Consider the following 283166-nt stretch of genomic DNA (forward strand, 5'->3'; position numbering starts at 1 on the left):
GTTCGACTCGCACTTGGCCGGTTTTTTTCATGAACAAGCTTCCTATTCTCGATCTTTTTTGTAGGCACCTATGCACAGGGAATATATTTCCCCACATGATTTAAAACGTTGTTTCAAAGTGATAGGGTTCAATTTTGCATAATTTCTGAAACCCTTAGGGCCACTTGCACCATTATTTCACTGACCCAGGGTTAATCGGTTAGACCTGGAGTTACCATGGTTACCAGTACAATTTGCCACTGGGTTAACGGTTTAACAGCTTAACCCTGGGTTAGTGGGAAGGTGCTAGTGGGCCTTATACCTTATAAAGAGTTAAAGCTAGATAATGTGGAAATAAGAAGCATATGATATTTAATAGTTTATTTATAACTGAGATCACAAGCGACTTACAATTTACCTCCCACGGTCCCCAAAGCCAAAACAGGGTGAGTACAGTTCACAGACAATTTATACAGTACGTTACGAAAACAATTACTTAAATTAATTGTACCTTAGATACTTATTACAGTATTTGTTCACTACTAGCGTTGTAACTGGAAACAATACGTCCAATATATTCGGTTAAATCGTAAGTTACAAATAATATTGGCATTATAATTACATTATTGTAGACACACATGTAGCACGTAGGCACCATCTACCTAATGGGATAACTCTTTACCTAATTAAGTTTAGAAATCACTTCATGCTATTGGCAATCTTGATTCTACTTAGGTTGATCTATTAGATCATTCAGGTAAACAAAAATAAGTGAAGTTGTGCAGACTACCTTAAGTACCTTTTGTAAAACAAAATGTTGTACAAAATCAATTTTAGGCACCCCATTATACGCATTAACCCTAATAATGTTAGTTGTGGGTCACGCATCTTGCAGCGACCGAGTGCTATAATCAGATCGTCATCAATTGCGGTGCAACGACGTGCCCTTCCAGAGGGCCTACCGCAAACACCGAAGATCGCAAATTGCGGGCTTTCTTTTACTCCAATTAAGGCCTAATTAGAGTGACAGAGAAAGATGCCCGCAATTTGCGAACTTCTATGTTCGCGGTTGGCTTTCAGGTGTTGAGTTTGCACTCGGCCAATCGACTCGATGCTAGTCGAAGTCCTCGTCGGAGTCGGTACGCAGCACGCTGTCGGAGCCGGAGCCTGGCTCGCTGTCCACGGCGATCGCACTGCAACAAAAACACCATCATTAACCATTTGACTACCAAAGACGTCAACTGACGCGCGCGGCTACAGCCCAATATCACCTTCGTGGATTCCGACAAGATTCACGAAGACGCACTTCGCGCGGTAAGCGTGGCGTTCAAAGGGTTAAGAACAGTCAGCGTAGGTATATACAATAGATACTGACGGCCAATGTGGCCAAATATGGTTATGGATTGAAATATAATAAATAGTTGACGGTCATAATATAAATTCGTATAGATTAGCTTTATTATTTGGAGCCTTGCGTGTCCCACTGCTGGGCAAAGGTCTCCCCTCAATTTCTCCACAGATCTCTTTCCGATCCTGTGTCTGGCCACTCCTTCAAAAAGGAGTCTAGTTCATCCCGCCATCGCCGGCGGGGTCTGCCAACCCGATTTGAGTTTTCGGGCTCCCACTCTGTAGCGATTTTGCCCCACAACTCATTCGGCATTCGGCAGACGTGATCAGCCCAGTCCCATTTTACCTTGGCCGCCTTCCGAGCTGCATCGATTATTTGGGTTTTGGAGCGCAGCGCGGTGTTTCGGACTCGATCCACCAATTTGACACCTAATATGCTACGCTCCATAGATCGTTGGCAAACCCCGAGTTTGGACTTCTGAGCTTTAGTCAACCAACCAACCACCAACCAAGTCTGTGCACCACAGGTTAGAACTGGGAGTATGCACATGTCCATGAGCCTCCGTTTTAGTGACATCGGAAGATTACCTTTCATCAGGTGTTTCATGGACCAATAGCTCCTCCAGGCGTAGCTTATTAGAATAATTTATAATGTAATTTCATATTATGTAGTAAATAAATCTAAATCTATATCGTATCATAACACACCTTTATTACCACAGAAATAAGGATGTGTCCCGATATATTTGGCCACTTTGCCCGTCTTTATCTATTTGATGATGACTGTTCAACATCGGTATTAAGTATTTTATTATTATATGCAGACACACGCGAACTTTCTAATAAATATGTCGCTTATGTACTCACATAAAGCAATCAAGGGCAATAATACAAATTAGGACATAAAACGGATTAATTGTGAAATCGATTTAAAGGCGATCGACTTGTTTTTGCTATCACGTCCTGCAAGACAGGAAATACATAGCTAACAAGGTACGTCTGACATTGTTTCTTAGAAAAGTAGTTATGATACATGTCTATATTGTCTATAGGTAGGTATTACCCCTCCATATTTAATTGTTAAGGAAATTGATACCCTTTAATAGTTATTTGTTTAACAAGGGGGCAAAGTAGCTGTTTAACCGCTCGTGCTGATATTGATACCCGAGGAAGCGAAAGATTCCAAAATTGAACTACGAGAGTAGTGAGTGGTTCGAAAAATGGAATCTTGAGCTTTGCGAGGGTTTCAAAGCACGAGGGTTAAACAAAATTTGCCGCCGAGTGAAACATAAAATTTTTCACCACACCAACCCGAAGAAAATATTAACTGAAAGATATCAAAGAAAATCAAATCCAAATGAATGATATTAAATATTTATCATTCAAAGTCATCATTTAAAAGTCAATTCTACCAGCAAACATAATAAACAACTCAAAATTTGCATTTGATTACTTTGCCTCACATGTGAATAAAATGCAACTTTGCTGTCAGTTTGTGAACAATTAAGAGAGCCTTTAACTGGTAAAGGCGTGTGGTGTGGTGAAAACTATTTTAAATTAAAATCTGAACAGGAGAACATGAACACCATGCGAACGAACACGAAGAAAAAACAGATCGGCCGAGTGTTATTACTTAACAACATTAATTAATTAATTAATGAATTAATTGTGTAATAACATTTTGTAGGTCTGTGATGGTATTTCATGATTACGTGAAATTCTAAGAAAAGGAATACCTAAGACAGAAAGTAAATCCAGTGGTGTGCCATTTACACAATTCTTGTACGGAACACTAAAAGAATGTAATTCTATCTAATTATAATAGCGAACACGCCACAATCATTACAAAAATAAACACAACTTGAGTTAACGTCGGAGAGAGGTGTAATTGGCAAGGAACTATTAGGTATTAGTATGTATGAGTTTGCAGAACGCCGTCGCGCTAGGGTCCGTATGCATTTATCAGGTTATTAGTCGGGAAAAAGGGCAAAAACAACAACACCGAGGGAGGGTTTTATGATTAACTTTTGTTATTTCATGCGATTCACTCTGTTGCTGAGGTCGGACTTGCCTATTCACTGCTTCGCCATTCAAACTAATTTCAATGATATTTCTGCAGAAAAAAATAAGGTTAAGTTCCCATGCGATTGTTTCTAAGTAGCGCAAAATGTTGCATTTTGCCTAGATACATCACATTGGCCCTTGATTTAACATAGCATAATAGGTATATGATGTAAGTATGTACAGTCACCTGCAATAATATGTTACTCTTCGAAGGCCGCAAAAGTAAGTATGTGACATGCTCTTATGGCTCTACAAATAAGATCCCGACAGATATTTTAGTGGCCTTCTTTGTGTAAAATATTATTGCAATTGACTGTACACACACTTTTTTTAGTTTGGCTAGAAATACCTAAGTATTTAAAGTATTTTTTACGTCAGATATCATTCTACTATGTAGTTCTACCTAGCAAGTGTACCTACTAATAATAACTCTGCGTAGGGCAGTAGGAGTTCTTTCCTTTGTAGGCGACACTATTTGGTTATATAGGTAGGGACTATATGGTATCTTGATTTGAGTTACAATCATAAATAAATTTAATCACCCATTGAGATCCTTCGTGAGCTGGATATCGTCGCTGGTGGCGGTGTCGTTCAGGCCATTGAGCGCCTCGCAGAAATCGCTGCCCACACTCTGCAGGTGCTGCGTGTTCAGGTGGAAGCCCTGTCGACAGCAAAAACCTACAGCAATCGTTTCCGCATACCTGCCGTCCGTAAACGAACTTAATTAAATAGTTCTCTCAGGACTCGCTTTTTACCGGCCTCAACACTGTCCACATACATGATGACGTACAGGTTAGCGGGAAAAACGACGGCGCTATGCTCAGTAAATGTAGTACGACCGCGAGCAGAGATGACACACGTTGCGGAGTTTGTTGCGGGCCTTATCGGGAGATCTAGCGGCTAACGAGGCACCGCTATGGACGTATTACCAGGCGTCCTGAGAAACGAGAACCCTTACAATCTACTATCCATAATTCCATATCTTTTACTTAACCCATTTCTATACTTGCCTCGTATTGAAACGTAAACCGTAAATTGCATCACGCAGGGTCGTTTTTAGAGTTAAGCAATCGAACATGTTCCGAGGTTGCGGAATTAAGTTATCAACTTATGCGTACACGTGAGCAAAAGAGACACCATCATAACGTACATACGCTAACGACCATGGTATCCAAATGTAATAAGTAGGTACGACGTATATAATTACGCCCTCGGGTATTTAACCAAGCATGTGATTAATCTTAGAGACATGCGTTAATTTCTAATGGCCTAATGGGGAAACAAGTGCACCAGGATATGTATCACATTTTAAATATCATTAAAATGGAAGCTACTGGAATTTCATCCTTATGGTCTTGATAACTATATATGTTATTTCCATAATAACAAACGGATTATTGATCAGAGGAGGTAGTTAATAAGGTAAAAGGAAACTGATGATCAGGTAATTTCCTACTACTTTGTGCGTGACAGACGCAACCGCGCAGATATGTTTTGCTAACTCTATATGAAAGATTGACATGAGTGACAAAAACGGGATATCGGTCTCTGCAATGTAGAAGTACAGTAAGCCGATACAGACAAGGATTATTTCCATCTACGTGAGTGAATGTTTGCGTAATTGGTGGTAATATATGCTTCGATTATGTCGCTGTGTGAGTGTGTGATTACGTAGATAGGTATTATAAATAGAGATGAACATTTCTTTTCTTTACCTGAAAGCGGGTTTTATTAAGAAGTTCTGAAGATTTGTGATCGTTTATAGAGATGGTCTATTGAATCAGTGAACGCCGCCGAACGTGTAACGCCGAGATAGCTCCACACGTTGACGCCATCAGTGGTGCTCTCTCGTTTTTGTTCCACTCGGAACGAACGTCAGCCTTTACCTTGAATTGAAAGGTTTGCGATCGAAGCCTCAGAACATCGCCGAGATGGCGCCACACAGTGACGGATGCCGTTCTATCGTTCTCGCTCCACTCGGAACGAACGTCATCCTTTACCTTGAAAGGTCCTCGATCGAAGCCGCAGAAGGTCGCCTCCATCGTATAAGAGCGTGTGACGCCGAGATGACGCCACACGGTAACGCGGGCCGTGCTTTCTCGTTCCCGTTCGACACGGAAAGAGCACGATCCCAATGCGAACGCCGGAGAGATGCGATGCATCAGGGCTGGAAGCATCTGTCGAGCAGTGAAAGAAATTCACATGATAAACCATATATACTTAGGAGCATCTATGTTCGTCTTTATACATATATCTTTTGTCGTGGAATTTTAATAATAATTGTGTAAAGCAGAGTTTTGTACAAACACTTAGTGTTAACATCTGGCAAAAGCCCGAAGAAGTGCATCTGTGAAACGTTCAGGAATACTCACAAGGTACTTGACGGGCTCGTCGGGCACGCTGTGGTCGGAGCCGCACCAGCTCTCGGCGCCCGCGCAGCCGTAGAAGAACACGTTCTTCTTGCGCGAGTGGCCATGGTAGTCACAGTAGACCAGTGGCGGCTTCTTCCATACGCGCACCAAATATTCGATCAGACCCTGGACAAGGAAGCGACATACTCAGTCGTTAATAATCGTTATACAGTTGAAAATATAATCCACATTTTTTTTATTACGATTGCAAAGTACCTACATAATATGGTGATTCACCGAGTTATTTTCCACTACCAAGCGCATCTTTACAACCTCAAGTCAGATGGAAAGATATCTTGGAAAATCTCACGATTATAAACGTATCAGTATTAATAAAATGCATTTTAATTACGGTACCTTGGTGTGATAAATAGAAGGATGCAAAACGGGACTCGGTTTACTCCATCGCCGATTTAAATCTTCATTAGTCAAGCCGCATCGATGGCTGCAACAAGGATTAACATGAGACGGGATCGAGATAGCCGGCGAATTTATCAAACGGACACCGAGTCGTCTGAACGTGGATGTGTCCACCGCTTGTCGTCCGGAACTAATTAAATGTGCAAAACTGACACGCGATATAGCAGTATCAACCTAGTACATATATTTGTACCTACTGCCAGATCGGGTCTATAATATGGGGCTTCTCAGAAAAAAAGAGTACGTACCATTTACCTACTTTTTTCAAAAAACTAATAACTTTTGGGTTATTTCGACTACACGAAAGACTTACGATACTACGACGAAACTAAGAAAAAAGTGTCCCCAGTTTTTCATACAAGGTTTTTAGTTTTGTGACGGTTCATACAAAATGCTTACAATATTTGCTAAATACCTACGTTCTTGAGTTTCAGTACCTAAGGTAAGAGATAGGTGGACGACTAACTATTTACACGTGGGTTAGATGTTCAGCATCGCGCAACTATCACAGTTATTTTATAAATCATCTCTTTCTCTATTGTAAGTACTGCACCTGACCTAATAGTGGCACAACGAAACGCAAAACGCGCAACGAATTCGTTATTTTATTACAAAACTTAGCACGCTCTTATTACGACAGTCACAGCGCATTAGATGCGCGACACGCTCGCGTCGACAGCAACATTGATATTAAATAAATGATAATCGATTCTTGGGCTTTATAAGGTCAGTCTCAGGAAGAGCTTTGAGGGACAGTTTAATATGACAAGCTATTAAATAAAATGAATGACTGACCACGTAGGAATTCGTCGCGGCGCGGCGGTGCTCTGCGGCGGAAGTATGCCGCCTGGAACCTATAACCCACGGCTTTACTGGCTGTGCACTTACAATCCGAGTCGCTTACGAATACTAAACGGATAGAACAAAGGTATAACTACCTACCAGCCAGAGCAATCAATCTATTTAGACGAATGTTAAGGCCAATTTGCGTTACCAAATCAGTAGTTTAAGAGCTTTTTCATCATTTCCAATTTCCTTTTTTCTCGACGCGCATTCTCCATTAATTTTGATTAAATAACAGGAGAGCCTGCAGCATTGTTGCGTTTTTATATGTAATGATATTTAATGAATTTTCATCAGCGCGTTTCGGCGTCTGCCTTAATGCGCGACAGACCAAAATAATAAATCGAAAGATAAATGATTTGTTGTGTCAGCATAAAGTCACGTACGCGATGGTAAATTTGGATCCAAATTTATGATTGGAGTTATCATTCTTCAAGAGAGCAGACATGACTGACAGTTAATTAAGTTTTTATGACTAAAGTAAAAACAAAATTCATGTTTTCACATATAACAAGTACCTACCTAAACTTTATAAGTTAATTGGGTAAGTAAATTTTATAAATTTGGTTGATATGGTTTTGTAAATATAACCCATGTTTAATAGGAAACTGGTTGGGATAGTACTCTCCATAGTGGGAACATAGTTCAGAGCCGGAAACCGTTACCAACTTTTAATATGTTTTTGGGGATGGTTTTGAGTCTCCAAAACTCATGGTAGACAGCGGCGCCGGCCATCTACTTCAGCAAAAAAATCACTTCACCTCGTTGTGAATAGCACAACGTGTGTGTGTGTACTGCTTATTGCATCCAAACAATCAGGCCAATTCTAATGTGCACCAGACATCAAAGTCATCAAACCGATATGAAAGATACTAAAATAATATGAGTTCTAGTTGTCATTCGCGCGGGCTGGCTGTGACACGTGTATGTGAAACACATAGTTTGGAAGCATTATGCCGTATTTCCAATGAGGTGATGGGAGTTATTTTAATGACGTTATTCCTCTGTAGTAGATAGCCGGCGCCAGTGTTTCCCGGAAGTTTTAGAGACCCACACCATGCACATCAACCTACTAAAAGATGGTACCGGTTTCCGGCTCTGAACCATCTCTTCGACCATAAGAGTAGGATTGCAGAAATTAAGTAGAGCTAACTGTATTCAGCTGGCAAATATTACTGACACGTAAACTTCGCTATTGCATTGTGTAGAGTACGGTACCGCATCTGTCGGGAAGGAAAGAACATCTTAAATTGTGTCATTATTTACAGCTAGGTAACTTCAGCTGAGTGCGTCTGCAATCTACAACGATTCACTACAGCTCTCCCGTTATTAAAGGGCAATTCTTATGGTGTACGTGCTTCTGGCTGGCATAATAGCATTCATGCTACTCAGTTCGTACACAATGTAACGGAGCAGAAAACATTCACACATATTTATTTACCGCCGTATATAAATTATTACACGCCAGTGCGTCCTGGAACTGGAAAAGTGCCGTATAATATTAAAACAAAAACTTAACTGCCCCTCAAAATGACTTCCCGAGAACGTCGTGGTCGCCGTGTTTTAAATTCACACCTCAAAGATCTTGATAAAATGAACGAGGCAGGGCGGATCGACAAATTATTCCTGAGATAATACATGTTTTGTATGCTCCGGATTTTATTAGGCGGCAGATTTTGAGATTCTTTAGTTTAGAAGATTTACCTAACTCTAAAACTTAGCAGTGTATATTTAGCTGCACACAATTTTTGGTGGCCTAATTTTTGTAGACAGATTTTTTACGTTTTCCATAACATCTAGTATATGCATATTACTTAATTTGCAAATTTTAGGGTTAAAGGAATTTAATGTAACAATAGCTACGTCTATCACTGGATAGCCGCGGGATGCGCTCATTTTTTCCTGATGGAGTGGTCGGGCGTTCGTCCAATTAGGAGTGGTTGTGGCGCATCATTAGTGGGAGCGGGTCCTCGGGCCGGCCCTGGCCGCGGCCTTCGTCCGCCGACCGGTTGCGCATCTTTTACTCTAATCAGGGAAAAAAATATGCCCCGGCCGCATGCGCGAACGAAAGCGAACAAGCGAGAAGTTGCAACCCGCCTGCCGTGTTTTATGGTAGATTGTTGCGGTACCATAGGTGCAATGAATAGGGCTGTCATTAAGTTTGAAAGGTATCCCTGCTAAATAAAAAAAAATCGGGGAATAAAAACAATAAACCGAGTTCAGGTCGAAGAGAGACCTCGCTGTTAGTACGTATTTACTTGCGGTAGATCGGGTATATACAAAGTAAGTAGAGTTTGATTTCGGTTAATCCCAGTGAAGTAAAAAAATCTACTCTCGATATTGTTTTTTTTTTAATTCTATGCATTGAGCATGACTGTGGTTACCATTTGTAGATGAAAGGCAACATAAATAAAAGCTTAGAGCACACGTCATTGATCCGGTGCCTCCGGTCTGTGTAACGTATTTAAATCGAAGAATTAGTAATTGTTATTCGGAGGCTCTAGACGCGTCAACCCTGCACGCAGGCAGGGCGCGGACGCGAGACGCGGAGCGGCTGGTTCAAGGGTCCGCCCGCCCATCTATTTATAGCGCGCGCCGGCGATGCTATCGGCCACGGGCAGCGCCTGCGCCGCCCGCACCGCCTCCGACGCACCCCTCGCATAACGCTCGCCCAATAAATAGACCAAAGATGCACTGCCATTTTATATTTATTCCGACTATTTATATCGTAATGACCATTGTTTCAGGCTCAGGTGGAATTAATAGCCGGCAAGCTATTTTAGTGCCACGCTCGAGATCGTCGTTACTTTGATAAATTGCACGTCGATAAAACAGGAATGCCATTCGCATTGCAATTGATACGTAGAGATAGTAATATTTCAATGGTGATAAATATCTACATCGACGGTTTAGATAAGTCGGCGTGGGGGAGCGGGGCACACGTCAGGCTCATCCGTATGCGTGTGCGCAGCTTCCTGCTGCGCGCCGCCCGCCGCAACCATCACTTCTCGATTGTTCACTTTTTTTACTGTAGTTTTTTATCTACGTTGTTTTAGATGTCCACAGGACGGGTGCTAACTCTAGCTGCGCGGACACTCGCTACACTCGGCGGGGCTGCCGATGCCGTGTAGCGCGCTCCAGGCTGGCACCGGACACAGTGCGAGTTATTTACGATAGTCGCGAGACAATCGCCGGCCTTATCCGGTGCTCCGCGATAACGACAATAACATGACGTGGCTGTCTTCATTAAATACCTCCTTAGGAATTATCACACGTGCCTAGTTTATTATTGGCGCGCTGAATCACCGTGTTCCGGGCGAATTATGATAACTTTGGATTGTGTATTCAACAAAGTGCTCATGCTTGTGGTTAATCATTTTAGTCATAGTGTTGTTGCTATTGGTATGGCCATGCCAATTATACTCGTATTGTAAAGGTAGGATGCCTAGATTTATTTGAAGGCGTTTGACACGTTGTCAGCAAGTTACTGTGGCCTAACGGTCCTCCTCCACTAATTGATTTCATTTGCGGGTGTGGCGGAAGAGCTATTCGCTGCAGAAGACAGTTCAACGACACGCCACCGCGCCCGCTTTGCTGAGCCTTCGCGCGTCCTTCAAGGGACGTTGTATCAATCGGTTAACGAGCGCAGGCGAGGCGAACGCTCTCAATTAATCTCTAGGTCTTGTTTGGTAGGTTTCTCTATGATATATGTATATTTAATCAGGAATGAGGTTATATGCAGCAGACACAAGATGACGGACATTGACCGTAGAATTGGTAAACTTAAGCGGGGTTGGGTAGGGCACATTGCTCGTAGATAAACCATAAAGTATGGCCACTATGAACAGAAAAGTGCAGTATGTGTCGTCTTCCTTTGGCTAGGTTACTAATGACTAAAAGTGTCATTCTATGGAACTTGTTAACTATGTAAACAAACCGCCATATTGAAACTGTCAAAAATGATGAATTTACTAGGGACTTTTGTTTACATAGTTAGCAAGTTCCATAGAATGACACTTTAGGTTTTGGTAGACTGGTTTGCCAGTGTTTTTATCGCCTCCGCTCGGCATGTGATGAAAATACACGTCCAGGAATGCGTCTATTACTTACTTTAACCACACACCTAGATTTATTTCCCTGATTACGCTCCTTCTTAGAGGCGGCTTAAAGAACCTTAGTGTATTGCAAAGTTATGAGCTTATTATTCCCTTATCGGTCAGGATCCTCCCTTCATGGTGTCAGCTATATGACAAACTTTAATAAATAAGCACCATTACCTAATGGAAATTTGACATCGATCAAGCGTGTACTGTAGCTGGTTATTCTTTGTTTCTCGTAATCTTCATCAGTTCTTACATTTTATCATGCTCAAAAGTTAATTTTACATTGCTTTGACGAATAAAGGTTTTACGTTATCAGTTCGTTTTAGATTATTAAAATTCACAGCTGTGTAATTTTTGAAGCTATCCATGGATTTTCCTTGATGTCATCACAGGCATAGAAACAATCAGACTAACCAGCATATAACTCCTAATTTCGATTCTGTATAATGACTCTGGTTCACCCACCCGTTTGTATTTTATACAGCATTGTATGAGTGAGAAACTGCACAAGTGAATGAAGCATGAACTGACCCATCATTAGACATAAACGAAGAAATTGTTCCATTACACAAGCCTGTCTATTTTTGACAGCATGAAATAGATTACCACGGACGTCATCTTAATCTACGAGCATTCCCGTGCGAGATCATCCTCAATTGTTATTCTCTTCGCATCCTGTGCACACGCTTCATGAGAATCAGTGTAATTAGGATTTAGGACCTCAAGAAAAGACCATAACAACAATCTGTCTTTTGAGAGTGGCCATTCTTACAAAAACCTAAACTCTACTTAAATATAATTAAATTACGAGCTGCATATCTCAGTTAACCCTTTAACCTTAGAATATTTGATACTTAGTTCAAATGTAGTCAATATCAAAATAGGTCTTAGATTTTGCCAAACAATTAACATTTTACAAGAGAAGGAATAACAGCTCTCCTTTTTTTTGTAGATGGTAGGAGGATATTCTCCAATGAGAACAATTTTTTTTATTAACTAACAACGCATTCATTGAGATAAAAAATAAAAAGTCTGAGTTGTATGGCGGCAAATATCTTGCCGTTACCCACTAAACTACCCTTTAGTTTAATAGAAGAAAGAAAAGACGGAAAAGTCCAAAAAATCGACCGGTTTCCGTGCATACTTTTAAAATCTCATAAAAGTGGTTAATGTTTTTTTTAAACGGCCCAGATCCACTTACTTCGGCCGAAGTCTAGGTGGGAATTAGAGCCCTTGATTTCACGGGCGTCGATCGTGCGCGCGCGACGACAATCGATGAATGGTGATAAACCAACGTGAACGCAAATGCTTCCGCGCCGATTTAGTACAGTCGGACGGCAAATTAATAGTTTAACTAGGAAATAAATGAAGCAATAACTTCTACCTCCATTTGTTTTGATGACTGTAATATCAGCTTACTTTTCTTCATGTCTCGAACTAACTAGTTGTACGTAACAACCGATGTTTCAATTGACTTTTAAGAGACAATACGCTAGGTAGGTATTTTCAGTACCAGTTCCAGTCCAGCACATAAATAAAACTATGTAGATCAAGCATAATTTACACACAGGGAAGGAAAGATGTCAACAATGTGTTCAAAAAGTGGATTATATCTTAAAAATAAAAATGATTTCCTCAGAATTACCCTTGATTCTTACTTTGGGACAAAATAAAAATAGATCAAGAAAACTTATTTCCATAAAATTCCAAAATCGCAAATCCTAATATAGGTATTCGTAGTTCTTAAAATGCAAATTGAGGCTACAACTGCAAGTAGAAATACTCTTTTGACTTAAGAAACTGATTAGCAATTATTATTAAGTAGATTGTATATTTTTGAAGTGTAGGATATGTCAACACATTATATAAAATGACATTATAAACTTTATAAGTCATAAACTTTTCTATTTCCATTATTTGACGGTAAACTGTACCCACTCCTATTGATTTAGAAATCTTGTGATTGGTTGACGTGCCGCACGACTTTCATGGGCCATTCATTAATCCACAAAGCGCAACATAATCCCTGGACCGGGATGGTGGCGTCAGTCTCGACTGTCGTTTATTTATCCCACAGGATCGCTACAAAGGAATGTACACGTTTAAAGAAGTACCTATCTCGCAGCCAGCTCTATAGCATTAAGTGAGGATACTTAATGGGTCTCACGGTAAAGTCATTCAGGTCGAATTCGAGTTCTGCTTTTAATTTTAATGCAAATTGTTTACGCCGTTTATATATTCAATGAGAGTGCGTTCTAGAATTGCGGAGAAAGGACAGTTGATCAAACTGAACTGAAAACATTTTGGAATAATAATGCAGTTCCAAGGAGCAGACTTCGTCAATGTATGTTGTTAGCCTATATTGTTATAAAACATTTAAGACCTTGCATTAAAACCAATTTTACTTACGATTGATCGATTGAAGGCTATTTTGATATACTGTTACCAACCTATCCTGGCGAAACTGCCTCTGGAGTAGGATCGATTTTAAATTACAAAATGTGTCCCAAACAAAGACTTACAAATTAAATGTCCCCTTAGCCTTAAATTAATACTTAGCAGAAAAGTAATTGAAGTAATCTCAGGGTAATGGTAGCAGAAAAGCGTTAACGTTGCTACCGCAGGGCTTTTTTATGATAATTTGAAACGGGTAAATAAACAGTGTTGAGTCACGCCGTGCTCAGGGGTCAATAAGATGAGCAAGCACTGGTCGCAGCCGAATGCCACCGAGTGCAAAGTCGTTCAAATCGCTATCCAAACACGTGGTAGGCGGGAGCTAAGGTAAACTGGTACAATTGCGCTCTTCGGGTTCGCATTGTTACAGTGGATCTCGATGTTACAGTGTGCTGGTTTGCTAGAGCACGTGAGATATCAGCACGTAAGCAAAGAGAAAAGACAGGCAGCGCGGCGCGTTATTTACATAATCGCAAAGGACCGGGCGGCCTTGGCTGCAGCGCCCCTCGACTCTGAGGGACTTCTGTGATCCTTTAAAGGAACTTCAGTAGGTACCTACTACGGTTAACCACGAAACTATTTACTCAAATTATTTGTGAAATAAGGTCCGGAGGAATAAGGTGCCTTACATGCACACATTTAGGTGTAAATGGACCACAAGGTTTTTCGGAAAAATACTCGAATTTCAATTGGTTTTTATTATGATTTTTAATTATGCACAAAATTATTATAGGGAAATAATGTAATTTTGGGTAGTTGTGACGACTAGATAATCACAATAAAATCTCTTAAGTACCTATATAAAAATACTGATTTGATTTGAGTAAAATAATGTAAAGGCATCAGATAACCATTCATACAAAACGCTCTACCATTGCGTGCAAGGTGCTACTGACATTTTCTCTTTAAATAAAATATATCTTCGATATACTAGTATTATGTGCAGCATTCAATATATTAAGAACGGGTCACTCACGTATTTTAAGTCGAAAAACGCTCGACATCAACCATCATCATCTGTGTTTCACGGAAGTTTTGTTACGAGTATAATCAATAAGTACAAGGATACGGACCCATTAAACGATTTACAAAATATGTAGCTATTTTATAATTCTGTAACAACATAGGTCAACTATACCGCTAAGTTGCACCTCCAAAATTGCATCGTAACGACTCATTACGCGCTCAAGCCCCTGCTTCAGCGGGCAGGTTCAAGTTCAAATGACAGCAATGACTTGCACGCCAGTGTCGTTGACTCCGCTGCAGTGATGCAAGACTCGGAGCGTGAACTATTCGCACGAGTCTACGAGCTTGGCCGAGACTCTGGCGTAAATAATGCTTAAAGGTTCAGATAGGCTAAACTTGATAATATAGGCTGTGATTGCCAAAAATCGTAGTTAAATTGAACTTGACATAAAAAAATTATACCACGTCAGTGGCAAACTAGCATACGGCCCGCCTGATGGTTAGTTACCGTAGCCTATGGACGCCTGCAACAAGGTGTTACATGCGCGTTACATTTTCCCCATATGCAACTTTGATTATGACAATAAATCAATCCGAAATCGTTCAACGGCAGAGAATAATAGTTATTTTATTTATCCTAAACTTCCCCACCCTAAACAAAAGCATATTCAAATCTTCAAATTTTGATACGTCATAGTTAGGATATTAATTATAATAGTAACCATAGGTATTCCTAAATAGACCGTATAAAAATTTCAAACACTCTTCACCCTCGTTAGAAAGAAATAAATTTATATATCAAACGCCTTGATGCTAAGTTACACACGTATGATCCTAAGTTACACGAGTAAAGTGTTAAAAACTCTGGAGATCGAAATCACCGAAGATCTTCGCCTGATTGTATGGGGTCTTAAGGCACAGCATACGCAGCTGGTCGGCGCGCTGGCGGTCGGTTGCTCGCAAAGCCCGCGGCTGCGCGTGCTCTGGCGCAGTATTAGCGCTGCGACCCGCTATTATGCTGCCAACCTCATGTAAAAAGGGAGTAACGATACATGTGTGCCATACAAAGATATGGCCTTGCTGCTTCAAGTAGCTGTATGCTTCCAGCTCTAGCTGCCATCGGAGGTAATTCATTAGCCGGCTCCGCGGCTCGTATTATTTATGGCCGCTTAGGTTTTATCCGAGAATTACTCGCTCATCCCTACTTCTGAAGCACTTAGGGTTACCAGATCAAAGACATCTGAAAAAAATCAGAATTAAGAGATTTTTGTTTAATTCGCGTTGAGAACAATAAAGACTACATCTCACTCCTCCATTACCTCCTGTTTTGCTGTGAGATTTTCATAATCCGTCGGGAGTCATAGGAAATGTTGGGAAATACAAACAAACATATCATCTGGCAACCCTAGATGCACTGCGCTTTTAATAGAATACGACTTGGAATAATGGGAACATCTGAATAGAATCTCGAGGTCAAGGATTCGCACTACAAAGTTCCTTTATGCATTTTCACAAGTTCATTACGGGCTTGCAGTTTTTGATTTATTCTATGCTGGGTTATTTATGCGAGACTCATTAAACATTTCAAGTAGATGTGGATGGAATGGCACTTGTTAGAATAACAAGCGAAGGGTTTAAGTGATTCCTCTTTTTAGAATACACATTACACAGGTACGAGTAAGAATAATGGCTAGTATTAACTGTATACATACCTACTCGTACTTATACAAAGCGCTTACTACGTATACTTAAGTAGTAAACGGACTATAAAGATACGGATGGCAAGTATGTATATTGTAAATCGGTATCAAAAAAATAGAGTGCCAATACAATCAACTAAGTACAAAATATACTACATATTTTCCCTTGCTACTGCGTTTAGGCTACGAAGCTTGCTGAAAGGATTAATCCTGGTAGGTACATACGTGATATAAAAAGATAATCAGATTAATCACGTCAAAAAGACTTACGTTTTCTAGGAATTAACCTAAATAATTAAACAAATCTAAAACGGTCGTTAATGTCTCTTGTTTTATTGTTTTGTTTTGATATATCCTCGCTTCGATGCGTGATCGTGATTGGTCTAATTAAAATATTAATTTTCAAAAGGATCACAATACAAGTAATATAAAAAGGGGCCCATCTGATTAACAGTCCGCCGGACGGTATCGGCCTGTCAGTTAGAACAAAATCTTGACAGTTCCGAACAACTGACAGGCTGATACCGTCCGGCGGTTAATCAGTGGGCCCCTTTAGTATTCTTAAGGTAATACACAGAACACCTCAACTACGAGTATCTATTAGACGGAGCATATATATAAAGGCAATCGAGTTAAAGAAAATTGCAGTTACGTGTGTGTGGTGAGTTGGTGACATCATGCTGCTTGTAAACACTCAAAATGCGGTGTCCGTGTAGCCTGTCGGTCACTGCCAGGGTCAATTTGGCAGTTTGATGTTTTTGCGAATATTAACTGTCAAGTGAGTGGGCTGGGGGGCCGTTTGGTTTCCGGGAAGGTCTCTGGACAGCTTCTAATTACAGGGCGCTGATGTTCGCATGTTGGAACACGGTCCAAGGTGACGGTGACCGCAGACATATGTCCAAATGCCATAGACCTCCCATGCCAGCGACTACCAAAGCCTATTGTGACTAGTCGTATGCCTATTGCCTAGTATTAACCACATTTTTCATTGAAACACAGAAAATAAAAGGAAATACCTTGTAATACTAAAGACCTCTTCAGTCGCATATTTCATTCATGATTCCATCGAATATTCGGACAGTTGAAACTTGAAGCAATTCCATGGTAATCCATAATAGGTATCACGTGTCTTTCTTTTTTTTTTCTTTATTTTAACTTAGAAATAAACAAAATAAACCCTCAGGAAATAATCAACAACAAATTAGTATTGACGTTGACAATAAAACTGATGATGACAGCTCGACGTTCCGTTACGCTGATGCTCTAGTACAATTTCGAAACATAAAATCTAAAAATTCATAAGATAAATAAAAATATTAAAATAATTAATTCTCTAAATTCCGGATGTCTTAAATAATATATTAGATACTAATAAACATAAAAAAAACTTCAATACAGGAACGTTTTTCAGAAGTAAACTAAAAATATCTCAAAGTAAAATAATGCTTACAAATTCGTACGTGATGAGTTTTCGAACGTTCCCTTTTATCATAATTTAGTATACTCCAACTGACTACTCGACTGTTGCCTATGAATGTGTGCGTAGATGTCATTAAAAATAGCTCCGTCTTTCTCTAAACTGCGTGAGTAAAAAGGACATGATTTATATTCTGAAGTAAGCAATAGTGAACCTTAATATTTAAGACATATGGTTTAGTAAACAACCTGGAACTTATGATCTTTCTTCTTGAATCAAACCTTGTTACACGCCACGAGGTTAATGACATCTTCCTCAGTTCTGGTATCCTGGCACTTTTGGTAAACGTTTGTCTCAATAAGACACCTGTTGTCGGTTACCCGCCCGAGGCAAACGACCTCTTCTGCAATTCTGCCATCCTGGTACTTTTGGAATAATGTTTATGCTATATGTCGCCATAAGGTCGCCGTTATGTCGCTATTATGTCGCCGTTATGTCGCCAATATGTCGCGGTTATGTCGCCAGTATGTCGCTGTTATGTCGCCAGTTGTCTTTGTTTTGATTCATGTCGCCATTAAGTCTTTCTAGCTAATGTCGCCAATATGTCGCCAATATGTCGCCAATATGTCGCCATTATGTCGCTATTATGTCGCCGTTATGTCGCTGTTATGTCGCTATTATGTCGCCGTTATGTCGCCATTATGTCGCCAATATGTCGCTGTTGTGTCGCCAATATGTCGCTGTTGTGTCGTCAATATGTCGCTGTTATGTCGCCAGTTGTCTTTGTTTTGATTCATATCGCCAATATGTCGCTGTTATGTCGCCATTAAGTCTCTAGCTAATGTCGCCAATATGTCGCCAGTATGTCGCCATTATGTCGCTATTATGTCGCCATTATGTCGCCATTATGTCGCTATTATGTCGCCATTATGTCGCCAATATGTCGCTGTTATATCGTCAATATGTCGCTGTTATGTCGCCAGTTGTCTTTGTTTTGATTCATGTCGCCAATATGTCGCCATTAAGTCTTTCTAGCTAATGTCGCCAATATGTCGCCGTTATGTCGCCATTATGTCGCTATTATGTCGCCATTATGTCGCTATTATGTCGCCGTTATGTCGCTGTTATGTCGCTATTATGTCGCCAATATGTCGCCGTTATGTCGCTATTATGTCGCCGTTATGTCGCCATTAGGTCGCCGTTATGTCGCCATTATGTCGCCGTTATGTCGCTATTATGTCGCCAATATGTCGCTATTATGTCGCCGTTATATCGCTATTATGTCGCCGTTATGTCGCCAATATGTCGCCAATATGTCGCCGTTATGTCGCCATTATGTCGCTATTATGTCGCCATTATGTCGCTATTATGTCGCCGTTATGTCGCCGTTATGTCGCTGTTATGTCGCTATTATGTCGCCAATATGTCGCCGTTATGTCGCTATTATGTCGCCGTTATGTCGCCATTAGGTCGCCATTATGTCGCTATTATGTCGCCGTTATGTCGCTATTATGTCGCCATTAAGTCGCCGTTATGTCGCCAATATGTCGCCGTTATGTCCCCGTTATGTCGCCATAGTAAAAGGGTATAAGGGGCCGGTGCGGAGCGTTGGGCATTCATTCATTCTTCGACCGGGCTAGCAGTGACTCTGGTTTTCGGGTGTAACGTAGTGCGGGGAGGTGAAGTTTCTCCGCGACTTTTTCTGTGTTTGTTTTTTACTTGGAATTATCCTAGTGAATTTAAACTTAGAATTTGTGTCTGTGCTTGGTTTTGCGGGGATTTTAATCGTCGTAACGCTAAGTTTAGACTGTTGTGGAGATTCTTTACTACCATGTGTGGGTTTTTAGTTATTGTGAAGTTTTCTCTACGCTGTGTGTTCTAAGTGCCGTCATGTTATGCAGGGACAATGTCAATGCATAGCCGGGGCTTGGAATAGTGTCTGTGTTTGGTTTTGCGGGAAGAAATTCTCGTAACGTTAAATATAGATGACAGTGTTTAAGGGAATTTCACTTTTCACTAACTCATAGTTTAATTTAGTGATAACTTAGTTATTTTAGTGTTTTTCTATGGGGTATTTTTGCTATTTTAAAAGCCAGATCATTGTTTGGACTGACAGTTTGTCCAGCTAAACATTCACTCCGCCTAACGGTGCCAAAGGATTGGATGGTTAGGAGTCTATTGCTCCAAGTTTGGGAGGACTTGGCGTCTCTTTTATATCAACATAAGAGACGAATTATCTCACTAGTCTCAAGGCCCAGCTGTTTAGACGGATGTGGGGACGTCACGTGCGCGTCATTGGGTGTAAATCCTGCCCACTGAAGTCGACAGTAATTGAGACTAGGTCTCCTATTAAATTTATTTATATATTTCGGTGCTCCGGTTCATGCTAGTGCTGGTTGCGGGGACAGACTTCTGTCGTGACTGATATTACACTTAGTCTTTGTTGCGGCAGAGTTTCCCTCGTGATTAGTGCGTGTATGTGCTAGGGTACTGGTCCACTTATATACACGGAATAGGGCGACTTATTCTTATCCACCATGCCCGCGGGCGATAAGGAGGGAGTCAAATACACTGGCCTGTAGGTTGCCTTCTCGGTTTCGCCTGCCGAACTTTACAGCTTCTCGTAGGGACCACACTTGCGTATATTACAAAGCATTAGGTCGATGGTAAGAACGAACTATGCTTTGAATGTACTAGATTAGGGACAAAGGGTAGGATTAGGGTAGAATCACACACTCTTTTGTTGTCTATTAATGTTCTTTTTAGTTAGGGTCTATAAAATTGATATGGTTGATATATATTTCTCTTTAAGGGTTTAAAAATATGGTTTCTTTATCCTAAAATATGCGTGTTTAAAAGGTAAAGGTTCAACTGCCTAAATCTTCCTAATTTCTAATTTATATGGGGAAAGAACTAATGTTTCTATAAAATTTTATTACTACTTTTCATTTCTGGTTGTCTGGTGTAGGAACGAGGTACTTAGTAATAAAATCAGGTATTACAATATAAACTCTTAATTATCAATCTGGATTTAGGAACGCAGACTATTCTGGGATTGAAGAACGGTTTGCTTTAGGGAACCTTTGTCAGGCAAGAGCAGTACAAAGGATTTATTGAGTGAATACTCAATTTCGACCTCTACTAAACATAATAGTTAACAAATAAACTCGGTGCTTCGTTTATACATCTGGAGAACTAGGAATTCTGTCTAGATTATCGGCTTTGGGGAATGAGACTATGGGATTAGCATCCCTAGCTTTTGAATATAAAAAAGATAAGTAATTATGATGATTGATGGATACTTTGACACTTCTTTTCATCATCATCTAGGTGCGCTTAAGTTACGAAGTGTTGGTCATAGCCCTTCTGGCTAAACTGGTAGGGTAGGTGTTCCGATTAATACTTGCAAATCGGACTAAGAGCTTCCAGACCTGCATCGGGCGTACGGAGCAGCACGTGTGATTAAATCACACATCGTTTAGAAGATGATAGTTAATTATAATTAACCTTGATATGCTAGGGTGTAAAAGAGCTTATCTCAGGAGTGCTGCTTCTATGTTATCCCGGAAGCTTAATAGGTGTGGCAGGATTTTACCAACAACATTTTTATATATTTATACACTCTAAAAAATGAAGACCAACTAAGAGCAGTTTCTTCTTAGTTGACGTTAAGTTAATTACAACAATTACGATCTTATATAAATCAAAGAAAGCTGATTACTTAAAACAATGAGTGTATCTGTGATTGAACTAATAAAGTAGGTATTGATTAATCCTAACAATTCTATACCTTGCATCTATTATTAACTTGTTGACATAATTATGTAACGTAGGTTGATTCAATAAATATCAAGCTTAGTTGATCTTACTAGGGTCAATTAGTTAGCATAATTCTTTTTCATGTATATATTGAACAAGATCTTAGTTGGCTCAGTTACATAGCAATAGTAAAATCAATCAGAATTACCTTATTTGAAATGTCGAAGTCCTTGTTAGGCTCGTATGGAATCAAGATGCTTGATTATGGCTATCAAAATATTGATAGGGCCAACCAAATTTTTTTTAGAGTGTATCATCATATATGCTGTAATACTTAAATACATTATAGTAAATTTTACGCCATCATTTACATTGCACTAATAAATTCTAATAATTTTCTATTTTTGTAATTCATTTTTCTTTAAATTATTTCTTACTTGCATAAATAATTATTTTATTACCATAAATATCTGTTCTCAAAATCTAGGTAATAATAAATAAAATCAGAGTCCAAAATTTAGCTGATACTCATTAAAGAATTTGAGGTTGCCGCGGTTCACTTCGAGGGGTCCTAACCACTAGCTAGACGATCACATGGCCATATTTTAAGGGTAAATCTAAAGGGGGTGTTTATACTATGGGTAAGTTAGTTAAATAAGGGGGGAGTTACACTATCGCCAATGTTTTATTTGCTATACTTACAAAAGGAACAGTTTAACGTTCTCCACGAAGCATTTGTTAAATATTGTACAATATTTTACATAAACTATATGACTTTATAATACAATTGTATTTTTATCACTGTGTAAAGAGGTAAATAAACAGATTAAAGAATGTTATGCACGTTTTATTACGTTTCATTATTTCTGTGTGCAAGCACTTAGAACATTATTTAGTATCAGTCGGTATACTTAGCGTCGGTATACTTATACTTTATACCTTCTACCAGGATCGGGGAATTTAAAGACAAAGAATAAAATATTTGGAAAACGCCTCTTTAACCCTCTTTCTATGAAACTAATCTGTCTGACATCATCGGGGAATTTTAGTGACGGGTAATTCGGGTAAAATACTAAGTCTGCTTAGTCATGTCTAATAATTCCCATCTTTCAATAGGTAGGTAGGTACACTAAAAGAAAATGAAAAGATACACCAAATAACCCAATTCAGTCCATGTTTAACTCTTTATCTGTCAGAAATTATTTCAATTGATCTAAAAATATTTGTGAATTGTTCATTGGCAGAGGTCACTACGTCTGGGTTTGGGTTCTATTTAGATATAGTGTCTGTGACGTAGACCGTTGTTCAGCACGCATATCAAACGCCGCAGGACCGTGGCGGCGCATAAGCGGCCGGTTGATTACCGCTAGCACAATGCGAGAGCTTATCAATCATATGCACTTATGTGCAAAGACATGACGATTCTTCGGGCAGTGTCGGAATTGCAAATCACCGGCTTGATACAACACATTCCGAGTCCGGAGGTGCTAACGTGCTTGAGATGTATAGTTGTGTACCCTTGTACAATACATGTATATTGTTAAAAACTTTTTCTGGGTTCAATGCCTGAATAGCTCGGTAAAATAAATTCAGTTGTAAGAACTTTTTCTTAGGTAGGTAGGTTAGTAAACATGTAAATCAGAAATTTGTCTGCATGTGTGTATTTTGTGTAAAGTGTCTTAAGTAATCTCAAATCCTGCCAAGATTCGTAATTTAGGAAGAACGGGACGCGTGACAACCGCAAAAGGTGTTCGAGCGTGAACTCTGCAAAATGTATTATGGAATATCGTAGGCGACGGAGCGGAAAGTGAAGCGGAGACGAAGAAAACCGACGCAATCCCCAGGGAATCCGGAAGCTCAGCCCAACGCTAATTGTGCAATTGAGCTTTAGCTACGCCGCGCCGGAGCACCCGATGTGAACAACTTCTGCTTTAAGAGGCAGAAGGTCCCAACCGACTATAAACCACGCAAGCACAGAAGACGCTATTCTTCCAGAACATAAAAGTGACGCTTACTGTTTCCCATGTTCAGGTTTATGTAGGAAGTTGATTTTACAGCGCAAATTGAAAATTATGACCGACAGCTAAATGAAATACTCAAGAATTGTTTAAGAGTTTAACGGTCAATGAAGTGTCGTTGGCTCGCTTTTGTAGTGTTGCTTTTCTCGCTCAAATAAAACCTATGACTATTACCCTCATGATACAAAACGACGTATGTTTTATGTCGGTGATAAACGCTAAAGTGCTGGCTTTTTCAGTTGACTACTATCGACTAATTAAAAAACACACAATCTTGTACAGGTAAACCTATCTTATTGGTACTTGGACTATAGTCCCTCCTGCCTTAAGTAATTAATGTCATTATTATTAATATTGTCATAAATTTGTTAGCTTTAAACCAGCTACTTAGTGTCCGTGGATGTCTTTCTAACGATACATTCTCTTCAATTTCACAATTTTATTATTTTGTAAAATAACGCCTGCCAATTAATCAACAGGGGCCTGGCTAATATTACAATCGTCGATAGGAAACGTCAAAAGAAACTACAATAATGCAGGGAAACAGTCACGTGTCACGTGTCTTTTCGTTGCATCTGTCATCACGATACATTTTTTCTTTTCGTGTTACGTTTGCCGATATACAATTGTCATCTTGGTGAAGCCCCCGTCGTCGCTAACGTCACTACACTACACTCAGTAACCTATTTACGCTTAGCGCTCAGCATTCGGATTTCAGTTTCGTGGCCTTCTTCTATCGTCACTACTCGCTCTACATTTTATACGCTCTGCATAACCCGAGGCACGGCATCCTCATATTTGATGGAATTGACCCTGCCACCCGTAAATGTTTACAAATAAGTTAAATAGTTAAAGAAATATACATGAGTTTATGCTGCACAACATTGATGCCTTATGACTTTTTTTATTACTGGTTACGTATGAATATTTCAGGTATTCATGGCTTGTGGCTTATTATTCGCATTAAAATGTACTCATATTATAAATTCGAAAATAAAGTAACTGTCGGTCTGTTGATCTGTCTGCTAGCGCTTCATGCTTAAGGGCCGATTTATATCTACCAAAATTGAGTGTGCTAGCCGTGCCGTGCCACGTGCCGTGGCAGATAAAATAAAATTCTCCTTCACAATGTCTATTAACGTATTCAAATATCTACGCTTGCGGTTCAATTTTGAAGTCTTTCACATGCTTGGGTACCTATCAACAGCACTCGCGGTTGAAGTACAACTTTGCCCCCTTGTAAAACAAATAAAATAATTATTGTAGTCTTCTAATTTTTTACAGCCAAAGAAGTTTTTTTAAAACGATTCGTAAGATAAGCATTTAGTCCTAATAAGTAATAAAAATATAAATGGTAAACCTTTAAAACCCGCTAATTACAGCCCCGCGGGCAGGGTCTATAGTTCTTTGTCCAATTCATTTCAGAATGAGCCGTAAATATCTGACAGCCTATTCAGAAAACATTATGGAATATAAAAGGGTATTCAAGAAACTTAAACGTATAGCATACTTATACATACGTATTTCATATTAGATTCTTTGAGATGATTGCCGTTTTTTTTGGTTTGAAGTGCGTCTGGCGCGATGCGGGTTTTTTAAATACCATTAAATTCGGCGACGCAAATGTTATCCAGCTTACCTACATTTTTCTCGATAAGTAACACAAGTTAATAAGGAGTAAAAAATTATAATTTTAAATATAAAAAATGGATCAAACACATTTTGGCTGTGTGCTAAGTCATTTTATAAAATTATATAATAAATTCAGAGTCAAATGTTTTTAAATATATACAAAGTGGGATGTAAGGAGAAGGAGTTTCCTCCGATACAGGACTAATAGGTAACGATGCATTCCAGCTTTCATTCACACAGCGCAGCACAAACAGCCCGCTGCGCCCGAGCAGTCAATATTGACCCAACCAACACAGATAACAAAGAGCCGTACAACTGGTTGCAAACAAGAAACCCAAACAAAACACTTATATAAAACACAAAAAAGGATTTGGGGCTCCGTTTCAAAACCAGCGTGAATATTACAGGGTCTAATGCGTTAAAAAGGGGTATATGTGTAATTAGGAAATATTAACGGAATATTTATAATAAAATAAACACCGATGAAAATTTCAAATACCTGCTAGATCGAATCAGAATCGCGTGTAATTAATTTATATTATGTAAGTATACCACATCCCGACGTTTCGAACCCTTTACAGCGTTCGTGGTCAATGGGTAGGTATAATCCGTTTCCATAGTTTTATTTCATGAGTAACTATCGAAGACAATATTAAGTATAGTAAATAATTATATGAACCCTCACTGTCAAGTCTCATTCACACTTGTCCAATTTTGAAATATCGTGTGTCGATACGAAAATTTAAATATAACACTTAACATGATGACAATAGGGGTTTTTTCTGGAGACCAGGCTATGTCGTGAGAAAGCAGTGATCAGAGTCCCAGATGAGGTATTGAGATTGAATTTACGATATTACAAAATCACGTTCATAACCTTGAACCTGTGGGAAGGAAATCACACCTCGACACTACAATTCATAATCACCAGTGCCGACTCTTATCCGCCCCTTTGAAAGCAAATCTTATAGTAGTTTGCTGTCTTGATTGAAATCTTGTGTACATATTTTGACATCGAAAGTGGATATTTGAAAAACATTTTTAAATGCTAGGATCTAAGATTTTAGATAAGTTAAAATAATATATTTCATTCAATTGAAGTGAAAAATGAATGAAAATGAAAAAATATTTATTTCCTTATTAAGCTTAATCTACAAATTGCCATCAGTGGTTGGGACTTCCTTTTAGGTGAGTGAACCTGTATCAGGGTGCCCCGCTCCTCCATAACTAAACAGTCTTGTTATTACTTATAGGAAATGTTACACATATGAAAGTAACTTAAATAATAATTGAAGATAGATATCAAAAGTAATTATATATCTAATTAGTGCAATATACCAATAGACTAACATAATAAAAAATAGATGCAAAATTACACTTATAAACATTTATGCGGTCCTGTAGTCCGGGTAGTCCCGTATATTGTCACTTTAAGCGATGGCAACGGCCTTATCCTAAACCGAATTAATTAAACATAATTAATTACTATGAGACGCCATTCAGGTAAGCCTAGCACTAAACAAGATGATGAGGTCATTATCCCAGATGACGAGCGCACGTAACGGGAAACACATTAAAATATAACTGCTTATCTATACCACAATATTCTTAGTGAATCTGAAGAAATGATAACAGCTATGTAAGCCCGGGGAGCTGATTACGATTAATTACTTAAGTGATGAAAATAATTATTTTATTTAACATCAAGTGAATGATGGGGTTGGCGGGAAATTATAGGGGAAGTATGAGGTAGTGACCACACCTCTGACACCTCAGCATCGAGCGCTGGGCGCAGGGCTTATTATAACGGGACCGAGCTAGCCTCGGTCCAGCTTCACTGGGGAGCCAATAATTGGTTAAACACTTAACCGTCGTTGTCTCGACGATGTCGGGGGAATCAATACATGGCTTTCCTTGCCATGTCACATTAATAGAGTATGGGATGGCCACCGGAGCAGAGACGAGTTAAATAAATGACGACGCGATTTGCGGATGTTACGGTGGGCGCATGCATTAAAGTGCAGTGGGTGAGCAGTATTTGAAAAAAACGTAGCGCTTTTTTAGATAATAATACGGTTGCAAAAAATATTAATTGCAATTTTGAGGCCTTTATGTAGTAACTTAATTGAAGAGAAACCTGATTAAACAATTTACGCTCGACAGAGAAAACGACGAATTATGTAATATTTTTTGCACGAAAGCTAAAAATTTCATCTAATAATGCGCAACTTTATTTTTAATCGAACTTATTGACTACATTTTTTTGTTAAAACCAACTAAAAATAAAAATAACAACTGAAAAACAAGGATATATTTCTCGCCCACGCTCACGCATAGGGGCCATTCTCATAGTAATGAATAATGAAACACAAGAAAAAAGTTAATTAATTGAAAAGTCTGAAAGTTGAAATAAAAGCAGTGAAACGTGAGTTTTTTTGTCGAGATAGGTTTTGCTATTCATAATAATAATTTAATAATTATGTACATCCATTCCAATGTGTCATTCATTGTGTTGTTCAATGTGTTGATTGGTGTTCCATAAAAGAGTTTATAACGTAATGCATTAATATTTTTTTATTAGGTTCATTAATATTGTAAATAACCAGGACAGAAACTGTGTAACAAATAGAGAGGTTTTTATGTGTCGGTATCAATTACAGCACACATTGTAAGTCTTGTAAACTTATCTTATTGCTGATAAAAAGAAATAACTGGATAGAAAAAAATCACAAACATTGTGCATGACACTAGCTGCATTTTGTAGTTCAAAGACATTTGAAACGAAATAGGTACGGTTATAGTATTCGGTATTGTTTTCATCAGTAACGGCGTGGAGATGCGATATCATCTCTAGGGAACCAGCGCGGACCGCGGACCACGGTTGGCTGCCCGTAAAGCACGACCTCCACAATTGGCCAGAATTCAAAAACTTCTGATGCCGTTAAGCAGTCACGACTTCCAGAGAAATACATCGAAAATCTAACAAAAACGAGCAATTAAGTAAAGGTCGTGGAAATGAATTCCTGATACAAAGAGTAGCAGTGAAATAGATCAATATGTATGTTTCTTTATCCAAATGCAGAAAAATAAGTGTACTAAAGGAATTGCTGTTTCAAATCAAGGTTAAAAATATGTAGTGACACTTGTTGAAATGTTCTAATACAAATATAAGTTGACTTTAATACCACAAGTACATTTAATAAAACCCCACACGAAAACGTCATGCAGCTGTTTAAACTTAGGTACATAGGTATAATAAATGTACTTACTATAAAAAAAGTCACTTGAAAATTTGTAGATATAGTTTTACAAGCGATACTAATCCCCATAAAATAAGCAATAGACACGTAACTACACGCAAATTAAAGGATATCATTTTAATGCCAAACCACTCAAACCAGCGCCATCCAATGCCATGATGTCTAGAAGTGCACTTGTTTTTTTAGGATATTCTTTGGGCGTTGCATCTTTAAAGAATTTTATATTTATTACTCGCTTAAAGCACTCGCACCAACAATATCGCTCAGTGATTCGTTCCGACAATTTTACGGAATGCCAAACTTGGGCGCTGCAATGGAATATCTATCTACAAATAAGAAAAAACGTACCTATCTTATTACACTTCATCGCAAATGTTGGGTAATTGAGCTTCAGGCCAATGATCCCGTCATCGGTGAAACGGAAAAACAACCAGCTTCTAATAAGCATTAAGACAAACAAGATTGGAGTTCTCGGCTTTTCCGTGGGATCACCTAAGCTGAACGTAGAGGGACAAACAAGCAGAGGGGCCATAAATATGTAATTTAAATGTGTTCTTATGTGTTCTCAGATCGAATTGTTGAAACACCGACCTGTATCATATAGGCCAAGTAAATAATCTTGGCATAGTAGTTCTTAAATATGAGATGTTATATACATATATTTATAAACAATTTCTGAAATATTTTGAATTTAAGTAAAAAAATCCTGCCACTCTTAGGTATACGGCTCGGTACTGTTCAAAGGTCCTAAGAGAATTTACCGACTTAGTTATGTATATTATATTAATGCAAAATTTGAATAAATTAACTGTGAGAGTATCCGGATGTTCCCTGCTACGTTACAGCAGTCCCCTGGAGGAAATCGTGAGACAGCAGGGTAATAATTTGTTAGGCCTACGGAAGACCGGCGACCGCGGCTAACTGCTCGATTTGCTCGAGTTAAGGATGCAATTGCTCCATTGAATGGGCACCGCAAATGCGCACTTGTCTCGAAGCGCCGACGCATGCTAAGCGAGCTCGGCTTCAGCGTGGCATCAGGCTCGCTTTGTTGTTTATTTACTTTCTATAAGCTGCGGTGAGATCGATGCACCAGTAAGTTTTATCAAAGTTTTTTGCCAAGCTTCAGAAAAGGTTGAACTAATTATAATTGGAATTGATGTACACGAATACATTATATAAGTTTATATGTAAACAACGATTACGCAACATTAGTTTCAATAATTTCAGCCTTGTGTTGCGGTTGCTAAGTTTCACCATTGCTTAGGAATTAGGAATATTAAAATTTGCAACAATTTAGAAATTCATTAAATGGTTTCCTTTTACGATTACGATAGTGTTTGGTATCATTTGAATTAAATAATATAATGTAAGATACAAACACAGCATGGAAACTATTAAAAAAAAACGCAATTGTTTTATTTTTCTTTGAATTCCTGTAACGTTGTTTAAAACAATCAAAATATGTACATATGTAATCTAAAATTAAATGTGTAAATTCAACTAAGCCGTTATTTTAACTCACAGACTATAACTTCTGCGTAAAGCAACATTAACATAATACTGTAAACAGCGCGCAGCCACTACGCGAATTACGCGGACCCGTCGTGCCGAAGTCACTCCACTCCGCATGCCATTTTATTTTTACTCCCGTGAATTTCCATTGCAATTGCGGTTAACTATTACGCTTTTTTTTTTAAAAGTGCCATTAAAACGATAGCGGTAAGAATTTTTATCGTAATAGTTGTAATCAGAGAACATGACAACGACCACCGAGAACGCGGCGGCACTCACAAACGTTAGATTGACCGTCTACATCGCAAAACTCCCGACAATGATCGAGAATCTGACAACAATCGTTCATTTGTTTCGTTTGTTCTTTCTGAGATTTAGAACTCCATAACTCTCTCAGGCTTAAAAGCATTCATCGCCGTGTCAGTGAACTTTTAAATTGCTTGCAGACATAGCTAGGTATGCATAATTGTCGCGTTCTTGAATTCTTTGAATAAGTTAACAGAAAATGTTTGCGAAAAAGTTGTGCAATTATGGGATTAACCGCAAAACAGATATGCTTAACTGAATAACAAGAGATAATGTTTAAAAATAAGCAATTCGCAAGCATAATATCAGCTTGCAGCATAAGGAGCACTTGCTGTAGGTAGTGTAGGTTCGGTAATTCTGATCAGTCACTGGACGCTTTAGAGCTTTGTTATTCTTGGATTAAATTAAAACATTTTACTTTTAGCGCCATTCAATGTGTCACTGCGACAAAATATATAAATGTACAGCAACTTCCGAACCTGATGGTACCGCGGTATAGTTTTGTTTGGGCGCCTGTGCGGTCCCATTATTGCCACCTATTATTCAAAACAACGAGTCATGCGCCCGCTCAATTAAATTGCTCCGCGTAGCGGCGTAACATCTTCAGATGTAAAACCCTTTGTATCGGCAATATATCAAACATTTTTACTCTTTTTGCAGTTATTAAAGTAATTCCTTGATTCTATATGAAAAAAAATGCTTTTATTTTATCGACTTGCATCAGCGCAAAATGAAATTCATCGCATCAATAACGAGACTGATAGGCATCAGTTGAGATTTTTTTTTAAATATACCTTTGGGGTTCTAGGATTCTGTTATTGCGCGTCTTTTAAGTGCTGTGTCTTGTAAATATTGTAGGTCCAATAGAGTAATAATTAGCTGAGTGTATGCCTTAAGTACGAGGTTTACGAGGGTAGCTACGAGAGGTTACTTAATGTAGGTAGTGAAGAATTACTCTAGTGGATATTAATTAATTAGTTCTTACTGGCATTTGTACCCGTTGAGCTGAAAATGTAGCTGTTATTGATCTGTTTTAGTAAAACACGTGGATGGATCGACTCTTTTTTATGACGCGGGTGACAGGCTACATTTTTTTACCGAAAAAAGGAAAATGTTTTATAGATTAACCATATTTATTATATGTAAAGTTTATCTATGTACTACAAGGGTTAAAATAGGGACACAAATGGCTTGGCTACAGTTTTGGTTTTAAATTGCAAGATATCTACATAAGGTAGAAGTAGTAGTATGAGGTCTACCTTTAAAATTCGAGGATTTATATAAAATAAGCAAGTTAGACTAAATGGTTATATATTTACATACCAAAATCGTTTAAAATTTCCGAGGAACGTTGAAAATTACATTAGAATTAAAAATAAAACTTCCATTAACGACTGAGGGCTGAGATTGGTCTAGATGCGCGTCAAAGACCGCCGAGCGGTGCAAACACCGTGCCACCAATTAACGTGCTCCCAAGCAACATGTCTGAGTGGCCCTGGCGGCGCTCTTTTAAGCCTACTTGCTTTTATTTCAACATCTAATATTGAACTCAGCTCCGCATTTGTTTGCGCGGCGCAATGTCAATGTCACAGCGCGCGCCCGGTGACCCCTTGTGCGAATATATTGCATTTTTCAGTTAGATCAGATTAAATACAGGCCATTTAAGCCATCGGAGCGAATATAACTGAATTGAAGTTAGATATTCGCCAATCGAATAGTTGAACAAGTTTAATCCTCGCTAGAACAAAATACAATTGATAGCTATAATGTTTAAAATTATGAACGGTGTGGGTAACGTACGGCGTTAAAATTAAATAAAAGGGTAGTTTATTTAGTATGATCGGTCCGTTATTGATCATTATAAAGATAATCAGTGTTGGTAGTTAAGAAAATGTACGGCTGTGATGTTTACACTCTACAGTATAGGCATGTATAGGTAACTTCAAATGCTACGAGTTGAGGCTGTCATTTCATTGAACGCGTTATGATAACATATAATTACGTATGGATATTCAACTTCTCCGAAAATAGACTGATGAAAAATTAGCTCCTCCTTCTGATCTGTATCGGAACTTTGCGAAATGTTTTCCTTGTGGCTTAACATCCAAAGCTTTGTAAGAATGCTAAGTAGGTTTTGGAAGAGTTGGCATGTAACACCTCTGGAGTTGCGAGCGTCCATAGGCTACGGAGACTGCTTACCATCAGGCGGGCCGTATGCTTGTTTGCCACCGACGTGGTATAAAAAAAGATATATATAATTAGCTATTTTGGAAAATTATGTTTAATTTATTGTGTATATTTTTTATGTACCTATTAAACATACCATTGTTTGCAGAATGTTCCCATTTTAATATATTATCAATCAAATAGGCACATAAATAAACACTAAACAGAAAAATCTCTAGTGGATGCTTGTTAGGCGGCATTTAAATATGTACGATCCCTTATTTTTTTATTCTTGTTTCTGGCGTGTGGAAATTGCAAAAACATAAATTAGTAACCCGAGGAATAATTGCAGTCAAGTTGCGTGTCCCGATCCTCAATTGTAGATATCTATAACAAAGGTCGGCACACCCTCGGACTTGGAACGCGCCGCGCTCGTGAAAAAACTACGACAACCCTTTGTATTGAGCAAAGAATTCGCGTCGACCGCAACAAGAACAAATTGAGCGCGAACTATTGTGCGGAGCGATTTGCAGAGATAACTCCCGTGTCGGGCGTCGCGGGCGCCGAGCGGCCCGCCGGACGTCCGCGCTCCGCGGGCCCCTCGCACCAGTCGCGTGCGCACATGCCGCTTCTAAATTTCAATTCTGTTTACATTTCTGGCCGAATCCTAATCGTCTTTTGAGTTAGGAGGCCGCGGAAGGCAGTGTAAATGACGCAACGGGCTGCGGCCGCAGCAGAGACGGTACGGATTGCTTCAGTGGTGGCTGGCGCAGGACGCGTCGCTGTTATAAGGGGGGATCCCGGGCTCGCGCGCTCAGTGTGCCCGAGAATCCCGTGTCGTGCGCCCCGCGAGTGTCCCGTCTGCCTCACACCGCCAATATGCAGCTCGTCCTTGCAACATGTTTCCTGCTCTTCGCAGCCACCCTCGGCCCTGCTGCAGGTATATCGATCAATGATCATCCTTTGCAATCCTATGATTAAGTGTCAACAGGAATATTTAATTTATTTGGTTTGATAAAACAAAACATTACACATGTAAACTTATGAAATCTTCTCAAATAGAAATGTGTGTTACAGTCAAAATACAGAAAAAATATTGGTACCTATACGTACATTTTCTTTCGTTACTAATTTGAGAGACCTTCTAACCGGGTACCACTTAAGATTTTTTTTTGTAGGTATATATACGATCGATAATACGAGTATACGTTAATCTAGTCAAACCGAATTAAACTTTCAAAAAGATACTTTATACTTATTTTCACTAAAATTTCTACTTAAAGTTGTTTGACTTTCATCAACTGTTTTTAAACAGACGTTGTGACCAAGCCATCAAGAGTTGTTTACTACAGAAAACCTTTACATTTTTACATGAAGAACGTAGGCACTGCATACTGCTAAAGGAATGATAGCAAAAAACAGGAGACGCATCAACGCAATGCGATGACTTCTAGGCATTTAGAAGCGAGTTGCAGTCGCAGGAAAGGCATTCACAACTCTTATTAGTACTGAGTAGTAAGATATAGTCTTTATGACGTTCGGATAAAAGCTTTGCGAACAGCAGAAGCTGATCTAGTAGGGGCAAGGTGCCCGCAGTGACCTACAGGTCTACGACCTTCATTGTTCAGCTTTCATTAGAGTACAATGTACAATGCCTGCTCCGCCACCCTTACCTACTGAAAAAAAAAACATCTATTAAGTGGTTTATAATTGCACTCTTGTTGGAATTTTTGAACATTGTTCTTCCCAAAACAATAATGTTGTAGGGTTTAAAGAGTCTTTTATCATACAAATCATATTTTCATTCGACTTTTTTAAATACCCTCGTTTGGAACCCACATTACACAGGATTTTGGTAGTCGCTTTACGTCTTTTCACCGATTATGTACGAACGGATTGAATTACACGTAAGAGTCAGCTGTTATACATTTATATGGATAATAAACGGCGTAATTTTACTCCAATATTGTATCAAAATAGATATACATATTTATATTGTTTATCTATCTATCAGATTATAATGGCACTGCACTAAGAGATAAGATAAGAGAAGAGAAGCTTCTGACCTTTACATTCTTAGACCTGCTTCAGAGTGTTTGTCTCTAAAAAAATATCAATAAACTTACATTATTTCCCAAGTAAAACTTAAAATTAATCTGACCACATCTGACATAAATCTAAACTCGTTATAATTTTGAGTTTAAATCGGTACAAGCTATACCTTAGGCAAAAATAATACTTTTAGTAGAGCGCACATGTAAAGACATACGTGATACCTAAACCGTACATATTTTTTACTCTAAGGTAACATACAGTCAAGAACAATAGAGGTAAACGTCTCGCTCTTTTTGTAGTTATCACAATTTTGTTTTGAAGTTGCATTCTTGAAATGAAATAAATTACGTACATGAAAAATGCTTTTAAAGCTACATGGTCATAATAATTGCGCGTGCAAGCTCGTATGATGTATTACAACATTGCGTACGTACGATGCCATAAAGCGGGCACGGGCCCGGCGCCGTCGTTTCGCGTGTGTTGACTCAAGTGTGCTGCACTATACCTGTGCACTGTGGCAGGCTACACTATTACAAAGCTGACTTAACACATAGCTTCACAGGCGAACCAGCATAAAAATGATCCCCAATTGCTACGGATCTCGACAACCGGTTAAAGATAGATGAGCCCACAGTCTATATACAATGTTTTGGGAATTAGATAGCTAGTCGCAAGCCACGACAGTGCTTCGTGCGCCAAGAACAATGCGACAGCCTGCGAGCACGAACACGGGTCCCTGCCGGTGTCACGACGCAGAATATGCAGCCTATAAGGACTCGATGTAACTTAAGTTGCAATGCTCCTAAAGGCATGTTAGGAATATCCGCGAAGACGCTGCAAAAAATCCTCTATTAGTAGAGCCAATCAATCCAATGCCGAAGGCATCCAATATCAGTGCGCAAAACCATCGAGAATATATATTCATTTATACCATCATGGTAAATTATATTTATAAGTTATAACGATTGTCGATTTGCATGATTGCTTTCTCGGAAATCAATTCACTAGAGTCATTGACACAGTAAATCGCAATAAAATTTGGCTTGCGGTTTTACCTCGTAGAGGAGATTGGAGAATCGCTAATCAACCTTAATGATTCACAGCAATCAACATCGCTGGAACGATTTCGCTAATGATCCGTATCTGCGATTATCGGACAGGTTGTAGCGAGGGAACGGAAGTCAAGTGTTGGGAAAAAAACTCGAGGGGGTGAGGAGATGGCCGCAGGTGCGGGGTTCATCGGCCCGGAGCTGAGCCGCGTGCGAGGGCAGGATGTCTGTCTCTTGGACATAGAATAAATTATAATGCTTTATCCGCAGCCCGTAGCAAAAGCCATGCGATGGTACCTCTTGGTATAATACTGTAGCTAAAATTAATGATTTTAACCTCAAATAACGTGGTCTAAGACTCTATGCGCAAGTATCCATCCGAGCACTCAAAGATCATAATATTACCATGTGCATTGGCCACGCTCAACATACATATCTCAACTCCGGCGAAATGAGATGATGCCATTTTACATATCCGTTTAAAGCTTACTTGAGTGGAAATCAAGCTTTAAACGGCTATCGTATCTTGTTAGCGTGTAGAAAATGTGCTTCATAACTCGCATTTCTATTCCCTGTAATCATCTGCAATACGCTAAACTAATGCACTCCACTTCTTCAGCAGTTCGTGAACATAAAAACTTTATGACTACAAAATTAAATTAAAAGACTTCCAGGAAATAATGATCCGACTTACTGTCATCTAGATTTTTAGCGATTAGATCATGCTTAATCTCAGGTGATGATGACGATAAACGCGTTCTTATAAAATAAACATCGAGTGAATATAACTGTTTTGCAAAATAGAACTGTTGTTAAAGATACTGTTATACAGAATTACAGACGGCGAGGTGCTTCGAAAGCATTGTTCCGGTCGTAATCACAACACTTAACAGGTGTCGCTTTGTACCAAGAACTAGGGAGATATTCAATGTTTATATACACTGACGTCTGTACATATTATTCTACATAAACATTATTGACTTGTATAACACTAAAACCTACTAGGTTAATTCAATCCTTTGTCTTCTCTTGCCTGAGGTTTTGGAAATAATAACCAACAAGATTAAACAAGCGCGCACGGCGAAACTAATTTAACGACTGAAAAAAATTGCCCTCTCCGTCCGAAGGGCTATAAGCCAAGGTTTTATAGGCTGTTAAAATACTTCTTGAAGGTCGTAATCAAAAATTTAATCAAATTTATTAATCCTTTATTGCGTCGGGTGCCGAAAGCGATCGAGCACTTTTTGTGGTCCTCATCTTTTTTGTCGCTATAATTCAAAGTAATGCAACAGGTGGCACGATTGTATCAAATTACGTGGTAAGTGTAGAGTTACCGGCAAACCCTCCTAAACAAAATTTGAGATGCATTTTTGGGTGGCTTTTAGTAAAAAACTTGATGTGAAAGTATTTTTAATATGAAACTACATGTGTATGTATATTAGGGGCTCGAAGGTCTAGAAGATATGCGATAGCATCTTAAAAATATTGTTGAGAATCATTAAATATGCTCATTTGCTACATTGATATCTCGGCATGACGGCTGAAAACAGCGGCAGCGGCCCAATAGGTCGGTGACAGACTGGACATGTGGGCTCGTTAGCTATAAATTTCAATGGAACTATTAGCATTCGCGAACATTTAATTCGTCCGGACGGGACTGGGTCGGCATCGGGTTTGATTACTAAAAATAGTCCGGGAGGTGCATTCCGGTGCAGGCGGGAGGAGGGCGGCCGTCCTTGGGCTCGTCTCTGCTCGATCTCTCGCCATTATCTCGATCCCTTTTTTGCGAGTCAATCGTTACCCGACCGCGAACAATCCGATCGATGTTCTCACGGATGAGAGTAATCAAAATGCTGGTACATTTTACGCTAAATTAACTCAAAGAGATTAGTTCGACGTCCTGGAGTGCTTTAAAGATTCTCTTTAGGCATTTAGTTCTCTGGATGCATTAAGTCAAGTAAGTGCATCCAAATAAATCGTTCGAACGGTTAAGCCCTGAGGCTTAAATCATTCGTCGATAGTTTATCGTGCATGCATCGTTGAGATTCATGGTAATGTTCGAGATTAAATCCTATAGCGGGTTGTAGCACCTAAGAACATAAAGTAGGTGGGTAGATAAAGGCGCGCGCTACGGGAACTTGCAATATGGATCTGATCGTGAAACTTTATTGAAGCAGTTACTTTTTAAGTTCCTTGGAAGGCAAATCTCGAAATTTGTTACGATACGACATTATAAAATATACTTTGCGACTGCGCGTTTAAAGTATTGGATAAATCTTAAATTTTAGTCTTTGGTCCTTGTTACGGCTAGGGGAAATATGTTTTAGTATTTTATTGCATAAAGCCTGAGCACTAAACTCTGCTCTGTACAGATTTATATATACTTTACGTTAACAATTATGACTCAGATTTATATTGAGAAACTATTTACTATAATTAAAAGAGTTTTGTTTCTTTTAATTGAGAGATTACAGATAGGCACATAAATTTTGGAGATCTATTTTATAGAATACTTACTGATAAATTTGAATAAAAATTATAGGTACGTAATATGAAATGACGATTTGTATAGTATTTTGTATTGTATGTTACTTTCTTATTGTGTAAAAACCGTGCAAATGGAATGTTAACAAGTTGTAACATGTGATAGCATTTTGCCTGCATATATTTAAGAACAATTTGCTCAAGTCTCGCCACTAGAGGCGTCAACGATTATTCGACAAGTTATTCGCGTTATGCAACGCGTTACGCGCGCTCGCTTTACAGCCAGAGTCAAGGGTACACTGAACCAGCGTGCCATTTAACACTATGAAATACACTTTGTGGAGTAAGCTAAACTTATCTCTGCCTAAAACGAGTTTTATCCTAGTTTCTCTTGGGTCATGTATACAGGTTGTCCCTAAAGGGGCCCACTGATTACCAGTCCGCCGGACGATATCGGCCTGTCAGTTAAAGGAAAAATTTGACAGCTCCGAACAACTGACAGGCCAATATCGTCCGGCGAACTGGTAATCAGTGGGCCCCTTAATAGCCATTGGACAAAGCCGAAATGTACATATGCATTAGGGTATTTAGAACCAGTATACAAAGTATCATAACTATCGGTGTAGCGGTTACGAAAAAAAAAACAAGTTACGATTTTTTACTTTGGAGCAACCTGTATGTGTTAGTCCTGAGGTAATATATAAATAGTATGAAACCTTCTTCGACCGTTTTGATTATCGTTTTTATTTATGACATTAATAAGATTCTGACTTTTGACAAATGTCATCATTGCCGCACATTTTCAAACAAATTGTCAAAAACACTGCCAATGATTAACTTCAGTATGTTTAACTTCTTTTTGTTGTCGATTATTGGAAATAAGTTTTGTATGATAATTTATTTTTTTATCTTTTGTTCTAATTTAAAAAGAATACCGTTAGAGCATTTCTGATAAGTAAGCCTACGTGGGATTACAGGGTTTGTCCGATGGCTAAGGTCACCCTGTATACTCGTAATGCTCATTTTAGACTTCAATAACGCTGACAGTTCTGACCTAACAATAATATGACCGTAGTTATACAGAAAACGACCAACTCAATTTTTTTATCAATGCAGAAAGCGACCAAAGCTACTGAGTTAGGGTGTAAGTCACTTTGACAAAAATAAAAAGTTGGTCGCTTTCTACAGAACTACGGTCATATAATCGTCCTCGGGTGGGACAGGATCCTCTTTCAGTTTATTAGGGCCCACGGCGCGTAAAAATATGAACATCAATGTCATCTCTATTTATGTATATAGAATATTTGAGTTGGGGAAAATTATTGGAATAGAATATATACGTGTTTTCGAAAAAGATAATATTTTAGCGGCCAACCAGCCAGCGGCACGTTTAGTAAAAAGTGATGCACAAGTTTTGTAGCACCTACTTAGGTACTCGTATAGTGCGACAAAATAGTAGAAAATAAATGAGGGTACCACTTTCTACGTAACTGTCACATTTTTGACGTAAAACGCTTACACATGGCAACAATTTAGTATGGTCATTTTTTGAGTTCCATTTCATTTAATTTTTACTATTTTATGTCGCACTATAGGCGGCAATGGATCAAAAATCGCCTGGTTTATTGCAAGGTCTGTGGAGCCCTTGACTGATAGATTTAAGCAAAGAGAAGTATGTATAATATATAGGACAAAGAGAGCCCTCTTGTGGAACTTTTTTGCGTCCATTTTGAAGTGCCATCTGTAATTCTTAACCAGAAATATCAACGTCAATATCAGGGGGGCAGGGGCATAAATAGCGTCTAAGTATGTTGCGAACTTAAAAAACTTTGACTGTGAAGAAAGGCTTCAGGATATTTACTAATACACGAAAACAGATTAGGTACTTTTAACTTGATTGTTGATGTAAATAAATTACCTACCATACACGGCTGGAATAACACAATTGACCACGAAACACAATTACACGCAGCAGGTTGTGAATCTACCCGCCATAATTTTTCTAAATTTTTTGGTAATAAAGTTCTCAGCAACTGTGATGGCGTATGAAAACTTTGTTTCTTTTAACATTGTAAAACTGACAGTATTTTTACTTATCTGAATTATGTCGTAGTACAGACAATAAATGGGGTGTTATAATATTTTGAGTTTTATGTATGTACCTATGTAAACACTGTGTAGTTTTATTTGACAAAGTTGTTTTTTCTGACAATCGCCTCCATGGCAACAATGGCTATAAATAATCTGTTCTATAACAGATGTTTTTTTGTTTGATCCATGCCCTGGATACAAGACTTTTAAGACGTTCTGACGAAATAAAGTGAAGCCATATAAAAAAAAAGTTTAGCGTTAAGTAATATAGATGTCGCTATTTTTTCGGATAAAGTGCTTTATATACGACTGTCCCTCCCCTGGATTTAAGTCATCATAGAAATCATAGAGATTAAAATAAACTGTATCTGTGCTAAGCCGAAATATTTCCTGTCAAATGTCAAATACCTATATTATGTTTGTATTATTTTATTTGTATCTTGCTAATTATTTCAAAATGGTAAATTTAAAAACGATATTATAAAAGTGCAAACCGAACACTTTCATTTGATACTAAATTCGACCATGTTTTTTGCAAATAAAATGACCAGAATAGCAAGACCTCTCACAAACAGCTTTTTGGCCTTCTAAGCTCTTCTATCTCAATAATCCCTTGATCGACCCTGCTCATAATTTAATGACTAAAATATAATGCCCTCAACTACACGTTTACCCAATTTCATTCACATTAGAACAAATTTACTTAAGTTCTTGAGTATCAAACTATCTTCTGACAGTCCAGCTTAAAAACATCGAAATGCCGGGACGTGCCGCTAGCCAGCCGCGTGATCCAAGTCGAATGTAAGAACTTCGCTTCGCTCGCTCGTTCGATCAGTTGCATAGGTGACTCTTCATAGTAGCGATAATTGTGGCAATGGTATCCCAAGTCATGTGTAGATAATATAATAATACCGAACCTCTTCTTTATACTCGAAGGAACTACACTGATTTAAACTTTCACGATTATTAAACATTATCAAACTGCACAACGGGACTTAATCGCGTATTTAAGTTTTAAGATTTACCTCCGACGTTTCGAGGACGGCGTTGTCCCCGTGGTCGAAGGAACTAGATTGGAACTACAATGTACGATGTTTATCCTATAAAGTTACGAGTAGGGTTGGTAGGAACTCGAGTTTTTTGAGTTTATCGGTTTTACCTAAACAGCAGTACCTAAAGGAAATAGGCGTTATTGTATGATTTGTGTTAGATACATCCATGAATTTTACGTAAAGACAATTCATTTCGAAGTTATTTGTAAAAATAATACAAGTTCTCCGAAAAGGAGTCGAGTCTCCACAAGAGATTCGGATCTCTAACACGTTGAAAAGAACTCGAGTTTCGTCTTAATTACAAGAATCTGAAAAACTGAGTCGAGTCTTAAAGCGGAGGACTCAAAGGACTTGAGTCTTAACCAACACTATGTATAGTAAATGTATCTTAGTCATGTCACGTAAAACACGTTTAGCTGAAATAGCTTTTTAAAGCATAGAAATGTGCTTTAAAGCATTAATACGATAACAATCTCAGAAGTTGAAATATGTCGTGTTAGGCTCGTATCACATAAAAGTGTGTTTAACATTCTGCTCTTGGGAATATATATTTAAATGAAGGACGATCTAGTGAAGGGCAAAACTTATTTCGTAATATTTTACTTTACATAATACCTACTATAATCATGTTTACAATGGAGCATTGAATAATTTTATGAGCTCGAGGTTTTGATTCAATGGAAGAAGTGATCTTCCCCGCTGCTTTGGCTCGTAAAAATATGAGTCTAGGTAGAAAAGCAGGCTATTCAGCCTATTCGGGTTCTACTAATACTATTTTTAGCCTCGTTAGTGTTCAAGTTGATAGTAGACCGGTTCCTTGAGCCCGCCGCTCCTGCCCCGGCCACTTAATGTCTTATTCTCCCAAGTATCTATAGGCTACATACTACAATATGAATAATTTATAAATGACCTTTAAACAAAGAGTATTCTAATGAATTCAGCCTGTACAATTAAATTGTTAAGGGTGGAATATAATCAGTGCTTGTAGTTAGATTTGAAATAAAAAGTAAGCATTCACTGGTGCATAGTTTCCCGCTTTTTCTTCTTGTAATGATTATTATAAGAAGTGAGTTCCGAGGAGCAGGAAGGCAATTAGATAACTATGTAAGTTTCCCTGGCAAGACGCTCACAATTACACCCTAGAGACCCTGGCGTGTTCTTTGAAATGCAAGAAGTTATTATGCGCATGTTTAACTATTTTTTTTGCTCTATATGTAGTTATTTAAGAGCTAGCCGTGATAATTAATCTTCACATTATGAAACAGCAACGTCAAGCGAAACTCTGTATTTAATAGTCGTGATATATATGTATACAATTTTGCTTGAATCTGACATCAAATGTAATTGAATGGAAAGGAACCGTCATTACGAGTACAACGTCCGAGGCGTGATTCATCAAGTTATTACAAAAGGGGAATCTAATTGTGATGCATCGATGGTCCTCTTCGAGGTTCGATTAATAATAGAACTCGCGCCCACAATATCTGTATGCGGCAACATCTGCTCACTTCCGACTGGTGACTACTGCGGCTGAATGAATTAGTAACGATATCCGAAACAGACTCTCTTTAAATGACTTGGTTTGAGAAAACAATCATAAAGGCTTTCTCAAACTCAGTATGACCATTGGTATATCCATAATTTCTGGGAAGTCCTATAGAGACAAATTAAGGATCGCAATTCCAAAATATCTTTGTTGGAATTTTCATCCACTTCCTCCTTTCCCGGCATACAGTCAATTCTGTATCTAGACTCTTCGGCCTTTGATTTGAGTTTATAACAAATTATAGTCCCGTTACCATCGAAAGCAATGACGATGCAGCCCGTGCGCTATTTGCTTTAAATTGCGATTGGTCGGCAAACATGGCGTCGCAATGTCAACGGCGTGACATTCGCAGCGATCGCTTTTTGGGCCGCGGCCCGTTATGCCTGACGCACGTCCGGTGGATCAGCGCCGGATATCCATGGTTTCTTTGAGTGCACTTACCTCGGCAGTCCAAGAAAAGAAGAAACAACCTCTTGGGTATCTTAGTCTCGATGGTCATTTCTGGCGGCTTAATAAGGTCATCGGCTCGACCTTTCTCAGTGCCTATCTTTATGAATATACTTGTTGGTTCATCAAGGATATTTCGAGCTCTGGTTGTATAGATTAGATGGTCTTTGGTTTCCCCACGAATTTCTCAACGTTTTCGAGCATCCCTTCTTTCCCACCCTTTTTGATTTTATAAAATCCTGCTTAATTAAAGTGTCTGGTAATATCACTTGTGATCACAGCGATAGGTGTAGTTCCGATGTGTACGGAGGGCGTTCGCGCGGCGCATTAGTATGCACCGTAGGCACGTGACTCACGAGACGTGACTCGCCTTCCCAACACTCACCTCACCTCAAACACTACAAGCCTCAAGTACTGTACACTGTACCAACACATACGTCTGATAGACTTTGAGCTACAGTATTGTTACTGAACGACATCCCACGGACAATCTGCACTTTCTAAAAGCCCTTTAACTTTAACGATCTTCATATCGATAAATTGCTTAGTTGGTTATAATAATGAAAGTCAGGGAAAACGAAGAGTTTAGGATGCAATCAACAATAATCAAGGAGGCAAATAAGTCAATCGCCTCTCGACATGCGTATTACTGCAGAAATAATTGTAATATTTAGCATCAGACGTGATAGATAGTACGCGTCTAGGTAATTAGGTACTTCACCAAACAAGGTAACACATTAATTTTTGCCCATTTATGGTAACAAACATAAATCTATACTATATTTAGCAAAAAGATAATTATGCAAACTCAAACATTTTAGAAAAAATCGTAAGGAGTTGCGAAGATGAATGCCTGAAGTTATTAAGCACGACATTCAGTTGAAAAGTTTGTAGTACAAAGGCAAAAGCGACGTCCGCTAGTAAAGCGCGGCATCACTTATGCATGAGCCTGCATTATGCATGGATTCCGATCGCGGGCGCAGGGCTATAATAACCGAAGAGCTGCAAGCGCCGACCGACCAGCCTTCAAAGAAAAAAAGCTTTAAAAGGACTAACAATCCTTGTTAATTTTAGCAAACTATTATCCATACTGGGACAGTCAACGGCGGATTGTGGCCTCAGGTCAATCTCCTCTCAATCGAATTAAAGTTGCCAGTTTACTATATAGTTCAGTCATTATAGATTTTGACCTGTGAATAATCAGTTCTAGGAATTTTTTTTCGTAGGTCTCCTGTGTATATTCGAAAAACGGTTTTTCTTGAATAACTCGGCCATTTTGATTTTACAGTAAAACCGTGAGGACTAAAATTGTAGGAAATTTGATTCTCTACAAGTTTGGTCCTCACAATTTTCCTTCTAGGATCGATATTATGGAAATTAAATTTGAAAAAAGCGACAAATTCAAAATATTTTCATCATCTCGTTTATTTTCAACTTTACGGCATAAATGAAGAGGACTAAACTTGTAGAGAATCAAATTCTGAACAATTTTGGTTCCCACCTTTTTCCCCCCAAAAATATCGGTCTACTTTTTGAATTTACACTCCCAGTGACCTCCCCGAGGGACCTACGAAAAAAAAATCCAAGAACTGATTATTCACGGGTAGGGTCGGTTTTTTGGATATAATGACTGGACTAATAATCTGAAAATGCAAGAGTAGTAGGCACGTGTGGCAACAGGCTGTTTAACTGCTAGTGTAATCTCGGAAGAAACTGAGTAGTCATTAATAAATGTTTACTTTATTTAGGACTAACTCATCTTTTAAAAAATTATGAAATGATCAGAAGGGAAGCAGAAAAATCGTCAACAGCGTTTCAAAACAACAAGCAGAGCTCATAAATTCAGGATCATGAATCATGAATCAGTTGTTTAGTGGTAGGCTCGGAGTAATTAACAATGGAGCCGCCATTAACAGGCGTTCCCCTCTGTCGAAAATAGGCGGCCAATGGTCAACCACATGTCAACCATATGTATGGACTGACGTTTATCTGACATGACGTACCTATACATTTGATGTGCCCCTCCCCCGCAAAAAACGGCAGACTATTTTGTACCGAAAATTTTAGACATGGCGCCTCCGTTGGTTATATCCTCTAAGGTGGTAGGTATGATTGAAAATGGGTCATAGTCACACGTAATTATTTATTGAATCTTTACTGCACCAAAAAAATATTTGTACAAAAGGCGGACTTACTGCCACACGGCATTCTCAAACACCTTAAGGCAAATCAAAGAGATAGTAATGTTGCCAATGTGCTAGTAATAATAGTTTTAATTAATAAAATAGTCAACTTGCCAATAAACACAACATACTTAACTAACACAAACCTGTAAGATTATTTTGGAAGCTATTATTATCTGTCATATATTAACATTTTACACCATACTTATTCCATTTTCACCCTTCATTACACTATAATGTCGTGACATTATAGTTTACAAATATTACGATATCCGCAATGTAAACCAGTATAATAATATGTCATAAAATGGCTTAGGTGCTTGTAACGAGTCAGTTAATGCGTGTAGTGCTCCGCGCAGCCGCCTAGGTAAATAGCATCATGCTATCCGCAATATCGCAAATGACTTCTAAACAGGACACTGATTCTATATAAGTACTTTATTTATCTTTTGGTTTATTAATAACATCGAGTCAACGATCGCAGTCACTATTTTTATATTTAATAGTTTACCACGCACTACTTAGAGAGAGCTGATTTAAACGCGCGCTGAGCCGCTTATACTTCATCCTTCGGTTGAGTTATTGGGCCCATTTCACCATTAGTTTTGTATTTAAAGAGCACACGAGACGAAGGGAGAGGATTAAGGCAAAGAGTTTAAAGCTCAGGATTTAACAATATGACTAAAAGGTATTTACTTACGTTACTATAGCAACGCCATACTCAGATCCTGTAGGTACTTATAGCTCTATGCAAGGTGGGGAATTCTAATAACCCTGTAATCGATAATTTATTGAGTAATCGAAAATTATACAAGTACCTAACGTGAATCGCTATAAGGCACCAACTTGGAACAAGACACCGATTTGGAAGATAGGTACCAATTAAACTGACTAATTATATTTATCATTTACATCATGCACTGCGTTTATACCCGCTTTTCATATTTTTTTTATACAGGCAGCGATCCGGCACGCTCCTGGCCCACTTGACCACTGGCCTAACCAATTTCACAAACATTTATGTGCAGTACTTCTAGTGAATTTTAATTCACGTTTTTTATGTATGCAATGAACCCGAAACGTTTTGTATACCGTTTAGAAATCAACACGATGGACCTGTTAATTTTTAATGTAATTCATATCAATTCTCGCATACTATTAAGGTAAAGGGCCTCTGTTTCGGCAGGTTAAGGCTCTTGAGAGTTTGTATATATTTTTTAAATATTACTAAGCATATCAATACCTTGAAAGCTTTTGAGTGAGTTATATTAGTTCTTTGTTAATAATTTAATGTATAAACTATAGGGTTTTAGTTGAAATTTATTTATATGAATTTTTTCGTGATCCTCTTATTTGGCTCCCATTTCGTGATACAAATTTAGCTCAGCTCCTAAGTTAGTGAATTCGTGTCCCCTGTTTCGGAATAAAGTTTTCTTAGAGTAATTGGTGATAATTTGCTGATAATCATTTTAAATATTTAACGGTCTTACCTACTTACGAGTAATTGTAAGGTCAAATTAAATATAATATTTAAAAAAAATGTTAAATTGAACGCTAGCTTAAAGTTTTTTGTACTCGTCGACTTTAATGATTGAATTAAGACTTCGTAAACCATATGGGTACCTTAATACGTGATTAAAAGCCAAAACTATATAAATAAATAAAAAAAAAGACAATTTTTTAACTATCTTATACGTTAAATATAAACATACACAAAAATAAATCAAATAAATTGAATTATAAATAAAATTGTGCTAGTAGTTAATATGAGAATATACGTGAAATATACCTTAAAATTTAAACTCGGGTCACATTCAAACTCGTTTTATGAGAATTCTAGTGAAAAATACATATACCGAATTTAGCTCATACGAAACTTCATGAATTACATTAATTGTGTAGAAAATCCTTGATTCGTTAGTGGCACGAAATAGGAGACACACGAAAAATAAAATGACCGCTATTTCGTGAGTCGATTTATTGCAATTTTAAGGTATTTCTATGCAAATATTTAATCTTTTTTCTTATCTAATCAATTATTAAGGAACCCACAGAAACACTCCCAAAAACTTTTATTCGAATGGGTTTAGCTTTTCCTTCCTATAAACTTAACAAGTGAGAGCGCGCACCTTACGCCTAACAAAAGTGCACGCATACAACACAGCTGTTCGCGGCCGTCTGACAGTTTCGACCGTCGTATTATTCTCAGTTTAATCACTAAAATATTGGTTATTATTTTATTGAAGAGATTAAATAATACAGATTTTTTCATATGTATAATTTGAATAAAAAATATATGAAAAGTAGGTGAAATTTTAGTGTGCCAGAGCGACTTCCGTAACCCTTAAAAGCAACGCATATCGAACGAAACCGCAATGAAATCGGGCCACTCGTCTCATTCAATGTTGTCACATAAAGGCGCAGACACAGTCTGGCGAGTGGCATATATATATATCGACGCTGGAAAGGAGAAATTGGATAAGCGACATTTTCAGAGATATTGAGTTATATACATCGTTGGAATCGCCAGATTTTTCTGCATCGAATGGACTAGGTTTCGTACCCATCTGACGACTTTAGTGTCGCTTATCCAGTAGGTGATTTGGAGAATCACTGGTACATTTAAGTTACTAAACGACTTAGTTTTCAACAATTTTTTGAAAAGTGGAGATTAGATGAAAAGTTATTCGATGTAATGAACCTTAGAGTTTTTTACTTATTTGCCAGTTGAGCTTAACCTTAGCTTGGATAATTTTGCCTTATGACAACTAACCTTTCACTGTCGGTTAACTATTTTTACCTGACCGAATAATAGCTTTCTATATCATATGGATAAATTTACTTAACTGTCAAATGTGAATTATTGACGTTTATCATTATTTACCTAATTTCAGATATAAAAATTTTGTCGTTTATTCCATTTTACCTGAAATTTGTTGGAAGCTACCTAGTAATTTTTTTAACTTAAGTACTTTCTTTTTGTTGTTATTTTTCATAATATCAGAAAATGCCAAGTAACGAAAAAAAAAAAATTAATCTCAGGTATGAAAACACGAGATAATATTTTATCCTATTTTGGTTTCAAATATAAATTTCCCATTCTTACTGGTACCTCATAATTAAGTTGACCCTTTTAAGCAATTTTGATCTCAAACAGAAATGGTACACTTGTTATCTTAAGACTCGTTACATAACTTCTTATTTGAAATAAAGCTATACAAATTCCTTAAAGGGTGTTTTTTTATATGCGTAGGTATGACAATCTTCCTTGTGGTTGATAACTATAAAACTCATAGAATGTAGATGTATCATAGGTTGAACGTGTTGCATAAGCAGCTTATCGAGTTTGAAATTGCTCCTTAAAAAGTGTTAGATAATTTATCTTGATTTGTTTTTTGGAAAATTTTACGTATATACTTTTTTGCTTGATTATAAAATAAGCATACTTTGCAATAAGATTTTAGATAAGTTTTTACTAGATCAATTCTGATAATAAATTTACCTTGGAGTTTTTTACCTGACTAATTTCTTGTGAAATATGTCGGTAAGATAAATTTATTAAATAACTCTTAATAATAAATCTAAATAACTCTAAATAACTAAATTCTTAAATAACTCATTTGAAGGTAAAATAATAATAGGATAATGTAGAATACATCACTATAACCATATAAAATATCTAATTTAGGAAATACGTCATCATTAGGAATTTTAATCATTTTTTTTAGAAAGCCTTGCAGTTTTTTGGCTCCCCCGTAAAGTTAGCTGCGTGTCGCTTATCCAATTTCTCCTTTCCAGCGTTGATATATATATATATATATATATATATATATATATATATATATATATATATATATATATACACAACATAGTTCGTATATATATATATATATACGAACTATGTTTCGTAGTTCCTTTATATGTTAGGGCAGACATTGTGTTAAAATTCTAAAAATATGTACCTGGCACAAACTTGTAAGGGTCAAATCTTGAGCTTGAATTTCCCATGTGAAATAAATGCAATCAGTAACTAATTATCTGTTAAATTTTAGGAGTTTATATCTTATACCTTTAAATGAGCAATTTTTGTATATTATTTATATATTTTGGGGATCTCGAAAACGGCTCTAACCTAACGATTTCGATGAAATTTGCTATATGGGGGTTTTAGGGGGCGAAAAACCTATCTAGCTAGGTCTTATTACTGGGAAAACGCTCATTTTTGAGTTTTTACACGACTCGGTCAGACCTCCGACGGTCTCCCAGATTTACCTATTAAGAATGTTGAATGAATGAATGTTGCATTGGAGCAAATACCATTGTATCCAGAGCGTGAAAAAATAGGACGTATACATTTACTAATAAAGGTGGCATACGTAGTGGATACGACTGATACGAGTACATTCAGTACAATGCGCTGAGCGGAGGCGTCAAGCGGGCGTGGTATGAAGACGAATGGTTACTTGCGACTCGAGACGCGCCTACCCGTTTCCTCGGGGTCATATTCATATTTGTGTCAAGTCTCATTGTGGAGTCCCCTACAAACACACTAATGTTGACTCTGTACCGAGAGATGAATAGGCCCTGTTACAACACTCACTGCAGGAATTTTGGTATGGTCGGGTGAGATAAAACAAACACCAATGTATTTAACTGCTACATTGTTCTTTTTACCCCAGATGATTTAATAAACATTTAAAAATAAAGTTAAAAGAGTAAAACAGCACGATAGGAAACATATCAATGTCACTCTCACAACGGAGACAAATCTAAAAACACATTACAGAAGCACTCGTAATGAAACTTTTCCTTGTAATACAGTAATTCGGACTTGACGTAAATCCTTATTTATTTTTTGATACAATGTTCTGTAAAAATTACCATGTGGGTATATTTATTCCATCAATAAATAAGAATTATAATAATAGGGTTCAAGTCGTTAAAGGAGTGCGCATGCGCCTGAGCACGACTGACCGCAAGCCACAATAAAAATGTGCCTGATAATGGGTATTCGTGCAGCCCAAATTGAATTATGCGCATCCGATATATGGACTTATAAAAATAAAAACTACGGGGAATATTGCCATAAGATAAAATAGCGTGGGTTGCTTCGCGTAAAATCCTATATCAATTAAAGAATACATGTATGATTTAACACCTATTATTTGAGTTTTCATATTACAGTTTATTTTATGACATCAATCGCAAAATAGGTAGTATAAGTGATAGGTAAAATTTGGTGTTCGGTTTTATAAAAGTGTAAGGTTTATTAGAGGTTTATTTATTAGAGTTAATACAGTAAATTTTGGTGACTAATAATGGTCGTGGCGTTTGCAGGGAGTAAAGTAAATAATAAATAATTAATTTTTGTTATTGTCTTGTTTCAGCACAAAGGATAACAACAATTCAGCTGGATGGCGTTCAATACTTCATTTCCAGAATGAACCCCTACAGTCCAGAGCTCAACTATTTCCTAGCATATCAATACTGCAGGTAAAGTTAAAGCGATTTTTAAAGCTGCTGCCTATAGCCACCAATTTCCAAATAGCCGATAAAGAGACATGGAATAGCCCATAAATCTAACTCAAGAAGCATTCCTGTTCTATTTTATAAGTAAAATAAACCTGATAATACAATTTGAGTAGGTAACAAACTAACTTAACAGTGAAGCAAAACTTTTTTAATCGAAGAAAATCGATTGATCGGTGACGAATCTAGACCAAGCAAGATCTAAAATCCGCGTAAACAAAACGTTCTCAGTTTCGGCATTAGCTTACATTTCTCACGGCCAACTTGATGTAATAATATCGTCGTGACTAGCAATCCTTATCTAGCCGTGTCTAGTGATCCTGTTTGGGTCCTGCTACACCTAAGCCGGTGTGGTATAACCACTAACTGAGCCAGGGCGTTAACAAGCTGACTCGCGGCTCACTCCGACCAGGAAGTGAGGACATTTACATAACCGTTGGGAGTTTCTGGAAACTACACAACAATATCGGAACGCTTCCGCGAGCTTGTAACCAGTGTTAACACTCGCACATAAACTGTATTGTATTGTAATCGATGACGCCGGCAAGAACTGGAACGCTGGGAACATGTTGAAGTTCACTTAATTTGTTTGAAAGTTTTGAAACAGAGCTGTACGATCAGCATAAATATGTTAATTTAACTCCCTGGGAACTTTAGTTGACATATACTTACTATAATAATTGGTAAAATAAATCATCCACTACCTGTTTCTCTCACTGAAAGTGAAATAAAACATACCTAAATGTATTTCTTTCGCATAATTCTTGCAAATATTTAAACAAACACGACTAAATAAATAAATCTGTAATATTTATTTTATTGAGACCCAAACTTCGAGACCGGAGATCTTATTTAAACATAAAAATATAAAACGGAAGTTTAATTACATACTTCAATTATAATTTTAAAATATTAGGTACCCTATACAAGTCTATACCTACTATGCTTATAGTTAGCTTCCTATAAGCGCAGTATTTTTATTAATTTGTGGTCTGTGGTCTGTGATGCACAATAAGGAATGCCATTATTATTAAAATATCCAGACAAAGAGCAAACAAAGACATTCTGAATAGTACCGCTGTGTGTAGTTTCCTTTATTTAAGCCTTGTTTTGTCACTAATGGCTCTTTCTTCGGAGTAACGATCCCGCAGCCTAGATCTACCACGTGCACGGTCAAACAGCTAAGAAAGGTCAGTCGCCTCGCCCGCGCACGATGTCCTTCCATTCCCACAGTCACGACCTATTTACTGTTCCAATATTGTTAACGAGCTCTGGGGAACAGAGTCGTGATATTTGAACATTGGCTATTTTGGAAACAATGTCGGCGGGTGTAAAATCGATTAAGGCCGCTTGAAGAACGAACGAAGAACTCTTCGAAATACTAGACATTCTTAAAAAACCGTTAATTACTTATTATTAACGACTAAACGTAGTCAAACTTTAGCCATATTCTATTTGTCCTCCGACGGTCACACAAGAGAAGAAATGGGAATATGATCTTTATAGATTTAAACATAACGATGGAATCGATTAAGGTGTAGAGTAAAGCAAGTGCCCTTGGATGTCTGTATCGATTGGTTTTGATTTGCGCGCCATCTCTGTATTTATTCAAGAGTTAAGATCCATAGCGCTATTGCGACTATCGTTGAACAGTCGCGCGGCTTAACGAACAGATGGCGCTTATACAGGTAAAATAATATAAATAAATGACAAGACAAGTGAAATAAAGTTTCTGTTCCACATCAACTGCTGATCTAACAACTTGAGTTAGACCAAGATAAGTTTGCATCGATTTCTATAGGACGCGCAGTGCAAGTGTTATTTTAAACGTCAAATGTTTATGAAATAAATTATGACGTATAAAATAACACTTGCTCTGCATGCTATCGAAATCGTTGCAGACTTCCCTAGGTCAACTCTATACATGATAGAAAAATTCTATGGGCCCTGGAACTACCTTTTAAATCTTTATAATACCAAATAATACTTAGCTTATTTTACGTAAAAAGGAAACATTCTTTTAATTTTGCTATATGTACCTATAGTAAAACTGCATTCAGTTTTTTTTCTACTTGTACCTATACCTCGTTTTCTTTAGCATTAGAAATAAGGTAAACAATCTTGATGTGTCTTTTAATTGAAAAACACATTTTAAAAATAAGTTACGGCAAATATGTAATAATTACGAATCTAATACGATCATTAATATTCTTCTGCTTTCATAAGTAATAGTTACTGGTTTTTAAAAAGCGTTTGTCAATTAAAAGACTTGTCAAGATCGCTTACCTTATTGCAAGTTCTTTCTAATGCTAAAAAAAACGAACTTTAAGTTGAGCAAGCTATCTCAACGTTTCAAGGTAGAGTCCCTTCAGAGCCCATATTTTTTTCGGTCCTATGTAGGTATAAGTGACCGATGAGAATAATATTATCTCCATTTATCCCCTATATCAGGCATGGACAGTGGCGGATTTGCCCTAAAGCCCGGGCCTAGGGTGGCCAGTTTATAATAATATGGTAGGTGCTGAGAAAGAGGTGGCTAGTACAGTCACGCTCCGTGATTGTTGATCCATTTAGGGCTCTAGCTAAATTGGACATTCCATAGCGTACGTATTGAATAAGCAATTTAGTGAGGAGTCTAAATGGTTCAACAATCACAAAGCGTGACTGTATTTACTTCAGAGCCTGAGGCCTAGGGCAGCCAAGACTGCAAATTCACCACTGGCCATGGAAAGGTAATTAATAAAATAAAAAAGTTCCTAGTGTTCAGAATTACACATAGACATAAAAGCAATTTTTGCATTACCTAGTAGAATTAAAATAAAAACCAAGATCTCGGTTTTCTTCGTGTAATTTTGAACACTATAATGTTATATTTGGAATAATACAAATAAAACAGTTTTTATCGTTTATTTATTGCGACTACGACGGCTGGGGGGCGGTGGTATGTTTTCACTGTTTTCAGTTAGTTTTCTTTTTCTTGGTGGCGCAGAGGTTTTCTTCCTCTCTTTCTCATTAATGGCTTCTGTTATGTAGGCGGGGTACCACACAAAACACTAAGTTCAATAACAAAAACAATAACAAGTAACAGGAATAAAACGATAAGGAATACACGCTAACTCATACAGAATCGTCGCGGAACGCTATAAACAACACAATGGCAAGCAAGATTGACAAGTTTTCTAAATGTCCAAACAACAAACAACGAACCAGTCTGGCAGCAGCGCAAAGCGCTCGTGGCGATTTCGAACAATGCACGAACTTGCAACGTCGCTTTCTTTCTTTGCTACAAACGGTACAAATCCTTTATCTAATAATTTTAAAAACAAAGTATGTTCAAATCCACGTAATTTACTAAATTAATTTAGATCGTTTTTTATTTTTTTTTAGAATAATTTACGCATTATATTAGATTTTTCTTTAAAAGGGTATACTCTATTCTATGTCATGGTATATATTCGTGTAATATTTTTATCTTTACGCTATAAAAGCGCCTGCGCAATATACAGAGCAATCGTAGTCCGACGATTTCGTAGGCACTAGGTGGTTTTGGGTCTACAACCTATAATACAACTATTTTGAAGAAAACTGCACTTTTAGAAAATAGACAAAGGTCTTACAAGTAAGTTAAAAAAAATTGCTGTCGTAAAACTCTGTCCGGATGGAATAAAATGCATATAAGTATTTATTAAAACTAGTTTTGAAATGTACTTTCTAGACTTCATTATAACAGACAGACACATAACGATTACATTATCCAATACTAGAGTGTATTTTCGACAGGAATAATCACTTTCCAGACCACCATATGCCATAATACGACCAAACTATTTCGACAAAGACACCTCTTTTTTCCGGTTTTGCCCACCCCTTCACCTTAAGGACGCTCCCGTTGTAAAGAGACGGGTGACAAAAAGATATTATGCGAATTCGTCATTCAAGATGACAGGTTCATTGAGGTGTCGCGGGAGCAGGTGCATGACGAACATGCGCCGGCGCCGACCATAACACACAAATTGCAAGAACCACAGGGAAAATAAGAAAATGTCATTATAAACCTTATATGAATACCATAAGGACGTTGACCATATTCTAGAGATTCTGCTTTGATTCAAAAAGGAAATAATATTTTTTACATCCGTTTGGGTTCCCGATAAAACCAATAGTTACGTTTTTGCCACCATTATAAAAACATTAAGGTTTACCGAACTGTTTTTATCCTTACTGCTCGGGTCATAATATAAACAACACATGTGAATATTTTTTTTAGATTACATCTTTGACATAAAAGGGTCTTAAATAGTAGAGCTTTTTTGGGGCACATCACAAACCGCAAAAATGTAGTAGGCATTGATAGTCAATGCTGTCGTAGTTATATAGATAATTCTATACTTATGATATGAGTTCTATACCCTATTAACCCTTAAACCATTTGACATTTCTTTCTAGTCATTCGATTTCGAACCGTAATTCTTATTGTAGAGATGCGTTTTTGTTTTAAGTTAGATGGCAAGTATGATGCCGCTATGGACTTAAGGGTTAAAATAGTATCAAATGTTGATCGAAACCATTCATCGTGGTTACTAAATTACTTTGATGAATAGACCACACCAACGAGACTGCTGTGGTTTTACCTTTCCATGTATTTAACGGTTTATAAGGAAAGCTACTCGTATCTAAGAACGATATTTGCAGAAGGTAACTGAATGTAATTATATTACGGCTTGTCGCCGCGCAGTTTTTAGCATCAAGAGTTTTCTGAACTTGGGTCTGGAATGTCGTCCCCGCGGTGCAAGCTTGAAGCCTGTCTTTAGCGAATAAATTGCCTCGAACAGGCTTCGGCGTATAGTTTCTATGCGAGCTAATAGCTGAATACTATTAGCTGGAATAGGCGGTTATTTAGATAAATCGCGTTTATGGATCCGGTGGGACGGGTTCATAACTGCTCACTGTCAAAGGATCCAGACATCCTCAATTACGTGATCCCTAGAGAAATTCAATTTCTCTGCAGAAAGTATCATAATTTAATAAGCTGTCTAATCAAAGTAATCAAGTACTGCACAGAATTTCGTAGCCATTGTGAATTTCCTATACGTAAATACGGAAGTAACGGAAGTACTTAACTCTGTCTGTTTGTTACCTCTTCACACTAACCGCTGAACTTATTTAGATAAAAATTACATCACGGAAATCATCCCTTACTTTGGGATACTAAAGTACTCATTCCAAACAGACGAAGTCGCGGGCAGGAGGTAGCATGTGTCGTGATAAAAGCTAACTGGAGAAATATTATGATTTTCATATATCTAACAAAATAATATACCACTAGGTCTTGGATAATGGCTGAATAATCGTTTACTAGTTAATGTAGGTACACGCAAATATTAACTTAATTTACGCTTGTTTCAGATCGCTAGGTTTGCAGCTAGCATCCTTTGAGACAAAAGAAAAGGCGGACTCTATAACAACGTATCTCACAAATGCAGGTAAGAAATCTAATAGCGTTTCAGTTAACATTGTATGCTCCACGCTCCATACGACGCTTTATATGGTCGGACGCTGTATGCTGACAAGTTTCGTTCACTGTAAAAAGTCCATTTCGATTTTACATGTGATATTTGTCCCAGCACCAGCCAACCTATCATCATATTTTAAGTACGTTCCATTAGAAATTTTCCTTACTTCAATTTATCATCGTCTCGGGTTTTTAACCTGTTATATACTAAGTAATATTCATCTGCTTTCGTCTTTCGCACAGTTTTCTCTAAATAAACCACGTTAAATTCCAGGCTACAACAAATACGACTTCTGGACATCGGGCAACAACCTGGGTACGGACATGTACTTGTGGATGAGCACCGGGCTGCCGTTCAACGCCACTTTCAACTACATGCGGCGCCTCACCGTGGACGTGCCCAGCACGCGCGACGACAGCATTGACCCGCTGGATGTTCCGCAGGGCAGCACCGCGCCGCAGCGCACCGCACGACATGGGTACGCACGGATTTTCATTATAAATTGCAAGACGTTTGGGGTCGTCCAGAAATCATATTAACATATTTGGCCTGTTTGTGACCCCCCCTGCCCCTTGGTGATATTTGGTGATTTTGACGCACCCCGCCCCCCCTGCCACAAGATCACGTGACAATTATGATGCGGGTACCCTTAGACGCTAAACAAGTCTAATGTCGTTTCTACCACGTTTCTACTGTATTGCGTATATGTTCACGATGCTGTCTCTCAATTGAGTAACTACGCATATAAAATAGAGCGGATTTTTAATCTGATAAAATTTTTGAGTACCTAATATTCTTGTTTTTGGCTTTCCCGCTTTGAAAAAAAATTACACGTGATGTCTTTCCTGTCCCCCCCTCCCCCATCGTGATATTTTCCTTACCCCCCTAAACGATCACATGATTTCTGGACGACCCCTTTACTGTTCGATTGATGTAGGAGGATGTAGGCCTTTGCAAATTGACTATGTCAAGCCGTGTACCGGGTGCAAGTAATACTATAAAGTGCGCATCTGAAGCTCATTCTTACACATACATATTTGATACTTTCTCTTTAGAGTCGCCCTAATTGGCTAACAATTATACGAGCAAACGTGCTCGTGCGATGGCATTCGAGCTTTAATTAAGACATAATAAGGACTTTAGTGTGATTAATCTCAAAGGTTGTCTGGAAGAGATCGCTCTTAAGCGATAAGACCGCCTGTTGTTACCTCTATTGTCTTTGTTTATGTTATTGTACATTTATTGTAAACTACGTGTATGTGAGGTGTGCAATAAAGAGTATTGTATTGTATTGTATTGTATTGTATTGTATTGTATTGTAATCTCGTCATGGGATGAAAGTGCTCATTAAGCAAATACGAGGGGGAATCAAAAAGAAATTAGTAGCGGTATGATATCATGGAATTACAGGTATCCTGTTATTTTTTACTTTTAGGCAACCTCTTTATTAGTTTATCTGCATATTCAGTATTAAAAAATCTGGCATCTTCGTCCATAAAAAAAAAAGAATCACAATTTTAGGTACTAATTTTCCTTTTTTTTTAGTTTATCGCTAGTACAGCCAATTTATAGGAGATTTTTAAGAATCAAAGAATGTGAAGTAATTGCAAAAGACATACTCTTGATTACGCAATACGCAACTCTTTAATTCAAGCACAAGATTCTGCGCAGCATTCTTGGGAAACTGCATGGTCTGAGGCCCAAAATCATCTTAAAATTAGGTATTTTATTTAATTGCGTTTTTTTTTTAAAGATTCTTCTGATTTTTATTGAACAATGTTTGATAGGCCTTATTTTGTATTTTCATATTTATTTTTGTGGTATGTTTCCATTATTTTTTTTGAATTGAACAAATAAATGTGTGAAGACCTAAAATTACTACCTTTAACATTGAAAGGACATCCTAGTTTGAAAATTAAAATTTACAAGCATATTATTAAATACTAATTCATTCTTAAAAACCCAAGTTTAAGTACCAATTTTTATGACTTCTTCACCAAAAATTTTGAGAAAATCGTTCCTGAATGATCACAAAAACTTGCCTGAATTTACTGATATTAAGACATCACCTACCCTACTGTCATTGTTTATCGATAACATAAAAAGTAATTAATTTATTTATGTCTTTACTTATGCAATTTATTACCAAAAAGTGATGTATCATATATACCAATAATCAAAACGTATCATTATGTGTTTAGCTGATATCAATTCTAAAGACTTTTTGATGTACCCTCGTACAAGTAGGATGACGCCGTCTCTTCCCGTCAGAATTAGGGCTGTCCTGCCGACTAGCCACCAAAAGATGGCGTGATTGTGCACAAATTGCGGATTATCACTATTTCTTTCAAAACCCAAACAATTTTCTAAGATGTGTTAATATTGGCGCAAACAATAAAAAATATTACGTCTAAATCGAAATATATTCCACTCAACAGTGTCTCATTTCATCAAAATCTGACAAAACTGCAAAATATTGCAATTTCATGCATTCACGCACACTACCATATCCCCCAGTGTCAGTCTTGTGACCATTAAGCCAAAACAGACTAGAGGTCGCTAGTACAGAAGATGGCTTTCCTGATTACTCTCATTAGCTAACTAGGGACAAAAGTGTAAACTAGATGGCGCGGTGTAAGAGATGATTTTTTTTGCAAGATTAATTTAAGGTAAAGGCGCATCCAGACGAACTGAATTTAGCACCAGAATGGGCAGATTGTCTATGGTCACGGACGGTATATTCTGTAAGGCCTCGACAGACCTTGCTACAAATACCGGAATGGAACGGAAATCACATGCAATTATCGGTGAGGTATATAGAGGTCCATACAATAAATTCGTGACCGTATGCAGACCTTTATTATTCTTTTTTGCTCGACGCTGCCTTCGACTGCCATACATTTGTTATACTACCTACATAAGCAATACCCACATTATATGCACGTAGCGTACGTTTCGTGGCTCCTGGCCGAGGCGTTAGCTTGGTCCGATTTTAAGCTACCTACATTCCAAATTGTAAATTTCAAAGGTCACGATTACATACTTTCTACAATGTTTGTTTTCACACCGCAATGAATGATGAGTGTTTCCAAATGGTCCAAAAGAGCTTTTTCCAAAAAAAAAATAGACCTGAGTCTCACAGACCCTATATATTATAATAATTTGTTTATCTAGTTCTTCCAGCTCAAAATCACTGGCATATTCAATCCTGATAGTAAAAAAATCCTCCAAATATTTGTGGCTTTCCATTACAAATGGGTCCTTATACTTCAAGTGCAATAAGGTCCTTTCCAACTGAAATTCTTATAAAAAGGTTCTTATTGCACATGAAACATAAGGACCATTGCATTGTCTGAATGGAAAGCCACATTTGTATGGAAATTGTAGATTCCACTAAGTAGGTACGTCAAACCATGAAGTTATATTGTTTAAACTGGAGCGAGTTGTCAGTTTTTTTGCCATACTAATTTGAACCTTATCACCGAGACAGAATGTTTTTCGTACCAGACTAGAGAAAACGGTCCACATGAGATAGAAAAACCTGAGCCCTGTGTCTCACTCGCACATGTTGCCAATGTTAAAAAGATACCATTGTGATAGAAATTATATCAATATACTACTGAAATTCATTACCTTCTTATACTATTTTAGTGCTATATTCTAATTACAGTTCTGATATCTTTTAAGTAATTTGTTAATTATTATGATGTTAATATTATTAACTGATTAAGCCAAGCATGTGCGCAACAAAAAAAACAGTAAATTGAATATGGTAGAAATTGTAGTAACTTTGAATATTAATTGGTATCCCCAACTTGATGACGATTAGGGTCACCATGATGTCGGTACGATTTGGATCGGTCTTACAAAATTGTTATTTCCTACTTAATGTAAAAATAACTTTACCTAAATAGTATACTAATAAATAAATAAAGATATACTTATTTTGGCATGTTTAATTATTCGGTTCACGTAATGAGAGCTACATAATTGCCAAAAATTCAATCCGAAGTCCTTACATTACAGATTGGACATTACAGACTCATATTTTTATACATAGTATTTAATTACTGGAACGTTAATTCTAACTATTTATATATATGTAATCGATTCTATATAGGTTGGGCCGACATTTCCGTCAGTATACAAAAGCGGCAAATTTGAAAATGTTGTTTCAATTACAGATCTACGATGACGCTAACGCTTAAAGAATAGCTAAAGTATGCAAAAGGGAAGTCATCACGTATATGAACACACCATGAGTATGATATTGATAGTGATAGGTATTTTGTTAAATTATGAATTATGAAGAGCATAAATAGTGTAGAATGCCGGTTTACACAGTTAAATGTAAGTTTTTATTTCGTCGTGTGCTAATATTTTATAATTTTAGTCAATAATCAAGATAATTTCGTGTAAAAACATAAATTGTTACGCTACGCTAGGGCTTCACAAAATGACTAGTATCGATAACCAGTGGGCATAGTAATAATATAAATTTATTTGCGTCGCGTGTTTTGAAAGTAGGAATTAAATTCGCAACGAGTGGTGATAAATTAAAACACGACCGAAGGCAGCGTTTTTAATCGATACGATTTGCGAATTACCAAGTACAACTACAACGTTTTACCCGACCCTAGATATTTGTCTCGCTCTCTCTTATAGCTGTCTTTGATAGAAATAGAAAATATTTATTTGGCGTACAAAAACATACCTACATTACGGTAAGTACACCATAAAGTTAACAATACAGTAAACATACACCAAATAGGATGCCGCTCAGCATAAGCAGTGTCTGTAAGACACTACGCTGGTTTTCACCCAATACGTACGATGGACGTACGGCGGACCACCTTCCTCACAATAAACCACGATCGCATTGATCGCGATCCAATACGCCCATCCCATCTGTAACAGCTTTTATAACGACTAAAAGCTTTATAACGACTAAATTAAGTAAGGTTGTGTGAAGCGTTTTACAGAAGAGAAAAAAACTATATCCATCTCTTTTCTGGGGCAATTATACTAGCATAGGGTAAATACAGTATGATTCTCTCTGATTATGCACGAATGAGAAAAGATCCTGGCCAAACTATACATTCCATCTTATGCTAATATCCCACATTCATATGACTTATGGTCACCCTAATTAGAAAGAGATGGAGGGCTCAGGTTTGACCTCTCATGTGGACACACTTTTTGGCCAGTGTACACTATCCAGTTTACTCTCTACGTCCGTGCGTCAAACACGTACAAGTGAAGTACTAAAACGTGACGTAATGGAACGGACATCTCGGGACATTTTTTTAAGTGGTAGTACGGAATGCTGACGGTGTAGAATGAGCCCAAAAATGTGCATGGACACAAAGTTAAATTTCAATGCAGAACTGAAATATTCATGTTTTAGTTTAGGGGAAAGTACCTACCTAACCTAATGCAAGCTTTAAACACACACACTTTTTTATACTAAGATTTAAGCGTATACTTGCACGAACAATGGATACCAGCAATCAGCTGTACGGCATACGGCCGCTTTTATGTATGACATATACAGGTTGTTTTTTCAGTCGCCATTGAAGGAAAATATGAATCTATAGAGGATAACGGGCGTCTGAATCCAAACGGCAACGACAGTTTCCTGTTATCGTCTATAGATTCGTATTTCCCTTCAATGGTCACTGAAAAAACATTCTGTATGTCATACATAAAAGTGGCCTTATACCGTACCGCTAATATAATTTCTGGTATCCATTGTTCGTGCAGGCGCACGGTGCACGTGCATGCTAAAAAAGTGACGTACTCAGAAAGTGACGAACTCCGAATGTGACGTCTTCAGAAAGTGGCGTTCTCAGAAAGTGACGTACTCAGAATGTGACGACCACAGAAAGTGACAAACCCAGAATGTGACGTCCTCAGACAGTGACGTCCTCAGAAAGTGACCTAGCTCGAAAGTGACCTCGTAAGAAAGTGACATACTCCGCCTAAACCCTTCCGACGGTAGTGCGATGGCCTTGTATACACGAGCAGTAATAGTTTTGAATACTATTTCTTCCAATAACAACACACAACACTAAGGGCCAGTTGCACCAACCACATTTGACAGACTGATCAACGTCAGCCGGCGCGCCCCGGCGCCTTACTATGAAACTTTCCATACATCAAAAATTAGCGAACTCTTTAACGGTACGAACAGTTTGGTGCAACTGACCCTAACACTATCTCGTACACATACTGTTGAATAACTTTTTTCTGCCGGTTGATACATAAAAAAAATTACATATTTAAAAAAGTGAGATTAAATTCTCTATTTTAAAACTAGTTTGGTCTCTGTACGGGAAAGTTCATAAAGCGGGTCAAAAACGCCCAATGACCTTTGACGTTTCCGCGATTCTGGAGGTCCTCTTGAACGATTTCGACAAGTTATGACTTAGATATCCAAGTCACATCTAGTCGATATCTAATGTAGATCTAGTTGATCTCTAAATCGTTGCAAGATCTTGTGATTATCTCGAAATCCGAATAGGCCTGTTACTTCCCGATTTCCGATTGAGCTGAAATTTTGCATTCATATGTAACTTGGAGGTTATTCCCACTAGTTACCACCATGTTGTTACCACCATCGAACTTTCCGTTTTGGTTTCTTGTGAACAATATGATAAATAATTATTAAAGCGGCAGCTGCACGACGACGTACGTCCATGGTTCCTGAGTACAAACTGGTCGATCGTCGGATTGCTTGCCGCGCGCGGCTGCCGCGCTATAATTCAAGATGGTGCCAAAAATGGCTCGCGAGCCAAAATACAGATTTGCCGCGGTCGAACAATGCTTGCGCGGCCGCCGCGCGATATCGAGACGCGGCTTAAGAAAAAGTGACCAAGGCCTCCAGTGCCCCGGGGTGGAATCGAACCAGCGTCCTCTGCTAGGTCACGGCGGCAAGGGCGAATTTTTCTATGTACAGTCGACGTCTTTGATATGTTTACATTTTTCGGTTTATTACAAGGGAGTAAGGTGCAAACATGTAAACATATCTTTGACGTCGACTGTATGTACATATTATTATATATTTTAATGTTTGTTATTACCTATTTTAATTTGTTTGACATGCCTAGAATTAATTTGTTATTTTAGAATAAGAATTGCTGTGCCCTTACAGGGTTCATGTCACTGTACTCGAAATTGTATTGTAACACCTTTATGTAGCAACATGGAAATGCAATACACAATAAACAATGATGATCGGCCTAGCCTAGTCAAAAAGAATCTGAAGTAGATATGCATGATGCAGTTTGCAGGACAGGACCAGGTGCAAAAAAATATAAAGAATTAAATACGAATGTCACACATCGTGACAAACCATAAACGTTTATCGATTATATTATATATTCCTATACATATTTATACTCGCGCACGAAGGGTTCCGTACCATTAGGCCGCCGCCCCACTGCTGCGCACGCTATGTACACGACCCACGTTCCTATTAGTAGGAGATCCCACATATATGGTCGACCTTCACCAACCTGTCTGACGGATGAAACTATGAAAATATGAAAGAAAATATGTTCCAGAACATAAATAAGGGGTCATCCATTAATTACATCACACGTTTAGGAGGAGGGAGGGGGTCAAGAAAATGTGACATGTTGTGACAAGGGGGAGGAGTCACAAACTTTGTGACGTCACTTTAACTTCATCAGTAACCGAAAATTTATTTAAATTATTTTATACGCCAATATACATTTAAATAACAAGTCTTAGAAACGATAATCGTTTTTATTCGTTTAATTTTATTTCTTAATCAGTTTTGGGTTATAAAATTACTAATATTTCTTTTGTCAAAAATATTTTGATAAAATATTAAATAAATATTTGCCGATTTCGTTGATGTGACGTCACACCAGGGGGGAGGGGTTTGCCAAATGTGACCAAGTGTGACAAGGAGGGGGGGAGGGGTAAAAAAACCTAGAAATTCGTGTGACGTAATTAATGGATGACCCGTAAATAGGGTTGCCTAAAGAAATATGGTCAAGGCTATTTTTAATAAACTTTTGAAAAAAAATTTTTTTTCGTCAAATTTCACCGATTTGTCTGACGAACGAAATAAGTTTCGATGGAAAGTATACAACTTGTACAACATAAATAAACTAGGTTGCCTATCTTTTTCCGGTCACTATTATGTGGTTGCCGTGTTTAAAGAGGTGATTTTATATCGATAATTGCACTCATCTATCTGACGCTTGAATTATACATCAAAATGATGGCAATTTTATTGCAAATACAATGGTATAGGGTTGCCTGCGAAAATCCGGTCACAAATAAGGGTTGCCAGGATTTTAAATAAAATAAGAAGGGAAGACTTTATCGATAACTCATAAACGGCTTAACTGATCAAGTTTGTTTTAATTTTATTTGAATGAGTTTTTTAGGCACTATTTTCATGATTTTTTTCATATTTTTTGTTTATATATATTATATTGTTTGCATATTTATCCAACGACATGTCACACTATGGGATTGAAGCGAAAAAAATGGATACATACATTTTTTTATTTTTCTTCGGTTGATACCTATGTTGTGATATGTCATTTGATATGAATTTTAAAATGAATAAGGTTCTTCAAAAATTTTTTTTTGCTAAAGTGAATATTTTAGGAAATAATCGCTTCGAAAGAAACAAAATGTATGTGAGGATTTTTTTTTTCGTTTCAACCCTATGGTGTGGGGTGTCGTTGGATAGGTCTTCCAAAATTAATAGGGGTTTTGGAAGAACATTTTTTGATTAAGTGAATATTTTCGGAAATAATCGCTTTGAAAGAAACAAAATGTGTGTGACAATTTTTTTATCGTTTCAAACATATAGTGTGGGGTGTCGTTGGATAGACCATTCAAAATAAATAGGGGTATATAAACAACATTTTTTGATAAAGTGAATCATTTCGGAAACAATCGTTTAGAAAGAAAAAAAATGGCTTTTCCTTCTAACTTTTGAACCATTGGTCCAAAAAATATGAAAAAAATCATGCCTAAAGAACTCATTCAAATAAAATTAAAACAAACTTGCTTAGTTAAGCCGTTTATGAGTTATCGCTAAAAGTCCTTCCTTCTTATTTTATTTAAAAGCCTGGCAACCCATATTTTTGACCGGATTTTTGCAGGCAACCCTATACCATTCTATTTGCAATAAAATTACCATCATTTTGATGTATAATTCAAGCTTCAGACAGATGAGTGCAATTATCGATATAAAATCACCTCTTTAAACACGGCAACCACATAATAGTGATCGGAAAAAGATAGGCAACCTAGTTGATTTATGTTGTACAAGTTGTATACTTTCCATTGAAACTTATCTCGATCGTCAGACAAATCGGTGAAATTTGACGAAAAAATGTTTTTTCAAAAATTTATTAAAAATAGCCATGACCATATTTCTTTAGGCAACCCTATTTATTTATGTTCTGGAACATATTTTCTTTCATAAAATATAAGTTTCATCCATCAGACGTATTGGCGAAGGTCGACCATATATGTGGGATCTTAGACCATATACAAAATTTCGTGGGCTTGCCCACGGTTTGTATTAAAACGTGGGCCGTGGATGTAGCGTGCGCAGAAGTGGGGCGCCGGCCTTAAGCAAAAAACGGAAAAAGAATCACGTTTGTTGTATGGGACCCACTTAAGTATTTATTATATTCTGTTTTTAGTATTTGTTGTTATAACGGCAACAGAAATACCCGGAATGGTGGTGTGGTCTGGCCTAGTGGGTAGTGACCCTGCCTATGAAGCCGATGGTCCCGGGTTCGAATCCTGGTAAGGGCATTTATTTGTATGATGATACAGATATTTGTTCCTGAGTCATGGTTGTTTTCTACGTATTTAAGTATTTATATATTATATATATCGTTGTCTGAGTAGGTACCCACAACACAAGCCTTCTTGAGCTTACCGTGGGGCTTAGTCAATTTGTGTAAAAATGTCCTATAAATGTCCTATAATATTAAATACATAATTTGTATGAAAATTTCAACTGTCGGACGACAACGGAAGACGGACGGACGATCAAACGGACAGCGGAGTCTTAGTCTTCGCCGTATTCCTTGAAAGGGGTTATTCTATGGGTCATTTGAAATGATTTAAGTCCAGTCAACCAGGGGTCAAAACTCATTGGTTTTCAAGTTATATGAGTTTTTAGTTTTTTGTTTACAAAACCCGCCTTTCGACTAAAAAGTGGTAATTGTGAAAAAACTACTCAAATTTGGACGTAAAAAAACATTCACCTAATAGCCAATAAACTACTGATTACGTGAAATAAAAAAAGATTGCCAAAACTTTCCAAAATTTTCAAAAAAAAAGGATTTGAAGTCACAATGTTTTTGTAATTTTCCCCAAACTTTGTAACATTTTAAGGCATTACTTTAAAAAAAAGTATGACACTTTGCGTACAAAATACAGAAATGAGTTCCTCAGCTTTCCAAAAAAGTACGAATGTCGACATGTTCTCTTAAACTTTTTAAAATAATAATAATAATAGCAGAGCAGGTAGGTACCGAAGACAAAAAATGCTTACGTAGAAACTAATTACCGTAATGACTTGACATGTATTAGGTACTTACCGAAAATGTAAAATAAGTTTATGGCAAAAATTTCATTTTTGGTACAAGCTTTTATCGCTGACTATACTTTTCTTACGACAGACAACTAATACTCATTATAAATTCTAAAAACCCCTAACACAATTAGGTTGCGTTGTTTCATCACAGAGTTCCTATGGCCACCTCCTGTCTCCATCATCAGATCAGTTCGACAGTACCATATTATTGTATTGTCATCAGGCGGCTTAGCACGGTCGTGTTTTTATCCCTTGTCACCATGCCTGTCACGTTCTAACAAGTATGTAAGTGCGAAAGGGACGCGCATAGTGATAGTCGATAAAAATGGAACCGTGCTGAGCCCGCAGAACTACATACAGCTGTAAATTTTCATGACGCTACGATCCTTGGAAGATGGTTAAATTAGTTACCTTAGATTCCATTACATAGTTAGTTACATACAGGTCGAGAGTTCCTATGGCCACCTCCTGTCTCCATCATCAGATCAGTTCGACAGTACCATATTATTGTATTGTCATCAGAACTACATACAGCTGCCAATTTTCATGACGCTACAATCCTTGGAAGATGGTTAAATTAGTTACCTTAGATTCCATTAAGTACATAGTTAGTTACATACAGGTCGACCTAATAAAAGCCTGTTAATGAGTTTTAGTTTAGGCGTCCGTATAAATAAATCCAGCGAGTAAACCACAACCACAATACTCTTGCGTACAATAGTCTAATTTACGGTGAACGGGAAAAAAATAGAGCGGTAGGTAGGTAGTTTAAAAAAACGTATGCAGAAAAACGCACAGCTTATCTATGGAATAAGTACCCTTCACACTCTCGCGGACTTAATAATAATTTATTATAAATGTTATGATCTTATAAATTTGTAAAATCAATGAAAATTCATTTATAATTTATGAATATATAATTTTTATTTAAAATCATTGAAAAATTATCACCTTACTACCAATCCCAGTTTTGAACTGATAATTGATTAACGAAAATTCCTAGAAACCCTTAGAAAGCAAATCTGGCCTGACCTCCGATTAGGTAGTTACATGTACTAATGTAGGGATCAAATTTTAACGGAAATGGTTTGTAAGCTAAACTATTACAACATATTTTGTGAATTATATACCCTTACGTTATTACCATCTATTGAGTAAATTAGACACTACTTAGTTAGGTCACCTGTGTTAAAGTGACATCTATGTTGGTTATTATTAAACTGAATCTCGCCATCTTGTTTTACATGGATAGTGTAAAGATCACTCACACAAACAAGCGCTTAACTAAAATCTTCGCATTTTTCAAATGGTTTTTAATTAAAAATATTGAATAATTGGTCATTATTTTTAACTTGGCGACGACAGACGATTATGCACTACCTAAACATCAAGGTTGTAAGTGCTGTAAATCTACGTATTAAGAGAAAATTGACCAATAAAATTGTATGAAATTCGCATAAGGAGAACCACCTTAAACATCCCAATTTTTTAAATATTTTCGTAGTATTGTACTTCCAGTATTATTCTAACTTTAAGAATCTGTATTTCGCGATTTGCACTAATATATAACTGACGCCCTCCTGACGTATGTAAACCTGAATTTCTTAGAATATCGGTTACATTCGACATGGTGCTTGAGCACCAGGTCAACAAGGACTTATACTAGTATTGAGTTGTTATGCACTATAACTATGTTTAAGTATATAGGCCGGTTTATGTTTAAGTATATAGTTCGTACCTATACGTCGAGCACTGTCAAAATATTTTACCAAGTCTTGTTCACATTGATTTTTAGTAATAGCTCAAATTTGTATTTCCAGCACCGAGCATGTGATGACGAACGGTTGCGTGGCCCTCAAAGCGCCCACCTTTCACTGGGAGCCCCAGCACTGTGGCGAGATCAAGGACTTCATCTGTGAACAGACGCGCTGCTACTACTACAACTACGGCTCCATCCCCGTCTCGTCCGCGCAGGGGTAATGCCAGGTGAGATGCCAGCCGTCTCCGGAGGCCCATTCCCCGACCAGCCGCGCGCATTTCTTAATCCTTGAGTATACATGCTTGACATCCACGAGTATCGCACTACGTTAACAAGACAACGTATTTACTCTTCTGGGTTAGATATAGACAGTAGATGTAGCTATGTGTGTGCTAACATGGGAGTCTTGTCCAACTGGTTCGACCATGGTCCGTCCAAGCGCGCGGGCCCGCGGGACACGGCCTCTGCGCCTACCCAACCACCAAACAAGAGCCCTACACCCAACATAATGCATTTGGATTTAAGTATTCTGTATTTCTTAACATTATGAAGATCTTTTCAAAATTATCAAAAACTATTTGGTGGGTGGGTGAAGGGGGCTTTGCTTGGTATCTCTTGCTCAAGTGATACGTTATTTTTAGTAAAAATATATAATTATGGCTTCTTCTAATATTAGTATAGTTACATGTCATAATAATTTCTTCGGTTTCATTAATTTCACTCATTTGCATACATTAATATCAAACTTTTTAAACTTCTTTGTGAACGAAACAGCCTTCTTTGTTTATTTTTCATATTTGACATATTTATATGTGCACAATTACATTTTGGAAATTGCAATACAGGCCGTATCCTTCGCAATTTACTAATTTCATTATCATACAATGTTCGTCTTTGTATAACCACCAAAGTCCTTCACAAACCACGCGAATGCCATTCGATTAATGTCTAATTTACGAAAAATTTACCTTCAATTACGCAGCAACACTATTTATATTAAAAATTTAACGGTATTGCTGAATAATTGTACTTGAACTTTCGTTAGACATTACTATTAACCGAACGAGTTTGTGTTGGTATGGTGTCGTGTCGGACCGCGGGTAACACGAGGGGCGTCGTCTGTTTGTCCGGCAGGAAGCCGCTGTCTCTCACGACCACGACGACTGCACACCCGCTCACGTCGTCGTCACCGCTGCCGCCGCGCTCCGAGCATCTGCCGACCCACTTCACTCTCAACGACCTCATCGGCAAGCTGCGCCCCTCCTCGCTTGACGGTCTTCAGTCACCGCATCTTAAGACCGGTGCTCTGTTGAAATCACCGCCACAAATCGATTCCCACTATTCGCGGGCTTCCGACGCTCACGCTCACGATATCGAACAGGAGCAGAAAGAGGAGCCTACGCAGGGCCCTTACGAGGAGGATGAGGGCATGGTCGGCGACGACCCGTCAGCATATTTGAGCCATATCGCCGACACTGCCGCCGATGAGCCCTCCACCGCCGAGCCGGACGCAACCGAGCACTCCGTCCACGCCAGCGGTATGCTGGCTCCGCCCGCCTTCTAATTAGTGTCCGGCAGGGCGCGTGGTCGTTTAAAGCTTTCAAATCAATCAGGTATTCTTTCTACCAAAAGTAGTGTTCGATTATTTAATGTATCGTGATTTAAAGTGATTTGCGATAGAGCTTACTGAGGGTGCTTTGACTGTTCGTTTTGTGTAGTTTTCTTTTAGAATCTTTGTAATCGTCGCCAAACGACGTTAGGGACTAAAGTTCTTCGGGACTGTGTGTTCTCGTGAAGGTGCTGGCGACTCGCGCTTGCGACTTGCCTCCGTCTTCGGGAATGTTGAATATCACAAAATGAGTAGGTATTCCACGAATGGACCTTGACATCTACGTTAATTAAGTAGTTATATCAGATCTCTGGTGATTTCATTAAACCGTAACATGTATTAATTTAATTAAATAAGTGCAAAATCGGATTATTTGTCAGGACATATCATTCGACATAGTGGTATAAGATAGTGTTTATATCGATACGTAGCTAGTTAAGTATTTTAAGTTGAAACTCAAGAATTTAAAGAATAGTGATGTAACGAAGTTAATAAAGTTTAAAATTTGTAATTGGATGAATGTTTAATTTCACGAATTTACCTCTACAGGCACGTCCATAATATGTAAGTTAATTATTTCATTCATTCTTGTGGTATAATTATTTAAACAATTCGACCAAGAGTCTAAGAAATGAATTTTGAGTGCAATACCATATACTTACAGTTGGTAAGAACTCGAGGCTTTTAAGTGTGAGGAACTCCAGTCATTATTACGCGACTCTGCGCTTAAAAAACTTTCGAGTCTTTTAAGTCCTGAGTCGAATCCTTTATTGAGTTTTTTAAGTGCAGCTTAAAAGGTTTCTAGTCTTTGAATAAAGACTTCGTCAAAAAATTTATAGGTTGTATCTACGAGGAAAATTGTCATTTTAGCTTAGCCGCGTAAGTTGAAGACGCGGATTCAATTCCCGCCTCAAATCAACTTGGTCACTTTTCCTTTAGTGTATGGTATCTATTTCAGTTTAACTTTGGTTGTTAGGTCATGTACGACCGAGTTATTGATTGTAGAAATGGCGTAGGTAAATGTCTAAGACAAATTCGTGCCTCGAACTTGACGGCTGAAAAAGATGCGGCAACTGCGGCTATCAAAAGTTTACAGACTTTTTCTATTTGGTTACCACAAAACATATAGACCCGTATTTTATTTAGCTTTTAAACTAGGGGGCACATTAGACAGCTCTGCTTTAATAAATCTTTGTTAAAATCAAATGTCGTTAAAAATATATTATAGGTACTGCGGTACTATAAATACTTATCACGTTTACTGAACATTACTAGCGTTAAGCGTCGTTACACCCACTCGTACCCCGCCTGTCGACGTACTGTCAGCGAACGTGTAAACACATTAAATACTTAGTCAAAAGCACTCACCAGCCGTTAATGACTCCCTCGACGTTGAGCATGGGCACGATCTTGAACACGTACTTGGCGCGCAGCGAGGCGGCCACGTCGGTGTCGCCGAGCAGGCAGCTCAACGTGCCGTCCATCACCCACGACGCGTTGCTCTCACCGGGGTGCACGCGGGCCGTTAGGAAGATTATTTCTCTGTCCTGCAACATTTATTATACCTTTAATGAATATGTATATGGTTATCTTATAAATTACCTACATCAAATTCGAATATCCTACAGGGGTCGGTAAGCAGATATCAAGGCGATGCTGCACTGGTTAAAAAAACGAGGCCACTAATTTGCTATTTTTTAAACAAAAATCGAACAGTCTAAATATTAATTGTTTCAATAACTATTTTATTTACTGAGGATTCCTTCTTCCTAAGAAAGAATATATATTTGCTTCTACTGTAACTGCTGTAAGAGCTTATTATAAAGTAAAATTTTCAGCTCTTATATTATTTATTTTATGAAAACTTTTTGGAAGAGTTTTTAGGAAAATGGAATCCACGACAAAATACTGCTACCTCAACCTTCAACCTCAAATCAAATCAACCATCTAAAAATAATAGGATTACACTGACCGCAATCGGGTTAGTTGGCGTATCGTCGGCGGATATTGTCAACAACGGCACCTCGTTGTTGTTGAGGGAGTAGCAGAGCGGCTCCGCTCGCAGGTACGCATTCGGCGGCAGCTGCAGACTCCGTTGCCAAAGTTTGGCCTGTCATAAACGTACATAATGGTAAATTGTTAATTTTATGAAGGAATATTATGGTTCCAACTGGCATTATAATATCAATCAAAATAAAAGAAATGCTGAACAGCAGGATATTTAAGACCTTACATTGGATTTTATGATGATCAGGTATTCAGCGTTTCTACAAACAGGGAGTGCCGCGATTCTATTAGTAAAAATTACTTTAAGACGAGTGGAGGACCCGCGCGAAATCACCTTTTAACACAAACGTAGTACTCATTTTCCTCTTTGTAAATTGAAAATATTTTGACACTATTTGTAAAATATGTATGCATTTGTAATATTTGTATGTATCCACCACGGCTATGCCCCTACGTTTGATTTCTTTTCGAAGTTTTCATTATTTGAGTTAGGAGCATTTAAAAATTTGTATGTAATCTGTTTTTCGCTCCTATTTCTTAAAATAATCAAAAAATCGAAGAAAGTCACATAAAAAACGTAGAGGCATAGCTATGGTTAATATACATCCAATAATGAAAAAATATTTTCCATAATGTCATATCCAGAGTGGAAATTAGGACTACGATTATATGGAGAAGCGGCCGTCCCCTTTCCACTTAATATCAACGAAACAAAGCCAGTCTGAAAGGTCTATAAATAATTTCTAAACAACACAACTTACCATCATCATCGAATACGTGAACGGGAAATGATAGGCGAGATAGACCACGTCGTTGGTATGTGGGAACTCGATGTTGAACGTCACAGTGAGATAGCATTTGTTGTGGCTTCTCGGGCTTGCGTAGTGGTAGCTGTTGCGGTAGTAACAAATGTCTGTGCCAGCTCGGACCCAGCCTGTAATTATACGCATAGAGTAAGCTGCTAGATGGTTTCATCTTTACATTAACCTCTTGTCTATGTACGAGTATGGTAAGGATCCAGGCTGAAATTTTAGTCATCTTTTTGCAATTTTTCGTGAACTTTTTTTTATGCTCTATACACATACCATCGCCCACACTGTTAAATGTACATCGGGGACCTTATGCCTTTTGTAATAAGGTCCACAGATGTACAGTTAGGAGTGTTGCTGTTTGTACCTACTGCACAACCGAGGATTTAACCCACGATGTTTGATCTCCACACACCACATGAAAGGGTGAGCCATGTCAATGTGCATTAGTTGAAAATAGCAAAGCAAATCAAAATAACTGGCGCTAACCCGAACCCGAAGCCATATTTTTTATGCCTAATATCTAATATCAGAAAGTAAGCAAGATGCAAGTAATTACCTGGTTTACCCAGAACTGCTTCCTTGACCGAGTACATAACTGGTTTCATGCCGAAATTAAACTGGCTGTCAGACTTCTCACAGTTGACGATAACTGGCGCTAACCCGAACCCGAAGCCATATTTTTTATGCCTAATATCTAATATCAGAAAGTAAGCAAGATGCAAGTAATTACCTGGTTTACCCAGAACTGCTTCCTTGACCGAGTACATAACTGGTTTCATGCCGAAATTAAACTGGCTGTCAGACTTCTCACAGTTGACGATGTTGAAGACGTACGGGCGCCCCTGTATCATGTTACGCACTTCAAAGTAGAACCACTGATGTCTTTTCGTGGAGTTCACGTCAGGCATTAGAATTAGCTCGTACTCTCTTGGACCTATCTGAAGATTTTAAACATTGAAATAACAATACCAAAGCCTAATTTAGTAATATACTAAATAGGTATCGAGATTAGTCGTAAGAAACATGTTGTGAGATGATTTTGTAGTATAGTCGTACTGTAATTACCTGAATAGCTTTTCTCAAATTGCCAGACTCAAACCTGGATTCAAAAGACAACCGTGTCGCAAAATTATTCAATTTTGTTATTTCTTCTTCATCTGTGTTGGATAGGAAAACGCTCTCCGTACTGAAATATGAGTAATTTATTTGTAAAATATTTTTTAATTATGAACTGTATTGCAAATAATTTTATGCTTTTTAATACTAATAATATATACCTTTTTGGCGCTGGGTTATCGGGTACCCCAGCCTGAGAGTTAAGCTGATCTAGATCATATACCACTTCATTCATATAAGCTTCAGGGCTAATTGCTCTATCAACACATGATAACAACTTGACTCTGTAAATTAATAAATTTAGACATAGTGGTAGTATATATTCTGAATGTAAGCCTTAAGGCTTTGTCAAAAATTCGCTACTGAATTAATAACCGTGAAACTTTAAATTTCAGTCTAAATTGTATGGTAAGAATACGGGACAAGGCATACGAAGGGTTGAGAGCCTCATGAACATAGCCGCTGCCACACAATCGAACTTATCACTTTATTTTTAACATGAATAATTTTTTTATTAGGCCTCAATTATGTTCAAGTATTTTCTGATATGTCAGGCTTACCTGCAGGTGGATCGCTCCATTTTATTTAAAGGCTCAGGACGTGCAAGGCCCTGTCCAGCTATCATGTCTGGAAAGGCTACTTTCACGAACGGAATCACACTTCTAACCCGAGACGCTATTGTGCAATATACCAGCGCAAATGTGCTGAACTTTGAAAGGTCTTTGTGTACCTTGAGGATTGAGCAGGAGGATGTAGCTGAAAAATAAATAATCAGAACCGAAGAGATATTTTCGCATTTTCACATACTAGAGGCTTTGTGAGCTGTAGACCACATGGCTTCGTCATTTAAAAAATGTCCAAATACTGAATCGACAAAAAAACATAATTAACTGACTGGCTCACAAAACACGGGAATCAATCGAGGAATGCCATCTGTATCTTAGGAGAACAACCGGAGAATTGACAGCGTTTTGCCCACAAGCTGAAATAGGGATGCTTCGCCCGCATTTCACCCTCGCTCGGACAAAAAATATTTTAACCAAGATTATTAATATCCCTCAATATACAATTGTTTGCATTCGCTAATATAAAGCATAATAGAGCATCACAGTCACAGTTTATGATGTTTGTTTATAAAATCTAATTAGACGGCGGAGATGTATTATTAAAACTAACTCTACACTCTCTCTATATTAAAATAAAGATTTAAAAACATATTTGTGACATTGTATACTCACATGTGCTTTCGTTAATTTTATTGCATGTTTGGTACAGTGGAGATGATTGCAATGGGGCGGGCATAATTGGGAATATACTGTCACAGTCTGGACTTAACGATAAATTAAGCGAAGACAATCCGTTCTTATTTGATTGGCACTGTAGAAATTCGTCGAGAATGGATCCTCTAGAGTTAGAACGGCTCTTGACTAATTTAACTTGTTTATTGTAAGAGCCAAATTCTTTAAAAAAACAAACATATCTGAAACAAATTAAATTCTCATTAATTTCTAGGTACTTTCTACTGCGTACGTGCTGCTTCGTATAAATAAAAAAGTAATTTACTTTTTTAAGTCTTCTATATCTCTCTCATTTGGATTGAAAAACATTGCACTTGGTATACTATCTGATTTCAAATGGTGCGATTTCTCTATTTCCCCTTCGGTTGATTCCAGCTTATCGCCATCATTCAAGTCAAGATCTGAGTATACATCAGTGGCCTCCAGATCTAATTCAGGATCAGGTGAATCGTCTTCGAGGTCCGAGTTAATGGTCTTTGTATCTGAATTTGCCCCATCTTCATCGTCTTCGTGGCACGGCCATGTTGTATTAGTGCCTGAGGGTAAATACATAAATAATAAATAAATACATATTATAGGACAATTTTACACAGATTGACCTAGTCCTACAGTAATCTCAATAAGGCTTGTTGTGGGTACTAGACGAGTAGACGACGATATATAATTATAAATATTTATATACATAATCCAAAACTCCATCATAATCACACACAGGAAAAATATTTGTGATAAATCTTATACCTTTAAATGAGCAATTCTTCATAGGTACATTTTAATTGTTTTCGTGAAAATTTAATAAACGCCTTTAGTTGATATTATAGCAACTCTTGTCAATATATAACTCTGCGATGTGCAAACCTTAGTGCATGGATTTAAACTTAAAATATATACAACATGCAAAGGTATTTAGTATACAACTCCGTGGAGAATACGATATAATTTCCACTGCTGCAAATAAGTTATTGATACAACTTCAAAAAAGAGTTGAGTTGAGGTTCAAGACCACGGCTAGGGTAAGTAGACCTCAGATTTGTTATATTGTGTATATGTCGAGGCCAGATCTTAAAATTGATCATTTCATGATGTGGCAATCATTTCATGAAATGATCGATCGGCCACATCATCATGAAAAAGTCAAACCGAACCTCACCATAACATGAAGTGATTAATTTCTAAAATGGCATTTCATGAAATGATCAAATTATTTGATCTATCCACGACATATATAATTTTACCTTTAAGTATAGGGTTGAGGTTGAAGGATGCAGGGCTGCATGCAGGTACGGGTAGCGCCTGGTGCTTCAGGCACAGCGTGATCACCGAGCACACTCTCGCCAGGAGCCCGTCGAACTCGGGCTCGTCCGGGCACTGCGAGCAGAAGCGGTGCAGCGTCTGCACGTGCTTCTTAGTGCAGAGGGAGCGACGACCTGCTTCTGAAATTTGTATACAAACGACATAGTAAGAGAACTGTAGTGATTAAAATGTTTAGCGCTCAAGCGTTATAATCATAAATACTAAGATAGTATATTTCTAGATTCTTTGGTGTTGTATCTCCTGCAATCCTTCATTTTACACTGACAGAAATATCCCAATAGTGCTAACTACCTATAACAATTGGATGCACATTTCAATGAACCAATTAGATTTTTTTCAAACCAAGCGTAAAAATAATATTTGATTTAATTTTGATCTGTTACAAATAATTTGAAATATTGTGTGAATACGTACTTATATTGCAAAGGTGCTGCAGCGTCCTTAAGATGTGGGCACATATTTTGAGCCTTATGCGGCCCTCGTAGCGATCCCAGCGGTCGAACACCCTGAGGAGCACGCTACAGAGGCCTGTCTTCACGATCTGCATGCAGCACACCTCTGTGTGAGTTACGCACAAGTGACTATTGCATACACATGACATGCAATAGTACCTACTACAACCAATGAGGATCAGTTTGGGGCATAGCTACTTTCTTTTATAAGTTATTTTTGCAGTCTTAAGAGATTTAGTAAATAAAGTAAGTACTACGTAGATCTACTGTAGTATCTACTGAATAATTTGACTTGTTCCAAATAAGCAGTAAAATCCAGAATAAACATTAATAAATATTGGTATCAACATTATTGGTTTGACGTAAATAAATGTATTTTATTTCTTTCTTTTAATATTGCTGGTTCGATCGAGTTGATTTGGCCTCGAGAAATATGTTATATCACAAATTATCATATTGCAAGGTAGGTATCACGAGCTTTCTTATGACCAGGACGGTTTCTAAAACCTCATTGATTGAAGTATCGATTATAATAATAAATGAACATTCCTAGAGCACTATTCTGTGTGTTGCCGATCGATTCGATAAATTATCATGCGAATTGATCCAGTGACATTCCTTATTGTAGTGTTTACTCGGGCATATTGTGTTTTGAAAAGAGCAATGATATTTTATTGTAGTGAAATTAACATTGGCATATTTAGTCACATTATGACAAAGTTCTGAACTAATTGTCGAATATATCGGTGATCGATGAGTGTAGATATCGAACAAGACCAACGGTAAGAAATTGGACGGTATTTTAATTAGCGTGACAATGCCGTCACTAGTGTAGCCCTGATGTGTGTTCCCGAGTCATGCCAGTGCAACTTAGAATAATAAAACCTAGAAGACAAGTACGGGCACCTGTATTGAAGTTAAGCTGCTGACTGCTCAGAATTGCTTTTTTGCTGGATTATTGTATGAGCGAGCGATATAGAAATAGAGGATTCTAGGTTTTTTTATTCTCAGTGGCAGGTGTAGTACTGCATTGTCTCAAATTTTGTGTGAGATGGATGACTCAACTGTTCTTGCTGAAATAGTCGATGGCGTCGAGGCAGAGGCGCAGGCGCGCCGTGGGCATGAACCCCAGGCTCACGAGCACACGCTCGTAAGTCGTCACCACTCCGTCGCGGATCAAGATGGCTGTGGTCACGGCTGGAAACGTGATGTTAAAAATAACATGCTTTAAGGAAAAGGAGGTTAAAAACAATACGATTTAATGTATACTGATAATACAATTGTTCCATACACATAGCACACGTAATAAGAAAAAATATAAATATAAAATGTCGGCTGAGACTTAGCTTGGTGTTGCAAATTACCATACTTAAGTTTACTTTGACATTGGTCTTGCGTTTAGCTATTCTTTTATGTCAGTGAAGATAACTATAGTTTAAAAAATAGCAAAATGAAAATGATTTTACCTAAGTAATATGAATAAAGGACTATTACTTACAATTCTTGGCCAGTTGTTTCAAAATCACTAGTAACGGGAAAATTAGCTTATTGTCTGTGTAATGCCCTTTAAATATGAGATGCATAGTTCTAACACAGCCCAGTGTCCTTACTTTGTTTGCAAATTTTGGATCTGAAAAAAGTAAAGTTCAGTAAGCTCAATGTCAAATATAATTAATATAAAATATAATTTACAATATAAATAATCGTATTTCTAACAGGTTTTCCAAAGTAAAGGTAATAATTTGGATGAATACTTGGTAAAATAGATTTCAGAAAGTAATATGTACTTTGTAAAACACCCAATCTCAACAAAAATCTAATTATGACACGTTGGATTGAAGATATGAGCAAGTAGGGAAGGTAATGCAAGTATCTATTCAATTAACAAAGGATTATGCGGGAATTTTACTTCTTCTGTTTTAAAATGTTGAAAGTTGTGATCGTCAAAACTTATATAGCCCACCAGCCCTTTGTAAAACAATAATTTGGGAGAGGTTTTAGGAGACAGGACAGGAATATAATAAGTTAGAAGTAAAAACTAGAAGTCGGAAAGGATGACAATTAGTGTAACCTCGGGAGGCAAGCGGAGCAAGGATCCAAAGGAGGTCTTGCAGGATCACTTCGGTTCCTGAGTGGTGGTCCCTTTTATCGTACATGATACCGATCAACTTCCGTATTATGATCTGGGTGCCTTTTAACGATATGAAATAGTAAGCGCACTGCATGCGGGCCATGTTGTTCACTGGAATCAACAGAACTAGTTAGCATACCTTTAGGCGCCAACGCGGCAAGAATCCACACTAAGTCCTGGACTATAGTCTCGGCACCGACGGAGCCATCCCGTTTGCTATGGGAAGCAACGAGGTATCGGATAATTATTTGGGTCCCGTTTAATGCTATGAATTGTTGAGCGCACTGAGTCCGCGCCATGTTGTTGGCTGAAAGATTCCCATATCATCGGCAATTCAAAAAAATCAGGAAACACCTACTCAATAGAAAATGACATAAAAAAGCCAAATACTGTGACAGGGTTCGCTCGCGGCATTCGTGCTACTAACAAATTATATATATAGGTACCAAGTATTAACTACGTGCGTATGTTAATCTTGTAGAACACACTGCAGTGAAAGACATTTGAATTAACAATCACCTCATTATTCTGTTATCTAATATTGCAATGCCAAGACATCAATTTGTATTCACAATGTCAAACTTAGCGATCACATAGTAAATGTCACTGGCTCGACCACTGTTGTTACTTACAAAACAAAAGTATTTACAATGTAGGTATAGAATACTTGCCACTATCTAAAGTTGCGGTTAGAATAAAGCATACGTTATTTTAGTTAAGTATTTTTTGTCGATTCCTATTTTTCTAGAGTATTGAATAGGTATCAATTGTAGATCACTGTCAAGCTAAGTGCCAAGTTCTGTAAAGCATCAGACTTATAGATCAAACTTTAAGGGTGGAATTCTTTTGGGGTCCTCGACTTTACCGTCTCAAATATAAAAAAATAGCCTTATTATATTTTTTTAATATTCTAAAAAAGCATTCTGATAAATCTAGTACAAGAGTTCCCCGTAAGGATTCTATAATATAAATATTATAGGACATTTTCTTACACAAATTGACTAAGCCCCACGGTGAGCTCAAGAAGGCTTGTGTTGTGGGTACTCAGACAACGATATATATAATATATAAATACTTAAATACATAGAAAACAACCATGACTCAGGAACAAATATCTGTATCATCATACAAATAAATGCCCTTACCAGGATTCGAACCCGGGACCATCGGCTTCATAGGCAGGGTCACTACCCACTGGGCCAGACCGGTCGTCAAAATTCTACTTCCAGTTCAGTCTGCGATTCGGATTGAGACAGGGAATTCACATCAGCATTACAAAACACAATCAGCATCCGTTCAAATAATCAAAATCCAGTTTCCTTTGCTATTTAGGTCAAAGAAAAGTTGTCATCACTCATCAGAATCTAATTGTAAGTTGGTTTCTTCATCGCCGTCAATGTTCAGATTGCACTGGGCTGCAGATGGGCTGCAGTGACTTGAACTTCGGCATAGCAACGCCGTTAAATCTCACGTTCGCCTCGTGCTCCACCGACGTTTTTAATTCGACTTCAGCGTTAACTTCAACTTCCTCTTCGATAACGAATTTCAATATTGGTTATGATCACAATCAATTGATTTTGTTTTTACAACGCAGACTGATGCTTATTTTAAATAGATTAGATTAGATAAATCATTTTCATCAAAATGCATGAATTGTCTAGGCTCCAATATATTGTTTCATTAGTTGCGTGACATATTACGTTATTTAAGCGAATAAGTATGATTATTTGCCTTATGACGAAAACATATGTACATGTTCTTACATAAATAGTAATATTATTGGCCTTATATTATGCTGTGGTCTTTTTGAATGTCACCCGGCGCCGATTTTATGCGGTTTGCGTCCGGAGACAGTTGAAGGGATTTTCATTAAATCTTAAAAACATTATTTTCAAGAAGTTGTTACGTTAATAAACTGATTGCTCTCACCGACGTCTAGTCTTTAAAGAAATGCTTGTGAGATATTTTATTTATATGGATATTATCTCTATGTTTACATATTAAAGAGCCACTGAACTACGAAGAATGAAAAGGAAGTGGCGCCAGGAAAGGGCAAGGCTAATTAAACTGAATACGAGTATATTTTGAATGCGCCGTATGTAACTTCTTTTACATTCGTTCCTCGTCACATTAAACTTATTAATTACTATAATGCGGAAAAATACTACAAGCCTTTAAAAATTACGTTGTAAGCGTCGGTATTATTATTGACAATTTACGATTATTGCTTAAATTGTGACAGCAGATGTAATTGCATGAGGCCTATGTGGTTTTAGAAACTTTAGTTACATGGTACTTGATGCCCACATTTAAATCTGACTGGACGCACTCACTTATAATAAAAAGTAAATACTTAGGTAAGTATGTAGTGGCATTTTAGAGACCCTAGCATCAATTCCCATGCTTGAAAATTTTAAGACTGCTTGCAATTTAATAGCAGGTGTTAAGATCCTCCACATTGGCAATTGTAAAATGTTGTACAGTCAACTGTAAAAATATGGGTGTAGACAACTTACTCAAAAATATGTCCCATAGTTCTTAATTCACTGACATAAGAGTTATGTTATGGGACATATTTTTGAGATGATTTGTACACCCATATTTTTACAGTTGACTGTACCATCACACTCCGCGATTGTTGCGCCATTTAGGGTCGAAGCTAAATTGGTTGTTCAATATTTACACCAGTGGTGGGCAAACTTTCTTCATGGGGGGCCAGAAAGTTTAGGAAATTTAAGTAGAGGGCCAGAATTGTAGCCAATTTTTTTTTAATTTGTGATAATTGTGAGCCAATGCCATATAGCCCATATACTAATTATTTCATAGGACCGGCGGCGGGCCGGATAAAATCCAGTCGCGGGCCGCAGATGGCCCGCGGGCCGTACTTTGCCCACCACTGATTTACACTATAGAATCTTCAATTTAACAAGAACTCTAAATGTCATAACAGTCCCGTGTGGTGACTGTACACAATGTTGTATTATTTTATAATTGCTGAGGGAGTACAATTAGGAAGCCAAAAACTCTTGGTACACAAATCACCCAACATACCCTTTTTGAGCAACGGATTTTTATTTTCTTTGCCTGTCATTTTGACATCTTTCTTCTTGTTAACTGTTACTTCATTTCCAGCTAATAGGTATACAAAATAGTTTAATTCATTGACCAATTTTATTAATGAAACAATCAAGATTCTCCTCAAGTCATTAAAAGCATTACAAATCAGTCACCTACCTGAACATTTCTTTCCTTTTCCTTGTTTTAAACACAATGCTTCTCGTAATATAGCTGTTATATAAGTCGATGTTGGCGTGTCTCTTGATGCCTGGAATACATTACAAATGATAAAGTAATATAATTATACGATAAGAGCTAATTTAATTTAACCCATCTAAAAGGAATGTATTGTTTTACCTCCAGGATCGTAAGAAGCATCTGGAGAGCATTGGTTCTCTTGTCCCATATCTTTTCCAGTGTACATTGTCGTATATGTTTATCTGTAACAGAAAACATTCTTTAGGTAAATGTAAGGTTAAATTTTGGATTCTTTCGCTTGCTCGAATATAAATATTAGCACGAGGGTTAAACAAAAACTTTGCCCCATTGTAAAACAAACAACTATAGTTAAGTAGTTAGAGTAGTGATAAAACATAGATTTTGTGGTTGATGCCCATTAAAATACTACGTAAGAAAGCTTTTCAACAGCTTCTGTCGAGATAAGGTCATGTAAAGACACTCGTTGTCTTGGGACAGTTGTGACTCTTATTATAATGAATGAATAATGATAGGGGGACCCCTATCCCTAAAAGTATAACTTTTATACATATCAGCATTTTTTCAACATATTGAGTTAAGTTAGCATAGTAATAGCTCGCTGCAATCGGAGTCATGTTAGGTTATTAACTAGATCTAATCGAGTATCTCGATTATTGTTTATTTTCTCAATAGTATAATAATAAAACATGTTTGTATATTGTAGGTATTAATCGGTCGTGTGCCGACGTCAACGTCACGTCAGAATCGTACGCTATTAAATGAAAGGGCATACGAGAACTTAACTATAATTTAAAGATCTTGGTGATATTTAGAGATTTGAGGTTTGCCAAGTAAACAAGTGCTGAAGGGCCAATGCGGGGAGAGGAGGCGGCCTCGCGGGCGCGATGACCGAGCGATGGAACGCTTCCGCGAGATCCGAGATGCTTTGTTCGGTCGCAACTGGAGCACAAAGAAGGCCGTCTAGTGGTCTTTCCAATACATCCACATCTAAAATTATCTTCGTAAATAACGATAGGTATGTACTTTATAATTGCTCTATAGGCCAAGTCAACATCACAGTCTACGACTGGTCCACGGACGAGTTTTAATAACGTATGCCAAACTCAATTATACGTTCGAAATACTTTGACGGTGTGCAGTTAGTGTTTTATTAAGGATTTCAGAAAGGAAATAGGTATAACAACTAATTGCATTTGAGATCTAGATCTAGATGTCTAGACAAACTTACTATGAACGACAATCTCTTTTTGCAATAACTTTCAAGGTAGAATCCATAAATTTGACCGGTAGAAGACATGCTCTACCTACCTAATGTGTGTTTACAAGTTGTAAAGCAGTCAAAACAATAAACCTATCAATCACTGTATTTAATGTTAAATACTTTATCAAGCTAAAGCACGCTTAGAATTGCGGAAGTGTCTACAAATTAGCTCAAGTGGATGGATGTTTATGTACGGTCCAATAATGCAGTAAATGGCCTAGTGGGGCTGCGACAATGACAGCCCGTCTCGGTCGCGCGGCTGGCGCACTGCCACCGGGATCCGCAGACGTCATCATCCTCTCAAAACATCATACGTTTGACAATACCAAAACACATTATGTCCAACATCAGATTCGTTCCAACCTGAGTTATATATCAAATCAATAAAGTCTAAATAAGAAATGGTTACGACATCACTTGATACTGTTTTGCAGTGTTACATTAAAAACCAAAACACAGTTTCTAGAAAATGGTGATGCTATAGCAAAAGACGGACGGCTGTTCAGAATATAAATGTTTATTATGCTATTAAATCCTGAATTACTAATGGTTCGTGCCAATAGAAAATATCTGTTAATAATTAGTATAAGTACCTAAACTGAATTTAACTGTGTATCTCGGTGAGAACTGCTGGGGAGGAAAATGCATGTTTTAGTATGTAAGTTCGTTTTTAATAGAATAAAATAAAAAAAGAAGATTTTCCCAGTTTCTGACCCCCTCCCATCCCTATGTAAGAAAAAATAAGGAAAGGCCGACCCCCCTCCTCCCCTAAATCGCCTTACGTAATAAATTAATGGCACCATATGAATATACAATTATACATATATCTACTTAGCACATTTGTAGTAAACTTTTGTAAAATGTTGATTGTGCATCATATCCTGTAAGCCACTAAGTCTGTATGTCCCCAATGGTTATGGATGTCCAAAGTTTTGATGTGAAATGATGCAAAGTATACGTCATTTGGCGTTATCATCAGTCATCACATATGTTGACGACCGGTCTGGCCTAGTGGGTAGTGAAGCCGATGGTCCTGGGTTAGAATCCCAGTTAGGGCATTTATTTGTGTGATGACACAGATATTTGTTCCTGAGTCATGATTGTTTTCTATGTATTTAAGTGTTTATATATCTGAGTACCCCACAACACAAGCCTTCTTGAGCTTACTGTAGGACTTCAGTTTGTGTAAGAATGTCCTATCTATAATATTTATTTATTTATTTTATTTATTTATGTTAGAAAAAAATTGGTGTTTTTTCAAGAAGCCCTAAGTTTCGGAAATACAAAAAACAACAATTTGAGTAGTTGATTGTTCCTAGATTTCGCCCCCGGCAGCAAATGCGATAGACTACCTATCAGCTACGAAAAACTGTAAGTCGATTAATTTTTAGGATCCAAGCCAAAAACAACGGTATTCAAGAGTAACACTAATATTGTGCAGCGAACGAGCAGGAGCAACTGATCGACCGCATCAGTAGTTATGATCAGCAATCATAATCATACGTAACACGCGACTCATTAACGATGCGGATGGTGCCAAACGTCGCGCTGTAAACATACCTAGTCTGTTTCGGACCACTCGATGTGCCAACTGAACTAGGCATCAGATTAAAGATAACGAGGACAAATTATAAACAGAGAGCACTTGTAAATTTATACGTAAGTGTGACAGGGAGGCAACACGTCAAACGTGGTTTGCGGTAGGCCCTCAGGGGTCGGAGTGGTAGCATTTTTTTTTTCAGTATATTTGATGTGATTAATGCGCTTAAGTGACATGATCAATTCCATGCATGATACCTATGCACATATGTACTTGATTGATATCTTGTTGACAACTTTACATCCCGAGATACAAATGCATTGCCAATTATTGGATATTCGATGGTAACAAAATAAGTAGACGTATCTCCTGTAAAGAGCAAACCTACTAAATAATAAGTTTTGCAAAAATTTCATTTTTGGTACAAGCATTTTATTTCTGACAAACTCAATAAGGTTGTGTTATCACAGAGTTCCTATGGCCACCTCCTGTCTCCATCATCAGATCAGCTCCATGTCATCATAATATTGCATTGTCATCCGATTTATATATGTATGCAAAATATCTAATAAGTATGTAATTTCAGCTCAATCGGAAATCGGGAAGTGGGTCAAATTTAGCTTCCAAGATTTGACCCACAGTAACAAAATAACATACCTACTCGTACATACTAGCAGGGCAAGTTAAATAAAAGCCTGTAAAAAGAATGGTTCTGAAAGCACCGAGTGCAACTTCTTTCACAATTCTTACCTGTCAGTCGTCATCGCCACGTTATTTTTTGTAACACGGAAGCCGGAACCTTTAAAAGTTATTTATTAACCTTTTAAAAATTCATTCGTGCGAGGATAAATTAAAAACATGTCTTTCATTTGGATTATTTCTATGGAATTACGTATCTATCTATATGTACCTATACGGATGCCGAAATTGTTGTATATCGGGTGGAACAGAACGAAGGACTTTTACGCAAACGGGGTATTGTTTAGGCTACGTCCTTTATTTTTCACTTATTAATCACGTTAATATTTCTAACCGTTTTTGAGATACAGTTTGTTAAACATTAGTGCAAAAATCTGTATGTTTCAACCCTAGCAAGTAGATCCTATAGTATGACATGACATGTGTCAATTTAAAATGTAAATAACTTTGTAGGGTTGTCACTGATATAAAAATATTTCATTTTATTGATTTTGTTTAACTTTTTAATCCAGCTTTACGATTATAATAATTCGATTGTAGCTCACTTAGATAACACTATCCTTTTAGCTCAGTCTCTAGAAATGTTCCACCCTGTATAGGTACATTGCAAGTTACGAGAATGCATATTAGAAATTGCAACTAAGTGCAATAGGAACGCCACTTTCAATTGATGCATGGCGTTTGGCAACCGTTTACCAATTAAAATAATGTATGTCAATTTTAAATAATCGTTCCGTATACAGGTATACCGATCCAATCATTTCTCGTGTCGTTTATTAGGATAAACGACACGAGGAATTATCGGATTGATAGAAACGGTTGTTTTTATTATCAACTAACGAGAAAAGAATCTATAGTTGAGTATAGGTTCATACCTAATTATTTGATTTGCAATTAATCGCTTAAACTGGTTTCGTTTGTTTAAACCACTTAACGAAGTAGGAAATTTACATACCTGTAGTGAATTAGATTCCTATAAAATACCAATAAAGGATTGTAAAAACTCGTTGCATGTTTGAGCAATTATAGTTGAATGCTCGTAGGTATATTCAATTAGGTATAATATTTTTTTGGTAATGTACTTTCGAACTTTTCACACTATCTACCTACTGACAGATATTACCACAGTAATCGAACGAGCGAGCGAAGCGAAGCGAAGCGAAGCGAAGTTCTTACATTCGACTTGGATCACGCGGCTGGCTAGCGGCACGTCCCGGCATTTCGATGTTTTTAAACTGAACTGTCAGAAGATAGTTTGATACTCAAGGACTAAAGTAAATTTGTTCTAATTTAAATGAAATTGGATAAAGGTGTAGTCGAACGCATTATATTTTAGTTATTAAATTATGAGCAGGCTCGATCAAGGGATTATTGAGGTAGAAGAGCTTAGAAGGCCAAAAAGCTGTTTGTGAGAGGTCTTGCTATTCTGGTCATTTTATTTGCTAAAAACATGGTCGAATTTAGTATCAAATGAAAGTGCTCGGTTTGCACTTTTATAATATCGTTTTTAAATTTACCATTTTGAAATAATTAGCAAGATAAAAATAAAATAATGTAAACATAATATAAGTATGTGACATTTGACAGGAAATATTTCAGCTTAGCACAGATACAGTTTATTTTAATCTCTATGATTTCTATACGCTATACTTAAATCCAGGGGAGAGACAGTCGTATATAAAACACTTTATTCGATAAAATAGCGACATGTATATTACTTAACGCTAAACTTTTTTTTTTAATATGGCTCCACTTGATTTCGTCAGAACGTCTTAAAACTCTTGTATCCAGGGCATGGAACAAACAAAAAAACATCTGTTAGAACAGATTATTTATGTCCATCGTTGCCATGGAGGCGATTGTCACAAGAAACAAATTTGTCAAATAAAACTCTAAATATTATAACACCCCATTTATTGTCTGTACTATGACATCAGATAAATATAAATACTTACGGTTTTAAATTGTTAAATGAAACAAAGTTTTCATACGCCATCATAGTTGCTGAGAACTTTATTACCAGAAAATTCAGAAAAAATTTTGGCGGGTAGATTCACAACCTGCTGCGTGTAAATTTGTTTCGTGGTCAATTGTGTATTATTCCAGCCGTGTATTATAAGTAATTTATTTACATCAACAGTCAAGTTAAAAGTACCTAATCTGTTTTCGTGTATTTAATAAATGCCCTGAAGCCTTTTTTCAAAGTGTTTTACGTTCGCAACATACCTACTTAGACGGTATTTATGCCCCTCCCCCCCTGATATTGACGTTGATATTTCTAGTTAAGAATTACAGATGGCGCTTCAAAATGGATGCAAAAAAGTTCCACGAGAGGGCTATCTTTGTCCTATATATTAATTATATTATACATACTACTCTTTGCTTAAATATATCAGTTAAGGGCTCCACAGACCTTGCAATAAATCCACGCGATTTTTGATCCATTGCCGTCTAATTAGTGCGACATAAAATAGTAGAAATTAAATAAAATGGACCTCAAAAATGTCCATACTAAATTGTTGCCATGTGTTATTTTCTATTATTTTTGTCGCACTATACGAGTACCTAAGTAGGTGCAACAAAGTCAATCGCTATATAATTTTTGGTTAACCGCGAGTTCTCAGTTCGGGGTGAACTACTAGTATAATGTACATTCATCTACCAGGGCTTACATTCTGAAAGAAACACTTTCAAATAAAACTTTGAAATATTTCAGCATAAGATAATATGTGACGTTCCACGGGAAAAGGTACCTTATGAGGGTTTCTAGTTTCGGAGATATTAAATGTTTTGTAAAGAGGTGAAAAAATGCTCAATTTTTTTTTATTGTGTGATCTGAAACCTTAATGCCTAACGTTTGTTTACCTGTTTTTATTTTTGTTATAAGTTAGTTATAAGCCTAGTAATGTCGTCTCAGAGTTTAGTAGAAAAGGTACCTTATGGAAAAAAGATTGAAAATTCCCAAAAAAACTAGTCAATACGGGAAAAGAAGTTTGGTAGGGAACTGTATTAGCATTCTGCAAAACTAATTTGATAATTTCAGTTCTGGTTGGGGCGCCTCGCAAATATTATAACCGTACATAGACCGACATCACAAATCCAAGTAGACTGCTATTATACCAAAGTTACTCTCGTCAAGTCTTTCTTAACTAGAATAATCTTCATTTGGTTTGGTCGCATGCAGTAAATCAGCCATTGGTTTGCTGAAAAATGCCAATACCCGACGCATTACCTTATGGAATATCTGAGGTCATTGAACCTCAATGCCGCTTATCTTCAATAGCAACCGAAATATATTATTGATAAGAAATAGACGATTTATACCATCTTAACCCCAAAATATTATTAGTTTATCCTAACTGTTCCATCATCATCATGCCTCATCATGTAACTTGACCACAAGGTACCTTTTCATTACATACAAATTATTGGTCTTTTTTAAGATTATTATGACGAAGAACTAATTAAATTGGGGGCAGTTTAATGTAAATTAATATTTTCTATTCATAAAAGATAAACTATAATATGATTGATATTTTGTAGTGATGTATTATTAGATTTATTTCCTTAAGGTACCTTTTCGTAAATGTATGGAGCAAATACTGTTATTATTATGTAAGTTTAAAGTGGCATAAGGGGTTAAATATAGTATTTAGTTGGGGTTTTAGGATTTATTTCATTTGAATGACAGAATTTCTTTCATATGTGCTCAGAAAAATTGATTGTGTGTCACATTAAAAGTAAAATATTCAATTTTGTGATTTTATATGAAAAAGTCAGAAAATACATTTTCACCTCTAAATCGGTATTGTTTTTTGCTTAAACTGTCTGTCAGTGTCGTTTTCTAATAGATAAAATTTAAATCTTGAGAGCTCATTGCAATCAATCGTGAAAATGAAATAAAACTTTATTTTCAAGAGATTGGTTAGTATACACATAAATCAGTCGATATCAAAAGTTTCTATTTGCATTACAGAACAAGTCGCAATATTTTTTTAATCTCAGATATATAAGGCATTATTATTTGTAGTCAACTATGTAACTTACTTCAGGAACATAGTTTTTTAGGCGGCTAAACTTAAAACTTCTCTATCGTAAAGTTGCTCATTTCACAACATTATTTTCAAAAAATCATATCTCTGTAACTACGCAACCTAGAAGGTTGATCTTTTGTGTTATCGATAGCTTATTTATTGTAGATTACTGGGGTATGCATAACTCCATACCCGCCATAAGGTACCTTTGACCGTGGGACGTCACATATAATATTATCTAACACATTTACAAACCTCCCTACAACTCTTCCGCTGCCAAAGCATCTGTAGTCAGCAACAGATTCGGGTCACAAAGACAGAAATAAGCACTTCCTTTTTCCTAACTGGCAACTTGTCAATCTCTAAGGAAGTACTTCACTACAAGGCGTCTACAGACTCGCAGAGTGACAGAACGTCGCTTTAGCAGAGCGTGCAGTGTCAAGGCCCGAGGAGATTTATAGCATGACAAAAATAGATGCCGCACGTGTATAAATATCTTTGATTGCTTAGATGATCATAATAATCATAATACTTCGTCCCTTTCGGACGGGGGGTGGTGAATGTTAACGATAATTGGTTACACGATTTGACATTTATTTATGAATACGCGACATACTCGTATTATATTTATAAATATTCACTTTGAATCGGACTGACTAATGATTTTACTTTCTTGGCTTGACCTTGAGTTATGATAGTTTTAAATATTTATTTTGCACTTAATCACAGTTAAAAACGTCTTCAGACGTCGTCGCGTCCATAAACGTCTCTTGACCGTAAGGGCCACCCCACACTAGCATCTTTTGAGCGTCGACGTCTAGTCAGCGCTATGGAAAATGGCGTCGCCGCGCAGTTGCGCCAACTTTGCGTCGAGCAGCAACCACAGAGTTGACTAACCGCCGACGCTCCGGAGACGCTCTTAAGAGGGGCGTTTTCAGAAATAAATATTGAAAACCTGATTCTTTCACATCTGGACGTTCTTGGGCTCATTCTACTCAGAATCGACAGCATTCTCCATCCCACCATTAAAAAAAGATGTCCCAAAATGTCCATTCCATTACGTCACGTTTTAGTATGAATTTTTTTCACTTGTATGTGCGTGACGTAGTGGAATGTACAATTTTCATACAAATTTTTGGGACATTTTATTTTATCATCAGAATTGAATATGCTAGTGATTCTGAGTTGAAAGAACCCAAAAACACCGGGATCTGTGAGAATCGGGTTTTCGATATTTATTTCTGAAAATGCCCAGAGCCGCCCCACGCTAGAGTTATGTTTGCGTTCACGCAGCAGGGACGCAACGTTGTTTCTGCATATTCGTGGATCAAATGTCCGGATCAAATGGCATGTCTATTTGGTAATTTTAAAAACCACAAGTTATCAGGAGGCTATAAACGACCAATAAAAAAAAGTCAATTGTCTGTTTCCTAATTGGTGATAGCGGCATGACTCATCAAAGCACCTTTATCGGGGTTGATGGGGGCGAGTGATAAAAAGTTGGGAAGTGCTGCGACTGGTACTGCCGGCGCTACGATAAATAAACACGCCAATAATGTGCTCGCTTCGATACAATAGTATAAATTAATGGTAACACTTGGTGGGACGGGCACGGCTCGACGCCTTGGCCGAGGGCCCACTGCACCATAACTCGAGTTATTGAGCACGACACGCGATACTGCTGCAATAGCGCCAGCGCCACCTCAATGCACGATTAGTATTTGGGGATATTAAAAGAAAAATTGTTGCCCGACTGTATTGTTTTTAATGGCGAGAAAATCACGCAAGGTTATATTTTTCATTGCGTAATTATATTGTGCCTTGCGTATTAAACAGCTACAACAGCCAATGATGATGATTGATGTAGGCAATACTACCAATAACAAAAATCATGATTAGAATTTCAATAAAATAAAGATTACTGGCGTTATTAATAATAAGCCTAATTATAGGTAGACATTAATCGTTCGTAGGTACCTACGAGTCTGTCATTTAAACGTATGTATTTGTAATAAAGGGATAGGCTTGTAAAGTTTTATGAATAAGGGCAAAGGTTATTTCGCATGTCCGGCTCTACAGGAGGCTTATTTTGTTTTTTTTTTACACCACGTCGGTGACAAACAGGCATACGGCCCGCCTGATTGTAAGCGACTGCTTACCGACCGAACCCTATTATAGACGCCTGCGTGTAGGATTGTATGAATATGATCTGAGAGCGGTCAAAAGTGAACTTTCTTTAACCAGTTATGTCACTGTTGATAGCTGACAGATCATATAAAAAAAACAACGGGTTGCACTCCGGGAGTGCTGACAGACGTGAAAACTCAATGACTAGTCCAAAATGTCTGCACCCATCCTCCTTTCTATTGAAAAACTTTAGTTCCGAAAATGCTGGCCAGTGAGCTTAAATTTGTAGCGTTGTTTAAAATTCGAATAGAAATTGTAAAGTTACCTTGCAGACCTCGCATTTAAATATATTTGGTCATGATATTTTGAGTTTTATTCACCAGTACTAGAGTTCACTTTTATTAGCGATTTCATCAAGATGTAGCTTTATTGAATTATATTGGAGTGATATAAAATTAGAATGTAACTGTGAGATCCTCGTATTTCAGCCCGTACAAGATTAAAACATTGAGCTTTATTGCTTAATATAAAAGTCCAGTTTTAAATAATTGACCTGATTATGATACGTTATGACTAAAGTTCTTTGGTGAATAACATTGTCCGTCACACATAACATAACGTCGCGCAAGCGCTCTGCGCCACCTACATGAAACAGCAGGCTCAGGCATACATTTTCGCCGTGCGGTAGAAAGAGAGGAGAGACGCCTTACGCGTTACGCCTTACGCTGTCTCGAGTTTATCATTTTTTCCCCAGCTCAAAAAGTACTCAGCGCCGCTAAAGAAGTTTTCAGTTCAAAAACTATCGATAATTAATCGCGCAGTTTTCCGAATATTTTCAAAATGGTGGAACCATGAGGGTTCGGGAGCTCTACAGCTCACAGAGGCGCTAGTATAAGATGTATCCGGTCTAAGACAAAGAGCTACGAATTTGACCGCTGATCGCTGATGTAGATGGCTCTGTGCGGTATGGCTCCGTGCTTTCATTTCATTTTCATTTCAACGTTCATCACAATCATCACGCAACTGAAAAGTGCCCTTAGAAGGCAACGAGTTTATTTTTAGCAGCCGTTCGTGTTGAAATTAGAGCATAACCTACCCTAAATTGGTTTTGCCTGTAAACGCTAATTTCTGATCGACCGATAATAGGCTGCGTGAAACGGAAACACCAACATTGTTGCGAAGCGTGTAGTGTGGCTCAAATCATAATAGAAGCGTATTGGATTGTTTATATTGTTTATTTATCACTTCATTTTCAGCTCTTTGTGTTATTCGTTTAAAAAAATGTTTATTTATAAATATCATTCGTATTCTTTTGAAATCGCAAGTGTTAGCATTTGAATTATGCGTAGGTAAAGCCTGACCAGGAATATATGAGGGTCAAACAGATCACTGTGTTATGTCTTTCCTGTAGACATACACAAGAGTTAAGGGCTATAAAGGTTAATTTTCTTATTTAACCCTTATCCACGTGAAAAGGTCCTCCTTTTATTTAGAGAACTATGATAAAATCATTGCTTACATGCCCACAAGCTGTTAACTATTGCCCACAGGAGAGAAAAATGTGCTGTTCGCGATAACACGCTAGTTTTCTCTCCTGTGGGCAATAGTTAACAGCTTGTGGGCAATGAGTAAGCAATGATTTTATCATAGTTCTCTAAATAAAAGGAGGACCTTTTCACGTGGATAAGGGTTAAATAAGAAAATTAACCTTTATAGCCCTTAACTCTTGTGTATGTCTACAGGAAAGACATAACACAGTGATCTGTTTGACCCATGATCATGCGCCTTTTTGCGTCAAACCAACGGTTAAACGTGCATACAATGAACAACGGATCGACTGTAATGTCACGAAAACCCTTCTTTACAAAATACTGCCATGTTACTTAAGGCGCTCTTATACTCGAGTTTTACGTTTTCAAGGGGGTGAAGCAGACGCGTGGTAGAACGGGCAGGCGGGCGCCCCGCGCGGCGCACCGCACCATTCCCGCGCAGCACGTCTACGTCCTTATTCTGACGACATCGGTATTCTGAATTGTCAGTTCCGGGATTTTTAGTTCGGCAATTAATATTGAATAAGATTTATTAGTAAATTCGAATTATGATGAGTACTTAATGGAATTAAAAACCGGACAAGTGCGAGTCGGACTCGCCCACCGAGCCCACCAAGGGTTCCGTACTTTTTAGTATTTGTTGTTATAGCGGCAACAGAAATACATCATCTGTGAAAATTTCAACTGTCTAGCTATCACGGTTCGTGAGATACAGCCTGGTGACAGACGGACGGACGAACGGACGGACAGCGGAGTCTTACTAATAGGGTTCCGTTTTACCCTTTGGGTGGGGAACCCTAAAAATGGTAGGTAAGACGGTGAGTGTACCTAAATAATTATTAATTATATACAATATGAGTGTATACTTGACAGATCATGTTTTTGTAAAAATCGATTTCGACTGGCAAAACATAATTATTATTTTTTTGCAACCGGGTTTTTTAACCTAATTAGACCCCGCTGAATCCGAAATTGCCGGTTGCTTGATCGAATTCTTGACTGGAAGTGAGATAGTTGATATTAAAGGTCCCTTTTTTTAGTTTTTCGTAAATAACTCTTAAACGGTGGCACATAGCAAAAAATTTTCTTAAACATAAGTAATCTGCATAAAATTGCCTACAAGAAAGATTTCGCACAATTTTTCGCTAGGATATTGATTCAAAGAGATATAAAGGCGGGAAAGTTAATTATAATCACTTTTTGAAGGTCTCTTTTTTTAGTTTTTCGTAAATAACTCGTAAACGGTGGCCAATATAAAAAAAAATGTTAAACGTTAATAATCGACACAACATTGTCAATAAAAAAAGATTTAGTACATTTTTAGCAGGGATCAATATTTAAAAAGATAATAAAGAGGGAAAGTTAATTATAATACATTCTAACTAAGGTTCCTTGTTTTTATTTTTTCGTTAATAATTTGAAAAGTATGACTCATAGCAAAAACAAATTTTACACAAATAATAAACATAACATTTCCTACAAGAAACATGTAGAACACTTTTCGCTAGGATCAATATTTAAAAAGACAAAGCATCCGGTAAGTCAATTATAATCAATTTTAAAGTCCCTTTTTAGTTTTTTGTAAATAACTCGTAAACGGTGTCCCATAGCAAAATAGGTTTTTATGAATAAATAATCTCCATAAAATTTTCTGCAAAAAACATCTGAAGACTTTTCTCTAGGATCAATATTTAAAACGATATTAAAGGAAGAAAGTTAATCACAATCAGTTCACAGGTCGCTTTTTTTTCGTAAATAACTCGTAAACGGTGCCCCCGTTGCAAAAAAATATTATACATAAATATTGAGCATAAAATTGTCCACAAAAAAGGTTTTGTACACTTTTTCGCTACGATCAATATTTAATGAGGTATTAAAGGGGGTAAGTTAATTATAATCAATTTACAGGTCCCTATTTTAAGTTTTTCGTAAATGACTCGTAAACGGTGATAGGTAAAAATAGGTTCTTAATGTTAATTAACCCCCCTTTGGCTAAAAAGTGGCCTCCATGTTTAAAATTCATTTGTTTACGTAAGATGTCCGTCTTTGGATCACGAATTTACATGTGTGTACTTTGGTACAACTTAATTGCTTAATTACTTTCAACTTAATTGGTCCAGTACTTTTGAAGAAAATGGGCTGTGACAGACGGACAGACATACAGACAGTCGCACGAGTGATCCTATAAGGGTTCCGTTTTTTCCTTTTGAGGTACGGGACCCAAAAAACTAAAAAAAGTGACATGTGAATTGATTGTAATGAACTTTCTTCCTTTAATATCGTTTTAAATATTGATCCTAGAGAAAAGTGTTCAGATGTTTTTTGCAGGAAATTTTATGTAGATTATTTATTCATAAAAACCTATTTTGCTATGGGACACCGATTACGAGTTATTTACAAAAATCTAAAAAGGGACTTTAAAATTGATTGTAATTAACTTACCGGCTGCTTTGTCTTTTTAAATATTGATCCTAGCGAAAAGTGTTCTACATGTTTCTTTTAGGAAATTTTATGTTTATTATTTATGTGTAAAATTTGTTTTTGCTATGAGTCATACTTTTCAAATTATTAACGAAAAAATAAAAACAAGGAACCTTAGAATTTATTATAATTAACTTTCTCTCTTTATTATCTTTTTAAATATTGATCCCTGCTAAAAATGTACTCAATCTTTTTTATTGAAAATTTTGTGTAGATTATTAATGCTTACAACATTTTTTTTATATTGGCCACCGTTTACGAGTTATTTACGAAAAACTAAAAAAAGGGACCTTAAATATCAAATATCTCACTTCCAGTCAAGAATTCGATCAAGCAACCGGCAAATTTGGATTCAGCGGGTTCTAATTAGGTTAAAAAACCCGGTTGCCAAAAAGTAATATGTTTTGCCAGTAGAAATCGATTTTTACAAAAATGTGACCAGTCTAAATTATTCAATTTGATTAATTTTATAGCCTTTTAAAATATGTTTACACAATTTATCAATCGTGACTGAATTCCGGATTGGTTAGATGGGTGTGTGCCTTTGCTGCCCAACTTGTTATAAAATGACAATATGACGGACGAATGTCTGAAATGTCACCGTATTTAAGAATTATTTTGCTTTTCTTCGTAAGTATGTTGAAAAACATTGTGTGTATAACATATTTGCATATTTATACTGTGGTTACCCATTTTATGAAACGTCCGCTAAACTAGCACAGGTCCGACGCTGACAGTGGTCACGGGCGTACTGGCGTGAGGAATAGGCGCAAGGTATTGCCGCGTAGGGTGTAATTTAGTACGCAAAATGTTGAATTTATCAAATGATGAATGAAAAAATTAACGTATCGATAAAAGGACAAGCAATAATGAAGATTTACTTAAAAGCTATCGACTGAAGTAAGTTTCATATACATTTTCGTCCTAGTACTTCTAACATAAGAAGATAAAGACAGTGTTAGGCATGTTTTCAACTTAAGATTCTATCGAGAAAATAATGAGCCGTCGTGTTTCTGACAAGCAATAACGTAGTTCAAGGACTGAAGTTATACATACTAAAAAATAATGCATGATATCCTTGTAAAAGTCTGTAAATATGGTGCCAAAAAAGTGCATTTTACTACACACCGCGCCTTAAAACGTGTTACAAAATATACAACTTTGACACTCGTCTATCATGTCTCGCACTAATTTAGTTCGCTTCGCTACGAACTCGAACTGGCTCAATTAGTAAAATCTTTGTATTCTTGTACGCCGGTTTTAGTGAGAGATGCCGTCAAAAATTGCGTTGGCAAGCGGCCAAAATGCAGTCGTTAAGAGAACATGCTATATACAACATGGGGGGTCATAGTGCTCTAGTCTAGACACATACATCTGTAACGACAAGTTTAAATTACCAATGGCCTGTTTTGTAAAAAAAAAGAAGATAAATAATATAACATGACAAAATATTGTCATTTGTTTGGCAAGTCATTGAGCCGCTCAAAATTATTATTTATGGCGACATTTATGATTTAGAAAACAAACGAATGCTTTTAGTCAGTGTGAAGCTTATGATTTATGTGTAAACGTTTAATATACGTCAAAATGACGCGATTTTCTTGCACACTTGAAATAATTAAGTACATATGTTGTTACATGTAAATAGTTTAGGTGTAAATAGTTTAGGCATTTGGGCCGATATAAGTACTTTGGTAGGTTTGAAGAGTCATTCTGGGAAGAATAAAACGAAACCCCAATTTTCTCCATTAAAACCGTATGAAATTTTCCGCTGTTTTATGAAAATACCTTACGTTCCGGTAACATACATATATTGCAAATCACATAATAGAGATCCCTATCTGCACTACTTTGAAAAAGAAACTCTTATCTTATTTTGTCAATCAAAAAAACAACGTGGTATCTATGTACGGGATGGGACGCATACAGAGTTACTGCCTTTCACTTTGAGTAGCAGTGTGAGATATGAGATTTTTGCAAAGCAGTGTCGCTATCCATCCCACCAAATTTTCTGACATAGGTTTTAAACATAGAAAATCTGACATAGGTAAATAAAAATCGATAACAAGTGAAAATTTGGATCATTTTGCCATATTTGGATTATTGGACATATATTATTTTATCTATAAATAGTTAAAATAATAACTATACTAATAGTTAGTAATAATAATCTCTTAAACGTATTTCAAAGCCATAGAGCTGTCTAGATGGAGTTTAAAGCCAAGTTTAAGCAGCCGTGTAAATTTAAGTAGGTAAGCTCATGAAATGCGGTTATTTCGTCGTACCAGACATGAATTTACAAATACCTAATGAGAACAGTTAACGGGAAACGGTATGCAAATTGCCAGCTGTCAGTAAATAACTTGCTGAAGGGGCTTTACATTAGCAATTTCAGGAAATCGCAACTATGGAAATACATGGTCAAATGTCGTGTTACATTTCAACGGTACTTAAACCGTTATTGTATTATGCTTTCCTTCTATGGATGGACAACTTTATGCAAATTAAATATAGGTACCTATGTAGGGTTGCCAGATGGTCGGGATTTGGCGAGATTCTCCCAATTTTTAGCACGTTGTTCCCGATTCCCGACAAAGTGAAAATTGTCCCGAAAAACGGGGTCACGTTATAAAACAATAATTTCAAGTTCCGAACTGTCGTCGAGCGAGCGAGCGACCCGCGTCGAGTTTTTTGTTTGTTCAAGATCTCAAAGAATTTATACTATTTTTATATAAAAACGTCTATGGGCAGAGCAGCTGACGTAGTGCCAATAATGTAAAATATCGTTGTTTTTAATACAATTACTTTAATTTGAATGTTTTTTTTTTCCCGATTTGACTTAAGTCCCAAAATCCTAAAAAAAATATATTTTTTCCCGATAATAGCGCCTTTCGATCTGGCAACCCTATACCTATGCGATGGTAAAAGATTACGGCGACCTTAAGGAAACAGTTGCTGTTAAATACGAGTATAGGTATAGCCGAGATTGGCATTGAAGATAGCCTATTCGGTAAATAAACGTGATGGCATTTTCACAATCTGGTCGCATTTAGGGGGTAGTTATTACATGAAACCTAATTTCAATTATTAAGTTTAGTTTGCGTACCTATAAAATATCCAAAACTAAAATTTTCTAACTTTTCTTTGGGTAAATACATTAATTATCTTTTTACTACTGACTTAAAGTTTCGTGAATTACGCACATCATTTTAACAAGATGACAAAAAAAGGCAATTTTGCTCTAGATTTTAAGTAAAAGTAATATATACCATGTCGCGGCCATATTTTAACTTGCGCAAAAACATCTGTAAGCTGAATTTTAATCACGATGCAATGCAGTAAGAATGTATACTACCATTGCACGAATCGTATTGGTTAACTGGTTATAGTTACGGCCTATAGTACATTTACGAGTAGAATACCTAATTTAAAGTACCTAAGATTTCAAATCAAGTAACTACTAGGTTAAATTTTGGGTAGAATGTTAACTACAATTGCTAAGTTTATTAAGTAACGAGGTCGCCGTCTCATATAAAGGAGATCGTCGATTTAGGGCCCAGAGTAAACCATCACGTATATGGTACAGACTATTACAGTAATTATATACGCATTTTATTACTGAATAAGATATAAGATTGGGTAAAAATGAAACGGGAATTAGAAATATATAATTAAAAGACATTATAATATTCATTTCCGTAAATCAATGTATTATATATTAACAAAAGCCTTGCCGTCGTCAACATCTTTATTGGCTTTTTCACTAAGGAGTTATAAAATCTCATTGCATTAAACTATAAGGTGGGTAGCCATAAGTCATAGTTGACATAAGTGCGTTTCGATACTATTCAAAATATTATTAGTGTCTTTCATTATTTATTTAATATATACCTACCTACTTTTAAATTCTAAATCGACTGTAAAAATGCCTAAAATAAGTAGTTAAGAAATATAGTAATTTGACTTTTTATTTAGTTACATAGTTTGGAGATTTAAACGAATTCAGAATACGACGATATCATGCTACTTTTATTTAACTAAACGCAACCATTTTTAACAATCTGTCAAATATTTTCAAGTAACGCCAACCTTAAATAAACCTTACTTCATTGAAAGAAGATTTAAAATGAATCTGTTCACTCTCCGTAGAAGTAACAATGAACTTCCGAATAAGATCAAAATATAACTTTTTATTGAACGCGGTTACGATTTCAGTTTCATTTACATGTCAGACTTTGTCTATTTTCTTTTAAAAAGTCAAAACACTTTTACAGAATAGTGTGAGTAGTATACGCTTTTGTATATAAAAGTTTTTCTTGTCATGTTCAAGTTTTTATTGCAGTATTTCTCAAAACTCCCGTTATATTTCGTGATTCTGTTTTTATCATCATGATCTAGCAATTATAACGATTAATTTCCTATATATATATTACATGTATACGTTCAATTTGCGAGTGGGCCCAAACGCCTAAGAAAATCGACGATCTCCTTTGAGTACATAAATTGACTAAAGCTTTTCGTGTCTAAAACCGACTTTGAGACTTGAGTCGTCATATCACTTAAACTGTCCTTCATTTTAATACATGTGAAATATCTGGTATTGATATACGCATAGGTGGCATCTGGTGCACATTGCTGATACTGGTGTGGCTATTTAACGTGTTACATTGAAAACATCTACAGTACGTTCACCATGGGATGTGAGCGTCGCGTGTTGATGCGCGTAGTGATAGTACGCGCCACCCCGTGGGATCTATTACGCGGTACTGGTGTAGCCTTATTTTAATATCTCTCGTGTGACGTCACATATTATGATGTATTACACAGGGCAGAGCTATATACAGTACACTCACCATTATCACCATGAAAGGTGACCCTGGCATCGCTGTACGCAGTGAGTGCTGGTGTAGCCATATCACGCGTTCCAGAGAGAAGACCGAAAGTGTACTCACGATGGGAGATGAGCCTCGCGTTGATGCGCAGTGATTGTTTGTGCTAATTATGTGGCTGCTGGCGCGTGCTGCTGGTGTTGGTGTATTCCATAGATAAACTTAGAGGAGCGCCGCTCGTTGATGCGATGCAGCGATGATTCGCGCCACCCCCGTGTGGTCTAGTGTGCGCTGCTGGTGCTAATGACCACAGGGCAGACTTAGAATGCACTCACCATAGGAGGAGAGCCGCGCGTTGATGTGTGCAGTGATGGTTCGCGTCACCCTCGTGTCGTCTAGTGTGCACCGTTGGCGCTGCAGACTACAGGGCAGCCCCAGAATGCACTCACCATGGGACGTGAGCCGCGCGTTGATGCGTGCAGTGATGGTTCGCGCCACCTCTGTGGCGTCTGGTGACCGCTGCTGGTGTTGCCGCAGGCGGTCGAACAGGCATTCTGCTGCCGCCTCGTCTGCCATGCGATGAGCTGGTCAATAATCAGACATTAGCCAATGTCAATTTCACAAATAATTGTAAATATATAATGGAATCAATGTGAGGTTCCGACAAAATGTTGTAAAAATAAATGGACTGGTACTTTATTAAATCTAAAAGACACTTTAGTACCTGATACACTAATCCTTGCTGGTATACCTATACAAATAATACCTACTCCATTTTATAGAACACAACTACAATACTTGTCATCAGCTATTCGAATTTGTCATTAATATTGTTTGTCATTTTAATGCATATTCTATTGTAATCGCCCTTGTTGTGTTATTCATTATTGATGGATTTGGCACCCCAGAGGGGACGTGGGACGGTTGCATTAATATGTTCGATAACTGGCCCAAACACCCACGCACGCTACTTTGGTTAAAGCAAACAATCCCGGCTTTATTATTAATTTTACAACTCAGATACCACATTATCAAAAAATTGCTACAACACAAGACAGTTCCAATAAAAGTGACTGATATATACCTAAGAACATACATCGACTCATAATCATAATCAATAAATCTGTAGCGATAGTACCTAAAAGATTAAATATCCTAGAATGGCAGTGTAAAATACCCATACCACGTAAAAATACAACAGTTGGTAACAGTTATTCAGACTCTACATTTCACGTAATTTTTACAATCCTGAATGTGTCTTTCAACTTGCAACTTCGTAAAGTCCATTTATCAATTTTATGTGTATTTATAATTTCAAATTACTTAAATACAAGGTACTACATATATATTTTTTATATTTTATATTACTAATCTCATCAGTGCCTTGTAGACCAGTGCCCTATCCCACAAAACTTTACAAGTGTACAATTCGACAAAATTGTTAAATTGTAAACAAAAAAATGTACCACAATAATTACAAATATGTATTCGTTACAAGTCTGCGGTATACAAATATATCATTTTTGTGAAAGCGTATCACAAAGAATAAAGGTATGTCACGACAGCTACATAATTGTAGAATTGTTGATTTGTAAATATACAAGTGAAAAATTGTAATGTTACAACTACAAATATGTAACAATTTATTTTGCTTCTTTAATGTTGAAGGTAGTTTCACTTTATACGCAATACGCAAGAATTACATTAATTATATTTATATAGTGATCTATCTAGGAGCATTTACATACCAACTGACATTACAGTGGATTTGCAAGCTAAACTGACCATTATAAACCTCATAAATGAAAACAAAAACATTCTCTTTGGTAAATTTAGTAATAAATTGACGCACACTGTGTAAATAAACAAATGGAAGGAGATAACGCAAAATTTAAATGATTTAGGAATAATGGAGAAATACTTAAGGGACACTATGTGGCAAAATTGGAAAAGGCGTACGATGGTATGCTCAATTTGAGTATATGCATTTTTTTATCGAGTACCTATGAGTATTTCATAAATTAAATTAAAGCTAAGTAAAATACCGTGTTTTTATTGAATTCCGTTAACTTCGGGGTATAGTTAAGTACGTTTATAAGAACTAAATGGCATAGTTAATTTAAAAAAAAAAAGATTTTTTTTGTTTTCTTTTTTGTTTTTTTTTGTTTAAAAAGTAATTAAATGTAGCATATAGCTTTGTTGTAACACGGGCATTACATTTAACTCAACCAAACAATTGAAATCTGTGGCATATCAATGTCATTTCGTACATCAATCGACCGAGATTGTACTTAAGTTTAGTAGCAAATGTATGAACTCATTCTAATCACTAATCAATATGTAAGCCGGCCCTAAGGCAAGTGTACACGCTTGTAGAGGCCTTATAGGAAAAAAATAAATTATGGATTATCTCCGAAATGGACTTAATTAGAACATCGGTGTCTTTGAGAAAGTTACTTGATTTAAGCTCAGGAATGCACCCTTGAAATTAACGGAAATCAAAAAAAACACGGTGTATATGTATATATGAAATTCATGACACCTAAGGATCACTATTACTGCTATTTGAACTAAATATTTCGTGGTAGGTATACATATATACAAAGGGTTGGAATCGCTAAATATGATAAAATATACTGCAATTACTAGTATTCGTACAGTAGCAACTGTAGCATGAGGGTGCGACACACGTTTAGAGAATTGTTAAATTGTAGGTACAATTCTACATATATGTATAATTATTACTACAATTTAATGTAGCACAAAACAATTGTCAGCTACAAATTTGTACATTTTCCGGAAAAGATATGTAGCGTATGTAAAGTTTTGTGATACAATAAATTGTAGACTTTTCGATACATTTTACATATTTGTAAGAATTTTCCACTACAAATTTGTTACTTGTATATTTTGTGGTACGCACATTTGAATTATTACAAACTTGTAACTTGACACTTGTAAAATTGTAATTGTAAGTTTTGTGGGATAAGCCACAGGAACTTAATGTAGACAATAATGTTTGTTATTGACTCTATCATCACTAAAGGGGCCCACTGATTAACAGTCCGCCGGACGGTATCGACCTGTCAGTTGTTCGGAACTGTCAAAATTTTGTTCTAACTAACAGGCCGATACCGTCCGGCAGACTGTTAATCAGTGGGCCCCTTAAGTCATGTGAACGAAGGAGCATTATAAATTTTGAGTAAAATATTAAATATTATTTAACGGATATTTTTAATATTCCATGTAATTGGAAACATACACTCTGTGAAAATAGTAAGTGTTGCCTATTACTATTAAGCTATTAAGTTAGCCACAGAAGTTACTAATGCTACTGAGGTGTTCAATATGGACTGACCATAACTTTATTGTGTCATTAGAGAATTAGAGCGTCACTTTGTACGCCTAATCCGCTTAACTACTTTTGCTGCTAATTGTGCAACCCGCTGACGGACAGACGAACAAACAAACGAACAACGAAGGCTTAGTAATAGAGTTCTTATTGTCACCCTTCGGGTAAGGGACCTTGAAATGATAAAAACCAGTAAACCAGTGAGTTAGCAGTCAAGTTACGTATAAATGGAATATCCAGAAATTGCTGCCATAGATTCATTCTTATTCATGTATTCAATATTATTTCGATGGCTTCATCATATGTAAATATTATGCGAATGTATGTTCCCAAGTTAACACAGTCGTTTACAGCTACAATTTGAATTGGATGTGTTGAATGGAGGATAATTTTTACATTTGTAATATTAACTAACGACACGTTGTTGCCAACATCCCAGTAAATCTAATGAAATGTGTAATAAATCTCTGCTGGCAGCTACAGAGGTTTGTATTGTTTTTAATGGGGCTTTCCACTGACCATGAAAGTGAAAAAAAAAGTAATTATATCTCAGGCAGATGGAGTAAATTGGAATAGAATTCTTTGGCGTGCTAGAGATTTGGCACTCTTTTACGTGATAAGTGTTTTTGAACATGACTGGTTATTTAATGTTTAACCTTGTGAATTTGAAAAGATTTGTATAATGATTTCATTAAATTAATGTTTTTAGTGGCGATAATTAATTATGAGTCATGACATGTAAATAAATAAAGAACTGCCTAAAACTGCAGGTTTTCTAGGCATTGTACATAGAAAACCATAAGTCTTTCATGAAACACAAAATTCAGCTGATACGGTGTGAATTCAGGTCAAACATACAACGTGCTTGCAGCTGCACTCGATTTCAGAGTATGGATTTAAAAACACGGAAGTGACACAATTTCAACAAAATTTCGTGGCACATACGTGGCGTGTGTTGTGTTGTCCTTTGCTTGACCAATGTCGTCTAATGGTAAACAAACAGTGTGTGTTGTGTAGCGACCGAGCGCGTGTGCACCCCGCGGCGGTCGCTGCGCTACTGAAGCGAACGCTGAAAGGAAAACCGAGCGGGGGCGGCCGCCGGGAAATATTTTCCTCTCGTTCATTAATTAAAGTCTCCATGTTTTGATATCAAAATTAGGATCAGTAGTGATAGATGACTTTTTAGTCTCATATGTGCCGCTTTAGTGTCACGGTATGAAATTAATATTGAAACAAAAATTGGGTCAAACTATGCCAATGCCATTATAATTTATAAAAGTGTTTATGATAAATAGTCTTGTGTTATCGAACTGTAGGAACGTATTGGTGAGGTTAAAATGATACAAAATAAAGATAGTAAATGGTGAGCATAGGAACATTAGGAACGCATAATGAATAAAACTAACAAATGCATAGGAACTCACGTTTTTTCTTGCTTTTTGTGCCGATGTCTTGCTGCGTGAAGTTTTGCGAGGATAAATCGACTGCTGTAAACAGAAAATCACCAATAAAATATGAAGATACAGGTGTTTTTCTTAGAGTGACTACTTATAGCTTGTAGAGGGTAGTCGTTTCTTTAATAATCGAAACCTGTCAAACGTCAAGTTTCCTTCCTTCCTTTCCTAGTCCTTTATTCATCTCTGCATTTATTTCGGTTGCATCCTCAGCTACAGTTTTGGACTGTTATGGCCTATGCTAATAATCTTATTCGTATAAAATATAGTTTTATTCTAAACATCCTTCAATTACCTAATACAATATGAAAAAGCTTAAAGTAGTAGGTACTTACAAGACATCTTTGATTCATTACAGCTATGCTTGTTGATTTCACGTACTGTTTTCCAATGGTACAACCATTTCAGATCTTGTAAAATAATTGCTTAATAAATGATTTCTTATTGAAAATTTTTGTCGTTTAAAAACATAACCTTTAATTTAAATGTCATACGCGCGGTTGACTTTTTAAAACTGTCATTTCGTATTCGACCAGTATTTATGAAGGTTTTATGACTTACTCTATATTATAGTTGGTCAAAACAATTTGTCAGTCAGTAAGAACCAGGAAAACTATACTCATCCTTTTCTTTTGGGTGCTAGTATGTACTAGTGTAAGACAAAGATAGTATGATTCTCTCTGTCTATGATTGAAATGAGACAGTCCTTTGACCAACATTATGCTCTCTGTTTATATTGCAAAGGAATCCTAGGATCAACAAATGTTGACGGTTTGGCTGGTCCAGGCCAAACTTTAAAATAGAAAACGATGTTGTATTGCTTTTACATTATTAATTGTTTGTCCTTTCCATATCTCGGGACCATGGGGTCCCGGATCTTTGGGAGGCATGCGTGGGGCCGAAGCCAACAGCGCAGAGGCCCTTTAAGACAGTTTACTCTAAAAGCAAGGGATACACATGGCGGATACCATCCCCGAGTGCACAATATGATACATCCGGAGATGGTCTCCGCCAGGTGCAAAGACTATTGCAGTGCAGCACTTTTGTGCTGCGATGTATGTATGTATAGATGCAGGTACCTATCCCAGCACGTTAAAAAATATCAAGGTACAACCGATATATAAAGGTAAGGGCGACCTTAACAGTTTAAAGAACTATCGACCCATTTCGCTAATACCACTATTTTCGAAGGTCTTCGAGCGAGTACTAAGTGAAAAATTAATGTCTCATTTTTACTCTAATAATTTATTAAACACTCAGCAGTATGCTTACCAACCCGGGAGATCAACCATCGACGCGGCACGCGACGTAGTGACCAGGGTGACCGGCCACCTCGATGCCGGGCTACAGGTGGCAGCCATATTCTGCGACTTGTCGCGCGCCTTTGAGCTGGTTAGTCACCCTCTCATTTTATCCAAACTAGATCACTATGGAATCACCGGCAGCTTCCTAAAAACGATAGCCTCCTTCCTAAAGGGCCGGAAACAACTAACTTCCGTACGCGGAGTACGATCTGATCTCCTGGAATTGGGGGACGCTGCTGTTCCGCAGGGATCCGTGATCGGTAATAACCTTTTTTCAATATTAATGAACGATTTTACAACCGCCACCGACGATGCGGAAATTGTGATGTTCGCCGATGACTGTTGTGTAATCGTAGCAGCTGAAAATCTAATTCTACTCAAAACTAAATTGGCCAAAGTAATGGATGAAGTAGCAAGGTGGTTCTCGGCCAACGGAATGATATTAAACGTTGAAAAAACTAACATACTCCGCTTCTGCTTGCGAGGTAACAGAGTGCACGATTTAAATATAAGTTGCAACGGCCAATACGTCCCTCAGGTTGACCAAGTGCGATACCTAGGCCTGATAATCGACTCCGGTCTAACGTGGAGTCCGCATATTGATCAGCTATGTGACCGCCTGTCATCCGCTTGCTTCGCCCTGGGCAGACTCCGCCCCAGTCTAAACATTAATAATATTAAGAAAGCTTATTACGGCTACTTTCATTCAATACTAGCATACGGAGTCGACCTATGGGGCGATGCTGCAGACCGACTAAGGCCATTCAAACTCCAAAAACGAGCAATTCGGTGCATATCTGGCGTCCCATGGGACCACCCAGCCCAGGAACTATTCAAACAAACAGGAATTCTTACCCTGCCGTGTCTATACATTTTCGAAGTGGCAAAATACGTAAGACGCAACATAACACTGTTTCCGACTCGTGGCAACGCCCGAGGTGCGAGTTCCAGGAGGCCTATTGAACTTAATCCACCTAAGACGCGTCTAGCCAAGTCTAGAAAGTGTATACATACGGTAGGACCTAAAGTATATAATAAAATCCAGCTGGAGTTGAAACAAACCACCAGCGACCTATGTTTCAATAAAAAACTTAAATCTAAACTGGCGTCTGACGCATACTACTCAATCGATGCCTTTTTCGAGACCTAACACTGTACCAAGTAGATAATACTATAATATAGGTACTTACACATTAATTTATCTAATAAACAACTACTAGTTCGCGGGCTCAGCCTTGCCTGTCCAACTATGTAAATAAATCTAATAATTAATTAATTATAAGACTTAGCATTAAGCATATATGTACCTGACATGTAAAATTATATTTTTATCAATAAAGAATTGAATTGAATTGAATGGGAACTAAGGTCATGGGCTATTGATATGCAAGTTGGATGGACTGGATAATGGGTTATGGGAGGAGACTAGCGGACACCTGCCGTGACAATCAGTCTCAAAATTGTGTAAGACAGGTGGTGACTCGCCTACTCATTTAGTGGGCCCTACAACGGCCGCACGCACAGTGCGACAATAGGGCAACACTTCGGAGCGGCTGTAAGGTTGTCGAGAGGTGAGTCTGCGGTAGCCAGATTCCGGTGATCCGTTCAGCAGGCCGCCGGCGTTATGACATTTTACACTTCCAACCTGGAGCATAGGTCCCGCTCTTGCGACTCCACTCTGGCCGGCCAATCAAGACAAGCACAGAGGCGAGGGCCAGATGACAGGGTCCTCTGGAGTAGGGGTCCGCGGTGTCGCCACTCACCGTCAGCTCGCCACAAGCTGCCCCCGCGGGACATTATTAATATTATTATAACAAAGTATTACCTTTTCTACTTAATTGCTTAACCAGCAACGTAATACAATAGGGAATATTACGCGAAACTCTGCGTAGGGGGCGCCACTACCACAATCAGTCACAACCTAAAGGTCTACCGCAAACGAGATAGTCGAAATTTCGTTATCTAACCTCTCTATTACTCTTGCATATTTGAGCGATAAAGAGACAGATAGCTTAGTTTTGATTTTTGCGTTTCCGGGTAGGCCCTTTGTAAACAAACCACCTTGATGTATCAATGTCTGTGAAAACTTGTCAAAAATATGGGTGCTAGCTTAAACTAATAACGCATAGACAGATAGTCCCCATACGGCTAACCTGCCAAAAGTGAAGCCGAAACACGATCGATGTGTGCGTGGGAGGCTCGTGTTTTACGCTCAGCAACACACACACATATACAAAAACGTGTTGCCAGTATATAGATATTTGCCTCAAAATGGGGGATTTAATAACATCCTTAACACTTGGTTATTAATAATTTGTGTGTAGATTTAAGGTTAAAATAAAAAAAAATTATACATTTTTACAATTTTTTATTTATAATGTGCATAAAATTACTACATAATTTGAAATAAAATAATGAAATATTGAGAAATATGTAATTTTTATATAATTATACAAGGAACTTCAATTAAGCGTATTCATTTTAGAATGTAAACGTCTTGTCCCATTTTGAGGAAAAAATATTCACTACACTGTCAACATTTTATAAGAAATGGCGGCTGGCGAAACATTGGATTTTTGTAGTTACGATTACGTAAAAATATCACATTAAACTCTATACTTACGCGTGAAATGTAATGTAAGTCGGTTTGTTTTTATAAATCTATGGGTGCTAGTGGTGCACTCTGATGGCAGAACATTGCAGTAATACCTCCTATTACAGATGTAGTGCATAATTATTATCGATCGTATTTTCACGGATACGTACGAACGTGTATTGCTATTTCAGTCAGTCTCGGTACAATTCTAGATCTGTGTGAAAAAACGCAAAGTCCTGATATGATTATCATTTTGTATAAGAAAGGTAAATATAAACAACTACCTTCAGCCCGCAAAATCGTCTGCTCTTGGAATGATGATGATATTGATAATGATTTATAAAAAACCATCCCTTTTCCTGGGTCTCAAAACTATCTCCATACCAAATTTCATCTAAATCGTTTCAGCGGCTTAAGCGTAAAGAGCAAGTGAAGAGGTAATAGACAGAGTTATTTTAGTTTTATATTATTAAGTAAGGATTCGCAATTCCTTTAAATTTAAGAAAAAAGGACCAATAAACCATACCCATTGAGTAATTTGTTTTTTATTTTATTTAATGGCTTTATTTCTTGGCTTTATTGCGTCGTCCAAGGGTTAATTAGCTCCACTTAGTCATAAAAATTGTGGCTTTTGGCCAGCGTTTCTTACTAGCGGGCAGAGACAAGAATAATTGGTCTATGTTGTAAGTTGGTTGTAAGTAAATATGACTGATCTCAATTAAGTGGCCACTTAAATACAGGGAGTTCAAAATGTGTCTACTAAAACTATCCGTTTACATAACTACTAACCCACGAAATTATAGTGGATAGCTATGGGTTTAATCTTTGAAGTAAAATATACATTTTTGTGACGACGGCTATTCCCTAAGTAAACCTCATTTAGTAACTATATAGCTAACGCCCAACCTGTAGTATTTATTCCAAGCATTCAGACGAGATCTGCATCGCTCAAATGTCATCTAGTGCGAATTGCGTGAGGCTAGTGCTATTTAGTTTAGAACGTTGTATGAGACTTAAAAATGTATGGGCGCTTAATACCATGCTGTTTGAAATGACTGCGGCTCAACCGCCCAGGAGTGTTGTCGAGCGCGGAAGAGGTGATTGCTCGACTCAACCAGTGTACGAACTCTCTTTGTTTACGCATTGCTTGTTACGAAACTCGATGTCACGTTAAACTTGGTTGCCTGAGAATCTGAATCGCCCGCGATTGAGAAGGTTGTGAGAATGCGGCCAGTATGTGCGCACACGCAAATGTCACCTGCGATCAGTATCGACACTGATCACGGGCACCATTAATACGGTTACGCAAATGGATCGATGATAATGACGATGCAAGTGAAGGTTAATATTTGGTAGCTTATGCTTCAATTCAACAAATGATCTTGTGAAGAATTAGGATTTTCTCACGACATTTTAGGTTGGTCTAGCTTCAATTTGTCTTTACGAGTAGGTATGTGGTTAAAGTGCACGCGGTCGAATGCTGATAGCGACCCTGCGGCACCCCATCTAAGGCGGAGTCGGCACTCATTGGTGGTTTTAGACGGTAGTCCTCCACTGGTTAGTCCATCATCCCCTCTGGTTCCCCCGGACCAGGTGGCATGCGTAAACGCATTTCCCCAACGTAAAAAAAATGGTATGTGGTTAAAGTATTATTTTTATTATAAAAGGATCTCAAATTGTAGTAAAAATGTTTTGACAACGGACTGAATCAGGGATATTGGGATGCAGATTTTTTGACATCCGCCGATGTGGATGCGGATGTCAAGATTAGGCACATAAAAACGTCAAATATTACGTTTTTTAAGTATGTTTTATTATAAAAAAACTAAAATTTTAGTATTTGAACAAGAATAAAGGTGCGTTATATTTAATAATCAGTAACTTGGCCGACTATTCTGGATCTAGACGATTTCGTTAAAGGTAAAATAACTATTTACCGAACTATATTAGGTAAAATGTAGGTATCGGGATGACAGATGCTACGAAACGTCACGTGACTATTTCCATAAGTTATTGTTTTCTATCAAAGTTTGTCATCTCAGGCACCTCAGCTCGGCCCCTCTTGCCTATTTCACCACAGTGTCAATTGACACCTGACACTGGCAATTTTCTGACCATTTCTGGGTCGATAAGTAACAACGGCACTTAGCGTCAATATTTACTTGTTGGGTCAGCAATGTACGGCGAATTGTCACTGTCGGGTGACAATTGCTACCGCGGTAAAATAGGAGCCGTCGTAGATAGATTTAGATAGACTTCGCTCATTGGTTCTGCAGCTTTTTTAACATAGTAAAATAAATATTAGGTACCTATGTCAAATTATAAGTCGATATAAAAAAGTAGCTAGAGTCAGTCCATGAAAAGTCTGCAGCGGATTTGATAGCCCACGCAGTGCACGTGTTATTTTAAACGTCAAACTTCTATGAAATTATGACGTATAAATGACACTTGCACTGCGTGGGCTATCAAATCCGCTGCAGACTTTTCTTGGTCTAACTCTAACTGTATTTAAAACTACCTACTCATTCATTTTTTACTCCCTGGCCTAACTAGTTGCTCTTCTTGCCTTGTTGCTTACTTTAAGTAATTAGTTTTAAGTTTAGGTAGCTACTTTTACCTTTTGACATGTACCTAATATTTATTTTGTACAAATCAACAATGATTTTATTATTGCCAGACTATCAATAACACGCAAAGATGTAGGTATATTTCAAGCGAAAACGCAATAAAAGCTGGACCTCATAAATTCAGTAAGGTTCCTGCAATTTTTCGTAGCTCTAAGCTAGTCCACTGGAGGCCCATCTAGTTACTTTCTTTGTAACGTAAAGGCGGGGTGTCAGGTACTCAGTATATAAGGACTCGTCACAAGATTTGCTCGCGTATTACTGTGTGACGCCTCTCTAGTGTCTCCGAAATGAAGGTACGGAAGCCTTGGTAGGACCGGTCGAATACAGTGTGACTAGTGATTCACGGTGGCTGTTTAATATGATCTGTTCAATCAGTGGTACTTGGTGTGATATGATGAAATATCATGAAATTGACAATGTGTTTTTATTAATCTTTTATTTACGTTTACATATTACGTATTATAAAGATTGTTGACTAGGGCTCAATTCGATTTATTTTAATGACAGTGTGTGACATGGAGCTTATATGCTCGTTTTTTAAAGTCTAATGTAAAAGAAACATGTCAGATCTTCTGATATTTCGTCCTTGAAGAAGATTGGCGATATCACGCTCTGATAATATTAAATATGTAGTAACTCATATGTGAAAAAAACTTTATTGAAAATATTTTATTTCAGTAAGACAATAAAAAGACAAATAAATGACTTGTGAACTAAATATACGTATGAATAAAACTAAATTAATAGTATTGAAAAAGGAAATAACAATTAACATACCTAATTAAATAACTAAACAATAAAACTTAAACTCATAAGTATTCATTCATTTGAAATATATATTTACTTCTTTTTTCATTTGAAATAACTTTGTTATGATATTAATTATATTATCATAAAATTGAACCACTCCCATTAACGTACATCTCCCTATAAAATAAAATAAAATCACAATGTGTTAAAGTCAGTTTTTGCATGTAAATAGGTCCTAGGTGTAACGGTGATATGCGCGTTGCTGGGAGCGGCAGCGGCGGGTGCGGCGCTGCCGGTCGCTTCAACCCTCTTCAAGACCATCATACCAGCTCAAACTAAATCCTTTGGATATTCTACTACGCAATACATCAATGCTGTAAGTTATCAATGAACTAAGGTTTTATTTTTCTAATGCCCCCCGGCATTAGAAAAATAAAACCTCACCAACGGGAAACGCCGGGAAACGCCGTTGATTATCGCGATAATCCCAGTGTGGCCGCATGAAAAGTGTCAATTATCGCGGCGTTTCCCGTTAGTGTGGCCCCGGCATAAGGAATTGGTAATTCTAATTTGACAATGAGGGGGATTAAAAGATAACTGTTAGATCTCGCAGTCGCAGTCTGTGCAGTCGCTTAATAGGTTGCCAAAAGTGGAAATCCGGCTTTTTAGAATACATACAGGAAAGCACTTCTTAAGACGAGGAGGAGCCATTCGATAGATTTAGTCTTTTCATGATCAATTAATTATGCAAATAAGGTGTTACAACATATGTGATAGGTACTTACAGATTTCTAGTAATCTAGGAAGTCGAGTGTGCTTGACCTGGTTGTAATAGCCACTAGGTTGGATAAACACTAGGTATAAAATATACTAGTGGCTCTGTGAGCTGTAGACCTCGCGAGCAGAGCTTAAAACTGAATAAATGTATGGTTCCGTTGTTTAGAAGAATTTAGAGAATCTAATTTGACCATAAAAACTTAACTATTGTTAAACTAAAACACCAATCATCATCAAATAAAGGATTTAATACAATAAAACAGACATAACTTGGGAAGCTTGACCTACGACGCCGCCATTGCGGCGATGCTCATCTGTCAGTCCTTGCCGCGGTATAGTGAGGTGACCTTTTCTAATACCGATTGTTAGGCTTCACACGCGAAAGATCATTATCGGTTATCACTATCAATTGCTTACAAAATCCGGGAATTTGTTTAGATATGCGACCTGTAGAGTAGAACATATGGACATACGAAACAATTTTTGGCTAACAGGCCAATTCAAACTTACACTGATATCAGAAAGACATCTAACTGATGTCATTTAGTTATCGTGCATTTCACTCGTTCTTGTCCGTATATGTATTGGCGCAAGCGAGACGCACGATGACTACTAAATAACATGATAAAAATATCATCCCGATGTCAATGTACGGTCGATGCCCCTTAAGTATCCACGTCGCCATACTAACATATAGAAAAGTGGATAGAGTTAGACCAAGAAAAGTCTGCAGAGATTTTGACAGCACACGCAGTGCCAATGTTATTTGTGCCAGTGTCAAAATCTCTGCAGACTTTTCTCGGTCGAGTGTGGCCCATAATTTCCGAAAAACATTTTTTCTTCGACGCAATTACTCCGTTCTCATATTTTGCGTTGCCCATAATTTCCCGAAATCATTCATTCTCGGTAGCAATTTTATTACTCCGTTCCCATATTTTCCCAATGGTTTTCTTCCGCAATCGCCTATTTTTAATATTTTTAAATTAATCTTTTCCGTATAGTTTTTGTTCTTTTAAATATCTAGGATAATATTTTCTTGTTACTGTATGTTAATAGTGTAGTAATTATATTTGTTTCTTGTAGGTATTTCACATACAACAAATATCAAAAACACTAAAATTAAAACATAATCTAAAAAACTACAAGTAAAAAACCAAACGCTGTCAGCCAATAACTCTAACCTACCTATATCTGGGAGCAGATTCGTTTTTAGGGTCATCAAAAAAAAAAAACCCTAACCTACCTATCTCTGGGAGCACTTTCGTTTTTAGGGCCATCAAAAAAAAATAACCCTAACCTACCTATCTCTGGGAGCAGTTTCGTTTTTAGGGTCATCAAAAAAAATAACCCTAACCTACCTATTTGAAAAAAACCTGGTTATTTTTACCACTAGCATTAAAAAAAAGAGAAAATATGGAGATAGAGAATATTTAGTTAGTGAAAAAAAAGCCTACTGGTTATTTTAACTACTGGGATCAAAAAGAAAAGGGAATAAATTGAGAAAGGGAAAATTTAGTTTATGAAAAAATGTCCACGAAAAATTAAATAAAGCGAAGAAATTCCACTGGGAAAAAATGAGAACGGAGTAATTGCGTCGAAGAAAAAATTATTTGCGGAAATTATGGGCCATTTTAGCGAGGCGATCCAAATTAAAAGGCTCTAGGATAATGTTAGTTAGACTTTGAGCCCGGGAAAGCGCAACGTACGAGCAACCTACAGCTAGTTCCCTGATCCCAAGGTCGACCACTACCCTAGGCAATGTTAACCCCTGCGATTTATGGATGGTGACCACCCATGCTAAGGGGCTGTCCATAAATTACGTCATCTATTTTTGACGATTTTTGACCCCCCCCCCCTAAAATCATCCAAAAATCATGCTTCATGTGACCCTGTTTCCTCCTACGTCATGCTACCATCATCCGACGTCCAGACCCCCGCCCCCTAATTTGAAATGACGTAATTTATGAATAGCCCCTAACGTAAGTGGAAATTGACTCCTGGAACAGCCATGCCCTTGAATTTAAACCGCTAAAAAAATGTTCAAACAAAAACTCAAACGAATACGCTTACCTCGCGCTTCGCGCTCGCTTGATCAATCAGCAATACGATGTTTAAGTGCAAAAAATAAATAAAAAAAGTTGCATTTACTGGGGTTCGAACCGGGTACCTATCCCATATCCTTGCTTGTAAGCGTCTTTCCAACTGCGCTATGATAGCATTGATAGCATTTAGATGAGCTGACGAAATTTGGTTACTTATTCTCGAGTAAGAATTTAAATATCTAATCTAAAGAGAATAAAGTGTATAGGGGACGTGCATGAACTATAGGGGGCAGCACAGGAGCCGTCAGATCTTTGGCGCGAAGCGTAGATGTGTAGTTTATGATTCCGATGTAGCCCACGAGATGGCAGAACCTACTATGCACAAGGAAACGTACTTACGAGAACGGTAGATGGTAGCACTTGCTTTGGAAATATACATGTGCACATATGTTTCCGATTCAGGCCACAAGATGACAGGCCCTCCAACGCGCACGGTCCCTATAGTGGGCGTGCGTGAACTATAGAGAGTAGCATAGGAGCCGTCAGATTTTTGGCGTGAGGCGTAAATGTGACGTTTATGCTTCCGATGTAGCCCACAAGATGACAGAACCTACTATGCATAAGGAAACGTACCTACAAGAACGGTAGATGGTAGAACTTGTTTTGGCAATGTACATGTTTCCGATTCAGGCCACAAGATGGCAGACCCTCCAACGCGCACGGTCCCTATATGTAGTCTAGGGTTATTGTCATACTAAATTTTATAGTCACAGTAAATTTACTGCCATCTTTCGATACAGGATTAAAATGAAAATGAAAAAAAAATATGAAAAAAATGTATATATGTATGGATAAATGTTTTTTTTTTATTTTTAGAACGCCATATGATTTTGACCCATGTTCTTTTACTGATATGAGTAAAAATTGTTAAATATAAAATGGTGTCGCCATCTAGACGAGCATAGGCCAAAGGTATGACGCCGTATATTCAGAAATCAAATTTTCTTTAAAGCGCAAAAAGCCATCATCTCTTGCAAAAAATAAACGAATACGCTTAGCCCGCGCTTGATTTAAATACGATTTTTTTCATTTTTTCAAAATAAAAAAATAAAATAAAAAACAACAATTGATACGAAATTTAAGTATAAAAAAATACAAAAAGTTAAGTAGCAGCATACAATTACTGGGGATGGAACCAGGGACCTCCCTATGCAAACAAAAAAAGCGAACGTTTGCAAAATGCGCCATGATAGTTGTTACTAAAGCTGACGAAATTTAGCTACTCATTCTCAAGTAAAAACTAAATATCAAAATACCGCCGAAACCAGCGATACAAATTTTCTGAATTTTTGGCCATTTAATCTATAAACATACATCAAAAAGAAAAAACTCTTATGATATCGATACGACTATTTGTTTAGGCGACAGGTATCACGACTCCGCCATTTTTAAAAATTTCCATAAACCGGATTGACAAAAATATTTTATTTAGTCATAGAATCTGGTCAAAAAATTTCATGAGAATCGGTTAAGAATTGCGACCTGTAGAGGAGAACATCCGGAAATACAAAACTAAATATCTAAATACCGCCTAAACCAGCAATAATTTTTTTCTGCATTTTTTGCTATTAACTCTGTAAACATGTCTCAAAAAGAAAAAACTCTTATGATATCGATACGACTATTTGTTTAGGCGCCAGGTATCACCACCATTACTCCGCCATTTTTAAAAATTTCCAAAAACCGGATTGACAAAAAAATTTTATTTAGTCATAAAATTCGGTCACAAAATTTCACGAGAATTGGTTAAGAATTGCGACCTGTAGAGGAGAACATCCGGACATACGAAAGCAAAATGCCCGAGTCAAAACGTAGACCTTCGCTTCGCTTCGGTCAATAATAATATAATTTTGTATTAATTATCAAATAAATATAAAGAGAAGAGACAGAAACAAAGACGAATCTAATTATATGTACATTGATTAAAATCGCTTCAGCAGTCTTGCAGTTATGATTGAACGCATGAACTGACATTCGTTAGTTTATGAACTAGCCTTAAGTGCAGTGCTGTATCTGTTGGACCCTGATCGGATTTTTATAAATTTAGTTATTAGATATTTTGTATCAAACTCCTGTCTTTGTCAATTTTATTTTGTTTTTGTCAACAGTTGCCGACCTCGTACCGCGTCCTGCGTCCGCAAATAACATACCAGTTGCCTCAATTCAGCTCTGTTGCTCCCCAATACACTCATTACGCGATCCCCGGTGGCTCAACGTACTTCTCTTCCTTTGCATCCTTTCCGTTTTACCCTGGAGTAGCTTCTATCGCTCCAGTTGCTTCCATTCCCACAGTAGTAGCAGCACCCAGCTACCCGAGCCTGCAGCCAGTAGCTCCTGCTTTTCCAACGCAGCCTGAGACTACTCCCATCTTCCCTACACAGCAACCAACACCCACAACCCCGGGTCAGCAGACCGGAGATTCTGACACAGCCGTCGTAGATTCAGTAGATTTCCCAAACCAGGATCAACAAAAGGACAATAAACCTTCCGCACCCCAGTTTCCCCCTGCTAGCAGTTTTCCGAGCTACCCTCAAACTTTACAAGATTTCCCGGCGATACCCCAGGTCCCCCAAGGATCAGAACAACCTTCATTACCACAAATCCCTCAGGGATCTGAAGGACCTTCTTTCCCACAAAACCCACAGGGTTCTGAGCAGGGACCTTCATTCCCCCAAATCCCTCAGTTCCCTCAAGAATCTGAGCAGGGACCTTCATTCCCCCAAATCCCTCAGTTCCCTCAAGGATCTGAGCAGGGACCATCATTTCCCCAAATCCCTCAATTTCCTCAAGGTTCTGAACAGGGACCTTCATTCCCCCAAATACCCCAATTCCCTCAGGGATCAGCTGGCCAGCCATCATTCCCCCAAATACCTCAATTCCCGCAGGGATCTGGCCAGCCATCATTCCCACAAATTCCGCAATTCCCTCAAGAGGGCTCTGAACAGGGACCTTCATTCCCACAAATTCCTCAATTCCCACAAGGTTCTGCGCCAGGTTTTCCCCAATTCCCGCCTTTCACCCCGTCACCAGCTCCTTCGCCTTCGCCACCGGCTACTTTCCCTGGCGTTGACAATACAGACAAAGGCTTGAACGATGAAGACACGATATCTGTTGAATCCGCGTAAGTTTAAGGTATAATTATTTTGTAAATAAAAAACGATATTCACCAAAAAACATTTTCCTTATAATTTATATCCCATATCTACAGAAATGGCATCATGTTTTAACTCACACATTAATAAATAAATAGGTATGAAAGCCTTTACCCAATATTTGCCATCTTCTTTCATTCATAACCATATCCATGTCACATCTCGTGTAGGCTTTCAGTTGTCGTACACATATGGCCTGATGCTATTTACGTAAGAGTGATGATAGATTAAGCTCAAGTAAAGTGACTTATCGTAAGGTAAATGTAGGTAGGCGTTTAACCATATCATACTTTTATGACGCATTGTTATAAAAAGGCGTGGGACTTTAAATGTCAGTGCTGTATTATATTACGGTAAGCAGTTCCTTGAATTCACTATGGTAAAAATAACATGTATTAATGTCATCACGTAAAATGGTAATTAGACCCGCATTATCATGAAACAAAAGGTAAGGTGGGATAAAACTAACTGTATGGGGACTCCATACAAGTGATAGTCTTACCCCCCCTTTCCTTGCTTATTTATATATTCCGGTCGTGCTAATACATAGTTGTCTGTCTTTTAACTTTACGATTATGGAGTTTTTATACATTGAAACCGTTGTCATTGCTTCATATTCAAGTACAATTATGACAAAAAGGAACAACAAATTATATTATAGGTACTTTTGCAATTCTGTTGCAAGATACTATTAAACAGTGGCTGAGCCCGTAGAACTCAATTCTCACCGGTTTATCTTCTTACCCCCTTATTCATAAACGTCTACTAAAGTTGACAAGCCGATAATAATCGTTTTTCCCTTTCCGGCGTATTGGTATGATGGAAAGGGACAAACGATTATTATCGGCTTGTTAACTTTAGTAGACGTTTATGAATAAGGGGGTTAGACCCTTTAAGTATTACATGTCTCAAATAAAAAGCAAGTAAAGCTGCTTTTAAACTCGTACTTTAACATTTTTCGGCATAAATATCTTCTTTTACTGTAAAAAAATACAATTGACTTTTGGAATGTATAACTGAGCTCTTTCAACTGATATACCTATGAGTATATCCCACTGATTATATTACTACGCTTTGAAGTTTTACCACGGAAAGAGAGTCGTAACATAAGAGTTCCTTTTTACCTTTACAGTACGTATAGTGCTACTTTCCTGCACTAGTGAGGGAATGAGCACTTTCCGTGCCTATGTCGCAAGTTACGATACACGTGCGAATAGGTAATTCGCAACTCGTGTCGATTTAAAACTCCCTTCGGTCTTGTTTTAGGTAACTTATCGCCATTCGTTACGAATTTCCTACTTTTCGCACTTGTATCGTAAATAATTATTTTTCTAAGGAACCCTAAAAATATAGGTTCATTTACATATTTTGACAGTGCAAAGTTCATCGACAGCGACTATTAACGACAGTCAAAAACCATTTGTAAAATGTTGCATCTGTTATAAAATTATCTTACTCAGTAGTACTTTACTCGTAGAGCTATCTACTTTGTGTTCATCAGTGGTGACTGGCGACTAACCAGCAGCGTGTCAAGCGTAAAAGGAATTTGAACAGCGTGTACTGAGGAGTAAGCTATTCGCATCTGTTTGCATTTGTTTTTTAACATAGACGCCCCTACTGGTCACCGCAAGTCGAGCGTCCACTCAGTTTGCACCCTTATTCACCACGCTCCCGGATGTCGCTCAAGGATCCATTCCTTCAAGTTGGCTCTAGTGGTGTTCTTGCCCGTGAGACCGAGTGTGAAGAAGAACACGTAGGGGAACCAGTCCGTGGTGAACTCGAGGGTCATGTTGTAGCCTCCTATGCCTGTTATCATGGGCTCGACCTGCCGAATGATAATAATGAATACCTAAACATTACTACGAAATACTTCCTTTCTATGGAGAATTAATGTACAAAGTATATAGGTAGCTACTTAGGTAAAAAAAAATTTTTCTTCACAGTATATTCACTGACTTAATTCATACTGAGTTTCTTAATTCATATTGAGTTTAAGGACACGACACAGGAGGATGGACTGGCCACCTTACAAGCCTTTAAAAGTTGGAAGGAATATTTAAGTATGATGATTTTCTATTGATATTGATTGAGACATATTTATATTGATTGAAATTGAAAACACCTATCCTTATTGTTATAAGTAGGTAGACTTTCCTGGACGTATATTCACTTAAATTTTGTCAAAACAGATAAAGACGATCTGTTTAAAAAAAATAAAAATTTGTAAGCCTAAAATTTATATAACCTATCTACAAACTAATACATATAATAGATTCATTATAATTTTTGTACCTGCCGGTTCGGGAACTGCATTCGGGCGCACAGGATTGTTGTTTCAACTCCTGCTGAAAGCTGCAGAACAAGACAACTTTATTTTAGAAAATAAGATTGCAGTTTAGTATAATTATTTAACATTACTTTTTCATATCTTATTCATTGAGGTCGCAGTAATTTATGGGAACTAAGCAATTGTTCCGGCAATATGGCCGCGACCCTAAAAATGTATGACTACACAAAATAAAGTGTCAATATGTCCGGGCCATAATAAAAAATATTGCATAGTCTGGCCCCAAGTGCTGGCTGATGTTGCAGGCCACACTGTTGCAGTCACACATTTTCGTGAAAATATGGCCCGTCTGGGGGTTCCTGCAACTCCCAAGACACGTTGCTGCGCAGTGGACCTACGTAAAAATTTGGCATGTTTTGTTCACAAATTTGACAAAACGATAAAAATAAACAAACATTAAAAATGTTGTTCATACTTTCATCAATACATGTAGCTTGGCTGGTGGATCAGCGTGCACGGCAAACTTTTCTGAATAGAAAAAGTGAGCTTGGCGCTCCTGAACCCTCTTCGACTTAAAGCAGAAATTGCCGTGCAGGTAGGTACGGGCGCGCCAACCCTTCTGCTGTTCTCTTCTTTTCCGGAGGTAGCCGCTTTTGTGCACGCTCAGACCTTTAAATAGTCAGAAAATATAATGTTTGTCACATTTTTTTCAATGACCGGTTATAGGAAACCTGCGTAGTTAATAAATAGGTACTTGGCAGGATTAGTAGAAGCAAGTAAACGTTAAGACCAACTGTTCTTTATACGTCATAATTTCATAGAAGTTTGACGTTTAAAATATACTTCCACTGCGTGGGCTATGAAAATCGCTGCAGACTTTTTTGGTCTAACTCTAGTCATATTTTATCATTAGAATATTTTTGCTCACGGCGAGCGGATAGGATAACGAGTTTAAAAAAAATAGAAGTGTAGGTATCTATCTATCAGAATGCATTATTTACAGAAAACTTATTACAAATACTCATCAGCAGCACAAATAAGTAGGTAGGTAAGTATAATTATGGACTAACCTGATCTTCCATCGACTAGTTTAAAATTGCTCGGATACGGTTTCGGTATGACGTGCGCTGCTAAAATATTTACAATCCAGGTGACGTAAGGGAACACGTCGATGTAGATGGGCGGGTCGTCGTTGAGCCGTTGGCGCATGCCGCGGCGGGTGCAGGGCGCGTAGCCCGCGGAGAGCCCTATGAGTTCGAACTCGCCGTCGGGGCTGTGCGAGGCGATGGGCGCACCAGGCCGCACGCCGCACCCTGATGTGCATAGGACGTGCGTTGCGCCTTCGCTACCTAAATTCTATAAACAGATTAGACCATATTATGAAAGCTTTTCATGTCAACATGTTCAATACATAAACCAATATGAAAAGTTCATACAGATCTCGGTTCCCACTGCTGCAGTGGTATCATGGTCGCATGACAGGCATGGTGATAGATGATAAAAAGGCGACCATCTTAGCCCTACTGGTTATTTATACCTACCTATATGTAGAGAGTATGTGTTATATAAAATAAAAGTTTATAGTAGGTATCGGATAACTCCCCTGTATCGGATAACTATAGTCAGGGAGTCCAAGAGTGGATTTTTGTAGTTACTCGAGCGCGTCAGATTAAAATATGAGTGATATCTTTCTACCTCGTAAAGTCTAACTTAATCACTTTTAGCCGTCCATTCCATGTAGAGCCGTTGATTGGTGGGGGTTCAACAAATCGTTAAGCAAATTGTGGATTTGGCCCAAGTCCAAATAAATGCTATAATTGTGCTATTACTAAATATGTCAATTATTTGTACGCATTTTCTTAATCTGACGGTAACAACAAGTTAATATCGGGCATCGAACTTATAATCGTCAGATTAAGGAAATGCATACAAATAATTGTTAGATTAAGTTATAGAAAAAATATAGCATTAACTTGGACAAATATGACCAAATCCACAATCTACTTAACGATTTTTTCCCTCCACCAATCACCCAAAATTTTAATAAATCTGTAGACGCTTTCGGGCTCGCTAAAAAAGAAAACATTGTGTAACCGTTTTTTCTTCTTATTATCTAATATTTCGATTCCAATTTAGGTCTCTACGATGCACATTTAGCACCGCCGGCTCGCGTATTACTATGTAGGTATGTTGTGACTGCTAAGTCGGTGAAAACTTAGCCAGAAAATGTAGTCAATCTTCATAAATGGAAGCTTTTAGTCTGTAGTGAGATGATGACAGACCAAGTATACATATAATATGAGTACGTACTTAAGAAATTAATAATTTAAAAAAAACTTTAAGAACTTTAAACTTTATTTTACCGCTTTCTTTCGATGTCGGCGACATTCTTTGTGTGTGTATAATTTCAAAGTTTTCTTTCCCATTCTCTCTTGGTCAAAGTCTCTCGGTACAGCTGTAAATTACATGTGTAATGTAATGGCCTTTTTATTTTTTGATAATATTGTTCATACAATTAAGTAGTTATTTGTAAATTTTATAACTCACTGCTGATATAATCGATTAACATTACGATTTTGTTTCCGCGTTTTCTCTGACGTTCAGCGTATGACGGCAGGCAAATTGGGATAGAGTATTCTGTAAAGAATATTTTACATTTAATTACATACAACTATGCGTAATGATCTTTGAGTATTTAGTAACTGGAGATGCCATGGCTGTCATTTTCTGTACAAAAAAGTCTGCTGATTTTACGGGGGAGGGGTACGTCAAATGTATGGTTATTTGTACATGATTTGTACGTAACGTACAAATAGCCATGTCAGATAAACGTCAGTCCATACAAAAGTTTGCACACAAGTTGTGCAAGGTAGACACAACTTACACTTACTTAACGGCAGAGGGGTAAGCTCTCAAAGGCGACTCCGGTTATTAAATGCTGTAAGCTAATGACCGAACCGGAATATTTGAATTAAGAGGTTTTAATTTACCTGATTGCACAGGGCGGATGAGTTTACCGACGGCCATACTATTTCCGACTCCAAATCTAAAAATAAATAATAAAAATATATATATTTAAGAGAAGATGCAGCTAGCTTTGAAAGTTTGGCCTATAAAACTCCGGGAATGTAGGCCAAGTGATCAGGATTTCTAGATTTATATTGCATATCCCGGTTATATAAAACCGAGATGAAAGGAGGAAGAGGGGGGAAGCCTTTGCCTAGCAGTGGGACACAATAAATTAAATAAATAAATATTGCATATTCAAATAAATTACATTGTAGTTTAGGAATTTTATTTTGTAAACAAGTTCATGTTTTATTACATACAAAAAGACAAAGGGTATATTTTAAAGATATAACCACAGACAATTTTTCGATGATCGGTCGGAAAATGAACTCGCTATGACTGTGAATCTAATTAAGAATCTTGAGCGTAGCAAGGAAATCAAAACCACGAGATGTAAATAACTTCGATCTCGTGTTGCATAATTGCATATACTTAAGTACAACTTTTCCCCGTAGTGTATATGATATCTAAAGATATTATGGAAACAAAATTTAGTTATCACAATAAAAGATAAAAATAAATCGAAAAAATTTCCAGCGAAATAATATAGAAATAATAAACTTACATTTAGAATCGTGAGCGTCCTGAGGGACTCTAAGGCATCATCATCATCATCATCATCATCATCATCATCATCATCATCATCAGGCTATAGTAGTCCACTGCTGGACATAGCCCTCCCCTAAAGAGCGCCATAGCGCCCTGTCTTCAGCTTGCCGCATGGCATGCAGTGTTCAAATTAAAAACTTTGATCGCGTGTGGCACTTTTCACTTCAGCAGTAAGAACAAAATAGGTACTAAGAAAACACATACACCCATTCACCAATACACCTAAGTATACCTACACACATTCTCTCATTCACCCATACCCATATCCATATCTATTCCAACTGATATCACTTACACTGCACTTTCAAATGCTTTGTCTCACGCAGTGAGCAAAATCTAAATTTGCTTACTGTTTTAAGCATCAAAGCACCCTTGTTAGACCTGCTGAGGTGAAAGAATACTCCACAACAAAAGGCACTTTAATATAGCCCAGGAGAGGCGTGCGGATGTTGCGAATCCGCATTACATGTGAAAACCGCCTCACCTGGAGAACTCCGGGTGTGCCGTAACTTCGCTGACCGGGACCTCGAGGTAGGCTCGCGGGCACTTCTCGCCCATTTTCAGCTGCATCAGCGTCATCTGGCAGTCTTTCTCGTCACGCTCGTAGTCGCCGAACACGACGTTACCTCTAAACATTAATTATACTTAATTACCTGTAAATTGTAGGTAACTATAATAATGATAGAAACTGTCTATAATTATTGGTCTGTAGGTACCTAACTATTGGTAGTCTAGTAGTCTTCACTTTCTTCATAAAGTGTATCTGTAACTACATTTAAGTTATTTCGCTTTTACTGTACCTACTGTGACGCGGTGGGCAAAGTTATGTTAAAGGGCAAAGTTTTATACTTTTACGGTACCTACTAGAGTTAATAAAACATGCCTTGAGTGTGTACCTACTTTTTATAGAGTACTACTTTGTTGCAAACTTACATTTTGTAGTTCTTTGGCAAGCGAAAAAAGTCTGCCGCGGTGCCCACGACGAATTGCCGATGTATCAACACGATCCGAGGCGCCTTGCTTGGGTTTAATAAACCCGTCATTACTGCCAACAAACAATGTTTGAATCATACGATATGGGGCCCGTTTCTCAAAAGCCTGTAACTTGTACTTAATACAAGCGGATGTCACTTTTTGACAGCTTTTGTTAGAAAGGGACTTCCTCTTGTATTACAAGTTACCTACTTAAGCCTTTGAGAAACGGGCCTATGGTCGTTATCATATTCCACATCATTAAAAATCTAATGAAAGTAGCCAGTCAACGAACGGACAGTTGCACGGTAACGATCTCTGCAGAGAACACATTTCAGAAAAAGGTCACTTCTGTGGAAAAAAATAAAAGTTAACGATTTGGGTATATTATATATATCACGTTAATCTTATTTGAGACTTAAATGGGTCAATCAACTTTTAAATGTCCAATGATGAAATTACGGATTTTTTTTTTGTTATTTATTGTCCATATTTATTTATTTTATTTAAAAGATAATTTTGTCTTGTTTATGATTTTGATTATGTATAAAGCAGAGCTGTTTCTTTAAGAATTTAGTGAATATGACGAAAAAAATTCATCAGCCCAAATCTGCCCTTGTCCCCTGGACCACTATCCAAAAGTATTTTTAAACAAACTAGACATCAATTATTGTTTAAACAATTATTTTACTTACATTAATTAAACAATGCAGTATATTTTTTTATCTTTATATATGGCATATACTCACGAAATTTCACAATTTTTCCCTAAAAATAGTCCCCTGGGCAACTCTTATTTTACATAAACGGAACTTTTTAATTAAAACGCGAAATAGTTACAGTAATGTAAGAAAATTGCTCCTGCTACTTTGTTTTATATTGTGTTATTGTATCTTCAAAAAATTATCAACTGCTCTTGAATTTAAAAAGAAAAAAATATGATATGTGTTTTTCAATTTAGGGACAACTTAGTTGCCCCATAGACATATCTGGTTGTCCAATGGAAATATTAATAATAAATCTTAAAGAGGGTACTAAATGAAACAAATGTAATAAAATATCAGAAAGCACTAACATACATATGTATGTTAGTGTTTTCTGATACTTTATTGAATTTGTTTCAGACCCTATAAAAATTCTTATCACATTGTTTTTGTCCAAGGGACAACTAAAATATCCTACGGACAACCACTTCCGTAGTCCAAGTGACTAGTTGTCTGAGGGACTTATCTAAAACTTTGAGCCATATAATAAATACTAAAGATTTTTTGAGTTTATTTCACCCTTACGGTAAAATATATGTAAAATAGTATTTGGTACAATACAATTTATTATAATATGTTAATTATTTATGTATTTGTGCCAGTGGTCCGATGGACATATAATAAAGCCACCCACACTCTCCAACAGTACTCGACCGACTGACGCCGCGAGTTTCGTGTAATCAAAATGGCGGGTAGGCCTATCTGCTTACCAGAAATTTGAACGTGTCGTCAAGTCTTGCTACGTTATCTATATTTAGATTTCATAACTAATTTATGGTTGTCCAGTTGACCTGCATGGCGAAGATAATTCAAGGGACAAAATATGCAAACATAACAAATCGGTATGTTTTATTGATGATACTTATCCATAAAAATGATTATGTGTTTAAATATCAATTCCGCAACAGTATTTTTTCATGATACAAAGTTTTATGGTGCACTGTAGCAAGGGGACAATCTGTCCTACTATGGAAAACAAACTTTTGGTCTTTTGGACAACCAATAAAAAACGGGTAAATTGTAAAACAAAATGAAATGTTTTGTAATAAAATGTTAGACAATATGAATAGAAACATAACGGAATACTAAAAAAACTCATAGTCTTATATACATTTGTATTATCGACCAGGGACTCTGCGTGTGATGTTGAACACATAAAAGTTGATTCACCCAAATACTGAAAACAAGTATCTAGTCTGTAAGGGTGCGGCTTACAAATTTGCTTTTGATTCTCTTAACTTTGCGATGTCTATAGGAAAGACGCGAACGGGTTAATCATAAGTACCATCACGCTCCGCGATTGTTGCGCAATTTAGGGTCCTAGCTAAATTGGTTGTTCAATACTTACGCTATAGAATTTCCAATTTAGCAAGAACCCTAAATGGCATAACAATCCCGTGTGGTGACTGTACAATAAAATATGTATGACATTTTAAATATCTGGGAGACCGAGCTTTGCTCGGAAAACATTTAATAACTCAAAAATGCGCGTTTTCCCAGAGATAAGACCTAGCTAGATCGATTTTTCGGCCTCGAAAACCCCTATATAGATACCACATTTCATCGAAATCGTTAGAGCCGTTTCCGAGATCCCCGAAATATATATAAATAAATAAATTAATTAATATACCTACAAGAATTGCTCGTTTAAAGGTATTAGATAATCTCACCGTGAACGTACTGCAGGTAACCTAGCCATGAGAAAGTATTTTCTTTCAGAAGACCGTCGGGTGGCTTCAACGTAAAGTCATCTTGACAAATAGACAAGTCCCTTATCATGCAAATGGATATGTTCACGTTTACTGAAACAGAAAAACAATGCACTTACTAAAATATTCATCAGATGTCACTAACCAAAACTAAGTTTTACTATAGTTCGTTTTTTTAGCATTAGATAAAAGATAAACAATCTCGACGTGTCTTTATACTGAAAAACACTTTTGAAAAATAAGTCACGGCAAATATGTAACACTGAATCATATACGATTATTTACATGCTTTTGCTTTCATAAGTAATAGTGACTGAGTTTTAAAAAGCTAATTTTCAATTAAAAGACACGTCAAGATCGCGTAGTCTTTTTCTAATGCTAATAAAACGAACTATAAGTACTTACCTAAGTTAAACTAAGTATATTTATTCAGTTTCATATAATATGCAAGTAATTCTACCTAAATCTTGTAGGTACTTACTTAAAATGATGAAAAATTTGTAGATACGAAACTCCATTCGACTCCGAGACAAGTTACACAATAAACAGGTAATCCTCTTCTGATTGTAAAGGCAGGAAAGAATTCATCTGTTCGTGATGTTACCAATGTTATGACACTTGAGATTGCGCCATAATGGTACTGTTACTTCGCGAAGAATGAAAAACAATGCTCCGTAGTTTTGCTGTCTTTGATTCTGGAATTCATGTGCATACAAATTCAGAAAGATTATGGACGTGCATATAGTTTTCTATAAGCATATAATAGGTAATTAACAGAACTAATATACAAACATAAATAATTTAAACACTGCTCAAAAAGTAAAAACATTCGTATTTATTTATATTTACTAATTTAACTGTTTATGAAAACACGTTCTGCTGTATTATTTAACATTTTTAGGGTTCCGTACCCAAAGGGTAAAAACGGGACCCTATTAGTAAGACTCCTCTGTCCGTCTGTTTGTTTGTCCGTCTGTCTGTTCGTCTGTCTGTCTGTCTGTCACCAGGCTGTATCTCATGAACCGTGATAGCTACACATTAGCTACTACACTTGAAATTTTTACAGATGATGTAGGTATTTCTGTTGCCGCTATAACAACAAATACTAAAAGCAAAATAAATTAAATATTTAAGTGGGGCTCCCATACAACATACGTGATTTTTTTGCCATTTTTTGCGTAATGGTGCGAGTCCGACTCGCACTTGGCCGGCTTTTACGCCCTGTTTTGTTTAGTAAGGCACTGGAAACTATGTACTGGATATTAAGAGCGCTATTACATTTCGGCGTTGAGCGAGTTTAGGTATTTTACGCGCTGCGGCAGGCCGTGCGAGCTCAGTATGCCGATCCCTTCTACCACACTCGCACTACAATGATGGATTAAACATTCTTGATCCTTCGCGAAGCATATTGAAATCAACCATAACAACACTAACTGTACTTAACTTTTAAAGTGCTAAAACTGTTATTTGGTAAGTACGAAAATACTAAATGCAGTGCAAATGTACATAGGGGCTGTTCATAAATTACGTCATCTATTTTTGACGATTTTTGACCTTCCCCACCCCTCAAATCATCCAAAAATCAAGCTTCGGATGAATCTGTTTCCTCCTACGTCATGTTACCATCATCCGATGTCCAGACCCCCCCCCCCCACTCCTCCCATTTGAAACGACGTAATTTATGAATAGCCCCACACTCGTACTTATGAAGGTATATTACTCGAAAGAAATTATAGGTACCTACTCGCTTATTTACATGTTTCGTCATTGCATTTGGTACCTATAGGTTGTAAAGTTTGTATCAACGAGGGTTTAAAAACGAACTGGTACTGAGGATCTGATGATGATTAAGGTGGTCACGGATACCAATCAACCATGTAGTAACATGATTAGGCTCGTTTGATTCGTCTCAACAAGATCTTTGACACTGAAGATACACAGGGTCTGATGATGGAGCTGGAAGGTGGCCACGGGTACCAGTCTATCATGTAACTAAACAACTTCGTGTTTGGGCTAGTTTGATTCGTCTCAACAAGATCTTTGACACTAGGTGATACTCAGAGTCTGATGATGGAGCTGGAAGGTGGTCACCGGTACCAATCAACCATGCAACTAAACCACTTCGTGTTTAGGCTCGTTTTATTCGTTTCAACAAGATCTTTGACACAAGATAGTACTCAGGGTCTGATGTTGGAGCCGGAAGGTGGTCACCGGTACCAATCAACCATGCAACTAAACCACTTCGTGTTTAGGCACGTTTTATTCATCTCAACAAGATCTTTGACACAAGGTAGTACTCAGGGTCTGATGATGGAGCGCGAAGGTGGCGACGGGTACCTGTCTATCATCATCAGCTCCATCATCAGACCCTGAGTAGTATCTTGTGTCAAACATCTTATTGCGACGAATCAAACGAGCCCAAACACGAAGTAGTTCAGTTACATGGTAGACTGGTACCCGTGGCCACAGTCCAGCTCCATCATCAGACCCTGAGTACTAACTTGTGTCAAAGATCTTGTTGCGACGAATCGAACGAAGCCAAACACGAAGTGGTTTAGTTGCATGGTTGATTGGTACCGGTGACCACCTTCCGGATCCATCATCAGACCCTCAGTACTACCTTGTGTCAAACATCTTGTTGCGACAAATCAAACGAGCCCAAACACGAAGTGGTTCAGTTACATGGTAGACTGGTACCCGTGGCCACAGTCCAGCTCCATCATCAGACCCTGAGTACTAACTTGTGTCAAAGATCTTGTTGCGACGAATCGAACGAAGCCAAACACGAAGTGGTTTAGTTGCATGGTTGATTGGTACCGGTCACCACCTTCCGGATCCATCATCAGACCCTCAGTACTACCTTGTGTCAAAGATCTTGTTGCGACAAATCAAACGAGCCCAAACACGAAGTGGTTCAGTTACATGGTAGACTGGTACCCGTGGCCACCTTCCGGCTCCATCATCAGACCCTGAGTACTATCTTGTGTCAAAGATCTTGTTGAGATGAATAAAACGAGCCTAAACACGAAGTGGTTTAGTTGCATGGTTGATTGGTACCGGTGACCACCTTCCGGCTCCATCATCAGACCCTGAGTACTATCTTGAGTCAAATAAATACATATAGAATGTCAGGTCGTTTCAAATATTTTTAATCCTGTCCGGTAGTTTATTAAACTGTACCATTATAAATTATAATACTATAAAAACAGTGCTAGGATCAAAGTCTCTCGTTGCGGTTTACACGCACACAGTATAGCGTTTTACACGGCGCCCGCCGCACACAATGATAAAAAACCTCGTCGTCGCCGTTGAAAATGTGCGGAGCCGACCGACACACGTCCTGCCTCTACAAGCTCTGCCGCGGCACTGAGCTGGCGCAGCGCGCGTCATCGGTAATATAGAGTAGTTTTCAAAAAATTGCCAAAAAATTATAGTAGAATTTCATAAACACTAATGTATACCAACAGTATAAGCAAACGTTGCAGATTGCTTGAGTATGAAAATGACTTCGATATTAAGTAGATTTTCGTAGGAATTGACACTTGTTTCGGAGAGAAAATCGAGTTCGTTTTACTTTGATTTTCTCTTTCTCAAAGGTATGTAGGAAAAATATAGTTTGATATGCCTAAAGTACAGGGTATTAGTAATACAAAATAGCCAGGTTTAGCAGAGTAAAATTCTCAACATTTCCAAATAAGAGCTCGCCATTCAGTGCTTCACGGGGTTTTTCGGAAACGACCATCAGAAAAAAAATCATTACTAATTTAATAAGTCCTTTTTCTAATATTTACAACAATATTTATAAAGATAAGAAGACGCTTTTACTGGAACCAGTACTCATTGTTTCTAATAATGAGCGCAAAGTCCTGAATTTCGTCGACTAGTATCATCAATTTTGCATTATTTCGACTTTTCTTGTAAGAGCGCTCTTAATAGAGTGATTCTTTCTGTCGATGTTTAAAATGTTAACGTGTGGTATTTGTTGACATCTAATTTGTATTAACGTCCTCCTAGTCTAGTCGGTACGGTAGTTACCCTTCCTTCGAAGCAGGAGGTCCCGGGTTCGGATCCTGGCAAGGGCATTTATTTGTGTGTTTCTCACAAATACCATAGAATAAATAATAGTACTACCGTACAGAAAGGACACTTCCTACAAACCCGAAGTTTGACAGCGGATCAGGGTCGAATCATGCTATCCCTTTCTAATATATGGCACTATCCCTTTCGGCTATTTAGGGTTGTCAAAATTCAAGTAATTATCTTATCTGTGGTCGTCCACGCAAAAGGAAGTCAAGTGGTGCCAACCCTAATAATTGCTCGGAGCAATGCTGAGCCGAACGGAGCCGAGTTCGACCGAAGTGAGGAGTGTCTCCCCACTGCAAATACTGTAATAGGTACTGGCTCTCAACTTTATCTTGCATTTAAGCTATTAGGCCAAGTTTGGTATCGTTTTCGTATAAATGGGGATGCAGAATTCATTTATGGTATCATTTTGACGCCATTCAGAAGTCAAAAAAAGGAGCCTATAGGTAAAAAAAGAAAAACACTTTTTTTTAATTCGCCTTCACGCTTAAACCGCTGAACCGCTGACGATGTTGTTGTTTTGATTTGTTTATAGGTAAGTTATGCAATAACATTATTATTACTCATATATTTCCTTAGTCATGAGATAAAAACAATAGCAACTATAAATATCAAGACCTAACAAAATGTTGTTTCATAATTAGCTTTGTTGTGGCACACACATGACGTTTTAGTCATTAGTTTCTACTATCCTGTAATAAACGTTAAACAAATAATAAAGTGTAGGAAGAGTGGGAGAAGTGATTCTGATCTATGTTAGGCTTTACTAGGTTACGTGCTAATTACTTACTGGATTTAAAACTCTTTAATAAGGATGAAATGTACAATGCCGCTATTCCTTCTAAGCTTTGGTTAGCAATATAGTTGTATATTTCTAAATATTATATATTTATATTGAACCTTGATAAAAAATATGAACTGTATACCAAAAATATATATTTTTAATAGAAGTTATAAAGTTTTTACATTTTAAATTACAGCCCGATACAGTTTTTTAATGTATTATTATGTTTTATTTTTTAGCCCCTGTGTGCCTTTGTTGGCAGTACTTTACTTCATTTAGTGATTGGAAATTATCTACAACCGCTGCAGAAGGTGAGAAAACCAACGATTGGATAATACATTTTATTTAGGATACATTCCCTACACGGTTTTTCTTAACTCTATAGAAAAAGAGAAAACACTATAGTGTGGCGTGTTCATTTGAGAGGCCTTTAAAATGAATTGGGGTCTTCAACAAGTTCAACAACCAATTTTTGATAATGTTAGGTAATATTTTTGGAAATACTTAATCGACTCCCCCCCACCCTTCTAACTTTTGAACCATGGGTCAAAAAAATACTATTGTGACGAACGGCTTACTATGGAACCTTACACTGAGCATGGCTCGACAATGCACTAAGTACATACATATACTGCTTAGCCTACATCAGCTACAGAGGGCCTACCGCGAAAAACGATTAAGTATCGACATTTTGCTATCTGCCTCACTATTGCTCTTGCCTATTCTAGTGATAGAGAGGCCGATAACGAAATTACGCTTTTCATTTTTCGCAGTAGGCCTTCGTGTCGGTGTTCTTGCATTAATATTGCGCGTTATTTCTTAAAAAGGAACATATATAAACAGCGGTTTCCTTTATATATTTCACTAAAATCTGCTAAGCTCGTGTTTTACATTGCAAACAAAATGGCGGACTGCATAAAAGTTCACGGTCCTGCTCGCCACAGTCATGGCAGTCCTCCTATGCAGGACGCCAAGCCGCTGATAATCCTGCGCGGCAGACTGCAAGCGAGCGGGGCTTGCAGGAGTTGCAGGCTTTGCAGGACTCAATCCTGCTCGGGTGTTGCCGGACGCTATGCAGTCCGCGACAACATTCACAATCCTGCATAAAGGTTGACTCAGGTTAGCCCGGCCGTGTGGCTCTTACTTTTCTATGACATGACAGCTGCGCTGCAGCTGCTGGCGTGATGCTTTCCATAGAAAACGATGCGCCGGAAGCTCCGGCCCGGACATGGCCCGATCTAGCTAACGTGAGTCATATCCTTAATGAGGCGGACGGTAAAGCGGACTGCAATGCAGGAATGTGAATGGGGGCTTAAACCATTAGCTATTATACTTGGAGGGGTACCATCGCGAAAGGTCGCGAAATCCACGACAACGCGTGGTTCCAAGATCTTGCCCGAAAACGCGCAAAGAGGCACAATCCACCTGATGAAGCTGACATGGCTCCCTGCTTCAGCTGCCATAAATGCGGTCGCAATTATGCCGGTCCCGCATTGGCTTATACAGCCACGAGAGACGTTGTTCCTCGCTTACAGACGCTGCATAAATCATCTGTCAAGATGTCAAAGGCCTGATGATGATAATACTTATTGTCCACAGGAAACAATCACATTTACAAGAAGGGTATTTTACCTAATTATGTTAATAGATAGATATTATGTTAATAGATAGAGGTCAGATACGCATCTGACCTTTTCGACTGTTACTGTTTATTTTTATGTTTTCCAGAATATTTACACAGTGAATACTTCTTTGGAAACTGTTTTAAATCTCAAGGTGCAGTTTTCTACACACATACACATTTTAACCATTTACAAGTTTTGGGAAAGTTAATATTACGTGTAAGTAAAGTTTTAATTTAGGTACGAGTAGGTAGATGTAAGCTGAGACAATAATATTGATAGGGGAGACCGAGGTGAGTTAAAACAGAGGTAAGTTGAAACAACGTCAATTTTGCGCTATTTATAATTAATTAATCATCTTGAGGCACGGACGTATATTGAGGGACCAGCGGACGGTGGGACGCGGCTGAGAGCTCAGGGCTATAACCGCGAAAATCGAAGTTCGCAAATTGCGGGCATTTTTCTCTGTCACTCTAATTACGCCTTCATTGGAGTAAAAGAGAAAGATCCCCGCAATTTGCGAATTTCAGTTTTCGCGGTAGCCCCTCAGCCGCGCTCAGCTCAACAACAGTTAAAGATGTCTCAAAATTTACGTTGTTTCAACCTGTTTCTGTTTTAACGCTCTCGGTCTCCCCTACATATTTTTTATAAGCGCACAAAAACTTTTAATTACTTTTAATGTAAAAATTCCTATCCTAATCTCGAATAGATTTACCCATAGTCACTATAACGTATATAACATTCGTTTTATTTTCGAAAATTTATAGCGAGCAGGTATATTGAAACACAATACATGCTATTTGCTTACAAATACATAACTAAGTTATTATTGCTATACTATTTTAGGCTTGGATAATAGTTCCTCGGATTCCTACGTGCATCATACTCAGAGCCGTTACTGGCCTGTATGATCTGTTTCGATACACTTCGCATAATTTTCAAGTAAGTGATTCAATTGTTTTTACCACAGTATGTGAATACAAATAAAAATTTTCAAACTTATTTTGATAGTGTATTCGAGAAACTGAAAACGGTGAAAAATAGAGATGCTACTCCTAAAAATACGTGTGATACCTCATTAGATTCGTCATGATGGCTAAAAAAATGTTTTCGAAGCGTGTATTAGCACACAAAAAATATTAAAGTTATAAACAAAAAAAAAGGGGGAAAAAGTAGATATTTTTTATTTCCACAATATCTCAAAATGTATTAATATTTAAGAAACCAAAATTAATATTATAAAAGAGGAGGATATTTCCAATAAAATATTCCATACTTTCAGAACCGTATCTCCATTATTTATACTTTATATTCAACGCTGAACACAGCCCTCCGCGCCAAAAAACACCATATTTTTTTTAATTTTTCAATGAATATTTAGTACCTTTACAATTATATTTAATGTAACGTACTCTATTTTTCACGCAGCGCGCGTTTCCCGAAAATGAGGGCTCGTGTGCTAATACAAGCTTCGAATACATTTTTCTAGGCATCATGACGAATCTAATGAGGTATCACACGTATTTTTAGGAGTAGTATCTCTATTTTTCACCGTTTTCAGTTTCTCGAGTACCTATACTATGATATCATTTCATATTTGAAAGTATTATAAATAAATCCCATTTCAATAAATATCAATACCAAAATGTAATTGTGGAATGATAAGAAACCGAGGAAACTTTTATAATTTTGATTCTATTTAGTCTATTTTGGCTATCAGAAATGATAGCAGTAAAATTTACTATCTCATCTTTATAATTTGGTATTAAAATACATAATTGTTTGCATATTCATTCCGATTCATTAAAATTAGAATTAAAATAATGTATTTAAAACGCGAAAGGTTTTAAATTATTTGCATATTTACGTTTGCAGGTGTGCGTTCCTCGCATCACCTACTGCCACGAACATACTCGATACAAGTACCACTTCTTGGAGTGGTACATCTCTAGAAACTATACGGGAGGAATGGACTGGGATGTGTACTTTTTTGGACCCCGTAATATGGAGTGGTAGCAAATTATGAATCATCAATAAGTTACTACGATTAAAATTGAAAGGAAATAGGTAAATAATAAAAACTGAAAATAATTACTTTCGGTTTTTGTTTCTCCATTAAATTATAAGTAGTCAATTATCCTAAAGCTCCTGTTATACATATTTTGCTACGTCGCATCTCTGGACAATTATTTTTGTAGACCATGGTTGTTAAAGTAAAAATAGTAAGAAGATAACATTGAATTAAGTAACATTGACTCGGCTGGCCAAATAGACTAAGAGCTAGCTCCGGAAATGGACTAGGTTAATGTAAATAACGAAACCGCTCCATTTAGTTGCTATAATATATATGCTTTGCCGATGAACCATGCTCCATGCTCCAGAACCGCAAGTAATAAGGATATATAATATACATACTCATATAACCATTCCAGTCGCAGAATCACAAAGTGGTAACTAAGTGTCAGATGTGTCGTAACAGAGTCCACACAATGTGTCTAGAATTGTTTCGAAACAAAGTGTCGTCGCCGTGTCTACACTTTTCCGTAACAAGGTGTCGACACATTTGTGTGCACTTTGCGTGCGGTTTGCGACTAAATCTGACAGCAAATTTGTGACAGCAAATGTCAATATAAAATACCTCTTGAAAACCAAGGTTTGTCAAACTACTATTAGTGTCTCGTGTGCTCGTAATTCTAGTAAGTCATCATGTGCAATGCAAATGATAATAATCGACCGAAACCATATAAACACCCAACACCCGTCAACCTTTTACAGAAAAGTTTTTAAAGAAATGCAATAAGCTACTTAGGTCAGGCAACGAATGCTCCAAAAGTTGTAGAGGGAAATGCTCGGAACACAATTTTTGACTCCGTAACTCGGTTTGACAAGTTAGGTGAACATATCAAAAGTCCCCGGCCGTAGCCCTTGAGCGGGGGGGAGAGAGGGGGCTTTGAAGGTCCCATTTTCCGGTTTTTCGATTATATCTCGGAAACTAGGCCCTATATACAAAATGAAAGTTAATTTAATTTGTTACAAGTTTATTTAGTCAATTTTTTCGATATGTTGAATAGTTTTTGAGATATCCGCTCTTGAAAGTTTATTTAGGGCTCTCAATTTTATCTTGATATATCTATATCAGTGAAGGTGCTAGACCGTGTTTGGTATCGTTTTCGTATAAATCTGGGGTGCTGAATCCATTTAAGGTATCACATTGACACCATTCCACAAAATAAAAAAAAATCTTTTTAGGGTTCCGTACCTCAAAAGGAAAAAACGGAACCCTTATAGGATCACTCGTGCGTCTGTATGTATGTCCGTCTGAATACACAAAATAGTTATTTACCTATAGATGACAGGAAAACCTATTAGAAATGTGCAGTCAAGCGCGAGTCGCACTTAATGTACGGAACCCTTAATACGCGAGTCCGACTCGCACTTGGCCGGTTTTTTTGAAAGTCCTCTTGACGCTTAACCGCTGAACCGATTTCGTTGAAATTTGGTATAGAAATAGTTTGCGTCCCGGAACAGGACATAGGATAGATCTTATAACCAAAATCATCTTTTGAAGGTGTGAAAAGTGGCGTGGAAATTTGTACGGGAAATCAATAACCGCTGAACCGATTTATATGAAATTTGGGATGGTCTACATCTTTGATTTAGTTAAAAATGATAAAAAAACATGACTTCAAACCTAAACTTAAACAGTATTAACTTCAAGAAGTCAATTCTGAATTCCCCCCTACACCTCATTTCACACCTTTAAAGGATGATTTTTGAGATAATTTATTATGTCCTGTCTCGGGACTCAAAATATATGTGTACCAAATTTAAATTAAAACTGTTCAGCAGTTTAAGCGTGAAGAGGAGTTTAAAAGAAAGTATTTTAATAAGTTTATAATATGTTTTTACTTCGGAATGGTGTCAATGTGATACCTTAACTAAATTTGGTACTGCGAATTTATACGAAAACGATACCAAACATGGCCTCGTAGCTTTACTGTTGTAGAAGTCAAAATAAAATTGAGAGCCCTAAATTCTTATTACTTGGCCAAACTTGTGTAGAAGGAAAAGGTAAAATAAAAGTCTTCGGCAGGAATATAAGACACAAATATTTTTTTTTTTTGCGTTACTATTTTAATCATCAAATATAAACATACCTTGATTATATTATTCTAGTGAGATCCTCATAGATAAACAAAAACATTTACTTAAAAAATTACAAGGTCGAAATGTCACGGAACTTGTGAGAGTAATATGTGAAAAATAAAAACTTTAATGACAAAAAAATCTGGACACAATTTAAGAATCACCCAATTGCGTCGAGGAATCATCTGTATTTTTGCTTGTTTCATTACCTCCTCGCTTCTTTTTTGTCCTTTGTATTCTGTAGCAATTTGTTAGATCTGAAAATAAAGATAACTTGCGTCGTCACGGATGTCGAAATCGATTTTCGAAATCTGCGCCCCCTAAAACCTATAAAACGACATCCATGACGACTTTTATGACATAGTGCATGGCCGCCATCTTGGAATCCAAAATAGTCATCATTTTCGAAATCTGCGCCCCTAAAACCTATAAAACGATATCCATACGACTTTTATGACATAGTGCATTGCCGCCATTTTGAAATTGAAAATGTTATCATTTTCGAAATCTGCGCCCCCCCAAAACCTATAAAACGACACCCGTGACGACTTTTATGACATAGTGCATGGCCGCCATTTTGGATTTCAAAATGGTTATCATTTTCTAAATCGGGGCCCCCTAAAACCTATAAAACGACATCCATGACGACTTTTATGACATAGTGCATGGCCGCCATCTTGGAATCCAAAATGGTCATCATTTTCGAAATCTGCGCCCCCTAAAACCTATAAAACGACACCCATGACGACTTTTATGGCATAGTGCATGGCCGCCCTTTTGGATTCCAAAATGGTCATCATTTTCAAAATTGGGGCCCCCTAAAACGTATTAAACGACATCCATGACGACTTTTATGACACAGTGCATGGCCGCCATTTCGGATTCCAAAATGGTCATTATTTTCGAAATCGGCACTCCCTAAAACCTATATATCGACACCCATCTCGGTACTTTTATGACAAAGTGTTTTGCTACCATCTGCATGCAAGACCTTTCTATTATTTTTACGTACAAAAATGGCCTCCTGTCAACTTTCAATCGAGATTTAATCGATAATTTATTCGATTAATATTCAGATTAATTCAATTTCAATCTATGTTAGGTCGACTAAACTAATCGCGATTAAAATTTGAGAATTAACTTTTTTTATTCCATTAATTAGTCGAATAAACAGTTAATCGATTAATGCCCATCTCTGACCACGGCATTTTTACACTTTGAGAATATCTGAAAACAAATCAACACAAGGAGCCATTTTGCAAATCCAGTAACATACCAGTAACTTTGTTATTACTTTTGACAGCGCGTGTCATGTGTCAACACAGAGTCGACACAAAGTCGAAACATTGCGACTACTTTGTGACTGCAATATTTCTCAGCCTTAAACCATATTTATACATCATAATTAACAAGTTTCGTAGTATGTAAAGCGTTATTTCTGTTATTTAAGTATAGTATACGCATCGAAGTACTAAAAATGCTTCATTTAATATAGTTATGAACACAGGCACTGAGAAGTAAACAATTTCATTTCCGGCTAAACTAAAACAATGTGGTGGCGCGTTGATTATATTACACTTAGTTTATCAAATCACTCGAGCAGTTTAATTCCCCATAATAATTTAAGTCCTATTGTAATATAAATGCAAACAATATATAATTACGTCTTGTAATCCGTTTTAGAGATGGCGTATTAATGTCACTTATTTTTATTTAAGTATTTTTCCATCTGACAGTTTCCATTTGACAGGAACAAAATGAACGAATGAACGAATGATTTTGGCATAAAGTAGTCGCAAACTCGAAACAATGTGTGCACACGGCGACCACACTTTATGTCACTTTGTGTCATGTGTCGATCCTTCCCCATTTCTGGTAACTGTGTCGACACGGCGACGACTCTGCGACTGGAATTGTGACCGAAACAGACGGTGTCGACACAAGATGTGTCAACACCGCGTCGTAACGGCGACTGGAAATGGTTGTATTTTACGGGTAATGTTAGAAGGTTAATTAAATCCAAGTTTACCCTGGTATAACTAGTAGTACCCGAGCCTATTGGCAAAGATATATGTAACTCCGTATAAGATAAATAAAGTCTAAGAAAAAAACGTGCCTCGGAAATCAAGAAAAAGTCATTCTCGAATAGATGGCGCCATACCTTTGGCCTATTCTCGGCTAGATGGCGTTGACGAAACCGTTTGATATTTAACAATTTGAACACCTATCAGTGAAAGAACATGGGTCAGTATGGAACAATAAAAATTAAAAATCATTTATCCGTATTCATATTTTGATTAATTCATACATTTTCAATTTTATTTTAAGTTTTAATCGTGTGTCGTTAGATGGCAGTAAATGTACCGTGACTACAAAATTTACTGTGGCAATAGCACTCTATACTATCTATTCTCTTTGCCCAATAGGCAAAGTCCGAAAATTTAAACAACATTAATCTGTAATAAAAGGCGTTTACCCGGACACATCTAGGTCTACCCAACACTGGCTGAGTAATGTTAGGTGTTGCATCATCACTTCTGAGATTACCCTCCCAGTGTTGGGTAGACCTAGATGTATACGGGTAAACGCTGAATACAAATTAAAGTTGATTCAATTATCGGGCTTTACCCAAAAGGCTTAGGTAATAAGTACTAGGTATACCCAGGTAAACTTAAGTTCACTTAAATTCGGGCTTTACGCAAAAGGCTTGGTTAATAATACTAGGTATACCCAGGTAAACTTGCTAACGTTATGAGTTTTTCGTTTTACTTTATGTATTTTACAGAGTTAGAAAAAAATACAACATAAGTGGTGGATAATTTTTATAGGTTTATTAATAAACATTATTATTTTTGTTTTCACTAGACTCGTATGATTTAGAATAGGTACCTACCGTAAAACCACCTAATTAATACCTATTAATAGTCCAAAAACTCCCAATTACGGTCCAAAATTAAATCAAATATCGTTGTTCAGGTGTCAGAATAGTTTATTTGAACGAATTTCGTAGCTCTAAGGCTAAATATTTTTATAAATTACAGAAAAAAAACATCTACACAAAAATGAACGTTATTATTGATACTTAATTTCATATTGAAATAGTGAACCTACAGTCGGCATCAATAATAGTAGCGGATGATACAACGCTCCAAAAGTATCTGTCACAGTCTAATTGTTCGACATTATTCTTAAGTTATTAGTTATTAGATAAGATATTATGTATAAGGTGTTAATACCTATATCCTATATACAAATTTTCTTCTTTACATGTCTGGCTGGAATTGCAGCATTCAAATATTAATCACAAAATTAAATTACAAGTATTAAATATTCAAGAGCCCATCAACGTGCACACTAGCGCCACTGCTAAATAATCGTGATTATTTAAATTTAACGACAGGTATTTAAAAAAGAGGGCCGCCACGTACTGTATTTTGTATTTAAGTACCTTTTAAATACATCAAACTAGTTTTTATGTTGCTGGATTCGTCAATATATGCGTCCAAAGTTAATACAGCCATTTTTGTATTGAGTTCATAGATCCACGAATCCAGCAACATAAAAACTAGTTTGATGTATTTAAAAGGTACTTAAACACAAAATACAGTACATAGCGGCCCCCTTATTTAAATATTTTCGTTAAATTTAAATAATCGGGATTATTTAGCAGTGCCTCTAGTGTGCACGTTGATGGGCTCTTAAGCAGTAGGTACAGAAAAATGTTGAAGAGAAAAAAAATTACAATGTGTGTCAATGTCAAATTACTAAACTAAATGTGACGTCCCACGGCTAAAGGTACCTTATGGCGGTTGGCGCTTGCGATATTATTAACGCCGCTCCAATATTATTGCGGCGCTATGCGACGTAAGCGCCAGCCGCCATAAGGTACCTTTACCGTGGAACGTCACAAATTATGTAAAAATTATTAATTTTAAATGGTTGTATTCAATCCAGATAGAGAATGGTAGAGTTAGACCAAGAACAGTCTGCAGCGGTTTTGATAGGCTACGCAGTCTTTAAATTTTCTTGGTCTAACTCTAGGTATATAGGTACTGTAGACGCATAGTCTGAACCTCTGCTTCTAATGCTGATTAAGTGATTATACTGGACTATAGTAGTCGGTTTCGAGGTTTTCTTACATATATTTAGGGTGATAATACTCGAAAATGAATGTCGCTGGCATATAAAACTGGGCCATGAAGTAAAACTCATGAATGAATATCTTGGCCACGGAGCGGGACATCATGTAGTACACCGATCCCTGGCAGTAGTGGAAGGGTATCCGCGTCCTTTTGAATTGGTACTTGGCTGGCACATAAACCTTTACTACAACACACTGCAAGCGGAATCTCCTCCGGCTCCCCCATTCTAGAACCTGAAGATATTTTAGGAAAGTTTTATTATAAAAATATTAAGTAATTAATCAATCCTTCACCCTTTTTATGTTCCTAAATTAAAGCTAGTTGTGATTAAACCTTTTTTAGGGCTCCGTACCCGAAGGGTAAAAACGGGACCCCATTACTAAGACTCCACTGTCCGACTGTCCGTCAGTCCGTCCGTCTGTCTGTCACCAGGCTGTATCTCATGAACCGTGATAGCTAGGCAGTTGAAATTTTTACATATGATATATTTATGTTGCCGCTATAACAATAAATACTAAAAATAATATATAATTATATTTACGTGGGGTTCCCAAGCTCCCATACCACACGTGATTTTTTTGCCGTTTTTTGCGTAATGGTACGGTACCCTCGGCGGGCGAGTTTTAGTTTGATGAACTCAAAAGAAAAGTAAGTTTAATTTAACATACATAAATCCATCGCGTCTCGGCCGCAAAGCGGTGAGGTATTGTGTAGTTGGAGGTACGGTACATATTCGCCCGGTTAGTCGCGTCACTCTTGCACCAACCAAACTTATAGACGGTGTGTAAGCTATCTGTGGGAAAGTTATAATTTTAAATTCCTAACACATTATGCCAACTTACTTACAATTTAGATTTGGAACTCTGAATTCCAATGGGGTTTGCCGGTTCAATTATTTTACAGATGCCGCCAGTATCTTTAGATTTTCCTGTCAATTCTTAAAATATATATTCTTGTTTTTTTTTTTATATAATATTATGGCCCGGATAGCCCCTTAAGGCCAAATCTCATAGAGTCTGTGCGGAAAGAGAAGAGTCGTGCAATATAAGGGGTCTACTCTTCCCTACGAACCATAGAGAAATATGTAAGGATAGAGTGCTAACTCCATACATCAGTATTTTTACCAAAACGCGGGTTATTTTCATAGTCGACATCTAGCGTCACGTAGTGGACTTATCAGTACTGCTACTTGACAATAGATGTCACGACGAACGAAAAGTTTAATGCTCAACAATTTTCAGCTAATATTATAACCGGATTAACCTGAACTGCGCTAAATTTTAGGTAAAGCCTGACAACAGTTCATTTAACCCTGAGATAGTGTCGCAGCAAACAGCTTACGTATGGCAATAATGTGCGTACGTCATGTATAGTCGGGGTAGTGGCCATTTGCTTCATGTTGATACGTGGTTGATACTCGTATAATGTCAAAACATTGCTTACAGAGAATTCGGTTCTTTCAATTTACCTATTCGTCAAAATCCGATTCTAAATATTCAATATTATTATATTCTTCGTTTTCTTACTCTGACGAAGTCTGATTTTCATCAGATGTTGTGTCGCTTTGAGGACCACCAACCTCGATTATAAAACGTTCAGTCTCCAATTCGATTATAGGATTTTTATCGACGATCTACATAACAAACAAACCTTAAATGAAATATTAAAGTTTAAATCTAACAACTAACCAGTTCAATAAAACCCCACTATAAAATGTCAATACCGGTCATGTCAACAACCAACTTTAAAACATTGTTTATTGGAATGCTATGTAATCCTTCGTCTTTTTTAAGCTGTAAGTATTTGATTGCATTCACTACAATTTTTTTCGCATCTTTGGTTTTTTTTTTTTGGCATTTTTGTAATAAAACCGTTTATATTAAAATATATTCGTAGATATTTTCCGTTTGTCTACATCGGTGACATTCGATGACATCCAACGTTCGTTGTCAAAGAGTACTTGTTGCCAGTAAAAGAAATTAGTACCATTGAAAATCCGCAAAATGGCGAGGGTCAAATAAACTGTTGTCAGGCTTTAATTTACATATGACTTCGACTACTTCATAAAATTATACTAAATTTACAACGCCTGCTTGTAATATTAGTTATAAATTGTTTTAGCTATAAGTAAATCCACGACAAAAAAAGTAAGACAATGTTGCCACTGCAATAATTTGTTTGTAAAATAGTAAATTCCTCTTTATAAATAAATACGCTAAGATATTTTATTTATCGGTAAATTTACTTCTACGATTTAAAAAAGTATTTTTATTTACTTATTTTTACATAAATATAAGACGCGCTGGTAAAAAGTGGCAACATTGATTACTTTTTTGGAATCATGATTTAGAGTTTAGATGTCGACTACAAAATAACTCGCGTTTTGTTAAGAAAACTGATGTATGGACACAGTATTTATACTATTTATTAATAATAGTACTAGGTACAGAAGACTCACTCTCTAACAAAACGCGTCTATTACGATCAGGACTGATATGGCCGCTAGATGGCGACAGCGCCACGCGCGGCTTATGGCTAGCCACCAAAATTGGTGTGCTTTCAGCTACCTGTTGCAAAGCGACGAAATCGCGGAGTGAGCCACGCCTGGTATGGAGTTAGCACTCTATACTTACTTATGTCTCTATGCTCCGAACAGGAAAACCTATGGTGGCCCCATCTACCTATGCAAACCTTTAACAGTTGTCAACCCCATTGTACCATGTTATTACATAGTTCCATGTTGTGTTGAGTTTAACACTCCACTGGCCCAATATTACAGGGTTCTATGTTTCACTTTTATCGAACTGAAATTTGAACATTGTCATAGTGACATTAATTCGAGTTTCAACTATCTTGAAAATGTAACATAGAACCCTGTAATATTGGGCCAGCGACTCGTACTGTGAGGCAAGAGTTCTTCACCGTCCCCCACATCTTGTTCTGCAGCGTTAACAAGTCCCTCTTGTTCTGCGCGTAGCACATATGAAGCTTTATGGGCTGGTATAACTCGCCAACCATAACATGGAGCTGAAAAAATAATCGAAAAAAGTAAATAAATTGTATACTCTATTATAAATAGAGGTAGGTACTAATTTATTTAATTTTTAATTCTAATGTTCTTTAATTTGAATAAAGTAATCCAACAGTGAAAATAAATCACATTTTAAATGACATTCCGGCAATGTTAAAAAAGTTTCATATCTAATAAATACGTACCTAAAATGTAGTGTGTAATTGTTTTCCTACGTATTTTCTAGGAAACGTTCGTATTTATCATGCTACTTCAGTCAACCTCAGTACTATTTGTACTTACCCTGACTTGAAATAGCATGTCATGTTCGTACGTTTCCGTGAAAACACGAAGGAAAACAATTATGCACTACATCGTATAATTTACTGATTATTATGGCATCCAAATCTTACCTAAACATAGCAAAAATTCCAAAATGAAAATAAATGATAGACAATGTATTCTGCCAAACACCATTTCTAAATGGAATTCTAGTGTTACAATTTTTTAGTAATTTTGTATTTCTTTCCGCGCTTAAAGTACGCTTCATGCGTTAGAGAACGCCTGCGCCTGTACCTTTACTTACCTACCTACCTACTGACTTTCCGAATACAAGAAAAAATTACTGTTTACAAATTATGTGTGTTTGTTTGCTTACTGAGTATTTGAGCCGTTTTTGAATGTGTGATGAAATTGTAAAGTCATTGTTTTCATTCGTAAACAGCATTCCATCGGACCAAGCGGTATCATCACTTTTATCACCTGTCATGCCATGCGTCACTTTCGCATTTACATATTTATTAGAACGTGACAGACATGGTGACAAATGATAAAGAGCCGACCATCTTAACAGTCCATCAAAGTGCACACTAGGGCCACAGCTAAATAATCGTGATTATTTAAATTTAACAAAAGATATTGAAAAAAGGCCGCTACGTACTGTATTTTGTGTACCTTTTGAATACATAAAACTAGTTTTTATGTTGCTGGATTCGTCAATCTATGCATCCAAATTTAAAACGGCCGTTTTTGTTTTGAGTTCCTAGGTTCCTAGAGCTTCGGCGCGGCTGTCAGATTCCCAACTGTACGAGTAATGTTTTCCGTTTTGGCGCCGGAGTTTTTGAAGTGAAAACTTCTTTAGCGGCGCTGTGCACCTTTTGTGATGGGAAAAAATGTTAAACTCGCGACAGGTAAGATTCGTAAGACGGACACGTGACCTGATCGAAAAACTGTTACAATGTCATTGAGTTTTTCTTTATTGATTTAAATGCCATCTAGTGAGTTTCCCTCTAACTGCTACTAATATAACTCGAGTACTAACAGTGATGTGCTTGGGGGTTTCAAGTAATGTGACGAAATAACGCTAGATGGCGTCAACCTCAATTATACATAGTGCTGCAGATATTTTGCACTAGATGGCGCTCATGTTAATATTTTTGAAGTGAAAACATTTTTAGCGGCGCTGTGCACTCTTTGTGATGGGGAAAAAATGTTACACTCGCGAGAGCGTAAGACGTAAGACGCTTCGTAAGACGGACACGTGACCTGATCGGAGAACTTTTACAATGTCATTGAGTTTTCACTTCTGCCGACACTCCCGGAGTACAACCCGTTGTTTTTTTTTAGTAGATAGGTAGGTACCATTCTTAACCGGTTGTACCTAAAGGTAATATTGCTAACGATCAACTGTATTCCTGAACACAAATAGTCAATCATTTTGATCGCTGAAATGAATCCTAAATAGGTACCTCGAGACGAGCTATCTCAAGAGATTACAATTGCAACAAGCATAATATGTTTATGTTTATTAATAAACTTCTGAATAAACTTACCTGTGTATCCGATGCGCCTTATTTTATACTGTGTTGTAGTCTAATTAGTCCGTGAGATCTTAGAAGAACCTTCGGGTCTTGGCTATAATCGGACGTAATCGTGTAATAGAAAATGACAGTTCCAATTACTTTGGTTGACGAATTAGTGGCAGTCCAACACCCAAAGAGTGCAGTCGTTTTTCTCGTCTTGAACTATATAGAGCAGTTAATACCACCATAATATATTCGTTATTTCATTAGATATTTTAAAAAATTGATTTTAATGGAGACACGTTTCAAAAAGGGTATATCTGTAAATAGTCAATCGCGGGAAATTGTATATAATGTATATATAAATATTTTGCGAAGGAAGCGGCAACTTTTAAGAAGAGCGACAATTGTAAATATTTTAATAAACTTCAAGACCGGGTGATAGAAGCAACAGGCATTTCAAAAAGTACTTTAAAAAGAATTTTAAACGAAGCCAACCAAAAATCTCCATCTATGCCTTTTGAAACGCCACAGAGAAAGAGACCGAAAAAAGATTATTTATTAAATTTAGATAGTTTTGATTACGACGTAATCAGGAGAATGGTATATGACTTTCATTATAGATTCAAACACCCTAATTTGAAAAATTTGCGATTGAAATTAATAGAAGCATGCCCTCCCATCCCGAAGGCGTTATAATTATTCTCAAATCGATATCATAGAAGGCGCTAAATGTCACAATCAGCCATTATGAAATTTTTATACTACATATTAAGATGGATTAAGAGATATTTAAAGTGTCATAAATTAAAATCATTTTAAATGAAATACAAACATTAATAACAACACGAATTCAATGCAATAATTTACAAAATTTTAAACCACAATTATATTGCGACTGGCTACGTTATGAGCAACAGCGCAGGACAATTATGTCGAGCTGTCGAAGTAATATTGAATAATGTCACTAGATGGAGCCACCACGATTCTAGTAAGACCTACGATTCTAGTACCTAATCATTCCAAAACGAAACGAGTGTGGGTTTCTTTTCCTACGTTTTGATTTTCGTTTTAAGACATGATGTGAAGTTTGATTTAGATTAGAATAATTACATTTGAGTTATAAATTTCGGAATTTAAGTACTTAGTATAAAATGTAAAAAAATGGATCGGTGAATAAACATACCTAATTTAAATGAGTACCTACTTATTTTAAAGTAGGCCTGCCTGACGTTAAAATACAAATTAATAAACTCACATCACAGGGCGATGTCTTTCAAAACACATGAATGCTTTGTTTTTAAACATAATGCAAGTTTTTATTTCGCTTGGTGTCCAAGTCAACCGCGCATTTTACTCCTTTATTGACCGAAGCGTTTGCGAAGGTCTCCGTTTTAACTCGGGCCAAATTTCGTATGTTCGGACGTTCTCCTCGGTTCAATTCTCAACTGATTCTTATCAAATTTTGTGACCAAAATCTAGAATAAAATAGTTATTTTTCGATTCTATTATGAATTTTTTTTCAAAATGGCGGAAACAAATAGTCGTATCAATATAATAAGAGTTTTTTTTTTCTTTTTTGAGAGATATTTACAGTGTTTGGCAAAAATGTAAAAATTAGTAACGCTGGTGTAGGTGGTATTTAGATAAGTAGATATGTAGTACTCGAGAATAAGTAGCCAAATTTCGTATCTTTAGCTAAGTGCTATATTGGCGCAGTTGGCAAACAATTGCTTTGATGCATGGAGGTACCTAGTTCGTTCCCCAGTAAAGTGTGTGAACTTTTTGTAATTTTTTACACTTAGATTTTATATTATTTTATTTTTATTTATTTTTTTAAACTTTATTGCAGAAATAAAGTACAAATGGCGGACATAATGCCTAAAGACATATTCAACCGTAAATTTTGTATTGTTGATTGATCAAGCGAGTGCAAAGCATACAATATTTTATTTAACTTTTTGTTAATTTAGTTTTTCCAAATTATTCTAAACGGCGTAGCGTTATTTTTTTATTCAGTTTTAAGCTATGCTCGCGAGGTCTACAGAGGGCCTACCGGAAACCACGTTGCTCACAGCGCCACTAGTTTATTAATTTCCTTAAGTTGTAAACAACGATCGGCTTTAACCGCGAAAATCGAAGTTTGTAAGACTTCGAGAGTTAGACCAAGCTAAATTGACAGGGATTTTGATAGCACAGACTGTGCAAGAGTTTTTTTTAATTCATAATTTAATAGAAGTTTGACGTTTAAATAACACTAATAAAATAGCTTGGTAGGACTGATGCCACTCTAATTACGATGAGTAAAAGAGAAAGATGCCCATGCAATATTCGGTGTTCGCGGGTCGCGGGGCCTGCCTACCGCTGGGCCCGCTGGCATTCAGACGAACTTTTTTGACGGACGGACTCCGACAATTACTTACTGCACTCATGACTACGACGCGACGGGGAGTACGGGCCGATTTATTAATTTTGAGCACATTTATGGCGCACGATTTTGTTACTCGATTGTTGAAAATGATATATCTTAGATAGAACACCATTTAACAAATTGACCAAGTCAAATCCCACAGTAGAGCAATAAGACCTCCGTATTTAATATATAAATATGTTATTATAAATACTGAAATACATATACGTACGTAACACCCAAAACTTAGGAACAAATATTTGTGCTCGTCACACAAATAGATGCCCTTACAGGATTTGAACCCGGGACCATCGGCTTCATAGGCAGGGTTACCTACTATACCAGACCGGTTCTCAAAACGATGACATGCTATTTATGAAATAGACGAGCGAAATTAAGAATCTTAAGTGATATTGATCACTTGTAATACGAGATTCAAGATTTACCTCCGACGTTTCGAGGACGGCGTTGCCCCGTCGCCGCCGTCAACGCCGTCCTCTTCAGACTTCGGAGGTAAATCTTAAAACTTAAATACATGAACAAATTGTGAAAGTTTAAATAAGTATAGTGTTGTTCAAAATATACTTATCTAAAGTGATAAATAACCATTTACCCGACTACCTGGCTTGTCATAGGTCACTGTGAGATTTTCTATTGTTTGAGTCGTGTATCCTTTTCGAGTTTAATGATAAGGAATTGGTTGTTAACCCATTTCTATTAGAAAATATGTTTATTTATATTCCTCGGACCATTACGTTCGCATGTTGTGATTTTAAAACCTTCACCCATGTTCATTAATATATTTATTATGGGTACTGTAATATAAACATATTTCATTCACTTATTAAAATCAGAAACATTGTAGTAGGAAGTACCTAATATAAAATATAACACAAATCCCGGAATGCCCACTGCATATCCGTATCAGCGGAATGATTGAGGTCATTAACCCCGTGTGGCACCGACTTGCCTGATAACTGATTATTTCACTTGAAATTGGGATTAGGTATTAAGCGCTTATGACACTATACCCACATACTGAAACCGCAAGAGTGTGTAAACTGTCTAAGGAGACACTTCCATAGGTATTTAGGTATTTGTTGTAAGTGTTGGCCTTTCCTTTTTGACACAAAATGGTCATGGTCTTTTCTATTTGATAGTACCTACTAGATAACTTCAATCCAGCATAAGAGTCGCTCTTTGATTATGCATTATTGTGTATCTCAATGTCACAGTTATGCTGGTTTACTCGAACGCTCGTCGTGCCGAAGCAAGGTAAGCGATAAGAACATGACCTGTGATTTGTAAGGAAACTTTGACCCCTTACTAAAGTACCCAATCAAACTTCTATTTACAATACAAAAAATGTAACTAAAAAAACAAAAATATCAAATTGATTTCATAATCGTAAATTGACTTAAAGTATGTAAATAGATTTTAATTTAGTCGCCGATGTCTGAAACGCCATCTAGTAACAATGAACCTTAAAATGAATGTGATATGTAGGTTTAGTGCGTGAAAGCTACAACAGATGTCGCAAGAGAGGTGTTTCGACGCTATTTCAACTCATGTTTGTCGTAAGAGTTTTGTTAGCTCCATGCGCCATCTAGTTTGTCACTGTGAACTAAAAAATTAGCTACAAGTATAAGATACTTAGGACGGTGCGCTTTTTTAGTATGGGATTGGGTATCTGTACTAGTATTATATGATCTGTGATAGAAGCGATAAATTTCAAGGGTTCTACGTTCACGCTACGAAAAATTTTACGAAAATTGGGATTTCGGTATTGCAAAACCAAAGATAACCGAAAAACTTTAATGGAAAAACATGATGTGCGACTAAAAGGACACAATTTTTATCTAAAATAAAAAAAAACGTAGAGAAGAAGGAAAAGAAATAGTGTATATGGATGAATCGTACATACACACCTCGCACGTTAATGGCAAAGGCTGGTCAGACTCTAGCAACGCAGGGATTAAAAAACCAATTTCCAAAGGGCAACGTCTTATTATAGCTCATGCCGGCAGTGAAAATGGTCTTATACCTGGTGCGTTGCTTATGTACAAATCTACGGACACAACGGGAGATTATCATAAGGAGATGAACAGCGAAAACTACGAGAAATGGCTTAAAAATCAGCTCATTCCAAATTTGCCACAAAACTCCGTGCTAGTAGTTGATAATGCCCCATATCACAACAAACATACCGAAAAGATGCCAAATTCTAATACCCGGAAACAACATATGCTAGATTCGTTGAAAACTCGCAACATTCCAGTAAACACCCGACTAAACAAACCCGATATTTACGAAATTATCTCAAAACACAGACCAGAACATATTCAATATTCAATAGATAAAATAATGGCTGAACATGGTCATTCTGTTCTGCGGTTACCTCCGTATCACCCAGATTTTAACCCTATCGAAAATATATGGGCTCAAATAAAACAATATGTAGCCCAGCGTAATGTTGATATGAACATGACAAGCATCAGGAATCTTCTCCAAGAAAAGGTTAATATGATCGGTCCGGAAGACTGGCGAAAAGTTTGTCAGCACGCAGTTAAATGTGAAGAAAATTTCCGTAAATACGAAAATAGAATTGATAACAACAGTGACCAATTTATAATTGATACACATGACTCCGTTAGTGATGATGATAGGCTCACACCATAGCATTAAAAATGGTAATATTAACGCAATTTTCTAATTTTGAAGTTTTACTTTTATATTATACATTCAAATCTACTTCTCCTTCTTCTTGGTCGTGACCTCATAACTGAGGGACGTGACTTTATTGGGCTATTCTTTCTGTCACTGCTCTCCAGGCCGTTCGATCTTCAGCCATTTGTATAGTTGCCTGGAGTGAAGTCCTGGTAACGTCTTGGACCACATCTGTCCATCTTCTGGGTGCACGCCCTCTACTCATTCGTCCATCGACACTCCCAGTAATAATACGTCTTTTAATGCGTGTGCGTGCCACGTCTGATTGTATGATCGAAGAAAATCCAATATGCGATAGGTATTCTCAGCTCTATATAATTTCTTCCAGAAGCGATACATGGTGAGATGACATTCTGTTTTCAAATTTACCTCCGGTCGAAATTCAAATTCTGATTCCATTTTATTTAAATTATGACAATAAGTCTAATCGCAATATAGTTATCTAGCGAAATTTAATTTAAGTGCCTTTAGATTAGGGTTTATTTTATGTTGATGCTAATTGTCCACTTAACTTTTTACGATAACTTCAAAAAGTTTTATCAGCTATTAAGAAAGCAGAACAGCAGTATCACCTTCGTACGTTACCGCCGATAACCGAAGTCTTTTTCTAAATTACGAAGGTTCTTCTAAGATCTCACGCACTTTGTATGTAAGTATTAGGCAAAAACGGATTCTGAAAACTATTAATAGTACTCGAAAACTAGATGTAATTATCAATTAAATTACCTATATTTTAATTATTTTAATAATAATAAACTTTTATATAAACAGCTGTAGTAACCTAATAGGGGATATTACTGCAATGTTCTGCCGCCAGAGTGCAGCACTACCGACTCAGTAAATTCATAGACTAACTTATACATACTGTGCCTTAAACTGTTTTTTGACAAGTTTTCACAAACAATAAAATATGACATTGATGCATCAAGGCGGTTTGTTAACAAGGGCCTACCGGTAAACGCGAAAATCGAAATTTAGTTATCTGCCTCTTTATCGCTCGAATATGCAAGAGTGATAGAGAGATTAGATAACGAAATTTCGATCTTCTTGTTTCGCGGTAGGCCATGTGTCAATGTGGTTTGTTTACTGTATGTGCCACAAAGGTGCCACCTATGCAGAGCTTTGCCTAATATTCCCTATTAACAACACTTCAATAATCGCTGTAATGTTATCAAATTCAAAACAATATAAAATGCATAAATTCCTGTGAATACCTTCTTTTTAGCGACAAAGTATTAAGAATTTAATTGCTTTATAAAATTTAAAGACAAGTCATTTAAAAATTATTATCGGGTGCTTGCTCTCTTAAAAACCGGTCAATAGCATGTCGGGCTACACTCAGTGTAGGGTTCCGTAGTCACCCATCCGTTAATAGGCTGCTTTGAAAGGAGCTTTTAGTGGGAATCCTGTACATAACCAGCAAAAGAGAGTACCACCGCAACACATTTACTAAAAAGAGAAGACTTCGATAATATTCTCTTTATCAAAAAAGGTCGTTGACCCCTCTTCGATTTGAAAGATCTATCCAATGACATCCCACACTACGTGTTGTACTGTGACGTGTGTGTTCAGATGACACAAAAAAAAATCATCCCCACTCCTTTTTGTTTAGGGGAAGTAGGTACGTACCCTAAAAATAATTTCTAGTTTTTATTTCACCACTTTATCTTCGTGACTGATATACAGCGTGTATTTTTAATATTACCTCAAACCGTAACCAAACGTAGGTTTTAGTACTATGAACCGATATTGCAAGCTAATTTTAAGTTAGTCTTAACCACTAATGCGTAATGAATTTTTGAAAATTTATCGAGCAGCAATGTAGTATTGCGTACACGTATTTTACACATGGAAGAAAAGGGTCTAGTATTGTTTAGTTATTATCGTTACGTATTTCCTACATGAGACTGCTTGGCAGCCAAAACCGAATCCTTATTGCGTTTAAACATTTTTATGTTAATAATATTAACCAGCCAAATAAAAGGCAAAGAATTCTTATTAGAAAACAATCATGACAATACTTACCATTTTATTACAACGTTGTCTTGCAACGAACAAATCACATAATGTTTCATCTCATACTACATTATTTTTTGAACTCTTGTGAAATTGCTATGAAACCAATGCTTCTACTATTAAATTAGCATTATTTTAAATTACTAAGAACTGTAAAGAAGATAGTAAATAATCAACAATCGGTTGACAAGTCAACGTCAATGCCACACTTCAACCAGACACCTACCACAGAAATAGCTACCTACTTGAATAAAAAGTAGTTTGTTCAAGGAGTATAATACCAAGGCCTGTTCACTTCCTAAGAAAGTTATGTCCCCAAATAATTGCGCATGTATGCGCCTGAAGCTTCTATGTGTGCTTTGGCCTCCTAGAAAAAGTTGCCAGTAATCAAAATAAAAACATTTTTCTACAGCAACATTGCTCCCAACTAAGATTTAAATTTTCACGAATTTTTTACATTATTAATCATAAAACGGGACTTAAAACACTTAAAACTTAACTACACGCGATTAAGTTTTATAATGAATATTTGCTTCCAACTGTCTTTATCAATGTTCATAAAATATATGGAGGGTAAGTACGTCTACCCACCATAATAAAAAAATATATTTGTCAATGACTCTGTCCAACTGCTGTGGTTAAAGTTCATAACGAAAATTTTATTTATTAAATCTTTAAATAATAAATACAACGTAGCGGTACTACCACTTAAGACTCTGTAAGTCTGTACCTACATGGATTACAGCAATGCACATAGAAAATGTGCTAAATGCGGAGCAACGGCTGTTGAAGATCATATTTGAGTGAAATTCATAGCTTTAGTAGGTTCAGAAGGAACCGCGTCATAACGCATCTGGAAAGCGTATTAATTAACCGTGAAGAAATGTATGAATACAAGTTGGAAATCTGTGTAAAATGCCGTGTGTAAAGTGAAGTGTATCTGTGTGTGTAAAGTGTAATAGGTAGGCATGCCTAAAGTTATTTGTATTATACTGAAAACTTCGTGAATGCGTTTTATTAATGTCTATTTTTTATTAAGTTGTCAGGGTTTAATTTTCAGTGTATATTTCTATATGTAAAACATTTTTTTAATAAATAAAATAATACAATGTTATAAACATAAATATGCCTTTTATTTAAATTAATTGATAATTCCATAACAAGGGGTAATATTGGCATCTTTCATATATTTCGTGATATGAAGATAACAAATATGTTTATCAACAGAATTACTACCTACCAATACCCGCCAGGCTAAACAGGTTGTCAACTTTAGTTCCATTGGTACACAACGACGGCGCCACTAGTATAAACGTATAAACGGTTGGGGACATTTTTTTGTATGGAGTTACCGTTCTTCTCCTAGTGAGTATTATATTCTTTGGTATAATACACTTCATTCAAAATTAAAGTAAAGTATTAATACAAACAACCAACCTAAAGATAACTAATTTCAGCAAACTCGACAGACTACGCATTACTGTTTACTGGCTGGTAAGATATGATGCTATTAAGCACCAAAAAGAAAATAATGTGTTTTGACGTAGATTGTCTTGTAAATGGGTGTCGATAACTTCCGCACACAATTCCAAGACCATCAATATTAGTTCTCAGGAACTAGCCGAAAAGATTTTAATTTATGGCAAAACTGGACGAAGTGGGCGGCGAGCCATAGCTTTACAGGCAGCGATTTCCAGATAGTAGGGTACGTTTACAAACTTATACCAAACTCAATGTCGGCTATTATTGACAGCAATTAAAAGTTCTGTTATCAGTTGTGACGTCACGCCAGTAAGGCAAAGTAGCGATACATTGCGTGCTGAATTATTTTGTATGGGCAAAAAAATAAATAGTTAACGAGTTTTTTTCTTGCAATATCGGTTCATAGCACGGTAATATTAAAAATACACGTGTTCCGTAGAGGAACAGATTAGTATTAATTACTTTCTATGCATATGTAAATAGGTATTTTTCTTACATACAAAGCAACACAATTAGGAAAGAATATATTTTCGTGTAGTAGCTAGATATTTGAACTGGCAACTGCATTTATCTCAAAAGCCCTTCCGGCGCGACACAACCGCGCCACCTAGCGAGGATAAAAAAACTCTTCGCCTGCCGTTAAAACTAAATGGTTTTTTTTCCGCTTCCGGCCATCGTTCGAACACGTTGTGGAGACGAACAAATATTTGGAAATCAGGAGAATTCTGTGTTTTTTTTGTGTTTTTTGTGCTGTGATCGTTTTGTGTTTGTTGATAATCTGTGTGGTAGCATTATCTAACATTTGGTAAGTGGAAACAGTGGGAAAGGTGGCAATTACTTCTATGTGAGGTACTTGCCACCTTATCCGCGACGACATGATGTCGTCAAACCCGTTTGACCCCGGGAAACCACCGGATGAATTCGTGGTTGTTTCGAATCCGCCGTCACCCGCCGTTCACATGGATATAGTAGAATCGACTCCCCGCAAAAGAGACCGCGCTGAATCCAAATCAGATGATGAGGCCCCCTGTGCCAAGCAGTTGATCACCCTGAATAAAGGCCCAAATGAAATGAATTCTATCATGTCTGCCGGCATAGAATCGCACCTGCCTCTATCTCAGTCCCAAAATTCACCAGATTCCATTCAAACGGAACATGAAGCAGCCGGTGGCTCCCCTGACCCTTCCCAAAATCTCGTGACCCCTACGGAGGTCTCCCAAAACTCTCCCTCAGATTCAAACAGTACTATGAGACCCCCCCCTACTCCCCACAGGAATAATTACTTAGTGTCAGACTCAGGTCCATTTACTGTACATGTTACTAAGGACTCATCAGAAACCTACTTGAATCAAGTGAAGTTCGGACAACTATTATATCAGACCGGTGTAAAGGGCATTAAAGAGGGTGGTGTTAAGAAAGTAGGGCGTAATAAAATGTCGGTTGAGTTTCAAACAGGTGATAGTGCCAATTCCTTTTTGAATGCACAGCTAACAGGATACAAAGCTTTCATCCCAACTTTTCATATCTCGCGCATAGGGGTTGTTAAATACATTCCCAAAGAATTTACAAATGAGGAACTCCCTTCCCTTATTGTCTCTCCTCAAGGATTTGGCAAAGCCATAAAGGCCCGTCGCATTAATTATAAAACCAAGGATCCCAATGATGGGTCTATTCAATGGATGCCCTCAGAAAAAGTGGTGGTTACTTTTGACGGTCAGGCGCTCCCTTCAAGGGTTTTTCTATTTCACTGCTCGCTTGAGGTAGACCCCTACAATCTGCCCACAATTCAATGTTTCAAATGCCTTCGGTTCGGTCATGTAAAGGCTCATTGCCGCTCTCGTCCACGTTGTGCAAAGTGTGCCCAGCCTCATGAGGCCACTGAGTGTAAGGTAGAAGAAGCAAAAGTATCCTGCTTGCACTGTCTAGGTCGACACATGGCAACTGACAAAAATTGTAGTGAGTTTAACAGACAAAAAACATTAAAATCACGATGTCGGAGGAAGGTGTTTCTTACTCTGAAGCGGAGAAAATGCATCCTAAAAATAAACCTCTTTATAGTGCCGCAGCCAAGACCCCATCTTCTGTCCACCCCTCTACTTCCTACAAGGAAACAGTGGTTAAGCTGAGGAAGCCACACGCTCCTCTCTCCCCTGGCTATGACCGTAATGCCCATTACGACATAATATCTGGATATAACACGCCCCTTCCGGGCAATGGTGTCTGCCTGTCTGGTGAAAACCGTGATCCGGGTGTCCATCCTCAAGAGCCACCTTCATCTGGCCCCTCTGGCACAGGTACTAACATCTCATACATAATCTCTTCGATTGTCTCTTTAGCTGTAGAATTTTTGGTGAAAAATAATTTATTACCGTCCAACGTTGCCGATTATTTGAAACTTCTCTCCTCTCTTCTCCCTAAAGGGTAAAATGGCTATTTCGATTCTCCAATGGAATATTAGAAGTGTAAATAAGAATAAATCTGATTTATTATATTTATGTAACAAACATAAACCTTCTGTCATTGCTCTCTCAGAAACCTGGTTAAAACCATCTTTCTCATTTCGCTTACAGGGCTATACATGCCTCAGACAGGATTGCCCCAAAGGCTCCGCTGGTTGTTGCCTCCTTATTAAGAATGGTTTAGACTATGAACAAATTACTCTTATTAACAAACCGCATATTTATGTGACTGCCGCTCGAGTCTTAAATATTAGCTTCCTTTCTGTGTACATTCCTCACCCTTCTCCTAGAATCATTTCGTCATTTTGGTCCCTCCTTAAAAACGTTCCCCCTCCCATTTTTGTGCTAGGCGACTTCAACTCCCACAGCCCCCTCTGGGGATCTCTTTCTCCTGACCCCTCTGGTAGCAAAATCGTAGAACTTCTAGACCATGACAACCTCTGTGTTTTAAATGATGGTAGTTCAACTCGCCGCATATCCCCAACACAGAATCCATCTCCGGTAGACTTGTCTATTTGTTCTCCGGCCTTAACTTCTATAGCTGCGTGGGAAGTCTCTCAATTGTCTTACGGTAGTGATCACCTCCCCATCACCATCACTATTTCTATGGACTGCCCCCTGCCATCTTCGAGCCCTCCTCTTCAAAAATTTAATCTTTTAAAAGCTGATTGGTCGCTGTTTTCTTCTTCACTAGGTAACAAAATTGCTGATCTACCTGTTGTCTCTTCAACAAACTGCCTTGATGTCTACCTTCTTTTTAAAAAATATTTATTACTTTCGGCTGAAGAATCCATCCCTTTTAAAAAAAATATTTCCAAAAACAGGCGTCCCTCCCTCCCTTGGTGGGACCCTGAATGCACTTCAATAGTTAAAGCACGCAAAATTGCCGAAAAAACTTATAGCAACAACATTAATAAAGAAAATTTTATTTCATACAAACAAATACAGGCCAAATGTAAGAAAGTACTTATTAAAAAAAAAAAGAATTGGTTGGAATAATTTTTGTGAGTCTATATCTCCTTCCACTCACCCTACTATTGTTTGGAATAAAATTAAAACATTTCGATGTGCGGGGCCCTCTGCCCCTCCTCCTTCGTCTTTTTCTAATAATCCTCTCTGGCTAGATGACTTTCTTAATAAATTGGCTCCCCCTTATGCTCCAAATTTTTCTGAAATTCCTTCTTCTGTCTCTTTGTCTACTTCTTCGTCAGATAATTTTCTCTCAAATCCCTTTTTTATTTCTGAGCTGCGGTGCGTACTTGACTGTCTACCAGACTCTTCTCCAGGTCCTGACAGTGTGGTTTACTCGTTTCTTTCTAAAGCGGGCGCTGAGGCGACTTCCTATTTCCTATCGCTAATTAATTGCTTTTTTGACAATGGTGTTATCCCAGACTCCTGGAAGGAACAGTTTGTAATTCCCATTTTGAAACCGGGTAAAAATTCAGATCTTGCCTCCTCATACCGTCCCATTGCTTTGTCATCTACCTTATGCAAAATAACTGAACATCTTTTGAAAAATCGTCTTGACTGGTATATTGAAAATAATAACTTATTATCTCGCTTTCAATTCGGCTTTCGTAAGGGTAAAAGTGTTACTGATAGCCATGCTATTCTGTCAACTGACATTAGACTTGCTTTCTCTAGAAAGGAGTGTGTTGCTGCTGTGTTCTTGGATATCTCCTCAGCTTACGATAATGTCATGCTTTCAGTTCTTAAAAATAAGATGTCTCAGATAGGAATTCCTTCAAAGGTTGTTAGTTTTGTGTCTAATCTTCTTTTGGAGAGGAAAATTATATTAAGATGGCAGGGTAATGTCTTGGGAAAAAGATGTCTATGGAAGGGACTACCTCAGGGTTCGGTTCTCAGCCCTCTCCTTTATAACTTATATACTATGGACCTTGACAAGTCTGTAAATTTACATTGTAAAATTCTGCAATATGCGGACGACTTAGTTATTTATTGAAATGACAAATCCCCACAATTAGCCACTAATAAAATTAACACAGCCCTTCTCTCTCTCCAAACGTGGCTTTCTTCTCATGGTCTTTCTCTCTCTCCATCAAAAAGTTCTGCTATTATTTTCTCTAGAACCAGGTGTCCTCCTCAAACATCATTTCTTTATGACAGTGAATCAATTCCTCTCTCAGAGACTGTTAAGTTCTTAGGCGTTATTTTTGACCGTCAACTTAAGGGTGCTCAACATCTAAATTATGTAGCTAAAAAATGTGAAAAAAATATTAACATGCTCAGAGCCCTCTCTGGCGCGTGGTGGGGTGCTCATCCTTATTCTCAAAAACTTTTATATAATGCTTTCATTAGATCCCACCTGGATTTTGGTACTTTCATATTTGAACCTTGTAGTGTCGAAGCTCTTAAAGTTCTTGAAAAGTTACAATTGAAGGCGCTTAGAGTTGTATTAGGTTGCATGAGAAACTCCCCTAAGAAGGCAATCCTGGTGGAGAGTGTAGACCCCCCTCTAGATCTCAGGCGGAAGTTTTTAGCAGATCGCTTCTTATCTCGCACAGTTTGTCTATCATCACATCCCCTTATCCCCAAATTGAAATTATTGCAAAATTTCTGTAACACTAAGCCTTATTGGCGCAAGAAGTCTAAACCTAATTTAGTTCTTAGCTGGAAAAAATATCATCTCTCAGAGCCCCCATTCAAAGATACCCCTCCCTCCCTTTATACTCGGTTCCGTTTGAAGCCCTTATTCTTCTTCCTAATGTAATTCTAGATTGCGGCATTAATAAAAATTCGCTACATCCAAATTCGAAATTTAATAAATTTGCACACGATAACTTCCCAGATTATTATTTTTTTTATACTGATGCCTCCAAACTCACGGATCTTGGTTGTGTAGGCTGTGCTGTGGTATGCCCTTCGTTAAATATCTCAATCAAATATAAACTCCCCCCTGAGTGCTCTGTTTTTACTGGTGAATGCTTGGCCATTTGGGTGGCAATCAATCATATACTCTCTAGTGGACTCCCTAAATCTGTTATTTTCTCTGATTGTTTAAGTGCCCTTCAGGCAATTTCCTCTAGACCTTTCTTAAATTGTGCTCGTAATTACCTAATAGCTCAAATTAAAAATGCAATTTTCTCTTGTCGGTTAGCCAATTTGGACTTATCTTTTGGATGGATTCCGAGCCACTGCGGCATTTTAGGTAACGAACTAGCAGATCAGGCAGCAAAAGAAGCCGTTCTACGCGGAAATGATTCCTTTTTTAAAATCTTCCCCTCGGACTTAGTTTGTATCCCCACGAAAACAATTTTAAAAAATTGGTCTGTACGATGGAAATCGTCCAAAAAATGTTTCTACTCGTATATCCAACCCTTGATACCCTCACGTCCTTGGTTTTTTAAAAATCGATCTCTCTCTAAAAGGCACACCAGCACCATTATTAGACTCCGCTTGGGTTTTTATTCTTCTCCAGAACGCCTTCATCGCTTCAAGCTCAGGGACTCCCCTATGTGTGACTGCAATATGGAAGTTGGAACATTGGACCATATTCTTTTTAACTGCCCTCGTAACTCACCCTTCTTTAATTTATACTCGGTCTTAACAAAATTAAAAATACCCCTCCCTACTAAATCTACGCCCTTATTATGCCTTACTGAAAATAAAAAAATATTTCGGATTCTTGCCAGGTTTCTGAGGAAAAATAACATTGTGTTATAGTACCCCTCTAATATAGCATAAGAGATTATATAATGTTTGTGTCGTCTGCAAATGAACTAATCACTCACCTTTGTTTTACTTTGCTATAACAAAACGTGTAGTGCCTCTTGTTCTGTGCGGGCGTGGGTATATGTTTGTGTTGTCCTTTGTTCGCAGGTGTACACATCAAAACACTTGACATTGGCAAATTTGTGCCAACTTGTTTGGCCAGACCGCCATTAAAATAAAAGAAGAAGAAGAAGAAAACTAAATGGCCGCGTTCGATCCGCGCTCCAATTAAAATAATTCATATATCGGTTCCCGTCGCTGCGATCTAAGTGAAAATCAACCAGAGATTAATTAGTGACCCAGTGCCCCTTATGGATATATGCAGCTGTCGATAAAGCAGAGGATTTCCCAATCATCATAAATAGACCACCACGTGGTACGCCAAGGTGCTGCTGGATTTATGTAAATTGCTCTCAATTTATCTCGGCTACATAGTTTTTTGATCCGTTCGATCCGGATTTTTCTTTATCTGGTTGTGTTGCTCTTGTATTTGCGATTTTTGCGGTATTTCGTACCCAGTTTTTTCGTTTAGACACGTTTGTAGTTCAATTTAGTATTGTCATTGTCGCCATCTTTGTCTCGCAAAATGGTTCCTAACCCTACAGACGGCAATACTGAAGCCGACACATCGTGTATTACACAAGACATATTCGAACGAGATCTAATTCTCGACGAATTAAAGAGAACGTTACAGTTCGCAGCAATCGCAGCGACAAATACAGATCAATTTCGTTCAAGAACGACAGATTTAACAGTGCATCAGCGAAAGTTTACTAAGATTCAAACTAAAATCGAAAAAGCGTTAATTAAATTGCAAAGCTTCAACAAAGAAGCCAATATTAAGATTCGTAACGATTTTAATGACTTGTATTACGCGATAGTTACACATTTAAATAACCTAAAGGAGGTAGACGTAGAAAGGCGTCGCGCGAGCCGCGCGCTTACCCCCAACGAAACGCTTAGCAACGATCGTCGAAATTTACCAAAATTATCGCTTCCCGAATTTCACGGCGAACCGACTGGTTGGCCTGCCTTTTTCGATTTATTTCAATCGCTGGTACACAATAACAATGCTTACTGTTGTCGCCACGGCATTTTGGCAACACCACGTCGACGATCCTGGCAACGCTGCGTGTGACGTACATCCGGAGCTGTCAAACCCAACGTCATAAAAGGACAAGCACAAGGCGGGAGCGACCACTTGCCATCTAGCAGCCACCAGCGACGGAGTACTTGGTTAAATGTATTGCTGATCTGAATATAATTGTGTCATACCTATTTGCGATATCATTCACGGTCGTATTAAGTGTAATATGGTCTGCATATTATACTTAATACGATCAGTTTGTTTCTGTATTACTGTTAATTGGATAAATAAATAAATGTATTAATGTTGTTTGGGTGTTTATTTCATCAGAAGTGAAGAGTAGCACCACGCCATGCCACGCCATCGGAAGAGATCGAGGCGCCACGCAAAGAAGCGTGACACCAGCTCCAGCTCATCGACATCAAGCACATCGTCCAGCTCGTCATCTCGCTCTGCAAGTTCGAGCTCCAGCAGCGACCATGCCTCAAGAAAAAGAAGAAAACGTGGCCGTAAGGGATCGCCAACTGTGAGTCAAAACGTTGTCCTATCATCAGTTATTCCCGAATATGACCCTCTGGTAGACGACATAGACATGTGGCTAAATGTGGTTCAGGCTAACGCTCGTGCATTCGGTTGGTCGGATAATATGATTAAATACCAAGCGTTGCAAAAATTACGTAACTCTGCGAAAACGTGGTTAGATTCTCTTCAAAAAAATGAGACTCGGTGGACGTCATGGAAATGGCGACAATGGCGTAATACATTGTCGGATACATTTCAAACGAAACGGTGTATGTACAACTTGATTAAACAATTAGTTGACACAAAGCCCTTGCCTAATCAGTCTCTTTACGAGTTTTTTTTTCAACAAAAGGGTAAAATTGACAGATTACAGCTAAGATTCAGTGAAAGAGATATTAATTCAATCATCGTCGGTTCTATTGGAGATAGCAGTATAAGTACGGCAGTTGAAGCAGGGAACTTTAGATACTGTGAAGATTTAGCTGCATTTTTGCACGGTAGAACGCACACCGCGACTGATAAGCCCCCTATTCAAAAGACTCATTCGTATACAGCACCTAAGCCTGCGTACCGTAACAGTGGCTCGTCAAGCCTTAATAGCAATGATAGGTCGGATTCTGCCGTCAAAATTGAGGCATCTTCTAGCAGTGGCAACCATTCAAATAACATGGCTTGTTATCGTTGCGGTGAAACAGGGCATAAAAGAAATACGTGTACTGTGAAAGATACTATTCGTTGTAATTTATGCAGTAAAATAGGTCATTTAGAAGCTGCATGCAAGTCTAAATTGAAACCTAAACCTGAAAAAGAAGTTGAGGTTAAAATGATTCATTCCGGTTCTCACTCAAAACAAAAGTTTTATAAAAAGGTAGATTTAAATAATACAGAGTGCGATGCGTTCTTTGATATGGGGAGCGCGTGCTCACTTTTAACGGCAGATGTAATAAAACGATGCAAATTACAACCATTCAAAATAAAACCTATTAGTTTAGTAGGGTTTAGAGATGAGGTTTCTTTCCAAGTCACCGAAGCAGTCGCGGCTAACTTGAAGGTAGACAATGTGCAACTATTTATAACATTGTATGTTGTTGACATGTTGAATGGATGTAATTTGTTAATAGGACGTAATTTCACGGAGAACAAAAGCATCATGTACACGCGTTCGGGAGATACTTTAACGTTTGATCCTGCACAGGTCTTAAGCGTAAATAGTGTAGACATTAGTTCGATTAGTGATCTATCTAGCGAGCATCAAACTATAGTAAATAATATTTTTTCAAGGTACCCTCAGTGTACATCGCAAGACATGACTAGCTTGGGCAAAACATCTTGTGTAGAATTGTCAATTGAACTGACGTCAAATAAGCCTGTTTGTCAACGGCCTTATAGGATGTCAGAAGCCGAGAAGGCAAAAACACGGGAACTTACAGACGAACTCTTAAAAAACGGTATCATTCGCCACAGCTGTTCTGCCTACGCTAGCCCGGCTTTGTTAGTAGATAAACCATCGGGAGAAAAACGGTTGTGTATAGATTATCGGCAATTAAATAAAATAACTGTTAAAGAGAAATATCCAATGCCTATGATAGATGATCTTATAGATCGGTTACGAGGATGTAAGTTTTACACATCCCTTGATTTAAAAAACGGGTATTATCAAATTGGGGTAAAACCAGAGGATGCGCACAAACTTGCGTTTGTTACTAGTGACTCTCATTTTGAGTTTATTAGAATGCCGTTCGGGGTCTGCAATGGGCCTGCGGTATTTCAAAGGCTAATGAATACAATTTTGGGCGATTTGCGATTTGGAAAGGTTATATGTTATATGGATGATCTACTAATAGCCACAGAAACGTTGGAGGAAAACATAGCTTGCCTAGAACACGTACTAGATTTGTTAGTAACTAACGGGTTAACTTTAAATTTAAAAAAGTGCTCATTTTTTCGTAATAACATTACATTTCTCGGATACGAAATATCTGAACATGGCATTCGGCCGAGTTCAAAAAAATTAAAGGCGTTAGTAGATTATCCGACTCCTAAAACAGTACATCAGTTGCGCCAATTTTTGGGACTAGTCAATTATTTTAGAAAATTCATTAAAAATTGCGCCCTAGTTTGCAAACCATTAACTAACTTATTAAAAAAAGGAATTAGTTGGCACTGGGGTTCCGAACAAGATAAAGCTGTAACCGATCTAAAAGAGAAACTGATTAACAATGCTGTGCTAGAGATTTTTGACCCTAAATTGCCGATAAATCTTTATACAGATGCGAGTCAGGACGGAATAGGTTGTATCTTGATGCAATTGACTGAAAATGGAGAAAGGCCAGTTCATTTTTATAGCCGCCAAACTACAAAAGATGAAAAGAAGTTTCACTCCTTCGAATTGGAATTATTAGCAATTGTGACAGGACTACAACGATTCCGTCATTATTTAATAGGCACTCAATTTAAAATAACTACAGATTGTAATGCGGTCAAATTTGCGTTAAGTAAACAAAATATAGTACCACGTATAAGTAGATGGGTGTTGTATACGCAGGAATTCACTTTTGACATAACTCATAGGGCTGGCTGCCAAATGCAGCATGTAGACGCCTTAAGCCGGAACCCGTTGAAAGATGATAACGAAACTGAATCCGTGATGTCTATTACAGAAGGTGACTGGTTATTGTCAGTTCAGTTACAAGATGCAGCTATCTGTAGTATTCGCGATATTCTGTTGTCAGGGGAGGCCGAGTCTAATAAACGGATTTTTAATGAATACGAGGTGTTAGGTAATAAAGTGTACCGACGTACAGAGTATGGAAGGCGCTGGTTGGTTCCAAAAAGCTGTATATGGCATGTAATACGTGCAAACCATGACGACGTAGGACATTTTGCAGTAGATAAAACTATTGAGAGAATTCGAGCAAAATTCTGGTTTCCGCGTTTAAAAAAGACAGTTACAAAATACATAAAAAATTGTATAAATTGCATTTATTACAAAAATATACATGGTAAAAAACCCGGTAAATTATTTCCAATTCCGAAATACGCAAGGCCCTTTCATACTCTGCACGTGGACCATCTTGGCCCTTTTGTGAAAACAACTCAACAGAATAGTTATTTATTAGTACTCGTAGATTCTTTCACAAAATTTGTGTTCATTTCGGCGGTTAAAAACACAAAAAGTATAGTAGTCATTAATGAGTTAAATAAGATTTTTAAGATTTTCGGTAACCCAAAACGTTTGATTTGTGACGCGGGTAGCGCATTTACATCCAAGTTATTCACAGAGTATTGCAACGCTAGGCATATAAGACGTCATATTATCGCGACAGCCGTACCTCGCTCGAACGGTCAAGTCGAGCGATATAACTTGACGATTTTAGAGGCCTTGCGCAGCATGGGCGCTGATACAGAGAATAATAAATGGGATACGCACATACCAAGTATCCAACAAGGCATTAATAGCACTGTAAACAAAACCACAGCCGCAGTACCCAGTGAGGTTTTTTTTGGATACCGAATTCGAATGAATAATGATGCGATTATTGATGATAATTTAGAAAGTACTATCGATGTCACTGCATTAAGAAACACTGTCGATAATAATATTAAAAAAGATGCCGAACGACAGAAGGCATCATTTGACTCAAAAAGAAAGGAGGCAAGACAGTATAATGTTGGCGATTTAGTTGTGCTGAAAATTCCTAGTCAGTCCAATGATGGTAATAGCACAAAATTATTACCTTTGTACAAAGGGCCCTTCCAAATTACCGAGGTTTTAGGACAAGATAGGTACAAGGTCACTGATCTTCGAGGCGCTGAAAGAAGTTCTAAAAGGTATGATGGAACGGCCTGCGTGGAGAATATGAAGCCGTGGATTCATATAGAGGAGTAACCGGATGTTGTCGATGAAAGGTATTTCTATATTATTTACCTATTAACTTATTTATTTAAATGTGTTTCATAGTGGTAGACAGTCTGTTTACAAAATAATATCCATTATGGTTTCACCATTCCTTTGTGTATTTTGGTACAGATGATAACTACTTATTAATTACCTTACAGACCCTTTAATTAATCTTTAAAAGGCCTAATGCTAAAGCTTTGAACGTTCCATGAGCTATGAATTGTACGATAACATGTGATAGGAATCTGTGATGAACGCTATTGCATATAGTATTTGGTGATACACGACTAGAGTAATTATAACATTACTTAGTTGAAACCAAGATACTTTCAAACTCTTCATATGCTATGGAACTAAAAGCAATGTCACTGTTTTAATTAACATATGTTATACCTATGTGTATTTCTGTTCACAGCTTCCGCATCAGGCCCTAACGAGCTCCAGGAGTAGCTCGTGGCAGAGGACGGCCGGATGTTGTCGCCACGGCATTTTGGCAACACCACGTCGACGATCCTGGCAACGCTGCGTGTGACGTACATCCGGAGCTGTCAAACCCAACGTCATAAAAGGACAAGCACAAGGCGGGAGCGACCACTTGCCATCTAGCAGCCACCAGCGACGGAGTACTTGGTTAAATGTATTGCTGATCTGAATATAATTGTGTCATACCTATTTGCGATATCATTCACGGTCGTATTAAGTGTAATATGGTCTGCATATTATACTTAATACGATCAGTTTGTTTCTGTATTACTGTTAATTGGATAAATAAATAAATGTATTAATGTTGTTTGGGTGTTTATTTCATTACACGGATGCGGAGAAGTTTAGGTATTTGCTCCTTTCTGGCAAAAACGAGCCACATAATTTAATTAAGTCAATTCCCATAACGGAAAGTAATTATTCAATTGCGCTCGATATTCTAAAATCCCGTTATGACAATAAACGCATTATTGCATCACAACATCTAGATAAGTTGTTCGATATAGATATTTGTTCCGCGCGATCAGCTGTTGCCATGAGAAATTTACTTAATGTTTATCACGAAAATATAAAGGCGCTCGAAGTCATGGATTTCGTTCTGTTAAATTTATTATTACGTAAGATTCCCGTGAATACGCGAAAAGAATATGAACGTTCCTTAACCAACCCGGGCGAAATACCTAAAGTTCAGGGCCTAATTACTTTCCTCGAACGCGAACTTTCAGCGGAACAGATGATTTCAGTTTTCCATACACAGTCCACTCGAAACAATTCCTTAAGTAGTAAAAATAATACAAATATAAATTCAAATCAAATAACACCCAAGCGTGTTTTTGCAACAAGTACGGCGTCAGCTCAAAGTCGACCTTATGTCGATACAAATAAGGTTCGAGCTTGCTTGAAGTGTAAAGGAATGCATTCCATCAATAAATGTTTAGAATTTTTAGACCTATCGGTAAAAGATAGATTTGCATTTGTTAAAACAAATAATGTATGTTACAATTGTTTATGCCCCGAGCACGACTTAAGGAATTGTAAATCAAGTTTTAAATGTCGTAAGTGTAATAAACGACATCATACTTTAATTCATTTAGAATCAAACATTCCGCAGCCGATTATCAATGAAGCTACGGAATCAGTTGCCGTCTCGCTCGCTCTTACGGAGCAGCCCGGCCCTAGCAGCCCGTCAGCAGTTCACGGCGTGAATGAACAGAGTTTAGGTAGTTTAGGGAAACAATCTAGCACGGTTTTATTATCAACGGCGTTGGTTGACCTTTATTACGAAGGCAATAAAGTTGCGACGATTCGATGTATGGTAGATGGGGGTTCACAAGCAGCTCTGATTACAGAATCGTGTATGCAACGACTCAATTTACCGCGACAACATGTTAGCGAGCCGCTGGTCGGTGTCGGCGACTTGCCGCTGGAACCTAGGGGTACCTTCGTGTGCTCAATTTCGCCTAAGGGCAAACAAAATCCAATCATTCCGTTAGAGGCGTCTATTCTGGCGAAGTTAACCCGTCAAATGCCTAGTGTACCACTAGCACCTCTCGCTGATTGGCCTCATTTGCAGGGACTCGCTTTAGCCGACCCTGAATTTCACAAACCTCAGCCGGTCGACATGATACTCGGCGAGGACATTTTCATGGATATTGTTCGCGATGGCATTGTCAGAGGTAAACCTGGCACGCCCACCGCAATTAATAGTGTGTTTGGTTATTTGCTAGGAGGTAAAGTGAACTTTACTTCCAATGTTTCGACTCCACGCTATACTTGCTTTACGTCGTTTGACAACGACAATCTTCAGAAGTTTTGGGAGCTGGAGTCAGTACCAGAGTTGCGGAGTTACACTCCCGAAGAAAAGCTATGCGAATCCTTTTTTCAAAAGACGCATACGCGTGATGAAACAGGGCGATACGTGGTCGCTCTGCCATTCAAGCCCGATGCACCGCCGCTCGGCGAGTCTCGGCAAATTGCCCTAGCACGATTCCATAAATTGGAATACCGTCTAGAACGTAACCCCCAGTTGAAGGCGGATTATCACGCTTGCCTCCAGGAGTACGTGGATCTCAACCACATGGAGCTCGCGGACGATAACCCCCCCGCTGGCGCGAGTTATTACATACCCCACCATTGTGTGTCAAAAATTTCCGAAACTACACGCACACGCGTAGTTTACGACGCTGGGTGTCGCACGACAAGTGGACACGCGTTAAATGACACTTTGTTAACAGGTCCTAAGTTACACTTAGACATTGTTGACGTTCTTCTAAAATTCAGAGTGCATAACATTGCATTTTATTCCGACATCAAACAGATGTATCGCAATATTCTTGTGCGTGAAAGTGATAGGGATTTTCAGCGCATCCTTTGGCGCCAATCGCCCGAGGAGCCTCTGCGCGATTATAGGCTTCGTACCGTTACCTTCGGTATAAGTAGTTCCCCTTATCTCGCCTTGCGCACAATTAAACAGCTAGCTCACGACGAAGGTGAGCGTTTCCCGCGCGCCTCCCCAGTCTTACTCAATGACGTCTTTGTTGACGATGTGGTAACCAGTGCAGATACCACAGCCGAGGCTCTCGCTATGCAGCAGGAGCTGATAGGTATTTGTGCCACGGCCGGGTTCGAATTACGTAAATGGCAAAGTAACTCGCCAGCTATTCTCGCTGTTACGCGATCCCCAGATTCTCATGGTGAGCGGCGCGAAAATGTTCATTTTGCCGAAATGGAAAATGACAAAGGGGTCAAAGTCCTTGGACTTCAATGGAATCCGGGATCAGACTCATTTAGTTTCAAAGTACAAAGTACTTCTCGGGCCTGTACGAAGCGGGCTATTCTCTCGGAAATTGCAAAAATTTACGACCCACTCGGGTTATCATCTCCGGTGACATTGTTTGCCAAACATTTAATTCAATTGCTATGGTTAGCAAAGGTTCCTTGGGACTCCGAAGCCCCTATCGATATAGTTAACTCATGGACGAGTTTTGTTAGCGAGCTACCGCTCTTATCTCAAATTTCATTTCCTCGTCATATTTTTAATACTGACGACTTCGATTCAATCGAAATTCACGGATTTGCAGACGCAAGTCAAATTGCGTATGCCGCCTGTGTTTATATACGTCTTACGGACAATACCGGTAAGGTTCAAACTTATTTAGTCATAGCTCGAACCCGCGTAGCTCCACTTCGGATTTGCCTTACTATTCCGAAAATGGAATTAATGGGATGCGTGATCCTGTCAAAATTGATAGAAAGAGTAATGCGCATTTACGGTGATCGCATTCGCCCCGATCAAGTGTACGCGTGGTCAGATAGTTCCGTCGCGCTCGCGTGGCTTAAGTCACCCCCGCACGAATGGAAAACGTTTGTCTCTAACCGCACCAGTGAGATTTTGTCCCGTGTCCCGGCGAGCTGCTGGCGTCACGTCCCGTCAGCTGACAACAGCGCTGACCCGGCGTCGCGCGGTCTGCTGCCCGCCGCGCTCGTACAAAATGACTTGTGGTTCCATGGTCCTACATGGCTCCAATAAAGTCACGACTCCTGGCCTATACAAAAACCGGTAGTAAACACAACGGAAGAAAAACGTAATAAAATTGAATCAACAAATATTAATTGCGCATGTGTGTCCACATTGCCTACTTTCCCGGACGATGATACTCTTATTACGCGATTTTCGTCGCTAGGTAAATTAGTTCGCGTCACGGCATTAATATTTCGTTTTTACCACAAATGTAGAAAACATAAACAAACGCTCCCTGAGTACATCACCGTACCAGAGTACCACTTTGCATTAAAGCGACTCATATTGATTACGCAACAACAAGTGTTCGAAGACGACATAAAAAATATCTCGTCAAATAAATCCCCTTCCTTACGTTTGCGGCGTCTCGCGCCTATTCTAGATAGTGAGGGATTATTACGCGTCGGCGGACGTATTCATAAATCATTTTTACCTTATGAATCAAAACATCAATTAATTTTACCTAAAAGACATCCTCTTACAAATCTTATTATTGACGATACTCATATACACGAATTGCATGCCGGTCCGCAGTGCGTGCAAAACTCGCTCTTACAGCGATATTGGATTATTTCAGGTCGCGATATTGTGCGTCTACGCGTGCATCGTTGTATTCCATGTTTCCGCGCACGCCCTACGCGCGTGCAACCTCGCATGGGCATGCTTCCCTCGGTCCGCTTGCGCCCCGCGCGCGTATTTAGTAAAACTTCGTGAGATTTTTGCGGGCCATTTTACGTTCGCGCTAATAAAGTTCGTAATGCAAAAATAATAAAATGTTATGTTGCGGTTTTCGTATGTATGAGCGTTAAGGCTGTACATCTCGAATTAGTTTCCGAACTTTCCACAGAAGGTTTTTTAGCTGCGTTGCGACGTTTCACGTCCCGCCGAGGATATTGTACAGATATATATACCGATTGCGGACGTAACTTTGTTGGTTGTAATAATTACCTTAAAGAATTATACGCGTTCTTACGTAACGATTCGGTCATGAGCGCTCTCAACCAACAAACTTTAAAACAAGGATTAACTTGGCATTTTCAGCCACCGTATGCTAGCCATTTCGGTGGACTATTCGAAGCGGCTGTTAAGAGTTTCAAAACCCATTTATATCGCGTAATAGGTACACAGACGCAAACATATGATTCTATGCACACGCTGACCTGTCAAATCGAAGCGGTACTTAACAGTCGTCCTCTCTGCGTGTTAAGTTCAGACTCTTCCGATCCGTTACCTCTTACGCCGGCTCATTTCTTAATCGGCGAGCCCTTAACGGCCCTACCGGACGTTTCTTTGATCGACGAAAACCCTAGTCGTCTTACGCGCTGGCACTGGGTACAACAAGCTGTCCAGCATTTCTGGCGTAGATGGAGTCGTGAATATCTCCATCAACTGCAGCAGAGTACAAAGTGGCTTCAAGATCGCGGTCCCGCCATCCGTGAAGGCACTGTTGTTGTGGTATGCGATGACCACTTGCCTCCGTTACAGTGGAAACTCGCGCGCGTTCATGCTGTCCATCCGGGCACTGATCAAGTTATTCGCGTCGTAACTTTAAAGAGTGGGAACAACACATTGTTCAAACGACCCGTAGTTAAGGTCTGTCCCTTACCCTTAGAATAATTCCTACAAGCGTTACGACTTTTGTTGACGTTACGAATGTTAGCATTTAAGTTAGGTATAAGTTTATTTATCTTGTTGAACTTTCGCATGTTCTTTTAAAAGACACTACGTGCTTTTAAGGTGAGCGGCATGTTCCGTAGAGGAACAGATTAGTATTAATTACTTTCTATGCATATGTAAATAGGTATTTTTCTTACATACAAAGCAACACAATTAGGAAAGAATATATTTTCGTGTAGTAGCTAGATATTTGAACTGGCAACTGCATTTATCTCAAAAGCCCTTCCGGCGCGACACAACCGCGCCACCTAGCGAGGATAAAAAAACTCTTCGCCTGCCGTTAAAACTAAATGGCCGCGTTCGATCCGCGCTCCGATTAAAATAATTCATATATCGGTTCCCGTCGCTGCGATCTAAGTGAAAATCAACCAGAGACTAATTAGTGACCCAGTGCCCCTTATGGATATATGCAGCTGTCGATAAAGCAGAGGATTTCCCAATCATCATACATAGACCACCACGTGGTACGCCAAGGTGCTGCTGGATTTATGTAAGTTGCTCTCAATTTATCTCGGCTACAACACGCTGTATACATATTTGCATTTACTTATAGCATTGGCAGGCGTTTTATGGTTATGATTAAAAAAGCTTAAATTTGAAACCCACTTTTAATCGTAGCTGTACACATACTGAACAAATCGTACGATACCGTAGAACGGGGTGACTAAGGAAAATTTGGGGTTACTTTGATAGATTTAAAACGGCCATAGAATTACCATTATTTATTATTTACTGAAAATGTTCCTGTAACTATTACTATATATGTATTCATATTCACCTACTGTAAAAAATCTCGCATAAAAATATATTATGGCTTAAAAACTAGAATTTTAAAGTCGCCCCTGCATTTGAAAGTCACCCCGTTCTACTTCCTCCTACTTGTACCTTATCCATCCCCGTAATCGGGTTTTTATTGCCTCACGATAACAATTTTAGGCATGACGTATTGCACAATTATACTATTATATACTATTATTTGGCGTACCTACACTGTTTGACGGTTACGATATATATTCAAGTACATTAGTTAAGTACCTATGTTATTTTAACACACAGTGATATAATGTATAAACTCAAAAATCTTAATCTAAATTAAACTAACACCTCAAAAGACTATTCGTAAAACTCGCCCCGAGAGTTTGCATATGGAGCGCAAAGGAGCCCATCACGCTTGCTGCGTTGCCACGTTAAACGGTGATGGACAACCTCTGCATCAGAAACGACCCGGGGCGAGGGTCATGACCATTCTCCCTCAAGCGTCTTTCCACTTCCCCAATGAATGCTTTTACATATAACAATACAACACCTAACATATATTGGGCTATAACTAAAGATCAATATGTGTATATAAATTAAGTAGATAGTATAATATGTTGGGTATTACAATTATTATTTTCTAATAAAAAAACGCTAACCGCTGCTGATACTTGTTATACTTTCTCTCGGCCTATATGTACTTGTACGGTTAGGTGTCATTAGGGAAATCCACATATTCCTTGTATTCGGATCGCATACTACGAAATACACAAATAATACAAAGCCTTGTAAAGTTGAAGTCAAACAGAACAAATATGACCACAAGAAATTATTTGTAAATGATAAAATGCCAAATATCCAAGTTAGCCCTAACAAAAAGAATAGAAATATAGATAGTCTGAACTGAGCACCTATAAGATCGATATCTGTAGTTCTCATTTTTCCGTCAGGGCCCCTGTATATAGAGTACATAATTATAGCAAAGAGGACAATATTTGTTGTAAGTATTATGCAGATTGGAACAATTACACTCATGATTAGAATAAATCCTCTAGGATAGCAAATTAGGTATTTACCCGTCTCGGATTGAGTTGATTCCGGAATATAATTACCTGTGTCAAGTAATAAAATTACTATTATTGGTATAAAAGGCAAACCCCAACCTAATGCAGTACATTTCATCATAAATCTTGATGGTCTGCATACTCCTAAGACTCGCACATATCTAACAAATTGTAAGGCTGCTGTTATAAACATCCACATGAAACTTGCCAGAATAGAATAGTGCAATAAAGCACCAAGTATTATACATACTACCTCCTTGTGCTCAGCAACTTTGTAAATACCTTTTTCGTGAACGATTATTGTAGTATCTAGATTAAATACAATAATAAATATTAAAGGCAAAGCTATTGCACTTGATAAATGTAGTAGAACTTTTGTACCTGCTTTTTGCCTCCAAGCAGAAAAAACTGATGCTGTTATCCATATACCTACTATACCTACTAAAGATATAAAGCTTCCAACCAATGTTATAACATTCAAAACCTTTTTGTGATGTGCTTGAACCACTTGGTTTACCGAACCACCGCCCGCATTAATTAGTTGACCAAAATGAGTTAAATGATAACATTCACAAACTGTTACGCTATTTGTTGACTTATAGGGTAAACATCCTTTCTTTGCCCAAAAACCTGGTAGGTCTCTAGTATTATCCGCTTGAAAATTCCAATATCCACAGATTTTTTTACCCTCATAACCGGGTGTCATGTCTTTAAATACTAGAGGCACGGCGTGCTCTAAATTAGACGAGTACCCAGGAATGGAAATACCAATAACTCGACTGTTCATTTCATATTCCTTGAATCCAATTTCTGGAAACATTGCATCGTTATAAAATACACTTATTACAACAAACAGCTTATTTTTTTTATTCAAAACGTTGGATGTGTCATTAGAGACAGCTTGCACAGACTCAAGAATCTGATCTGGAATCCATGTAGCAACCTCTAAATTTTTAATAGCAAGCACATCAGTCAATGTTGCGTTTTTATATAAAGGTTTAATTACCATTTCAGTAAAATCGTTCAAATGATTTTTATTAATTATTGCTATACCTGTAACATTGTTTTGTCTAGGATACGAAATTTGAACCACAAACTGTGGTTTGACTGCTAGAAAATAAGTACTTTGCTTTACCTTTTCTTCTTCGATTAAATGTTCAATTATATCATTTACTGAATCTAATATGACATTAGTTGAATTAAGGGTTTGGGATAAATGTAAATAACCCTGATCCACTGACATCACTCTGTCCATCACCCATGCCGCGTTATCTATATCTCCTAGATCAACAGACTTGTTGTTTTCAGCTAAAAATAACACATACTGTAATGACATCGACAAGTAATATAAATCAGCAGGGATTATATTGTCTACATTTCCGAGCACTGCTCCAAGTCCATTAGTTAAAAAATTGATTGTATCATTATCAGGTACATTACCTTTCATGAAGTCAAATAAGAATTTGGTTGTCCAAGATGGTTCATAAGTACTATCACACAGTCCTTCAACGTCACCCCATGTACCTCCAAACAAATAAGATCCTAAACAATGCCTTTTTACTGGCAGACCATTAGCTTGTAAACAGAACTGTTGAGGAGCGGCAATCTGTCCAATAGGTGTTAGATCCCAATTCAAACCAAAAATGTCGTCACTAGTAGTAGGTAAACAATAGATTGAACTGGAAATATTCACAAAGGTATAATTGTTTTTAGGAAGCTCTATTTCTGCTTTTTCTTTTAATGTGAGAAAAGTTTGTAGGATATTACTGGCTTTATCATCGTAAATGTCAATAATTGCTACATGCAAATGCATTAAAAGTACCATATGCTCGATAGAGAAATCCAAAATATCCATTACTAAAACTTTGTTAGCATGAAATATTTCGCTAATAATTGAAATTAAATTAGTCATGTCGGGTTCTTCCGTGTCATATGCAATGTTGTACTTTTCGAGAACAAGGGCAAATACATGTTCTTCATTACAGTTAGGGTTTACGATTAATTTATCCGTAGCAACTAATGTAAAGTTTTTGGTATGGCCTTCGCACCAATATTGAGCTGCTCGGTATGTCACTGGATCAATTTCATATACAACTTTGTCTACGTCGCTAAAATCATTCACTTCCCTTAATATATTTACCTGAATAATAGGTTCGTCGTTAACGTCTACGACTTTGGCAAAACCCTTTGCGTTAGAAAAACACTGAACACCTTTATCATTATCATCGGATTTCCACAAACCTGAAGGATAATAAACTGTAAGTTGCATCTTATTTTCTACGTCATTGTATTGAAACATAAATTCTGTTTCCCTGAATTCCATTTCTACTTCACAAGCCATGCAAGTAAACTTAGATGAAGTATTTGTTAAACTTAATATTCCACTTCCATTAATTATTCCCTGTAACGAAGAAGCCTTGAGTTCAGATACATCAAAATTATCACCATCGTCGTCTGGCAACATGGTTATGCTAACAGGAGGAAATATTTGAAACCAACACCATGTTGAACTATTTAATGCATTCATCGCAGCTAGTTTTGTAAAACCATATCTCGTCAAGTCACTTAGGAGACCTTGGTTTGCACTTGGACTAGGTTTGGGACACTTTGTAGTAACAAATTCATCGTACGTTAAACCAGTCTCATCGTCAGATTCCTCGATTCCGTAACAAGTGTTATCATCTGGCATAAAATGAAATCCATAGTACCTATCAGGACAACCCGATGGATAACGAAACTCATTTACGGAAAAACACAAACTGGGATATTCCATGCTACAAGTTTCAGTTATGACGGTACTCTGTTCGACGTTGAGAAGCAAACAATTATTCAACATAGTAGCCCGCATTTGTAACATGCTATGTTCAGTGCTAGTTTCCACAATTCGTCCCCAATTTGGACCAGGAACATGCCAGACAACTGGATTAAATAGTTTGGATCTTTGAGCCGGTAGCCAAAAGTATTTATCCTTAGTCGCATTCAATGTTGTTAATAAAGATATAATTTCGCTTCCATCTAAATCTGTTATAACGGTAGTTTTACCACTTTTATAACAAGGATAATTCCAAGCCGATGGTTTGTTGATTTGATAACAGTAACCACTATTCTCTGAAATCTGGTGATGCCCCGGAGGACATTTTGAAAAGTCAAAATAGTTGGCTATTTGTTGACACGCCTGCATCTGTTCTAGGCTTGGTTCCCAATGAGTTCCATTGCAGTTTCTTGTTATAAGGCGTTCATGTCTGAAGCACAGCGGTCTGGATGTCACGTTTTCTGCGAGTGAACTCGAAGGCCAGGTGACTTTAATACCACTTTTTGATACTTCTCGTGGGCAATCCTGTAAGAAGGTTATAGGACCATTATATTCCTTCTCGTAGCATAATTACAGTTTCTTGTTATATGATAGCATATTTGGAATGTAATACCTGTACACAAAAATTAACTAAAGTTGCAAATATTAATGAAATATAACATATTAAGGACATGTTGGTGAACATGCGTATGTACGCAGATACGCGTAGAGTACCTACTGAGTGTTTCATACATTATTTTTATCAGGAGACAAGTTGGTCTAAATGAAGTGTCAACATAATATATTAATATAAATATACCGATACAGATACAGTATGTTGGCCTGAAATCTGCTCGAAAACTGCACCAACATGCTACCTACACTGAATGGAAGCTTTTTATTGTTTGAACCTATTCGTGACATACATATTTGTAACTATTTACATATTGAGTAATTAATTACTTACTTAATATTGAACGGCACATTAAAATGAGCTATAAAGTGGTTTCCATGATTTTTTAAAGGTCATATTTTAAGGAGTCTAGAAGAAACCGATATGAGGGCCGATTTTTAATTAGGTAACTAGTTGTCGATTTTTGTTTGTGATATAATTTATTAAATTTCAAGAGCTCCTCATTCTGGGCGGAATAAACACAAAATCCCAATTTGGGACAAAAAATTACATAAATTTCCGTTTAGTTATGGAAATTTCATACGTTTTCGTAAATCAGAGGAAGATTATTTAGGACATGGTAAAATTGCGCTTATACCTATTGTAACAGAATAGGATAACGACAAAATAAAAATCAGCCCATGACTATTTTTATGGTTATAGCTCTCCTAAAGTTAGTGTTAGTAATATAATAATAAGTACCTAAAGTATTTCTTCGTCTCATTCGTTCCCTCTTGGTAGAGTGGCCGTGGTTGTTGCAAATGTTCCACATCATGGTCGTTGTCTTCGTCCTCTTTCACAACATGCATCGTTTGAGGGCCGTCTCCTGATGGGCAGAATCGTTCACTGTGCTTTGCACAATGCTTTGGAATAGGAATAAGGCTAATTTACTGTTATTACTCTTTATTACCCAAAAGGTTTTGGGTTAGTGGACTGCTATCCTGTTTCCTCTGGAGTCTTCATAAAATAAAGTACCTATTAAAAAACCAACCTGTATAAATCCAAAACGGTAGGTACATGTCAAAATCAGTTTTGATACGATATCAGTAGCAATATCAATTAGTGGGATAGATAGATAGTGTAATATAATGTCACCGGCAATGTGTATAAATTCAGGTATTGTATGCAGTACCTAGCTAATGTGTAGAATAAGTAAGTAATCGAAGGATAAAATAGTATACGTCACTGGATTAGGTACACTCTGTATCTTTCCCTTTCTTGTTTCTCCACAGGATACCTTCTTATTATGTTAGGTGATATTAATAATTAATAAACGTGCTCGTTTTTTTTCACAAGTTTTTACAAAGCTTCCAAAGAGCGACGCTTTTAACCGACCATGTTGCGTAGGTAATACAGTAGACCTCATGCTTCTTCAATAAGTTTCACGAATTGTCTACGTGTTAAATGTACCTTTGGGCGAGAAGTAGGTAAATAAAATTGAGTACATAACTTTATATCGGTATATTTTTCTATAATATAATAATTATAATGTCAAATATTAATATCAATAACACTTGTACAAACTTTAAAAATTATATAAATACGAAAAGTATCACCAGGAACTTTGTGCCTCACCAATATTAAATAAGAATAAATTTAGCTGTCATCATCATTACTGGGATGATACAAGTAAGGACTACTCACGTAGCACCGACCACTGCCGGCCGGCACTCGGTCAACTGATTCTTTACATGAAGGGTACACGGAAAGAACATGTCTAGTCCATTTTTTTGAAAAATGAGATTTTAATCTCAAAATGTAGAGCTCTCAATGAACTATTAGTAATAACTTCGGTTACCTGTGTTTTTTCTTACTTTAAAAACACCTATTCACGAAATTAATATGGTTAATTATGTATGTACATCGTTCCTTTCAAACCGCGATAACTTAAAATGTTGTCAGAGTGACTATTAGACATGTTCTTTCCGTGTACCCTTCACATATGCCCATGCCATACGCGTTTGCTCATGTGTTGACCGGGATGGGGAAACTCGTCAAAATTGCGTAGAAGAAACAGTTTCAAAATCTGCGATCTGTAACTGCTGACTAAATAAAATATTAATTACTCAGTGCTCGTGCTGGCACGGTGTTGCGTAAGACATCCTTATCTAAATAAACCTAAGTCATTATAATACTTAATCTCAATATCATACCCACCGACCAAGATAATCGCTGCAAACTGGAGTACCGTAAAATGGGGTGAGTAGGTGCAAAACTGACATTCAAACCTCGATAACATTTTATTTTTACATATGCAAACTGAATGGTGTATATAATAAGTGTTCCGGACATTTGTATTTTAGTTTTTATTAGGTAAGTATATAGTTCCATTTCATAACTTTGATCATAAACAGGAAATCTCACCTCACCCCGTAGTCCCTCGTATGTGGGGTTGGGTTTTCATACAAAGGTGATTTTGGAAGATTGTTGGATCGATTTTTTTTATTATGAGTATTACTATAGCTCCATTTTAAACTGGAATACATTATTTTTGTAGCAGTAGCCTTAAAATCCCATCTCACCCCCCTTTTATCCCTGGTCTCCCCATTCATAACCCAACTCTCCCCGCGAACCCCACTCACCCCATTTTACGGTACACGAATTTTGATAATAATTTTGTTTGCTAAAATATTATGTTTTCATAGGAATCAGAATCATAGTAGAAAAAAATGCTACCCAAAATAAAAAATAATTTGAGAACTATAGTCGAACCAAACTAGAGTGGGACCAAGAAAAGTCTGCAGCGGATTTGATAGCCCACGCAGTGCACGTGTTATTTATACGTCATAATGTCATAGAATTTTGACGTTTAAAATAACACGTGCACTGCGTGGGCTATCAAATCCGCTGCAGACTTTTTTTGGTCTGACTCTACCTTCACACTGACTTTGACGTGTCAGGGTGTGGAAGTGTCAAATTTTAGTCATAGAAATTATTAATTTGCAAAATCTGAGCCTGGTTGGTCCGACTCGACATTTCGAAAGGTTGACACGCTTAGTGTTCCCTTTTTAATGCGTTTGGGGAATGAATAGGTATATCTTGATCTTCTGTTTGTGGACCAAAAGAAATATGTCCAAGTCTGCCGTCTCCCCATTATTCTGACTTATCAGTTTTTAGTCCACCGCTTGGTAGTGGAGGCGGAGGCACATTAGGTATAGCGGGGTCCTTCGACGCATAGTTGAGGAGGTTTAGGTCACTTGGCTCGGAGGGAGGCGCGTCTACACTTTGCGCAGGTGCGGGCGCTGGCGCTGATGGCACAGCCCTGGCGGGAACCAGCGCAGGACCTTGCGGTACCAACGTATTCCCCAATGGTCTATACAAAGGCGGCAAATTTGCGTACGGGTTAAAGCTAAACGGATCATACGGGTCGTAGAATCTGAAGCCAGAGTACGTGTACGGGTAGGTGAATGGGCCGACTTGCGTGGATCCATTATAAGCTGGATTAATACGTCCCAATGGCAAAACATGAGAAGGTAAGCCGAATTCATTTAGCGGTATGGGGGATTCTGTGTTCGGAGGGAGCGGCGGCGCGGGCGTCGGTTTGTCGCTGTCCGATTCAGGCTGCGGCTCAGGTGGCGGAATCTCGCTGGAGGGAGTTTTGTCCTCGGAGGGAGCTTCTGCAGGCTTCGGGGGTGACTCTGGTGATGGAGCAGGAGGTGCAGGTGCTGGCTGCCCCTTAGGAGATGGCGCAGGAACCGGAATCAAACCCTGAAATTACACGAAGAAATAGTTATACAAAAACATTCAAATTGTACAAAATTTGCGTTCAATTGTCATCTTACGGTTCTTTTGTTTATACAATAACAACAAAATAATTACACATGTATATTAATATTCTATTCATTCAAAGGCTCCTTTACGACTTAACTTTATTGCCAAAAGTCTGGAAGATGGCAGGCGGTTTCAACAAATCACTTATAAGAAAAAAAATATTGATCCCTTAAGTTATGGCACTGATGACTCGGTGTACTTCAGAATTCCAGTTAGGTACTACTTTGTAAGCCATGTCAGTGATAACATACATTACTGATAGGGTAGTCCCCATACACGAAAGGCGAGTACGGGAAGCCGAAGGGGTCGTGTAGCACCGGCTGATACACCGGGTAGGCTTTGCTGGGTTCCAGATTCTGATTGGACGTGATGAGCGCGTTGTACACCTTCGGCACTCGGCCCGGAGCCGGCGCCGGTGCTGCGCATGCTGCCCCGAGCAGCAACACGAGCTGAAATGTAAAACAACAATTAGTGTTTTCTGATGTTTGGGATATCCGAAATTTAATTTAATTTAATAACATTGGGTAATATTTGATTTCATAGTGCAATCGCTACTTGGTAATATAACTACCCTACTACTATTACTACAAGCGCAAAAAACTTGTTTTACAACCTACATTGTGCCATTTTCAACCAAAAGGGATATTGTCGGTTGTCAATAAGGTGCTATTTTCATATAGCTTCAATTTGAAATCAACCTTATCGACAACCGACATTGTGGTACCTTTTGTTTGAAAACGTCACTAATGGACCTAATGGTGGACAACGTAAAGCATCAAAAGATCCTTTGTACCTATGGAATGGTCTTTCTTATGGAATTAGCAGAAAATAAAAGAAGTGATTTTTTATGAAAATAAATAATATATAAATATTATATGACAATTTTACACAGATCGACCTAGTCCCACAGTAAGCTCAATAAGGTTTGTGTTGTGGGTGCTAGAACTACTAGACGACGATATATATATTAACACATATATACAAATACTTATATACATAGATAACATCCATAACTCAGGAACAGATATTTGTGAAAAACACACAAATAAACGCCCTTACCAGGATTCGAACCCGGGACCTCCTGCTTCGTAGGCAGGGTCACTACCGAATGGGGTGCTACGGACAGGAAACCTCCTAGAGTGCCGAGTCTTTTGTCATTCCTCTTGATCAGTTGATCCGGGGGAAAGGTAAGGATCTTGCACGGTGCGCCCCGGGGGCAACGGTAAGTAATCTCTTGGCTTTCAAGTAATTCCTTACCGGTGCTGCCAATGTCCTGTCGTGGGGGGGTTGAGGGGGTTCCGCACAGGGTGTCCTCTCAATGAGGCAGAGTTCACCCGAGTGTGTGCTGGAAGGGGGGCCTTCGGGCCGGGCGCCTTCGGGCGCGTGAGGGCACAGGAATGCCGCTGACCTGTATAAAACTGCGGTCTCCGTAACTGTCTAGGCAGAGGGCCTATCATGACGGCCCGGGGGGTTGCCACTGCTGGCCGGCGCCGGCGTGGTGGCCACGAAGATGACCACCTCTATAAAAAAATCGCTAAATCGCTAAGACAACCTGAGGGGGTGGAACCCGGGGTTTTCCATCTCCTCCCGGCGTGGAGGTTATCATGAGGGACCAGTGTATGGTGTCGCCCTGCATACTACCTTCGAGAGGGGGAGCTTCGGCTCCAGGGCCTTCGGGTCCAAGGAGGGGACAGCCTCGGCTGTCGGCAGCAGGCGGTGTTCGCGGTGGAATGCTTACGCGTTCGTGTCACCACCACCAGTGCTGCGAGACGGGCATATCGTGGAGGGTTTAGTCGGTATTTGGCCCCTTGGCCACGAGTCCGACATATCCGTCCTAGTTCCCCGGCTAGGCGGATTGCCTAAATGCATTACTCCACGTAAAAAAAAGGGTCACTACCGACTAGGCTAGGAGGCCGTTAAAATACCTTTAGGTACGCCTAGTTCTTTAGGTAATTTTAACATTACTATGATCAAAACAGTCTTCTGTAGTTAAGTTTTAGGACTTAATTCGTATGCCTAAGTACTACCTACCTAATAATCACCTGCCTGTGCATAAAGTAAAACGCTAGGTTGTTTAAACTGTTTTGCTTAACCATCTTCAATTATACCAATAAGTGCAGTATTAACTGGGTTTTTCTACCATACACGACTATCGTGATTGGTATAAGTTAGTCTATGCTGGTAAATACTTTTAGCCTATAATTTTCCCTGGTTATGATGGAAACTAGTTTATTGAATCTCATTAAATGCGTACAGCAATTAGGATTTGCCTTGAACACAGCGTCAACGATTATATTGCCCGTCAAGAAATAACACCTACCTACGAGCCACGTGCATTTGTACTGTAATCAGAATAGATAACGTACACTTAATAATTCATATTTTAAATCTAAATAATATTACGAATCACATTGAATGGCAGGCAGCAACATATTTAGAATACCCAGGATACATTGTCTGTGAGAATACCTATTACTTATGCTATTTTTTGCCCAAAGCAAATGAGACCGCTGACTGCTGCCTTTCAACTAAAATTATTTTTTATTTGACTTTAAAAGTAATATTGGAATTTTATTTAAATAACACAAATTAACACATTTACACACTGTAATTAATTTGTCAAATCCGTCCGTCCGACTCGGATCTCTCTCCCTTTTGCCTAAAAGTTGAGGGCCTATGTCATACACTAAACCGTTTCGCGTCAGCGCCCCAGCATATCACCGTTTTTAAATATAGCTTAATCATTTTCTTTTCGGTTTTAAACAAACGCTTTTAAAATAATGTGCCGAAAAAAGAAGAGCCGTGAAATGTATTTAGGCTCCCTTACATTCCAGGACTCGTCTCTTTCCGCACAGACTCTAACGGAGGGTTTCGTACACTCAAATTCAAAAGTTTTGCAGGTCCTGTTTAAAAGTTAGATGGAGGGGGGGGGGGGGTCTATCAAATGATGTTGATTCTAAATGTTAACTTCGAAACTAAGTAACTAACTTACTACTTCGATAAAAGATACACCTATGTACCGAGTAAAATGGCTGTGGCATACTGCCATAGGGACAGATAGACGGACGGACGAACAGATGTAGGCACCTGACATGACATGACGAAACTATAAGGGTCCGTAAAAAACGTTTTGTTTGTTTGGAAACTGCGCTTAACATTTGTAAGTCTTTAAACGCTGAAGTTTAACTCCGGTGTGTTATTTAATTAATATTTCATTTTTAACAGGTGTATCGTACCACACCCAGTAGGTCAGAGGTTAGTTAGGTATATTTCACTTCAACTTGTTTTGTGCTAAAACATAATAACTTCTATGGTTTAAAAGAAGGTGCTTAAATTATGGCCTAAGTATGTTTAAATAATTACCTATAAAGCTGTTACCTATATTAAGGTTTTTTATCATGATAATACCATTGCAATACCAAGTCGGTTCTAGTATTCAAACCAGTAAAACGTAATAAATAATAACATTAAAAAAACATAAGTTTCAAATTAATTATTAGGTATTTATTTTATCATTTTTATCACACACAAGTTGTATCTATTTACTTGTACTTAGTTACTTGCATTTAAAGTATCTACTGTTAGAGTGACAGACAGAACAGGTGGAGTTGAATAAAAGCTTGTAAAACCGAGCATTGTTATAAATAATTCATAAATTACGTATTGCATATGGAGCAACACCTGTAAATAAATATTTATATTTTTGCATACCCTACAATCATACCATAGATGTAGACTACGTGGGTATGCATTTTATTATTTAACTAATCGAATAAATAAACGTATTTACTGACATGAGATTTACCAGCCTACATGCCCTAACAACCGTATGTTACATCGGAACACCAATTTGAACATTTCGGTACTTTATTGCGCGAGAACACCGTAAATAATGTATAACTTTTGGAATGTAGATAATGTCATGTAGGTATGTGGGTAGTTTATAGTTACGAATAAAGGATGACTCACGCTAGACCGGGCCTGGGCTAGGCCGGAGCTTCTGGTGCTTCGTTTTCTATGGAAAGCACCACATGATCACCTATCAGACGTCATATCTAGAAAATTAAGACATGTCGGACGCCTCGGCCGGGCAGGGCCCGTGTTCTCATGGAGCGTGTTTCATTCCTGCTAGTCCTAATATAGATAGTCAAGCAAATCTTGTCAGTAGAAAAAGGCGCGAAATTCAAATTTTCTATGGGACGATATCCTTTCGCGCCTAAATTTTTCAAATTTGCCGCCTTTTTCTACTGACAAGATCTGCTTGACCCAGTATATTTCCAAAATATATTACAATAAATATTTTATACGGTTGTTACGCGTGGTGGCGCAATATTGTTGACCTGTTTTCTATTGTGAATATTATTACTTGGTTTTCAGAGCGTGCACGCTTTTGTTGTCAGGAAGCTAATTTGATTATAATTTAATCACTTAATTCGATGACCTTATTGCCAATATGTGGGATCGGTATAACAAACAAACTTTACTGTTGCAAGTAAGTACACAGGGAAGTAATATTTACACATTGTTAGCAAATCCTTAGCTCTTATTATTTTCTAAGACCTATCAAATTTCCTTAATTGATTTTACGCAAAACAAAATCACTAATATTTACATGTACGCAGTGGCCCCTAAACACATATTTTTATACATTTTAACTTTTACTTACATATAGTTACTACTTAAATTGTAGCTCATAAAATACACGTACGTTCCAGTGGTAAGTTAAGTGGGACTTACGTCATATTTTTATAGAAATTTGACATTAGAGCAGAGTTAGCTTTATCGAACTCTATATATTAAGGGTTCCGTTTTTGCCATTTTGGCTACGGAACGCTAAAAACGAAATCAAATTCAATTTGAATTTCTCATTTTCATCTTAAAAAGGGACCACAGTGCCGGTTAGCGATAAGACCGAGTTCTATTGCATCTTCACGGTTGTAGCGCCTTGACACTTGACAATAAGTTAGTAGGTATTTGTGCTGTTTGATTTTTTTTAATGATAATACATCACTAATACTTTTTGTTTTCCACATTTACAGACTGGTATACATATCTAATAAAGTATCAAATATTTCATTGATTCCATATTTGTAATTGTTTTTTTGAAATTTTGGTTATTTTTATTGCTTGTGAAAATTTGACATGTAAAAGTGGCTGTGGCCTATTGCAGAAACAAAAAAAAATTGCCCGTCATTCGGCTGCTCACATTATTGCCAACTCTTATAATACTGAACCTCGTCATCGTATGAATGATACATTGAGGCTTTTTTGTTCTGCGTTCCATTTCTTAGACCTTGAGGGTGCGGCCAAGGCACGTCATTGTCTGTCGACTTCCGGATCGCAGTCGGACACGACCTGCGACTTATTCGGTCACCAAGATTCGAAACGTGCAGTTAAAGGGTTAAAACTCCACAAAATCAGTTTTTCTTGATATCTTTTGCAATCGAAACGTCGAATGAAATTTGAAATGAGGGGATCATGTGGTCACATTGCGATAAGTATATAGAAACAGCAATTATTGACCATCTTTCGTCAAGCGTAGGTACAAACAGGTTTTTCGCAACTAAGTAAAGAATAGGGTTCTTAATAACTTGTAAGTACCATATGAATTAATGACATCAGTAAACTGATTACAATACTACGTAAAGGTACCTGCGACACCCGCGTGTATGTGTGTAGACAATAATGAGCCACGCCAACATTAAAAAAAACTAGTCCAGATTAATGGTCCACCCACAGACGCAGATAATCAGGTTAGAACTCATGTAGCCTAGTTAGGCGTATGGTTCCAAGGATTAAAATATTGTCATGCCAATTACTGACTGACTAACGTTAATAATTATTATCTCGAAGTAATAATAACTAGGTACCCAATGAAACTGAATGTTAATTTATGCAAATATTGTCACATATGTACTTAGAGATGGCATAAGAAACGGCAAAGTATAAGATATATAAGTACCTTTAGGTAGGGATAATTTCAAATAATACACGCCTGCAAACATCAGTTTAAGGATGACTCATGCTAGACCGGGCCGGGCCCGGGCCGAGCCGTCCGATAGGTACGTCATTTTCTATGACGGCTGATGATCTGTGACCACGTGATGCTTTCCATAGAATACGAAGCGCCTCATCCTTTACTCGATTTTGCTCTGAATACTCGTATCTATAGCGAAATTTAATAGGCAATGCACAATTGCACATAAATATAGGAATGTACGGATTGTACAGGGTTGAGTGTATAGGAAGGGCAATATGTAGAAACTCTTTAAATTTATCAACAGATGCTATTTGAAGAAGAAGAAGAAAGAAGAGGGAGATAAAAAATGTTTTCAGGACGATTACATCTTTCATCTTTCTCACTGTGCTTTATTTAAAGGCAGAAGCATATCATATCATATTTATTCATCAACAATACAAGATTGTGTTTCAAACGCACATAAAATACAATTACAATAAAATACAATAGAAAAAACAACATTTGAAAATAATATAACAACAATAGTAAGCACTAGTAACATATTTTAGCCATTATACATTCACAGTAAGTATACATAATGAGATCAAAATATAAGGCATTTATGAACTACTTATACAAAGCTTATACACTAACTAAACTAAATCAGTATCAAATAACTCATCCAAGCTATAAAAGCACCCTCTTAACAAATATTGCTTCAGTTTTTGCTTAGTATAAAGCTTCTGCCTTTAAATAAAGCACAGTGAGAAGGTAGTCCTTAATACCACTGATGAAAACTTACACAGTTTTATTGAATAAAAACTTTTTACAAAAAAAAGCAAACCGACTTCAAAAAGGATGAAATAAAATATTATCCTTTTTGAAGTCTATGCGTTACCAACTGATATGTTTGAAGTCGGTGCCAAGCCAAATTTTGAAGCATACCATGATTTTGGTGCGATTCGATAAGGATGTCCCTACGTTGGATTGCCTTACACGACGACAATGAACATGCTTTCTGTAGGTACAGTCGACGTTAAAAATATGTTTACACTTTTCGCCTTGTAACAAAGGTGTATGGTGCAAAAGTGTAAACATATCTTTGACGTCGATTGTATCTAAGAACACACCTCAGAACACACGATCAAACCTTCTTGGCGCAGTCTGTACCATGTTTGTCGGCACATTAGTGGAAATCCAATGCATTTTTTTTCCGTCGTATTTTTTAAAGAGCATTTCTTACTAATGCTCGAACAGTCATAGCACGCAAGTGTGAGATTGGGACTGAGTAATTTCCCGTCCCTTATCCAGAGGACTACATTTCAAAATATAAAACAAGTATTATATTAGTACAGTTCTAATGGGATTTATAGCCATAAAGCTGATTATTTTTGACTGGTATTGTTACTACTTGGCTTGGCACCGACTTCAAACATATCAGTTGGTAACGCATAGACTTCAAAAAGGATAATATTTTATTTCATCCTTTTTGAAGTCGGTTTGCTTTTTTTTGTAAAAAGTTTTTATTTTTCCATTTTTAGTTTTAACGCATTGTTAAGAGCGCGACGCATGAATGAAAAACAAGATCATGTTTAACACTAAATTCGTGTACCTATTTCGTTAATAAATATGTAATCAGGAATTTTCTCGAGTCCGTCTGGGAAATTATAATTCCTGTCACTACTACACTAAATCCATCCTCCGCCCCGCCACTGACCCAATCCCTCAACGCCCCGATCACTCAACCTCACAGCGCATCAACCCCTGATCCAGGAACCCCTCGACCCTGAACCAGAAATTTTCTCGAGTCCGTCTAGGAAATTATAATTCCTGTCAGCTAAATCCATCCGCCCGCCCCGCCACTGACCCAATCCCTCAGCCCCACGATCACTCAACCTCACAGCACATCAACCCCTGATCCAGGAACCCCTCGATCCTGAACCAGCAACCCTTCAACCGCCATTCCCCGACCCCTTAATCCCTGACCCCTTAACTCCTAACCCTAATCCCCGATCAGTAGCCTTACCAGCTTACCACGAGTTTGACATTGATATATTCGCTAGCATGTTTGTAACTTGCTTCCTATGCATCTCGCTCGTACTAACCTTAGTGTGAGCGAGATGCATAATAAGTTACATTTAGATGCATCTTGTTAGGGAATAACGACTTGTTAGCGAATGTGTCAATGTCAAACTCGTGGTAAGGCTACAGTTGCAGTACATCAAATTGGTGGTTTTCGGAAGCAAATGCTCGAGTTACTTTAGAAAACCCCGAAATCACTTAACACGTGCCTTTAAAAATTGAGGAGTTCCCTCAATTCCTCATGGATTCCATCATCAGACCAGAACCAAAAATAATACGGAAACACCTTGGAGGTAACTTCTTCCAAACAAAAAAAGAATTACTCAAATCGGATCACAGGTGCCAGAGTAATCGCTGAACATATTTACATTTAAAGAAATCATCATCATTATCATCATCATCAGGTCTACTTCATCAAATTAGTGGTTTTCGAGAGAAAATGCTCGAGTTGCTTAAGAAAACGCCCAAAACACCATGCATGTGCCTTTAAAAATTGAGGAGTTCCCTCAATTCCTCATGGATCCCATCATCAGAACAGAACCAAATTAAAATGGGACCAACTCGGAGGTAGCTCCTTTCAAACAAAAAAAGAATTACTCAAATCGGACTACGGATGTCGGAGTAATCGGTGAACGTACATAGAAAAAAAATAAAAAAAATAAAAATAGCCACAACCGAATACAGAACCTCCTCCTTCTATGAAATTGAAGTCGGTTAAAAAGTGACCACTAGATGGAGACCTAACGAATAGATGTATTTAATTACTAGCGATGTAAATAACGGCCGCATTGGCCACGCAATGTGTCTAGTTTGAGGTTTCGCAACATGGCATGTGAAACCAGCGGTCGTGGGTGCAGTAAAACACATTGTCAGGAGATAATATCTGTGTCCTAACAATTTGAGACACATTAACCTACATGTTGATGAACTTGAAGCTTTGCACAAGGTGTTGACTTTGTCACGTAATTAATTGGTCTATTGTTTTGACTAATTTGACAATGACAGCGTTTACACGGTGACTTTGGCACAATTTTGGCGAAAAACAATAGTAACTAAACCACGGGCGTAGCCAGGTTTTAGTATCGGGGGGGGGGTTCAGGTTCAAGAAAATAAAACGACTAAAAGTACATAAAATAACCCTTACACAAGAAAAATATTAGAGACTAGCTGTGCCCGCGGCTCCGCCCGCGTGGAATTCTGTCCGTGTCAGTAAGCGGCTAATTTCTAATCCTAATTTCTCTCCCTCTCCCCTGGAGGCGGAACTTGAAGTAAAGTTGACAGATGGATATGCTAGAGGACAGTGGACCAGATAAAATATTTTAGGTACCACTAAATAAAACTACACTCCAAAATCAATAGTTTTTTTCGCCCTTATTATAATTTTACACGTGATTTTAACATTTTTAACGACAGAGTAGGTGTATATCGGACGATACAGTAAGGTATACGCACGCGAGCGAAAGCGAAGCGGCCTGCCTGGCTAGAGCGCCACTCACCGTGGTCTTCTTCAGACTCCTGAGGAAGAACGCGTGCCGTTTGTAAAGCCCCCTCCAGACTATGCGCGTGAATCGCGGGCGAAGCCGCGAACGCAAGTGTGGAGTCGATTTTCGCAGACAGCGAAATCGACTCCACACTTGCGTTCGCGGCTTCGCCCGCGATTCACGCGCATAGTCTGGAGGGGGCTTAACCTCAATGCGTTGCGAGACTTTCGCGAATGATTCGATTTTTTTCGGGAAGGCATGGAAATGTGTATAAAATGCGAGTCCCAAATCGTTTGACTCCGCAAACGACCAGTGCCGGATTAAGATATTTTGATGCCCTAAGCATGTCTAGACCATGATGCCCCCTCTCCCTAGGGTCATCAAGATTACATTGAATTTTTTTGGTAAATTGAGTGACGTTCATTGTCGCATTACAGCTGAGAATGGAAATCAGTCATATCATTTTATCACGAAAATGGACAGTGCCGCAGCAGTAACTTTGCAACAGAGTATCTAACTATGCGCGTGAATCGCGGGCGAAGCCGCGAACGCAAGTGTGGAGTCGATTTTCGCAGACAGCGAAATCGACTCCACACTCGCGTTCAATGCTGCTGTAGTCGCCATATCTTAGAATGTAATTGAAAACGCGAGCGGAGCGAGCGCGAAAATTTTTCGATATAAAAACGCAATTTGATAGACAGTTGTATATTTTTACTTTTTAGTATGGAAATCAGTCACATAATTTTATCACGAAAATTGACAGTGCTGCAGCAGTAACGTAGCAACAGAGTAATGCTGCTGCAGTCGCCACCCGAAAGTCACCTTTGTCATATCTTAGAAAGTAATTGAAAATGCGAGCGAAGCGAGCGCGAAAATTTTTCGATATAAAAAACGCAATTTGATAGACAGTTGTACATTTTTACTTTTAGTATGGAAATCAGTCACATAATTTTATCACGAAAATTGACAGTGCTGCAGCAGTAACGTAGCAACAGAGTAATGCTGCTGCAGTCGCCACCCGAATGTCACCTTTGTCATATCTTAGAAAGTAATTGAAAACGCGAGCGAAGCGAGCGCGAAAATTTATCGATATAAAAAACGCAATTTGATAGACAGTTTTACATTTTTACTTTTAGTATGGAAATCAGACACATCATTTTATCACGAAAATTGACAGTGCTGCAGCAGTAACATTGCAACAGAATAATGCTGCTGCAGTCGCCACCCGAATGTCACCTTTATCATATCTTAGAAAGTAATTGATGCGATACGATAATCGACGATGGCGGAGAAATCCAAAATCCAAACCACCTTATACTATAGGTAATAGTTAGTAATCAATGAAATATGCCGCACGCCTGTTCTTATTTTAATTCTATGAATGTTAATATTCTGAACTTTTCGGGGGGGGTTTGAACCCCCAAACCCCCCCCCCCCCCTGGCTACGCCCGTGAACTAAACTAATGATTAACCATATTAATTTTGTATTAAGCAGACGCGTCTGCAAACGATACCACAATGCTTAGAAATAAAGGAAAAATGGAAAATCTAACTATGTCTGTCACTGTGACGGGGTCGGAGGTGCTAGTACTGTTTATCCCCCATAATTTGATTTTACTTGATGACAACCGAACGATACTTTATAACCAGACGTCGTACATTTTATAGCATTTTCGGTGCAACGGAGAGGTGTTAACGGAATTGGTATAAACAATTTCCACCCTAATGATTAATTAGCGTCGTCAATATTAACCTTAATTTACCATTTCAGTTGGAATTATCAATACTGATTCCGTTAACACCACTCCGATGCACCAAAAATGATATATACGGTGTCTGTTTATAACAGAGGATTCGGTGAGAGCCAAAATATCAATTCAGGGTTCGATTAATTAATCTGACACATTACCCAAGAATATGTTTTAGGGGAAAGCTCAATATCGCAAAATTAAGTTTAGGCCTTAAACTTTTTAAAACGAATTACTCAATGCGGGCTGACATTGATTAATGAGCAACTAATAAAAATCCTTACCTACCTGTTTATGTAGGACATCATTTGTATAACTTAACTATAGCTTGAGAGTTCCTTTGATGCTGTTTTTACGCTTCTCGATCTGTACCTAATTGTATAAATAGTGCTATTCCATTATTGTGTCCCAACACAAACGTCTCCTACTCCATGACCAATTGAAATGCCAAGGCCTCATGCCGGCCTCATCGAACTGTCCATAGTTCGATGGACTCTGGCTAGCAGCTATACATTACCGAATATCTTCAATACTCTACTTATTTAAAATGTACCTGTGACTGCCGCAGAAACTAGGGTCATTCATTGTGCAGATGTCGTTATTAGTTCATTATTAATTATAGAGTGATGTTCTGATGTTACATATTATTGAGTTATAGAAATAAGAGCTAGCACTTTCCCATAGAATTAGTATACTTAATGTAGAATATAGAATTAGTATACCTACTTACTGACTTACCTTCTAAATTTTTAAATATATTTAGACCCTTCAAAGAATGATCGTTTCATGATGAAATGATTTTAAATTTATGTAGGATGACTACATAATCTATTTCTACGATTACCGACTGATTCGTTTTAAACTAAACCTCATGTTAACACACTATGAAAGGTTAGACCATAGAAGGCCTGTTAATTGATTTGCCATAAAATGTTTACTTACGTAATTCAAATCACGCAGTTTGTCCACATTACAAACGCATTCCTCTTAAGGTATTGCATAGCACATCATATGCTAAAGATGTCACAAGACAAGGTTCAAGCAAAATTCTGCTTAAATGGGCAATAACTTATAAAGAAAAAAAAACCATTTAATCGTATTCCAATGAAACCTGCCAGTCAGTATAAGAAAGATAAATGGTGTAACATTTACAACGAGGCCTGTGCATCATTGTGCATTCTCAGTTAAGGCTGAGGTCGCTGACCCTGCGCTTGCACAGCCTGCGCAGACTATTGAGCTGCATCTAAAAGCACGAAGTTCCCTATTATACGACGGCATTTTTTTTCCTTTCTTATACAGTAGAACCCGCTTAAGACGATTCTGAGGGGACCTAGCAAAAAAAGCGTCTTAAACGGGAAATCGTATTAAACGTGAAATATAACTAGTATTATTTCATGTAAAAACACCGCAGCGGTGATAATGTGAGAATGAGTGTAGGTAGGTATAAGTTCACACGCGGTTAAATAATCTAGGAACATTAACGATAGGCTGAACTAGAAAGTCGTGGAGTAACTAATAACTGCAAATGAAAATCTGGGAGCGATAGCTTGCACTCCATAACCGGTCCATAACCGTCAAGCAGATGGCATAGCATTCTCACGCCGATAAGATATTAGACAAAACAAAAAACCTAAGGTAGGTAATAAACACATTAAAAAATATTGGCTTACGGCGTATTGCATAACAATACGACCGTTCGACGGTTATGTCAATATCACAAACATGCAGATGGTGTGTAACGGGAATTTTAGATGGCGTATTAAGTGGGACGCGAGTCGTATTAACCGTGAAAAAATGTACGAAAACAGGCCTAAAGTTGCAGGGACCGGCGTATAATGGCGTATTATGCGGGAAATCGTATTAAACGTGATCGTATTAAGCGGGTTCTACTGTACTTAAATATAAGTTCTACTTGAGATTTTCTTCTCGATACCTTTACGTACTAATAAATGATTGTTTCGGTTTATAAATATTTAGCTCCATTTTCTAAATCCATATAGGTAAGGTTTTCTTTAAGCACACATTTATATCTACTACCACTGGAACAAGAAATACTAAAAATAACTTTTATTAAACTGTGATTTTTCCACTCTTCATTAATTAAAGTCGTAATAAAGAGATGAACATGTAATTTTCACGTTATTAAAAAAATCACTTTAATGCATACCCTGGCTAAATGGGTAGGTAAATATAGCATATTGTTGCAAACAAAATAATTCGGATTCAAAATCAAATTAAGCAATAAATATACTGATTTTATCTATTATGCTGCTTTGCGCGGTCAAGCAAACGTGTAAAATGTATTTAAGATTGTCACTGACACATTGATTATTGACACCGCGGTAAGATTACACGTTATATCCACTGTTACAGACAATAGAGCATAAAAAGCCATCAGACATACTGTAGAAAAAACAGAAGCGGAAAGAATGTTTTGTCACTAGTTTTATTATGCTTATTTTGTTGCGGTGCTAGAACGCTGGCGTTTCAGGCATGTATCGTAGTGTTGATTGGCTAAATAATTTTGAAATTATGTCTGTCACATGTGCAAAACGATTGGAGCATTGTCTAGTGTATTGGTACATTTTTGTAACGTAAGTCCATGCATGGCTAATACCCGACAGTTCATACCTACTAGTATTTGCCAAGATGCTTGTTGAAAACATATACCATCCGCATATGTCAAGAAGTTGTTAGTAAAAAGCTAACTTTGTGGATACCGTAAAATGGAGGAGTAGGTTTCGCGGGGAAAGGTGGGTTATGAATGGGGAGAGAAGGTTTGAGAGGGGGGTGAGAAGGGATTTTAAGGCTACTGCTACAAAAATAATGTATTCCAATTTAAAATGGAGCTATAGTAATACGCATAGTAAAAAAAAATCGATCCAACAATCTTCCAAAATCACCTTTGTATGAAAACCCCTCTCACCCCAAATACGAGGCACTACGGGGTGAGGTGGGTTTTCCTCTTTATCGTCAAAGTTATGAAATAGAACTACCCAAAATAAAATAAAAACTAAAATACAGACGTCCGGAACACTTATTATATACACCATTCAGTTTTCACATGTAAAAATAAAATGTTATCGAGGTTTGAATTTCAGTGTTGACCCTACTCACCCCATTTTACGGTATGTATGACTATTTGCTCGGCTTCTCGAGTGTAACAATTATTTACATATGCTGTTCAGTAAACAAGAAACCACTATAGATTTTCTGCCGCGATATTAGTCTGCTTTAAGTTATGAATATTTTTCATTTAAACCTTATTAAAACAAATAAGAAACAAAACCTTAGCCAAAGATAATCTTGTTGTTGATTTATAAACAGTAAATGTAATACATATTTATTTAAATTTTATTGCATATAAATAGTATAAACACGTACCTAAAGATATAGGGCATTGTCTCCTATTTTGCAATATTTCTTTATAAGTTCAATTATTACGATTTCATTAGGAAGCGTACGAGACCTAAGATCAATAAGTAAAAGTTATTCCTAGAACTAAAATAATCTAGATATCTTGTATATTATGTTACGGGCAACTTGGTAAGTCCGGTGACTATGAATAATGCCCGGTCTGTATGCATAATGCCCGCAGCAAGTGGGCAATTAGTTAAAACTGCATGATTATTCACTTTGACCACAGATGAGTTTATAGTGTAGGTTTAGCTTAGGTAAGAACTGCAACCCCTCACAGAAATGAAAAAAATAGTAAAAACATCGGAACCTGGTAAATATTATTATGGAGCAAAATAATAGAAGTTGGGACATGATAAGACATAATTATTATTTTAGTCCATTCTGGCCATTTGATTTTCTGTCTGAATAAAGGATGACTCACGTTAGACCGGGCCGTGGCCACGGAGCTTCCGGAGCTTCATTTTCTATGAAAAGCACCACGTGATCACCGATCAGCCGTCATAGATAATGACATGTCGGACGCCTCGGTCCGGGCACGGCCCGGTCTAGCGTGAGTCAACCTTAACCTTTTGCTTGGATTTTATTTCAAGGCACATGTTTTAAGGGGCACTATTGCTACTATAGAAAATCACATGAAATTAAAACAAGAAATCCCGAGTAAATAACTTGTAGAATAAAAGTTTATAATAAAGCTAGTTACTCACATGCAGAAGCAGAGAGAGCCGCGTCATGTTGCGCGCGCGCCGGCGAGTGGTTGTCGAATGGCTCTCGGAGCGCCCGCGCAGTGCAGCTCGCGCGTTGCTGGAAGAGCCTTGGACTTATCGAAGCACAAGTTATAAGCTGCATTGTACACGGCGCTAATTACATAATTTGAGTATCTTTATTATTTTGTCTAAAATAATTAAATATATGTTATAAACGTTAATCCTTTAAAACAATATTTAATTCAGTACCTAGTAGAAGTAGGTAGTAATGTTATTTTTGCACAGGGGGCCGATTTTTGAAATTCGACCGCTCGATTTCGTGTATTTCGTTCAATAATATCTCCACTACTAGGCATTTAAATTCTACTAATAGAATTGAAAACGAGTGATCAATACCACTCGATTCCAAATTTCTATCGCTCGTATTTCAAAAATTAGCATTTCGCCGTTTTTCACTGATTTTCGAGTGACGAAATCGAGCGATCGAATTTCAAAAATCGCCCCCCTGTAAATATTTTTACACCAAATAATAATAATCACTCGTATTATATTCTTATTATTGCATCATGTTTGCGGTTGAAGATTGTACGGAATTAACCGTTGATGTTGACTTTCATACATTGACGTGTAACCTTAAATAAAAATTGTGGGCGATAGGTGTGTACATAACAGTAAGTAGCCCAACCCAAAATAAGCATCTCCGTCGCCATCTGCATAGAAAAGTAGATAATGTTAGGCAACTGACTGTACTTAAATAGTAGTAGTAGTAATTAGAGATGCCACGAATATTCGGCAACTATTCGATATTCGGCCTATTCGGCCACTTTGCCGAATATTCGGTATTCGACCGATTGTTGCCTACTATTCGGCCGAATACCGAATATCTGTTGCACCCTCCTCAAAAGAAAAATTACACAAAAAATAACCAAAAACTATATATATTTAATATTTAAAATGTATTCTTGGAAAGTAGTTAAATAAAAGGCACGATTTTGAACATTTGTTGATTCCAAAATATTTAATTTTTATCATGAGCCTGATTTGATTGACTCTAACTACATTAATTTATTCTGTTCAACATAAAAATATATCTTAGCAAACGTTGTGCTTTGTTGGCGAACAGTTTTCATAATAATTGTGACTCAAAATGTTTAATATTTAATATTTAATTATTATGTAAAAATCAGCAATGTCGCTTGTTGAAAATCACTGTCACTTCTAGTTCTCTAGATCTGGCCGCACGTCCTTGCTGGCGAATGCAGCGACACGCCCAGCGGCAGTGCTTTGTCCTACTAAACTGATAAGCTTCAAATTATAATTAGCCTTATTGCGAACCTTACCTTCTTGTGTTTTGGGCTAATTAAGTATAATTAATAATTGCGATGACTCATTGCCCTAACTGCATTGCACTTATAATAAATATTCTCGGCCTAACTCCAAAATAAAATTCATTAACAAGCTTTTATTAGGTCGACCTGTATGTAACTAACTATGTAATCGAATCTAAGGTAACTAATTTAACCATCTTCAAAGGATCGTAGCGTCATGAAAATTGGCAGCTGTATGTAGTTCTGATGACAATACAATAATATGGTACTGTCGAACTGATCTGATGATGGAGACAGGAGGTGGCCATAGGAACTCTGTGATGAAACAACGCAACCTAATTGTGTTAGGGGTTTTTAGAATTGTCTCGATGAGTATTAGTTGTCTGTCGTAAGAAAAGTACAGTCAGCGATAAAAGCTTGTACCAAAAATTTATTTTTTGCCAAAAACTTACTTAGAACAAGATCTTGGAAGGGGACGTAAGTTGAGCCGTCAGGCTACTTTTGATAGTCAAATGATGACATTTGCATGAAACCTTCGCCACGCTTAAGGATAGGGTTATAGGTAGGGTTGCCAGACGACATACTATAATAATATAGTATTTTACTTTATTTGGCCTCCGTATACTTTATGTAATACGAAACACATAAAGTATGCTAATAAATTATTTTAAACTGAAACTAGAACAAGCAAAAAATGTGTAAGAAATAAAGAAATACTTACTTTATTTTTTCTGCGTAAACTTTATTTTTTGAGCCTTTAAACCACCAAATACTATATATCTCAAAAAAAAATCTGGCAACCCTAGTTATAGGGTTCCATCATCTCCTAACTCGATAACTTTCCTCTAGTACAGATAAGCAAAAAGCACTGTCCTCAACGGTCCGCGGGTGGGCTGGTTGCCTTATTAATAACACGTACTTTAAAGAGACTAATTAAACGAAGTCACATGGTGGTCACGATACAGTTATCTATTTTGTTTCTTTAGGGTTCTAGGACCTCTTAGTTACGCCATGTCCGCCTGTCCTTTTGTCCGTCATATAGGTCAGTAAAGGATGGGTCACGCTAGACCGGGCCGGGCCCGAGCCGACGCGTCCGACATGTAATTTTCTATGACGGCTGATCGTGATCGGTGCCCACGTGGTGCTTTCCATAGAAAACGAAACGAAACGAAAACGAACGGAAGCTCCGGCCCGGCCCCGGCCCGGTCTAGCATCTCATCAAGTCATCCTTAACGATAGTAGGTCATCAAATCAACGTAAAGTGTAAGCCTTGAAAAAGTGAATATCTTTGAAAATAATCGCGAGCCGCAAGTCAAAATAAATGTGCTTCGCAGACCCCATTTTAGACGGTTCAAGAACATGCATGCAATTTCGTTACATTGCGGTATTTGATCGATCGACTAAATTCATTTGTACTCTGTAGAGTAGACTAGTCCGTGTCTGTAGTTAGAAATGTATCGAATATTGCATTCTTGAACCGACTAAAAGGCGCTTACGTAGCGACGTACAAAATACTCCTCCAGGGACCGTACGCGTTGAAGAGTCTGCCATCTTGTGGCCTGAATCGGAAACATAAACATGAACATTGCCAAAGCAAATGCTGCCATCTACCGTTCTCGTACGTTTTTTTGTGCATAGAAGGTTCTGCCATCTCGTGGGCTACATCGGAAGCGTAAACTTCACACTGATGCCTCGCGCCAAAAATCTGACAGCTCCTGTGCCGCCCCCTAAGCGTGCATGAACTATTCGTTCATGCACGCTCCTTATATGATATGGTGAAACTTGTAAGGATCCGCTTTTGCTATTTGTCATAATGCCTTAGAACTCCATCTACAATAATGTTTATGAATTCATGGAATTCAATGCAGAGCAATGAGCAATGGTACACGTACTCGTAGCTCAAGCAATAAGCAGTTAATTTCTGAGGTTGTCGATAGAGGGCAGCATGGGTAGCGCAAAATTTTACAAGCTCATGTTTCTTTATTTTATACCATAGGAGCATAGGTTTCATTATAGGAGCGTGCTCCGCGATTGTTATGCCATTTAGGGTGGATCCTAGCTAAATTGGTTGTTCAATATTTGCGCTATGGAATGTCCAATTTAGCAAGAATAAAGTTTGTATTTACACATTTTACAGAAAAAGGCGCGGAATTAAAAACGACCACGCACGACCCTTTGCACCTAAGTTTTTCAACTGGTAAAATCGGTTTGTTAGACTATTTACTTATATATTTTCATTGAATATCAATAAAATAACATTTGTACTTTTATTAATATTCAATGAATATATATAAGTAAATAGTCTTCTTGGACGCTGTCCTTTAGCTGATAATATCCGAATCTTAACACTCTGAATATTATGAAGAAAGCAGGAGGCCTTCCCAAAAATTTCAAAAATAAGCTATGTAAAAGGATGACTCACATTATCTAGAATGGGCCGGGGCCGTGCCAGAGCTTCCGGCACTTCGTTTTCTATGGAAAGCACTACGTGATCACCGATCAGTCGTCATAGAAAATGACATGAACGACGCCTCGGCCCGGGCACGGCCCGGTCTAGCGTGAGTCATCCTTAAATGTGACTGCTAATGGCACTAATTTGTCGTTTACAATTTTATGCAAAAGTTACAATAATTAATGTTTTCAAAAAATAGGTAAGTAATGAATTATGGTCCCTGAAGATCAAACAATAGACTTGTTGGACGAACACGGTACGGGCATGGTATAATAAGATACTCCGCCTGGTACTCCATTCCCGTCTTTTCTAGGTCACCTAACTGACACGGGCCTACGTCATCATGCGACAGCGCTATATGATAATATGCGATAGCGCTATATATAGCGGCCATGTTGTTGTGACGTAGGCCCGTGTCACTCTGGGAATGGAAGACCATGTTTTATTAGACTATGGGTACGGGTAGACATCAGATTTCGCTCAAGGAAGGAAGGAAAGGAGATCAAAAAATATGTAATCGAAAATTAGATTTATTCATAAGTACTTAAGAGCTATTTACAATTTTTACACACTTAAATACATATTGCCACTAAAATTTTTAGATCCATCACTCATAACATAACCCGAACAGCTTGCATCTCACTCGCTGCCGTGCCGGCAGGGCTTCGTGTCAAATATACTCGAAAGGTACGTGACAGAGCCTCCTCACGACTAACAGCGGCAGTTGCGGCAGGCATACCACAAAAAATATTGCGAAAGGACTAAACAGTATGCAAGCGCCCAGCCACGCCATCAAAAACCACGTGGGCACGAACGCAACTTGGTCCAACATTATCATTTCACGCTATATTTCGGCTGGTTTCCAAACAGTTCATAATTATACAGTATTAAAATTAGCGTAACAACTAAAATGATCCGTGTTGCGTCTTCGGTCGCAGTGTTTCCAAGCTGTCGGCGAGCGTGCGACTAGGAACGCCACCTGAAATAGCAAACGTACATGCTCATTGTTTTGCACTTTTGTAACACGTTTGCATCACAAAAAGGAGGATGCGAAATAGCTAAAATTTACACTTTTATCTATTATTCTGCCCTCTTATGCCGAATAGCGTTATCTCAGAAACAAATGATTTTGAAAATGGAATTCTCAGTTATAGAGACTAAAGTATAAGTTAGCAATAAATTTTTCACCACACCAGGTCGGAAAGGCTTACTTTGCACTTCAAAAACTGATGGCAAAGTTGCATTTTATTCACATGTGAGGCAAAGTAATCAAATGCAAATTTTGAGTTGTTTTCTTATGTTTGCTGGTAGAATTGACTTTTAAATGATGATTTGGATGATAAATATTTAATAACATTCATTTGGATTTGATTTGGTTTGATTTTGTTTGATATTTTACATTTAATATCTGCTTCGGGTTGGTGTGGTGAAAAATATTGTGTTTCACTCGGGGGAAAATTTTGTGTAAACCTCGTGTTTTGAAAATATCAGCACGAGGGTTAAACAACAACTTTGCCCTTGTAAAACAAATAACTATTCTTTTGAGATAGCGCTTTTTGACTTAAGTAGCAGGGCAGTATTGGATGTAACACTATGGTCAGTTTATATTTAGGCGCAAAGTTCTAAAAGTTATAGTCCTTCTTTATGATAACTTATTGGCCCCTAATAGTAAATACGTAAAAGCCGTAAATGCGTTGTTTAACCTTCACTGTCCTTTAAAGCTCCTATAAAGTGAACGTTTAATTAGCAACGGTTTAAATTTCTGATAGGTAAGTATGTTTCGCGTTTTACATTAAGATAAGCTAGTATGGAAGTATAATTATCTACATTTCAAAATATAAACAAACGAAGGACAAACGATGAACAAAAATAAATATTACTCAAATGCGTTACGTCTGCCAATTACATTTATCTAGTACTCTAAAGATAAGATTCTTATTGTGAGGATAAATACAATCCTGATATAATAATACATTTAATCCTCAAGAGCCTGAGTAACGATAAAAAAGTGTCAATAAAATAATGATGAAGATATTTTTACCTACATACTATCATATCATTAAAAGCGTGGGCAAATCTTGGAATACTGTGTGTGAAAATGTATTTGGCAAATCGCTCTCTTCAATCAATCACATTCTTATCGCATAATGTGGCACAGGAGCCTAGCCCGGAGCCAATTTGTCTTGGATTCATTGGATCCGCGAATCAGCAACTAACAATAAGATTATAAGGATTTAGGTTAAATGAGGACCTTGTGGTTATCCTGTTCAGTGGCTCCTTTCAGCATTAAATTGGAACGAGCATGTTTGGGGCGTTTTGCTCTACAATTGTTACTATAAAGACACTTTAACAAAGGTATCGAAATGGTTGGTTCTCGTGGTTGATAATTAGAGAATCTTTTCTCCTAAAGTAGGCAAACCCGTATGCACTATCGTGTTACCGTTTAATGACTTTAACAGATCACAGGTTTATACTTATTTCACTACTGAGACGTTTTACTACTGATACAAATTCGTTGTAGTTTGATCTACCATTTATGAAAAAATCTGGACCAAGCCCATCCCAAATTATTCTAAACGAGAGTCTGGCTTGTTAAATTTACAGAGATACTCAAAGGATCGCCGTGAACGTATGCCACGATTATAAACTTTAAGGTAAAGTGGCATATGACCACGGCTATCCTCTGAATCTCTGTAAATATAAAAAAAAATTATAACTCTTATAATTTTCCTATATGATAATTTCAGATAAGAATTCTATCTTGTTTCATACTTTTAAGAGCGCGATTTACAGTAGTCGGGTTTTAGTTTTTGAACTTATTTTTTATTTAATTAATTTTGGGGTCAGGATTTCGTTACTTACAATAATATTTGGAGTCACTTTATATTCGTTTTTCGAGGGCGTCCTCAGTACAGAAATGCACGCAGAGCGCCGCATATATCGGGCTACGCCCGACAACCTTTGGCATGAAGGCGCCTTCGGCGCCTGGCTTTGGAACGCGTACGGCGAGCCTCGTACGTCGGGCTACGCCCGACTCTTTTAGTATGAGGGAGTCGAAGGCGCCCGGCTTTGGAACGCGTACATCGTGCTTCGTACGTCGGGCTACGGCCGACTCTTTTAGTATGAGGGCGCCAAAGGCGCCCGGCTTTGGAACGCGTACATCGTGCTTCGTACGTCGGGCTACGCCCGACTCTTTTAGTATGAGGGCGCCGAAGGCGCCCGGCTTTGGAACGCGTACATCGTGCTTCGTACGTCGGGCTACGGCCGACTCTTTTAGTATGAGGGCGCCGAAGGCGCCCGGCTTTGGAACGCGTACATCGTGCTTCGTACGTCGGGCTACGGCCGACTCTTTTAGTATGAGGGCACCGAAGGCGCCCAGCTTTGGAACGCGTACATCGTGCTTCGTACGTCGGGCTACGGCCGACTCTTTTAGTATGAGGGCGCCGAAGGCGCACGGCTTTGGAACGCGTACAGCGAGCCTCGTACGTCCGGCTACGCCCGACTCTTTTAGTATGAGGGCGCCGAAGGCGCCCGGCTTTGGAACGCGTACATCGTGCCTCGTACGTCGGGCTACGCCCGACTCTTTTAGTATGAAGGCGCCGAAGGCGCCCGGCTTTGGAACGCGTACATCGTGCTTCGTACGTCGGGCTACGGCCGACTCTTTTAGTATGAGGGCGCCGAAGGCGCCCGGCTTTGGAACGCGTACAGCGAGCCTCGTACGTCGGGCTACGCCCGACTCTTTTAGTATGAGGGAGCCGAAGGCGCCCGGCTTTGGAACGCGTACATCGTGCCTCGTACGTCGGGCTACGCCCGACTCTTTTAGTATGAGGGTGCCGAAGGCGCCCGGCTTTGGAACGCGTACAGCGAGCCTCGTACGTCCGGCTACGCCCGACTCTTTTAGTATGAGGGCGCCGAAGGCGCCCGGCTTTGGAACGCGTACATCGTGCCTCGTACGTCGGGCTACGCCCGACTCTTTTAGTATGAAGGCGCCGAAGGCGCCCGGCTTTGGAACGCGTACATCGTGCTTCGTACGTCGGGCTACGGCCGACTCTTTTAGTATGAGGGCGCCGAAGGCGCCCGGCTTTGGAACGCGTACAGCGAGCCTCGTACGTCGGGCTACGCCCGACTCTTTTAGTATGAGGGAGCCGAAGGCGCCCGGCTTTGGAACGCGTACATCGTGCCTCGTACGTCGGGCTACGCCCGACTCTTTTAGTATGAGGGTGCCGAAGGCGCCCGGCTTTGGACCGCGTACAGCGCGCCACGTACATCGAGCCCGATGCCTGACCCTTTTAGTGTCGCCTTTTGGACCGAGTCCGGTGCGTCACATAGGTACGTTTCAGTATGCTTCGCCTGACCACTGCGAATTTTAACGAGGTGAATATACTAAGATTACTAAGCAACTTTTACCATGGGACCAAACCCGATCTCGTAAAAAAATTTGCTGATCTGGACTTCTATACCTATTCACGTTATAAAATATTGCAGGTCATTAAAAAACACCATGTATATAGCGGCCAAACAAATTTCTTTTGAAAAATCCTTCTTGTATCGCCGTAGTCGCGTAACACGCGGATAGATAGAATCCAGAGCGATTGTAGATTCGTAGTTCGAATTACCTACCAGATAAATTAATGTTTTATCGGGTGCATGCAAGCAAAGCCGGGTGCAAAAGCTAACAATATGTATATATTTGAAATGTGCTAATTGAGCTCTTTCAAATGATATACAACACGTCATCATTACTTATTTTTATTTTTTTGGTTCGTGACTTTATGACCTCTAGAGGGCGCCGTGTTCATTTTATAGTTCATAGCCTATAACCAGCGGACGATTAAGACGATTCGAAAGACACGTCGTTTGTCAAATTTCAATGAGTACTTTAGAAGTTATGAGGGAACAGATGAACATACATACATACATACATACCCACAAACATACCGGTCAAAATCATAACCCTCCTTTTGCGTTGCCGTAGTCGGGTAAAAAAAATGTCCTATCAAAAAAACGTTTCAGGATTTAAACGCATGATGTACTGCATAATTAGGTATTGTCCATCGTATTTTCACGAAAACGTACGATTTCAGTCAGTTTTGGTACAAAAAGTACTGAGGTTGACTGAAGTGGCATGACAAATACGAACAATTCCGAAAAAATACGATGGTAAACAATTATAGGTACACTACATACTTACATCTGTGCATTATGTGTTAGTAAAGTGACAAAGGGTAATACGAATAAATAGAACATGAAGATAATTTTACCATAGGCCTTTTACCACAGTAGGCGGAATTTTACCATAATTATAATTTTGGCTAGGTTAGGTTTCCACGTAATATTGAATTAAATTGTATGTATGCACGTAAGCTTAAATTTACCTCACGGTAAGCGAGGTAACCGCGAGGTGACGTATATGGCATACGTGCCCACGAGACCTCAATACCCGACCTTAAAATATTGACCTCTAAAGTGTACTCTACTACCCAAATCAATGACAGTGACATTCACCATATAGGCCTACGTTGATATAGGTACGATGGTTAAATACCTTATACTGTCACTATTAAATATATAAATATTCTAGTTAAGCACGTCAAAAATGGAACTTTTAATATAAGAAGTGTACCTACAGATTTTCAAAGGGTCCGTAACACACATATCAGACGCAAGCGTCTATAGGGTAAGGTAACCGCTTACCATCAGGCGTATAGGTAAACTTGCAACGAACATGGTATAAAAGATATTTTCAAGATTTATGAACTACTTTACAAATGTTAATTCACTGTCATCAAATTGTTGCATGTGTTTCGTCATTTCAATATTACGGTGCGGCTAGACTCGAGTATGGCCTTATATGGTGTAACCGTGGTAGTTGTTAACTTGTATTACCTACCTACAAGCATTTTGCGTTTTTTTACTGCCTTGACCCAGTCACATTTATAAAAACACCAGATCACAGCCAGAATAGCCCCTATGATGGAATTAGCCACATTGACCATAAATGGATCTCAAAGAAAAAAAAACTGTTATATTATTAGTACCGGAAATTTATTTTTAGACTTTTCATTATAGTTAATTTTTTTAGCATTAGAAAAAAGGTAAGTAAACAATCTTGATGTGTCTTTTAATTGAAAAACACGTTTTAAAAATAAGTCACAGCAAATACGTAACAATTATGAATCTAATACGATTATTTATATTCTTCTGCTTTTATAATTAATAATTAGTGATTTTTAAAAAGCGTTTTCCAATTAAAAGACATGTCAAGATCACTTACCTTCTTCCTAATGTTAAAAAAAACGAACTATAGCATTTTTACAGGAATATGGTGATTGTCATGATGTCATTAATAAGGTGCTTCTTTTCCCATTTCCCTTATGTAAATACGGGGATTGCCTCCAAGCAACCAACAAATGATTATCTTAGAATAATACTCGAAACTAAGCTATTTTTTTTTCGAAATTTATTGAATTATATATCAACAATTAAATGTATACCGGCAGTTGATAAATTAGAGTAGCTAGATATCATGGTCGGATTAACCCTATCATTGTTGATATTGTTGAAGGGCACATAGTAGTATTATACCTACAGGTAGGTTATTTAAGCCTACTGGATGTCAATAGGTATATACATATATGCTACTAAAATATTTCTTGCTTAGTTTCCTGAACCCTTGTCACTTGGCTGGGTATACATATTGACTGGGTATTATTATTATGTTCGCGGTCCAATTTATGAATATAAAGGTTTAATTATACTTTCATATATCACAAAATGTCGATTTTATTCTAATTTGTTGTTACTTCGTCCTAATTTATAAAAAAACCTTCACTACCTACCTACCTTCAGTCTAGATACTGTATTTTAGTAATATCGGGTAGATAGGTAAAGTACCTAGGTACTTAATATACCCAAGCAATTAATCACGTTAGATATACCTATTGTTTGAATTTTTCAGTTAGAATCATAATTTGTTGAGTCTGCATATTTAAACTGCATTTTAAGAAGAAGAAGAAGAAAAAGAAGATATAATTTAAACAGAACATCAAATTTCTAAAGAATTTACTATTTACATATACTCTATGCTAACCCGTTCTATGCTAACGGACCGATTGCTGCAAAGTTGGATAAAAGGTAAAAATTTGCTATACATAATTGTGGGAACTTAAATTGAAATTGATATATGTACAGATTGAAAAGATGGTTGGTTGGTGTGAAATGTTTATGAATAATTTGACAGATTTCGCTCTTTTCATTGCATTTATATTCACAGCCATTACATTATATTATTCACAACTGGTATTTAGTTGTGGAAATACCTAGCACTTAAATTGCTACGTCTAAAGTACCCTTCTATAGGTACACATGTTTCTATGGATAAACTTACCTATTATTAAAGAGAGCACGTATATTTGGTTTTTCTTTTAGATTGCATTGTTTTAGTTTTATAGAACGAAACACACTATCGGTAGGATAATGACTCATAACCGATTAACAAGTTAATGATTTAACGTCTTTTCATTTCGAAACTTCCACACAGAATGCCGATTATTATGAAACAACGAAGGATCCATAACTTATGAACTGGTTTTCATGGCATTGAATGTGACGTGCAGTGACCTTTGCCACTTTTGTTTGCATAATTTGTCCAGAAATAAGTAAACAAACAGTTCTTGTGTGAACATACAAACAGGTATTTTAGAGGCTCAACAAACTTGGGGCGTGTCAATGCGTGCATCGGTGTATTCCCATTTGTCCCCGCTGCACGTGTCCGCCACTATACATGAGGCAGGGACAAATGGGAATTGTGATACCTGTTAGTCCTTTTACCTACATACTTAGATACTAGATGTAGTATCATCTTGTAAATAGGCCTCACTTTAAATTCATCATGAACATTTAATCGTGTCATTGCGAAGTTTTCATACAAACTATGCTACTAACTAAACTAACTATAGGCGTTTACATTTATGCACATATTTAAATGGAGACAATTTTGGAACACTTTAAACACTGAACTACTGACCGAAGCCATTCACTGCTCCTTGTTTTCCTTCAGGAAATCAGGATTTAATACTGTCTACATAACGTCACGTGTATTTTAATTTTTCACTGTCACTTTCAGTACGCGCTGTTGTTTATCGCGGTGTGGTTCAAACATACTATGCGCTCGCGCAGCGGCGCCGGCGTCGCGGTGCAACCAAGGTTTCAACACCTTAACCAACTGCTCGCAACCGTCCCTCTCACTCATCCATCTAAGCTCGCATGCAACGGAGATGACAATAATAGCAACTACTGCAACAGCGTGGCGACTGGTCGACCTTCTGATCTAGGTACCATTATTGCTAATATACCCGAGTTGCTCAATCGCCCGCTTTAACTTCATTCCTTGTGCCACTTATGGGGTTTGATAGTCGTATTTTTAGGCGGTTGCAAAGATTTGCTAATGTTCTGTAACTTTGCAAGCGTATGCAGAGACGTTGCATAGGCGTTGCAGGTTTGGTCGGCAATTTGTTATGATTAAACCGATTAAAAAAATATATAATCGCGTGATCGTTGTAATCATTGTTTTGTAGGACAGCATATTTTCTTAGGTATTACTCTTAGTTTCATCAGAAAGGAATCATAGGATGATTATGTTCTTACATACTATTGTAATTCCTTTTTTACTGTTGGTGCTCTATTTCTTTATTTGGATGTAGTAATTGTTTATTCTTATCGTGCACAGTATTTAAATAATTTAACTTACACCTTACACAATTTTGGCAAGTAATGTGTAAAATGCAAAATTATATCAACAATACTTGTTATTTACATTGTTTATTTTTGGTAAGAATTTAGAATTAGGCATGAAATTTACTAACCGTTTTTATGGTTTAGGCCCATGTCCACAGATTCCCAATTCTACAGATTCTCTAATTTACGGATTCCCAATTTAACAGATAACCAATTATACAGGTTCCCAATTCTACAGATTCCCAATTTAACAGATAACCAATTATACAGGTTCCCAATTCTACAGATTCTTAATTCCACAGTTTCTCATCTCTACAGTATCCAAAAGAAAAGGATGAGTATAGTTTTCCTGGTTCTTACTGACTGACAAATTGGTTTGACCAACTATATCTTATCATATTTTTATCTTCCCAGAGAATGGTGCTATTATAATAATATTTATTATACCGTTAAATGAGCAATTCTTGTTTATTTATTTATTTATATGTTTATTTATTTATAGGGATTCCTATGTTTTAGGGATCTCGGAAACGGCTCTAACGATTTCGATGACATTTGCTATACGGGGGTTTTCGGGGGCAATAAATTAATCTAGCTAGGTCTTATCTCTGGAAAAACGCGCATTTTTGAGTTTTTATATGTTTTCCGAGCAAAACTCGGTCTCCCAGATATTAATATATTGTATAAATATTAGAGTAAAATTGAAAATCGTATACATGTTTTCAGATATGACCGTGCTAATGCTGTGTTACATTTATTATTGTAGTAGATACATTATTGTCTGAAGTGCTGACAATCTGTAGAATTGGGAATCTGTAGGACTGGAAATCTGTTTGACTGGGAATCTGTAGAATTGGGAGTTTGTGGAAATGGGAATCTGTAGAATTGAGAATATGTAGAATTACGGTTCTGTAAAATTGAAATTATGTAGAATTGGGAATCTGTACAAATTGTGAATATGTAGAATTAAGATTCTGTAAAATTTTATGATGTAGAATTGGGAATCTGTAAAATTGAAAATCTGTAGAATTGGGAATCTGTAATAGAAATCTGTAGAATTGGGCCTAAACCGTTTTTATTCATTATGATTATTTTAGAAACATTTATTAGGTACTTACATATATAATTTTAATTCTTTTTTTATAATTTCACAGTGAATAATATTTGTCACATTTTGTATACCTATACTTTAAAAACGTCAAAATTTCTCATCTCAATAAATAGTTCCAATTAACCTAAGTTTAAAAATAAATAAAAAATACTAGATTTATGTTTCTAATCTATATTGGTGATTTCTTATATTTGTCTGATAAGTGAACACTGAGTGTTCAGCTACCATTGTATATGTTTGCTTATTAAAAATGTATTTACCTACTCTTATAATCCATGCCATGTTTTCTTAGGTTTCTTGAATGATAAGTTCAAAGGATAAAAATTTAACTTACATCATCCACAAGTATTCCTCGTTTGACTTGCTTGTCTGCCTCTGCAACCCACCAAATTGGGTACCTGGGAACAGTCAATTAATACAACCATGAAATTAAACGACAGATGACAACCAGACCTCCGTACAGTCACACAATTACATACTTATTACGTTTTAGTTTGCAATAAAGTTTAAATAAATAAAACAGATTAAGTACCTATCGTTTTATTTTTTAATTATTAATTATTTTCTTATTATTTGTTGCTATGCAGTATAATATAATTAATTGGGGACTTTGCTTATATATAAAGATAGCATGTTTGATTATTTACCATTCCAGAGAAACAACAAATCAAATAATCCCTTAACTTTTCTTTTTTATAAAATATTTAGGGAATTTACAAATGTAGTCGAAATAAGAATAACACTGAATAAGTAAATATTAAGTTATGACTGCCTGTCACGATTTTATATACTAAATATGTATACATTTATCTTAGTCTCCAAGTAATTATAGATAAGTCTTGCCCCCCGGTAATCACGAAGAGACCCAAAAACTTTTTGGCCTCTTGCCTTGAGCGTATCAGTGTTTACATTAACAGATTCTGATATCATAGGTAATTAACAACTGCGCATTTTCTTAATGTTGTTAATGTAACGGTTAGACTTACAAAATTGGGAAAAGCTGGGATTTTGCGAATACAGAGGTAATAAACATGTTTAGGCTTTTAATTTAAAATAATGTTTCAGTCAACGATTCAGTAGGTGGAAGTAGAAGCTCTCTTATGTCCAAATGTAGTAACGTAGTTAGATTCTAATTGCTGTTATGCCTCCTCTAGATGTTATGTATGTCTCATTCTGCATAATTAATATCTTGTGTTGATAAATAGGTAACTAAAAAAATTATGGATAGTTTTTAGTTTCTTTGACAGTAGATGCCTGTATGATCTTTCCTATATTCTTTCATATCGAGTAACTATAGCCAACGAATTTAAATCAAAATTATGATATACCTACTGACTGCTGTTGATTTAATTTTTGGTTGCTTACCTTGTTAACAATGATAATTATTATTTTGCAGAAAAAGGCTAAGTTAATACGTTATGTTAAATAAAATACAACTATTCCGTATACGAGTTTATAAAACCCATGAAAAATCATATTGTTGCCTACCTCTTCTTAAACGATTATAATTATGATCAATGTCAACTTTCTATTCATTTTAATAATTATTGTATTAATGTCCTTATTCGTTGCCATTATCCTTAACCTATGAAGTAGAGGAAGGTCTTGACTCCGTCTTTAGTTATACACCTAGCAGTTATTACAATTTTAATAACAATATGGCACAACACTTTTTTATTCGAGCTATCTTATACCTAGGACCTCAGAGTGACCCGTTTAAAAATATTTAATACAGTCGGTACAACTTAATTAATTTCAATGTTAATCCAAGGTTCTCCGACATGTCTGGGACTCATAAGGCACTTGAATCAGTCATGTATGGTCTTTGTGTTTTTCGGAAACGCCTGGGCTGGATGAGGAACAGGTTTACATTCACTTTTAACTGCTCGTCATACCTTAACCGGCTGGTTAACCTCAAGGCGAACAGCATTTAAAAACCTTGCCACCTAAATTGACATGTTTTGTTTATATTTAACATTTGATGAAACCTGTTATTGTTGCTATGATGAGGATTATGGCTACGAAACTGAAAACGTAATAATCTAATAATCAATATTTCCTGAACGAATATTTATGGGGACCAATAACCTAATTGGTGCTAATTACTAGGCAACCTATCGATTTGAATAACACACTATTTTACTGTGAAATAGATAGTTACTGCACAACTATTAATCCTCAAATAGAACCTTGAATAAAAAATCTAGATTTGTAAATTTTGAACATAATTTTGCAGCAATTAATAGTTAATATAAATACTAACCTGGTTGGTAATTCTGCGGGTTGCTAGTAGTACTGGTCTCACTTTCTGTACGATTCCTTGGCCTAAAAAGTAAATTCCACGGATTGTAGCTCGCAGCTGGTGCCTGTTCGTTACCAATCTTAGGTTTGTTTTTATCATTTGTAGAATCCATTATATCCTGAGTCATGAAAACAATATTTTTCTATTTAAATAAAATGGTTTAAGTAAAACAGTCTCTCGCGCAAGCGCCGGTTATTATACAACTTGTAGTAATGACAATAAAGTAGTTACTAAGTCACTCCAGCAACCACCACCGGCACTGGCCCAAACAATCTTGATAGCGTTGTTTTGATCCGAACATACCCGAACGGGCGCGGAAACGACCGAAGCCATATTTACACTTTATAACAATTTAAAATTACCGTTTAAGACGGCACTAGTATCTTCACGAGCTTCAATAATGTGTAGAAATCTCGTATCGAACGCAGGAGCATGGGCAAACAGTGTACATCAAGCGTTTTGCCGTCAGTAAAGATAAGTTTGTTACTTATGGAATAATAATGATGGACTTTGCGCCTTTGCTCGACCATTACAAAGAAAGATAACGTCATTGGCATGTTAGTAAATTACGTTTATGATATAAAAACGGAGTATGAAGTGACACATAAACCACAACGGTAAATACTTATATTATTTTAATTTAAAAGTACACATTAATTAGAGCTACAATATAGGTATATCGAATGAAAAAATCTACCTACATGCAGCTTTGTAGGTGTTCCCTTTAATATAAAATAAAAATATATTGGTAGGGTACGTTCAGGTAATTCAGAAACGAAAAAATAACTTAAAAAAAACAACGGGTTGCACTCCGGGAGTGCCGACAGAAGTGAAAACTCAATGACTAGTCCAAAATGTCTGCAGCACTATGTATAATTGACCCATCCTCCTTTCTATTGAAAAACTTTAGTTCCGAAATTGCTGGTTAGTGTGAGCTTGTTTAAAATTCGAAATTCAAATTTATATCGTTAATTGTTTAAAATTCGAATAGAAATTGTAAAGTTACCTTGCAGACCTCGCATCTATAGTAGATTGTACAACAAGGGCATAAAGTGACCCATTTTTACCCGAGGCAATTCGCTCAGACCAAAATAGTAGACGAGGGTAAAAATTGACATTTGTGCCCTTGTTGTACACTCTGCTTTTCACTTCGATTGCGAGGAAAATAAACACACTTTCACGGCAATTTACACCACGAAATTGTCGTAAAGCGAAAGAACATAATACATAACCAATTCCCGCCAACTAACTTTTTAATTTTTTTTTTAAATTTTCAACATGTGATCAAAGTTTCAGACACTTGGTTTTCTGCCAAGTAAAACATTTCGGAGCATTTTTGAACGATAATCGACTCCTATTTTATGTGATTTACTAAATTTAATGACAGAAAATACGGATTTCTAATAAATTGTAGCAAAAATAAAATAATATAACAAGTTTTGTCATCTACACAATTTTATTGCTCAGTAAAATTGTGCAATATGTTTTAACTGTTTGGCTGTTGAGACCGATTACCTTAGTCTTAGAAGAAAATTTTACTTTTATGCTCTAGAGCATAAAATGCGATTTTATGTCGTCTACGCACGACATAAAGGTGCACTTTTTGAGCATGAGAAGTGAAAAATATATTTGGTCATGATATTTTGAGTTTTATTCACCAGTACCTACTAGAGTTCACTTTTATTAGTGATTTTATCAAGATGTAGCTTTATTAAATTATATTTGAGTGATATAAAGTTAGAATGTAACTGTGAGATCCTCGTATTTCAACCCGTACAAGATTAGAACCTTTTTCATGTAATGTCATTGAGTTTCTCTTTATTGATTTAAATGCCATCTAAATGAGTGGCCATCTAAACGTTACGGTCACGTGATCGCGTTACGCTGTCTCGAGTTTATCATTTTTTCCCACCTCAAAAAGTGCCCAGCGCCGCTAAAGAAGTTTTTACTTCAAAAATAGCGGATAATTCCAATTTCCAAAACGGACTGTTTAACAACGGAATATGAGTTATTTTTAATTGATTTTCGGGATCTTTAGAAATCACCCAAATACACCTTACTTAATAATATACATAAATGACTTAAAATCAAGTTTACCTACATAATTAAGAGCATTTAATGTGAGGGGGCAGATGATGGAGCCTCACTTGGGATGATGGAAATCAAAGGTAGGTACCAGGGTCGACGATAGGCACAATATGTGCCTTGATGATGATGTAGATATCTGGAAGGTGCGCAGGGCCACTGAACGAGCACTATAGCACTGCACAGCACTTAGATATTATGTTTCACTAAATAAAATATTATAATCACAATTATAATATATTTAGGAACTTAGGAAGTACAGTCTGTTAGAATAAAAATATGTTTAACGATCGAAGTATTGGATCTAACTGAAAATAAAGATCATGGAATGGAATTTGAAGAAGGATTTGAATTTAAAAAGGGAATTTAGAATTTGGATGTGCCAGTAGCAATAGGAAAGGTGGTAGTGTAACGTTTCGTTACACGCAGCGTTATATATAATACAAACAAAAACTCGCTTAATACATCAAAGACGAAGGAAACCCTTTGAGTATTTTTAAAAGCTTGCTTGAACGCCTTTTTCTCGCGATGCACTTGTTCTTTAGCGTGGCGTGACATTTCGGTAATTAAAACACTAGGCATTTAAGTTTAAACTGCATAATATGTATACTGTTCATTTTGTTAGCGTGACATACTGTTGTTCACTATTGGTTATCGTTAACAAATCATTCCAATATCATAAAGGTATTGGCACATACCTACAACTTTTCAGTAATATATGTAGTAGGTACCTAATCATTATAAAAAATGAAGTGATACCATTAGTCGACCTCAAAGATATGTTACGTTAATTTTTTTCCATAGAAATGAGTAAGGTGTCAATATGTTAACAGGCCCTAAGGCAACTGTACACGCTCGTGGGGCCTCATCATATAAAAATAAATCATTGATTATCTCCTAAATGAAGTTGATTAGAATACCGGTTTAATTCTTTGAAAAATATACTTCATTTAAGCTCATGAATGCACCTTTAAAATTAACGGACTTAAAAAAACACCGTGTATAGACGTCAACTGTATATACCTGAGTAACTGTAGTTGTTAGTGTAGTCACTGTCTAGTCTGTCTATTTAGATAGGTAGGTATATAAATTTAACGTAATTGCAAAACATATTTATCTTATAGATAAAGATAAGAGGCAGACAAACGATAGACTGCCGTTAGGTAGTTTCATTTTCTGATATCTGCCTCTTATGTTTTGTAATGTTTGTAATAAATTAAAAGACTGTATAAAATGAATCTTATTGGTACTTAATTATGTATCAAGTATGTATCACATCACTTTTGATTTTACTCCCCATAAATTTTCACATCCCGCTTAGATGTACATGAAAATCGGTACTTGAGAAGGAAACTCCAATATACTCCAATAAACTCCAAAAATTGCAATTCATGCACTGACTCACTGAGATTAACTCAAATTCGGATTTGCCTCTGTACCTCGTCTTTCTACTTAAATATGATCTAAATAAAGAAACCCCAACCACAAATTACTCGTAGCAGATAATGCAGACTAAGGGCCCGATTCGGATTTTGAAATAGACATCTATTAGATATCTTTTTGACATCACCAAGATAGAGTCAGACCAAGAATAGTCTGCAGCGGATTTGATAGCCCACGCAGTGAAAGTGTTATTTTAAACGTCAAACTTCTATTAAATTATGACGTATAAATGACACTTGCACTGCGTGGGCTATCAAATCCGCTGCAGACTTTTTTTGGTCCGACTCTACGATAACGTAATATGTTTAAGATCTAACCTGACAAATTTGACATTTGCGCGATTCTGCAGATACTGTTGAACGATTTCCACAGGATATGACTTAGAGATCCAATTCACATCTAATAGATATCTTACTCTATCTAACGTAAAAGTGACATTGGTTGCCCGAATTGCGCTGCAAAAGAGAACTAGTTGATATCTAAACTAGTTATAACGTACCTAGAATGGATCTAGTACGTGACGTCTCTCGTGAATATCTTGAAGTTCGAATAAATATGCGAACACGATAAATGAATATGTTTGATGAATATGCGACCCGATGGATGCGATAGCGTTAACATGGACCTTAGGTCGGGCTGAATAATATGTGGTATTATCTATGAAAAGGGACCTTATTGTCGATGGCGCTTACGACACTAACATCGATGAGCACAAAACGTAGTAGTTTAAAATTGGGGATTCTGGCCCATTTTAGTTATTTTGATTTCCAATTTAGCAATTAAGTTTCTTTGATTACTGGAACATTCAATGTTGCTGTCTATCCAATGCGGAGGTCAATTTATGTTATGTGACGCTGATGAACTTATCAGTCATCGGGTTTAAAGGTCCCTTTGTAGTTTTTTATAAATAACTCGTAAACGGTGACCTGTAGCAAAAATGTTCTGATACATAAGTAATCTGCGTAAAATTGTCTACATTAAATATTCTATACACTTTTTCGCTAGGATCAGTATTTAAAAAAATATTTAAGGTAAAAAGTTAAATATGATCAATTGTTAATATTTTTTGTAAATAACTCGTAAACGGTGGCCTGTACCAAAAAATGTTCTGATACATAAGTAATCTACTTAAAATCTACTCACACCAGAGGATGCTGAAGACCGGACGCTTAGCTAAAACGCTAGGTTGAAGGAGAAGAAGATTGATCCTAGCGAAAAAGTGTATAGAATATTTAAGGCGCTCTTATACTCGAGTTTTACGTTTTCAAGGGGGTGAAGCAGACGAGGGGTAGAACGGGCAGGCGGGCGCCCCGCGCGGCGCACCGCACCATTCCCGCGCAGCACGTCTACGTCCTTATTCTGACGACATCGGTATTCTGAATCGTCAGTTCCGGGATTTTTAGTTCGGCAATTAATATTGAAAAAGATTTATTAGTAAATTCGAATTTTGATGAGTACCTAATGAAATTAAAAACCACGAGGACAAGCGCGAGTCGGACTCGCCCACTGAGCCCACCGAGGGTTCCGTACTTTTTAGTATTTGTTGTTATAGCGGCAACAGAAATACATCATCTGTGAAAATTTCAACTGTCTAGCTATCACGGTTCGTGAGATACAGCCTGCTGACAGACGGACGGACGAACGGGCGGACAGCGGAGTCTTACTAATAGGGTTCCGTTTTACCCTTTGGGTAGGGAACCCTAAAAATGGTAGGTAAGACGGTGAGGTCGGTGAGTGTACCTAAATAATTATTAATTATATGTATACAATATGAGTGTATACTTGACTGATCATGTTTTTGTAAAAATCGATTTCGACTGGCAAAACATATTATTTTTTGGCAACCGGGTTTTTTAACCTAATTAGACCCCGCTGAATCCGAAATTGCCGGTTGATTGATCGAATTCTTGACTGGAAGTGAGATAGTTGATATTAAAGGTCCCTTTTTTTTAGTTTTTCGTAAATAACTCTTAAACGGTGGCGCATAGCAAAAATTTTCTTAAACATAAGTAATCTGCATAAAATTGCCTACAAGAAAGATTCCGTACAATTTTTCGCTAGGATCAATATTCAAAGAGATATTAAGGCGGGAAAGTTAATTATAATCACTTTTTGAAGGTCTCTTTTTTTAGTTTTTCGTAAATAACTCGTAAACGGTGGCCAATATAAAAAAAAATTGTTAAACGTTAATAATCGACACAACATTTTCAATAAAAAAAGATTTAGTACATTTTTAGCAGGGATCAATATTTAAAAAGATAATAAAGAGGGAAAGTTAATTATAATAAATTCTAAGGTTCCTTGTTTTTATTTTTTCGTTAATAATTTGAAAAGTATGACTCATAGCAAAAACAAATTTTACACAAATAATAAAAATAAAATTTCCTACAAGAAACATGTAGAACACATTTCGCTAGGATCAATATTTAAAAAGACAAAGCATCCGGTAAGTCAATTATAATCAATTTTAAAGTCCCTTTTTAGTTTTTTGTAAATAACTCGTAAATGGTGTCCCATAGCACAATAGGTTTTTATGAATAAATAATCTCCATAAAATTTTGTAGCGATGCTACATATTTGCCTATGATAGATACATACTTTCCCATACAAGATAACCTATACAACATGACTGTTGCATTTCCAACAAAATAACATACACCACAGTGCGACACTTATGTAAAACGATAACGTACCTTCCTAGCTGCAGGTTGATTAACATATCCTGCCTCCTGGCTGACTGGTTTCGAAGGAACAAGTCTGAAGAGCATGCCACTTGAACGGAACTTGTCACCCAGGTTGTACTGAGGTTGCTGAACCAAACCTGGCTTCACGCATATCAAAATGATCCTCGTGATCCACCCTAACTGCTCAAGTAGGTCACATCCTAATTTAATCCGTATTTTGGAATCATTTTCGGAATTTTTATGAAACACAAATCGCGATTTTGACGGTGTCTAGGAGTCGGGATTCTTGACAGATGAACTGTCAAAAAAAAGTTACGTGTTTAGTTACTGCATCGGAAGGAAGATATTCTGAATGAAACAATGTAGAAAACAGCAATAGAAGATGTAATTGTCCATAATTATTATTGACCACTTAAAATATTACAAGTATTAATGAGCACCAATATTTTTCGAGAATCACTTGATTTAGAAAAGATTTAAGTTGGTTTGACGTTTGATGCGTTGATATGGATCGAAACGGAGCGCTGCGGTAGTGGAGGTTTGGTGATGGATGTGTCAGTCGGAATTGGGTAGTGCTGGCATTTAGATAGATCCTAATTAAGTATTGGAATAAACCATTTTCGCCCCCTTCCGCCGCCCGGCCCGGCCGGCGGAAGATTTAGATGTAAAGTGCGTGTATCGCCGTGTGTGTGTGTTGTGCGCGAAAAGGGCGCGGTCCCTCCGAGTGCGTTCCACGTCACCGGCGAGGGCAAGCATGGCCGATAGTCGCGCTTCTCTGAGCGTTGTTGCGCGCTCCCAACTCTGCTGAGCGTCGTGTTGACGCTGTCTCTCACCGCACTGTGGACTGCGTGTCGAGCGGTACGGCGTGCCATGTTGGCACCGCCACCAAGCCGTAGGGCACGGCCTTGACCCGCGAGCCGTGTGTCGGACAGCCTTGCCGCGGTCCGACGACCCCAAGGTGTCATCGCGCGGGTCCTTCTTGTGGAACTCCGAGCGCCGCGGGTTGTTCTCGCCCTGGCTTGCCAAAGCCGGAGCTTGAGGAACGCCTGCCGCCCACCGATAGTGATCCGCCTGCTGCGTTAAACACCAGTAGGCCTGCGGATGATAGCTACGTTCGGTACCCGTGAGTGCACTAGACTTTTATCTTAGGTTTTGGCCAAAACCCCGCGTTCCGCCCGTCTCGCGATCGTAGGATAGGACTTACCATAGTGTCGGCCCACAGCCGCTGGCGGCTTGTACACACAAATTGTATTCCGGACAGCGCCCGCTCTGAGGCGGAGTGCCTTGTAATTCATCTAATATGTACTATTAAAAATGCATGCCATATATCTGGTTTTATCTTTTCAGTATCCTACCAAGTCCCCATTAACCAGGTTAAGATAACAAGAGGACCCTTGTACTCCAAAAGTTCAATGTTCTACGGCAGATCCTACCCGTGACATTAGTTCCATTAATTAGCGAAATCAGTCAAAAACATCACCTTTCCTGTCTTATATTCTACCTAGCTTCTAATCATATTTTTATACACTACAACGTTTAAATATTATTTTTATTCACTACAATTTTCTGCAAAAAACGTCTGAACACTTTTCTCTAGGATCAATATTTAAAACGATATTAAAGGAAGAAAGTTAATCACAATCAGTTCACAGGTCGCTTTTTTTTCGTAAATAACTCGTAAACGGTTGCAACGGGGGCAGTTGCAAAAAATATTATACATAAATATTGAACATAAAATTGTCCACAAAAAAGGTTTTGTACACTTTTTCGCTACGATCAATATTTAATGAGGTATTAAAGGGGGTAAGTTAATTATAATCAATTTCCAGGTCCCTATTTTAAGTTTTTCGTAAATGACTCGTAAACGGTGGCCCATAGCAAAATAGGTTCTTAATGTTAACTAACCCCCCTTGGCTAAAAAGTGGCCTCCATGTTTAAAATTCATTTGTTTACGTAAGATGTCCGTCTTTGGGTCACGAATTTACATGTGTGTACCAAATTTCAACTTAATTGGTCCAGTACTTTTGAAGAAAATGGGCTGTGACAGACGGACAGACAGACAGACAGTCGCACGAGTGATCCTATAAGGGTTCCGTTTTTTCCTTTTGAGGTACGGGACCCTAAAAACTAAAAAAAGTGACATGTGAATTGATTGTAATGAACTTTCTTCCTTTAATATCGTTTTAAATATTGATCCTAGAGAAAAGTGTTCAGATGTTTTTTGCAGGAAATTTTATGTAGATTATTTATTCATAAAACCTATTTTGCTATGGGACACCGTTTACGAGTTAATTACAAAAAACTAAAAAGGGACTTTAAAATTGATTGTAATTAACTTACCGGCTGCTTTGTCTTTTTAAATATTGATCCTAGCGAAAAGTGTTCTACATGTTTCTTGTAGGAAATTTTATGTTTATTATTTATGTGTGATCAACAGGGTAAAGACCGGTAGTGATCACCGAATCGTAAGAGGCACACTGAATATCAATATAAAACTTGAAAGGTCCAGCCTGATGAAGTCTACGCTCCGACCTACACATTATTACAGCCACATTGCACGCAGAGAAGATGGCCGATGGGGTCGAAATGTGCTCGAGTAGAGACCACGGACTAGCAAGCGCAGCGTAGGACGTCCACCCACAAGATGGACAGACGATCTTGTTAAGGTCGCCGGAAGACGCTGGATGCGGGTCGCTTCCAACCGGCACGTATGGAGGTCCAAGGGGGGGGAGGCCTATGTTCAGCAGTGGACGTCTTATGGCTGAGATGATGATGATGATGATGATTTATGTGTAAGATTTGTTTTTGCTATGAGTCATACTTTTCAAATTATTAACGAAAAAATAAAAACAAGGAACCTTAGAATTTATTATAATTAACTTTCCCTCTTTATTATCTTTTTAAATATTGATCCCTGCTAAAAATGTACTGAATCTTTTTTATTGAAAATTTTGTGTAGATTATTAGTTCATTTTTTTATATTGGCCACCGTTTACGAGTTATTTACGAAAAACTAAAAAAAGGGACCTTTAATATCACATATCTCACTTCCAGTCAAGAATTCGATCAAGCAACCGGCAAATTCGGATTCAGCGGGGTCTAATTAGGTTAAAAAACCCGGTTGCCAAAAGTAATATGTTTTGCCAGTAGAAATCGATTTTTACAAAAATGTGACCAGTCTAAATTATTCAATTTGATTAATTTTATAGCCTTTTAAAATATGTTTACACAATTTATCAATCGTGACTGAATTCCGGATTGGTTAGACGGGTGTGTGCCTTTGCTGCCCAACTTGTTATAAAATGACAATATGACGGACGAATGTCTGAAATGTCACCGTATTTAAGAATTATTTTGCTTTTCTTCGTAAGTATGTTGAAAAACATTGTGTGTGTAACATATTTGCATATTTATACTGTGATTACCCATTTTATGAAACGTCCGCTAAACTAGCACAGGTCCGACGCTGACAGTGGTCACGGGCGTACTGGCGTGAGGAATAGGCGCAAGGTATTGCCGCGTAGGGTGTAATTTAGTAGGCAAAATGTTGAATTCATAAAATTATGAATGAAAAAATTAACGTATCGATAAAAGGACAAGCAATAATGAAGATTTACTTAAAAGCTATCGACTGAAGTAAGTTTCATATACATATTCGTCGTAGTACTTCTGACATAAGGAAATAAAGACAGTGTTAGGCATGTTTTCAACTTAAGATTCTATCGAGAAAATAATGAGCCGTCGTGTTTCTGACAAGCAATAACGTAGTTCAAGGACTGAAGTTATACATACTAGAAAATAATGCATGAAATCCTTGTAAAAGTCTGTAAATATGGTGGTGGTAATCAAAGAAACTTAATTGCTAAATTGGAAATCAAAATAACTAAAATGGGCCAGAATCACCAATTTTAAACTACTACGTTTAGTGCTCATCGATGTTAGTGTCGTAAGCGCCATCGACAATAAGGTCCCTTTTCATAGATAATACCACATATATTGTCAAGTAAGACGTACAAGGAACAGACCGGAAACAGCCACTGAAGCATTTTAATGGTTGTGTTACATAAGTATCTTGTTACTTACACTTTCAAATATTGAAGCTTTACAGGCGCTTTAACGTAGTGACCTAGATGAGATGTCCACTTTGATTGTAAGGTCCTTGATGAGGCCTGATTATGGCCAGTTTTTACATTGATTAGTGTTAAAGCCTGACCAGTTAATATCATAGTCAAGAGGGCGCTGTCATTCACATTGTATAAGGTGATAGTTCAGCTTAGTATGAAAAAAATTGTTCCAGTGGAATTCCGCAACATGACGCGTGATCATGTGATCATATATTCCTAGCTACTCCAATGTGTAAATAGGCCCTTTAGTCACTTTCAAGTCTTTCAACCTCTGGTCACAGTGTAAAAAGTAATAGTTATGTATAGACTGTGCTCTCTGGTATTAGAAAGGTAAAACAAATTTTTCTGTCAACGTCAACACATAAATGTCATATTATATAAATGTGAAAATTAAATATTTTTATCACGATTTACATACACTTAACACCTTAGGTGAAATATTAAACTCGTTATCATGAAGATACCTTACGTAATATCGACGAACACCCGCGAGGCCTATATGACGTCCAAAACCATGAAGAATTCCGTAGGCGAGGGTGCCCGCAAAGTAATCGCCGAAGACTTTGAATGGGACGACGGCTTTACTCCTCCTCCTTTGACGTATTTTGCTGCACTTGAACTTTCCAGGATATTTCACAGAATAAACCCGCTGCACAGTGTTCTCCAGAAAGATGTCGACATGCTCATGGATTTGTTTCCCGCAAATATTCCTCTCCGATGCAGCGTACCTCTTATTAAGGTGCGATTTGTAACATAGGTACATAATGTTTTGTTGAAGGAAACTATAAAATATATGTAATTTCGTTTGATGTTTTCAGGATGAACAATACTGGAAAAGGTCTTTTTATTTTAAATTTCCATCGCGAGTGGAATTAGGAGTGACGTTTTGGAAAGGAAAATTTTTATCTGCCTGCCTCCAGGATTACCTTGAAACAGCAAACCCGGATGTATTTTTAGAGGATGAGGCCACGGAACTTGCAATTCTAGTAAAGTCATTTCAAATTATATAATACGCTTTTATATGCGTACTACTAAGTTACTAACCGAATTATTTATTTATTTATTTATTTAAATATGAAACAAACGGTCATACAAAAAATATTGTTACAGTTTCTTCTCTTAATCTAAACCTATAGTTTCCATTTTTATTAAACATATATTTATATAGAAGCACGAAAAAGTACCTATCTTGGCTTAAGTTCAGCGGGCTTAGCAAGGTTGTACGACAAGGTAGTTATCACGCAATAGGTGTGGATAAAACGGCCGTTATCGTCGGTTTTATCGTCCATACTATGGTTGCAGACGATATATGGAGTTATCCACATTTGACAGCGGTAGATGATAGAAGACAATTTGCATAACATGGTCGTTGGATAAGATGTGGATAATTTGACAGATTGTCCCATTTTGACAGTTCAACTTAGTTAATTTTAACTACGTGCTTCTTAGATGACGATAAGCCTTGTCGTGAAAGCAAAAGTAGTGAATAATCATATTTTAAGGTATAAATTACAGGTAAATATCAGTTTTTCTATGATTATATTGAGAGTTATTAGTTACAATGTTCCGCTGTATATAATATTGTCAATATTTTCTTCGCAGGGAAGTCAAATTTTATTATTCCTACTCGCGGCTGCTGTTGAAGAAAAATATCGTAAACAGCTTTAAGAAACACTTGCAGCCCATTTGATATGACGGACGAAGAGTTTCGGCATATTTACAGAGTGCGTAAGGAGTGTGCAGTGCATTTACTTATGTGCCGAATTTAACGCCGAGCTTCAAAACGGTGATGGGTTACCTACCAAAACATCTCAAAGGTAAAGCTATAAAATTGCAGTGTTTCTTATAAAGTTAATATGTATTCTATGCATAGACCCTATTATATTTGAAATCATTGATTCTATGTAAAACAGACGTCTTAATGACAATGCTACTAAACTCTTCAATACTAGGTACCGGCCTCATTATTATATGTAAAAGTTAGTATGTTAAGATATCTGTTGTACAATCTCTTACTTATGCTACTAACCTACTAACAGAGGTTACTTAAGCTACTATTTACTTCAACATTCATATCCTAACCTCCGAACCTAAGGGGGAAAATCTACTTGACAAAATTAGATTTACAGTACCGGTCAATAACATATCACCTTTGTGTGTTTTTGTATGAACTTGTAGTAGGTTAGTTTGTAGATTTCATATTTTACTAGTCATTTTATATAAATAATATCTGAGAGACCGAGCTTTGCTCGGAAACATATAAAAACTCAAAAATGCGTGTTTTTCCAGAGATGAGACCTAGCTAAATTGATTTTTCGCCCCCGAAAACCCCCATATAGCAAATTTCATCGAAATCGTTGGAGCCGTTTCCGATATCCCCGAAATATATATACATATAAATAAATAAATATACAAGAATTGCTCGTTTAAAGGTATAAGATATTATGAATACTGAAATACTGTGAACTACAATAAGAGACTCAGCATATTACTAAAAAAGCTCTTTAAAAATAATGAAGTTGACCATACATTAAAACAAAAAACCTCTATGAAAAAATCATTACATAGACCAATTTTTCTCATCGCTGGACAAGGAATACTACTAAACTACCTAAAGCTGTGGAAGTCACTCACAAATATAAAAAAAGTTATACCGTAAAAGCATGGAGGTGATATATTATTGGCCGGTACTTTAATTAGGTACTTATTTGTTTTAGGTTCTAACAGTATACACCACACCAGCAGCACACCTACACCACCAGCAGCAGCAGCAGCAGCAGCTGCTGGTGTGTAACAGTTACACCTGCTAGCTGATGGCAACTACCAACGTGGGACTAGTCAAGATCATGGCTTGTCCATTGGAGCACTACTTACTGGATTGGCCACACTACTGTAAGCCTGAACCTCAAGCAGTTTGTAGATGCTGTAAACAGAAGGTAAGTTCTTTTGACTTACTGAATTAAGTATTAAACTGTGACTTTCCACAAGGAATGTCTTAGTAACTTTTACTTTTTTGAATAAGTATGAGTGCGGCTGTATTGTGCATTGAGATATGTACCTACCTATTGTTTGATAGTTATGTATGATAAGTAGTTATCTCTGGCATATATAATCTGGGAATGCAATACTTATTAGGTTTAACTAAGGCACCTAGTTCTAATGTGCTGCCTTGTTTAATGGATATTATTCCTGGCGATTGTTTAGTATATATCTTGAGTGCACTAGACTGCACTCATGTGAAAATACTTACTCCATCGCTGCCACATGAACCTACTTTTACTTATTTCCTTCTTTTTCTTCCAGAAAACGTCTCGTGGATCAAGGGAAAAATTAGAGAAGACGCTCCTAAAAAACTTCCTAAGCATGCAAGCATACACAAAACCGGCTCTTAATAAGCTTAATAAATACATATTTCGCCTATTACTATGTTTTACTATCACACAAATACCTACCTAATTTACCTATATTTCTATACAAGTAGAGACTAGTACACATTCAAGACGGATAATCTTCACACAGAACACCATTCCCGGGCATGCTTCAATGTAGGTGTCATTTATTCTTATTTTTCATTTTAGCCTTATGCGTACAAAATTTGTGATATATAGCTTCTAAACGTAAAATCCGACTCATATGCAGTATAGTACAATGAAAGCATAGGTAATAAAAACATTTTAGGCACGTTCTTACTTAAGAGGAAAGGGAGATGGCCGCTTCCGCTTCTCCATACAAACGTAGTCCTCATTTTCCTCTCTGGATATTGACATTATGGAAAATATTTTTACATAATTTAATGTATATTAACCATAAAGCTATGCCCCTACGTTCGAATTTTTGATTATTGTAAAAATTAGGAGCGGAAGACAGATTTCATACAAATTTTTAAATGCTCCTAACTCTTATAATAATTAAAATAAAATAAAAAAAAGAACAAATGTAGGGGCATGGCTGTAGTTGATGTTGATATGATATACAACAAATTGTATCAAAATATTTAATGTTATTATCCAGAGAGAAAAATGTGGACTACGTTTGTATGAAAAGGCGCGTCTTAACGACACGTCTAGTGAGTCTGGCGGTCAAAAGGTCAAATAAAAATATTCCTAAATGCTCTATTATGCTAATAAGTCTACTTTAGTGACTATAACTGCGGTCAGACTCAATACGCCAATAACTAATGTTGAATATTAAAAACTATGTTAAATTCCATTTAGGTAGATACAAGAATGACAATTCTCGTCACTTGTGGTGTTGTCAAGTCTTTTTTTGTTTACTAAACTCTATAGATAAGTTAACAATTTCGGCTCTGTGCTAGAGAGAATATTATAAATGCGTAAATAAAACAACTATTGCCAAAAAATTAAACAAAGTTTATTTACACATTAAATGTAGGTGTACAAACAAATCATTCGCTGCGTACCCGGTGTGAAAGTGCCCATCATGCCAGCAGCTTTATCGCTGGATTACTATGAACAGCTTTTGTACCAGGAACGTCTCGGAGCGAGGGCAGTGGCGTAGCTAGAGGATATGGCGCCCGGGGCAGGCCCCAAATTTGCGCCCCCCCCCCCCCCCTCTCCGAAACGAAATGAACTAACGAAATGGGACCAACCCCTAAGTCGCGAAAAAAATTTGGCTGTTTCATACGTTTTGGCTGGTCGAAAGTCTATGGGAGGGTAAACTCTTTTTTTCGCGATTTCGAGGTTGGTCCCGTAGCAAAAGTTGCTCAGTATAATCCCAAAACCTCCCTGGCAACGGGAATGTCATTATTTTTCCTAACTGTATAGTGTATAGGAATCCTCAGTAGTCCACATATCGATGAATGTCGTCGATAGACAACATGTCACAGATATGCAGCAGCAGCTATTGAAGCATCAGGTTCCGTCAACTACGGCTCATATGCGCCAGCCGGATAAAGGGCTAGCGATCCACTTGCATAGGTAGTCTATTGGACAGTCCATAAGATGGTAACTTCGACAGGAGACCCCTAACGTAAAAGACGCGCTAACACTGGACACAACTCTGAAGCACTTGGCCCGCTCGCCTTATAAAACGAAAGCATAGCAACTCCCGCCGAATATCCCTCTGCTTGATAGAAGTTTCTGGCATAGAGTATTCACACTACGGGATGGTGGGCGGTAGGGCGCTACCGTCGTCTTTCAAGATCGAGTTCGATGCAAAAAGAGTTCCTAAAAGATCGTCTTTCTCCCTTTGCGCTGTGGGCCAGATTACCATCCGCATTTCACACTTCACAGTGGTGGTAAATACGACTGACAAAAGTTTCCCTGCTGCCTTTGGCAAGGCGGAGAGGTAGTCTTTAGCCCATTTTGGCGCCCCCCCTTGGACGTCGCCCGGGGCACATTTATTGCTATTTCATAACTGCTGATCTATAAGTTTCGTTTCCAATATAAATAGAATGCTTAACGGTGTAGAAAAGATCAACATTCCTCTCAGACCTCCAACAAAAAGGGGCCAAACTGAAAACCAGCGCTGGACGCCAGTCTAGCACATGCTGAGCTTGGTACCCACGGCCAACATGTCTTGCTAAATGTAATTACCTATGTATAGAGTAGACAATAAGTTAGTACTTAACCTAGAATAACTTAGTACATACTTAACATAGAATTTATATGTAGGTATATGGTTTGTATTCCTAATATTTTTTCTGCCATCAACTTATCATGTTTTGGCAATGGAGCATTCCATGAAATTGACTACCGTTTGTCCCGTAGAAATGCAGATTTTCTGGAGATTTGCAGGTATAAGTGTTTCCTTTTCTATGACAAATGGTCAAACATGCACGGAAAATTATTCGCTTGCTTTAAATGGCGAAAAAAAAAAGTCGCAACACAGGAAATAAAATGCGTTTGTACGGGACAGCTCGTGGAATGCTCCAATAAAGTGGCATTCAGAGTGTAGCCTTGAGGTTGCCAAGCTAAGCAACCAAGTCAGGTGTCACGGTCTTCAGGTCCTCAACAGGCCCAGGGTATGAGTGTCCGGTTCTCAGGCGGCACCAGATTTTCCGAGGAAGGTCAAACCCTTTTGGTTTTTTAGTTGGGTCAGATATACAGCAACTCCGAGCTGCCGAAGCTGACCATTCCGCTATCCACCTATCCGAAATATTAAAGCTGCTCAGGCTCCCAGCTGTAGCACAGGGTCAGGGTGGGGTTATTCGTGATATTCTCAGCCTCCCTCTTCAACGCCTTGAGTCGTCGGATGTGAGGAGGGGCAATGTGACTCAATGCCGGCAGCCAGTGGCGGTTGTAGATCGGATAGTGCCTGAGATGCATCGCATGGTCTCGTTGAGCTTAACGTCCAATGTATGGGTATGTGCACTTTCAAGCCTCCAATATGTCATGACTGAAACAGAAACAAATTATATTAGATGAGGTCAGGCGCAGGCTAGTACTTACAGCGGTTCATTGCCAAATTATGTGAAATTAATGTCACTTTTAGAAAGCTCTCGTTTTTAAGCCAGGGGGATTTTTATGTTACAGTTGTCCGAATTATCGATTGAAAATAAATTGAATTTTGTTCTAGTAATTATTTATCCGTTATTAAAGTTGTATTATGTATCAAGTGTAGTTCTGTACCACGATATTCTATACGACACAAACATACCCACACACTTACATAGGCTGCTAAAATCATTCCCATAGTCAGGTATAGGTACAATAAACCATTTTACCAAACACAAAAAAAAATATTCCAGCTGCCAGCAGTAAAGAAACCAGCTTCTACTCCCAAGCCCTAACAATATAAATAAGTTTTTAGCAAAAATATCATTTTTGGTATAAGCTTTTATCGCTGACTGTACTTTTCTTTCAACAGGCAACTAATACTCACTAAGACTCAGACTCAGACTCAGAGTCCATTCTAACAACACCAAGCACAATTAGTTTGCGTTGTTTTATCACAGTGTTCCCATGGCCACCTCATATCTCCATCATCAGATAGGCTCCATGTCATCATAATATTGCAATTTTCATCCGATTTACATATTGTTATGTAAGTATGCAAAATTTCATCTCAATTGGAAATCGGGAAGTGGGTCAAACTTAGCTGTCAAATGTATATGGCCAGCTTTACTGCTAACATAACTGTTCCTAGTATTCCTATATTACATATTATAAGTAAGAATATTGTACTAGTAGGTATTATTTTATTTTATAATCTTAGTAGAATAGGTACTAATACAATTTATTTGTATTGAATAAGGCCGGCGCCCCACTGCTGCGCACGCTACATCCACGGCCCACGTTTTAATACAAACCGTGGGCAAGCCCACGAAATTTTGTATAGGAACGTGGGTCATGTACATAGCGTGCGCAGCAGTGGGGCTCCGGCCTAATACCGTCCGAGAAATGGGCCCCTGCTCTACAATATATATCGCACTCAATCTATCTGAATTTTATCTTCCCTCAAATAAAAGAAAGATAAAGGTCGGTTATCCAAATATTATGACAATTACTTAATTACAATTGCCAGTCACCTGTTCGGCAGCGCTGCCTTCTTGTAAGTCGGAGACGAAGATTCCTCGGCCGGCTTCCGTGTGCCGCCCCTCGATGATCATAATGCCCAGGCCCGACGGACCCTGGAAAAGAAGATCATCATCATTAACTTAAGAGTTACTAAGTAACTTGTCGGTGGAGTAACTTCCAGCTTTCCCTATCTTGCACATAGCGTGCGCAGCAGTGGGGCGCCGGCCTAACTCTTGCAGGGAATTTGTAAGTTACTTGTGGGTATGGCTACTTTATTTATTTTATAAACTTTATTGCACAAACATATATAATTACGTAAAAATAGCGAACTTAATGCCAAAAGGCATTATCTACCACCTACTAGTCAACCATAGAAACAAATATGTGACGTTCCACGGCAAAAGGTACCTTATGGCGGCTGGCGCTTACGTCGCATAGCGCCGCAATATTGGAGCGGCGTTAATAGTTAATAGAGTAAGCGCCAACCGCCATAAGGTACATTTACCCGTGGGACGTCACATATAAACACTAAAGGTTGGTGCAAAAACCAATCAAAAAGCAAATGCAATAGAATCTTAGATATACATACTAACATAAACATACATATATGTTATAAAAATAAATGTACTAATATGTATATGGGATGATAGACACTAGACGAGACATTTAGCAGATGACTACCGAGCATGACTACTCAAAAAACAAATTTTCTTGGGGCTTGTCTTACAGGTAGAGGGAGTGCATTCCATAGATAGGTTGCCTGAACGGCAAAACAATTAGACATAAAACGGTTATAAAGAGGAAGGACTTAAAGTTTAAGTGAGCGGGAGTTCACATCCGGAACAGGCATAAAAACTAAATACTTATTAATAATATTTTATCTTTATGTCTTAGATTTATGGCATAAAGTGTGTCTTTTTCTTTGTCAATAAACTTTTATTCTTGCTACAAAACTAGCTTCTAGAATATAGAGTAAAAAAAAATTTTTTTTTAAAGTGAGGTCTACGGGTTTCAAGGATGTTAATATTTGTTAGAATGCGTATGCACTTTTTATGCAGTGTGAATAAATGTATGCATAGGTAGTGTTGTAGTGTAACTTTTACACATCATTTTTGCCAAATCAACTTCCTGAAATTATAGTAGTGATAGAACAGGTTTTTAACAAACTTTTGTCACTTAGTAGAACATAATAGATAGAATGAGAAGAAATAGATAATAAGTGTCAATAATATTAAAAGGCACCAGAAAATCTTCATGATTTTAGTTTAGGAAAGGTGTACTTACATCTTCAATCCTTTCTTCTGGATCTTAGAAGTTATGTGCAATGTGAAGCATTGCATTTTGTATCTCTGGCTTCCGAGAGGCTCATGGATCTCCCTGTAGGTGTAGGCGAACAGGGGATGCTGAGTTATATATATTTGGCTAGCATTTTCTTGTGCGCCGAAGCATCGTCTGAAATTAAACATATTCATGACAAAACCAGTTAATGATCAAACGAACTATAACTTTTTCTATAAATAAATTAGAGAAACTTACATTTTGGGTGGCATTTCCTTTAGTTCACACAGCAAATCAGTATTTTTCTTCGACTTAGTTTGTATGTTCACTAAATTCACTGAATCATGCGCGTACGCGATGCTTGTCAATGTCAAGTGAATTGTCAGTTGAGAAAACACGATTATCCGTGCATGTTATAATGTAAGTCAATTTGTATAAAGCTGTCACTCATTTAAACATTTTTCAATTTGGAAGTGTAGTAATAAAACTAACTATTCGTTTTCAAACATCGTCCGACACACGTCCGACATTTTAATAAAGCCAGGCATTAAATGGATTTTTCATAAACTCTAGGCATAGACAATCGTGGTCACTTACGAATGATAGTGGATAACTTTATACGATATCGACGTGGTATTCTTATCGTAGCCCGTAACCATGTTCAGCAAAACGATAAAAATACGACTATCGTTAAAAGACGACAGTAGATTCCACGCGCAATATGATATAACCTTGCTAAGCCCGCAGCTGATTAGTAAGAGGTTACACTGAGTTTGCGAAGCTAGAAATTAAGTATACATAAAACTCAATGAAGTACTTGTTCTACGTTTTCAACAACTATTGAATAAGTATCGACATACATGACATGACATATATTAATACTTAAAATTTTGACAAATCGCGTTAATTTACACACTACTAGTCCTGAATTTTTTTTTATTGAGCTTATGGTACAGTGAAATATGTCTAAATTTTTTACAATATTATTATCATTATAGAGTGCACATGCTCGCTTAATAAACATATTTTTAGAATAGTTAGTTCTACTACGTGGGATGGAGAATAAATGCTTGAATCTATGACGACATCGGCGTTCTTTATTACCTGGGACTCTTATACATATGTCTTTTAACAGGCTAGGGGCATCAATATGACTATTTATTATTTTATATAATAGAACAGAATCAACGCAGTCTCTTCGACACTCAAGCGACTGCATTTTATGACGGTTTAAGGATTCCACATAATCTTTGTATTCAATACCGCATTTGAAATCAAGGGCTTTTAGGAACTTTTTTTGCAATCTCTCTATCCTGTCAATATGAATGCTGTAATGGGGTTTCCAAACCGCACATGCAAACTCAAGCCGACTTCGTACATAACTGTTATAAAGAATTTTAAGTGTTAAAGTATTCCTGAAAGGTTTACCAATTCGCAGAATCATACCCAATTGTTTAAAAGACTTAGCTAAGATGGAATCGATATGAGGTATAAATGATAATTTGTCGTCCATGACTACTCCAAGATCACGAATCTCATTTACTCTTACCAGGTCCTGGTTACATAATTTGTAATTAAAGTAAGACAATGTTTTTTTTTAGAAAAACTAATAGTATTACATTTTTCTATGTTTAGAAACAGATTATTTTCTCTACAAAAGCTCTCAAAATTACACAGATCATTTTGTAACAGTTCGCAATCAGAAGAGTTACGAATAACTTTATAAATTTTTGCATCATCTGCATAAAGAAGAATGCAAGAGTGGGAGATACATTTTACGATATCGTTTATATATAACGAAAACAACAAAGGCCCCAAATGGGAGCCTTGGGGAACGATTATTTATCCACTGTAATTTTTATTTCACAGGTAAGCCCTTACATATACTTTTTGGGTATAAACCAACTTCAAATAGTGCATCAGCCGACACCTGCGATTCCAAAAGAATCTGTCATTGAAGATACGTGTCCTTTTAGCGTAGAAAAGGTATATGACCACATTCCACTCGAACCAGTGTTGGTCAGGCTCTACAATCTAGAAGAAATATCTCTTGTTTTTGGAATAAATAATCTCCAAGATGGATATTTGACGCGATATTTTGAATTCAGCCAAGCTGATTGTGAATCCCTATGTAGAGGGCTGAAAGACTTGCGACACTTGAAAATTTTTCGTATCAATCGTAGCAACTTAGATTGCTTGAAAGTTAAGATAATCTTGCAATATCTCGTTGAAAAGGAGACTATAGAAGAATTAGATTTTAATCATTGCAAGATTGGCGATTACGGGATGAATGCATTGGGGGGTTTCATTTCTATTCACACTAATGTCAAGCGAGTGCGAGTTGCCAATAATCGATTCAAATCAGTACAAGGCATAGCTTACGCTCTGCAAATGAATCCCGCTGCGCCTATCGAACTATTGGGTAACTTATTTATAGTATTATTAGTATTCATTGAATTATTCCTCACTACGCATTATTAACGTAATAATGTCCGTTTTTGTAGATTTCAGTTTGAACCCTATGTCTATTGAGTGCGCAACAATGTTTGCAGCAGCATTTGTGCGGTGCAAAGTGAAACCTCAAACACTAATAATAAATTCTTGCGGTTTTTACGGAGTATCTGCTCAAAAGGTAAGGTCATATTTTTTTTGTTATTATAAAATAAGTATTACCTACATTTATCTACTTTACTGACAAGTAAATATTATCGCGTGCTGTAAATTTACCTGCAGGCGGAAATGTCAATCTGCTGATAAAATATCGTACTATATATTGTACCTCGCAAAGTTCCATAGTTATAAATTTTTGACAAAGAGATAAAACTAGTCCTTTGAAACATAAAACCTTTTTAGATGGCGGGTCTCCTTAGTCTCAATCGCGGATTAACAAGGTTAGACATAGCTGCCAACGATTTGTCTGGGGAAGCGGAAGCAACACTTATTCGTGCCTTGGAGAAAAACAGAGTCCTACTGAGGTTGGATTTGCGTAGAACAAGTATGTACCAGTAGCCATAGAGACCAGCGGCCCTTGGTGCGATGACGCTAAAAAAAATATAAGAAAGTTAGGTCAACGCCTCCGAGACAAAAGCGGCGACCCACAGACGTAGATTTGACCGATTTAGGCGGCCAATATTATTTTAGGGTTTATATTAGTTCAAAATGGGATAAAACATTATAAAACGTGATTTTATATTAAAGACAATAATATTTTATCAATTAAAAAAAAAATAAAAAAAATTAAAAACAGGGAAAATTTTGCTCTTGTATTTACTCTTAAATATATTTTCGAGTGAGAACTTTTCTCCCCGAAGCACTAGGTTTACCTACCTGTAAAAATAATATTTTTTTTTAATCAATTTGAACGAAAAGGAATTTTCTTTGAAAGCGTCTAAGTCCGGAAGTTGCGGCTAGTTGCGGCTAATTTTGTAAACAACATAAAGAGGAATAAGCATTCTATTCAAATATATACAATACACTACAGGGACGCACCCTGAAGTACAACAAAAAGACGTTTGAAAAACCAAATCTATGAAAAAAAACAACATTTTGTGAAAGGTCATATTTAACTGGCTGAAAATATATGATAAACGTCAAAAATATAATATCAAATGATTTAAATATATAAATTCTTCCCTGAGTAACTGGATTCCATCAATAAAACTTTATGAAAATACCAGAAAAAAAATATATACACTTTGGAAAACATGTAACTTTTAAGAGCGTCGAGAACAGAAACGTGCGCTCTGAGCGATAGTCAAAGTTCGACTGCCTGTTGTGCGGCTCAGGTTTGACGATAAGGAGTGGGGAGGGTACCACAATATACCTGGGTCTATAGGCTACCCCCACGTGATATTTTTTTATCAATAGGTTGATTTTTGCAAAATCGACTTTTGGCCGCCTAAATCCGTCAAATCTACGTCTGTGCGACCCCAGGTCCGGCGCATATTTAGTCCAGCATATTTCGCTGGTTGTTCAAAGAGACAACACCAGCAGTGTGCTAGGTACATTTACCCGGGTACCTATCCCTACCCTAGTCTGTAAATTTCTTATTACTTTTTAGGGTTCCGTACCCAAAGGGTAAAACAGGACCCTATTACTAAGACTTCGCTGTCCGTCCGTCCGTCCGTCCGTCCGTCCTTCCGTCCTTCCGTCCTTCCGTCCGTCCTTCCGTCCTTCCGTCCGTCCGTCCGTCCGTCCGTCCGTCCGTCTGTCTGTCACCAGGCTGTATCTCACGAACCGTGATAGCTAGACAGTTGAAATTTTCACAGATGATGTATTTCTGTTGCCGCTATAACAACAAATACTAAAAATAGAATAAAATAAAGATTTAAGGCGCTCTTATACTCGAGTTTTACGTTTTCAAGGGGGTGAAGCAGACGCGTGGTAGATCGGGCAGGCGGGCGCCCCGCGCGGCGCACCGCACCATTCCCGCGCAGCACGTCTACGTCCTTATTCTGACCTGACGACATCGGTATTCTGAATTGTCAGTTCCGGGATTTTTTCCGGCAATTAATATTGAACAAGATTTATTAGCAAATTCGAATTTTGATGAGTACTTAATGAAATTAGTTAAAAATGGTAGGTAAGACGGTAAGTGTAAATAATTATTAATTATACAATATGAGTGTATACCGCGACAAACTGAGAATCTAATCAAATGATACCAAATTAATATGAGACAAAAAATAGTACTTAGACATTAAAAAATTAATAGAGCTAGACCAAGAAAAGTCTGCAACGATTTTGATTGCACACGCAATGCAAGTGTTATTTTAAACGTCAAACTTCTATGAAATTATGAATAACACTTGCACTGCCTATGCTACCAAAATCGTTGCAGACTTGGTCTAACTCTAGCAGTCAATTTCGGGCAAGTAGGTAGTTAAAATAAGGAAGAATACTAGCAAAGTTAAGATAATTTGTGGGACTATTGAGTTATGCATAGCTCCAATAAGTAGATAAAATTAGCTATCTTCACAAAAAAGAATTATAACTCTAACTGTAATTACTTACCTACTATTTTTCTCAATTTTGAATTGACGAGTAAAAGTCAAGCATTTAAAGATTGTAATGACAAAAAACACTTCTACTTCGACATTCGAGTTAGTTAATATCTCAAGAAAATAAAAAAAATCTGCGGAAAAAATTCGTATAATTTTGAAAATTGGCACAGTTATACCTTGTGGTGTCCAGATAACCATGCTTAGCGGGTGTGCTGAGGGTGTAGGGGGGAGGGGGGTAAAGGTACAGAAATCTGAAATCTGAAAGAAAAAAAGTGTTTTCCCCTCTAGTTCCTCTAACTTTATAACCATATGTCCAAAAAATATGAAAAAATCGTGAAAGTGCTCAGTATACTTTCAAGGAAAAATATAGCAAACCTGAACGCTCCAGCCGTTTTTGGGTTTTGCCACAGAATAATTAATAGTACTACCGTACAGAAAGGAAACTTCCTACAAAAACGAAGTTTGACAGCGGTTCAGGGTCGAATCATGCTGTCCCTTTGTAATATATGGCACTATCCCTTTCGGCTATTTAGGGTTGTCAAAAATCAAGTGATTATCTTATCTGTGGTCGTGCACGCAAAAGGAAGTCAAGTGGTGCCAACCCTAATAATTGCTCGGAGCAATGCTGAGCCGAGCGGAGCCGAGTTTGACCGAAGTCAGGAGTTTCGCACCCCTGGTTTTGCAATCACTCAATCAGACTATTTTGACGTACGGGTAAATGCGGAACCCATACTGATCATGGCCCGACATGCTCTTGACCGTTTTTTATGTTTCATGAGCAGGTCGCTAAGCTTGCTTATTCTAAACACAAAAAATGATTTATGATGAACAATTACGAAAAAACGACGTTTTCTTAATTCGTATTTTTTGTCTCTTTGTTAAATTCAACCTGTAGCTCCTAAAGAAATAACTGCTAGATATAAAAATCACATTTTTCTTCCTGATTTCGAGGGTGTCAATAACTCAATTTCGCAAAAATTGTCACTTATGGTTTTTTCCTCAAGGCGGCAGAATTGTACTTACACTTATTTTCCTTAGAATGTAAATACCTAATCCAATTAAACACATTATAGCCATTTTTCGACCACTTCCACAAAAACGCATGTAGGTATCTCGGAAACTAAAAGTGTTGAAATGGTTACCACCATACACTAAACACACCCACATATTTGAATCCTGTATATCTATGTTTAAAAATTATTCAATCTGATTAATTTTATAGCCTTTTAAAATATGTTTACACAATTTATCAATCGTGACTGAATTCCGGATTGGTTAGATGGGTGTGTGCCTTTGCTGCCCAACTTGTTATAAAATGACAATATGACGGACGAATGTCTGAAATGTCACCGTATTTAAGAATTATCTTGCTTTTCTTCGTAAGTATGTTGAAAAACATTGTGTGTAGAACATATTTGCATATTTATACTGTGATTACCCATTTTATGAAACGTCCGCTAAACTAGCATAGGTCCGACGCTGACAGTGGTCACGGGCGTACTGGTGTAAGGAATGGGCGCAAGGTATTGCCGCGTAGGGTGTAATTTAGTAGGCAAAATGTTGAATTCATCAAATGATGAATGAAAAAATTAACGTATCGATAAAAGGACAAGCAATAATGAAGATTTACTTAAAAGCTATCGACTGAAGTAAGTTTCATATACATTTTCGTCGTAGTACTTCTAACATAAGGAAATAAAGACAGTGTTAGGCATGTTTTCAACTTAAGATTCTATCGAGAAAATAATGAGCCGTCGTGTTTCTGACAAGCAATAACATAGTTCAAGGACTGAAGTTATACATACTAGAAAATAATGCATGAAATTCTTGTAAAAGTCTGTAAATATGGTGACAAAAAAGCGCTTTTTACTACACACCGCGCCTTAAATGGGGCTCCCATACAACAAACGTGATTTTTGACCAAAGTTAAGCAACGTCGGGAGTGGTCAGTACTTGGATGGGTGACCGTTTTTTTTGTGCTTTTTTTTTCGTTTTTTTTTGCATTATGGTACCCTTCGTGCGCGAGTCCGACTCGCACTTGCCCGGTTTTTTAAATGTATCGATTGTTACAAAAAAATTAAATACAACATAATTAAGTATTAATTATTAGTATGTTAAATGTATTGCACTGAAGATATTGTCATATTGTGTTTTTTTAGACCCATGCTGAATTATTTTACGATACTCATCGATATTAGATAATATTGATTATCATTATCAATACTTTGTCACATCATCTATCTACGATTAGTTATTTGAGTTATTTCTATTTTTTTTCCTATAACTTATGCACCTGTAAAATGTTTCTTGGTTAACTCCATGAGAAAGTTATGCGTAGCTAAGTACTTCAACATGTAAAATTAAAATATACCTACCTAATCACTTACCTAATGGGTATAATTTTAAATGCCCCATGCTTACGGAATAAAATAGAGGTAACTATTAGATAGGTAGGTTACATACCGTAGGTACGAGGGCAGAAAATTAAGTTGTGGTGCACAGATACATTTTTGGCTATGATTCATAAATGCGGAAATTGAGAAATTGCATGTGATATTCTTAAAATAAAAAGACACAATTTCTTTGAATCAAAGCCTGCACGGCGAGATTCAGTTTTTGTGATATCATGTATTTTTAACCAACATCTCATTTCTGATGAATTGGTTGTAATAACTTTGGCCTTGTTGCTTTTTAGCTATAAGACCGCCTGTTGTTTACATCTACTTTGTAACTTCATGTTCAGTGATTTTTATACTAAGTTTCGTTATTAAATTGTAATTTACAGATATATCTGATGCGACTCAGGCTCGGGTGAACGAGCTACTCCACCGCAACAAAATGTTGTTGGGCGAAGAAAGAGAACCCAGCGAGGAAATCCCGCCATTGTACCTCGGCGAGCCAGAGTACCTCATCTGGGAGTACAATCCCAACAATCCTGACTACATACCTGGCCGTTATCCAGAGCGTCTTCCAGAAGTGTGAATCGTACTTACATTTTGATTGTCGCTTATGGCTGATATCCGACCGGTGGTGAGAGGTGAGTAACGATGAGCAGCTTTTATTTTGCTAGCATTTTTTAGTGTTCCGTACAAAACTTTGTTCACGGAACACTTATTTTGTTTTAGTAATAGTAGTCACCTGCGGCAGTAGCACGGTCGCATTTTTATCGCTTGTCAGCATGACTGTCACGTTCTAACAAGTATGTAAGTGCGAAAGTGACGAGCATAGCGACAGGCGATAAAAATGGAACCATGCTGCGCCTGCTGCAGTAGGTACCTATTGTGAATAGCGAGAATGAAAAACATAGCATCGCTTTTATTCGCACTTTTCCAGGGCAAGAATACAGTCGATCTCATTCTCTTTCTCGCCACTGCCGGTTACAGCAGAGAGAGTAGATCAGCAGTAGTACATTTTAGAGCCCTTACATTCGAGAAGATTTCGCTGCATTAGGGCTCGGTAAATTTTAAAGCCTAAGCCGTCAAAGCTTAGTTACAATTTGTAAGAAGGCTGCTTGGACGGTTTTAGCGCTTAATGTTAGACCGACCCTAACTTAAAACACAAAGTTTTGCTTTTGAATGGTTGACTTCCAGCGGTCGAGTGACGAATTTTTGTTATTTTTTTTTCCTTTAGCTCTATTTATATATTTTATAAATCTATATACCGGGTGTGGCCTGTAACACGAGCAAAGAATTAAAACATAGATTGTACTCCCCAAACCGTGACACTTTTGTTCAACAACTTTTAAAAATTATGAAGTATTTAGACTCCCTATTTTTCATACAAAATAAATATTTTCTTCAATGGACGCCATCGCCACGCCATATCATTGTGATTGACGTTGCTTGTCACGCCTTAAACATAACAAAATTCGCAATACATTGCGTCTTAGAATAAACTTTAAAGTGTATTAAAAATCAAACCACAAGTTATTTTTTAAAGGTACTGAACAAATGTTGGGCAGTACGAGGAGTACAGCCTACAGTAAATTTTTTTGCTCATGTTACAGGCCACACCCGGTATATAATGTTTCAACACTAATGACACAGGATCTCGAGGGGATAAAGCTCTTAACCCCTATATACCCCTACCCCTACCCCCCCACCCCTCTATATATTTATATTTACTTATAGACTATAATTCATAAAAATATGTAAGTAGTTTTTTTTAATATAATAAAATCACAAAAAAATTTACGTGTCTGATTTGATTAATATTAACTTAGGCTCTTCAACTTAAAACGTAAGTTCGTTTAAAAAATAAATATAAAATGTTTTCTTCCATTATTACTTATATTAGGAATTAGATGTTTGGTAAAGAAAATGTTTTCTCAAACCATGTAGGTATGTACTTACCTAATATAAGATATGGTAGGCAATGATGTGGAAATTGGTGGAAATGTATAAAGAAAATTCGTTCTTTGAACGGTCTCAAACCTTTTCCTGTAAATAAATAAATATTATAGGGACATTCTTACACAAATTGACTAAGTCCCACGTTAAGCTCAAGAAGGCTTGTGTTGTGGGTACTCAGACAACGATATATATAATATACCAATACTTAAATACATAGAAAACATCCATGACGAAGGAACAAATATCTGTGCTCATCACACAAATAAATGCCCTTACCGGGATTCGAACCCAGGACCGTCGGCTTCGCAGGCAGGGTCACTACCCGCTAGGCCAGACCGGTCGTCGATTTTCACAGTTTTGTGTACGAGGAACGAGGGGGATTGACATGTTTTGATATTTGTGTCTTCTTCAATTGAAAAAAGCATCCTTGGTACAATACCTCAGGGGCCTATTTTTTTAGATTTAAGCTAGTTATTAATTTCGTTTAGTAGTACCACTGTATATATATTGTATGTAATTAAATGATTTAATTTATTGAAAAATATATACAATAATTATCTTCTGAAGAAACAACCATAGGTATCAGAGCGATTATTTTATTTTTTGCCATTTTTATATATTGTAACCTTTTTTGCCACTTTTGTGTTATTTCTAGTCAGGATCGCGTGCCCTTTTCATCCTTATAGGAGAAAAAAATTGTCCTCAAATTTCCATACATTTTCTAACTTTCCTTTTTGTTACCGCCATACAAATTATATGGGGAAATGGTAACACAATAGGAAAAAACTCTGGGATTTTTTTTTTATCCCATTAGGATTGAAAGAGCTCGTGATTCTGAGTAGAAATATCACAAAAGTGGCAAAAAGGTCACAATATATAAAAATGACAAAAAATAAAAGAAACGCTCATTAGATAGTTGATAGTGAGTCATGTGAGTCACATTCATCTGTACGATGCAAGTGGCCTAACGATGCACATATTTATGTAATATGATAACGCTTGCGCATGACTATGTCTGTTTCTAGAACAGGCCAGCACGCGGGTCATTCAAAGTCCATGTCATGAATTGTTTATGCTATCATCGAGCAAATAAAAAAAAATGCTGATTGATTTATTAGATGAGTTTTTATTTTAATGTTTACAATGCTTTGCCCTGATATGTTTAGTGACGTTTAAATATTTTGTTTTGATTTAGGTACCTAACTAAGTATAGGTAAATGTACAAAATATTACTTCGCATTCGCAATACATTTTTCTGTTTTTTATTTATTTATATAAATTAGTTATTGATGATAGAAAAGGAGTAAAGGTGACTGACTGTGGTAAGTACTTAACTATACGGACCCATATAGGTAATTGGTTTGGTACTAGTTAACTGGATTTTCAAACGTTTGATAAACTGATACAATAACTAGGGACTAGGTCAATCTGTGTAAAATTGTCCTATAATATTTATTTATATTATTTATAACCACCATGTTTTACAATTAATTAGTTGTGTCAGTTATTTAAATAATATCGCAAGTGTTTACTATTCAAAGAGATAATAAGATTAATAATAAGATTCCTAAGTAAAATATTTTAAGGTATAAGATATTTTTTAATTCTAATTTTTCTTTTTCTTTTTTATTCCTTCTATATGAAATTACTATGTAACATTATAACTATAAGAAATACCAAAGTTATTGGAAGAAATATTCAGTTGGGATCTCTATGAGAAATATGTTGTAATTTTCATAGAATTGCCAGCAATATATTTTCGATTCCATGTTTTGAGGATCGTTTCAAAAGTTGTTCCAACGAGCATAAAGCCGCACGGCGCGTTTCCGCCGGTAGCGTGCGGCGGACACGCCAACGAGTGGCCAGTATTTCACATTTTCATCGGCTTCCGTACGAAGAAGAGTTCCTTGCCAACACAATACCGAAATCAAGAACTATTTAAATGTAAGCCTGTTTATGGAAACAAATTTATTTCATAATTAAAATAATACATATGTAAACTAAACATAAAACTAATTAAAAACTAAACTTAAATATAAATATAAACTAAATAAGTATAAAATAAATTGCCTACTGAAGCCCGTACCGGGCTGCCCCCGACGCAAAGGTGCCCATCACGCTCGCTGCGTGGCCGCGTTGGATTGCGATGGACAACCTTTGCATCAGTAAAATCCGGAGCGGGGGTCAAGGCCCCTTTCAAGCAGGCGACGACCCAGCTCCCGGAGAAAGGACTTACCCTCAGCGCACCAGCAGCCTGAGGTCTCGACACCGAGGTGGACGAATAAATACCCGCTTAGCGCCGAGTATTTAGCCTGTTTCAGGTAATTATATTAACAGTATAGTTTTTAGGGCTGCGTTAGAGTAAAAAGCAGTAAAACTTGTTACAATAGCATTTTTATTTCGAAAAGCGATAAGTTGTAAAACGAAGAAATGAATTTGGACCTAAACACATTTTATATCAAGCACATATTACATTATGTAGTACCTAAATATTTTATATTGGCAATAAAATGTCCTAGAACAGAAAAGTGCCACTTTGATGCCTCCTAGCAGGGAAGAATAAGCCTTTTTCCGAATAGGATAAGTGAAAAAGTGTTTTAATATCCACTTGAGAGAAATTAAAGTAGGTCCTAACATAACCTAATCCCCTTTTATTATTTAGAATGTAGGAAAATACGATATATTACAGCTTTCTTAATTAAACACATATCTCTTGATAGCCTCATTTGCGTCGCAGAATCGGGTAAAAACAATGAAAGTTATATAAGTACTTTCACGACTGTTTTTTTTGTCCAAATTTGTAAGACACTTTTAACTTTGGAGCCCATAAATCTTTATTTACTCAACTGTTTGATTTCATCGACTTTGCGAAAGTTTAATGGAACTCGAAATTAGTCTTACTGGTTATGAAGCTTTTTTGCCCGAAAGCTGCACTTTGGGAGGAAAGCAAGCCGCTTTGCACGATGATAGTAGAGGCCCATTAAAACATTTTTTTTTGAAGAACCCGTCATTTCGTCCTTTAGGAGCCGAGGTGGAGCGAGGTCCCTTAAAAACAGATAAAAAAAATCTACAAGTTTCACGGATCATCCGATTTCGCTAAATTTGGTGGCAATTGTAAGAAAATGACTTGCTTCATCGTAAAAAAAATTAAAACAAAATATGTCAATACAAAGATAATGTAAAAAAATTTAAAACCTATTTTTTCTATTTACACTTTATTTTTGCAAATAGTGTGTTCCATATAGAAAAAAGTCTACAAAAAAGTACTAAATGATAAAATCAAATATATTTCTTATCGTATATTGAAAACCACATCAAAATCGGTTAAGCCGTTTATGAGATTCAAGTTTTAGAATTTGGCTAAGTTTTATTTACTTGGCGATAGTACTGTCATATTCCTTAGTCGAGACTTTTGCTTCTGTTAATGACCAAGTTTATGCACTGTAGGTTGTTAGGATAAGCAAGGATACACATGTTGATGTGTTTGTGTTTTGATGCCAGTGGAAGATGGCCCTCCGTGGACCAGAAACTCTTCCAGGCTTTTTCGATGCGTCGATCGATTTCCTTGGACTGCTTATTATCGAAGGATGTTATCTCGCCCAAGCAGGTGTATTCGTCAAGGAAATTGTATTTCCTGCCTCCTGCCCATCTACCGTGACCCAACGTTTCACGCCATCGACCATTAACTGGGTTTTTGTCCTGTTCATTTCGAATCCGACTTCTTTCTCTAAATGAGGTGCAGTGTGGGGGAAATGAAGACTATGTCATCGGAAAAACGCAGGTTTGTCAGTGTCAACCTTATTTCGCCGACGTCAATGCCCATTGTTTACCATTTAGCCACCAGCTTCTGGACGATTTCCTGTAGGCAAGAGGTAAACAGCTTTGGAGATAGTGGGTCGATCATCCTGTTTGACTCCTTTTTGGATGCAGAATTAGGGCCGGGAACTTGCAGTATTTTTGCGGTAGATGGTTCCGATGAACTCGTGCCTATAACACTGCTCGCGTTGCTTCGCTGTGTGACTAAAGATGCGCCGACCCTGGGGTCACCCCTTTTTTCACGTATGCATCATTGTCCTAACTTATTGATAGTTTTTTTTGCCTCAGCACACTAAGAACCGCTTGTCTCTACGGCTACTGGTACCTACTCGTATGTACAAATTCGTAGGCAGGCTCCAAATTGGAATATTTAACTCGTTTAAGTTTTGCTGCGTTTTCGGCGGCTACTCCGACGCGCCCTGTGGCCTGAGATGTCCTCACACAAGGGCAAGTGTGCTTACACACGTCGCATCCCAAATGAGGCTGTGTTTTCGCGCTCACGGAAACAGTTGTATATTTAGGCCCTGAGACTCCAACACAACACGCCTGTCGGATGTCCAGCGTCCAGTAGCATCCTGAGGTACCTGCCTTTATAAGCTTATTTGTTCTCCTAGAAACCATTTCATTAAATTGTATGACGCACATGCAGAGCACTGAACGGTTTTTTACAGTAAAGAACAAACTTGTAACTAACCTTCCCTCAACTCAAGCTGCACTTCACAAACATACCTTGCATGCAGCGTACCATGTGAGCCAAGTACGAATGACGGCGAATAGACCTTTTCAGAATTCCGTACCCAAAGGGTAAAAACGGGACCCTATTACTAAAACTCCGCTGTCCGTCTGTACGTCCGTCTGTCCAAACAAACAGAACTGGTAAACACCAGGCTGTATTTCATGAACCGTGATAGCTAGGCAGTTGAAATTTTCACAGATAATGTATTTCTGTTGCCAATATAATAATAAATACTAAAAACAGAATAAAATAAATATTTAAGTGGGGCTCCCATACAACAAACGCATTTTTCTTTGCCGTTTTTTGCGTAATGGTACGGATCCTTTCGTGCGCGAGTCCGACTCGCACTTGGCCGGTTTTTGTGAATATATACACATATTTTTAAAATAGATAAAGTATGCTTCTTGGTCTATAAAATAAATAAATAAAACTAGGCCAAGTTCTGAAACATGGATCTCTTAAACTGCTTAGCCGATTTTGATGTGGTTTTCAGTATACAATAATAAAAATGTTTAATTTTATCATTTAGTGTTTTTTTGTAGACTGTTTCCTATATAGAACACACTATTTGCAGAAATAAAGTGTAAAAGGAAAAAATAGGTTTTAATTTTTTTTACATTATTTTTGTATTGACATATTTTGTTTTAATTTTTTTTACGATAAAGCAAGTCATTTTCTTACAATCGACACCAAATTTAATGAAATCGGATGATCCGTGAAACTTGTAGATTTTGTTTTCTGTTTTTATGAGACCTCGCTTCACCTCGGCTTCTAAAGTACGAAATTACTGGTTCTTCGAAAAAAAATGCTTTAATGGGTCTCCACTATCATCGTGCAAAGCGGCTTGCTTTCCTCCTAAAGTGCAGCTTTTTTTTTCATAACAAGCATGACTAAATCGGTGGATTATATAAACAAATCCATTCACTATTTCCCGTTCGAATTCTGCTACTAGATAGAAGCAGGTACCGCAAATATCGCCTCGAGTCATGAAAATGAACATGGGTTTGCCCTTATCCCAGTAAATATCCCGTGGGGGAAACTTATTCCGCGCCTTCGAGACCGATATCCGAGACGCAAAACAAATCAGCAACGGTGTACCCAGAGGATGGCATTTGAACATTATTTAGTAGTTTTAATGTTATGGAAATTATTTACAACAAATACTTACACATAATTACTTAGTCGTGATCTAAATAATATGATTTACCCTTAATCAAATAACGGAAAATTATTTCCCATTTCATTCTAATTTACGAAATATTTTTTATCTTTTTAATGGCAGCACTCAGAGATACCAACCATACAGATTTAAAATCTTAGTAACATTTTGAATTTGAAAAATGGCAACACTTTTCTAATGGCCGCCATTTGTGACCATACGTCAAAGTCAATGTCAGTTGTCGTGATTTTTTTGCAATAACAACAGTTTTTTTTTGTGTTTTGAGGTTAAGTGCGTAAAAAATCTGGTATGTGCATACACTGAATACTATCATAAACTAGACTTATATTCCCTGTGTTTTGCTTCTAAATAATTGTGATAACGATATGATTTAGCCAAGATTTTAAGGATTGTAAGTGGGAAATTATTTCCCATTGTTTGTCCCTGAACTAACGATTTACTTACAAAAAAATGGTAGGTTTTATCGAGTGGGAAATTATTTCCCAGTGTTTGTTCTCCACCCGAATTTTAATATGTTTCCATATATAAAAATATATGCCCGTTTGTCTGTTACACAAAAAATCTGTGCCTTCTTTTTGTTTCCTTTTTTATTTTATTTATTTCTTAAATGTTTGAAGATAACGTTAAAAAATCATACTTGAATTCCAAGCAAAGCCGGGGGGAGCTACTAACTAGTAAAAAGTTCCGTATCGGACAATGGAAAACTATTTCTCACTTCATCCAAAGTTTTGCTATTCCGTAACGGATAACGGGAAATTATTTCCCACCGCAAAACCCCCCTTTCCCCCCACTTAAATTATTTTATATATTTTTTCGTAATCTACGCATCCAAATTACCTAAAAACCATTCTTAGTTTTCAAAAATCTCATAAAAGTGTTCCGTTTGATTAAGGGTTAAGTGTTAGACTAATAAATTAGTATTTAATTCAGATAAGGTAAACGGCCCCAAGTTCGTGTTAGTACGTTATTTCGTTAGTTTTGTTTCTGGCGCAAATAATAAGGAATTCAATTATTTTTTATTCTAATTATACATATGAAAAAAATCTGTATTATTTAATCTCTTCAATAAAGTAATAACCAATATTTTAGTAATTAAACTGAGAGTAATACGACGGTCGAAACTGTCAGAGGGCCGCGAACAGCTGTGTTGTATGCGTGCACTTTTTTTAGGCGTAAGGTGCGCGCTCTCACTTGTTAAGCTTATAGGAAGGAAAAGCTAAACCCATTCGAATAATTGATTTGATAAGAAAAAAGATTGAATATATGCATAGAAATAACTTAAAATTGCAATAAATCGACTCACGAAATAGCGGTAATTTTTTTTTTCGTGTGTCTCCTATTTCGTGCCACTAACGAATCAAGGATTTCCTAGATACATTTTGAGTGCTTGTTTTTAAATATAACAACGAAGATAATTACAAAAATAAATTAGTAAACAATTAATGTATTTCATGAAGTTTCGTATGAGCGAAATTCGGTATATGTTTTTTTCACTAGAATTCTCATAAAACGAGTTTGAATGTGACCCGAGTTAAAAATTTTAAGGTATATTCCACGTATATTCTCATATTAACTACTAGCACAATTTTATTTATTATTCAATTTATTTGATTTATTTTTGTGTATGTTTATATTTAACGTATAAGATAGTAAATTATTTTTTGTAAATAATTTTTATTTTTTAATTTATTTTAATTTGTAATTTTTATTTTATTTATTTAAATAGTTTGGCTCTTAATTGCGTATTAAAGTACCCATATGGTTTACAAAGTCTTAATTCAACCATTAAAGACGACGAGTACAAAAAACTTTAAGCTAGCTCTCAAATTTTTTTTTTTTTTAATATTATTTTTAATATGACCATACAATTATTCGTAAGTAGATAAGACCGTTAAATATAAATGATTATCAGCAAATTATCACCAATTACTCTAAGAAAACTTTATGCCGAAACAGGGGACACGAATTCACGAACTTAGGAGCTGACCTAAATTTGTATCACGAAATGGGAGCCAAATAAGAGGTTCACGACAATATTCATATAAAATAAAGTTTCAACTAAAACCCTACAGTTTATACATTAAATTATCAACAAAGAACTAATATAACTTATTCAAAAGCTTTCAAGGTAAGTAATGATATGCTTAGTAATATTTAAAAAAATATACAAACTCTCAACTCACTCTCAAGAGCCTTAACCTGCCGAAACAGGGGCCCTTTACCTTAGCTGATCAAATTCGACATCTTTTAATAGTTATCCACGTTATCTACTTAATTAGAATAAAAAAATAAGTGTGAAGTTTGAGGTGAGTTTTACTGCGACTACATTGTTTATTCAATTTTTGCACGTTTGTATCAATACTATGATATGATAAACAGTATTTGGAATGGTAGGTAACTTAATTTCCTTGTTCCCGAGGCCCCCAGCCCCTTGACGGTAGATATAATATGTTTTCAGTTCATAAGGTCTCTATGTCAGGTGTCATAACGGTATAATTTACGAGTATATCTTCAGCGTAAAATTGTACTTACCGGAGTGACAGCTGTGACAGAGCTCATATTGTATAGTTGGTGATTTGGGTGAATCAACTTTTCTATATCACTTGTTGCAATGGTTACTTTCTCCTTTGTCTTAAGAATGACTGTGACTATAACTTTGGTTTTATAGTATTGCAATCAAACAATTAACGTATACTCTGGCAAGCCAGCTTGGTCAGCAGAAACATTTGAAAAATGTAGAAGTATCCTAATGTAGCGCGAAGGATCCATCTCCCATACAAATTATGAATTTCGTGCCTTTTTATACTGACAAAGTTGGCTTGCCTTGCCAAAGTATAGTTATAAACCTTTTCCATAATGTGCCTTCTACATAAACGTGTAAAATGTACGGGTACTACAAAGTAAGTATTTCTTCCAACAAACCATGCTACTATTGTCTCCTAGCTGAAGACAAAAAGCATTATAAAATAGTCGAACCACCCAGTTATAAATAATAATGGCAGTACTTGCTTTTCATAGGTATATTATAATATTATCTAATTAATTTGATACTGCATATAATTAATTGTTTGACATTTTTAAATGTATGCTTTGATTCATATGTAGTTCTAACATACAGATTTTGAAACGAAGCAATGTCGTTGTTGTCTTCTAGGTCTAGGTTTTATCCTTCGATATTCGGCAAAAAACGCCTATAGGAATTTTATGAGCAAATTGTTTTTATAAAAAATGATCTTAAGATTTTATAAGGCAATTCATCACAATTCGTCCTAGTCCAACAGTCAGTTTAATAAAACTTGTGTAAGTACTTACCTATATAAATAAATAGAAATATATAAATACTTAAATGGCAAACTTTATTAGTAAATACGGAGTTAATGGTATATACAATCTTATAAAAAAATAACTTAAAAGTATCTAAATTATTTATTAACCAGAAAATAAACATTTCACCTCAAAAAGATCTCCGCGAGCTGTACCGGGTGCAAAGGTGCCCAATAGTGATAGCGATGGCCAACCTTTGCACCGGGTACGAACCCGCGGGAGCATCCAAGGTCCTCTCCCTACTCTTACGTCCCACCTCCCTAATAAACGCTATGGCGTCAGACCTTCAATACAATAGGGGTACAAAATACTTAAATAGTAAAAAAACACCCACAACTCAGGAACCTTCTAACTCCTGGGCAATGCGACACGAGACAAGCAAGTTCAAACTAACATCGTATATTAAATCTGTCCCACACTTGCTCGTTCGGCTATTTAAGTATATATTATTTCAATAAAAATAACTTGCAAATTATTTAAGCTTAATCAAGTTCAAATTATTTGGGCGAGCTTAGTCCCGAACCGGCATCGCGTCCGTTTCATTGCGTTTCGATTCAATTGGGCTCACCAAGTAAATGCCGCCTATATTGATTTTATTCCTTTTGTGATTTACAGCAGCTGTTTGCATTTTATGGGTGCCGTATCTTTTGTAGGTCCATTTGAATTTCAAAATTACAATTTTTTATTAATTATGGATTCATGCTATGATTGGGAAACGGATTTTTGCGGTTTACTGACTAAGTCAAAGACGCATTGCAAAAAATTCCCATAACAATGCCATTTATTACGTTATCAGAAATAAGGCTTTGGCAAAAATTTCATTTTTGGTACAATCTTTACAGGCATCTCAACAGGCAACAAATACTCATACAGACAATTTTTACAAACCCAAAGACAATTACTTTGCGTTGTTTTATCACAGAGTTCCCATAATCACCTCCTGTCTCCGTCATCAGAACAGCTCCATGTCATCATAATATTGCATTGTCATCCGATTTACATAATGTGTGCAAAGTTTCAGCTCAATCGGGAATCGAGAATTGGGTGAAATTTAGCTTCCAAGACTTGACCCACAACCCACACTACCTAACAAGGTAAGGCAAAACAAAAGCTTGTGAATAGAAAATCGGCTTCAAAAAGGATAAATGAAACTAGTACCTAAGTACTAGCCCGAACTGATAACTCGCGGTTTTCCAAAAACTGGTTTACTAATGTGTTGCAGAAAGATTTTTGACATATTTTTGTATTGCATAATGTTACTTGGCAGAAATGTCGTTTGGCAGAATTACCTTTCCCATATATCATTTAGCATACAATCATTTCGCAGAGTTTTAAAATCCAGAACCATATTTTGACATACTGTTGATGATCATAATAGTCTTTTAAACGAGTATTAATTTCGCAGATAAATGTATTGCATAATATTTAGGTAGCATAAAGTTATCAAGATGCATTAAAGTTAATCAGATAACCTAACCTAACCCACTTTTCTGGTGACCGTTCGTTTTGTTTGAGGTCGCAGTTCTAACCTAACCTAACCCACTTTTCTGTTGGCCGTTCGTTTTGTATGAGGTCGCAGTTCTAACCTAACCTAACCCACTTTTCTGGGAGCCGTTCGTTTTATACAGGAGGCCGCAGTTACAACCTAACATAATCTTCTTATCTGGCACAGGTTCAATTTTGTTTGGGCGTCACGGTTCTTACTTAACGTAATCCACTTTTCTGCAAGTAGAAAGACATTATGCCATAATGAAAGTATGCTGCAGGAAGATTATGGTACATAAAATTATGCTAAACCAAAGTCTGCAAAAGTGATCTTCTGCTAAATAATATGCTGCAAAATGTATTGTATGCTTAGTAATAATAATGCAAAGTAATATTTATGCCTAATTATCATTCTACTAAAAGTGCTTCTGCGATACATGTTATGCGAAGTGTATTTCTGACAAACAATATTATGCCAGAAGAGGGGAACCCCCAAAAACTATATAGATCATATAGCGATTGAATTTGTTGCACCTACTTAATCGGCAATGGATCGAAAATCGCGTGCGACATATTGCGAGGTCTGTGGAGCCCTTAACTGATAAATTTAAGCAAGATTTAAGTCACCATAGAGATTAAAATAAACTGTATCTAGGGTAATCTGAAATGTTTCTTGTCAAATGTCAAATACCTATATTATGTATTTTTTCGTTTTATCTTGTTATTTTTAAAAAATGGTAAATATAAAAACAATATTATAAATGTGTAAGCTGAGCACTTTCATTTGATACCAAACTTGGCCATACTTTCTTGCAAATAAGATGACCAGAATAGCAAGACCCGGGACTCCCTCTGGTCGCATAACAGCTTTTGTCATATTTTTAATTGTCATAACACTTTATGCATAAAATTGTAAGTCATAAAAATCTTTAGTCAGAATTATTCCTGAGCATAACTGGGTTTTTGTCATAAATGAGTTGTCATAATTTTTATAGTCATCAATTTAATTCGCATAAAATTTTAAGTCATCTGCTTGATATCCATAATTGTTTTCGTTCGAAGTATTGCAGTGCATAGCATTAATATAGACATAAAAAATTAAGTCATATATTTAGTGGTCATAATATGTGTTTTTCATAAATGTTACAAAGCATGAATAATAAATATGTATGATTGTGAGCAACCTATGAAGCAAATTAATATTAGGTACTTTGGTCATAAATGTCATAATCATAACCACACAAAGATCGTGTAAAAGAGGAGATCGAAGGAGAGCAGCCCCCTCCAGTAGGAGAAACGGTTTTATAAAAGAAACTAATCATAATAGGTAGGTTAAGTTCGTTAGGTTTCTTCAGATGCCCGAAGGGCAAACTACGCAGAAATAGGAGCCCTAGAAACTTGTATGCAACCCAATATGGACCCGCAAGACCCCTCACAAATAGCTTTTTGGTTTTCTAAACTCTTCTAGCTCAATAACCCCTTGATCGAGCCTGCTCATTTCATTTGCTTTTTGGCCTCCTAACTCTTCTAGTTCTATAACCCCTTGATCGAGCCTGCTCATAATTTAATGAATAAAATATAATGCCCTCAACTACAGCTTTACCCAATTTTATTTAAATTAGAACAAATTTACCTACTTATGTTATTGTCCATCAAACTATCCTCTGATAGTTCAGCTATGGTTCAGCTTAAAAACATCGAAATGCCGGAACGTGCCCCTAGCCAGCCGCGTGTTCCAAGTTGAATGTCCTTATCTTCGCTTCGCTTGCTCGTTCGACCATACTTAGTTATGGATTTATCTATTGTAAACGAAAAAACTCTCAATAATAATTTCAAATTAATGTATATCCCACAAATGGATGCTGATCAAATGCTGATTAAGCAATAAGTATACCTTTATAAATACTGTTTAAATCTACAAACACTAAAAATGATGATTTTTAATAGAGATGCACCGGATATTCCGTTACTATCCGGTATCCGGCCTATCCGACCATTATCTTAACATCCGGCCGGATACCGGATAGTGGCCTACTATCCGGCCGGATACCAGATAGTAACATTGCTTGATTTCGGAGTAAACAAAATTGGAGTAAGAAACAGTCACTGTTATAATAGTACATACTCGTTTATTATTTTTAAACAATTTAAACATTCCACCCACTTGCACGCGCACTTATTTCGAACCTAGAAATGAGTCCGTGTGAACGTTCACTACGAAACACGTCAATACCTGCACAATGTGCACCTGAAAAACCGAAGTGTAGGTATATTCCGCCGGCCGAATATTTGGCCGATGGTCAGGCCGAATATCCGGTATCCGGTATCCGGCCAAGCAACTATCCGTTGCATCTCTAATTTTTAATGTCATGTACCTATATTAACATTGAGCGATCATTTTTACTAATAATAAGGGCCTCTACGCATTGGATCTATGCAAGCCTATCAAAAGACTGGGATTTACAGGCCTGTGAAATCCAAAATGGAGAAACAAAATAATAATAACGTGTCAGCGCATTCCCGAGCGGAGCGGCAACATTGCATGCGGCCACCGGGCGTCTTAATTCGCCGTCGCGTTCACTCACAGGGCCAAATCGTGTACCTGGCTCGCTCGGGCAAGGCCAACGCGCTATCGTGTAACATTCCTAACTAACTTCGCGTCAGTAGAGCATAAGCCACAGGAAGGCACGCGTTGCTGTTTGCGATCCTCGTTAATAAATGGAAGATATACAAGCAACTTTTGTTCTGTCTGGGTTCACACCTGGACAGAAGAGACGCACTGTAGAACAGTTAGCCGCGAATGTGTGTGTAAAACTGCGCCGCTTGGACGACTTGTACGAGATGAATTCCAATGGTAAATATTCTATTATAGATTGCACGAACAAAATCAAAGTCGAGCCAATCGTCAACGAGACTTCGAATACTGAAGATTTACTGGAGGACTACATTGACAAGGCAGAGGAATTCAACCAGGTAATCAATGAAGAATTAATAATTAAAGAAGAAGAATCAGACTCAGACTGCGACCCTTTGTTAGAAATCAAGAAAGAAGGAGAAGTTTCTTCAACAACCGATCCAATGTTAGCCAGTTCGACTCTAGGAAATAATCTGGAACCGAATAGTAATAATACTCCACTCCCTTACTTACAGGAGTGTAGAGAAGACCGTCCTAAGAGTGAGACATTTTTTCCCACGTTCCGCAACTTTCCCAGGACGGACATTAAAACATTTATGTACGGACCTTGGACCGAGGACGATAACAAGATACAAAGAATAATTTTCACCAGAAAACAAGCTTGGTTAAAGCCTTCCACAAACAAACCTGCTCACTATTTTGAATATTTTATCGATGACGAGTACCTAAAAGATATTGTGGTAGCTACTAACCAACATGCGTTTAGGAAGAAGGATTTTAAACGCGACGCTTGTTACTCGCGTGATTGGAAAGACGTTACGGTCGCAGAGTTTAAAATCTTTATAGGACTTCTTCTGCACACGGGGACTGCGAAATTCAAAAATGTTGTCGATTACTGGAGACCACATAGACTTTACAAGTCTTGCTTTCCAGAATACATGACCCCGCAAAGATTTACGGCGATAATGTATTATTTGACCTATCCCGGTATAGAGGCTGAGAAGAGAATCAAACACCTTAAATTCAATCACCCAATGGCCGATCACTTTAACGAGGTAATGGATAATATCTATTATCCGGGACGAAATATGTCTGTCTGTATAAATAAGATCGACTTTGATCCTGGTGTCGTTCAAGATTTTCACTTGAAAATAATATCTTTACATGAACCAGGCGGACCGATCGTGCGAATGATTATGGATACTCGACGTAATATACCTCTTGATGTAGAAAATGTTACGTGCAAAATGTTGAAAGGCAAATTTGACGTAGGGCACGCGGTTTACGTGGACAGTGCGGCAACACTTATTGTTCCTTCGTTTGCACAATACTTACTCCAACGCGGAACGTACTGTACTGGTATTATAGACGAGAGGCGATTTCTGATGCCAGAAGAATTAGTGAATGCGCGTCTAAAGCATAATGAAAGCAAATCGTTATTTTGCGATGGTTTACACGTAGGTAAACATGAATTTGAAAGCGTCGCTACACCCTACGTAACCACTGAGTACAAGAACGAAAAAGACAACTCGCCGAACCGAATGCCTGAATCATTAAGAGTATATAAAGAAGTTATGGCCGAAACATCCGATCGACACAGCGACATGCTGAATTACTTACCGTGTGAAATAAACAAATGGCCCTTAGTCAAAAAACTGTTTGTATACACTTTATTGTTGAGCATTTATAACGCACATAAACTATCTAATATGTTTTCGGGCACCAAATTAAACTACCATAATTATAGACTATTGGTCCTAGAACATCTTTTACCGGCAACTGCTCGTAGCCCAGTCAAGCAGCACATATTAGTCAAGATTCCTAAAACATCATACAGAATCAATAAACATAAACATATCATACAGACGACCAGGCGAAACTGCAAGAACTGTACGAAAGATAATATTAGGGTTTCCACTACTTACCAGTGCAAGGGATGCGACAATAACCCAGCTTTATGCTTTCCATGTTTCTTTAAACTTCATTCCTGTAATTTGATTAAATAAATTATTTGTTTTAAAATTAAGTTTCTCATTCTGCTCCTGACTTAATTTAACGACGAGGCAGAAGAGAGCGCGACCGTCGAGCGAAATTGTGCTAAGCTTAGGATTACAATAAAAACTAAAAGGCCTGATACAACTTGCTGAAACTGAATTTAGTAACCGATGACAGGGACGCAGCAATGTAGAAATGAGATGAGAGAGAAGAAAGATACCTTCATCGTGTATTTCGGATTTCGGCCTTTTGAGGCGTCTCTTTCGTCAGTTACTAAATTTAGGTAAGTGTAACGAGCTCTAAAGTACCTATACGTCCCATTTCCATTGTCTTTAATGATCACTAAACTATTGACTTTTTATTTATTTTAGAATCCAAGTCGTCCCGCCACGCAATCCTTTTCGGTCTGCCTGGACCCTCTATGGTTCTATGGTGTTCCGTGGGAATCATTCTACTTGTACCCGAAATCATGGGAAAAACAAAAAACCAGGGGAGATTTGCCCATCAGTGGGACACTATACCTACTAATGACACTAAGTTAGGTTACTCCTAATAAAATAATAACTTGTATTATAGTCTCATTTTCAGTATGCTAAATTATAACTTATTCATCACACTTGCTCGAAAAAGATCTTATTTCATGCAGGTGTACTGAAGGACAAAGGCCTATATTGTTCCCGCGGGAGTTATAGATAGTGAAAAAAAAAAGCCATAACTCACTCGTGAGTTATGGCTTTTTTTAAAATTATGTCACTAATTTATACGAAAAAAGTAGGTTTGAATGAGTTTTACATTGAAAATACTGACGTTTATTAATTATTTTTTATGTGTATGTTTAAAAATATTTAATTTGATTAATTTAATAGCCGATTAAATTATTTTTTACACAATTTTCGATTATGGCTGAATCCGGATGGGCCTTCGAATCCTAACCTGCCAAAACAAGACAATATGGCGGACGAATGTTTGAAATGTCACCGTATTTAAGAATTATTTCGCTTAAAATTTAGTTTTTTTTCTTCGCAAGTGTGATGAAAAACATTGTGTGTAACTCCGGGGGTAAGCATATTATAAACTCGAGTCTTTAACTCCCTCCAGCCTGCGGCTGTCGGGAGTTATAGACCTCGTTTACAAAATCTCGCTTACCCCCCACGTTGCACAATGTACTATAGTAGGTATTATACTGTCTATACTGAATAGATAACATAAAAATACTAAAGCACTGTAAACGCCTGTCGGCTCTTGATACGCAAAGTTCACAACACATAACACCACACGACACAGGAAACCACTAAGGTACATCCAGTGTTGGGCATTCAAGAATAAAATCATTATTTGAATAAGAATTCGTAGGAATAAAATCATCTCGATTTTATTCCCGTCAAAAATATTCAAATAATTTTGGTCCGGAATAATTCGTATGAGAAAAAATTAAATGAGAATAACTTATTCTTAATCAAATAAATATAATCATGATTTTTAATCGAAATAATATTCCACGAATAAAAATGTAGTCCGGGTACCGTATAGGTACTAATTACGTATAGTTAGGTAGATGTAATAGTAGTTAGCCGCCTGTCTAATTGACCGAAGCGAAGCGAAGGTCTACGTTTTGACTCGGGCATTTTGCTTTCGTATGTCCGGATGTTCTCCTCTACAGGTCGCAATTCTTAACCGATTCTCGTGAAATTTTGTGACCGAATTTTATGACTAAATAAAATTTTTTTGTCAATCCGGTTTTTGGAAATTTTTAAAAATGGCGGAGTCGTGATACCTGGCGCCTAAACAAATAGTCGTATCGATATCATAATACTTTTTTCTTTTTGAAACATGTTTACAGAGTTAATAGCAAAAAATGCAGAAAAAAATTATCGCTGGTTTAGGCGGTATTTAGATATTTAATTTTAACTAATTTTAATTTGAGAAGGAGTAGCTAAATTTCGTCAACCCATCTAAGAACTATTTGGCTCAGTTTGTAAACGTTCGCTTTTTCTGTTTGCACAGAGGGTCTGGGTTCGATCCCCAGTAATTGTATGCTGGGATATTATAACTTTTTGTATTTTTTTACACATAAATTTCGTATTGTTTTTCTTTAATTTACTATACACCGTGTTTTTATTGAATTCCGTTAACTTCGGGGTATAGTTAAGTACGTTTATAAGAACTAAATGGCATAGTTAATTTTCAAAAAAAAATTTTTTTTTGTTTTCTTTTTTGTTTTTTTTTTGTTTAAAAAGTAATTAAATGTAGCATATAGCGTTGTTGTAACACGGGCATTACATTTAACTCAACCAAACAATTGAAATCTGTGACATATCAATGTCATTTCGTACATCAATCGACCGAGATTGTACTTAAGTTTAATAGCAAATGTATGAACTCATTCTAAACACTAATCAATATGTAAGCCGGCCCTAAGGCAAGTGTACACGCTTGTAGAGGCCTTATAGTAAAAAAATAAAGTATGGATTATCTCCGAAATGGACTTAATTAGAACATCGGTGTCTTTGAGAAAGTTACTTGATTTAAGCTCAGGAATGCACCCTTGAAATTAACGGAAATAAAAAAAAACACGGTGTATTTAAAGCTCTTAGCACCATGTTATTTCAAGCTCTGCTCGCGAGGTCTACAGCTCACAGAGCCACTAGTTTATACCTATTTTATGGAATAAAATCTTACAAATTGACTGTCGCATAACGCATAGTTTCAGTAACCGTATTATTTTCAATTTACTAACCAAATCATTAGGTTCAATTTAGCTGGTCTAGGGGCCTAGCCAAGATGCCAATCGTTTGCGCTCCGACAACGAAGCGCTTTGTCTCTATCACTCTTACATATTAGTGCGATAGAGAGACAAAGATAGCGTTTCGTTGTCGTAGCGCAAACGTTTGGCATGTTGGCTACGCTCCCAATGTGCCTAGCCAAGATGCCAATTTTTGTTTTTATTTTAATAAGTGAATCATTAGGTAGATTTAGCTGTTCTGGGGGCCTAGCCAACATGCCAATCGCTTGCGCTCCAACAACGAAGCGCTTTCTGTCTCATTCACTCTTACATATTAGTGCGATAGAGAGACAAAGATAGCGTTTCGTTGTCGTAGCGCAAACGTTTGGCATGTTGGCTACGCTCCCAATGTGCCTAGCCAAGATGCCAATTTTTGTTTTTATTTTTATAACCAAATCATTAGGTAAATTTAGCTGTTCTGGGGGCCTAGCCAACATGCCAATCGCTTGGGCTCCAACAACGAAGCGCTTTATTTCTCTATCACTCTTACATATTAGTGCGATAGAGAGACAAAGATAGCGTTTCGTTGTCGTAGCGCAAACGTTTGGCATGTTGGCTACGCTCCCAATGTGCCTAGCCAAGATGCCAATTTTTGTTTTTATTTTTATAACCAAATCATTAGGTAAATTTAGCTGTTCTGGGGGCCTAGCCAACATGCCAATCGCTTGGGCTCCAACAACGAAGCGCTTTATTTCTCTATCACTCTTACATATTAGTGCGATAGAGAGACAAAGATAGCGTTTCGTTGTCGTAGCGCAAACGTTTGGCATGTTGGCTACGCTCCCAATGTGCCTAGCCAAGATGGCAATTTTTGTTTTTATTTTAATAACCAAATCATTAAATAACGATCCTTTTTACTTCAAGTATGTTTCTACATTTTTTATACAGATGTCATGTTAAATAAAATACATATTATATTAGTAGTTCGCCCCGAACTGAGAACTCACAGTTCGCCAAAAAGATCAATTGAATGCAGTGCTACTTAGTCTTCAAAGGATTGTGTAAGCGACGCGAATTTGTTTTGTATATTTTATATTTTATTAAAATGAGGGTGCCTGGAAGTCCGAGTGGTATGTGCCGGTTCTGGGCGACCGAGGGGAACGGCCAGGGGAGGGGGACAAACGGATTTATGTCATTGGCTCTCAGCGGTCAGTCGATCTATACAATTACGCGCTAAGGTACATACTTCTCGCTGTCCAAACACCCTTACGTTTTGCTACTTTAAAACTGCATATTATTTCACCACGTCCTCTACAAGCTGGTCCTTCGAGCCGGATCCTGAACTCTAGGATTTGATGTTCCATACACCAAAGATGGTGAACACACGAAGCAGTGCTAAGAAACAAGAAGAAAAGCAAAAAGAGCTTAAGGCCGACAAGGAAATACCTACGCCGAAACAGGAACCAGTTTGCCAGGCGACTCAAAGCGACGAACCGACGAAATTAAAATCGATAGATAAGAAAAAGGAGCTACTCGATAAAACAATTACTGTCGATGTGGGTAGTGCAAGCGGAAAGTGTAAAATCGATGACTTTTCTAAATCAAAATCTATAAAATCTACTCGAAAGTCGAAAGCATCAGGTTCTGCGCGTTCTTCAGTCGTGGCCAGAAAGAAGTTGCTAGAATTAGAAGCGGCAGAAGCGAAAGCGCGTATACAAATGGAATTAATCGACAAAAAGCTAGCGGCGGACCTAGCACAATTGGATGAAGAAGACGAAGAATACAGTTCACAATCGGAAGCTAGTGAAATTCACACTAATACAGAAGTGGAGAAATGGTTGGAACGTAGTCAACTAGAACTGAAAGGGCAGCCTGTGCCACCAACGGAAAATGCATTGGATAAGGTGTGCCCGCCGCCTGCGCCGCCGGCTGCACCAGCGCGCGACGGCACCGAAGATACAGTTCACCTACTAGCAACTGCACTCAAGGACATAGCCGCAGTCTCCTCTACTAACGGACCTAACGCTCGAATGTTGAGCCGCCTCTGCACGCCGCGAGATTTACCCTCGTTTTCCGGTGACCCAATGGAGTGGCTCCAATTCAAGCAGGCGTATGACGAATCAACCGAAGTGTGCAATTTTAACGACAAAGAAAACCTGTGGAGGCTTCGAAAATGCCTTCAGGGACCAGCTAAGGAAGCAGTAACCTCTCTGTTAATTGGAGCCACCGCACCAGATCTGGTGATGTCTACTCTAGAGCTACAGTTTGGGAATCCCGATATTATTATATCAAAAAATGTCATTGGCTCTCAGCGGTCAGTCGATCTATACAATTACGCGCTAAGGTACATACTTCTCGCTGTCCAAACACCCTTACGTTTTGCTACTTTAAAACTGCATATTATTTCACCACGTCCTCTACAGATTGGAAACCGCGTGCGATTTATTGCAAGATCTGTGGAGCCCTTAATTGATAAATTTAAATCACCTCAGAGATTAATTTAAACGGTATCTGTGGTAAGCCGTAATCTTTCTTGTCAAATGTAAAAAACTAATATTATGTTTATTTTATTTCGTTTCTATCTTGCTAATTATTTTAAAATCTTAAATTAACCCTTAGATGCATGATTTTTTCTTTTTGCCCGAAAGGCCATAGTCGGTTTTCCATAGTAAGTTGGCCCTTAAATCAATTCGATTCAGGTTTTTTTTATGAGTACCTCTTATGGTGAAGGATATTTTTGCTGAGTATCAACATCCTACTAGTGACAGTTTTTGACTTATATTTTATTATTTTTTTTCTTTAATGTATTGTTTTTCGGGATGCATTCAAGCGATTTGCTTAATTTTTTTAAATAGTGTTCTTTATTTAGGTATGCACCGATACTCAAAAAACGAATACCTGTTGTCATATAAAAAAAGAAAAATGAAGTAAAAAAAAACATCTAGCTCTAGCTTCTAGCTCAATAACCTCTTGATCGAGCCTGCTCAAAATTTAATGCCCTCAACTATACGTTCACCCAATTTCATTTAAATTAGAACACATTTACTCAAGTTATTGTGTATCAAACTATCCTCGGATAGTTCAGCTTAAAAACATCGAAATGCCGGGATGTGCCACGTTCCCCTAGCCAGCCGTGTGTTCAAAGTTGAATGTAAGAACTTCACTTCGCTTCGCTCGCTCGTTCGAATATTTTGGTAGCGCTATATGTTTAAAGTTGCACGTTTACACTTTTCAGATTTTACGTTTGGCAATATGTCTTCTTCGTTAAGTTTTTTCAGCAAGTTCAGCAAGCGACACTTTTGTCAAGGTCCAGTACTGATGACGGTATGCAAAAGGAATTGAGGGAACTTCTGAAATTTGTGAAGCATTTTTTTTATTTTCATCTAAAAACCAAGCATTTGCATTTGAACGGTGCTATTTGTCCAAAATGCAACTCCTCCACGAAAAGAATTTAAGGTCTTGGGGCTAATTGTTATTGTTTTGAACTTGTTGACTAGTACAATGTTGAGTTTCTATTTTTAAATACTACCTATGTCAGAAGAAATTAACCACAGAGGCTAGCTTCAGTAAGTACCTACCTATGTTTTCTACGCAGACTCCCACCAATTCCGAACCAGGCTTCGTCACAGATTTACTACATTCCATTTAGTCGTAACATATTTCTTAATTAACCTGAAATCTCTTGTTACCATTAATCCAACCCATTAGTCTATTTAATAAGAAGAAGTGGACGTCAAGGCTAAAATGAAGCTATTTGACTATTAAAGTAAGCTGACACCGCCGCTTCCGTGTTCGCCAAGGGGCGGCCATCTCAAGGGTTCCTTTGTGGTTGTCTGGGCTGTTGTTTTACAGAGTTATTGAGTGCATCACCACCAGTCAACTAGTGCACGTTTGTCCTCCGGTAAGCATAGTTAAGTCTAATCTAGGGATCAAGTTATCTTAGTACGGAGAACCGAGAAGTTTGCAGTCGAGAATGAACTTATGAATGAATTACAGTTCACCCGCATAAACGCCTAAAACAATAGATATCTATCCGAGTTTTTCTAAATACTGTAGAATCCGGTTAGTACGACTCCGCATATAACAACCAACCGCTTATAGCGACGTAAGTATAGACACTTGTTTGATTCTAGTACAAGCTACTATGAAAGTACAACCGCTTATTACGACACCGCTTATAACGACCGACCGCTTTTAACGACGGAATTTCACACAAAATTGTCCTGTTACAACGACGACAAGTGTTGAAGTGTTTACAAATAAATTGAGGGTAAGATGCTATCTCAGTTTCGCGCACCTACCTTGGCTACACGTAGCTGATTGGAATGCGACTTTTTATTTTACGGTAGTAATTTATGGGTGATGAGTGTGTGCGCGTACTAAAATGGCTCCTTTAAAGCGAAAAAATTTCTCCATTGAGGAGAAAAGTGTAATAATACAACGTTTGGAAGCTGGTGAATCGAATGGAACTATTGCGAAGGAATTCGGTGTAAATCATTCGACAATATCTACGATAAAAAAAAATAAACACAAAATAGAACCTTTGTTCAATGCAAATGTTTTAAAACCTAAACGCGTGAGGGTGTCGTGTCACGAACAAATTGACTCGGCACTTTTACAGTGGTTTAAGCTGCAACGTAATCGGAGAATACCTGTAAGTATGTATGCTTCAACAAAAAGCGAATGTTTTCGCTAATGAGCTAAACATTCTTAACTTCAATTGTTCGGCCAGTTGGATTAGCCGTTTCAAGAGTAGACACAATATCGTCGCCGGAAAAATAGCTGGCGAATCTTTGTCAGTTCAACAGAGCGATGTGACCGAGTGGCAAACTAAAGTTTGGCCTAACTTGCGCGCAAAATTTACTGATGACGAAATATTTAATGCAGACGAAACTGGATTATTCTATAAACTAACACCAGATAACACATTAAAATTTAGAGGTGAGAAATGCTCGGGAGGAAAACTTTCGAAAGACAGAATAACTGTGATGGTTGCAGCTAACATGAGTGGCACGGTAAAAAAAGAAGTTGTTAATTATCGGCAAGTCAAAGAATCCAAGATGTTTTAAAAATATTAGATCCCTGCCGGTAGATTATGAGAGCAATCGCAGGGCCTGGATGACTTCTGATATTTTTATCAAATGGGTACGTAATTGGGATCGTGAACTGGCTAAAAAGAAGAAAAAGATCTTTCTCTTGGTTGACAATTGTCCAGCACATCCTTCAATCAGCGATTTGAGGAGCATAACTCTCATTTTTCTGCCTCCTAATACAACATCTGTATTGCAACCCATGGACCAAGGAATAATTCGAGCGTTAAAATCAAACTTTCGCAAAAACCTGGTTCTAAAAATTATCGGCAGTCTTGATGCAAATGAAGACACCATCACTGCCAAACATCCGAAGATCACGATACTGGATGCCATTCTAATGATTTATGACGCGTGGAACAAGCTTACGTCTGTGACGATATTCAATTGTTATCAACACGCTGGATTTGTCCGAGATAGTCCCAGTATTGCTGCCGGTGCCGACTATGATGATGATGATGATATGCCGTTGTCGTTCTGGGCGAGAGCTCTTAATAAAGGACTGCCCATAGGAAATGAAGAACTTGAAGAATATTCTGCCGTTGACGATGCTCTCGCAACGTGTCAGGAGCCAACTGACGTGAATATTCTACAAAATGTTATCGGCAACGGCCAAGATAGTGAAGATGACGACGATCTGGAAGACATTTGTACCACTCCGAGTGTATCTGAAGCTCTAAAAGCTGCAGAAGTGCTGAATATGTTTGTGCATTCCAATTTTGATGATGACACTATAAAAAGTATGATGTCTCGTTTGCATAATGCAGTCCGTACTGTTTAGTATACAAATAAAAATCAAAAACAAACTAAAATTACAGACTTTTTGCACTAGCCTCCCAGAGTCCCAGAAGCTTAAGTTTTGTATTTTTTTTTTATTATAACGAGTTGACTTATTTAATAAAAATCAGGGGAGTAGGTATTTTATTGTTTAGTTAAAGAGAGAGGAAGGTACCTACATTAAGTACGTGCATATATATATTGTTATATACATTTCAGTACATAATGTACATTTGGTTAAGTTTATGTGAAACTACGTTTGTTGATTATTGAAATTAAAATTGTAAATCTTTCATAGTGAGAAGATGATTATTTTTTGTGAAGTAAATAAATATTTTGATTATAATTTTTTTTTCTTTGGTGGTCCCATAAATATGAATAACAATATATTCAGTACATATACATATTTTTTCAGTACATATACATACTATTTAAAAAAAAGTTAGTCTGTTTAGTGCGACGTCCGGTTATTACGACGTAATATCAGGGGTCCCTTGGAGGTCGTGATAAGCGGACTCCACTGTAGTTTCATTTACATCATTAGGTATTAATAAAAAATGATAAATGTCAAGTTGGTCAAACCCAGTTTTATTTCCGTTCACTTGTCCAACCGCCTTCAAAAATTCTGAGATGCCTTTATAAAAGTTAAAAAACAAAGATTAGGTATGACGAAAGAACTTCTTTTTGAAGTCGGTTAATTTAATACATGTGATTTGCAATACAGTCTACGGCAAAAAACGGAGTGTAGACAATAGACAGTCATATCACTAAGAAAGAATCACTTCCGCTCTTTCTTTGTATCTAGCTAACACCAAATTAATCAATTACACACACATTAAGGACACGAATCTTTTGTTATCCGGATAATTAACGTCTTTGCGTTTACAACGTTTCTAACTCACCTTCTGTACCATAAAGCTTATCCAACGTAACTTAATATCCTATAACTAGAAATAAGTGAAATTAGAAGATATGCTGTAGGCTATGCTACCCACCGACCGCCGCCGTAGAATGCCTTAATGAAACTCTCGCCGAATAATCGTCTGCGATTGGCGCGAATCAAATCAACTTTTTCGCTGACACAACGGACTGAATAGAATTTTTTATTTGCTTATGGCTTGCCTATTTATTATATTTCAAGATAAACCACTCTACTTATTTAAGTAATTTTTTTGTAACCCGTAATTTTGTTATAGAAAGGTATATGAAATTATGAATATTCATAGATGTATGATCTATCATGTGATCCTTAGATAAATTTGAACTTGCCTGTAAGCATACTTAATTAAGGAATTATAGCCATGGAAAGCAAAGCACAGCGCCTTTTAGAGTTCTCTGAGAGCATTCCTAAATATATCAATATTTAAGAATCCTATTAGGTTCCTGGACGTAGTATTGTGATTAAGACCTCTTGAAGAGTTGTAAGAACAGTTGGTTACCGATATTGTGCTTTGACTATGGTTTTAAGGGGGGGCTAACGCAAAATTGTACTTTTTATATTGAATTATTACTAGTTTACACGTTTTTATCAAGGGTAAATGCCTTAAAAAAGTTAACTCGGAAAAACACTATATTTGCAGGCCAGACTCCAATCAAAAGTTAAAGTTAGCTCGATATAAAAAAATCACAGTTTTAATTTCAGTAATATGTATGTAAGTATACAGTAAAATGTAACCCTGCAGTATACTAGTAGTATAATTTTACTATAAAATCGCTAGTGATATAGCAGACACAAGCGAGATTTTAATTAGAAGTATGTACCAACCTTTATTTTCAGAGTAGGTAATTGAGATAGGTAAAAGGTATATTCCTACACAAGTTTCGCACGGCGCACCATATATCTTTTGTTTTCTTTTAATTTCCTGGCGTTACGCCCTCTCTTAATTGTCGATACTCTCTCTCTCTCGATACTGTTTCATCATTTGATGTGATGAAATTTCAATTAAGTATTTATTTATTAAATTGAGTAAATTGGCATAGTTGGTAGGATACCCATAACTCACAACACTTAAGATGTGTTTGGAATCAAATGCTTATCTACCAATATTACACTTGTACTTTATGTCTAAAATATGTATATAAAATTTTACTTCTAAGCCAGTTCAAATGATCCAAGTCTGTAGAATTAATAGTAATTACATATTTCAGAATAAGCTTTATTGATAACTGATTATCAGAGGTAGAAATGCCAGTAAACAATCTTCCGCTCCATCGCCTTTGTCAGGTTTAAAGCTAATCCGAGACCTTTTTGCAAGAGAAGGATTTCGGTAACACAGCTTTCATCCCTAAGCCTCTGATACTGCCGCCGGCTACAGCCAGATGTTACTGACTCGATATAAACTCAACTAAATGTCTCCACAAATATTTCCTGCTGTCATGTGTGCGGTGGAATTTTCCAATCTACGTAGATATGCCTAAAATTGCAATTGCAGTATTCCTGTTGGATGGAAAATAGCTGAAGTAGCGGTGGTGGTGCAATGGCCAACGATCGTGAGCGGGGATGCAATGTGCCATGAGGGACGTCAGCTATTTCAAGATAGGCACTTCGATTGGATCGTACGTTGAATGCTCACATTTACCTACGGATTCCTGATCTTATCTTTTTCGTTCAGCAAAATAAAATGACTGAAATTGCTTTATATTAATAAACCCATTACACCCGGAGAATGGAATTTCATTTGTTTCAAATGCATGTATGTTTGTCCAAATTGCTACGTAGGTACTTATTGTTATTATGTATATTTATTTGGCATTGTGGAAGCCAAACGGTTCCGAGTAGGTAAGGACAGATTTTATTGTAAATACTTGAATTTTGTTTCTTTATTGTTCTATGTAATAACCCTCCCTACTACTTACTTACTTAGTGGACCCTGGCGCTAGGCCGGGAAAACTCTAGGTTGAAGAAGAAGAAGAAGATTGTTCTATGAAATAGATATCGCTTTATAGCGAACTGCTAGATAATTTGCATTTTTATAATGTGATTTATGTTGTACTTGCTTACTCTTTATAAATATTGTTATTATAATGTCAGCATAATTGCTTTGAGTTACATGATATAATAATTGAAGGGCTGAGTATTTAATATTAGATTTATAAAAGATAAAAGAACTTTGTCTAGACTAATATCATAAACACTCGTTAAAAATTAATTTGCATATTTGGAAGCCTGAAAAGTAATATTACTTACTTTCATTTTATTTTACTATAAACGCCATTAGCTGTCTAAATGTCTGTGAAATCCAAAAATTATTCAACGAAAACACGAGAAACAGTCACTTAAATACAAAAATGCGCTCTTTATGAGAATAGCTCCGGCCGCCAGATTCTTGAATATATTAAGGTAGGTATACAAACAAATACTCCACTCCACAGTATAGGTGCCTTCATTCTTGGAGGTGCTTACGTTTTTTCGTTCCTTTTTTAAGCCGGCGTGCGAATAACTTGATTCACTTCCTGAACGAAAATGTGTACCTATTTATATAAGATGCTACCGAAACGTGGTGAGATTTGATGAGTTTCTAATTTAATGTAAACTTCAATATAGAGACTGGCTGTCCAAATACCAGGAGACCCATTAGAACTTTAAAAAATGCAATTTGATTTGATTTCGAAATGATGCGAAATATTATTTGATATTTACCAGTCGCTTTTCGGTGAAGGAAAACATCGTGAGGAAACCGGACTAATCCCAAGATCTAGTTTACCCTCTGGGTTGGAAGGTCAGATGGCAGTCGCTTCCGTAAAAAAATAGTGCCTACGCCAATTCTCGAGATTAGTTACCAAGCGGACCCCAGGCTCCCATGAGCCGTGGCAGAATGCCGGGATAACGCGAGGAAGATGATGATGATGCGAAATAACATTGGGAAGTCATCTTTATCAGAATGCCCTTGAGTAAGAGTAAAATAAAATTATGCGTTCCTACATTACCATAGACGTGATAGAAGTGAAACTTTTTAAGGAGTATTCTACGAACTTGTCTACCTTGTCTGTATGTACCTATCCCAAACAAATACGATTTTTCTGTGATTGAATTAAAGGTTCAAGTTCATTTCCCAATATGTTTTACCGTTGTTTTGCGAGGTTAGGCAGATTTAGTCACATGTGGTCATGCTATCTATCGCTCTATCTATCACTTCTTTAGTAGGATGGGTCCTAGGCGTTGGTTTTGTTAAAGTAACTATATCACGTCTAATACCACCATTGATATGTCAGGTTTTGTTATTCAATGGTACATAAACGAAACATGTACAAGTAGATTACCGCCGTTCCAATGCGTTTCGGAAGTCGAGGAACGTTTTTGCCCATTCGGACAACCGAATCACGCCTGACTGTCCCACTTCCCAATATAATCTCGAGCAAACGCTTTTCACCTTTTTCCTGTTCGAAAATTGCCTTCCAAAAACATCGTTCCCTTCGAGTTCTATGCCAATCGAAAGTTAAAATGAGATTTTCCGGCGACATAATTATATCGACGCTGGAAAGGAGAAATTGGATAAGCGACACGCAGCTAACTTTACGGGGGAGCCAAAAAACTGCAACCCTTTCTAAAAAAAAAACATTAAAATTCATTATGATGACGAATTTCTTAAATGAGAAACTTTATATGGTTATAGTGATGTATTCTACATTATCCTATTACTATTTTACCTTCAAATGAGTTATTTTAGAATTTAGTGTCGCTTAAGCAAAATGATCGTATAAATAAATGTTGGTAAAATTATCTTACCAACATGTTTCACAAGAAATTAGTCAGGTAAAAAAGTCCAAGCTTAATTTGTCGTCAGAATTGATCGAGTAAAAACTATCTTATTGCAAAATATGCTTATTTTATATTCAAGCAAAAAAGTATATACGTAAAATTTGACATGAAACAAATCAAGATAAATTATCTAATCACTTTTAAAGAAGCAATTTCAAACTCGATAAGTTGCTTATGCGATACATTCAACCTATGATATGAGTTTTATAGTTATCGACCACAAGGAAAGGGTTGTCATACCTACGCATAATAAAAAATACCCTTTAAGGAATTTGTATATATAGCTTTATTTCAAATAAGAAGTTATGTAACGAGTCTTAAGATAACAAGTGCCAACTTAATTACAAGGTACCAGTAAGAATGGGAACTTTGTATTTGAAACCAAAATAGGAAAACATATTATCTCGTGTATAGCTTACATTAAAATATGTAATGTTATTTTGTCTATTTATTTCCCTAACTTGGCATTTTCTGATAGTATGAAAAATAATAACAAAAAGAAAGTAAGTTAAAAATTTACTAGGTAACTTCCAACAAAATTTAGGTAAAATGGAATAAACGACAAAAGTTTTATATCTGAAATTAGGTAAATGATCATAAACGCCAATAGTTTACATTTGACTGTCAAGTAAATTTATCTATATGACATTAAAACCTATTATTCGGCCAAGTAAAAATAGTTAACCGACAGTGAAAGGTTAGTTGTCATAAGGCAAAATTATCCAAGTTAAGGTTAAGCTGAACTGGCAAATAAGTAAAAAACTCTATGGTGCATTACATTGAATAACTTTTCATCTAATCTCCACTTTTCAAAAATTTGTTGAAAACAAAGTCGTTTAGTAACTTAAATGTACCAGTGATTCTCCAAATCACCGACGGGATAAGCGACACTAAATTAGTCAGATGTGTACGAAACCTAGTCCATTCGATGCGGAAAAATCTGGCGATTCCAACGATGTATATAACTCAATATCTCTGAAAATGTCGCTTATCCAATTTCTCCTTTCCAGCGTCGATATCAATATGCTGAAACTCGTCCAGTCATTAACAGCTCGGTCGCGATAGAACTAATTTCTAGTATAATTAGGGTCTCGGCTGGACGGTCAGTGCCAAATGAAACAATAGGATAACTGAACTTTTAGGATAGTTAATTGAACGTTGTGGTGGTACGCAATTAAACTAGCTGCCATTAAGTACCTCTTTGAGCATGTTAACATAGTACAGTCGATGTCAAAGATATGTTTACATTTTCACCTTATTAAAAGGAGGAAAGTGCGGCTGAACCAATGTATTAATATAAGGATAAGGACACCCCCCTTTTTATATGTCGGTTAGTGTAGTTTTAATTGTGGTTAATACCTATACAGCCTGTACGCGCACATATTACAAAAAAATCATTAGTAAAGTACAAACTACTCGTACTAGGGAATAATCATAGATAAAAATACAATTTCAACATTTATTTATGTGCATATAACATTCAATACGTTTTTTTTGTGACCTTCAGTTGTCTGTACAGCAGTATTCTTAAATCAGTTTCAGGTTAGGTTTCAGTTATTAATCTAGAGATAGAATCTTGAACCAACGAGACCGGCTCACGATTGTGCACCGGGTGGAAGGCGGCTCCGATGAGGTATTGAAGTTTCATCTACGTGGCGGTTTGTTGCAAGTATTGTGCTGCGTTGTGGCCCAAGAAATGTGAGAAATTATTGTGATTTTTTTTATAGGTGGAAAGCATTACAAAACCATGCTTAAATTGAAATGATGTACACCTAATATGTATTACGATGTGATTACGAGTATATGGTAAAATATTAAATATATCTTGCTATCCATATTATTTACTTTGAGTAAGGTTAAGTTAGACATGACGGCGACGACGAGATAGACGTGTACATTTATTACTGTATGGTGCAAATTACAAACAAATAATGCAATAATCCGTCACGAAAATTTGTAAATTTCCGAATGAAACCTAAAAAAATTAAGACAGGTAAAAGTAAATTAATGTACTATCAACATTTAGGTACACCTAACATTATGTATAGGTACATTTAATAAATAAATAACAGACCACATTAAAAAAAACATAGGTTAAAGATCTACTATTCAAGGCCTTTTTATTACTTGATGCACGGTGCGGTGCCAGCCGTATCTGATAAAGAATGTATGCAGTAAACATTTGTTGACATTTAACTTTCCAAGAAGCAATAAAAGAAATGCAACTTTGTGTCTGAGTCTCGACTCGTTTTTCAAGTAAAACTCTAATTTATACATACCTACTTAAAGTTTGTTTAAAATTAAGATGTTATAGAACTGACAGTTATTAATTACCTGTAACCTATTTTTGAAATGACTAACAATACATTTGTAAGTTATTTTTGGTTAAGATTTTATTCGAATTCATAATTTCTTAATTATGAAAATACCTAATATAATAATATACTTAAGACGTTATGTTTATGATAAAAACTGGTTACAATATAGGAAATTAAATTATTACAGTTTTCTGTCGTGTTAACCCTTTGAAAACAGAAAGTGCCAATTTAAGTTATAGAAGGTTTCATAACCTAAACGATCAATTTCTTACTTGACTATTTATAATGTGATTCATTTCACCTGCACCGTACGTAAAATGCATGTGAGTCGGTTTTAATCTAGGGACGATAAGCTAGTAGCCGGACTGCATTTTCCGTCTATTTTTGTATTATATGTGGATATAATAGTCTAACAATGCCTCCACTGGAACATTTCTCTACAGACAGTGACTTAACATTGTTTTTATTTGTAGACTCTATTATTTCCCTCTCCTATTAATATATCAATCTCTCTCTCCCTCTTATACGGATTGTGCCCTTTAATATAATCAATTTAAGAGCCAGTAAAAAGTTACTAAGCTACAAGGATTTAATTTATCCAACAATATACGCGGAGACAGTACAGCAGCAGTTATTTAAGAGTCCCTCCTGGCCCTTAAAAACATAAATTTCTTTGTTAATAGGTTCGGCGTTTTGTTACTTAAATTAGCTTTGGAGATTTCGCTATAAATTGCTACATATCTTGCATAGTGAATAGAATCAGGCGTTACTTTGCGGAAATCCATACTAATTAAAACCAAAATATTATTTTGCTAATCCGCGAAAAGATAACGTGCTAGTCAATCAGTGCTAACCCGTTATACTTACTTGCGTATTTTTACATGCAATTAATATTCCCACCCTCCCACCGCAAAAATAAATACGCAAATAAATATAACAAACCACCACCAAAAGAATAAACCTCGACACGTGTTTCGCCTCTCTACGAGGCATCCTCAGGAACAACTCCTGAGGAGGCATCCTCAGGAACAACTCCTGAGGATGCCTCGTAGAGAGGCGAAACACGTGTCGAGGTTTATTCTTTTGGTGGTGGTTTGTTATATTTATTTGCGTATTTATTTTTGCGGTGGGAGGGTGGGAATATTAATTGCATGTAAAAATACGCAAGTAAATATAACGGGTTAGCACTGATTGACTAGCACGTTATCTTTTCGCGGATTAGCAAAATAATATTTTGGTTTTAACATCTCTTGCATGTTTATTTTTATTCGAGTAAGTATGTATTTATCTACAATCACAATCACGCACCTAAGTGCATTAATTGATATCATTATAAATAAATAAGTTGGTTGTGTCTATTGAAATATAAGTTATGGAACATTTTTCGGTATCTTGATGGGAAATTCTAAGTTATGTCCTTAAGAGTAGGCGTACAGCCAGAAAATTAGAAGTAAGTAAACAAAAGATAAGGCGCACCACGCAAAACTTTCGACGGAAGACATGGTCATCGCGCGGGTTATTAACTTTTTTCCTTTTACTCGTATCTCAATTACCTACTCTGAAAATAGGCACACTCCTGTTTAAAATTCTGCTCGCCAGAGCCCGCGGCTATATCACTAACTACTTTATACTAAAAATTATACCGTTATGTTATGCAGGAAAAAGATTACACAACTGAAAATAAATTAAATTAGCCGTGTTTTCGAGATTTTCTTTTTATAGAGCCAACTTTAACCCTTTAAGGCGTGGGAGTCTAAAAATCAAAAATGAATATTAAAATACTCGTAAAATTAAAATTTTGCGTTATCCGCCTCTTAAAAGTTGAAAATTATTTATTCGACCAATAGAAACATTGTAACCATGAATAGTCGTGATGGCAAAGTGCCAGGGCCCTTATCACTCACTAGGGCTCTAACGCTGCTGCCAGTATGTTTTAGATTTCACATATAATAATATACATTCAAGCGTATCACATATCACATTTGAGCCTGTTTAGTCTAAATTCTAGAAAAATGGAATTAAATAGTTCTACCTTCTTCAATGTCCAATATAAACTAAACTAAAGTAAATATAAACACCTTCACGAATCACACGACATGACACAATGGCCAATAGGGTGTGAAACATGTGTAGAAGTGTGTACCTGCGTTGGTTGTCCCACAGAAAACATTGATATATCGAACGAGTTTATTTGAGCAGGTTGTTTCTATAATATAAAAGTTGTAGGTATAGTCAAGTGTAAAAATATGGGTGTAGACAACTTATTTATTTATTTATTATTCGGAGAACCAACAGCTATCAATTGTATATAATATAACAATAGTTATGTATGTAGATAACGGAAAGCCAATTATACTTACTCAAACATATGTCCCATAGTTCTTAATTCGCTGACATAAGAGCTATGGGACATATTTTTGAGATAATGCACCCATGCACCCATATTTATGCACCCATATTTTCACACTTGACTGTACAGGTAAGTATAACCAATCAATGAGTATGAATACGTAGTCGTTGAAAAATCATCCTATGTTTAACTTCAAAATATATAATATTCGATTGCAATTGGATACTTATATTAAATAATTATATTTAAGTAATTTATATATTTAATAACAAAAAATATGCTATAATTGGCACTAATCGGTTTTTGAAACAAACTATTAAAAAAAAATGTTGTGCCATATCCGCATTTTACTATATTTATTTAATTGACAGAATCCAATAGAAAATTGTTACTGTTAATGTGTTAACAAACGTTAAAATTGACACAGTGTAAGAATATAAACATACCTGAAGATGAATACAGTCCCTGTACTGAAAAAGGGATTGACGACGTTCATTCACATGACACATCTGGCTGTAAATTGAGACCGGCATCCAAATGAGAATTCAACTCGACACAACATTACAAACTGTGCGGCCAAATTATTCCCGCCACAATTACACGTAAGTACTTAACTCTTGGGCAAAATAAACCAGTAGTAGAATGTCGACTCCGATTTGTACTTAGGTAACGACGGTGCGTCTACCTACATTTTAAAGGGAATATTCAGTTTTTAATACCGCGAGTGTAAGAAAGTTATTGTTGTGTTTTTTTAACTTTTTTATATATTGTCATTTAAGTCATGTTACATTGAAAAAAAAACAATCACTAGGTAGTTTAATATTTGGTTTATGATACAGGTTTTTTTTACAATTTGGATTAAGATAATTTAATTTAATTATTTGGTAAACCCTCACATCAAGTTGGAAGCGAACGTGTTGAATTTGTAAAAAAAATAGTAAGTATATATTACATTGCGGATCTCAAGTGAAAATCGTATATAGACAATTCCAATCGAAACTGAAATAATCATGTGACTTCTCGTTTTTATCTATGTCCTGAAACATTTTTTACTTTTTGGTTAGCGTTTGTAGATAAACGATTATCGTCTTGACAAAAGCCAGGTTTTAGTTATATTACCATGTAGGTATCTATGATCAAATTCAATTCTCATGACGTTTTGTTTTTTACTAAAACGATGCTCCAAAGCTGCAATTGTCCAAAAATTTGTCTCTTGAAATCTATTAATGTCTTATTTAAATTTCCTAAATCTAAAATATTATTATTTACATATTTACACACGCCGAATATCCCCGAAAATTGGCTTTGTAGGCTCACTACTCTTTGTGACCCTAGTATAGGGGAGCTGGGGGCTTAATGTAACAGGGGTAAGTAGTAACACTCAATTTTGACGGGGAATTAAATACATTTTTTTTTTGTTGAATGACTTTCTTATAACTCGAGGAATAACGTAAACACCGCCATTGCCCCGCCAGACATCGAAGCGAGTGGATGTGCACACGAGCTCTGTTTCGAACAGGTATTGGGAAAAAAATACTTACGAAAATGTTGATTTTGGCAATTGAACTAAAATTAATTGTTAATAGGGTATATTACTGCAATGTTCTGCCGCCAGAGTGCAGCACTACCGACTCAGTAAATTCATAGACTAACTTATACATACTGTGCCTTAAACTGTTTTTTGACAAGTTTTCAAAGACAATAAAATATGACATTGATGCATCAAGGCGGTTTGTTAACAAGTGCCTACCGGTAAACGCGAAGATCGAAATTTAGTTATCCGCCTCTTTATCGCTCGAATATGCGAGAGTGATAGAGAGGCAGAAACCGAACCCTCGATTGTCGTGTTTCACGATAGGCGATATGTGAGTGACGTAGTGACGCATGTTTGTTTACTGTATGTGTACTACTAGTGCCACCTACACAGAGCTTTGACTAATATTCCCTATTGTGTTTTCATTGCTACAATGTAAATTTAATTGGCTTTCTTTTGCTTTTATTTAAATACTTCTATAGCTTATAGTTTTTGACATATTTAATAAAATAGACATAATGGGCCCATGGGGCAAGTAGTAACTCAAAGCAGGGGCACGTTGTAACATATTAGTGTACGTGTATTTTTTATTGATCTCTAATAATTGTGCATATTTTTGCATATACAGGGTGTAATCGTTAAGTGTAGCCAGGCGATAATTCAATAAATATAACAGATACCAGAAAACTTCAAATTGATATCGAAAGTGCGTTACCCAATGAGTAAAATTACATTAATAACTTTTTTAAATAAAAGCAGAAATATCCCAAACTTTAAGTTCAAACCCTCCCATACATTTAGTACGACGACTCACCCCTCAAAGAACGCCGTCGGTGTCGTAAGAGATAAAACTGCTTGAGATTCATTATTTGCGATAGTAAACTGTAATAAAATAATAAAACTACCGTTTATGAAATAATAAATCTAACATTTAACTTATTTTTTAAGGAAGTACATTTTTTGTTTACAGTAGTTGCTCGAAGTGACGCCCTTCTTGTGCGATACATTGACGGACTCTCTTAAATGTTTCTAAAAGAACTTTTCTTAAAATTTACGTTGTGATTAAAAAATAAATGTTAGATTTATTATTTCATAGACGGTAGTTTTATTATTTTATTACAGTTTATTATCGCAAATAATGAATCTCAAGCACTTTTATCTCTAGGGGTGAATCGTCGTACTAAATGTATGGGAGGGTTTGAAGTTAATGTTTGGGATATTTCTACGTTTATTTAAAAAAAGTTATTAATGTAATTTTACTCATTGGGTAACGCACTTTCGATATCAATTTGAAGTTTTCTGATATCTGTTATATTTACGGAATTATCGCCTGGTCACACTTAACGATTACACCCTGTATAATATTATTATGACTCGTTGTATAGTGCATTACAAATTAGTGGCGGTGTTTTGTGCATTCTTTTATTATTCTTTACTCTAGCATTGGCCAAGCGCTGCTGCTTGGTGAAGCACTGGTGGCCTGGCGGTAAGCGCGTACGACTTTCAATCCGGAGGTCGCGGGTCATAGGATCGAATAACAATGAATTATAATAAAAGACTGTGAACCAATAAAATTTTTTTTATTCTTATAGATATCGCCATTCTTTTAGTTGTTACTACTTGCCCCGAGCCTGTTACAACAAGCACCAAAGATGGGGTAAGTTGTAACAACTCCCATTTTTTCAAAAAGTGACTGGTGTAAAATATGTGGAAACATTTGAAATCATTTTTTTATCAGAATTAGTGCCTAGATAAATACTTTACAAACCCTTTTACTCAAAATCATAAAATTATACATATTTTAGACAATACAGGCCTTTTTCCAAAAACTGTTACAACAAGCCCCCTCCTCCCCCACTGCTTGGTTGTTATTATCAAGCCTTATTTTACATGCGAATTGTTTCAAGGCTGTCACTTTTAAGTGATCAATAGTGATCCCCAGGAACATTAACGTCATTTGTCAGAATAAGGCACTGCAATGGCACAGTGCTCATCTCATGCCAGTTGGCGAGTGCGTCGGTGTAGCATTCTCATCTGTTGCTTTTCTGGAGCGTTAAATATTTTTCCCGTGGTAGAAAAAAGGAACCAGTGGAAAGTGAAGACACAGTTATTTCCGGCTGCGAAGCGGACGTTCGCACCCTTTCTGTTTGTGGACTGAGCTGGATTTTATATTTGTCGTCGCAAACTACGTCTTTGTTTTGTTACCGGTGAATTAAAATTGTTTTAATTTAACATAAAATATTAAAAAGTAAAAGTTACTGGAAACCCGTTCTAACGTAACTATATAGAAAAAATCTTTATTTGGGTTAGTCGCTTAGTTACATACTCATCTTTCATCTGTTGATGCTGCTACCCTATCAAGTAAATTGAAACGTGATGAATTTGATACATATTTCTATTCTACAAAATTGTGGACAACCAATATGTAGTCAAATCGAAACTTGTCGCCGGCCGTCTCTTGTGGAATGGCAACTTAAAGTACCCCAAAACTTAATTGTTATGGCGGTATAATTAATCCCTTTTGGTTTAATTAATGTGGTTTTAATGGTCGAGCGCTTGTCCCATCGTGTACGAATAGTTGTCGGTATTTCAATTAATTGTTAACTCAGTCACAGAGCGTCCGCTCGCTGTCTGTGGTAACGTATTGAACCTATATCTACAAAACAATCCATCCTGCAGAAATGTAACCAACTCTAAATCAGGAGGCAACAGTGACATTTCTTGTTGAAGAAATACACTGTTGACATCTGACACATGACACATTATATCCCCTGCAGGAAGTAGAACTATGGAGAAGGGGAGGGGGGAGATGATCGAACGGGATGGTCTTATGAAACTTTCAGTAGAATGAGCAAAAAAAGCGCCAGCGCCATTACTGTTTGTCGTCCTAATCTCACTTAAATTTTTTCCTACTTCTAAAAAGTCCTAACTGCCACGTCATAACGGGTAATGTCTTATTCTTGTCCACCAAAGCTTGGTGGGCAACAATGAACCCGTCTAAATGACATACCCGGGACATACCTGCTTAAGTATGTTGTCAGAAATATTAAAACGTGGTATTAATTTTATTTCATGACGTAGGGTTCTGTCCCTCGCGGACGAACGCGTGTCGTGTGTTGTACCTGTACTACTTGCTTTTAGTCATATCCATAATAAATCCAGATCAAATTCATAACCAGTTATTACAATCATAATAAGCCTCCAAATTAATTTCCACATTTGTGTACAATTTATCTTTGTTTCATTTTTTAATTGTATTATCGTACTTGTAAAACAAAGACAGCTATATCCATCATCCGGAGGCTTGTTATCTATGAGAACAGCAGTGGTGGCCTTGCTCATTTGAATAGGCATACCGGTGTGTGAGCAAAGGCATTGCTGCCCGTGAAACCTAGTCTTTTACATACGACTCGAGGCCTGCAATGTTTTAACTAGCTAGTGATGTTTGGTTTATAAAATTCGAGCGTATCGATAGACGAACAACAAACACATTAGGTACTTACTTATTCTAAAAAATGTTACCGAATTATTTCCAATATATGAATTGGTTGGTACACTGATTTTAATTATGAAATTTTTATAACATAATAAAAACACTTATAAAAAAATTTACCTAAGTCGTAGTCGCTCGGTAGGGTGCCCAGAAGGCTGGCCGCATTACCCCGCTGGATGGCAATGCTGATCCGTTGGGCAAAATATTGGCATAGTACACTGATTATTTTTTTTTATTTAATTTTTAAATATCTATAAAACATACTTACTATGCTAGGTGCACTAGTGGTGCATAATCCGCGATACACTCATAATAAAGATACCATAGAGAAACATTGAATGTGTCATCCTGTCCGCGCAATAAAAAAATAAATAAGTATTATACAAATTGACTAAGCCCCACAGTAAGCTAAAAAAGGCTTGTGTCCTGGATACTTAGACATCGATATTATATTTAAAACAATAAGTATTTATAAATAATATTGTCTTCGGTTACCGCGATAGTTACTCATGAAGCTGTAAAGGGTTCGAAACGTCGGGATGTAGTATGTATTCAATATACGCGATATAATCCGTTTCAATAGTTTTATTTTATTTATAAATACTTAAATTTTGGTATAATGGGATTTGAAACCAGGATATTCGGCTTCACGTGCAGAATCACTACCGACTAGGCCAGACAGGTCGTTTGATTCTTGATTTACTGTAAAATACGAGTATATGTCTAAGTATAAAAACATCAACATAAATACACAAAACATCCATGTTTTTTGTAAGTTCGTAAATCATAATTGAGGGTTACGTCCATAAAACTTATATATTTAAATAGTTTTAACATGCTTCATCAACATATAATTTTTTAGTGGTTCTAAAACTCGCATATTACACCGATAATGTACAAAGTTACAACCCTACCGCACCCCATTGTGTTTGGAGGATGTTGGAAGACATTGCCGTCCGAGGGCGCCGGTATACATATCTATATCTAGCATCCTATAACCTAACGTAGGTACAGGCCTGAAACAACGGCTGGAAACTACGCGTCACTCGCCCGTTTCATTCATTAGCCTCTGAAAACTATACTCATATTTCAAACTGACAAAACTCTGGCGAAAACCGACAGCATTTCGTACTAGTGCTCCTGTTACTTCACTCGTTATCAAATTCTATAAATTAGCTAACTAAGACTGGAGGCAATTGAAATATGTAGCAATTAAGGGAAATGGTTCCTGAGTCCGCCGGGGATTAGGCGTTGGAGACAAAATCCGGTATTAACGAGACTCATTCGTTCATGATATCTAATGACCTCATGACTACCTCCTAGATCCCTCTTGTTGTTTTAATTGGCGCCGGTCGAAATGGAAAGAGCACCAAATGTTGGCCAATGGCAAAATAATCCTTTGCTTGATGAGTAATTCTTACCTGGCCGATTAGTCCCAAGCGTGCTGCCACTGCTCATACAGTGTGGTATGGTAGAACATATGTAATTTGCCAAAACTTGCGCAACACATACATTTCTTCAAAACTATAAGTGTAGTCACATTCGTTCAAAAAGTCACTGATATAGAATTTAATGACAAATAAATTGTTAAAGGTAGTTATTGTAAATAATGTTACTTAAGTAAAAAAAATCGGGGCAGAAAAGAGGAGAAAATCACTTTACGACTTGTTTCCGCTTATTATTGTTTGTACCTGTGAAAGCTACTTGAATAGGAAGTTTCGTAAAATATATTCAACACTAAGGAAGAGCGTCCTAGTTCTATCTTTGTATCTTCACATACAAGGAAGGATA

General features: G+C 37.3%; 7 protein-coding genes and 2 long non-coding RNA genes across 12 annotated transcripts; 3 read left to right on the plus strand and 6 right to left on the minus strand.

The window, feature by feature from the left end:
* Positions 1–345: 345 nt before the first annotated feature.
* LOC134789842 (cytosolic carboxypeptidase 1-like) lies at positions 346–106498 on the minus strand. Its single transcript, XM_063760508.1, has 26 exons — positions 106349–106498; positions 105984–106046; positions 101657–101791; positions 82825–82907; positions 82645–82735; positions 82462–82542; positions 79550–79717; positions 78778–78909; positions 78345–78476; positions 77242–77385; positions 76749–76946; positions 75779–76049; positions 75454–75695; positions 74776–74971; positions 74377–74499; positions 74165–74285; positions 73830–74037; positions 73049–73221; positions 72253–72390; positions 71649–71827; positions 6159–6246; positions 5763–5927; positions 5391–5567; positions 3933–4051; positions 3398–3439; positions 346–1172 (listed from the first exon to the last, which is right to left on the minus strand). The coding sequence occupies exons 1-26, from the start codon at positions 106353–106355 to the stop codon at positions 1094–1096; spliced, it is 3555 nt and encodes a 1184-aa protein (XP_063616578.1). The 5' UTR covers positions 106356–106498; the 3' UTR covers positions 346–1093.
* LOC134789831 (uncharacterized) lies at positions 33109–70796 on the plus strand. 2 transcript variants are annotated; one of them, XM_063760490.1, is made up of 6 exons: positions 33109–33297; positions 50652–50757; positions 56200–56276; positions 56580–56784; positions 68733–68888; positions 69806–70796. In XM_063760490.1, exons 1-6 carry the CDS (start codon positions 33237–33239, stop codon positions 70233–70235), a joined length of 1035 nt encoding a protein of 344 aa, XP_063616560.1. In that variant the 5' UTR covers positions 33109–33236; the 3' UTR covers positions 70236–70796. The 2 variants fall into 2 exon arrangements, with proteins under 2 accessions (XP_063616560.1, XP_063616561.1); XM_063760491.1 differs by having other exon boundaries at positions 33121–33297; positions 68733–68898; positions 69806–69944.
* Positions 106499–112751: 6253 nt separating the features above from the next.
* On the plus strand, positions 112752–119343 carry LOC134789830 (uncharacterized). Its single transcript, XM_063760489.1, has 3 exons — positions 112752–112833; positions 113523–113666; positions 118278–119343. Exons 1-3 carry the CDS (start codon positions 112828–112830, stop codon positions 119292–119294), a joined length of 1167 nt encoding a protein of 388 aa, XP_063616559.1. The 5' UTR covers positions 112752–112827; the 3' UTR covers positions 119295–119343.
* Positions 119344–120975: 1632 nt separating this feature from the next.
* On the minus strand, positions 120976–129902 carry LOC134789683 (uncharacterized). Its single transcript, XM_063760280.1, has 11 exons — positions 129887–129902; positions 128693–128845; positions 126220–126331; positions 125771–125914; positions 124599–124654; positions 124156–124245; positions 123972–124063; positions 122679–122964; positions 122084–122277; positions 121614–121673; positions 120976–121146 (listed from the first exon to the last, which is right to left on the minus strand). Exons 1-11 carry the CDS (start codon positions 129900–129902, stop codon positions 120982–120984), a joined length of 1368 nt encoding a protein of 455 aa, XP_063616350.1. The 3' UTR covers positions 120976–120981.
* A 14381-nt stretch (positions 129903–144283) lies between these two features.
* Positions 144284–155650, minus strand: LOC134789487 (uncharacterized). The gene is made up of 3 exons (XR_010144077.1): positions 155483–155650; positions 146410–146535; positions 144284–144301 (listed from the first exon to the last, which is right to left on the minus strand). It is a non-coding gene; the product is annotated as an uncharacterized LOC134789487 (long non-coding RNA).
* Positions 155651–175723: 20073 nt separating this feature from the next.
* Positions 175724–179777, minus strand: LOC134789794 (uncharacterized). Its single transcript, XM_063760442.1, has one exon. The coding sequence runs from the start codon at positions 179335–179337 to the stop codon at positions 175747–175749; it is 3591 nt and encodes a 1196-aa protein (XP_063616512.1). The 5' UTR covers positions 179338–179777; the 3' UTR covers positions 175724–175746.
* A 1280-nt stretch (positions 179778–181057) lies between these two features.
* Positions 181058–198903, minus strand: LOC134789796 (uncharacterized). Its single transcript, XM_063760444.1, has 3 exons — positions 198786–198903; positions 183643–183840; positions 181058–183328 (listed from the first exon to the last, which is right to left on the minus strand). Exons 1-3 carry the CDS (start codon positions 198810–198812, stop codon positions 182714–182716), a joined length of 840 nt encoding a protein of 279 aa, XP_063616514.1. The 5' UTR covers positions 198813–198903; the 3' UTR covers positions 181058–182713.
* A 26527-nt stretch (positions 198904–225430) lies between these two features.
* Positions 225431–242446, plus strand: LOC134789822 (dynein regulatory complex subunit 5). 2 transcript variants are annotated; one of them, XR_010144122.1, is made up of 7 exons: positions 225431–225789; positions 225869–226036; positions 235676–236228; positions 236311–236438; positions 236660–236801; positions 241595–241846; positions 242143–242444. XR_010144122.1 is itself a non-coding variant. In XM_063760476.1 (6 exons), exons 1-6 carry the CDS (start codon positions 225505–225507, stop codon positions 241789–241791), a joined length of 1473 nt encoding a protein of 490 aa, XP_063616546.1. In that variant the 5' UTR covers positions 225431–225504; the 3' UTR covers positions 241792–242446. The 2 variants fall into 2 exon arrangements, 1 of the variants encoding a protein (XP_063616546.1); XM_063760476.1 differs by having other exon boundaries at positions 241595–242446.
* LOC134789488 (uncharacterized) lies at positions 230852–234503 on the minus strand. 2 transcript variants are annotated; one of them, XR_010144079.1, is made up of 4 exons: positions 234065–234503; positions 233813–233980; positions 232540–232641; positions 230852–231407 (listed from the first exon to the last, which is right to left on the minus strand). It is a non-coding gene; the product is annotated as an uncharacterized LOC134789488 (long non-coding RNA). The 2 variants fall into 2 exon arrangements; XR_010144078.1 differs by having other exon boundaries at positions 233813–234503.
* Positions 242447–283166: the final 40720 nt, after the last annotated feature.

This window comes from Cydia splendana, chromosome 4, assembly GCF_910591565.1.
Source record: "Cydia splendana chromosome 4, ilCydSple1.2, whole genome shotgun sequence".
Taxonomy (NCBI): domain Eukaryota; kingdom Metazoa; phylum Arthropoda; class Insecta; order Lepidoptera; family Tortricidae; genus Cydia; species Cydia splendana.

What these genes read in the sequence shown, in the direction of transcription:
- LOC134789831 (XM_063760490.1), top strand. Translation starts at nt 33,237, where the DNA reads ATGCAGCTCGTCCTTGCAACATGTTTCCTGCTCTTCGCAGCCACCCTC. An exon ending in CACCCTCGGCCCTGCTGCAG is followed by an intron (nt 33,298 to 50,651) that starts GTATATCGATCA and finishes GTCTTGTTTCAG; the next exon opens with CACAAAGGATAACAACAATT. An exon ending in CTAGCATATCAATACTGCAG is followed by an intron (nt 50,758 to 56,199) that starts GTAAAGTTAAAG and finishes CGCTTGTTTCAG; the next exon opens with ATCGCTAGGTTTGCAGCTAG.
- LOC134789842 (XM_063760508.1), bottom strand. An exon ending in CACAAAAAGCAAGAAAAAAC is followed by an intron (nt 101,792 to 105,983) that starts GTGAGTTCCTAT and finishes ATTATTGACCAG; the next exon opens with CTCATCGCATGGCAGACGAG. An exon ending in CCTCAACCCTATACTTAAAG is followed by an intron (nt 76,050 to 76,748) that starts GTAAAATTATAT and finishes ATTTACCCTCAG; the next exon opens with GCACTAATACAACATGGCCG.
- LOC134789830 (XM_063760489.1), top strand. An exon ending in CTACGCAATACATCAATGCT is followed by an intron (nt 113,667 to 118,277) that starts GTAAGTTATCAA and finishes TTTTGTCAACAG; the next exon opens with TTGCCGACCTCGTACCGCGT.
- LOC134789683 (XM_063760280.1), bottom strand. An exon ending in TTACCTGCAGTACGTTCACG is followed by an intron (nt 126,332 to 128,692) that starts GTGAGATTATCT and finishes GTTTGTTGGCAG; the next exon opens with TAATGACGGGTTTATTAAAC. An exon ending in GCCGACATCGAAAGAAAGCG is followed by an intron (nt 122,965 to 123,971) that starts GTAAAATAAAGT and finishes ATCTGTTTATAG; the next exon opens with AATTTAGGTAGCGAAGGCGC.
- LOC134789794 (XM_063760442.1), bottom strand. Translation starts at nt 179,337, where the DNA reads ATGCAGGCGTGTCAACAAATAGCCAACTATTTTGACTTTTCAAAATGT.
- LOC134789796 (XM_063760444.1), bottom strand. Translation starts at nt 198,812, where the DNA reads ATGACGCGGCTCTCTCTGCTTCTGCAT. An exon ending in GGCTCTCTCTGCTTCTGCAT is followed by an intron (nt 183,841 to 198,785) that starts GTGAGTAACTAG and finishes TTTACATTTCAG; the next exon opens with CTCGTGTTGCTGCTCGGGGC. An exon ending in GGGACTACCCTATCAGTAAT is followed by an intron (nt 183,329 to 183,642) that starts GTATGTTATCAC and finishes GTGTAATTTCAG; the next exon opens with GGTTTGATTCCGGTTCCTGC.
- LOC134789822 (XM_063760476.1), top strand. Translation starts at nt 225,505, where the DNA reads ATGAAGATACCTTACGTAATATCGACGAACACCCGCGAGGCCTATATG. An exon ending in TGCGCCTATCGAACTATTGG is followed by an intron (nt 236,229 to 236,310) that starts GTAACTTATTTA and finishes CCGTTTTTGTAG; the next exon opens with ATTTCAGTTTGAACCCTATG. An exon ending in ACGGAGTATCTGCTCAAAAG is followed by an intron (nt 236,439 to 236,659) that starts GTAAGGTCATAT and finishes AAACCTTTTTAG; the next exon opens with ATGGCGGGTCTCCTTAGTCT.